The following is a 288,358-nucleotide window of genomic DNA, read 5'->3' as shown; positions in this document are numbered from 1 at the left end:
ATAGGATAAACACAATAAATACGATAAAAATAAATTACAATAATGAAAATTACAATAATTACATTGGAATAGGCGATTTATGTCGAAAATACCTTTAAAAACGGATAATTTGATAAAAAGGAATAGAAGAATAAAAGGATAAAATTAATGAACAGAAATTAGCGATAATACGGACATTAGTTAGTTAATTACGTAAGCTAATTAAACTAAGTCAAGGCAGAAACGGAGTTCAGGGACAGAACTTAGCCAGGAACAGGCGCAGCAGAGCTGCGTCCCTTTGAAGAGGCGCAGCAGACGCTGCGTCTGTTCCGTGGCTCAGTTCTGGCTGTGAAGCCGTATTTGCAAGTCGTTAATACAATTGGTGATTTAACGATGGATTAATAATATTTACTCGGATGAAAGTGATTAACATGTTGTTTAACATATGAATGGGTCATGAAAGCAATAAAATATGAGTGAGACGGATGCAAACGAATTAATTACATGAATGAACGATTAGTGACATGGGTGAATGAAATAAAATAAACAAGATGAATTAAGTTAAATACAATGGATTAATGACGAACAGATGATAGTGACGATAAATAACAGATGCAAATATATCAATGACGAATTCCAGAGACTCAATATTGATGAATTGAATCTCTACAACCCGGATTTGAATTTAATGACGAAAACCCGCAAATATGAGATTACTTGGGATTTAAGTCGGATTATGATGAATTAAACATGTTAATGAATGATAAATAATATACATGTGAATTAATATGCTATTATGACGAAGGAATTAAAGAAGACAAACGAAAACAAACAAGAATGACGGATAACAGAGGACGAAGGTAGAAGAAAGGAAGCAGGAACTGCGGCAGCCTCACGAAGAGGCGCAGCAGGAACTGCGCTCCTTCGAAGAGGCGCAGCAGTTGCTGCGTCCTTTCTCGACGTCTGTCTACTGGAAATCCGTAAAAAAAGGTTTCTTTAAAGACGGTTTTAGAAATCGGTTTTAATAGATGTTTTCGACATAAACCTTACAATTGTGATACAATAATAAAAATACAATAAATAAAAGAGAGATTTACACCCTCAGACTTACATGTTGACGAAACGAGAAGGACTAAGATATCGATTAGTGATGCTCGACGCGAATGCAAAGAGAGTGCCCTCGTAAGAGGAAAACGATTAAGTAATTGATTAAATTGATTGATTATTGGTGTAGTTGGTCAAATTGGTCGGTCATGCAACGGAGAGGCTGGTACCCGGAAGGATCCGAGCTTACGTGGTCGAAAGTTCAAGCACGTAGGCGCCAATAAGTAAGAACAAAGTCTAGAATGCAAAGGGAGAAGAGAAGGGCGGACACTCGCGTGAGAAATATGAGGAGCAAAGGCTCCTATTTATACTAATCACGTGAAGGATTTAGGGTTTCGGAGACTCTTTGGAAGTGAATCTCGGAAAGATATGAAAAAGATACGAGAAACATGCAGAAAAGGGCCTGGGAAGAGGCGCAGCCCATCCTGCGTCTCTTGGAAGAGGCGCAAAGACTCTTTGCGTCTATTCCCAGGAGGTTTCCTCTATTTGAAGAAAGATTTCCGCGTTTGAGTTATGGTAGGACGGAAATAATTCGACTTCCTTAATATCTTATATGAATATTACGGGATATTATTTGCCAAAAGATAAAATTTTTGAAATATGGAATAGAAATATCCAGGAACCTTCCGAACATTCCGACTCGGGATTTTTGATTATCGAGAAAATGGAGACGGTTTTGACCCGGACTCCGAATGTACTCTAATTACTGCCAAAACGACCGTATCGGGACGTAGATGACAACTAAGAGGTCGACATTAATATTTGAGCAATCACTTGACGATAATCTTACGAATCTGTCACAAATCGCCCGCGTATCAAACATGCGGCCCAATCATCACCGGGTGGTTTGCGGGAGGTGCGAAATGAGGTATCTCTGAGCCCCCACTTTGACCGAGGCTTGGACAAGGCGAAAGTCAAAGTATAGCCATCAGGTCAATCGAAGATTACAACCTGACGACTATGGCGACGCGAGGCGGCTCAAGGGGTCTGAGCCAAGGACCTATCGTCGGGAGCATTTTAGAGTCTGCCGACTATCGGGGAGGGTCGTTTAAAGTCCATTAGACTACGTAAGGAAGCTCGCCAGCCATAAGAAGAGACCATACCTGAGATACCCCTGGGTGAAACGAGACTGAAGACGCTTCGGCAAAACTCTTTGGTCTGAAGATAACTTGGTGTCTGAAGGCATTAGGGGTCACAGGGATTCTGAAGAAACTTCTTAATACTTTTGAAGGCTAAACTCTGAAGGCTATCTCTCACTAAAGGGAAGGCTGAAGGACAACTCTCTCTAAAGGACTGAAAGAGGGCTATCTGAAAAGGGTTATCTGAAAGATTAAGATAAGTTTCTGAAAGATATGAAGGCTTTGGGTTTGGGAACTTCTGGAGAACGGCACTGGTCGAACTCCGGGGAAACAAGAAATATTGAAAGCAACAGACGTCGGTAGAAAGCTGCTGGGAATCCGCTTGCGTCGGTCTCAAGCGAACTCGGGCAAAACTTGAGGTTGAATCTGCTTGCGTCGGTCTCAAGCGAACTCTTTTTGGGGAATATATTGACGATTAGGAACATCTTGATCGTCATGGGAGAAATCTTGAGTGAGCGATCGCAAAATACTACTGCTATTTGGATAAAAGGATTTGAGCAATCTTTGCAAAATATCTTTACTTATTTGGATAAAAGGATTTGAGCAATATCGCAAAATATCTTCTTATTTGAATATAAGGATTTGAGCAATCGCAAAATATGCTTATTTGGATAAAATGAATAATAATATGCAATGATCCCATTTCTTTGGTGATGAAATGTGGGCACGAACGAAAGAAAATCATCGAAATGGACCAAAAGAATATAACAAATCGAGGAAGAGGCGCACCAAAGATGGGCCCACAAATAACTAACTCATAACGAATTTTTGAAAATCCGTATGGAGGGAACACAAGGAAGAGGCGCAGCAAGAGCTGCGTCTCTTGGAAGAGGCGCAGCGCCTGCTGCGTCTTTTCCCCAAGTTGGCTTTTCTGCGTAAAAACGCGAAAATCAGACGGGTTATGTTCATTTGCATTCGAAACACAAATCGTTCATTTCTCTCTCAAATCTTCACCATTTCCGTCGAGGTTTGATCCAAAAGCTTGCATTAAACATGACTAGTCGAGGTATGTGTCTCAATCTTGCATTAATCATCTACAATTGTTGAATTTTGAGCCGCGAGATTTAGGGTTTTCGACCCTTTTGATCGAAAATTTGGGGCTTTTCCCCCAAATGGATTTGCCATGTCAAATTGATGTTAGAAATGGATAGTAGGCAATGTTAGGAACATAACCATGTATTTGTTTTGAATTTTTGTCGAGTTTTGAGCCTTTGAGTGAAATTTGAGACGGTTTTACAGCTAAACCGTAAATTGCTTCGAAAATAGCCTTAGGAATGCCCATTTGCGATGAAATTTGATATTTGGGATCCTTGGATGATGGGTAAACTTTATACCATCTCGGAATTTTGGTTTGTAACAACTTTTTCGGGACACCTTTCTAGGGCATAATCGCCGTTATAGCGAAATGCTGCCGAATTTTCGACTTGAACCCGGAACTAGGCTTTGACTTGGACTTGACTTGACCCAATTTATCACATGAGTGATTGGGTTGGTGGGAATATGGCCAAAGATGGCAAGGAAAGGGTGTTTTCAGGGCTTTGAAGGCTCGAAAACTCCTTAACAAAGGCTTGTCGTCACGTGACGCGGCCTGAATTCGCTTTAATGTTGCAGGTGATGAGGCTTCTACTTCCGGGAGGACTCCCATGGATATAGACACCACTACTGTTGAGGAGGCTTTAGAGCAGGCCTTCACCGCCGCGGTGATGGCTGCTGAATTTCACGAGGAGGAGGCCGTCGAGGAGGAGGAGATCCCGAGACGAGCCAACGTCGGACGAGGAGGTCGTCAGTTGAGGGGAGCTCCTGCGTGGGCCGAGACCTGGGAGAGTAGGCACTTCGTGTGGGCTGCAGAGGGTCACCTGTCCTACAGGACGGTGAAGAGCTTGGTAAATAGGAATTCACTACTCACTACCTGTCCTCTTTCATTCTTTTTTTTGTCCAAATTTCTTTCAAATTTCAGTCAAAACTAAAGATAGTTTTGTTTCAAATCATAATAGGAGGCCGGGAACATCAGGTCATTCTCGGGTTACACGACAGCGATGGAGCACTACGAGCAGCTGTCGGCGGAGGAGAGGGCCATGATCGAGCGTGGGGCGTTCGGTCCTCTGGTTCAGGTCTGGAGGGATATCGTGAAGAGGAAGTTGCGGGCTAACCTTAGCCTGGTCCGTGCTTTCTTGGACCGATTCTGGGATACGACTTCCACATTTCACCTGCCTTTCGGTGAGGTGGGAGTCACTCTGGAGGATTACGGCATGATTTCCGGTCTGCCGTGCGGGACCGAGGAGATGGTGTGGCCGAAGACTGTCATGAGGGCGGACTCGGCCGAGGCGAGGAGATTGATCGGCTGGAACTTGTCGCCGAAGGCTGTTGCAGTGCCGGGTTTGGTACCCAGTACTTACGTTCGAGACTATTTTGCGGGGAAGACCCCGGCGCTGGTGACGATCGATGTGAGGGAGACGGCTCCTCCTCCCTGCACAGCTGAGCAGAGGGCTCGTCTGTGGCTTTGGTGGTTTCTGTCTTCGATTTACCTCGGAGACAAGGGTGAGAGGCTGTCGACGAAGCTTCTTCCCTTTCTTTCTGACCTGAGTTCCCTAGGGCGCGGGACCTGGTCATCTGGTTTTGCGGTCCTCATCCGCTTCATGAGGGCCATGGTTCGTCCGGAGCTGATGGAGAAGGGGACTTCTCCAGGTGCTGTCGGACCTGGACTACTGTTGGAGGTATGAACCTTCCTTTTTTTTAGACTAAAGCAAATTCCTTTCTTTATCGAATTACGAAAGATTGTCATTGATTGTTCTGCTTTACAGGCGTGGGTGTACTCCTACTTCCCGAGTCTCGCGCCCAAGAGGACGGAGCCGCTGGAGAAGGCCTATCCCGTGGTGAGGGATTGGGTGATGTGCCGGATGAAGAGCAAGCGTTCTTCTCACAACGTCTACCGGCGGGACGTGAACGCTCTTCAGCTGAGCAGCGTGAGTATCTCATTCGTATTCATTTATACTTCTTATCCTTTGCCTTTACTTGATCATAGGAATGATCTTTGCCTTATCTTGTCGCAGTGGGTGCCCAGACCTTGGGCGGAGTACGCTGGAGCGCCTTCTTTTGTCGCTGAGGTCCTTCGACCTAGGAGCCCGAGCCGGCTGCTGTTGAGGACGTCGATGGGTCCTGTGTGGTATCTGGGCGAGCGTTTGGCTCGTCAGTGCTCTCGGGACGCGTTGACGGTTCCCGTTGATCCTCCCAGACGATGTTTGGGAGCCTTCGATCTTGAGAGGAGGCGGACGGGCCGGTGCCGATGGCGATGACCTTCTTCTCCCTGGCGAGGATTACTCGGCGTTCCTTTATGGGAGGTTGGCGTACTGGCCGGTAGTGGTAAGTATCTTTTACTTTTCCTTGATTTTATTTTGAGAATTACGACGAAAGATCATCGATTACTGAGAGCTATTTGTCTTTGCAGGAGGTCGAGGCGGCGGGCATCGAGCCCCCAGTGTACCCCGAGACCCTTGAGTACACCGACGCGACTGGGAGGACGACGATCTCCGAGCTGCGTGACTTTGACGTAGCCGTGGCGGATCGCCTGGGCCTAGACGATCGGCAAAGATTCGATTCGGAGGGGTGAGCCTCGCCTTATATAACTTTCGTGTAAGAACACATTTGATTGAACTTGTTCAATTTGCTGAGAATTTCTTTTGAAAATGCAGGTCGCGCCGTCCCGGTTCGTGGCACTATGGAGGGTGGCCAACCGGCTGCGAGCTACTGCCATCGAGGCACTCGTCGGTGGTCGAGGTCGTCAGGTATGAGCCTCATTTGATTTCTTTTGATTTTTGACTTCCAATTTTGCTTGAACTGATTGACATGAGCCAATTTATTGCTGTTTACAGGGTGGCCGCGAGCTGGAGCGAGAGTTGACCCAGTCTCGGGAGGAGACAGCTCGCCTGTTGAGGGAGCTCGAGGTTCGGGACGCCGAGATCGCCGTTCTGGTGGCGAGAGTTGCCGAATTGGAGGGCGCCCAGCAGTAGTTTTGCGTAGTTTTGTAGACTTGTACATTTGGACGTCTGATTTTGAACATTTTTGGACTTTGTTTGGGGCGCAAGCCCCCAGTTTGCTTGTACATTTGCTCTGTTTGGTGTATATACGACGGCCTGAGTGCCTTTCTTTTTGCCGGGTTGTGTTGCTTGTATCTGCAGGTTAGTTCTTGAACAGGTTTGGTAGATAACGGTTTACGCCGTCATGCTGCCGAAATTTACATAGAAATCACGCAAAACATACATTTTTATACATATGGCCTTAATTAGCGCAAAAAAGAGACTCAAAAGAACATAAAAATGCAAAAATGCAAAAATTTTGCCGGAAATGACCGGACGGTAGGGAGGGTTACCCCCTAAAAAAAAGAAAAAGAGAAATCTATAAGTGTAGAAATGAAATGTTGAAATTCGTTAAAAATGAAAACAAAAGAAAATTATTTCCCAGAAAAAGAACATGAAATTTATTTCCTAAAAAAATGAATGAAAAACGAAATTTATTTCCTAAAAAGGAAAGGAATTAAGTGTGATGAAATGGCGAAGGTGACGACGTCGCCTCGAAATGCGTGCCCGCGAATTTAGGAAACTTGAAGTATGGTAATCTCCTCGTATTTACCAAAATAAAACCTCGCAGGAATAGGAAATCATGCGTTCTAGAATTAGGAAAGATCCAACGCGGAAATCACAGAAGTGAGATGGGAAGAGCGCGCAAAGATGAGTCGCGTCCTTTTGAAAGAGGCGCAGTCTGCGCTGTTCCCAAGTTGGTCCGTTCTGGCGGATTTTTGGAAACAGCAATTAGTATAAATAGAAGCGTCGATGGAGTTCTAATTCACATAAATCTTCCGTCTTTTCTTCGTCTATTCACATAAAACTCTCAAGACAAATCTTCAAAAGAAAATTATCATCATGGATACTTTGAAGATCCGCTTGAAGGAATGGACCAATGAATTTTCGAATATGGAGAAGCATGACATGGGTGCTTATAACCTTGGATCTTTATTGAGTTTGAAACTCATTAAGATTGTAAAACCATTATTGGATGCGTGCCTTGACTATTGGGACACGAATTATCATGTTTTCGCGTTCCCAGGAGGTGACATTTGCCCATTTCCTGAAGAAATAGCTGCTATTGGTGGGTGGGACCCCGAACATTTACCTGCCATTCCTTCCACTTCACAAGGGTATAAGAGCAAATTCAGAGACTTGTTTGGACTGACCAGACTTGAGGTGGATCGTCTAGTTACCCCGAAAGGTGTGAGAATGTTGGACTTTATAGATCGATTCATCAACAGGGCCGACCCTACTGTCTCTCATGTTGCTAGGAGGAGAGCATTTGGCTTTTGTTTGTTGCACGTGTATGTCTTCCAAGGGCATGTTGATGAAGACTTGAGAGGTGATCCTCGTCTTTTGGGCCTTATTGAGCAAATGGAGCTGCGCAGGAGCCCAGCTTGCTTGTGCTTAGGGGAGATTATGTTGGGCTTGGATAATAGGAAATCCAACCGCGATCTGCCGTTTTTGGGGAGTCCCGTCATTTTGCAGGTAAAAGACATCTTTTCTTTTTTTCTGTCTTTTTCTTTCTTCTTTTCTTTTTCGTTGTCTTTTTTTTTATTATTATTTTTTTTTTTTTTTTTTTTTTCTTTCGTTTTGGTTTCTAATACCTGCTTTTGGTAGGTTTGGCTTATGGAACGGCTTCGATTGATCGAGCCCCCAGTTCATGCACTTTCCTATCATTCCCGTATGATTGCGATGAGGACGCGGTTGTACATGGTGGACTTTACCCGGGTCTGCGATTATTGGAAGAACAAGCTGAAAAGTGATGATGGTCCATTGATTAGGTGGGTTGTACCGTGGTGGCACCTCAAGTCTGTCACTGGAGTGTCTTCTTTGGATCCCACTAGGTCCGTGCGCATTCCCGGATTGGAGTTTATGGTATGCATCTTTCCGGAAAGACTGATGAGGCAAGTTGGGCTGAAGCAGACGATCCCGAGGCTTGACACCGTCCCGCAGACTGCTATGGCGCTTACTACCGAGAGCCGAAGAGAGTGGGCTATTAAATGGGCCCAAAGAAACATGTGGTTCTTGAACCTCTCCGTCAATGCTTTATGGGTGTCGGATTCCTATCTGAGGTGGAGAAAGGCCGCAACTCCGGAAGAGCGCGAGAGACTGAGGAAACGCGAACCTGTTGACTACAAGGTGCGCGAAGGAGAGAAAGAGAAGGAGAAGCATATGACAGAGGGAGAAGAAGAAGCCGGGTTTCAGGTCATTCATCCTTCAAAGAGATCAAAGACTACTCCTGTCGCAGAGATTGTGGTTGGCAAGAATGGAAGAGTCAGGCCTCGAGAAAGACCGTTGGTGATTAGGTCTGAAGTGGTGCAAGAGCGCCCAGCTCGAGGTCGTGACAAGAAGTATGACAAGAATGACAAGGGCAAAGGGAAGATGGAGGAATAGCCCGAGTCGTTATTTATTATTTGATTATTATTATTATTGTTGTAATAAAAAGGAGGGATTTTTAGAATCCTAGCCTATTCTATTTTTATTATGTAGCGTACTATTATTATTTTGGAAATGAATAAAAGCTTAAATGGTTATGAAACCGTTAAGATTTTCTACTTTTTATTCTTGTCGAATTTCAAATGCAATGCAAATGTCCTTCTATTTACATTTTAGATATAATGGGTTGAATCCTGTGAAGGATTGCCTACGTATTCACTTTAAAAAAAGCGAAATCAAACCCTTGCGCGTAGTTCGAGTAAATGTAAAAGAATAATTGTTCGAAGCAAGAGCTTGTAATGAACATAGAAAATAAGCATGAGCTTTTGCTTGTTCTCAAGGTGCGAATTTAGTTTATTTGACGATATGAGGATGACAATCTTGTCAAAATGCAAGAGCACAGTGACACTTAGCTTATTTCAGCTTGGCCAGGGGCCGTTTATCTAGTGCCACAAGAGCGACACATGGGTTTACGCGAGGCGCGTGTTTGGTCCTATTCTAGGCATAGTATCGTTTCAATTGGTCAAGGTTTGTGGGGTTTGAAAACTCATTCCCATCTAGGTCTGTGATCCTAACTGCACCCCCTGGGAGTATGGATTTGACTAGAAATGGTCCGGCCCAATTAGGTTTGAATTTTCCCCTTGGGTCGACAGGTAAAAGAGCTCTAACCGATTTGAGTACTAAGTCTCCTTCTTTAATGTTTCTTGGCCTAACCCTTTTGTTGAAAGCCCGTTTGATACGTGCTTGATATGTTTGGACATTATGTAAGGCGCGCAGCCTACGTTCATCCAGGAGGATGAGTTCTTCATATCTGTCCCTCTTCCAATCGGCCTCCGGGATTTGACTTTCTAGTAGAATACGCAGGGACGGTATTTCTAGCTCGACTGGTTGCACGGCTTCCATGCCATATGTCAAATAGAAAGGAGTGGCCCCAGTGGGCGTCCTAACAGAGGTACGATACCCCCATAGAGCAAAGGGTATCTTGCTTGGCCAATCTCTGTAGTTGTCGATCATTTTCTTGAGAATTGTGACAACATTCTTGTTTGCCGCCTCTACCGCGCCGTTAGTCTGTGGTCTATAGGGCGAAGAGTGGTGATGCTTAATCTTATATTTGGCTAGCAATTGCTCGGTTTCAGCTTGGAAGTGTGACCCGTTATCGCTAATGATCTCATGTGGGCAACCATATCGACAGATGATGTTGTTTTGTATGAACTTTGCCACATTCTTAGCCGTAAGACCAGTGTAGGAAGCTGCTTCTACCCATTTGGTGAAGTAGTCAATTGCCACTAGGATGAAACAGTGACCTTCTGCTCCGGCTGGGGTTATCTTTCCGATTATGTCAATTCCCCATGCAGAAAATGGCCAAGGAGATGTCATTGTGTAGAGTAACGAAGGAGGGACATGTTGTACATTCCCGAAGATTTGACAATTGTGGCAATGTCTCACGTATTTGATGCAATCAGATTCCATTGTGGTCCAATAATATCCCAAACGCGTGATTTTCTTTGGCATCATAGGCCCACTCAAGTGGGGACCGCATTCTCCATCGTGGACTTCTTCCATCACCTTTCGTGCCTGTGAATGATCAAGGCAACGTAGGACCACACCAAGAGGTGTTCTTTTGTATAATTCTCCTTGCATCAGAATGTATTGGGAAGCTAGTAGGCGTATAACACGTTGTCTCCTCTTGTCCATATCCGGTGGATAGGTACCATTAAGCTTAAAATTCAGGATTGCTTGGAACCAGGGTTCCTGCGCGATTTCCTCTTCATCGGTGATTTGGTGGACATAAGCCGGCTCTGACCGTCGTTCGATGCACAAAGGCATTTCCATCATGTGATCTGGCATATTTATCAAAGATGCAAGTTTCGCAAGAGCGTCTGCAAATTGATTTTCCTCCCGAGGTAGGTGTAGGTATGTTACGTGATCAAAGAATTGAGCCACTTGGTCTATCCTAGCCTGATAGGGTGCAAGGCTTTCACTTCGGATTTTCCAAGATCCTGTAACTTGGTTGATGATCAGTGATGAATCCCCATGTACTCGGAGGTTTTTGATGCCTAAGCTTACTGCCGCTTGTAGTCCAATGAGACAAGCTTCATACTCTGCAGCGTTGTTTGTCACCTCGAAGTCGAGTTTGACAGCAATCGGTGTATGCTCACCTTCAGGAGAAATGAGCAACACTCCTATTCCGAATCCTCGTAAGTTGGATGCTCCATCAAAGTATAGATCCCAGGAGTCTACATCTGTTTGAAGTATATCCTCGTCGGGAAATGACCAAGTATCTATGGTTTGTGCGTCGTTGATAGGATTTTCTGCGAAGAATTCGGCGACGGCGCGACCTTTTATGACTTTCAGTGGCACATATTTAAGGTCGAATTCTGAGAGCATCAGGGTCCATCTTGCCAGACGTCCGTTGAGGACGGGTTTCTCGAAGAGGTATTTGACTGGATCCATTTTGGAGTATATCTTGACGGAGTAGCTAAGCATGTAGTGACGTAGCTTCTTCGTTGCCCACACAAGAGCGAGGCATGTCTTTTCGAGTTGTGAGTATTTGCACTCATATTCCAAGAACTTCTTACTTAGATAGTAAATAGCTCTTTCTTCACTTCCTGATTTGAGCCAAAGATAGCACCCATGGCGATTTCGATTCATTGTGAGATATAAACCAAGAGGTTGATCTCGTTGTGGCGGCATGAGCACTGGTGGTTTAGCCAATATCTCCTTGATTCAGTCAAACGCCTTTTGACAATCATCATCCCACATGGTGTGGTCTGTTTTCTTGAGTTTCTTGAAGACAGGCTCGCAAATCATCGTAAGTTTCGATATGAATCGACTTATATATTGTACCTTTCCCAGGAATCCTCTGACCTCTTTTTCTGTTTGGGGTTGTGGCATTTCGATCAAAGCTTTGATTTTGGAAGGATCTATTTCTATACCCCTTTGACTAACGACGTATCCCAGGAGTTTTCCAGATGTTACCCCGAATGTGCATTTCTGAGGATTGAGCCTCATGTTGTACTTTCGTAGCCTTGCGAAGAACTTGCGAAGGTTCGCAATATGTCCCTCTCTTTCTTTGGATTTGACGATCATGTCATCTACGTATACCTCAACTTCTTTGTGCATCATGTCATGTAGGAGTGTAGTTGCGGTGCGTTGGTATGTAGCTCCGGCGTTGATCAATCCAAACGGCATTACCGTATAGCAATAGGTTCCCCATTGGGTGACGAATGCGGTCTTATGCATATCTTCCATGGCCATCTTGATTTGGTTATAACCCGCATATCCATCCATGAAGGATAGTAATGCGTGGTCTGCAGTATTGTCCACCAATATGTCGATGTGAGGTAGAGGAAAGTCATCTTTTGGACTTGCTTTGTTCAAGTCCCTAAAGTCAACACAAACACGGATTCTCCCATCCTTTTTGGGTACGGGTACTATGTTAGCTACCCAGTCAGAATACTCGGAAACTTTGATGAACCCGGCTTTGAATTGCTTATCAACTTCTTCCTTAATCTTTAGAGCCCATTCTGTTCTCATTCGTCGAAGCTTCTGTTTCACAGGTTTGAAACCTGGCTTAATCGGGATCCTATGTTCGGCGATATCCCTGTCGATCCCTGGCATGTCTTTGTAGGACCAAGCGAAAACATCTTTGAATTCATTTAGGAGGTCTATGAAGTTGGCCCTTTCGGTAGAGCTCAAGGTAGTCCCTATCCTAAGTTCTTGGGGTTCTAGTTCGGTTCCTACGTTGATAGGTTCGGTGTCCTCTATTACTGGTCCCCCTCCCCCTTCCTGTAATATTTCTTTGGCTACGTAGGGAGGTATTTCAGTCAAGTATGGGTCTTGGTCATCCTCAGTATCATCATAAACAGAATTGCACTCGAAAGAACACAGAGAGTAAGCAGAACCTGATTTATTCATATTAAAATTTGAGTAGAGTTGAAACAAAGAAGCCAACTGATCCATGGTCAGTGGCGGCAAAGGGACAGTGGTTGGGGCATTTCCCAAACTACTGTGACTACTCGAGGCTAAGCTAGGAGAAACGAAGGGAGTGGGGATGACAACAGGAGTAGACTCTCTAATGACTTCTCTAGACTCCGACCGACTCCGACTCGACTCGAACTCATCGTCTTCTGGTTCTCCTTTGAACATCTCTCCTTCTCCAGTGGTGAGCTTGAAGAGTCTCCCTTGGTTGTTGGTCCATTTGATTGATTTTCTCCATCCTTTCTGCTGCTTTGTGTCGGTTTCTGTGATCAATGCCGTGGGGTTGAAGCGATCGTCTTGAAGTATCATGGTAATGATCTCATCCTGCGCGGCCCTAATGAATCGATCTTCTCCAAACAATAGGCTAACAGCTTGTTCGTCTAAGCAAGGTGCTTGACGGGTTTTGACGGTAGGAACCGTTTCCGGAGGAATGAAGTAGCAATCTTGAAAGATCTCGATTCCGGCTAACTTCCTCTCAAGATAATGCCAAGGTTCGGGAAATCCATGAAACAGCTCCGAACTTCCTTCTTGAACAAAGTATCCATTTAAGGTAGGGAGATAGGGCCTCATTTGGACTCCCACGTGCTTGCGGTTTTGGACTTGGGCCAGCATTTCGAGGACTTCCTCTTTTGTAGGTTTGTACCCTAGTCCAAGTGGTATCCTTGTTGAGTTGCCTTCCTTGTGTGGTGCGAAGGTATTCTTCCGAATTGGGTTCAAAGGCATTCCAGGGAAGTATCCCGGGGACTTGAGTATGTGGTTGACCACCAAGTTGGAGTAGAGATTATAGTATAAGGGTGCCAACTCACTTTCTATGACATTTACACTTTGGAAGCCCCCGAGTTCGTATATGGGATCCGCAAGGACTTGATTGTTTGATTGCTTCTCGATTATTGCCTTGATGGGTGACGAAGTGATCGTCACTACTTTGCCATTTAGTGGGATCTTGATCTTTTGATGAAGGGTGGATGTTACTGCTTTGGAAGCATGAATCCAAGGCCTTCCCAGAAGTATATTGAATGAAGCTTCGATGTCCACTATTTGGAAGTTAACTTTTCGTTCGATTGGTCCCGTGGCTATGGTTAGGCCAGCAAGTCCAACCACTTTTCGCCGTGTACCGTCATATGCACGTACACCTTGATTGGTGGGAGTCCAATCCGACTCTTTCATGCCTAGCTTGTATGCCGTTTTGAGGGGTATGACGTTGACTGCGGAGCCATCATCTACCAAGGTCATTGGCACATTCTTCTTTAGACAAATGACAGTGATGTATAGAGCAAGGTTGTGATTAGCGCCAAAAGGTGGCAAATCTTCGTCTGAGAAAGTAATAGGATTACTTAACCTAGGTGATTCTTGGAAGACCAAGTTGACTACATCTTCAGGAGTGGAGTTATGTGCTACATTTAGCTTGGCCAAAGCTTGCAGTAAAGCTTGGCGATGTGGGAATGAGCTTGCTATTAATTGCCAGACTGAAAGATCAGCCTTGGTCTTCTGTAGTTGCTTGAGCAAGTGATCAGTGGGGTCATCTTCGTTGTCATTTGGTGTGATGACGTTGGTTGGACCGTTTTGAGTAGCGTTTTGATATGGGCGACCCGAACGAGTTAGGTGATCCACATCTTGGTCTTCACCATTTTGGACTATTTCCTTGACTACGGAGTTTTCAATGAGATACTCGTCCTCATCATCATCGGCCCAAACCCCATTGATTGCAGCTAGTTCCCTCATTCTCATGATATCACTTTCTAGTCGTATGATTTGATCGACTAGTTTATCAATCACGGTGACTACTTCTTGCATAGTGGCATTTTGAGAGAAGATCAGTGGCATATGTCCTTCGGGTATTGCGTTGGGATTGCGTAAAGTTGTTACCATGCTTTCTAAGTCCCAAACTTGTCTATCTACACTCCTTGCCCATGTAATGAAGTCGGAGATGGTAGGGGAGATAGTAGAGTAGAGCCCTTCGTTCTCAATTGCATGAATTTCATTTTCGGTGGGAGAAATGAGGTGTGAGCAATCTAAGGTAGATTCATCACTTGTAATCACTAGAACTCCAAGAGGATTTTGAGTGTTGTTGGGTTTACCTCCTGGTGGTATTGGGAGTCGACCATCTTCAATCATATCTTGAAGCACGTGTTTCAACTTGTAGCATTTTTCTGTGTCGTGCCCTTTGCCCCTATGGTATTCACAGTAGGAATTTTCATCCCAGAACTTGGACTTCCTTTCGGGTTCGGGAGTAGGTCCAATGGGTTGGAGTTTACCTTGCTTCATTAACCTTTTTAGAGCGTTGGAGTAAGTATCCCCGAGGTTTGTGAACTTCCTTGGTGGGGTAGTTTTCTTGGATGGCTCGAGAAGGTTAACCTCATCGGTCTTGCTAGTAGAGCCGTATGAACGACTCGTGGACCCTTGATATCCTCTACCTACCGTTTTGGACAAGAGTCCTTTACGGATGTCATCTTCAATTCGTGTCCCTAATACGGTTAAGTCCTTGAAAGTCTTGATGTTTTGATATCTCAAATGATTGGCATAGATGAGTTTGAGATTATCCACAAACTTTTCCACAAGAGTAGCCTCATCCGGGCGTTCAACTAGTTGGGTGCTAGTCTTCCTCCACCTACTTAGGAAGTCGGTGAATCCTTCCTTGTCATTTTGGGTAAGAACCTCTAGAGTACGCATGTTGACTTGGATCTCGGCATTATCCGCATATTGTTTAGAGAACTCGATTGCGGCATCTTCCCAAGTAGCGACCTTCTTATGATCTAAAGAGTAGAACCATTGTTTCGGGATAGTGTCAAGAGATGAAGGAAAGATCCTTAAGAACATCTCGGGTTTTATGCCTTTGATAGACATGTAATCTTTGAAAGCACGGATGTGGTTCAAAGGGTTCTCATGCCCCTTGAACTTAGGGATATCTGTCATGCTAAAGTTAGTTGGCAATTTGGAATTGACGGCTTCATACTTGCGATTGTTCTCCCTATAAATGTCATCCCCCTTAAGGTACATTAATTGCTCCTCTAAGTATTGGAGTCTTTTCTCAGCTACAGTCATCCCCATGAGAGGATTTTCGTCTCTAGATTCATCATCGGAATTGCCTAGTACTTCCTCTTCGTGAGGGGGAAGTCTCCCTTCTAAGGAATAGATCTGTCCTTCGATAGTTTCAAGGCGATCATATGTTTGGTCTTGGGCGACTTGGATTTGGGCTAGCGCGGTTAGGATTCGATCATTACCATCTTGAATTTGGCGGAGATTTGTTTCATCACTTGATCCGGGCATCTTGGAAACTGGATAAGAGATCGGCGATGAATCAAAACACGATCGACCATTCTATCACACTTGCTAAAAGAAGTGGGTGTGTGCCACTTGTGTTGAGTGAGTTTTGAAGAAAGACAAGGTCTTTGAAAATGTGTGTCCTAGTCAACTGTAGTGTAGTTGTAGGAGTGGACTCGAAGTGAGGTTTTGAAATGGGCTTGTAGCCCGGATTTTGACACGACAAACGGACAGAGTTTCGACCGGATTTTGCGCTAATTAAAAGCCCTATTTCGAAATTCTTGTTTGAAAAAGGGTTTTGATTTTTTGAGAATTCGTCATGGTTTTGTTTAGAAATGGTGATCACGTAAGGTTTACACATTTATACAAGCATTATAACGGGATGCTGAGTGCATTTAGAAGGGTTTTGGTTTAAAGGGTAGGTTGCCATACCGAACCATCAAACCCGAAGTCTGTGGAGAGGCTCGTGCCAAACAAGAGTAAGGCCGATTCCTAGTCCATTTCCTCAAGTAGTGAAGGCCCTTGATACAAACAAGAGTAAGCATCATGGTACGGATGACGTCAATCGCTATCCATCCTTAGGCCCAAATAAGAATTAGGACCGTTTAGACGGGACGATTGGTCGAATGGGTTGGGTTGGGCCTAGGAAGGCCGAATAAACGATCTAGGAAGACCGAGTTATGAAAACCGACAATTGTCTTGTACAAACTATTCCCTAACCTTGTTCGAGTTTCACCCTTGCTACACGTAAGTGTATTATCCCCAGCGGAGTCGCCAAACTGTGGACAGCGGGCCGCCCACGGGGGCGCTTGGGATGGAAAAGAGAAACAAGCGTTTGCATTTTGTATGGAGTCGCCACCAATTTTTATGGGAAATTGGAACCGTTCGAATACCTCATGTCATGTCAAGACATAAAGTAGTGACATGAACACTAAGCAATCGTTACCCTTAGCATTCTATGTCTAGAATGACTCTCGTGGATGCCAATGAACACGGGTGTTCACGGAGATCTGGAGTAAGGGGTGAGGGTACGTATTAGGAAGCTCTTTTGATCGAACACCTAATCCCGCCCGCCTCGATAGCGGCCTCTACTAATGATTAGGGAAGTTATTCATACTTGATATATCGTCGGTTATATGCATGCAATGCAACATCCAAGTTTTAATCCTAACATGTGAGAATTTGGCTAAGTCGGTGAGACAAGTAGTTAGGCATACAATTTGGTCGAAGTTGGAGTTAATATTGATTTACATGTGAAAACATACAAGAAATAGGATAAACACAATAAATACGATAAAAATAAATTACAATAATGAAAATTACAATAATTACATTGGAATAGGCGATTTATGTCGAAAATACCTTTAAAAACGGATAATTTGATAAAAAGGAATAGAAGAATAAAAGGATAAAATTAATGAACCGAAATTAGCGATAATACGGACATTAGTTAGTTAATTACGTAAGCTAATTAAACTAAGTCAAGGCAGAAACGGAGTTCAGGGACGAGTAACTCGGCCGAGAACAAAGCAGCAGAGCTGCGTCCCTTTGAAAGAGCGTGAGCAGACGCCGCGTCCTGCTCCGATTGCCTCGCTCCGTCGTGAAGCCGTATTTGCAAGCCGTTAATACAATTGGTGATTTAACGATGGATTAATAATATTTACTCGGATGAAAGTGATTAACATGTTGTTTAACATATGAATGGGTCATGAAAGCAATAAAATATGAGTGAGACGGATGCAAACGAATTAATTACATGAATGAACGATTAGTGACGTGGGTGAATGAAATAAACTAAACAAGATGAATTAAGTTAAATACAATGGATTAATGACGAACAGATGATAGTGACGATAAATAACAGATGCAAATATATCAATGACGAATTCGGAGAGACTCAATATTGATGAATTGAATCTCTACAACCCGGATTTGAATTTAATGACGAAAACCCGCAAATATGAGATTACTTGGGATTTAAGTCGGATTATGATGAATTAAACATGTTAATGAATGATAAATAATATACATGTGAATTAATATGCTATTATGACGAAGGAATTAAAGAAGACAAACGAAAACAAACAAGAATGACGGATAACAGAGGACGAAGGTAGAAGAAAGGAAGCAGGAACTGCGGCAGCCTCACGAAGAGGCGCAGCAGGAACTGCGCTCCTTCAAGAGAGCGCAGCGATTCTGCGTCCTTTCTCGACGTCATCTCACCGGAAACCGTAAAAAAGGTTTCTTTAAAGACGGTTTTAGAAATCGGTTTTAATAGATGTTTTCGACATAAACCTTACAATTGTGATACAATAATAAAAATACAATAAATAAAAGAGAGATTTACACCCTCAGACTTACATGTTGACGAAACGAGAAGGACTAAGATATCGATTAGTGATGCTCGACGCGAATGCAAAGAGAGTGCCCTCGTAAGAGGAAAACGATTAAGTAATTGATTAAATTGATTGATTATTGGTGTAGTTGGTCAAATTGGTCGGTCATGCAACGGAGAGGCTGGTACCCGGAAGGATCCGAGCTTACGTGGTCGAAAGTTCAAGCACGTAGGCGCCAATAAGTAAGAACAAAGTCTAGAATGCAAAGGGAGAAGAGAAGGGCGGACACTCGCGTGAGAAATATGAGGAGCAAAGGCTCCTATTTATACTAATCACGTGAAGGATTTAGGGTTTCGGAGACTCTTTGGAAGTGAATCCCGGAAAGATATGAAAAAGATACGAGAAACATGCAGAAAAGGGTCTGGGAAGAGGCGCGCAGCCCATCTGCGTCTCTTGGAAGAGGCGCAAAGACTGCTGCGTCTATTCCCAGGAGGTTTCCTCTTTCAAGAAAGATTTCCGCGTTTGAGTTATGGTAGGACGGAAATAATTCGACTTCCTTAATATCTTATATGAATATTACGGGATATTATTTGCCAAAAGATAAAATTTTTGAAATATGGAATAGAAATATCCGGAACATTCCAGAACATTCCGACTCGGGATTTAACAGTTATCAGAAAATGGAGACGGTTTTTGACCCGGACTCCGAATGTACTCTAATTACTGCCAAAACGACCGTATCGGGACGTAGATGACAACTAAGAGGTCGACATTAATATTTGAGCAATCACTTGACGATAATCTTACGAACTGTCACAAATCGTTCCGCGTATCAAACATGCGGCCCAATCATCACCGGGTGGTTTGCGGGAGGTGCAGAAATGAGGTATCTACAGGAGCGAGAAGTAGAAAGTGAGGACTCAGAAAAGACTAACTTGTGGCTTTTATTAATGTCACAGGCATTACAATTGGAATAAGAAAGTGCAGGAATATTTAAAGAAAATTGACTACGTAAATAAGCTAGAATAGACTTTGACGGATGCCCTAATTTGTGATGCCATGTGACGGAGGTAGAAAGAGTGTTGACGTGTGCTTGAGGGGAAGGCGGATACCACAGATACACGCCGTCTTCAAGCTGTCCGTGGAGGATTATTTGACCCGTTGGAATGACCTTAATTAAGAAGGAAGAAGACAAGAATTCAATTTGAGCATTGTTATCATGACAAAATTGTGAAACCGATAAAATTTTACGAGAAATACGGGGCACATGTAGAACATTAGAAAATTTTAAAGTGGCAGTGGGAGTGTGTATATGAAAAGAACCGATATTTGAGATAGGAAGAGAGGTACCGTCACCGATGATCACATCGCCAGAGCCATCATATGGTGAATGCAATGAAAGGGTCGTGAGATCGTTAGTGATATGGTGACTTGCACCACTGTCAACAATCCACGGCCGAGAGGACGATGGTTGGGAGGAAGCCGCGGTGTGCACTTGAGGTTGAGAGTTGGGACGAGGAGAGGACTTTGGAGGTGGCAGGTCGGGAATTTGGACATTCGGGAAATCACGCTTGAATTTGCGACAAATGGTAAGGTAGTGACCAAGATGTTTACAGTATTGACATCGGCCTTTGAAAGGGGTTTGGGTGTCGTTGAAGGGAGGGTCAGTGGGAGTAGGATGGAGTGGCGGTTGTTGTTGTTGTTGTGGGGAACGGTAATAGTTGCGGTTGTGGGAAGGACGGGTTTGGGCTGCGAAGGCAGTGGCGGGTAAGGGTGTATTTGGAGCAGGGTTAGGGTTGTTTTGTTTGATGGTAAGTTCATGATTGATGAGTTTTTCATGAAGAGAATCAAAAGAGATAGTAGTGTCACGTGCTCTTACGGCATCGATAACTGGTTGATACGAGCTATCGAGTCCGCGAAGAATCTTAGCAATGATGTCCTCGGCATCCATGGGTTTGCCAAGGGCTGCGAGTTTGTCCGTGTATGATTTTAGTTGGGTCATGTAGTCAGAGATGGGGAGGTTGCCTTTGGAGAAGGAGTCGAGGGTATCCTTAACTTGGAGAATGTGACCGCGAGAGGGGTTAGCATAGGTGTTTGCAAGGGTTAACCATGCTTCTCGAGAGGTAGTTGCATTGGTGAGGAGGGAGGCAATGTTTGTGGGTAAGGTGCCAATGAGGGAGCCTAGAATAAGTCTGTCTTGGCGTTGCCAAGAGTTGAGGGCCGGGTTTGCTTTTGTGGTTTTTGTTGTTTCATCGGTGATGGTGGCAGGAGGGGCTGGGTGAGTACCATCTACGAACTTGAGTAAGTCGTAGCCAAAGAGAATGTTAGATAATTGTGTTTTCCAGTTGAAATATGTGAGGGGAGTGAGTTCCTTACATTGAGATAGGTTAACATCTATGAAAGGGGCCTTTGGATCGTTGGGATTAGGGATGAGGTTGCCATGAGGAGCCATGGAGGTTGCCGGGTTGAGGAGAAGGGGATGACCGAAAAAAAAATTGATTGTATTTGAGTAAGACGAATCTTACAAGCTCGATACCATGTAAGATATGCAAATGATTGTTTATGAATTGTGTACTTTGCATTGATATGTAATTACAATATTTATAGTGTGTACAATTACAAGACTTGGAAAGAATTAACCTAATTACCTAAAGTATACAAGGAAATAAGGAAAGCATAGATACAAGGAAGATATGTAAAGTAGCGAGCAAGGCAAAGAGATACGGTGAATATACACGAGATTATCTAATGACTAACAGTTTCATACCCCGACACTAGCATCTATTCTCGAAATATACCTTCGCCCCTATAGTCACCCTATATTTATAACAAACGTAATCAGTGATTTGCTCACTATGGCGGAGATAATAGTATTACACCGAAAAGCTCAAACAATCTATTTTCTCGCATTATTTTCTCTCATTAATGCGAAATGCGCTCAATATTTTCTCTCATTAACCATAATGGTGAAGAACTGAAAATAATAGTATTACCTCCTTGAACACCGAAAAGCTCAAATAATTTTCCATTTTGCATTATTGTCATGCTCAAAAATATATAAAACTTGAAAGTTTATACTATGATATAATAAATTCAACAGGGCCCCGGTAACAAAACCTGCTTGATTGGCCACTGTACATTGCAGAATCTGAATTCTTCAGTTCAGAATGTACCTTGATGTGTCAGGTGCTACCCATGAGCGGCTGAACCTCGATTGTGGAAGGAGGAGGATCATCATCTACAGTAAACATGCTTCTATTTACAGGACCGCTGTCAAAGTGGGTCGCTTCTGTGACAGCGTGATTGCACTCTTTAGATTTAACTTCTTTTGAAATAGGCATTTGTGAGGATCCAATCGCATCCAGTTGCACCGCAATTTCCTTCATTGTCGGCCGCTGTTTGCCATTCATATTCAAACATTTCCTGGCAAGTTCTGCAACTGCCATAAACTCGTCTTCTTTACCCTCATCTGAAATTCTGCAATCCAGGATGTCGAAAAGACGGGAATCTTCCATCTTTGACAGGAACTCAACTGCCAAGCTTATCCATCCACCATTTCCAACAGGGCATATCGGTTTCTTGCCTGTTAGGAGCTCAACAAGGACTACACCAAAGCTATAAACATCACTTTTTTCGGTGAATTGATTGGACTGAAAGTACTCGGGATCCAAATAACCGTACGTTCCTTGAACAGCAGTGGTCACATGGGTCTGTTCAATGTTAATGGCCCTAGAAGTCCCAAAATCAGAAACTTTTGCTCTGTATTTTTCATCCAGAAGTATATTGGTCGACTTGATGTCTCTATGGTAAATAGGAGCTGCTGAAGATGAATGCAGATACGCGACAGCACCAGCTGATTCTGCTGCAATTTGTAAGCGCATTTTCCAGTTAATGTGAAAATCATCGCCCGCACCTTGGATATGTTCATAAAGTGTTCCATTAGGAATGTACTCATAGACAAGGGTCGGGACTTCCGTCTCTAAACAACATCCTAGTAAGCCAACCACATTCCGATGGTTGATCTGAGAAAGAATAACCACCTCATTGATAAAGGGTTCTACCTGAGACTCGTCAACTTTTTTCGACTTCTTAATGGCAACAATCCGTCCATCCATTAACATTCCCTTGTATACCGTACCTTGGCCTCCTTGGCCAAGTATTATGTTCTCATTGAAATTGTCAGTAGCTTTCTCTAGCTCAGTGAAAGTGAAGACTTTGGTTCTCTCTACAGCGCCCTCATTAGCTGACATTTGCTGTTGCAGTAGTAAACCACCATTTCTCTTGAAGTTGTTGGCTTTTTGCTTAAGCTTTTTTCTTCTCTTCAAATATTTATAAAGCCAGTAGCCACCAAGAACTAATAGCACTAAACCCATCGCGGAACTGAATCCTGTAAACATCATCATTATCTATAATTTATCAAAATAGCATCCAATATATGTACTCCATTACAGGTTTCAAACTAAACAGAGATGCAAAAATCGCAAAAAATCCATTCAAGTATTCGAATAGAACAGTCAGTATGTAAGACACGACAACAACCGTAGGTTGAAAATCATCATTCACCACACACCGTAGTTTGAGGTTAGTTTGTAAGAAGTGTATTCAGGCAATTGTTGTGCAGGATATTTTAGGCCGTGAAGCACTACAGTGTTGGCCCAACAGTCCGGCCAATAGGGATTAATCAGAGATTGACAAGCAGCTCTGTGGAAATACAGTGACAATTACTAGCTATTCAATATTTCAGAGAAAAATTTATGAATTAGTATAATTTATCGTTCCATATGAATTGTTAAAATTGCAATTTACGGAAATTTTTTCTTTTTTGCTCTTCTTAACACCACAACTCCTTACTACGTATTCAATTAAATAAAACGAGGTAAATGTGCATGGAAAAAGGAAGACACGTGAGTTCATAATATAAGCTGTAAAAACATATAAACTGAAATGTTTCCACTAGAAAAACTTATACTCCCTCCATTTTCCTATTTTCTTCCCATTTTCTGCTGAGTAAACAGGTATACATGTAATAGAGAAAAGCACAAATATATATATATATATATATATATATATATATATATATATATATATATATATATATAATATAATAAACTATACTTACCGATAACAGGGGCTCGTCTAAAAAATGGATTCATCTTACAGGCAATAGATCTGTTGTAGCCTACACCCTGCCATAGTAATACTGTAGGCAATGTTGGCAAACTTGACAATTTCCCGGCAAACTTACTCACTGACTTACTCTCAATCAAGGTTGCGGATATATTGCACGAGTTAGATGTAGGAAGTTGTTCAAAATCAAGCGATACTTCGTAAAAATCAAGATCTTCATCGTCCCACGGGTCAATGTAGTAACTTGTGGGAGATGGTAAGAGTGAGGCTTGGCAGCATCCAGCCCCAAAACAAACACTTGTGTTCTTCTGACCAGTATGACCGTCACAAAATGAAGAACACCCAGCCAAGATGTCACCACTCCTGTTCTTCAAAACAGCGCTTCCCCCACAGCCCTCCACCATGAACACATTGTGCAACCTTGAAAATAGGAATGGAGTATCACGAAAATCAAAACTCTTTACTTCCTTTGTTCCATTTCTTGGACAAAGGTTTGGAGATTGCAGGCCTACTGTCAGTGTCAGGTCATCATCGTCTTCTCCATTATAACGTGGGTCAAGTATTGAGTACCTTCCGGGCCAGTTTATATCCAGCACCTCCACATTGAACTTACGCAAAAATGGCTTTGGAGGGGTGAAAGAATTATCGCAGGTGATCTCATATGCCTTTTCATAATAGCAATTGTCGCCGACACCAAATGGGTATGGAATATTGACCTTACCGCAAAGTTCTGGACAATTTGGAAGCGAAATATTTGCGCTAACTGCTAGCCTCAGTGCTAATAATAGCTGAAGCATAAGTAAGAACAATGACATATTTGCAACCTCTACAAATTCTATGTAAATAAAACATAATTATATGAACTTTAATACTGTTATAGCCTTTCCAAATATCTAGTTTCAAACCAACGTTTCAAACTAGCCATCATTGACTGTTCCAAGTCTCGGAAAAAAAACAATAGCTGAAAATTACTACAAAGAAGTTTCTAAGCAAGCAGCTAATATTGACATCTTACTAATCACTTTCGTTAAGAGTAATCACAGTTCACAAACAAACATTAGACTGAAAGACGTGTCGTACGATCAATCACAAATAGTCCGCCAATGGTCCTACTCCTTTGGAAGATTAATCACGTATTCCTATAGCAACGGTTTAGCATGTTTCGACCTTCAAATCACACTCAAGTACATGACAAAGAAACTTAACTTGTAAAGAAGCAGGAATAAACTGTTATTACAGCACATGAAATTAGTTACTCCAAGACTTTTTTTACAAAGTATGCTAGATTTTGACTAGTTACTAATGGTGTGTTTGGATAGGAAATAAAGGAGGGAAAGGGAGGGGAGGGGAAAGGGAAAAGAAAGGAAGGGGAGGGGGAATGGAGGGATCCATTTTCCCTCCCCTTCATACCTTCTGCCTTCATTTTGCTAACTAAACAATTGGATTTCTCATCCTTCCAATTTTCTCCCCTCCAAATCTCTCAATCCAAACACACCCTAAATGTTTTACAAATATAAATTAGTTCATCGACAACATTACCCAGTGCATCAATGAATCCGCAAATTACACTTAGTACGACTTGAATTGACACAATCCACGAATTAACTATCTCATACAACCAGGCTGTTAACTGTCGTGCTGCCATTAGCTTCGGGATTACCAAATTTTGATCCAATTATCGGATAAAACACAGAAATCAGATTACAACAACAATTTACGCCCCCACCAGGCATTAACCTAAGATTGTTCCCAGGTGAAACATTCACATGATATCTCTCATAAATATTAAAAAATAAATAATAAAAAATCCGACCTACCGGATTCGAACCAGTGACCTAAGGATTAACTGCTTGAACAACTACAGTCCTCCGCTCTACCAACTGAGCTAAGCTCGGATTCTGCTATATTTGACTCTAGTTTTCATTTAATCATTATTTTATACTCCCTTCTAATGATCAATATTCAATAGTAATATATCGCTTTTGGTATAAAGATTAACGAAAATAAAATACGGAGTAGGTGATTTTGAACCACTCAAAACACATAAACCTTTAGACAACTATCCATAGATTAACGAAAATTAATTAATGCACTCTAAAATAAAAATAGATAACTTTTCACCGGAGGGATACTAAATAAAATGATGATCTAGAAATAATCTTATAATCCTATGTAAACCACAAAATTAGTGGTCCATACAATTAAGATTGAATTAGAAAATAGACAAAATTAGTAAGTAATCAATACTCCCTACTTGACTTGACTTGACATCAATAATTTTCAAGAAAAGTCATTAATAAGAAGGTTTAGGGGGAAATGACTTACCTTATCCTCTTGATTGATCCATACTTGGAGTTGTACTCCTTAATAACTTTGAATAATCTCCAATATTTTGGCCTCTTCATTTTGGAACGTTGAATTTAATGTAAAGACATTTCCTTGGCTTTTTGGAATAAAATGGAATCGGAAAAGAGTGGGATTATACTTGAGATTTACCCCTTACCTCGTATACTCAACTCAAGATGGATGGTAAAAAAAAAAATTAAAAATAACTTTCTTTTTATTTGTAGTCAAAAACATTACTCGAGAAAGTCTTATATAAAACTGTTTTCACAAAAACTTTAGAAAGTCGGTGTCTCATTAAATTATTGAGATACCATTTATGTATGTTTTCGTACCCTTCTATTATCACCAATTCTTATTTCAGACCAAGGTATCCGTCTTATTAATAAGACGGATACCATATTCTCTCACAAAATACCCATTTAGGGTGAGTGGAGAAGCACATGGGAGGTCCCACCTTTGTCCCCTCTACCCATTTCCTCTCACACAACAACCCGTCTTAAAATCCGACCCGTTTTAAGCAAGACTTACTCTTCTATTATAGTTTGTGGCTCAAAATGTGTATTTCATTTCGTACACGTTTTAATAATAATCGTACCTATTTTCTCATTTTAGGTCTGTAGATTTTGGGTCGGGTCGGGTCATTTCTAGTTCGGGTCGGCTATTATCCAGTTATTCGTGGATAATAATCAGCTTGCAAGAATAAACATCGGGGTCAAGTAAATTCGACTTTGGGTCGACCTGGCAAAGCTGACCCCGACCCGATAAGGCTGACTCGAACCCAAAGTGACCCGAACTTGTTTAACCCAAATATGACCCAAAACCCGAATTGATCACCCGGCCCAAACATTGATTAACCCTTTATTGACCCGACCCGAGATGACCTGACCTATAATTGACCCGTTCCAAAATGACTTAAAATGACCCAAATTTACCCGAAACAACAAATACCAAGTCATATTGGTATTATACACATCAAAATAGAGTTTCGTTGGTTACAATCATCTCAAATAATTAGTTAAATTTGCAAAAGAGTACAAACTAAAGTGTGTAACCATTAACCGGAAAGTGACCCGACCCAAAATGACTCATACCCGTAAGTGACCTGACCTGAAATGACCTTGACAACGGGTCACCTGAAATTGACCCAAAACCGGAAATGAACCGACCTGACCTGACCCAAAATGTATGACAGCCCCGAAAGTGAGCCGACCCAATATGCATATTGCGTTGTTGGCAAATGTTTGGTTTGGTTCAATTCAACCGTAGAATTGAGGATATTTTCACTTCCAATTATTTAGAAGTTAACCCCCTTTCTTTTGCAAAACAAGCACTTCCAATTAAACAATCAAACATTATCTTTAAATCCCACAAAGCACAATTGATAATGTACATACATTGCCAAAAAAAATGGCAAGCTTATAAGACCTAGACAAACTTCGATTAGGCGATGGAGTCGAAAAGAGAAAAAAAGGATATACACATTTTCACCCATTACTGGTGTATCGGATACTCTAACCAGATGGAACTCCTGTATTTCCAAACTTTCACTACATTTCAATATCTTCAAGATCAGGGAGAGGGAAGCGAAGAACTGCTGCAATCCCTGTCAGTTGTGCCAATTCTGCATTACCAAACTAATCAGTAATGCAAACTGCGATTTTCAATTCTTACAACGCCAAACTGAGAAACGTACAAACAAAAAATGTTTTAACGGTCTTGGATCCCATGTCACAAACTCACAACCGGATTAGCCATTGGCTATTGCAGATGGTTACAGGTCCGGTCCAAGTGTCAAACGAGCTAATTCCCGGAAAAGTGTTTGTCTTGAAATCGAGTGTCAAGTGTTTGTACTCATGTCCCGAGAGTCGAGTATTCGAGGATAAAAGACTGAAAAATAGTGTGGAATAGAAAGGATAAAAACTAGGGGAAGAGCAAATATACTTACGTTCCCCTGAGACATGCATTGATGAGAAAATATAAGCATTTCCTCCAGAATCCTTGATCGAGGCAACCAAATTGACATACTTTTGTCGGGTTGCAACATCAGCGCTCCTGATTGCCACAAAAGACGATATAAGCCATCGGTATTATAAAGGTCGGAAGGAAATTACGAACTGGCAGTAAAAACTGGCAATTGCCCACTTTATCAAGATTTATTCTTTCTAAATATCAATAAAATATTACTCCCTCCATTTGAGTAGAGTTGGTATTTTAAACTTCATATTTTACCATTTGAGTAGAGGCATATATAAGATTTAGTGATGAATTATCATTGTTATTCCTTAAAACTTAAAGAATCTACATGCAGCGAAATGGAGATGGGGACAGTGTAAATGAGAAAGACGGAAAATAAATTAACCTAAACAGCTCATCTGTGATAAGGAGTGTTTGGATAGCCATTCGCTCATGGGCAACCTCTACGTGCTTAGGACCATAGCATGCTCGATCTGGATCCTACAGAAGACAGGAAACAAAATCACATTCGAAGACAGAGAAAAAGAAAGCAATACAGAAAATCAAGTTAATTGTGAGTATTAAAATATTTACAGCAACTAAAGACCAACCTAATACATAATGTCACGAAAATTATATCGCACTAACTGAGAGTATTTACATATTTTCAGCAACTAAAGACCAACCTAATACAGAATGTCACGAAAAGGATATTGGTGTAACTGTTGCAGCATAGACCAGCCACACAAGTCCTCTGTCGGGTCGGGTCAGTATGTGTCGCTTGCATCTCAGTCGGGTCACTTGGATAATCGGGGCATGTTTCGAGCGTATAATTAACAGGTTATTCAGGGGTAAGGCCCGGTTCGAGAGCATCAAGATTCAGGTTGGAGCTGGTCAATTTAGGCTTTGGGTCATATTTGCGTTCGTCTACTTGGTATGGATCGAGTCAATTGAGTCAGATCAGTTTTTTCCATGTCTGATGACATGACTCAATCTATCTTATCGTACCAAGTAGTTATAAGCTTTCGTCGCGATATACAACTGTCAAACATTTATGAAAAATTCAACAACAATCTCCAACTCTTTCCGATTCAAAAAAGCAAAATATAATCATTTTGGATATCATTACACCTAAAGAACTTCTAAGATGGGGCACAACCTAAATTGAAAGAGACAATCACGTTCTGCAACATGCATCCCGGTAAAATCGTGCATTGTAAAGAAAGCCAAACATACATGTAAAGATTAGAACCTGACATTTGATAACATGCTGAAGAACTCTTCCAGAGCACGGACCTGAATCAAACAAACATGACCAGCATAGTCAAGTTAGGCTCAAGTCTTTGTTTAAATTGAATGATTTAGAAGAAAAGGGAGGAAAGGAAACGAAAGGACTTTCCCTCCAAAAAGCCTAGTTAAAATTCGTCCAAAGTGGGAATAAATAAAGGAAAATGGATTGGCCCATTAACCCTTCCCTTCCCACTTAAATGTGTATTCAAACCCTGGGTAAAGCTGTAAGACCTATAAATAATATCCCAAACATTAATAAAGAAGGATACAAGTTCAGAAAAAATCAGTAACCTCTTGTGCGGCCTTTGTATCTTTTATCATGCTCATCACATTTGGTGCATCCATAACCTCTCTCAAGCTATGCCTGACAAAATTAAGACAGCAACAAAGAAAAGGGTAAAATATAAGATAGAAGGCTGTAGCATAGACCAGAAAGACCAAACAAGATGCCCTTTATAAGCGAACAAACAGATAAAAGGGTTTTCGGTAGACTGACAACAATATATAAGACAACTGATATAGTCTCACAAATCTAATGAATCCATATAATGTAAAATTGTGAATATCTCTATTTTCAATATAGCCAGTGGCTACTTTTCCGAGCCCCTAAAGACTGGACCAAGCGGGTAAGGGGGATCGAACATACACACCCTGCTTTTTATAATATTGTAAAAATAATAGCAAAGGATTTTCCATTTCAGTCAAAAACAGCCTTTCAAGATTTAGACTTTCAGCTATTAGTAACTTTCTAAGTACACCCCAAGGGCAAACCAATTATACCAACATTAACTTAAGTTTAAAATGTTAAATTGAGGTAATAATGCCAAGAAAAGGACCCAAAGAAGTAAAATGCTCAAGGGTAGAAAGTACGAGAATCTAGAAGATTGGTGTATATAATAGTCATACTTGTATCCTGAAGTAGTATGGACAAGAAGTATACGTGACTTGTTCTCTATTATAGATCTCAGCTGTTTTCTTTCACCTTCCATCAACAAATGACGATGAAACTGGTCCTACAGCATCATACATGCGTAGTTCAGATAGAAAAAAGGTCTGCACAATATTATTTTACAATTAATATTTATATATTCTAAGAACACTAAACAAATCACTTGAGGTGTCTTGATGAAAGCACTTCATCTAATACCACATCAAGAAACATCAATAGATAGGGAGGGACAACAAAAGATGGGGGACTTCCAGTGTAGAATGTATCAGAAGTTCAGTAAAATATTAATAAACAGTAATCGCAAGTTTTAAGCTCACTTAAAATATCCCACATAACTATGTCCCATAAATCTAATTACTGTTTCTTCATTGCTTAAATGTTACTCCCTCTCATTTTTATTTTCCTTCCCAATTCCTTCTAGTATTCTACAGTCTAAACCACGTTTAAGAAAAGTGTTCAAGAGACCAAACTACCCTTCTTAGTCTCTTACCCCCTCCAAGTCTCCCCACACATTCTGACCAAGTCATCAGACTGTTACCACACAATCACTCCCCTCCCCTCCCCACCAGGCCACCACTCATATCACACACGAACAACCACCGTCCTACCACCTGACCCCACACCAACTGCCACCAATTACCACCATTTTTTTCTGGCCGCCTCCACACCAAACACCGCCATCGACTCTCCCACCTACTCACAGCAAATGACACCAACAGTATCAGCCAAGGCGACCATCCACCACGACCTCGGTGCTCCACCAGATCTGCAATATCGGTGAGAGTGAGGCAAGCATGGTGGGAGGAGAGGCAAGGGTGGTGTTAGGAGCACAGATGTGGAGGTGGAGTGAGGCAATGGTGGTGTTGAGGAGCGTGGTGGTAGGAGTGCAGCAAGGGTGATGGTAAGAGACGCATGCGATGAGGGGCGGGGTGGTGGAAGTGACGTGCGGCAAGGATGGTGGTAAGGAAAGCGGTAGGTGTCGGTAAAGGACGGAGATTCGGAGATGGTGATTGTACATGAAGATGATTGTGGTCTGGTGGACGGTGAGTGGTGGAGTGGTTGGTGATGTCATGATCGATGAAGGAGTGGTGGGTAAACAGAACTGTGATGCTTTAAATGTGTTAATTGGATGGTAGTTTTGGTAATTCCAATATGTTTAACGAGGACATTTTGGTAAAGTGACACAAAATTGCCAAAAGAGGAGATTTAGGGAAGTGGGAAGAAATTAAAAAAAAATCCAAATAGGGAAAGTGGGAAGAAAATACGAAATGGAAAGGAATATTACTTCCGCTCCAACTGAAACCGCAAGTAATGTATGGTCAAATATCAATGGTCATTTCTCTTGAATCTTGTTTAACAAACTACAGTCATGCTTAGAATACTGAACAATTTTGGGAATATAACTTAAGCATAGATAGACAATTAACCTTAGTGAATCCGGGGCTTGCAATGACAGCACACCGAACAACCTTAAAATCAACATGTTTCAAAAAAGCCTGATACCATAGAAATGTTATTCAGAGCACTAGTTAATAAAAAATAATTGAACAAACCTGTCATCATGCACATGCTTGTGGATAAAGATAAACAACCAGTCCAACACACCTGTAAAACATTCTCGAAAAACTTTCCCAAGGCCTGGAAGTTAAAGAACAGGGAATAATTAGAATCTCACTTGAAAAACTCTCAACGGATCATACTTGTAACCACGTAAAATATCTCGAGTAGAATGCAATTATACATACAGATTCATATCCAGCAATACCAGGCCCATGTTTCCGAGGAATGGATACCTCTATCCGTGAGCGAGTGAGGGTCAAACTGTCAATCCCACAAAATGATATAAAAAAAAGTCAGCTCGCTAAAAGTTACTGGTTTTTAGAAAGCATGAGCATATCTTGAGGGGAACATTCTATATTTCAAACCCAAGATAATTGAAACGTCGAATGCATTTATACCTTTTACCAATCAGTAATATATGTGCCAGTCCTTCTTGCATAAGTACAACTGCCAGGTCAGCACTTGCTGCAGGGTCTATAATAAAATGCATAAACACAATTGATAAGTTAGTTAAGCTTCCATGAATCACAGTGATTAAAAGTAAAATACTTCGGCACAAGGCAAAGATAGCAATGAATCTGGCAAAATGATTATGGAAAATATATTCTTCTTTTAGCCTCATTACTCTATTAAGTCTATTTACCTTGTATAACTCAAACATCTGGTGATTTATAATCAACTAGAGTAATAAACTACGGAGTAATAATTAATACACGGCAGCTAGGTACAATTTTATATATGGCAGTGTGTGTTTGGTCATGAGATACATGTGGCAGCGCTCCTCTGTCACGGTGAATATGTGGCCATACAAATGGATGAGTTGAGGAGTGAGGTAATTAAGTAGGAAATAGGAGATATTTTTTTTAAGATCAGATGAGGAAGATCTAACGTGCTCGGTCATATTAGACACGTACCACCTGATGCATTAGTAGACTCAACAGTCAAGGAAGTGGAAAGATTGTGAGGGATGGGGAACCTAAGAAACATGAACTACGGTGACTGAAAGCAATATGAGTCTAACTAGGGACTGTATTATATATGACATTAGAGAAGGCAAGATAGAGGGGAAAAATAAACTCATTTGCAGGATGGGTTCAACTTTGGTATTGTCTTATAATTCGCACTCTTTTGTCTGTTTTCAAATTTCTCTCTTCATTATTAATTTCTCAATTTTTTATCTCACTATTTCCTCTTTATTATCTTTATTTACAGTAAAGATCTGTCAAAAAGTACACCCGCAAAGTTGTATAACGTCAGCAATGCAACCTCATAAGAAACTACAGTATCAAATCCACAGCTACGAGATTGTGAGCCCAGCTGGCTAATGGATGATAAAATATATTTATGGGATAAATAGCCATGTAACTGACGACAGCTATAGTAATTAGTAACATATGTACTTTGAAAAATACTGAAGCCTGTTAACTTTATAGATGGCAAGATATATGGGTAACAAAAAAACCACACCTGCAGCCTGATGGAGCATATCTAAAGCCAGTGAATCCCAGATATCCTATGTAATCAACAAACTCATTATCAGAGATTGGATCAGTAAAAAGAGCAGCCAAAAAACCCTAGAAATTAATGTTGTTTCCATATAAAAGTAAATAATGAGGGCACATAACATCTGATGCACTATCATGAAACTCGAGTTTATATAAAGAAACAACAGTATTCGAACTTATTTTGAAATAACAGCAACAACAAAATGGATGTTGCTTCAAGTGACTGGTTTCTGGAAGAAAGCTATAGCACCTATACTTAATCAACTCAAGAGTGCAGGCCACGTATCTTTCTTCTTTGATGTATTCTAATTTCTAACGTACAGTGTCACTTCGTAATTTGAGCAAGGACAGAAAGCTATTCCTAATTGCTCAAGGCAATTGGGAATTTGAAAGCAGTATACTCAGAAGGACAGAGCATAATTCACCTCAATTTTTTGAAACAGATGTTTGGTTAAATATGGCCATTACGTATGGTAATTAGAGTTCAGAAAACCAGGGAAATGAACTATCTTCAAGTGGGCCCACTCAGTGTGAAACACAAGTCTCTGAACTTACCCTCGGAAATTCAAGGCCGTAGCCAATCAGTAGGTGTGTGACATACCCTTGGCCTGTCAGCTAACCGAAATCCCAAAAATACATATTTGAAAGTGTGTTCTCCATTATTTTTGCTACACATCAGTGGTTGTCAGGGGAAGGACTTAAAAACTATTTTTGCTACAGATATTAATGGCTTCAAGAGACGTGCTAAGTGTATCCAGATTCTGTTTTAAAACTAAAAAAAACTTTAAGAGCAAAAAAGGCACAAGTGAATCGAGAAATGCAATGTGAAATATACCTTTGTTAGCACGAAAGGCCGATGAAGCTCAATTTCAAGAGTGTGAAATGCTCCTATCTTCAATCAGAGGACATAATTTAGTAACCAGAAGAAAAATGCAACACAGGACTCAATGGACCAAACTTAAAACGCCAAGCTGTAACAAGTACCTTCACATGCTCATTTTCTAAAATGTTTTTGCCACGTATACGTAACACTGCTCCTTCTTTATCATATTCAACACCCTGTAACAACAGCAATAACACTGAGAAAACTCAAGAATATGATGCTTAAATTTCTCACAAGAAGTATTCGGGCGATATGATCATAGCCAGAGCAAAACTCCAGCAAATAAGGAATTAAGTGAAACAAAAAGTGATAACTAGACCTCCACTTTGATTTCCAGCTTAAGCTTCACACGTTCTGCATCCCTCCCTCCAGAAGCCCCCTCCCTTAAAACTTTCCTGCATTTACGAAGACCATCTTTAACACAGTCTAGGGCTCATTGTTGCAAGGAAAAGGTTGTACAGCCAAACTCAAAATTGCATGAAGTACCGCCTTACACAATAAGACAGTCATTGCATGTGCTAATCATACGAATGTGAAATAAGATACTCCCTCCTAGTCTTGAGAATTGCCTCAGCCTCAGATTTAAGAATATACGAGAATTTTGAAAAATGGGGAAATTTCGAGAATAGGAGGAAGCAACAAAAAAAAATCAACCTCTTACATTGCATATACATACATGCATGTTAAGAGACACAATCCAAACAAAATCTTCCGATCCGATGATTAAAAATCACAAACATAGTATAATATGCTGCCTGTCAATAGCAACAAATGATAACTACTGATTGTCAGAACCACAAAGATCCCCTCGCCCTCGTGGCTCATCCTAATGTTTCTAAAGTGACTTAATGAGTCGAAAGGATTACTCATGTTAGCGGACTCCAAATCATTTGAGATTAAGGCTCTGACGACATGGTTGTTGTACTTGATGAAGTTGATCATAGCTGAATTACTAGGGCTGAGCTAAAGAAAAGCCAGTTCTCTATCATATGTAATAACAATCATATTAATCTGTGCTTGGACTGGTCATAATGGAGCTGAACCGAAACGAATTGGGTATAAACAAACTTAAACTTAAGAACATTACCCAAGTGCCTTAATGGCTCCTGCAAATTGTGGGTTAAGGGGGTCGAATGTACGCAGACCTACCCATGCATCAGCAACACAAAGAGGCAGTTTCCGAAACATAACTATACTAATATGCACTAAAAATTCGCCATTAATAAGATTAATGATGAAGATACCTAACAGTAGCAGCAAGTACAGAATCACCTTCAGCAATCAAATTATAAGCAATCCACAAATCATCAGCTTCTTCAGGAACCATCTGAATATAAACCCAATTAATTAAACAATTTCCCAAATACAAAACATAGTACATATTACAATAACATAAGATCAAAAACCCACAAAATTAAGCAAATGCCCACCAAATAATTTAAGTTATTTCATGAAATTAAGGGAAAAGATTTGACCTTTACGCTGCCAGGGCCATTAGGAACGAGGTCTCTACGGATGATCTTCATTATTGATTATCTATTACGGAGTATACTATTCTTCCTTAAGCTTGTTGATTTTTACAGTTGAGAAATGATCAAGTGAGGTTTCAGGGGAACAAGAAAATAGAGATGGATTATCGCCCCAGGTAGCGATCCGGTCAGTTGGGTTGGGTTTGGGTTTGGGTTTGGGTTTGGATTTGGATCGGATTATATCGAGTTGGGTCATTCCTTTGGAATGATTGGGGTTCGGGTGGGCCGTTATGGATTCAGGTCAATTTGTGTACCAGGTCTGCTCGGGTTTGGGCATTGATCATTGGGTTATAACGGGTGTCGTGTCGCAAACGGGACAAGAAGAGACATTTTTGGGTGGTTAATTTTTCGAGTTGGGTTTCAAGTAGGCTGAGTTAGTGAGTTGGGTCCCTTTTAACTATCTCATCCATAATTCTTCATAACCCGCTTCCTCTCAAATCCTGAGCGCATTCAGTGAGTTGGCCATGTCTTTGGGTCAACTGGACTCGGCTTGTATTCGGCTCGTCACTACCTCTACCTGACTCATATGTCATAACTCATAACAGCGACAAAAAAAAGGAATATAATAAGTTTTGTTTAATTTGTCTCAATCTGTTAGTCTACTTTTTTTTTTGAGATAAGGTAAAAAAACTAGATTGATTCTCTGAGGTATGACCAATTTACCTCATCCTTTCGAATGAGAGAGGTAAGTTGAATCCACCGGCTTTCAAACCACCTCGAAAAATTTGGACATGAATGTCCAATAGAAGGCATGAAGTCAGCAACCTTGTTGGCTTCACGAAAGCAATGTTTAATTATCACTTCATCGGAAGAATGAAGGTCTAATTTCACATCTTTGATAATACTAGAAATTTTCCAAGGAATTTGCCAAGTACTACGAATTGAGTTAATAACACATAAATTATCACCCTCCACAATTAACTTTGAGATTCCTAAGTATTTAGCTGCTAAAATGTCTTCTTTTATAGCGAGATTTTCCGCAACAAGAATATTATTTGATCCACACTTTTTTGCTCCTAACAAAACCACATTACCATTATGATCTCTTATCAAATATCCTAAAGCAGCTTTATTGCCTTCTATTCTCGATCCGTAAAAATTTAGCTTTAGGAAACCGTTGATAGGTTTCTCCCACCAGATTTATTCCTTACTAGAAGTGTTACTAGTTGACTCGTCTTTCTCGGGATTGTTGAGATCCTTATGTCTAGTCTCATTCCAGGTCTTAGTGCTATTATTACATAAGGTAATAAGTTTGCTGATATTACTATAAACATTATCAAAAATAATGTCATTTCTATAAAACCATGCATTCCACCAAATAAAAATAATTTTAATAAAATCATCTTGTGAAATTAAGTCTTTGATATAATTAAGTTTCATTATAAAACTTTGACTTGCAATATTATCATAATTTGACAAAAAAATGTTGAAACTAAAAATGTTCATATATTGGATAACAGACCCAATCAAGGAACATTCGTAAAAGAAATTATCTTTATTTTCAATAGGATAGTTGCACAACACACAATGAGGTGGGACATTAATATGACTTTTTAGAAGCCTACCTTTCGTTGGGAGGCCGTCAACGCAGGCTTTCCAAAGAAAAAATTTCAACTTTGGAGGAATATTCAATTTCCAAATCCACTGAAATTCACATTTGTCAAGAGATTGATCGAACAAACCTTGCGCTAACCAAGTTGTTGTTTTGGTTGAGAAATTTTCATCCATGGACAGCCCCCAAATAAGGGTATCAGGAATATTATTATGTGGCAGTGGAATGTTAGTAATCTGAATCACAATATGGTTATTCACTAAATTGGATAATTTACAAACATCCCATTGTTTGTCAGAGGTTATAAAATCTTTAACCAAAAGATTAAGATCACGATTACTATCATCATCAACCATACCACTTGTAAGTGGGTGTGAAAAAACTAAATTATCAGACCAAAACTTAATGCGGCTACTATTACCTACCTGCCATCTCAGCCCTTTTCTAAATAGAGTCCGAAGATTCATAAGTTTACGCCATTGCCAATACGAGACTAAATTAGGCTTATGATCAAAGAGTAAACAATTTCTCAAGTATTTTTTAGTTATCACTTTGACCCATATACTTTCCTTATCCATAAGAATTTTCCATAGAAGTTCCATTAGTCTACTTGTCCATTGCCAAAAAAACTATGTATTGGTATGATCCATATTTTGTTTCAATCACGCATTTACTCATTATAAAAGCAATAAAGTTTGAATTACTCATATTCCGGATAACCTTCCCTATTCAACATTGACACAAAATTTAAGGGTTTGATTAAAATAAGCATGAAGTATTGTTGTGGAGTGAGGTGATTGGAGAGAGGAAATGTATTGTGGTATTGTTGTGGGGTGAGATGATTAAAATAAGTATAAAACTTTACCAAACAAGGAAATAAAGAACCGTGAATAGACGAAAAAGGAAATGAGAAAGGTTATTTAGATAGAACTAGTTTTGTGACCCGTGAAACTCACGGGAGTTTTGCGTTTCTTTTGTGTGCTTTCCCATGTTTTTAGGGTTAATAAAGTCAATTAGTCTATTGTAAAACGGTTTTATATAAAACCATAAATTAAAGTAATATATAGTGTATAATGTATAATATATAGTATATAGTATATAATATATTATTTCTAACTTATTTTATGAGAGTACAAGGTAAAATGATAAGTGGTATAGCAAAAACACCAAGTCAAAGCGAATAGCGGTAGATTAAAAAATTAAAATAACTCAATGCAAGCCAAAAATCAATTACTATAATGTCGGTATTCACATAATCACATCATACAATATCATAGTATTGTCAAACAAACATCTCTAAAGTTGGAGCAAGCTCACTCCCAAAAGTTAGGGTATTCTAATCAGTAAGAGGATTATACATCTGATGTACTACCTCCAATTCTATAGTTTTTGAGCATTATAATAAAGTTTTTGAGTTTTGTTTTAAAGTTTTTGAGTTTCACTATGAAGTTTCTGAGTTTATTCACTTAAACATTAAACTCTAAAAAATTACAATAAAACTCAAAAACATTACATATAAGTTTAGTTAAATTTGAGTTTTGACGGAAAAAATATTAAAATCTAACTTATAAACTTTATTATGCTCAAAAAAATACACATGTGCTCAAAAACAAATTAAGTATGAGATAATAAGCTCAAAAAAAATTACATATATGCTCAAAAAATAAAAAAGTTGGAGGTAGTACATCCGATGTATGTTCCTTTTTCTCTATTCTAATTAACAAATAAACTCTTCAATTCTTTGCATTTAGTGAAATTTATAAGTATTATATTTTTGTATCTAAGAGGGAATAAACAAATGTGTAGATCAACGGTTTCTTGTTTTAAAGAGGATAATTTGGAAATGTTTATGAATGCTTTTATATAAAATCATGGTGGGCTGTCTCGAAGTAAGCTGTCTCGAAGTAAGCTGTCTCAGGTTGCTCCTGCTACTCAGCCTAGAGCCTTGAAGCTCGAGAAATAGTCTACGCTGCAGGTGGGCACCACTACTCAACCTAGCCTTTTAATATTATTGTATAGATGTACTTATTCTTTCATTTCCTAGTTACTTTAACTCTTTTATTTGCAATCAGTACATGATCATTGTCATCGATAAATTTCAGAATCTTTAGTATAAAAATCTTGAATCTTTGGTATATGTATATGTATGCACATACGAGTATAAATAATAATTACAAAACTTACAAACGCGGTGAATTCGTGACATTTTCCTCCGTACAAATGACATAACCAAACACCATCTTTGAAGTCGTATGTGTTCAACATTAGTGCTCGGACTCCATTCTGGCAATGTCAAAATATAATAAAACTTAATCATACTCTATCATTACCTCTTTTATTATTTTGTAAAGCCGTTACTATTTGCAATTTTAACAAATGATATAAGAAATAAAGACGTTTTAACAAGTGTTAAAAAAACTAAGATACTGAATTCGAGTTGTAGAAATTAATTAATTAATTAGAAAATGATACACGACCTGCAATTGTTGGGTGATGTTATCTTCTTGGCCGGCCGTGGTAGTGATTCGGGTAAGCAGCTCCCGGCAGTCGATGGCGTAAGAGTTATGCGTCGCCAAATACGCATATTTGTTGAACGACAAATAATTATTCTACATACATTGAGAAAATAAAATAAAAATTAATGATAATAACTAAGCAATATTAGTTTGTTTTCTTACCTAATCAAAAAAAAAAAAAAAAAAAAAAACTAAGCAATATTAGTTGAAATATTTTCCAACACTTAATTAGGTTAAGTTATAATAATGTCAATATAAAATTAATCAAAATAAAATGAACGTACCATAATTTGGTAAGGGCTTGTTGCGGTATTTCGAACACAACGAGCTCCATCTTATCTTTATTAATACAAGAACATTTAAAGCATTCTCATGAAACCACCTCATTATATGCATTTTTTTTCCAAACAAAAAAACAATGGTGGCCCTCACCACTTTTATTTAATTTGCCCCAATTACTTTCCTTTGCACGTCTATGTGTATTTCCTTTTTCCGTTTTTTAAATTAACAAACTAGGTTTGTGACCCGTGAGATTCACGGGTTTATCTGTTTTAGTTTTGTTATTTTTATCGTATTGTTTACATTTGTCTGAGCAATTAGTTGATCCATTTAAAAAATATAGTCTTGAAATACATAAAAGCTAGTTGGTTAATGCCTTATTTCTTTGACAATTTTGGTTTATTTTCAAAACTATATATTGTATTTTAGTTGTTATTTTTATTAATATACTAAAAGCATGTGGTTTTTTTAAAAAAAAATTATCTTTCAATGAGTCCAGTAATTCATGACACCATGTAAAAAAAATTAAATGCTTAATGTTGCTTTTTAATTAGATTGTATAGATTTTGTACTAAATTTTCTATGTAAAAGTTTGAACATCGCTTTGTCTTCCGGCAAATAAAGTTAGTAAGTAAAGACGAAAGGGCAAATTAATGCATAATGTTGAATATTTCTCTTTTTTTTTTCCTTTTTTTTTTGAGAATAATAAATCTCACAATGTAAGAAGCTTAAAACATATAGAATTATAAGGTTTTTTATCTTCTCAATATTTTAATTGTCATAAATCATATAGTAGCATAGTTATGAACTTTAATAAATGCTAGTCTTACTATATCATCTATACCAATTTGTCAAAAATTCTAAATTTTATATTTCTGAATAAATGATAAAATGAGTTAAATAATAGCCTACTACAAATCTCATTGCAATCTCTTATGTGTTATACATGTACGCATAAATATTAGATAATAATTTATATTTAACCATTATCTATGGCAATAGAATTTTTTGTCCAACTTGTTAATAAGATTGAGATTCTCGCAACTCTAATTTCATTCTATGAGAGCTATTTTTCAAAGGAAAAATGATGAATAAAAAAGAAACACATACCCAAATAAAACATACATTTGAAAGTTTCCGAAATACTAAATTTTATTTATGAACCTAAAAACAATTTAGTCATTCTTATTCATGTAGTCAGTTTTGTAGTTAGTTTATAACATAGTATTGAGTGGAATGAAGAGAATATTTGTTTAAGTAATTCTAGTATTTCTTTTCTTCAATGAAAAATCCCTAAAAAAAATCCACTGAGTGATTAATAAAAAACAAAATGGTGGAATTTGATTTATGTAATATTAACCTTATCGTTATTAATTTAAGTTTTCTCTTAAATAATGTAAGAAATAGGGTATTGAATCATAAAGATGTAAATATATTTACTTATGAATAGCACAACTCCACAAATCTTGATAGCCTCTAAATGAGAACAAAACAACATATATGTGAAGGTTAAAAATGTGAAGATTACTTCATAACCAATGGAACTTAAAAATAAATAAATAAATTATTAATTTAAAACCTTAGTACACTTACCTTGATGTTGATACAATGATAAAAAAGATTATATATTGACACATATATGTAATTCTTTTGGAGATGGGGGTAAAAAACATTCGTTTGAATTTCGGCTCACAAATGTTGCCTTCCATCAAACATTTATAGGCAAATGAGGATGTGTTTTATGACTTTTGTTTTTTTATTATTACCAAATTTAATATATACATAAATATGTATAAATGTTTTATGACTTTTGGGCATTCATTTTCATTATTAGCAAATTTAATATAGACATAAATATAGAGTAATGAGAAATGAAATATAAAAGGTTTACCTTTTTTTTTTTTTTTACAAAATCCACATTGCATGAGAATTGTTTAGGGAGTTATCTTATGAACTAAAAAATGATAGATATTTTGTCTTCCCTTTTATTTATAAATCATATTTATAGATTTACATATGTATTCAATTTTATTGCAATAATATTTAAGAAGGAGTTGCACATATAAATAATTTAAAATTAGAGTGATGTAAATTTTTATTTTTCGTTTAACAAATTGTAGTTTTAAAAATGTCAATGTCAATGTTTAATGTTAAATATATTATTATTTGCCCTTAATATTTACAAATTCTTTATTATTTCATAAACGGCGTAAAATTAGAATTATGTGATATTTATTTGTTACTTAAAATATCCTAAGAATAAACGTAGAAATTTAAAATTTAGTATGAATTTTGATTTTTAATTTATCTAGAAATTAAAAAGGCAAAAATTTAATGTTTGTTATGCTAATTTATTTTTTATGTAAATATTTTTTAATTTGTGTATCGTTTTAAATGGATCATTATACGAACATGAATTACCCTCTTAATTAAACACGTCATACTACATGGAGGATGGGTGACGTGGAATTTCGGTAATGCAAGGTGGCATTGTCTACGTGGCTTTTAAGGTTTACCCTTTTAATAATATTTATAGATAGCAAGGAGTATATAACTCTTCGAGAGGAATTTGTTTTCGTAGACGCGATTCCGAGGATGCCCCACAAATCGTGGGGTTGGATGGAGCGGAACGAGTGAATCGTTACGAAGTTATCCAAATAATTGTATATATAGACCGTTTTCTCTGATAGACTTAGGTGGTGTTTGGTTGGAGCTTTTGGAATGGATTGGAATGGATTCAGGACATTCCAATGTTTGGTTGGAGCATTTTGGAATGGAGTTAGATACCTGATGGATTCTAACTCCATTCCAACCCCTTGGAATCCCATACCCATCTCTCTCCCCAAGTTTCCAACTCCATTCCACCAAACACATTATTATTCCCATACCCGGATTGAACCAAATAACTTTAAACATGTATGGGGTTCTAACTCCATACCTCATTGGAGTTAGAATCCATTACATTCCATATCTAATGTGTGACACCCTTAAATAACCCGATAATTAAACGCGTAAATACTACAGAAAAACTGACAGGATATGTTTGTAATTGGTTCAACTAGACAAAACCTGTAATTTTTAAAACTTTCCTAAACCAACCACAAACATTTCCAACATTCCCAAGAGGAGGGTGCCAGAACCTGCAATGCTAACGAACTAATTTACATGCCATAGCTAATCTATAAGAAAATATAATGGTACAACCCAAAATAGAAAAGGGAGACATATGTCCCTTCAAATTATATACAAAACCAAAAGTTAAAAGGTTTACTATAAGAATAGCCAAACTAGGTCCAAGGTTCTTTATGCTCACTGGCTCGTCTGTGACCCCATCTAAATCTTCAACTTGTCAATCGCATTTTATACAAACACGAAAGCAACAATTCAGTGGGGAGTAACTTCAAGTCCTCCCAGCCACGAAACGTCATATTTAATGTAACATGTAGTATAACATGTAAACAATATGATAAACAATGTAATTATCATGTAATCTAACCTATGACCCCTAAACTGACCAAACTAAACTATCATGTGAATCATATAACAAATAGTAAACCAAACTTTATCAATTGTAACCGGCTTACATCTCACCTATTACAACTCATAAAATCACCATACAAGAAAGGGCAATATATCAAAGACAGGCATAAGTTCTTAGCACCGTCAATAGTCACTCTGTAACTCGAGTCTATACCACGAGGTAGGGAAGGTAATCGAACCGGTATCTTGGCTCAGCGGTTAATATTAATAAAACATGGCCAAGACACAACACAACCCTAGCCTAAAATCTGCGCAGACCTAGACATGCGGATACACACCACCGCACCCAAGACCCACAATTTTTCTAAAACAAAGTGAGTACCCTAAAGAGTCCACCAAATGGTTGGCTAGTACTTAAGCTGACCACTTACTATCAAAATAAGTAACGAGGTCATGCCCCAACTTGGATATAAATCCACTAGTCAGGAACACAAAGGCTATTAAGCAGTGAACATATACTCGTCAGAGACTATGAAGACCTATCTATGACAAACACAACAACCTGCAAGAAGTATTAAATCCCAATTTCCATTTTTAGCAAAATTAACAATATTAAAGGCTTCAGGGAATCTAGGGCCGTTTTTACAAAATAAGAAACTACTTAAACCAACTAACTACACATGTGAAATAAAGATATAATAAATGGCCTAAAACAAGAAAAAGGTCGATTATCCAATTCATATAAAATTTCATCCAACCGAATTTTTACCCGCAACCCCTGACCATGACAGTGCGGGTTAAATTGCGGTGACGACCAATCACTCAATTGACTGACATCGAATCAGTCAAAGGGATTAAGGCTCAGTTTTCGGCACAATCATCAAAACATTACAATTATAGCTATATAATTCATTTTGAGCCTATTCATTACAATTTCATTTTAATCTATCCTAACATGTGTCTACTACCATAATAAGCATACTTCATCATCAAAATTATTTAACTACTAATTTTATTTGTTTCCTAAGACTACCCACATGTTACTTTTACTAACCATATGATTAATAACCCGAAACTACAAGTGATGCATGATAATCCGCGAAACAAGCAACGGACTGACCCGGGTCAGCCGTGGGCTAGCCGTGGGCCAGCCGTGGGCCAGCCGTGCCTGCTGCCGCCACCCCTACTCCTCTTTTTTTTCCATTTTTGTTCATTATAACATCGTCTGAACACTAATTAATCGTTCCCAATACAACTATGTTAACTTAAATTAACAAAAGACATAAATTAAGCATGCATGCATCAAATTTTAACATGTGAAAATTTCTACTCAAACAAAAATCACAAAACATACAAAAACAACAAAGAATGTGACGATTATTCGTCGAGTAACTCGAAATATGTTACCTTAAGCTAGAAAATGAGCAATTAGCACCTTAAAACCCAAACCCTAACAAGCAACTATCCGCTATCCTCGACAATATACGAGTCCCCAAACTCGTCTTCCAATTCTTCACCTAAATAAACAATAAAAACAAAATAAATAAGTATAAATACCGAATTTTGCCAAAATTCGTCTTAAAACAACTTCAAGAAAACTGAAATTAAATTATACCAGGTTGTAGATCTCGACGAGGGGATTCCGGAAATATAAATTTTATGAAATTCCGATAAGAAATGCAAAAGTTATGGTGATTTTTAGCTTGAAATGTAGAAAAATGGTGTTTTGGGAAAGATGTTGATGAAGATGAACATAAGAACAAAAAAAAATCAGAAAAAGAAAGGGAAAGGGGGAGGGTGCCGCGGGTAGGGAGAAAGGAAAGGAGGGAGACGGGTTTAAGTCGGGATTTTACGAGTCGGTTTCGGCTCGTTTCGATAATAATTAAAACCGTTGGTCAAATGCAAATTCCGACAAGACCAAAGTTCTTAAACACGAGATTACAAGAAAATTGAATACTCATACGACCCATTTCTAAATTCGTTTACCCAATGTTCAAAAGAATTGTCATTTTCCTCCCGATATGCCCTTATTTCGAATTAAAAGATTTTTACACGGTTTAAACTATTTTTAAACATTTCGAAACTATCAAAATAAATACTTTTCTTCAAAATATAATAAAATTATATTTCTTTGAATTATTTTTACTTTAAATACATTAATATCAAATTTTATTTGATTATTAAATTACTTTCGCAAAATAATAACGGTCCGAAATTACGGGGTGTTACAATCACCCCTCCTTTTAAAAAGTTTCGCCCTCGAAACTTAGAAGGAGAAATTATAGTTATAAGAAAATATAGGTACCTTTTCAATGAAACGGTGATACTCTCGTTGATCAGACAAGAACATCCACATTCATATCAAGACATAAAAATATTTCTACACCAATAAATGAGAAAACCCATTATTGGGACGTCTCCAACAACGAGATTTAACATTCACTAATGTTAAAACCATTGAAAATCATAAAAGCATTTTCAAAATTTTAGTTTAAAGTTCTATAATAAGAATAATATCTTTACTAATTATGATTAAATACGGCTTAGTAACTCGGAAAAAGAGTAAGAAAAAGGAATACCTTACAGAAATAAATCAAAATTTCATTTTCAAACTTTTAAAATGGGTAAGGTTTTGCAAAAGTATCATAAACTTTTAACAATGAATCGAAATTGGTAGCTTGAAACGTTTAGAAATTTCACGAAGTGAAAAGTAACTTAGACATCATAGGTACAAGTATGCTAAAAGGATTCAAGCTTAACTAATCAAAAGAGCTATGATGAATTTCATGGGGTAAGAGTTGAAGTCGAACCTAACATGGTGTCAAAGATGGAGTTTCATAGGTTACCAACATCAAACTTATGAGAGGAGTATGATGAAGTAAGGAAAAGAGGTATGAGCAGTAACGCTCATGATCAAGGAAGAAGGAAAATCAGACAACAATAAAATGCCAGATACTCAAATCTCAAACAACAACATCACTCAAAACGGTTCCGAAAACCTCCTAACAACAAAACTCATAACCACATCACTCCCAAGGGTTTCCTCAATCACTTATGTTATCTCTTCCTAACATATTCCCTGGAACAAGATATTTCACTATAAGTGTGATCTCATCGCTCCAAATCCTCAAACATCCCGAAACAACTTTCACAAGTCTAAGGTCAAGGCTTCCAACAAAGTTATATTCGTATCCAACTAGTGTCAACTATGGGTTCCTCAAATATTCTACAAGGTTCTCATTTCAAAACAAGGTAGTAACATACCAACCCCAAACTCTGAAAAATCAATAGGATCTCAAGTTTTCTATCCTTTTGCTTATTAAGGATTGCCAAAAGCGGATCTACACTCAGCTACAACATCATCCCATCATCTCAAGTACTCAATGCGACCTCAAGGTCTATAAATCTATAGGGTTAACAAATTCTTCTCAACACTAAGTCTCTCTCAACTCAAGAACTCTCAAGAGTCAACTAAAATACCAAATCACATCACCAAACCATTATGGTCATCAACATCTCAAGGAATATTCTTTCAAATTTGACATCCTAAAACTTACTTACCATCAAATTCCCAAGGAACAAGGTCTTAATTGTAACAACATTTTATCACCTCAAAGTTCCTAAAACCATAAGTGAAACTATGTTCTTTAACCTAACAATTGGTGTCAACCATACCATTACCCTTTCTAGTTACCAAAACAAGTGCTAAGACTTCCCACAACGTAGCCTACTCTCACTCTCATACCATACTTCAAGTAATAATCAATATCACTCACTAAAACCCAACTAATAAACCCACACTTAACATTTCTCACACGGTAACATATACATTATCAAACCCTCATACCAAAGTGATTATGGAAGCCAATCACAAACTCGGCTACTTAGTCAATCCTATAACCTCAAACCACATCTCACTAACTCTGTAAACATGGTCAACAGGGTACCAACTATACTAAGGAGATAAGGAGTGATAACAGAATAGAGAAACGGTAAAATATTTTCAAAGGGTGCATGAACCTGACAAGTTAGGAAACTAAGGAGTCAGACCGTAAAGATAACGGTTGACAAAAATAAGAGGTATTCGAATTAAGAAGATATCTAGGGCAAGAAGAAGATACATAAACTTTGGCATAAGAACAGGGTTCAACAAACGTTAAAGAGAAGGGAAGGAGAACAGAAGCGGCATAATGAAAGGGTTACCGCTTACCAAACACTCATCAAAGCCTATGATCGATATGATAAGGTTACATCACTAAGGTGCTCAACAAAGCCTCAAAAGTCTACCAAATCATAGGAGATTACAATAAAATTCCGACAAGACCAAAGTTCTTAAACACGAGATTACAATAAAATTGAATACTCATACGACCCATTTCCAAATTCGTTTACCCAATGTTCAAAAGAATTGTCATTTTCCTCCCGATATGCCCTTATTTCGAATTAAAAGATTTTTACACGGTTTAAACTATTTTTAAACATTTCGAAACTATCAAAATAAATACTTTTCTTCAAAATATAATAAAATTATATTTCTTTGAATTATTTTTACTTTAAATACATTAATATCAAATTTTATTTGATTATTAAATTACTTTCGCAAAATAATAACGGTCCGAAATTACGGGGTGTTACATAATGTTTGAACCAAATGCCCCCTTAGTTATTTACAATTGTTATATTTTGTATCAGGCTACGGCTATTTGTAATTTAAATTTAATTTTTAAATTGGCGTTTTTTTTAGAGAGTCTTGTATATTTCTTCTTCAATTGTTTTCATTTGGATTTTATTGGTTACAAACTTATAATTGTGTTCACTTAAACATAGGGTAAGATTATTGGTAGTCTTGAGACAAAACTTTGGTAAGTCTTAAGACAAAACTCACTCAAAACTATCAATAATCTACCTAAATCTTAACAAAGTCTCAAGTTGAGTCTTGGAAATCTAAGATCCAAGACTCAACTTAATACTTTGGGTGAGTTTTGACCTCACTTTCAAAGGAAATTATCCAATGAATGGATGACACAATGAATGGATCTCAAGTGTCATTTTTTTGTTATTTTTTATTTTAAGTTTGTAAAAAGAAGAGGGGAAATAGAAAAGTAGAGTTTGAGGTGAGTCTGACTGATAATGTATAGAGTTTGAGGAGAGTCTGAGATGAGTCTGAGCAATATAAAAACAATATAAGTTACAGGAAAGCGGACGTGGCAGAACCTTAAGACTTTGGTGAGTCTGACTGATAATCTCACCCTAAGTCAAACATTTTACTCCTAGTCTTAAGGCTACTGATGAGAGTACCTTGCTCACCTTTAATAATTTAAAGAAAGTCTTTCCTCCATCCGTTCCAATCACTTATTACCTGATCTATTTTAGAATATCTCGGTTAACATAAAACGAGAAAAGTAATATTTTTTCCTATAAAATCGTCTTATTTATATCTCTATCTATCTATCTATCTATCTATCTATATCTATATTCTATATATAAGTGATGGGGCATATTCTGCACCGCTGACCAAGTCAACACATTGAGCAAGGTCGAGGATATCCACAGCAAAGTCAACGACTTAGACAGTCTAGCCGATGCAACCCATCGGCCTGTCACCTTGGTCTCGGCCGCAACGGCAACCGACCGGTAGGGGCACATACCCGCGTACTCATATCCAAGACCCTCGGCCGGCCTGCCATGGGTTCATCGGCCGAGGGTAGAACGGTCTTTCCACCTGCTAGCCACTTGGCCACTTGGCCACTACGTGACAAAAGGTGGAAGTCTATAAATACTCCTCAACCTTCATTGAGGAAAGGATCCAGAAATTAACCTAAGAATCACTATTCATCTGGTAATATCTCCCTTATCTCTCTACAATACATCCTTAGCCAAGTAACAACAACTTATCCCTATAAGTTTACTGACTTGAGCGTCGGAGTGAGTACGCTTGGCACAAAGCCAAGCCCTCAGTTCGTTCATTGTTGCAGGAGAGGCCGAGGGGAACGTTAAAGGGACGAGGAATCCAACTCAAGACATCATTCTACAAGCACGGGTGGTACCATATAACTGCTCTGGAATTACGCCCGAAACAATTGGCGCCGTCATTGTTGCAGGAGAGGCCGAGGGGAACGTTAAAGGGACGAGTGATCCAACTCAAGACATCATTCTACAAGCACGGGTGGTACCATATAACTGCTCTGGAATTACGCCCGGAACAATTGGCGCCGTCTGTGGGAAGACACTAAAAGCTAGTCACATTCATTCACAAAAAAAAAAAAACATAAACAAAAAAAAAAAACCACCCCAAAAGCCAAGAAGATGTCGAAACAACAAGAGGCATTCGTGACCGACGAAACCGAATTCTGCCAAGATGATACCGTCCACAAATCTGGAGTTGTGCAACCCTCCGCCGGTCAAGTGATTCAACCGGAGTACAAGATGCCAATAATACCAGACACTCCACTGCCTGTCGACCAGGTCACCATCATGGGACATGTGGTTGACGCAGCAAAACTGAAGATGCATGCTCCTGGACCTAATTGGGAGTACGCCGGCTCACACTGTCACATCGACAAGAGCGGCGGAAACCGTCCAGGAGACCAGGGCCCAAAATGTGACCCCAAGAAACTTGAACGGAGCATTAGGAGAAGCTGACCCTGTCAAGACACCGGGGAAGCCCAAAGTGGTCGTGGTAGACCTAAGTCCTTCTCGCACTTGTGAGAAGACAGCGTCGCCGCGGCACGAACGAGGCACACCCCGGAGGAGCGAAAGAAGCCCAACTCGTCAGAGTTGGAGAAGAAGCCCGACTCACCAGAGTCGGAGGAGAAGTCCTTCTCGCTACGAGGAGAGAAGCTGGACTAGGAATGCGAGGAGCCGATCGCCGCGAGTCGTCCGACACGTGGTCAGACAGCCCCTCAGCGCCTACGTCCTAGATGCCCCGGTGCCGACTAAGCTGAAGTTAACACCTATAGCATACAAAGGGGAAGGTGACCCGACCGACCACGTCGAGACTTACGAGTCTCACATGTCAGTATGGGAGCAACCTGATGAGGTTTGGTGCCGAATCTTCCCAACGACACTGCATGGGATGGCACAAAGTTGGTACAAGGGGCTACCCGACGGGTCGGTATACTGTTACGCCGACCTAAAAGACGCATTCCTAGCCCAGTATTCCTGCAACAAGAGGAGGGCCGTGGAGACATCGACCTCCTGACTATCAAACAGGAGGGAGGCGAGTCCCTCCGAAGTTATGTGAAGAGGTTCGACGCCAAGGTTCAACAAATTCGCGAGCTGAACAGCGAACTGGCAGCCTTCGCGCTGATGAAAGGCCTCCCAAGGGGAGACCTAAAAAACGAGCTCATCAAGAGCGGCCCGACCTTGGACGCCGCCAGAAATTGGTCGATCAAGCCATTAAAATGGAGGACTATCACAAAACCCGGGTAGGCCCTAGCGAGGCCAAACCCTCGGAAAAGAAGAGCGCCGGGAGGACAACCGGGAAGGACGCCGTGACAATAATCGGTCACGGTCGGTGAAAGACGCCGTGACAATAATAGGTCACGTCTCGATAAATCTGCCGGGGAAACAGGACTCGACGGGCGCGGGTGTAACACCCCATACTCCAAGTGCCTTACCGTAACCACTCGGGTATAAGGATACTACCATCTCGGTTGCCCGAGGCAATGAATATCATAAGACAATAAAGAAACGTATTTTAAAAGTAATTATAGTTTAAGTGATTACATGTTCAAAACCAAAAGCGATAAAAGGAAATACAAGTTCTCAAAACTATCTACTATCAAAATACTATCAAGCGTCAGACACGGCGGAAGACTTCTAAACCGCAACGTGGTGACTCATCCCGCCTATCCCGTATGCATCGTCTCTACATACCGCTCAATAACCGCTCACCACCCCGAATGGATCACCACAGTTTTTAAAACATTTAAACGGGTCAGTACTAATCACACAATTTATATGATCCAACAACACAACAAACAACATAGCTCAAACAAATCATACACACAATCACACCCACTTCAATCAATCTCCGTCACCGATCGTCCCCGGACCAGACCCGCCGTTGGGGACGCAGCCGTTCCCACCTAAGCCCCTCATCATACCGAGCGATAACCCTGTCCCATTCATGTGCACATCCCCTTCCGTGGCGGGTTCCACGAAGGGCGAAACTAGGGCGTGAAGTCACTCCCGCAAGTGACCCCACTCGGCCGAGAACGCATCTCGAGAACCATCAACAAGAATCACAACCACAAACACAACACAATCATCATATCAAACAACTAACTACAGCACATCACCAATATCCCATTATGGGACTAATACTGAGTAGGAAATCCTACCTGGAAAGCATAATTATCAGACGGTCTCTACTTTTGTATCAAAAGGCTCTTCTACAAAACCTCCTCCTATCATACAAACATACAAACACTACCGAATCACAATCTACACAAAAACCCCCAAATCCCTAAATTAGGGTTTAACCAAATTAAAGGAAAGACAATAAAAGGGTACATAGATCTTACCCTCGACGCAAGGAACTCAACGGTATAAACAACGACAAGAACTGACCGTCTGAACTCCGGTAATTGCTAAGAATGCGATTAAGAAGATGAACTTGTTTGCTTTCTCTCTTAAACAGAAATTTAGGTTTTGTAAAAGTGATTTAGAGTAATGACGACGAAGCTTAAATACCTTAATCGCATAATTAACAAAACCCGAGAAAACTCCCCGTAAAACCGGACACTCGATCGAGTACCCAAGGTACTCGATCGAGTACCCCCCTACTCGATCGAGTGCCCCAGCTACTCGATCGAGTACCCAACAGGTCAGAAACTATTTTATTTCGCAACTTACCCTTACTCGACAGAGTAAGGCCTACTCGATAGAGTACCCCAAAACTTATAAATACGGAGTATTACAGTCTTCCCTCCTTAAAAGGAACTTCGTCCCCGAAGTTCAACCCATACTCTAAAAACAAACATATGAACTCGATCAAGACACAACAACGTGACTAAGAACTCAAAACGAAACTCCAACCCAAACATGAACTCGTAATGCCAACTCCACTAACTATTCCTACCTCCACAACATGGCTCACGATATCGTATCTACCACATATATATATCTCATACGACACTAACTCCATACATAACCAACTACATAAACATCAAACGGAATGTTACATTCTACCACCCTTAAAAGGAACTTCGTCCTCGAAGTTTACTCACACTCATAACCTCATCATCCAACTGTCAACACTATCGAAGTATTCTCGCATTCCTAACCTCAAACTACTATAAGCACGTCCATGACCTTTTAACACTATCAACCACAACATATACAAAACTATACCTTATGCTACACCAACACTCTACTTCCCAATATACTACCATATGTACAACCATCAAAATCTCTTTTATCGCATCCTACTCCTCTTAAGATAAATGTTACGTCCTCGTAACTCACTAATACTAAATTCTAGATATATCTTTCCCTTTTCTCATCACCACCGCATGTCAAAGATAATCACCTATAACCTAAACACTCGCCATGCACATATCCAAGGCTTTCTTACTTAAACATTTTTCATACCTCAACTCATACGGCACACCACCTAATCTATACCATAAAACGCGTGGCAAAAATACCATACTAACTCTCCATTCTTTCTGCAAAACAACATACCTCTCTATGTAAGGCACCTATCTCCCAAAAGCATAACTCACGATCTACACTCGTTACGTACACTCACACTAGATCCTCAAGTTCTTTCCTTCATTACCGCAAAACTCATACACAACTTAACAAGACACTATTTCCTCCAACACCCTACACTCACTGCCTCAACAAAGGATTATGAACCACTTGCATCTATCAGGTCATTACCACACATGTTTTACGAATCACTTGCCATTACCATGTCCACTAAAGCCTTATCTAGAACAAGATCAAAATTATCAGAACAACCTCTCACAACGCGTCTCATCAACAGGATATCACTATACCATGACAACAACGAAAACATATACAACTCTATTTCATACCATACTCTACCCTGATTCTCAAACTTAAACTGGTAAAGAAAACATCAATAACAAAACAACTGTCTATCTGTACAAACTGAAACTCACAGAGAGCAACATCAAACAAAACAACAATCTATGTATCACTGGTATGCACTTTCGAAAACTCGTATCATAATCATCCCGCCTACTCCACCACAACCGGTGACGGCATCACAACACCGCCACCAACAGCCACACCGCAGTGCGAAAATACCCGCATCACAACACTAAATATCGTGCCCGGATCACCACCCGAGGCACAACAACCACATCGATAGACATCACAACTATATACAACTCCCATAAACACTGACTCAGAATAACTTTTCAGACAAGAAAAACTTACTCAAATCCACTTTACTAAATCATAACACAACATATTTTATGAATTAAACAGATAATAACCTCGTGAATATCATCCCCTTACCATATCACAGATTGACATGTATCATGAATACAGACAAGCATAACTAGTCATGCCAAATCAGTCAAATTATTACCCTTTTTAAACATCGTTCCATTACGTTCTCGTATCCAACATGTATTACAGAAAATTCAGATAACAACATTATAACTATCACACCATACCGTTTCTCGTGAGGTCACAACCTCACACAAACATTTATACACATCATAGACCCGTAATCACATCCAACTGGTGGCCCCGATCACGTAAGTTACCACTCAACATAGGTTACCTGCCGCCCGAGCTTAACTCATATGCCCCTCACAACATTTTCCCATATTCGCACAACCATCACTTCTTGTTAAGTATAACCATACCATTACTATTCAACTATTAGCATCCGCCTCATCTAACCACATCTTATACCTTCTCACAACTATACACAACAATTAGGTCCCTACCAAATCAACCTCTTTTGAATTGCTACCTTTCTAATATACCATCACTTTTAACCCTTAGTCACAAACCATAACACCACCATGTCCAGGACATCAAACCTCTTTCACTCATCTCTAAACATCACGATTTCTTTCCTATCTTCGGTTAACATTCCAAATAACTATCATCAAATTCACCAACAAAATTTACATCAACATCATTCCCAATACTGTCTTATTTGTATTGTCATCCAACTCTCCACCAAATATCGCGTATCCTGTCAATACTCCACCAACTTATTACTCCCTTAATTCCTCGAAACTCATTATCAATCATATTGTCCTGAAACTTCTATATAATCATTAGCTAATATCCTCATGATAATATCATAAATCTCGACGATTCCTTACTTCTATATCACATAACTCTGGTCAACATTTTTCTCTCACTTACTTTTATCCTTCTTTTCTCTTTACACTCAACAATAACAATTAATAGCTCAACTCCTTATTCCTTCTAGCTAACTCTTTAGTAATCCAGTTACCCTTTCGTTGCTCCAAAACTCAAATTCCATTATTTTCTACCGACATCATCTCACTCTTTCTTACCATGGATCTTCTCTTATTATGCTATCACTCACTCACACTTATCACTAATTTGCCCATAAAAATCAACGTTTAAAGTTCAAACAATTACATCTCCCTTTTTACATCTCTAGAAATCAAAATTCTTTTTATACCGTTAATTGCCCAAGGAAATCCCACAGTGGTTTTACCTCTTAATAAACCAAATCTCCCCAAACTCCCTCACTGTCTACAAATCCACCTCGCGACATGTCTCCACAAAGTTCACTATATACCCCTCTTCTCAACCCCTTTAAAACGAACTTTCACTATGTATATTCTTAACCCATATGACTCCTAACCATCCCCCTCCATGATTCTTTACACATCTCAAGCTGCCACCATTTGCGTCCCTCATTTCAATCTTTTCATTCTCACGTTCCATAAACTCACACCATCCCTTGCCCACATTCATTTACTTTTACATTACCCAACATACAAACATATCGCTCCTCTCATCTCACAAAACATGCTCTATGTCTCAATAAACCATACCAATCTTCCTTTTCTTTTTCCACTATTTGTCACAACACATATAACTTATGTCCTCCCACCGAACTCCTACTCACCACAGGTGCCACTCACTTCACCATAAGATTGGGTAACTTACGTATCAAGACCAACATACATGTAAAACAATGCATAAAGAAGCAAAATAACATCTTTGAATTAAACATAATATGCAACGAAGTCAAAAAGGTAAGCATATGACCCAAAACAGGGGTCACTAGATCGAGTACAGGCCACTCGATCGAGTAAGGGACTTACTCGATCGAGTAGGTGAAGATCAGAAGCACGTAAAAAAATTCACCAGGGCCACTCGATCGAGTAACTAACGTACTCGATCGAGTGCCCCCTTACTCGATCGAGTACCAAGGATACTCGATCGAGTACCCCAATTCTCAACACTGTCCAGTTTTTCGAAAAAACAGTCATAACTCACTCATTTCTTGTTCGTTTTGGGCGTGTGACCTATCGTTAGAATCGTAAAAGGACAAGCTATCACCTACAATTGGAATCACATCAAAATCATTTATGCATCTCAAGTTATAACAGTTTAAAGACAACTTTGCTGTAATTAGACGACATAACTATTTGATTTTTACTTCCAAACAGCTTAAACAACAACCAAGCAAACAAAACCAGTCCAAAACTCATAAAACCAGTATTCATAATCATATGTTACTATTTTCAAAAGCCAAGCAACAACATTCATCATGCACATAGCTTATCTAACTTGCCAATTATGACTTACCCACATGTTTTTATTCTATCACTTTTCGTAAACAAAATCACAAATACATGACATCAAGTCCCCTATTCACATGTTACTACCACGATGATTCATCTTTTTCCACTAATCCATCCATCATACCACATATTTATCCACCATATTCGTTCAACATATTCACTCAGCACATGTTCAATTCACACTCCCAACCTTCTGTACTTTTACTCAACACGACAACAACAACATGTATACTTACACATCGCTTTATATATATATATATAGACAAAACACTTTTCCCTTACATAATTATAACGTGCCAAATTACATGTATCAATCCTTATACTTTCATGCTTTACAATCAACCAACATACAATTCACGTCATCATCATCTTTCAATTGGATCCCCATCCTCCACATGCATGCATCCATCAATTCATACAACATACTACTACATAGATACACACAACACACATTAAGCACATAACGATTCCGACACATATCCCATGGTGACCGGTTCAAAATTGTAGGGCGAGTTCGCGACTTTAGGACGTCTCCCAAGTCTTTGCATTAGCTCCTACAACCTTTACCCCGGGTTCATTTTAATTGACTCCCTAGACTCATTAGATTCATTGGTTACAGGTTTCAGGATCGTCGCTCTGATACCATTTGTAACACCCCCATACTCCAAGTGCCTTACCAGGACCACTCAGGTATAAGGATACTACCATCTCGGTTGCCCGAGGCAATGAATATCATAAGACAATAAAGAAACGTATTTTAAAAGTAATTATAGTTTAAGTGATTACATGTTCAAAACCAAAACTGATAAAAAGAAATACAAGTTCTCAAAACTATCTACTATCAAAATACTATCAAGCGTCAGACACAGCGGAAGACTTCTAAACTGCAACGTGGTGACTCATCCCAGCTATCCCGTATGCATCGTCTCATACCTGCTCAATAATCGCTCACCACCCCGAATGGATCACCACATTTTTAAAACATTTAAACGGGGTCGTACTAATCACACAATTTATATGATCCAACAACACAACAAACAACACACTCAAAAAATCATACACACAATCACACCCACTTCAATCAATCTCCGTCACCGATCGTCCCTTTGGACCAGCCACGCAGTGGGGGACCGCAGCCGTTCCCACCTAAGCCCCGCTCATCATACCGAGCGATAACCCCCTGTCCCATTCATGTGTACATCCCCTTCCGTGGCGGGTTCCACGAAGGGCGAAACTAGGGCGTGAAGTCACTCCCGCAAGTGACCCCACTCAGCCGAGAACGCATCTCGAGAACCATCAACAGCAATCACAACCACAAACACAACACAATCATCATATCAAACAACTAACTACAAAGACATCACCAATATCCCATTATGGGACTAATACCGAGTAGGAAATCCTACCGGAAAGCATAATTATCGACGGTCTCTACTGTTTGTATCAAAAAGGCTCTTCTACAAAACCTCCTCCTATCATACAAACATACAAACACTACCGAATCACAATCTACACAAAAACCCCCAAATCCCTAAATTAGGGTTTAACCAAATTAAAGGAAAGACAATAAAAAGGGTACATAGATCTTACCCTCGACGCAAGGAACTCAACGGTATAAACAACGACAAGAACTCGCCGTCTGAACTCCGGTAATTGCTAAGAATGCGATTAAGAAGATGAACTTGTTTGCTTTCTCTCTTAAACAGAAATTTAGGTTTTGTAAAAGTGATTTAGAGTAATGACGACGAAGCTTAAATACCTTAATCGCATAATTAACAAAACCCGAGAAAACTCCCCGTAAAAATAGGACACTCGATCGAGTACCCAAGGTACTCGATCGAGTACCCCCCTACTCGATCGAGTGCCCCAGCTACTCGATCGAGTACCCAACAGGTCAGAAACTATTTTATTTCGCAACTTACCCTTACTCGACAGAGTAAGGCCTACTCGATAGAGTACCCCAAAACTTATAAATACGGAGTATTACACCGGGTGGAGTTCGGGATCGTACCACCAGAGGCGATATAATGATAAAACCCCCCTCGTCGTATCGGCCGCCGAGGTCTTCGCCCTGAGCAAAAACGAGGGCCAGAAGTGGGAAAGGCCCCCCAAGCCGAAGGGGGACGGTGACACGAGCCGATCTTGTGAGTACCACGGTCACACCGGTCACCTCATCGACAAATCGCCGCATCGAAGAATGCCATTGAAGAGCCGATCCGGAAGGGGAGCCTCAGCAAGTACGTTGCCAAAGGCCAAAAGACCGACGCCGCGATTCGGATAAGAAATCCGTCTTCAAACGGATAGGAGTAATCCATGTTGTCATCGGGGGCAACGAGAACGGAGGGTCCGCTCATGGGCACAAACGGCACCTAAACGAGCTATATCAGGCCATCAACTTTGTGCCCAACACAGCGACCCCCGCTTCCAACATCCCCAATATGACTATTGGAAGGAAGGACTACGAGGGAGTCATCGCTCCTCACAGCGACCCACTTGTAGTCAATTTGGACATATCTAACCACCTGGTCAAGAGGTGCCTGATTGACACGGGCGCCTACACGAACATCATGTACAAGGAGTGCTTCCTTAGCCTCGGTCTGAAAGCCAAGGACTTAAGCCCCTGCACCAATCCACTGTACAGCTTCTCCAGGGCCGGCCTGGTACCACTGGGGTCAATCAGACTACCGATGATGTTCGGCGAAGGGAATGCGGCTAAGAATGTCCTAGCTGAGTTCGTGGTCATTGACGGCTCGTCCGCCTACAACGTTCTCATAGGCCGAGTCACTCTAAGCGAGGCCGACGCAGTAATGTCCATCCGGGCCCTAACACTGATGTATGTCTCGGACCGGGGGGAAGCGCATAAGCTCGTCTCCAAGGACGAGAAGGACGAGGTGGTCAACGTCCAGATAGCTGCCAGAGGATGCAACATGCAATCCCTCAAAGCGGCAAAGAAGTCAGAGAAAGGAAAAAGTCCGTCCTTACAACAGGAGGGCGACCTCATGGACGCAACTAGCGGCTGACGGGGAAGGTGTACCTTTGATGAGCCATTAGGACGCTGGTAATCTCGGGAAAACTTTGTATAGCGGCGGAGGTGTCCAAGATAGTTGTGGGCACCCCAACGCATGTTTATACCTAATGAAAAATCATCCAAGTCTTCCATCAAAGTGTCCATTTTCCCCATCAGTCATTGACAGGAAGCAGACGCCAGCTCACACTGTCACATCGACAAGAGCGGCAGTCCCCATAAAGAAGCAGGCACCGTCGCAGTCACCCCAAGTAGTAGACGCCACGGCAATCACCCCAAGAGGTAGACGCCGTCGCAGTCACTCCAAGTGGTAGACGCCACGCCGTCATCAAGAAATAGACGCCACTCACACCGTCACATCGACAAGAGCGGGGTCCCCATAAAGAAGCAGCACCGTCGCAGTCACTCCTAGTAGTAGACGCCACTAGCCACCCCAAGAGGTAGACGCCGTCGCAGTCACTCCAAGTGGTAGACGCCACGGCCGTCATCAAGAAATAGACGCCAGCTCACACTGTCACATCGACAAGAGCGGCAGTCCCCATAAAGAAGCAGGCACCGTCGCAGTCACCCCAAGTAGTAGACGCCACGGCAGTCACCCCAAGAGGTAGACGCCGTCGCAGTCACTCCAAGTGGTAGACGCCACGGCCGTCATCAAGAAATAGACGCCAGCTCACACTGTCACATCGACAAGAGCGGCAGTCCCCATAAAGAAGCAGACGCCGTCGCAGTCACTCCAAGTGGTAGACGCCACGGCCGTCATCAAGAAATAGGACGCCAGCTCACACTGTCACATCGACAAGAGCGGCCGTCATTACCAATAAGCGACGCTGGCTCACACCTTTGTCACACCGACAAGAGCGCAATCACCCTCGGAAGCGACGCGCGCATAGCGATTCGACCCGGCAAAGACAGTTGATACTCGCAGAAACGATCAAAACGCCTTAAAAGCGTTTAAACACAGTTGAGATGCGCACTCTAGACTGCCTTGGCCAGGCCGAGGCGGAAACAAAAGGGCAACTCAGACGAAGACGAAAAAAGACCTCGGTCAAGCCAGAGGCAAAGTAAAGACGCTAAGTACAGTTGATACGCTCAACTATTAGCGCAAGGAAACTCAAAGTGAGGTAAAGACCTCGGCCAAGCCGAAGACAAAAGAAACGAACTCTTATTAAAAATGATAAGTTACAAGTGAGGAAAATACAAACGACGGCCGTCCCCATAAGGATAAGCCAAAACGCTACCTACCAAAGTTATACAAAATACAAGGAAAAGAAAAACAAAAGATTACAGGTATCATTTGAAGCGCCAAAAATGGCAGGGAGGGAAGGCTTAATAATTGGCTCCCGAACAGCTGAAGCTATCCGAGACGCCGGCGAGCTCGGTGACGACCGCGATCTCCCTATGCCTCGTTGTTGCTTGCCATCGGCGGTAGCAAAGCATCTTCTTCGATGGGCAACCCAGCAGCGTTCTTAGCAGCCTCAGCTTCAGCAGCATCAACTTTAGCCTCGGCAGCCTCAGCCGCCCTTGCCCACTCGGCTTCCTCCTTGGCCGCCTTAGTCTTCTCAGCAAGGGCTGCACTCTCCGCGGCCGCCTCTTTCTCTATCTTCACCCTCACCGCCTCCTTGGCCTTCTCCTCCACGGCTTTCTCCTTAGCTTCGAGCTTATCGTCAAACAGCTCGTCAAATTTGCCCCACGGAAAGGAACCAGCAAGAGGGAAGAGCTCCTCAATCACTTCCCTGGCAGCTTCTTCGGCCAGATCCCGGAATTCGGTGCACATGTTAGGGAGCATGACGGTTTGGAGCATCTCAATGTCCTCCTCCTTTTGTCTAATAATGGCCTCCTTGCTCCGAATCACCTTCCCCTGGATCTGAAATCTGCCCCTAAATTCATTCCTCTGCTGGAGATAAAGGTCGGCGTGCCTCTGAACAAGGTCACACTTCTCCAGCAGCTTTGCAACTTCGGCCGCAGCAGCCTCGGTCTTGGCTCTCTCAGCAAGGACCTCCTTTTCAGCGTCCTCCCTGAGTTTTCTCTCCGCCAAGAGCGCTTTCTCAGCATCTCCCCTAAGCCCCTGCTCATTGAGGAGATCCAGTTTCGCCTTCGCGGCCACCTTCTTAGTGGCATCAAGCTCAAGAGCGGACTGAGCCACGGCCTTCTCCTGCTCTGTAATACGAGCACCGGTCAGCTCGTTCCATCTCGCCAGCTCCTCGATCAACCTCGCGCTTTCCGCTACAAGCTGGGAGGGGGAAGCCTTCTGGGATGAAGGGTCAATGGTGACGTTATGATCACCAGCCTGCAGCCGGGAGGGGGAAGCCTTCTGGGATGAAGAGTCAATGGTGACGTTATAAACACCAGCCTGCGCGGGTTTCTCCTCCACTTGCTGCTCATTAAGAGCGACGGCCGACAGCGGCTGATCTGCAAAATTTAACGAAAGCATCAGTATCAACATGCATAGACATGCCAGAGAGCCGGTTCATCAGGAATAGATCAGTACCATGCTTGGCCTTCTTGGCCGAAGGACGCGTTTCCTCGCCAGCGGTAGAGGCTGTCTCCTTTCTCTTACGGACAAGGGGAGACCCCTCCTCATCAGAGTCCTCCCCAATGGTGATATCAACGATCTCCACCGTTGCCTTCTGAATAGGGGGAATGGGAGGTGGAACTGATGTCGACGCCATCGCCGCCGAAGACTTTGTTTTTCGCGTGTGGCGCGGCATGTTACTAACAACCTTCGCCTGGGCCTCCACCACATTCAAGCTCTTCAGCTGCTGATCCATGAGATCATTCGGCGACGTCCTGCGGTCATGAGTTAGAGCCTTGGGATGCAAGTTAGCAACGGTTTTATCTTTGTGCAGCCCCATCCTCCGAAGGATATCCTCAGACAGGTCCGGTCCAAAGTGGTCTGCGAAGGAAACAAAGCAAGAGTTAAGTAGAAGAAATGAATCGAAGTTCGAGAAACAGGAACATTGAGAGCGGTGATGGGCCACACACCGACCCCACTCACCCTGTGCTAGGGCCGGTATGAGGCCGACATGGCAGAGCGGCTCATCCTGGAGGATGATCTGCGTTGGGGGAATCCATATTTTCGGCACTCCACTCTTGTCCGCCTCAAAGAGCCTCATCGCCAGCCTCTCATCCTCCTTAAGAGGGACCTTGCTGGCATCCATCTTGAGCTTTTTCCGGGTGACCCATCTGTCGTGCTCCGCCTTAGTCTCACACCGCAGATTAACTTGGTGCTGAAAGAAGCGGGGCAGCGGATAGTCATCCGGCACCTTAACGTACACCCACCGATCTTTCCAGTCCTTGCAAGAAGTAAGTTTGTCAACAGAGACATAACCCTGCTCCATTTGCACACTGTACCATCCGACGCGACCAGAGGTTGACGGCCGGAGATGATGAAGCCGGCGGAATAAATTCACCGTTGGGGCCTCTCCCTTGAAGAGACAAAGCCAGACAAAGCCGACTATGGTCCTCACAGCCAACGGATGCAGTTGGGCAACAGCAACGTTCATGGCCCTAATGATGGCCATAACGTACTCATTCAGCGGAAACCGTAGCCCGTACTCCAAGTGCCGCATGTATACGCCGATGTGACCCGGGGGAGGGCAACAGACCGCCTGACCCTCCTCAGGGATAAGAATTGTGTATCCCCTGCCAAAGAAAAAATGGCCCTCGAAAAATGTCTCGCCGGAACAACTGGCGAACTTATGGGTCCAAGCACGGTCAAGGCGGACCTTACAGGGCCGCCGTGATCCATAACGCATCGCTCCCCTCATTAGGACGAGCCCTTTCAGCATCACCACCGAAATCGTCTGCGTCATGATCGACATCATCGTCATCCTCCCATTCCTCCAAAACTTGAGGATCAACTTCGGGAGAAGGAGACCTACACTACAAGAATAACGCGGGAAACTGACGGAAAAATAAAGCCCATACTGACGGCTTTTCCGTCGGTATTTCACTTTACTGACGGAAATTCCGTCAGTAATAAGGGGTCAGCTTATTTTGTCAGTAAAACACGTGTACTGACGGAATTTCCGTCAGTCTCCCAAATAACTGACGGAACTGTGACGGACAATCCGTCCTTTTTTACAGGTCAATACTGACGGAATTTCCGTCAGTGTTTAGCATTACTGACGGAATTTCCGTCGTTTATGATGTACACGTGGCATTCCACGAGGTTTCGAAATCACATTAACAGAGGGCACCGACGGAATTTCCGTCGATTTTTTAGGTTTACCGACGGAAATTCCGTCGTTTTTTTTTGTGACACGTGGCGTTTCTAGTTAAACTGGAAAATGGGGAGGAAAACGCAGTGACGGAAATTCCGTCGGTATTTTAATATTACTGACGGAATTTCCGTCAGATGTATTAAATAACAGACCAGGAAACAGCAGCCTGCTGCCCAGCCACGATGCGTTTTTTGCATCGTTTCAAATACAGCCACGATGCCTATTTGCATCGTTTCCAATATAAACAAAACCTGCAAAACACATCCAATCGTCGACCGCCAAGCGGGAATCCATTTTCACGTCGACCGCTAATGCGGGAATCAATACACAACAAAAGAGAAGGGGACGCAAATTGTTTTACATAAAAACATAGTCAAATTTGTACATTGTCTTACAAATTAAACAGAGAATTGTTTTACCATGTCTTTCATACTTACTAGACGACAATACTAACTAAACTAAAGTTCTAACCTAAAGGCTCTAACCTAAAGGCTCTAACTTAAAGGCTCTAAGTGTTTATAGGGTCAATAAAACTACCACCAATACCTCCAAACCCGTCATCACCACCCCCAAAGTCATCCCGTCTATGTGGAGTAAATTGTGAACACGTGTTTGGGGGTTGAGATGCTTGCAAATCAGCCCAAGCCTTTCTCATTGCCGCCATTTCTTCAGCCTGTTCACGAACCTGTCTTTCAAGAGCAACTCGAGCGGATCGTTCATCATTCATTTGGGTGGAAAGCTGTGAAATTATGCTAGGAGCATAAGATAAAGACCGTCGGCCAGCTTTGTTAGGAGGAAGATCATACCATATTTGGGCCCCTGTAGGTCCTGTCCCAAACATCCGGTTCTTCTCGTCAAATCCTCCTACAGCCTTGTAGTAGGCCTGAATCTCGTCGGGAGACCGTCCGGTGGCAATGGTCGCCTCATCTCCTCTTGGAAATCACGCTGAAAAAATAGAAAATCGTCAGAAATGATATATATATACCTATCTTTATAAGAAAGAGATTATCGTTCTTTGTAATAAAAATAAATATTAAATTAAATTAAAGAATTTACCTCAACATCAGCCGCTCGAGGGTTAACCCACTCGCCCTTCTTATTTTTCTTCGTCTTCATGAACATCTTGTGGGGGGTGGCCTCTTGACCCTGAAATTATTATGGAAACAAGTAAAATCAAGTATATTTTTGTCAATCATATATATTAACCACTTTTTAAAAGCAATATAAACAATACTTACCAATTCCTTGAAAGCATCGGAGCAACTCTTCCGACCAAGAGTGTGGGTGCCCAATGCTTTCCCATCTTTCCCACCCGACTTCCTGTTTGCCGTGTTGATTTTTGAATGTTTGGCAAAAGTAGCATCATTTGGCCTATTCCTAAGGTTCTCCAACCAAGAAACAGGCACCCACTTTGGCGGTTTCTTGTTATATTTTATTCCATTGATAAGAGTGGTAATCCGCCTCGTTACCCTCGCCTGCCACTCAGGAATAGGATCATACCCAGGATCGATGGATCTTACATGAGTCTGTTTCAAAAAACAAGTGTGAAATTAGTTATATAAAACTTTGGAAAATTCTTATAAACTTAAGAAAATTATTATAAACTTAAGAAAATTATTATTGAAAAACATAATTACCGCAAAGTAATTCCACATCTTCCGACGCTGTGCGTTACTCGCTTCACCCCACCTAGTGAAGTACTCATCTCCAGTGTTACAGGTGAATGACCAAGTAACATATTTCTTGATTGTTTCGTCATCCCACCTGAAAAACACATAAATATTTGAAATTAAAACTGTAAATGTTAAAGTTTTTTTAAACTTAAGAAAAATTAACATAAACTTACCAATAATGATCTGGCCGAGCACGGGCCTCCGAGAGAATCACCTGCATGTTCTCCTGTCTATTTGATGGAAATTCAGGATTTTCCTCATCCTCAACCTCTTCGTCCTCCCGATTCCGTTGAGATGCATTTGCCTTACTATTGCTCCCAATCATACGGCGAAAAATGTTAAGATAATCACCGCATGTTAACAATTCAAATCGTTAGTATATATAAACAATTGAAAAAAACACTATGGAAAATCGTGAACTAATTACCACTTGCCTCTTCTTTAATGCATTTTATTGGGTGAATTGAGAGGTTCTTATAACCAAATCTTGAAAATTGAAACACACTATTGATGTTAAGCTAAAACGACATGTATAAAACAAAAAACCAAATAGCTTAGAACGACAAGTAATAAAAAACGGAGGGCATATTTTATTGAATGTTTAATAATTGTACAATTACAACTAGTCCTCCTCACTATCACTATCACTACAAATCAAAACAGGTTCATCATCCGAAAAAAAGCACTCCCACTTCTTCCTCTCGATTCCTCATTTTCGTATCTAATAAGTTCTTCAACTTCATCTTCATCCCCTTCTTCTTCGACGTCTATGTCATATTCCCCTTGACCTCTTTCCACTGTCACTTCGTATACATCTTCATCATCTGTATCTTCCAACAAAATCGGTGAAATTGAGTGATCGTTCACAACCACATCTTCTTGAAAGACACTTTCTTCAATAGGAGCATCAACTTGTGATCTTGCCTTGGTTTTAAAAACCGCGGACCACTGAATACCTTGATTACCTTTCTTAATGGTTGGATAAGGAGCATAACAAACTTGATCGACTTGAAAAGCTGCCACAAATGGGTTATGTCCACGAAGTTTTTTTTTCTCGTTTACATCTACAAGTCCATAAACCTTATGGATACTAAGTCCTTGTGGGGAATTATCAAGCCAATCACATTTAAACAATATAACCCTATAAACCCTTTGCCCGGCATAATAAGAAAGCTCAATTACTTCATTTAGGGTTCCATAGTAGTCCAACCCTTCAGTTGAATTCACAGAAACCCCATTGCTTAACGTACACTTCGAAACATCAACTCCCTCCTTATAAGCTCGAAACTTATAGCCGTTGATGGAATACCGTCTCCAAGACTTCACCATGTTACTAGGACCCAATGCTAAAGCTATTATTAGATGATCCTTCAATCTATGAACCTATGAATAAAAAAATGTTAATTAAGTTGTTATATTTTTTTCAATATCTAATAAGAAATCTAAATGTATAATTCAATTTCAAAGAAAATGTATTATCACTTACTTGATTTCGGAACCATTTCGGAAAACTTTTCTCATGTGATGCCCAAACATCATCAGAGGATGTGACATCAGGAAAATTGATTTTGATATGTGCCTCAAATTCCCTATAAGTAGGGAAAGCATGTTTTAGTTATGTATTAATTACCTATAAATTCGATCTAATTTGATAATTAAAAAACAATTGAGTAATGATGAAGTATTAACTTACTTTTCATAAGTATCTAAAAAATCTCCACGCTTTCTTAGCACATAAAAATGAGCTTCTTCATACTCTTTCTCAGTTAAGTACCTCTCTATACATTTTCCGGTTGTAGTTCCCATGTCATCATTGAATAACTCGGGTAACTTAGATTTCAATTGGTCATCGGAATTTACACCAACATCTAAATCTTTTGCTTTTGTGTCAATGTGATCTTCGAAATAAAAAGAACAGAAATTTGAAATTTCCTCTAACAAAAAAGCGTTGCATATTGAACCCTCCACCCGAGCTTTGTTGCCAATCTTTTTTTTTATATGATTAAGAAATCTCTCAAATGGATACATCCATCGATATTGAACAGGACCTCCAACTTTTGCTTCATAAGGTAGGTGAAGAGGCAAATGCTCCATGGAATTGAAAAAAGACGGGGGAAATATCTTCTCTAACTTGCATATTATCTCCGCAATGTTTGACTCTAGACGTTCCATAGAATCAACTCTAATCGTAGAAGTACACATGGTCTCTAAAAATTGGCTTATCTCGGTTATTGCATTCCAAGGACTCGTCGGGAGCAACTCTTTCAAGGCAACGGGGAGTAGTCGTTCCATAAAGACATGACAATCATGACTTTTCATGGAATGTAACACCATCTTTTTATGGTCAACACACCGACTCAAATCTGAAGCATAACCATCCGGGAATTTTAAGTTAGCAACCCAGTCACATAGAGCCTTTTTCTCCGCGTTTGATAAAACAAACCTAGATGATGTGGTCCGTTTATAGCAAAGTTCATTAAAGTCTTCTTTACCCTTAGTGTCAAATTTAGTTTTACCTGGTACATCCATGATGGTGTTGATAAGTTGTTCAAAAAATTTTTCTCAATGTGCATAACATCCAAGTTGTGTCGAATCAAAGAACGTTTTCCAATAGGGAAGTTCCCGAGAATATGCTTTGTTTCCACCAACCTTCATTCGATCTTTCAATCTTTTCAATTCTTTATCGAAGCATCAACTATTTTAGGCAAGTCTTTTACGGATTCCCACACTTCATCACCCGTTAGTTTCGATGCGGCTATGCGATTCTCGCTTTTTTGTTTTTAAGAAAATGCTTACAATTGTCGCGGAAAGGATGATCGGTGTTAAGAACTCACGGTGACAATCAAACCAACAAACCTTTTTGATATTTTTAAGCCAAAAAGATCTATGATCATTTTCGAACAATAAGGACAGCACGATATCCACTTGTGGACCAACCAGAAAAGCATGCCATATGCCGGAAATCGTTGATCGTCCACATTAATGCAGCCTTTAATTGAAAATTTTGTTTCTTAGAGACATCATAGGTGTCCACGCCGGTTTCCCAAAGTTGTTTCAACTCTTTGATCAACGGTTGGAGGAAAACATCTAAATTTGTTTTCGGATTTTTAGGACCGGGAACTAGCACAGACAATAACAGAAATTGTCTCTTCATGCATAGCCAAGGAGGTAAGTTGTACGGAGTCACAATCACGGGCCAACAAGAGTATTTCGTCCCAAACTGCCCAAAAGGTTGAAATCCATCCGTACACAAACCTAGCCTAACATTCCGGGTTCACTTGCAAAATCTGGATGCTCTCTATCGAAATGCTTCCACGCTTCTCCATCACTTGGATGTGCCATTGTCCCCCTTTCTCTTAATCGAGAGTTTTTGTAGTGCCAACTCATCTCACCTGCTATGTGCTTGGTTGCATATAGTCGTTGTAACCTTGGCGCAAGCGGGAAATAAGTTATTGGTTTACATGGAATTCGCCTCCCACTTGAATTCTTTTTACCTTTATACCGAGATGCACGACACTTTGTACATTCTTCAAGATTAGAATTTTCCTCCCAGAAAAGCATGCATCCATTGATACATGCATCAATCTTTTCATGGGGAAGTTGGAGTCCCTTCAGAACTTTTTTAATCTCATAAAAATTGCGCGCCATTTGATTTTCCTTTGGAATTATGTCACCAACGAACGACACAAAACTATTAGCGCATCTAAGAGATATGTTGTTCTCACATTTGATTGATAACAACCTAGCAAATTACTTGCAACAAACTCATATCACTTCCCTCAAACACGGTTGTTCAAACTTGCTCTAACATTTTAAAGAACGAAGAAACTTGGGGGTTCGGGGTTTCATAACGCACTTCTTCATCGTCAAGGTCATCAGGATTAAGTCGATCCTCCAAAATTTGGTCAAAAGTATCACGCAATGCATTTTCCACGAACTCACGGTAAGGATTCTCACTAGCATTTGTACTAGGTAGTTTCTCACCGTGATACGTCCATACATAATAATTATCGGCGAAACCATACGACCAAAGATGAATTTGAACATCTGCTTTCCTTTTAAAACCTAGGTTTTTGCATTTCTTACACGGACACCTCATTTCACCTAAATTCTTGTACTCACTACTTCCCTCCGCGAATTTAATAAACTCTTTCACCCCATCTGCATATGCTTTCTTGGGTTTCTTTTTTTCGTCTAATCTTTCATACATCCATTTTCGTTCTAATCTTTTCATGTTATTATATATCTACACATTTATATATATCATTAAAAAAGATAATAACCTAACAATAATCAAAATCAAGCATAATAAACAATAATTTAACATTTTAACCAATAATTTAACATTTTAACCAATTGGGTCCTTATCACTCCAACCTAAACCCATCAATGTACGTTTTAAGTCACTAGCAAACATGTACTTGTGATTTATTAATGAGAAAAAATTCGGCAAAGCAATTCCCATCCGTTCTCCAAATACACAATATAGAATAAATAATTACTCTACATATGCATTTAGAGAACATTAAAGGAATTGTCACCAAACTCTTTTCTCATTAACAAATCACAAGCACATGTTTACTACCTAAGTGACTTAAAACGTACAAAGACAGTCCCAAAACGGGGACTATTCAAAAATTACTCCTAGTGAGTAATTTTTGAACGGGTACTAGGTCAATATGAACAATAATTTTAACAATATTAAAAACAAAACATACAACAATGACTACTTTTTCAATTAACAAAAACTAACATAATTTACTTTTCATTTTACATATCTAGTCTAATTCATATTTATTCTAATTAACATTTAACAATAATCTAATTTTTAATAATAAAATTAAATATCTATCTTAACTCAACATGCATACATTAAAAAAAAAAAATTATAACTAATAATCTAAATTAACAACATACATTACCAACATACATCCGTCACAACATTGGCTTCTATCCTAAGTCAACATGCATCAACACCAACCCTTTTTCAACAACAATTAAAACAATAACTAATAATCTAAATTAATTAAACTAATTAAAAAATTTAAAAAGAGTAATATCCGTCAGTTTTTCACAACTGACGGAATATCCGTCGGTAGAAACCTCTCGACGGATTAAAACAATAACTAATAATCTAAATTAATTAAACTAATTAAAAGGAGTAATACCTAATTAACTTGACCAAAAAAAATGAAAAAGGAAGTGCAGTGGTGGCGGCTGGCGGCGGCGGCTGGCGGCGGCGGCTGGGGGCGGCGGCGGCTGACGGCGGCGGCCTACTATTAACAAAAAAAAAAGATAAATAAGAAAAGGAGAAGGAAAAGGATGAAGGAGAAGGAAAAAGATAAAGAAAATAGAAAAAAAAGATAAAGTTAATTACCTTATAGTGATGGCGACGGCGTGGTGGTGTTGGTGGTGGTGGTGGTGGCGCCGGAAGTGGAGGAGGGTGGTGGTGGTGTCGGGTTTTAAGGAGGTTAGGAGGGTTGACGATTTTTAATTGATTTGGGGAAATTTGGTAAAGTGAGGGGAAAGTGTTCGCGTGTTTCTGTTAATAGGGACATCTGACGGAAATTCCGTCAGTTAAATAGAAATACTGACGGAAATTCCGTCAGTATTCTTATTAAACTGACGGAAAATCCGTCACTTCTCACTTTATCAGAAAAATAATGCAAGGACTGTACACGTCAGTTAAAGTAACACTACTGACGGAATATCCGTCAGTTTTGTCAAAAAACTGACGGAATATCCGTCACTAGGTCAATTATTGTGACACCCTGTCACACACTACCACCAACTAATAATTGACTATGTGACGGATATTCCGTCAGTTTTATGAAAAAACTGACGGATATTCCGTCAGAATTGTATAGTGTTTTCCAGCTGTCATCCAATTTAACGCGCCTTTGACCATTGACGGATTTTCCGTCAGTATTAAAATATTACTGACGGAATTTCCGTCACAGTTCTTTTGGCGCCTTTGACTTGGTCAACGCGCCAATAAATACTGACGGGATATCCGTCAGGAAACTTTACTGACGGAATTTCCGTCACATATCCGTCAGTAACCCGTGTTTTCTGACGGCCTCTTTTTTCCGTCAGTAAGGCCGTCAGTAAGCCGCGTTTTTCTTGTAGTGCTAGGGCCCCCGAACCTTATCGGGATGGCATCTAGTATCCCCTCCCCGTCGAGACGCGACGGGGAACCCCCCGGCGCAGAAATGCTAGTCCCAGCATCAGCAGAAGACATGATAGCAATAGTTACTTAACAAAATAAGGAGTTAGGAAATTTGTTTGTTTACCTTGAGGAAAAGCACTCGCCGGAGCAACAACTCTAAAAATTAGAAGACAAAGAAGCCCTTGAAAGTTTAGAGGAAAATTTTGGAGAGAATGAAATTGATGGCCAATTTCACGGAATAACTGCCCTATTTATAGGAAAAAGCCCATGAAGAAGGACCAATCGGAGAATGACCCATGAAGCGCCACCCTAATCAAGAACAGACACGTGTCGGACATGCAACCATGGAAAGTCAATCGTCGCAACAGTCAAACGTCAATCAATGCAACAGTGACCAAGCGTCTTCAACACGCCCCTTCATATCTCTCTGCCTATTCATCTTCCTCAACAAATTCTTCGTATCCGTTCTCCGCCGGCCACATGATCAACCAAGCTAAGTAGCACGGCACGGGGCAATCAAAAACAACCGCAAGACTCTCAACCCCGGTCTCGGCCGGCGTCACTTTCTCTTCCACATCGGATGCCCTTTATACATCCATGCGGAGGGGGGATATATATGGTACGGCCTAATAAGAACCGGTAGCCGAGATAGAAGAAGCCGTCTGTAAAAGTTTCAGAAATTACTTGCGCAGAATATACGCTCAGCATACATCGGAGCCCATACCACGGCATAGACTATGCTCGGGGCAAATTGATGGGGCATATTCTGCACCGCTGACCAAGTCAACACATTGAGCAAGGTCGAGGATATCCACAAAGAAATTCAACGACTTAGAGTCTAGCCGATGCAACCCATCTACTGTCACCTTGGTCTCTACTGCAACCACCAATGGGCACATACCCGCGTACTCATATCCAAGACCCTCGGCCTGCCTGCCATGGGTTCATCGGCCGAGGGTAGAACGGTCTTTCCACCTGCTAGCCACTTGGCCACTTGGCCACTACGTGACAAAAGGTGGAAGTCTATAAATACTCCTCAACCTTCATTGAGGAAAGGATCCAGAAATTAACCTAAGAATCACTATTCATCTGGTAATATCTCCCTTATCTCTCTACAATACATCCTTAGCCAAGTAACAACAACTTATCCCTATAAGTTTACTGACTTGAGCGTCGGAGTGAGTACGCTTGGCATAAAGCCAAGCCCTCAGTTCGTTCATTGTTGCAGGAGAGGCCGAGGGGAACGTTAAAGGGACGAGGGATCCAACTCAATACATCATTCTACAAGCACGGGTGGTACCATATAACTGCTCTGGAATTACGCCCGGAACAATAATAAGTACTCCCTCCAATTCAGTGTTTTCTTCCCTTTGTTTTGGGGCACAAGAATTAAGGAGGGAGTTAAAAAATGAATAAAGAAATATGGTGGGGTTTGTAGATTGGAGAGAGGAATGAATAATTGGGAATTAAATAAGGAATTGTGAGTTATGTGGGGTATGGTGAGAGGAGAGAGGGATGAATAAAATAAGAGTAAAAGTTAGGTGGGGTTTGATAATGGAGAAATGAATGAATAAAATAAGAGTAAAAAGTTTCCAAAATAAGAAAGGGGAAGAAAACCTGAATAATCCGTTTAAGGAAATAGGGAAGAAAACAGTGAATTGGAGGGAGTATAATAGAAGAACCACTAAAGATCATACTGTACACGTGTCAACTCCTGGTGAATTCTATTCCCGCCCAACTACGCTATTGACTATACCCTCTACCCCTACTCGCCTAAATAAAATTAAAAAACCTAAAAAAGAAAAGTCTAAACGCCACGGACTATAGCCGTCACGGCTTAACATCTTTTTTACCATTCTCTATCCCATGGAGGCTATCTTACTTTCTCCCATAGTCTTTCTCCATATATTAGCCTAGCATTTTTTATGGTAACTCTCTTTCTTTATCGATGCATAAAATATGTTCAAATTCAAATACAATTTTATTTTTTGAAAATTCATTCAATTAATCAAGAGTATAGAGTACTAATTACTGATTTGCTTAAACAAACCACCTTTGATGTAATTGGGTATCGTAATTTTAACATTTCTGAATTATGCATTATGGGATTTTGAATAATCGTGAGCAAAAGATTTCATATTGATTTTAGTTAATAGTTTGATGCATATGTTATCAATATTATGAAGGTTGGGATTATGAGTCATATTTTCCCTTTCCTAGCTGCTTCTTTTGTCGGATCGAAAAAATTACTTTAGATAAATTTTGGTGATAATCTAGCGGTTTATAGTTTTCTGGGTTATTGAGGTTTTCTAGCTTTTTGGTGGATTGAGGGGATGACCGGACTTTGCCAATAGTCTTGAGTATGAAATTTGGCTTTCATACAACTTCGAACTTTTATCCTGTAATTGTAGTATATGTGTTGTTCAAACTCCAACATAAATAAAGAAAGAAATGACTAGATTAGTCTTAGTCCCCTTTTATTCTTCTATGACTTTTTTAAGTTCTCTTCTATGTCATGCATATGCTTATCAATCCAATTGATATTGCAGGTTTTATGAGCTATACAAACAAAAAATTTATCAACAAAAAGCGGTGCCATAGTATTGTGGAAGCGGTATGCTCAAGGAAATAGGAATATGAGCATGGTTTGTGTTTTTTTCATGGCAATTCTTACTCATCTAAAAGACACTTTAATTTCAGTTCGCCGATCCTCATTCTATTCTAGAGATCTTTAATACACATCTATTATTACTCCCTCTCTCTGAGTGAATAGTTTACGTTTGTCTTATTTTGTGAGGAGAAAATAAAGTAAACGTAAACTATTGACTGGATAGAGTTAGGTGTAGTTTTCTCGCTATTGATTTCAAGTTGCGTGTTATACTTATCATGATTAATGATTTCATTGTTGGTTTAACTATGCCAAGTTTTCCTATGTTTTTAGGCTCTAACTTTAATCATAACTGCATACTTGATGCCTATGAATTCTTCTGTTGATAAGCTTCTAAATTTTGACTTAAAAAAAAAACTTTTCTATGTTTCTTCATACTTGAATGAAATAGTTTCTTACATTAGAAAATCTAATCTATCATCACCTCTACTTACAGTGAGTTTATGCACTGTTCACCCCATCATCTGCGAATTTCACGATGTAGTTGATCTTTTGTTTTGGTCATACACCTTAAAGGCAAGATGTCCTTTTCATTTGTTGCATCTCATTGTCAAGTTAGATAAGAGGAAGGGTTTTCTAGGTATGAATCAACGGGATATTATGTAAGGTTAGCCCCTCGTGATTTTAATAATCATCTAATTTTTGATACAGAATTTGCACCTTTTGCTTGCATCTTTTCTATATTTCCCAAGTTCGAGTTCAAATTTAGTCGCACCAAACCCTCATATCCGTGGTTTATTCTTTTTACTTGAAAAATCTATTACCAACTTTAACAGGTCTATAATACTTAAATCTTCATTTAAAAACAAAAACCTGAGAATTTTCAAAGATCGCCGCCAAACACACATGTGAGATACCATTGAGTAGAGCTGGCAAGTCTGACCCGACCCGAACCCGAGCAAACCCGACCCGACCCGAACCCGAAAATATTGTAACCCGACCCGACCCGACCCGACCCGATGACGACCCGTAACCCGACACGATCCGATTATCAGTGACCCAAACCCGACCCAGACCCGACCTGATATTGACCCGACCCGATACTGACCCGATTAAATTGATGACCCGACAATTATTAAGCTTAATTTTGATCAAAATGAAAGTGATTTTTTGTTTAGATTGATATGTTTGACTTAGTAATGAATTAACTAAACGAAATAATAGTTTAAAAACTAAATTTAATGGTAAAAAATTATAGTAATGCGATTAAGTTACCGGACCCGATAATGACCCGACCCAAACCCGACCCGACCCGACCCGATACATCATTTGACCCGAATTGACCCGACCCGATAACGACCCAAAACCGACCCGAATCGACCCGAAAGGGTATGCTGACCCGATATGACCCGACCCGACGTGACCCGACCCAAACCCGACCCGACTGACCCGATTGCCACCTCTACCATTGAGTAATCTATCATTTTTCTTGGTTTTACCCTTTTTTTTTGTTAATTTCTTTGGATGGTGCAGTAATGATCATTTACAACATGCTTGATTTACCAAAAAGTTGTTTCTTAGTCCAATTTCGTAAATTTTGATTCATTTAGTTGACACTTACATTATCTGTATAATGTACCACTTCAACTACCATTACAGTTTTGACATTCTTAGATAAGTATCTTAACAATAGGTCTTGCTTAACCTGGTCTTAAGTTAAGACCTCTCACAATCTCCTTTTCATTCTAACATTATTTTAATCGATTGTGAGTACGTCTTAGCTTAATACCGTCTAAAACAAGAATTTGTGGTACCTTAATCTTAAATGATTCTTGTCATTGAGTAGGTGCACAAGGAGCAAACCATAGCCATTATTCATTGACTTGATTCAAATCCAAGACAATTAGTTTGAAGGCATGTCAACATTTGTGGTAGACGGGTAGTTTTTTTCGGGGACACTCCAATTTATTTATGATTCATCAGATAATCTGAGTTGTATTGTTTTTCTGTGTACAGCTTTGATTTTAAACCGAGGTGGGCATGAACTTTAACGATTTGTTTAGTTGTTGACGACCAGTTTCCTATGATATTGGAGCCTCATCATGGTAATTCTCCTGATTTCCCTTCGAACTATTACAGTTGTATTATTGTTATTTCCAATTTACCTGTAAAGTGTACAAGTGAGGATTCTAAAATGCATCTTGATTGTTGTGGCACTGTTTACAATATAGGTATGTGATGATTGACGATTGAAGAATAAAAAAATGACTTTTCTTGGAGCATTGGAACTTTATAGCTTATTTTAGAGCATGATTGTACGAGTGATGATGTACAAGTCAGAAATTGAAAAGTGTGTATTTCATTCTTTGGTAATTGCATGTCATGAACTTGCATAACACGAATTGTATAATTGGTGGCAGGTTTCTACTTTCTAGGCGTCCCATTCATTTGGAAGTACAAGTTATAGCACGGCTACTCTCCTTGATTTAGATATAAAACGCGAGTTTCCGGACAAGAAGATGCTAAAAACGACTTCCGCTATCTGTTTTTGGTTAACACTATATTTATAGTTAACACTATATTTATGAAAGAGATGTTATAAATGCTGTTATAAATGCTTTTGTAAGTAATTTATAGTGATATTTGTCGTGTTAGTTGGAATAGTGATGGACAAACACTAAGATAGGAAAAATTATTAAATCCAAATGACAGAATGCTACTGATTATTGTAATTGCGTACATAGTACATATTTTGATTTTTGCATGTAGTATAGAAAATTTTACTCAAAGCATTTAAACCTTATTTATATATACTATCTACGCATGCCCGTGCAATTTTGCACGGGTTCTAAACTAGTATAGTTTATATCAGTGTTACCCTGACACGTCACATCTCCGGCGTATTCCGTATCGACACAATATGATATGGAATACGATACGGGATACGTGTCTGACACGCCGGAATCAGACACGACTCGGGTACGACAAAAATGAATGAAAAAACTTACCTATGTTGCGCGTGTGAAACACTTTAAGTTGTAATAAGATCTTGACCTTCACCCAGATCTGGTTACATCGGTGGATGTCATCAGTGCTAGGAGAAGGAGAAGACCTTGTGAAGAGGAGATACGAAGAGAGAGAAAGTATGAAGTACAGAGTGAGTATTGCGGCTAGTGTGTAACAACAATTAGGGTTTTATTTGTGTGTAACAACAATTAGGGTTATTTTTTTAGAAAAAGAGGGGTGTGTGAGAAGTTGGTGACAGCTCTAAAGTGAATATTAATTATTATTATTATTATTATTATTATTATTATAAGCAATATTTTAACACTTCTTTTCTCACTCTTTGATATTGTCTTGTACTATAGCCGTGTCACTTAGTAAAAAAAAACAGAAAATATACCATTCAAAGTAGTATATTTTTCAGTTTTGTCAATTTCTTACTCCCTCCCATCCAAATCAAAGGTTACATTTGACTTTATTACGCTTGCCGAGGCGTGTTTTGTAACGTGAATATCTTTAGTTACACATTATTAAAAATTATAAAAACTTGATATTCTTATAACATTCATGACGATGAATCAAACAAGATCTTGCATGACTATGTTTTCTCTTAAACATTACTGATAATATCAAATATTCTCTACAATCATGAATAGTGCCAAAAAGTCAAATGTAACCTTTGGTTTGGATGGGAGGAAGTATATCTTATCTTATACTTCCTCCATTCAACTCCACTCTACCTATTTGTGTTTTGCACAAATATTAAGAAGGGTGGGGTTGGGTGTGGGGTATGATGTAAATAAGTAGGGTATGAGTGGAAAATGGTGGAGTTTGATGTAGAAGTAGTGGGGTATGAGTGACAAATATTGTAAATAAGTAATTGGGTATGAGGGTAAAATGGTCATATGTTATTCTCTTTTAGGAAATAGGTAGAGTGGAGTTGAATGGATGAAAAAGGAAATATGGTAGAGTGGAGTTGAATGGAGGAAGTATCTTATAGGGGATTGCCGTCTGACACAACTTTTAACCTGCTTCTATCCTTCTATGACATCATTATTTACAAAAAAAGCCACTCCCTAATGCTTCCTCCTATATTTTTGTAATATCTTTCTCATCCGACGCCTTTACTGATTATTAAACTTTCTCATAGCTCCACTCCTGCTTCTCTCTGCTGCCCTATTACCCAATATTTTGGGGTTTGAATTGTAGCTGAAAGTTGAAGGCGTCAAATCAAATGGCATGAAATGGGTTTGAATTATCGTTCCCCAACAATCCATGGAACATTCTGTACCTCAAGTCTATCTTCAGTAATGCTTTAGTGTCTTCCCTACATGTATATCCTTATTAAGTCCGTCTTCTGGTTTCCTAACCTAATCCCATTTTCTTTCTACTGTTTTTTGTTATGTTAAAGTATAATTTAGGCTTACCTAACTCGGAATACTACTGTCAAAAGAATTAAATGATTTAACTTATTCAACTCTACGCCTTCGCCGTACTCAAGTTGCCTACTAAGGTCACTTTCTTAGTTTCTTGCGTTGCTATTTTTGTTTCATCATTTGCTGGTATGCCATAGATTGCATCACAAGTTATAATGGTTTTTGGACATTTGATACAGACATTTTCTTAGCACGACTCTATTTTCCACGTTTGCTCATCAGGTGTTCGATGAATTGTCCCAATTAAAACTGAAATGCTCTTTCTTTCAGGCTCCCTGTCATTTTTCCCCCCTCATTCCTCTTCTATCTAATGGTAGTTCAAGTAACTATTTTAGGTTGGTTTAGTGTATGTTTGCAATCTTTTTATATTAAGTCATATTTTCATGTCCATGGCTTAGAAATTATCACATAGCTTTGAATTGATTATAAAGTTGACCTAGCTTTGTCGAAAAAATTGGTTTCTGTACTAAATTAGATACAAATGTAGAGTTATGAGCTTTTACTCTAATAATTACTTTGCGATTTTTTTTCAGTCGGCCTTTCTATGAGTATGTGTTAGCTTTGTAAAGCTGTTGAATTGCGATTCTATGACTATGATTTGGTCTTTTGAATTGTTGTTGAATATACATTCAACTCGAAATTCTCTTAGGGAATGTGTGCAAAACATGTGAATTAGGATTTGGAAGTGAGTCAATTTGGAAGCTCATTCAAAATCCTTTTCTCATGTATTACTGCGAAAAATAGAAAATTGTATTCCATATATCAAAAGTTAGTTTATGTCTTTTATGTGAAGTATTTCGAAATAAATACGACGCTGTCTTCTTGGAAACGCTACTTTCTCTACTGAATTGGTAATAGACCAACATGAAAATGGCTTGTATCAGGCCATGATAATTCTCATTTCCTACTTTTTAAATGGAGTACATGAATATCAGGTACTATGTAAATCTGCTTAAGAAGTGGATTTAATTAGCTTAACCTTTTTTTGGTGAGACATCGTGTTCCCCTAACTTATGTCGTCGTTTACGGATTTTTAATCGTAGCTTTCTTCTGTCTACCATGCACCCCTTATGCTTTATCATATTTTTAGTGCTCTTTCTCTTTCTTGTGCTATTACCAACCATCATAATCGAACAAATTTGCAGGAGTCACTGCCATGGTCGATGACCCGATTTCATACCTCTGCCTATTAGTGTTCTCTTTTGATTATCAATGGATTCCAACGACAATCTCGTACTGATTTCCAATGGTAGTTCTCCATTACTCTATTTTTTGGTTCTCCAATTTTCCACAACGATCTTTTATCTTCTACATGTTTTCATTCTTATCTTTTGAATGTCAGTAGACATCGTCACCGATCTCGCTGAGATTTCCAATGGTATTTCATTTTGAACCACAGAATTTAGAGTTTTGGGTCAGTTTCTTTCATTTTGTGTTTATGTTTGGTCTCCTCTCCTTTTCCGCGCTTTCTTTAATTGTTAATTTTTCCTTTAATTTTTACGTAAACGGATGTATTATAGGGTATGTATTGGTTTGGTGTTTCATCGGACAATTTTTTTTTGCATTTGCATACTTTATTGCATATTACTGTACTTCAGTTCGCTATATTAACGAGATAAATCGACTACTTGGTTTACTCACTTCCACCATACAGTAATTATCCTTGGAAAATTGGCAATGCAATTCAGCTTTTGCCGCTTCGATTGGGGTAGTCTACTTGCTTGCCTGATAGCTGGGAAGATGTGTAAAATATGTAATGTCTGATTTTGAGTAATTTCCTGCTTAATATAGGAAACGTAACGCTGCATTATGAAAGTTTCATAGAGACAATTGTTGGCAATGGATTATTTACGCTCACAATTTTTTCTGAGAAAGATTTGTTTAGATTTTGCTGGTTTTATTGAGTTCTCTCCCAACTAAAACTTTGTTGATTTTCTTGAGGACGAACACCAAATAGTCAAAACTAATAATTGTGATCTTTTTATTTTTGTATCATTATGATGAAACAAAAGGAATCATGGAAGCAAGCTAAGTTGTCGGCTTATCAAACCTTTGGGAGTAGTATATGGTAATTTAAGTACAACTCCATTTGTGTTATATGTATATGTGTGCATTTGTTGAAGACATTGAGCATTCAGAGACAAATGAAGAGATATTTTGGGTTTTATTTTTTAGACACTTATATTGATACCTTTGCTTAAATATGTGTTTATAGTACTTGGAGCTGATGATAATAGTGGAGGAGGAACAGTTTCTCTATATTCCTTGCTGTGTCGACACGCTCGCATCAGGCCGCTCCATCAGTAGCTTTGATGTTGCGGAGTTGTATAATAATAAGAATGACGTGGTTATTCCCCAACAAACAACTCTTGGTCCAAGCTTAAATCAACTCAGTATCATTTTTAGTATGAATAATAGATTGCTTATTTTTTTTTTTTTGTCGGTTTACAGTGTCTTTGACGAACCATCTCGTATGGACCTATCTTACAACTCTTTCACAAATGGATATCAATTTGGTGCTATCACAAATTAAGTTTTGGAAGGACACATGAGAGTCATTGTTGTGGATGGTTTTATATGTGGATGTTTTTTGCGTTTTCAGATGCTATGATCCTGAATTTTTGATTGCGGTTAAACATGTTTAGGTAGAAATAAAGATATGTGCTCCACACTCAGCATTCAACTTTTCTCACTTGCTGTGTTAATTGTTGCTAATTTTAAAATTCAAATTATTATTTTACTGTGTGTAAATAAAATGGGTAATGTTTAAGCATTAAATATCTTATAATTTGGATATTAATTTAGAAATTAAGAACTAAATTACACATTAACCAATACAATTAATGCATATTTTAAGAATTTATTTTCTCTTTTGGTTTCTTAAATACAACCCAATGGATTGTATTTATCATTACCCAAAATGGATACGCTCCTCAATTTTTCGTATCAAATGCTAACAATTTCCTTATAGGTTATATCGTTTAATTACTTAAAACAATTTTAGTATAAGCAACCGCAAATAGTACCGTTGCAAGTAAGAAAATGTAAATACCGCGTGCGGCGCACGCGCATTTCCATCTAGTATGAAAAAATATATATAATAACACGTGTCGTATCCGTGTCTATAAAATAGTCAAAATACTTCTTTGACCGTATCCCTGTATCAATCAAATTTCAAAATCACGTATCCGATACGTATCGGATATGATACTTCCCCCGTGTCCGAGTAACATAGGTTTATATCACCCATTTCACAAAAAAAAAACTGGTGTACAACGGACTTTATTTGAAGTTTGCGTAGCATGTAACAAGGGATGGAATTTGGATTTTAGAAGCACATATGAAATTGATCATTTTGATCTGCATCAATAAGCCACGTTGAGTTGATGAGACACAAATCATAAATAAAACGACCCATGCATGTTGTTGCATGCACTTGAATTCGACTCAAATTGTTGTCACCCCTTTTTATCCAACGCGTGTCTTTTCCAATTTCCACCGCATTTTCGCATCTCCTAAACAAAATGGGCCATGATTTTGCTCTTCAATCTCATCATCATCATCTGCTAAAAACCCTAAACCCTGCAAAATTGAAGCACAAATTATCATGAAACCAAGTTTGGATCAAGTCATTGACAGGTGTGTTATTTCACAAATTCTTGTTTAATCCGGACATATCCGTCTTAAACAATAAAACATGTCCAATAACAAACTCTTGTTTCATCCGCCTATAAGGGTAGTATTTGACCCGTTTCACCCTTAAGACCGACGAGACCAACAACTGTTTATTTACTTGGGTATCAACGATTTTTTGTGTACAATTACTCCTTGATTGTATTTCAGTATTTGTATTAGTGTGTTATGAAATCATATGAAACTGTTAATTTTAGTTGGCTTTGTGATTGTATGATTGTATCTATGATTGTATCTATCTGTCTTGTGAATTTGACTGTTACTCTTTCATCATATCATGTTATGTTTAATGATGTGACATTGCAAGCAGTGACGGAATCAAGTTTTATAGTTAGGGTTCAACTAGTAGTAATGTAAGAATGTAAACTAGAGAAAAATTCAAACATTTTGAGTTTTGACACAAAGTTTCGAACTTTTAATAGCCTATGAGGATTGAGGAATGACCGCCCTGTTACCCCCCTCGATCCCCTCGTTCCACCACTGATTGCAAAGAACATGTGTTTGTTAGGTTGATTTCAATTGCAAATTTCTAGGTGGTGGAGGGGCTGTGAGAGGTCTCTTTGAAGAGACCATCACAAGCAAGAGACTCTTTGTACTCCCTCTGTCCAGGTCATTTGTTGTCCATTTTCATTTTGGGTGTCTCAGTCATTTGTTGTCCTTTTTATTTTAAGAATGAACTAAATAAGCAATTGGCCCCCTCCTCTTTCGTTTTTGTGCCAAAACCAAAGGATGACAATTGACCAGGATGGAGGGAGTATTTGACAAGCTGTTCTGTATTTGGAGATTTTACTTTTTTTTTGGTTTTCGATACCTGAAATTTTTATTTGTATTTTGCTGTCTCAAATAATAAAAGGGTACAATTGAAATTGTAAATTGATTGTGCAAGGAAATTTTGGGGGCTTGATTTCCCGGAAGGAAAATCACGTATTGACCGAATCTGTGAGGATGTTTTTTGACATTTAAAAAAAAAACATTTAGACCAGAACTATGACAGCATTGTTGTAATCCTGTTTTCCTTTTTTATTTCTCATGTTACGACGGTTTCAGACGGTTTCTGATGATGAATCAGGTTGGCAGACCTCATATCATTTTGGGATTGAGACAGTGTCATTGTATTAGTAGGTTTCCGGCATCCCGGTTATAATTATTGATTAGTAAAAGTTTAAATGTGTAGTGCTAGTAGCTAGATTCATTTTGATTTCGTGATAAAGTGTTGTTTTACAAGTGGACAGTAGTATGTTGCAATGCACTAATTTTAGGAAGTTTCTGTTATATAAAACGGAGTATTGATAATTGATGTATTATTAGGAGTAATTGTTTTACCAGGATGGAAGAGCTTGTTGATGAAGAGCACTGGAGGGCTGAAGATTTTGAGGATTACTCGAAATACTATGAGAATGAAAGTAAGATGAGGTCGATATGGAGAAAAGGGGTAAGTTTGGGTAAAAAGATGGTGTTCACAAGCTTAGTAGTCTCGTCCACCCCATTTCTTCTTCCTCCTTTGGTGGCCTTATCTGCTATCGGCTTTGCTCTCTCGTTGCCAGCAGGGTTTGTGATTGCCACCTATGCGTGCACCGATAAGCTCATGAATACTTTGTTGCCTATGCCTTCCAAACCTCTTTATCTAGAGTCTGGGACGATGTCGAGTGATGAGGAAGAGTACAAGCGTTATGATGATGAGGTTGACAAAGGGTATGAAGAAGATGATGATGAAGATGTTGGTGTTGGAGTAAATGAACTCGAGGAAGATAAAAGAAAGGAACTTGAAAAGCGGATTGAATTGACGAAGGAAGATGATAGAGATATAAGGGATGATCGTCGTCTAATGCCCTTTCCTAGAGATGAACAAGATACGCGGATGGGAGTGACCGAGATTGTTGAAGAGGGTGGGTATGAAGAAGATGTTGCCGAGTACATGGATTCCGAAGAACAAATTTTAGATTCAACTGCAATTCCTGCTATAGTGGAAGGGATTAGAGAAGCAGAAGATGATATATCTTTAATGGAGAGGGAAGGGATTGAGATGCCAAAAGATTCTTTGCGCGCATTTTTAGTAGAGGTAGGTGGGAGAAATGAGGACAATGTTGAACAGGTAACGGAAGAATTGGTGTTTGTACCTCCAAGGGATGCGAGGGATGACGATTTGAAGAACAAAGATCTTGCTAATATAGATCAAGATGAACTAAGAAATGAGACCACGGGGCTACTCGAGCGTATAAGAGATGAGGGTTGCAATGAACTTAAACAACAAACTAGTTCGGAAAAGGGAAAATCTAATGAAATTGAGCAAAATGGCGGAATTGAAATAAAGGATATGCGTAAAGAGAGGGGAGACAAAAAACTCTCCGTCATTCCCGAGGAGGTAAAGCCTGTTGCAGGCGTTGTAGGAGGTGAGGGTCAAACAGTTTACGAGAAAAATGAGAAGGGGAATGAGGCTGGAATTTCGCAAGCACAACTTGTAATTGAGAGAACAGTAGTGGTAAATGTGAAACCATCCGGAGACCATACTACCACTGACGTTCACCAAGGAACTGGCTTAGATGAGAAGATAGGTACTCTAATCTTGTCCGAGGTAGATGTGATGGAAGTGGCTGATGAGAGCGGGTTTAATGAGGTTCCAGATCAATTAGTGGACTCTTTCAACAGAGGTAAATTGCTGAATCACAATTTATACAAGGAATCTGACTTATGGAGTTTTCTGTGCTCTCGCGCTTTGGCATCCATACCAAAATTTGAGCTAAAATAAATTGTTCTTTTTTTACTCTCTACGTCTCGCTATACTGTAAGTAATCTGTTGAATGTGCAGGGGAAGATTTAGCACCAGAAGGTCCCATAGATGTCAGCATTGATTACCATGAGATTCGGATCGAGTCGATGCCCAAGTCTCAGCATGATGAAACCGGGGTGGATCGAGAAAGCACTGCAGACATAGACAAGGTAAAGGATGCTGGAGAATGTTCTTGTGCTTAGTGTAATCGATTATACATTAGTCCTGCATTCCTGATACTGTTGAAAGTCTGTATCGTGCCATATATCGACTGTCTACTTGACTGTCCATATGGAGCTTACCGAGCTTTATCTTGTTTTCAATGTTTTAGCCAAAGAGTTTCTACTTTTTTGCTTAGGTAGATGATGCATTAGGTACTGGTTTTAAATTGTCGGTGTTTCTTATACTGTCAAGTAGTAGTCAGTCAATATAACATGTGCCCAAATTATCATTTAGTAAATAACATTGTCTTTGCAACAAGATCGACCACATGTGGTGCATGATCGCGTGGTATAACTAGCGTGCGCTATAACAAGTCTATGCTAATGCTATTTCAGGATTCTGTGAACGAGGAAAAAATATGGGAGCAAATCCACGCTATAAGAACAATAATTGGGTACAAGACTACTCCACATGCATCATGTGTGGACGAGCTCGAGGCTCTATATGTGTTCACTGGAATAGAGTTACCTGACTCATCTAAGGATGCTGTCGATCTCGGAGATGTCAATGAAAAGCTTCACTTCTTGATGTCTGTTGTTGGTGTCAAGTAGAGACATTTGTCCATTGGTTATGGTTAATCTGTCTTGTATGGACATTCGATTGTGCTTTTAGGAACCAAGTAGTTCAGAATTTGTTGTTTGATTTGTGTGTATTTTCGCTGAAGGTGAAGAATCAAGGCTATTTAGGGAACATTTGCGGTCACTGTAATTAAGCTGGTGCTGGTCATTTCACTATTTGCTCAAAATGGCTAGCCTTTTCATTGCTTGTATTTTCGGTATTTGCCTTTTCTTTCTTGTGTAAGCTGTGTGCTATGATCCTGCTCCATTGATCCTGTGGCCAAAAGCTCGGAAGCATTGCTGTCGTGAAGTTATTTGAGTTATAGTGCGCGAAATTAGCTAGCGCTTTTTAATAATCACTGGGCCTTCAGCAACTACACAATACAAGTGTCTTTGGCGATGAGTGCTTGTAAAACGTGAAAGATTGTCGATTGTGCAGAAACCGCTCAAAAATTGTAGTTTCGCAAATGGTTTTTTTGTATGGTTTAGCTTTCCTCCTGTAGGACAGTACTACGCCAACTTTGGAGGGGTCATGCTTTCTGGTCTCTCTTTGACCAGTGTATCGTGTTAAAAAAAAAAAACCGGCCTTTTGTGATAGCTGAAGTTTTGATGAAGATGAAGCGTTAGAAGTTAGAACACTTGGGCAGTGTCGGCTGCTTCTCTTCGTCGTATTTCTTTTCTGGCAACATTTTGAAATTTTATCACCCCGTCGTACCAATTCTCTAGGCCAAATGTGGTTTTTCCACGGGTCGGCTCATCGTTCAACTCCGCTAGTTACGGAGAGATGTTGAACAAAATTGTTCGTTCATTGACATTTAGTTCACAAATCGGATTTCTCTTATATCAGGGTCCGATTTAAATTTGTAGTCACAGTATCATCTTCCAAGTTAGTGATGGTATAGTCCGTACAGAAAGTGAGAGCGGAATGACAAAAAGTCGAAAAATAATACTACCTCCAATCCAATGCAAACTACCCACTTACTTTTGGGTGGTCTTTGAGGCGACACTTTGACCGCGTTTTTCTTCCTTTGTATATAATTCCTTTGTATATAATGTACCACGTGAAAAATGGCAAAGTTCGAGGGCACCACGTGAATTTTCCGTAATTTTTTTTTTGCAAAAAATATAATTTATGAAAGATATTTTCATAATAAAACTAAAATGTAAATTTTATCGTTCAAAGTTTTATATTTTTATGTGGATTAAACGTCAAACTTTTCAAAATTTGACCTCCAAAAAGCAAGTGGTTAGTTTGTATTGGATTGGATGGAGTATGAATAGAATACTTTTAATAAAAAATAAAAAGATAACTTTAATAATAAAGCTTACTTCATACACCCTTCTTCCCACAAATGTTTGAGACCGAGACCGAGCCTTTGTATCAGACATCAGTCATTTGTTTATCTGTGACGAATTAATAATTGAGACTGAGAGATTATTTATTAGCGCGACCGTAACCGAAAAAGAAAGCAAAGGTAACAAAAACGAGACGAATTGAAGAGGGAAAGGGCAGAGTTCACGGAGAAAGAGAGGTGTGCGTTAAGTAAAGAGCGTTACCAATCACATTCCCACCCCTCTATTTCGGATCTACGCCTTAATTGTGTGTCACGCTAAATTAGGGTTTGTAAAAGTGACTCAAAATTCCGTATAAATGTATGATTTATTCAATTGAATGTCAATTAATCCCCCTTCTTTGCTTTCCCTAACCCTTGATTCCGCTATTCTTCATCTGTCATCTTTTTCTGATCTCTCTCGTCTTCCTGATCATATTCTTGTTGATCTCTTTCGGGTATTATATTCTTCCCTAATTCCTCGTCTCTCGTTTTGTTCTGATTATCTTTGCTTGATTTGATTGATAATTGTTTGAATTATTTTGGGTTTTGTTTGTTTTGGCGGTTGTTTGATTGCTTGATTGGCGATTCTCGGCGCAATTATCATTTTTAGTCATCCGGAAATAACTCGTGTGTGTTGTTAATTTAGGGGTTAGGCTGCGTACATCCGACCTTACTGCGCAATTTGCAGGAGCCCTTGTTGCTTGTGTTTATCTAAATGCCAAACAGAAAATATGATTGAATCTAATTGTTGATTGTTTTCATTATTTGCTGTGATTTAATCAAATGCACAAATGAGGGGTTGTTGCTGTTTTTCTGATTGGATTCATTGCGGTGGTTTAATCAAAATCACCCTTATCCGACGGGTTTTACACGTTTATCCAGTGGTGGAGCGAGGGAGCAAGCAGAGGTTGCCATCCCCCAAAAGAACGAAAAGAAATGAACATTTTAGTTGTTTTTTTAATAAGATTTTTATATATTGAAACAACTCTATTGCATTATTGATTCGTTCTCTTAACATTTGTACACTGTTTTAATCCCTGAACTTCAAATATTGGATCCAATTTCATAACCAAAGACTATGCCCTGCCCTTTTTGGTGCTTTGTGAGGTGAATAGTTTTAAGAATCGGGGAAACTTGTTCGTAGTTGCTTTTGGGCAATCACGAATTTTATTATTTTATTGTAGAAATGTTTGGAGAAATGGTTTAATAGCTATATGCGTGTTATGGCTCATCTGGCCAAGCGGTTTTGAGGTTGAAGTTACTAGGAAAAGGGGAGGTTCTCTGGCAAATTGTACCTAATTGCTGATTATGCAGGGAAATTAGTTAGTTCATTTACTTAGCGGTGCCCTTTTGTAAACTTTAACCTTGAGATTTAATCATAGGCTTTTTCGTATTTGATATTTTATATTTGCCCCATAAATTGTTGTATTATTTCTCCTACATCCCTCTTATGGTCTACTGTGCATACCATGGTTACCGGATTCGCTATGAATACGTCCTTACCGATTCGCTATTCGCTCTTATAAAGTGTGTGTTATATGTATTTTCAGTAAGCAACATGATAGAATTCGCTTTTAACGATTCGCGATTCGTTGGATACCAAGCGAATCCGGTAACCATGGTGCATACTGTGCACCCCATTTAGAAACTTCTGTTATGGATTGTGACTCTGCAGAAACACAACTTAGGCCTTGCATGGATACCAAAAATGGAGGGAAAGGGAGGGGAGGAAGAAAGAGAAAAGGGAAAGGGAGGTAAGAGAAGGGGAGTGGGAATGGTGGGTGAGAGTTTCCCTCTAAATCTTTCCTTTGTTGAAGGGGAAACACTTTGCCTTGTAGGAGGGAAACGGAGGGATCCATTTTCCTCCCCTCCAAATTTCTCCACCCCCATTTAGCTATCCAAACAATGGAAATTGCCTCCTTTCGAAACCCTTTCCTTCCAAATCCCCCCATCCAAACAAAGCCATATGTAAGGCTTTTGGAGGTGGCTATGTCAGTGAGCGTGTGATATGGAATTTCATATTTGGATGATGATCTGTGTGAAATTATATTCATGTCGGTGATAACATGTATGCATGGGTGGCTCTTTGCAAATTTAATTGTTGTGTTTGAAAAAAAGTGTAGAAGTGAGATTAAACATGTTAGGCCTTATGTTCCAGATAGCTAGCTCAGAAATATGCTTCCTTAGTCGCAGTTCTGTAATTTTCTATCTGATACCTTTCCCCTATTAAGCTCCTTTTTTCTGCTTGAAAAACACGTCTCTATTACGGCCTTTGTGGCTGCGTTGACTGGATTTCATATCAATCTCCCTTTTGCATGTTACATTTTTGTATTTCTGCTGCTTTTGAGACTTCTCTATCATCTCACTTAGAAAGATCACATACTTGAAATTCTCTGTATTTGGGAGTACATTATCCTCAGCTTTGGATATTTGTTTTGGACAGAGAACGTTGAAAGCTGGAAAACTGAACGAGAGGATCCTAAAATTGTTTATAGCTACTGGCCAAGAAGAACTTCTGTCCTTCATCCAGGAGCTTAACATTCAACCAATAATTACTCCAATTATTCCTACCCGTAAGTCCTCTGTTGACCTCAAGGTTCTCTCATTTGTGTTGGAAAATTGTATAAACTTCTATCTTGATAGATCTTTGATAATGCTTTCAGGGTGCTCTGGACGAATGTTCTGATCCTGTCTATGCACGATCTTTTATAAACTGAATACGAGTTAACTATTGAAAGATTACAGTTCTGCTTGTAAATACTTTGGTCAAGCTATAAAAATGGCCCAATTTCACATCAAAGATGATGAGGTGGACATTGTTATTGGTGCATTGCAGTCTGATCTCACATCCTTTATGAATGCATGGAAATCTATATTCTCTCGGTATCACTTAATCATAGTCAAAGACCCTGACCTAAAGGGTGATATAAAGATTCCAGAGGGTTTTACTAATGTAGAAGTTATCACCAAGGCTGATATAGACAAGGCTGTCGGTTCTTCATTGACGTCCAAGCTCTTCTCTGGCTATTCATGCCGCTACTATGGTTATCTAGTCTCTAAAAAGAAATATGTCATCTCCATTGATGATGATTGCATCCCAGCCAAAGACAATAATGGTGACCAAGTCGACGCTGTGGCCCAGCATCTCATCAACCTTGGCAGTCCCTCCACTCCTCACTTTTTCAACACTCTTTATGACCCATATCGTAAAGGGGCAGACTTTGTCCGTGGATACCCATTTAGTATGCGTGAAGGGGTGCCTTGTGCTCTCTCATGTGGACTTTGGCTCAATTTAGCAGACTTGGATGCACCAACTCAAGCTCTGAAGCCCGAGCAAAGAAACACAAGATACGTGGACGCTGTCCTTACTGTTCCGGCCAAGGCCATGATGCCTCTTAGTGGAGTCAACATTGGGTTCAACCGTGAGTTAATGGGTCCCGCCTTATTCCCCGGATTGAAACTAGCCAAAGAAGGAAAGTTCCGGTGGGAAACCATGGAAGATGTGTTCTCTGGAATGTGTGCCAAGGTCGTGTGCGACCACTTGAAGATCGGTGTGAAAACTGGGTTGCCTTATGTTTGGAGGGAAGAAAGAGGGGATGCAATTCAAAGCTTGAAGAAAGAGTGGGAAGGCCTCAAGCTGATGGAAGATGCAGTTCCCTTTTTCGAATCCATTAAATTGCCAGCTGAAGCCGTCAGAGCCGAGGAATGTGTGTTGGAGATGGCGAAATTGATCAAGGAAAAGTTTGGAGCTGATAAAAATTCTCTGTATGCTCAAGCTGCTGATGCCATGATAGAGTGGGTTAAGCTATGGAAGAAATGAACATCACTATTCGACTAGATTCGGAATAGATGTACTGTTGCATTAGTGGTACCGAAAAATATTAGAATCCTTGTTTTTGTGTCATTTACTTTGAGAAATGTTGTTGGATATTTTGTACTGTATGTTGATTGCCAATCTTGGCTTCCTGTCAATTCTGTGTGTATCATTAGGAGTATGTTTTAGATGTCTCGGGTAATTATTTACGGTATATGTTTTTGCTTTTGGCAAGTATTTGTGATATAAATGAATCGAGCCTTTTTTTTTTTACAACGGTCCAATGTTTGCAACTTGATTTTTGAACTTTTTAGGATTCACAATTTCATTTTCAATTTTCAAGTACTCCGGCTCGAATCTTGGTACTCTGTATTTGTAATAAAAAATGTGTTAAATTGTTGATGAGATTTTTTGATCTTGGTGTGACTCTGAGGGGGTCACAAAGTGATGACGATATTTGAATTCTGCTTATGAGTAACATTTTCATGACTTTAGCAAGTAAGATAGCTCACTTTGGCAAAATATTGATGGATTTTTTGTTGTTAGTGTGAGGGGAGTCGCATCCATTCTAACACAGTGTGAACTTGTATCATGAGTATCACTATAACACCCCTCATGACTTTACCGTAAGATAGCTAGTGTCACGTGGTCTTGTGAAATAACAATATCCAATTACGTTACTTTCCTCTTTATACCTTAAAGTCACCCGTGGACTAGCAATATCACCGTGGCAATAGGGAGTACCAAAGATATACGGAGTACGTAACAATCATTTTCTGTGGAAAGAAATGACTTGGGAGGAGATGACGTGTATTTTCTGTGGTGAAGAGTTCGAGACCGTCAGGCACCTATTTGTGCCTATTTTTGCATTGTAGTTATTATACTTGGAAGCTATGGACGACTATTTGTGATGTTTGGGATATGACGTGAATTTGTCCCATTGAGATTGATGACGCTTTTCTAGTTTGGTGTGATTCTTACTTTGTTGGGTTTGAGAAACGACTTTGGGAAGTATTCTCCATCGCTATAGTTACTATTACTTGGGAATTACAAAATGAAGCGATTTTTGAGAACAAAACTCCTAACTGGCCATGTATAGTGGACACGTTGTTTTTAAGAGTTGGGTTGTGGATTTATGGTGCAAATTATGGAAGGAAAATTTACCTTATACCTTGGAGGAATGGTTAAACAACTGGAAAACATTTAGAGCATGGAAGCAGAAAAGGATAGGGTAAAGGACGACTCATCGACTTGATTTTTTATGCTGGCACTTATTAAGGGTTTATTTGTTTTAGTTTTTGCAAACTTGTTTGGGACCCTCCTCGTTTTAGGTCTCGAGTTTTACCCCGTCTTTTTAATTAAAAAAACATAACAATCATTACTTTGGTGAATTAGTTATGATATTGAGTTCCTTTTTCAATATTGTATTCTGGGAGTAAAAACAATTTGTGTATTATGTATCTGTTAGCGTGTAAACTCATATCCCACATCGGTAGAATAAAGATGAAAGATCATCTTTATAAGTCTTTACAAAATATAATAGTACGAGGCCTTTTGGGAAGGAGCCCAAGAGTAAATTCGTGAGGGCTTGGCCCAAAGCGGACAATATCGTACTATTATGGACAGTGCACACAGGTGCAGCAGAGGCCCGACACAAGGTATTCACGCTTCCGCACAATCAAGAGCCCAAGGTTCGATTGGGACTAAACACGAGGATGTAACTATAAGGCATGGAACTCCTAGCTCGGGGTGAGTCCTTGAGCAGACCTGGTCCAAGGTTAAATGCAGTATACACAGGTGCAACAGAGGCCCAACACGTGGCTTGTGAATTTGTGATCAATGTACTCACTCACTATTTTGAGTGTCTGCAGACTCTGCACCCTCCATTATATATGAATAATAGAAATTAAGGAGTAAGAAGTAATGCTACCCATCTATCGTACTTCATTAAATTCGTTGTTTCAATGTTACTAATTACTCGAATTACTGTAACATCTAAGTTAGTAAGTCAGGGAACCCTCTGTAGTATGATATACAAAGTTACTATAGAGTACTATTTTAGCCAATGGCATTGTTGTTATTGGCTTTGCTTAAAAATTGGAATATTAACTTATACGGAGTACAAAACATAAATTCGTGTCTATATTTTTACTTTTGCACCTAAAATAAGATATAAGAAAAATAAAATAAGACTAAGAAAAGAAAAGAATTGTCATGGCCATAAATTAAACTACCCCTAAAAAAAAGGATCACAAAACATCCATCTAAAGTTCGTTGCCCTTCTCCTATAAATTATCAAAGAGTTCATAAAGGATTCCTTAATCTATTTCAAGTTATTTATCAATCACAATACAAAACAAATATAAAATGGCAACCCAAACATTTTCCTCTATCGTCTCAAAAGTCGCTATTAGACGCACCACCGTCAATCCCGTCTCGGCTGTTACCCGTCGATATGCCCAATCGGTATGTTCGTCCTTGAACATTTGTTATTTTACACAATTTTATATAGACTCATTTATTGTAAATAGTTTCGCCCTGAACTCAATGATGCTGATTAGTTTGTTTTAGAGCATTATAAAAAAAAATTCTACGACATAATGACATTTTGATCAATTGGTTTAGAATATTTCTACGTACGACACTACGATATAGCGACATTTTGATCGATTGGTTTAGAAATGTAAACTTTCGGAGTTTTGGTATGTTAACGAGCAAATTAAGCAAAATATATATTTGCATTTTTACTAATAAATGTGATATTTTAATTAATTTAAGGGATCGGGATCTCACACACATCAAGATGCAGCAAACACGGCCAAGAGAGGAATCGATGAGGCAATGAGAACTGGAGAGAATCTAAAAAATAAAGCCGCTTCCACCACTGAGGATGTATGAACTATAACACTACTATAAACTCCATTTTTACATTTTATTTCTATATATATGGACACATTTAATTTGTTCGATATTTATTAAATTTCGAATAACCCAATCATGTTTTTAAATGGATGTACCTATTGAAATCGGATTGAGTTTTCAAAACTTCTCATTTGCTCGAGATTTTTTCTTCACGATCTTATATTAACTTAATCATTGCTATCATTGAATGAAACGTATAGACTATTAAGGATTGTTTTGTTTAGTGGACACTTGACTAATTTTGTTTCATTTTTATTTGAATTTAGATAGCATCAAATACAAAGGAAACAGCACAAAGCATAGCCGAGAAAGCAAAACAAGCAGCACAAGGAGCATGGGAGTCGGCCAAGGAAACCGCCCAAAAGACCAAGGAGACTGTTCTCGGCAAGGCCGATGAGGCTAAGGAAACCGTCAAGGAAACCGCTAACCGTAACATTAACACCCAAAACAAACCTAAGTAATTGTTTAAAGTGATCAGTCTATGACATATTGACATATACTATATTTTTACTAAAATATAAATAGGCCAACAACAAATCAACAATAATACCAATTAATAAAGTACTATATCGCGAATAATACTATGAAAATAGATACAATGTTTAGAGCAATTTAGTTGTAAATCTTGTGACTTAATTAGTTTATAAAGTCCATGATTTATTTATAGATATATTACTTGTATAAAAACAAGTCATAGTATATAATAGTGCATCACTTTAAATAGTGAGCATTTTCTCGTCACTTTACATGGTTATAAAATGTTAGCCAAGATGAGTAACTTTATATAAAATATATTAAAATTTGTATCGAAAATTTGTCGTTGTAATCATATGGCTCTACAGTTAATTATCGTATATTCTCTCCATCACAATTTTGTGGTCTCTTTCTCCCTTTTCTCAGTTTAATTTGTCTTCTTTCTAATTTAGGTAAAAGTTAGTAAAAGTATCGCAATAAAAAGGATAAACAAAATGTATTTCGATCATAGACTTTAAAGAATACACATTCTTAAGTAGTAGCTACATAATAATGATGTAGGAGTTTTTTCGATATGCAGATGTGTCTTGAATTTCGCAAAACTCGCCGTGTTTTTTTTTTTTTTTTTTTTTTTTTTTGAAAAAGCACCTCAAGGATGCACTAAATTAATAAACGATCAGCTACAACGGCAGTGTTCGCGCTCGGAGGTAACTCATCCGACCACACACGCTTGCCAACAATTCTAGGAAACAAATGAGCCAAAGCATGAGCGACACAATTGTTCACTCGACGCGTATACACCCAATCAATAGACGTAAAATAACTAGCTAACAGCAAAATGTCATTAACAACTAAATAGAAAACATTTCTTCCTTGCTTCTTCCGCTTTAAAGCTTCGATAACTTGTATGCAATCGCTTTCGATGACCACCTTGTCATGCCCCTTCCTCTTTGCCTCTTCGAGCCCTTCAAGCACAGCTACTGCTTCAGCTAAGCCCGGATCCCATTCCTCCTTCCAACCCCGAGTCATCCCCCATAACACCCTGCCCTCGCCATCTCTGCAAACTGCACCCACCCCTACTCCTTCCCCGGCCTTGACTCCCGCATCAACATTCACTTTTACCCATCCTTCCGGAGCAGCAACCCACCTGTCCTCCTTTGTACCGGCCTCTGCCGTGCCCCCCTGCCCATCCTCCACTCTCTTGCCCAAGCACCCTCCTTCAATCTCCGCAACCACATCCTGAACCCGTCTGATAATACTATCCGGGTTCGTCTCCACACCCTCAAAGACTACCTTGTTTCGATGCTCCCAGATGGCCCAGCAACACACCATGAATCTACCATGCTCCACCACCCCCAGCTCCCTCCATCTCCCTTCGACCCAATCCCGTACCCTTCCTCCCTCAATCTCACCCTCACTTTCCCAACCCATCCATGCCCAGACTCGTTGAGCCACCCAACAATCCCGTATTAAGTGAAGACTCGACTCAAAATGAGAATGACAAAAGGTACAAAAAGGATACTCACCTCCAATTCGAGTTGCGATGTTCGCTTTCGTTGCCAATGCCTCACAACACAGTTGCCAGAAGAAGAGCTTGATTCGAGGCCAAACCGGTACCCTCCAAAGACGATTCCATAACCACTTCTCCCGCTCCCAATCCGACGTTTCACCCATGTCAAAGTTTTCCCCTGCAAGGCGACAATAAGCTGACTTCACCGAGTATATTCCATCTCGCTCACCACACCAATACCAAGCATCCGGTGGTCGATTCGAACTAAGCCTTATGCTGGCCACCCTCTCGCATTCGAACGGTAAGAGAACACTCCCAATCTTCTCCGTATTCCACCCCTCTACCCCATCATCCAAAAAGTCCGCCACAACCCAATTCTCGCAACCTTGCGGGCACGGGGATATGAGCTTACCTGTGTGAGTGTCCGGGAGCCAAGCATCCCCCCAGACCCGTGTGGATAAACCGTTCCCAATTCGCCTGCGCAGCCCACCTTGGATAGCATTTCTCGCTTCCATAATGCCCCTCCACGTGTAACTTGGATTCCCTCCAATTCCAGCCGTCATCACCTCTCCATGGGGATAATATTTAGCCTTCATAATACGAGACCAAAGACACTCCGGCTTAGTGATCAAGCGCCACACTTGCTTACCAATAAGGGAGAGATTAAAAAGCCTAAAATCCCGAAACCCCATACCTCCCTTGCACTTAGGTTGACATAATTTGTTCCACGCTACCCAAGATATACCACGCTTATCATCTCCATGACCCCACCAAAATCGGGACACCATTGATTTAATGTCGTTGCAGAAATTAGCGGGAATTTTGAACATACTCATAACATAGGTAGGAAGCGAATTGGCCACAACCTTTAAAAGAACTTCCTTACCTGCCCTAGACAATGTTTTCCCTCTCCATCCCTGCAACCTCTTAGTCAATTTATCCCGTATTATGTCCGTCAAAGCCTTCTTCGAATGCCCTACAACCGTCGGTAAACCAAGGTACCTCGCCTGCTCCGCCACCTCTATCATGCCCAGGCTGCCAGTTACACCATCCCTCCTCTCCCTAGATACCCCCTTACTGAACGAGACAGTGGTCTTCTCCAAATTCACGAGCTGCCCGGAGGCCACCTCGTATCTCCGTATAATATTAGTTATCACCTCAGCTTCCCTCACATTTGCTCGTAGGAAGAATATGCTGTCATCTGCGAAGAATAAGTGCGAGACCACCGGTGCTGATTGTGATATCCGTATGCCATGGAGTGACCCATTAATCACAGCTCGGCGTATGAGATTAGATAGGGCCTCCGCGCAAAGAATAAATAAATACGGGGAGAGTGGGTCACCTTGTCGCAAACCTCTCGAAGGCTGAAACTCCCTCGTCGGCTTCCCATTAATGAGGACAGAGAAGGATACAGTCGAAACACACTCCATGACCCGCGCAATCCAGCTCCTATTAAAACCCATCACCTCAAGAACACGTCGTAGAAAGCACCACTCAACCCGGTCGTAAGCCTTTGCCATGTCCAATTTTATAGCCATGTATCCCTCATACGATCTAGAGTTTTTCATGTAATGAAACACCTCAAATGCCGTTAGGACGTTATCCGAGATAGCCCTCCCTGGTGTAAAAGCACTTTGATTCTCCGAGACGATATTATCTAAGAAGCTTTTTACCCGATTTGCGAGAACCTTTGAAACAATTTTATACGCCACGTTGCATAAGCTGATGGGTCGGTAGTCTTGTATCTTATCCGGAGCCTTCTTCTTTGGTATGAGAACTATATTTGTCTTGTTTAGCTCTCTTGGTGAGCGTGTTCCTCTTAAAATTTGAAGCACAGTGCGAATGACCTCAGGGCCAATCATACTCCAATAAGACTGGAAGAATAATCCGTTCATTCCATCCGGGCCTGGTGCCTTGAGAGGATTCATTTGATGGAGCGCATCAAGGATTTCATCTTCACTATAATCTCGTTCCAGGGCCAAATTCATTTCCCCCGTCACACGCCCCTCTAGCCCCTGCAAAGCATCGTCGAAATCAGTTGGGTTGGCCGAGGTAAAAAGACCTTCGAAGTAATCAGTCGCCACCCTAGCCACCTCCTCATTACCCTGCCTCACCACCCCATTGTCATCAATTAATTTCCCAATCCAATTCTTCCTTTTACGCTCACTCGCACAAGTATGGAAAAACCTGGTGTTTCGATCCCCATCCTTCAGCCATAAAGCCCTCGATCGTTGTCTCCAGTAAATTTCCTCTTGTCGCATCAAATCAGCCACTTCCGCCACAAGTTTCTTCCGCCTATTCACCTCATTAGCTCTCCGGTTGCCCCTATTAATGCCCGCAATTTGACGTCTCTTCTTCTCAATCAGCTTCTTAATTTTATATATGTTCGTTTTCTTCCATTCCTGAAGCTCACTAGCACATTCTCGCAACATACTGACAAGCTCCCCATGGCCTTTCTCCACTCCCCTTATAACGGCTTCCTCACACCCTTCCGTCCCAACCCAAATTTGCTCAAATTTGAAAGCCCTTCCATTCCCTGTCGACATCTCTCTGTGATTAAGGCACAATTTGATTGGTGCATGATCCGACCACTCGCGCTCCAGATAGAACAGTTTAGCATAAGGAAACACTTCCAGCCACTCATTTGAGCACATTGCCCTATCGAGCATGCATTGCCTATTATCATCTCCTGCTTGCCCATTATCGAAAGAAAAATTATACCCCTCCCAAGCTATGTCACGCAATCCACAATCATCCACCGCTGCCTGGAAATTATTCATCTGCCATTGGGGCCGGCTCCCACCTTTCATTTCTGTTGAAAATAATATCTCATTGAAGTCTCCAATGCACACCCATGGTAAATCAGACTGCCGAGCAAGAATACGTAATAACTCCCATGACAAATGTCGATCCGTCACCGCAGGCCAACCATAAAACCCAGTCACTCTCCATGCCCCTTCACTAGTCTTCACATGGAAATCCATGTAATGAATAGACGCCGACACAAACGAGCACTCTATCTCCTGCTTCCACATAAAAGCCAAACCACCCGATCGCCCAACACTATCAACCTCAATCCCATCATACCCCTCAATTTTCTCCCTCACTCCTCTCATTTCACGGCCACTAAGCTTAGTTTCGCATAAGAACACTAAGGCCGGGGCTTCCCTCCGTATCAAGGAACGGAGAGCTCTAACACTGTCGAGGTTGCCCAGGCCTCGACAGTTAAGGCTTAAGATATTCATTGGGCCTGGCGGGGTTGAGCACCCTCAACCACCGCCTCAGGTATTATGACGCCCCCGTCAGACACAACAGTAACCCTAGCTCTCTTTTCGCCCTCCCCACTCCCGTCTTCTACACGCCTCCTTTTGCCCCCCACATCCACCTGCCCCTGCTCCATTCGCTCGCTTTTACCATCACCCCCTCTAGGAAGCCTCGCCCAACCCTTCCCTGACTTGGCAAAGCCCCCACCTCCCTTCTGCCCTCCTACTTCTCCTCCATTAAACGAGCTGCTTGCACCCCCACCAGTTCCCTGCATTGACTCCATAACGTCTCCCCCTTCCACCGCTTGGCTGATTATACCTCCTTCCTCACTGGTCAGTCTATTCACGATTTTTGGTCCCTGGTTCCCTTCTTCCTCTTCTCTCTCTCCCCCACACACTGGATGAGCACCCCTCTGTTCACCCTCCCCTCCTTCCCTACATCTATCCATCTCCCTCCTTTCACCCCCATCCTCCCTTTGTCCCTCCTTTTTCCGCCGTAGATTAATTGCAATATTTTGCAACTTCTCAATCATCTTGGATATATCAGCATCATCGTCCTCCTTCCTCGCCCTATCAAAACTCTTACTGAGGTCTCTCGCAGCCATTCTCCCCTCCTCTCTGGTTGTTTTGACAATCTTCCACGGGGACGCTCGCAGCCAATCCCCAAATTTGAGGTCCTCTTCTTCGTATGGCCCTTCCTCGCAATCTCTCTCCCCGTGTCCAATAACACCACACCCATAGCAATAAAGAGGCAGTCTCTCATATTTCACCCTAAACTCAATCATCTTCCCAGTCTTCATCTTGATAGGTATGGCATTTTTTAAGGGCACCCGGACATCATGTAAGTATCGAATTCTGATGGCCCTGTCCAGTTCCGTATTTGGCCCTACCTCAAAACTGATAAACGACCCCAGGCTGTCACCCATTCTTTTAACATTCGAAGCGTTGGTACGACCCGCTATCGGTAGGTCATAAACCCTTGCCCATAACGGAAAATGCGTAAGAGGAACATCAGTGAGTTTACCTTCATTATTCGGTTCATTGAAACACCAAACGAACTTATCGAAATGCCACGGTTGCCCTTCGAGAACCCTTGCTTTGTCACGCTCCGTGCCAAATCGAAACACAAACGTTTTCTCCTTCGCATCGACAATATTTCCCAAAATTGGCTTTGCCGGGTTCCAAAGCTTGACCATAGTTTCAATCGCGGCTTTAACATTCGTTGCCCTAGACGCCCAAAGTTTCCCAACCAGCATTATTTTACCGTCACCCTCATCATCCTCCCCACCTTCATCCCATTCGAATGATAATGGATCATCCTCATGAGTTTCCCCCATCGGTCCTTTCCCATACCGGTGTTGGCCTCTCCTCTCACTATTCTCCTGTACCTGCATTAGAAAACAACAAAGCAAACGAAAAACGAAAAGGAAACCTAACTCACGATCGAAATCGAAAGCTAGAGCCTTGAAGAGAAGGATGAGACAAAGAAAATTTTGACAAAAAACCCTAGGAACCCTAGACCAGTATTGGACATCACTAAAAAAAAAAACTCGCCGTGTTTTAATTAACTTGCCAAGTTTAATTTATTATCATGTACGAGTATTTATTTTGACGGGTTACATATTTTGTTATACTACTTAATTCGAAGATAATTTAAATGAAATAAATTTAAATAAATCGTAGGGAGTATAAAAACTAAAGACTTAAGCTTCAAAAATACTCTTGAGGACTTGATGTATGCCAAATGTAATTTTTTTTTAGAGAAATGTATGACAAATGTATTGTGGATTATTATAGTTTGTAAATAAGTACTCTCTGTTTTTTTTATACTCCGTATGTGTAATTCTCATTTTTCGAGATGCTTCTTTCTCTCTTTAATATCTTACAAAATATAAGAAAAAATATCATAAAATGTATACTCAAATGAAAAATCTTTTCACAAGGAATTTAATAATGTGTTTCTTTTATAATTTTTGGATTACTTTATTTTTATAAAAATTAAAGTCAAAAAGTCACCTCGAAAAATAAAAACAACAGTAAGAGGATTATACATCTGATGTACTAACTCCAATTCTATAGTTTCTGACCATTATAATAAAGTTTTTGAGTTTTATTTTAAAGTTTCTGGGTTTCACTATAAAGTTTTTGAGTTTATTTACTTAAACATTAAGCTCTAAAAAATTACAATAAAACTAAAAACATTACATATAAGTTTAGTTAACTTTTAGTTTTGACGGAAAAAATATTAAAATCTAACTTATAAACTTTAATATGCTAAAAAAATACACATATGCTCAAAAACAAATAAAGTTTGAGGTAATAAGCTAAAAAAAATACATATATGTTCAAAAAACAAAAAGTTGGAGGTAGTACATCCGATGTATCTTCCTTTTTCTCTAAAAACAATCATACACACAAAAACTGAGGGAGTAAAACCGTTGGAATTAATAAATACTTAAGAAAAAGTAGTCTTGAAATAATTGATCCCAATGTCAAAAATATCAGTTTCGCTTCTATTTTTCAAAATCTATTTTCTTCCTAACTTGTTCTATTGTATAATCTGTTCATTTATTCTTTTATAAGACGGTTTTTTTCGTGTTTTTTTTCTTTCCAAAAAGCAATCACTTTTGGATAAATAGTAACTACTTTAAAAAAAATGCCATTTTTTAGTCCTAAAAAGTGGTCACTATTTATCAAAAAGTAACCATTTTCTCCTAATCGCACATACGACCGTTACAAAAGAGAATTTGCATAATTTGTTTACTTTTTTGACATTATCAAAATCATATCTGCAAGATTTCTTGCTAGAATAAAACGCAATTTTGTTATAAATTGTGAAATTCAGTACTAGAATTTGTTGTAGACGAATCTTATTTGGATTTCTATACGTTTTTGCAAAGAAATCATGTTAGAAGCAATACACTTGTGCATCCTATCCAACATCACACTATATATAAATCATTTAACCAAACCATTTTTTTAACATCGTATTAAATACTATTACTATTATTATTACTAGCGATTACAATTATCGCTAAATTCTCCGAATTATTGTACAATTTTCTTAATCATGCCTAAAGGGACGAAGTTAAAACTCATTAACGACGAGCTTCGAAGGCAAGTAACTTATGCTAAGCGAAGAAATGGACTTATAAAGAAAGCGTTGGAATTATACTTAGTATGTGACGTTGATTCGCTGTTTATATCGTTTTCTCCGTGTGGTCGTCTTAGCTACTTTTATGGTGCCGAAAGGTATTTTCCAGTCAAATCTCTTATACTCGAATCTTTAACTAGATACGAGTATATTTAATTTTTCTCGTAGTACTATTAATTAATTTTACATATTTTTATACTCTCCGTATACATATTTATTTCATAATTTGATCCAGGGTTGAAGAAGTTCTTGCTCGCTTTATTGAACTACCTGAACATATTCGTCGAGTGTAAGATCCGTCTAAATCGATTAATATTGTGTTTATTTTGACCCATTCGAAAATGTATGTCTACATTCTGTTTAATTTGTTATTGATGAATTTACATGTATAATCATATATAATATAAGGGCTCTGTTTGGTAATATATTAGTAGAAGCAGATTGGTCAAGCAGATTATAAATGACAGATTGGATTAACAGGTTTGACTAGTATATTTCAATTAGCAGATTTAGTAGAAGTGTTTGTAATTAGCAGATTTTGGTTAATAGCTTGTTGTATCTATGTGTAGATTGTTGACGGATTCATATTTCACAATCTACTAATGTGAATATCTTTGGTAGAAGAAGATATTGGAAAACTTGATGAGATTGAGCTCCAATCTACTCTTTCAATATGCCATTTACCAAACACTCAAAATAGTAGATTGGTGAGTCAAACATGCTAAAAGCCTTGAATATGCTGAAAATTTCCCAATCCGCTGTTTACCAAACACCCCCAAGGTTACATTACGAGTAGTTACTGTGAATAAAACATCTCAACCAAAAGTTTGAGCTGATAGGTTGAAATCCCATGATCGGTTTATATTCTAACAATTACTCCGTACCACTTAATAACGCTCTCTTATTTGTACAAGAAATAGACTTGGTTGAATTAATTAAAGTGTTCTTCTTGTAAATTGTTGCAGGCATTTTACTGAAGAAGAGGTAATTAAGATTTTAAACTTTAATGATTTCTTAAAAAAAAAATGAGATTTTTTTTTTTTATATTTTTCTCCTCAATTTCTGTTGATCAAGTATTGTGGCCAATTATAGTTTCAGGAAATACATGGTATACTAAAGGAACTCAGGGAAGAAACACACTATGAGCTCCTTCACGACCGGTAAATAACCTTCGTGTAATTATGTACGGAGTAACGTCTAATAGGGGAAATCTATGGAGAGATGATCTTGCAATAAGTTGAGGAAAAACAACACATTAATGTAGTACCGTTTATACGGTTATTGACGTATCTTATAAACTAGCGGGTATTGGATAAAAATACACGAGTTCTTAATTTCTTATACAGGGATTGGTATGACGTGAACGCCACATCAATTTATTAGGTATCTACGACACGTATCTGATAATATAAATTGCTATTTTTCGACATTAATATGTCATAGATTTAAATTTGTCGTCATTGTTAATATGTTGTTTTGAGTGTAATATATTTGATTTTTTTATGTATACTAATTCTCTTGATTACTCGGATGGCGCCATCTCATTTTTCCAGCACTGTTCAAGTAAGTCGAAATTCAAAAGTTCCCTTTGAAAATACTTTTCTTGTAGAAACAGTGTACTAATGATGCATGCTACTAATAATGTAGGAACTTCAGCATGAAATTGACAGGGTGAAGGCAAAGCTTGACAAAATGACATCTGAAATAAGGTTGCCCTTAGTTATAGGGTGATAGGGTCTACTTAGTCGATTTTTCGACATTAGAAGATTCGGTTTTTAAACAAGTTCGGGTTTGTTTTTTGTGCATGTAATAGGAAATATGAACCCTCACCGGAATCAATCACGACGGTTGAGGAAGCAGATATTGCTGAAGCCCAACTCGAGGAAGTTCTTACCCAAGTCCAAGAGAGAATGGTACTAATACTTGGTTATCACAAATTCTTGTATAATCCGTCGAACAAAACCTGGTGGTAGTACATCGGATGTATAATCTACTTACTGCGTGAATTAAGTATTGGACTTGACCTGACAATAACTCATATCGTAATTAAACTGTAATTCAAGAGACTTACTGTTCATTCGACAATTTTGAAAATCCTCGCACTATTTAATTCTATGATTCCGAATCTATAATGATGATTAATATTACTAATCATAATTAATTGTGTCTAAACAGAAAGAATTATCGGTAAATGAAGGCAATCCTGAATCTCTACCCAATGATTTCATGGTATGTATGTTGTCTTGAATTTGTTTCCTAGATAGTTATTCACAAACTACTTGTAAACTAAATTGGGTGTCATGTTAACAAGACTGGATCCGAGGACTCACTCGCGGATTCTCCAAACCAAGCTGAACTGGATGACGACTCTGACGAGGACCAAGCCGAGATGGCTAACCAGGTTGCTGTAGCTGCTGCAAGGTACCATTAAAATACCAATGTTTTTTTTTTAACTCGGTTCAGTCAATCCTGCATATGATCTGATAAGGTAACTTGATAACATTGCAGCAGCGCGGTAACAGCTCCTGAAAGACACGGGTCTCCAAACCCGTTTCTAGAATTGGCTATAACAGATTCATTTACCAGCCTGCTATTGCAGGCTGATCAGGTTGATCAGGCTGATGTACCTCAACCCCCGTCTCCAATAAGGGTAAGATATCGAAACTCATTTAACATCAAAGATTCATAAACTTCTAGAATGACAAACATTGGCAAAATCGACAGGAAACTGTTTCTCAGGCATCTGTACAGAACCTCTTCGGCTCAGTCTATGACAACCATCTCAAACGTCTTCAAGACTGTCTACTGAACACATCAAACACTCTGTAAGACAACAATAATAATGCTGCAGCATTAAATCTAATCACCTTATGTTACGGAGTACTAATTTTCAGGGCTTGTCTGATTTTATCTCTGTTTATATATGTTACAGTAATGCTGATCAGACAACAGAAGTCATTCAATCATCAGACAATATTGAGACTCCGGACGATTTCATCTTTCCTTCTGCAAATTTACCTTCTCTTGACTATCAACTACCAGTAAATAACATTTGCCTTAATCTCTTTATAATTCTGTTACATTTTTTTGCAATTTTTCGATGCAATCTTACCTTATAATTTGCGGGAGTCATTGAGACAGTGAGGTATAAGTCACTATGATATGCTAATTCATGTTCATCCATGGCCTAGCCTCAAACGGAATTAGGAGAAAGCAACAACAATGCCGCTATCAATAACCCACAGAGGCAAGCAAATATAACTTCTACCTGGTACAATCTGGTTTATTTACTTAATACTTCGTAATATTTTCAATGTATTGTTTCCGAGATTTGTTTCTGATCCTGTACTTTTTTTCTCAGGGAAATAAATGCTTTTCGAGATTTGCTTACTAGCATTTCAGCTACAAAAAATCCCCAGTTTTCTCCGGGCTTTTGGTATATGTAAGGCCATCTCTCTCTTACTCACCGAAACCAATTACTACAAGATTTCCGGGGGAATTAACTGGTTTCTTAATTTGGATCGTTTTACACTATCTTACTGCAAGGCGATCTCTCTCGCTAATTAATCAAGAACTTACTAAAATTTCCCTTATGATTATGTTTTCAGGCCTCCACCAAATGAGCTCTACAGCTCTGCATTTGAAATGATGGGTTTAGCTGTTGACCCCCATTTTCGGTATTACGAGGATATCACCGGAAAGGGTAAAAAACCAGTAACTCAATTTGTAGCATCTTTGCTCTGTGGTTTTTCACTTTCTGTAAATCAGTAGACTAAGAATTTGGTCTTTTATTTGTGACAGGTGCACGCCTCAACAACCAGCAGTGAAAACCATCAGTTGATCCACAATCTCAGACCTAATAATTTGCTATATCGAAGCAATCGCAGTTCAAATAAAGGATTAATATTGGATTTTACTTTTGTACTTCGTTTTTTAAGCTGGTTGCTTAAAACATTTGGATTTTATTTTTGTACTTGTGAAACGATTTAGTCGTTTATCTTATGAATAAGATCAAAACTATATGAAGAAGGAGCTAAATAGCTTAGCTCCTTCCTCAGTGGACTGGAAAACTATATGAAAAACCGATACTTGCATAGAAATTACTGAAAGAAGCCTCACGTATTTACATGTGTTTAATCAGTCGTGTTATTCATATACATCACAAGACGACCACGCAAGAATCACTAACAAACAATTACTGCGCGCCCAAAAAACACCCCCTTATGGATAGATGTGACCTGTGTTGCTTATGAGGCTCCGGAGGGTCTGACTCGACTTTCTTCCGAGGAAACTGTTTGTAAAAAGCCGCCACTGCTCCTGTGACCCCGTCTTCAGTCCCTAGTTCCTCTGCCAGTATGACAGCACGTTGCTTCACCTACATCATGTCATCAAGGATTCAAGGTACTGAAGATCAAGATTTCAGGACAATCGTAGTTGGTGAAACACACTTACCACAGGATCCTGCATGAAGCGTATGGCAGCAACCAGTTTCTCAAGAGAGAATTCCTCTATAGGAATCGGTAGGGGCCCTACGCCTTTTTCATGCACCCGTTCTCCCCAGAAGGGTTGGTCACCGAAAAACGGGACAATCGTAGTTGGACACTGGTGAAAACGTTCCATTAAATTAATTAACTAACAGTAGACTAACATACTACAGATGCATGAAACATCAAGTCCAAGCAATAAACAGATCAACATTAATACAAGAGCCAATTACCGCAGCTTTAAGACCAGCAGAAGTTGTACCTGCACCACCGTGGTGCACCTGAAATCACAATAGAAATTAGCTCTTTAGTTTAGGCAAGACGGAAAATTGGTAGGGATTGACGAGTATAATTCTGGAACAAATTTTGATGCTCATCCCTTGCAGTTCCCCTCTAGGGCCCTTTAGGGAAGTCGGCATTATATAAACATTATCAAGAGAATTCAGAAGACTAAGAAACCACTATCCAGGAAATCTTACCACGGCTGCACACTGCAAGAACAGCCAGTCATGAGGGACATTGTCCAACAAGTACACGAAATCCTTAGGCTCGGCCACTGTGAATTATGAATTAGTGAGAAAAGAGACTTATTAGCAATAACTTAATTCCATTTTTTTACAGCTCAATCAGAGTTGAGAGAATCACTACATAATTAAACCGCCGAATAAAGAGCACCATGAAAAGCATTCATTCTTCAAAGTTCAAAAGAGGAATAGAATGCTGGAAATGGTTCACACACAAGCGATATATGCAGTTTTCTGGACATGAAAATTGAAGAAAATAATAGATATTTTTTATTATCAGAAGACAGATTTACTATGTCAAAGAAACTAGTTTGGTCTTTGAGAGTGCAAGAGAATGGGAGGACAGAGGAAAGGATTTTCCAGTTCTAAAAGAAACGAATGAGTATCGAGAAAAAGAACATCTTACAATTGCCAAGACCACCCCAGCCTTTATTTATAATTCCTCTTTGTTCCGTTAATTCTAGAGCTTGTACAATTGTCTTCGTCATTTTCTCTGGTTCTTGGACAGGCTGAAATGATTTCAGAAAGGTACAAATTAATATACTGCATCCAGGAACAGATCCATTGACTAAATATTCTTATATCTTCAAATGTATGTGGTAACAAGAAGTTGAGAAGCCACCACCAACAGCTATTAAAATCAGGAACATGCATTGATTTTTAAATTATTGAATCAGAAACTGAAGAACAGACAAAATTAGACTTCAATAAACATCCTGAGAAAATCCATTCCTTTAGGAGACAGATTCAGTAATTTTAAGTGACAAAATTTGACACTTACCAGACTTCCGAAACCAATATAAATTGGTCTTTGGCCTTTTCCAAGCCATGCCACCAGATCTTCTGGAGGTTTGTAATTAGAAGCCAGGTCGAGGAAACAGAAACCAACTACATCAATTTTGGGTCCCCAATCTGCAGATCAATAAGCATAACATATCAACAAGGTCCATTCTGAAGCAGATTAAAGCATGTATCCAAGCATTCAGCGCTCTAGTTGATGGATGACAAATATATCACAACATTATTTCGATGCAGTACCAAATCATGAATCCCCAGCAGGAATCGCTGGAGGGGAAGACCTTATCAAGCTAACAGGTACTATGAGACTGTGAATACTCTCAACGTGGACGGACCAGAAGACTAAGACTAATGACCAGTGACGAGTGACTAGTCTATACTCTATAACCATTTTTTTTAAGGCAAAAAGGAATGGAAAAGAATTACGCAACCACTAATTCTTCAGATGAGCAAAGGGCTACAATATTTTTTTGTCGGCTGAGGGCTAACTTCGTTGAAAAGACTCAGACACAAAATGGTAAGAGACGATCAGAATACTTGAGTTCTAAGCCCATTCCCTGCAGGTTTAGCAAGGAATTGCCTCGCCACAGAGAGAGAAATGTATGTGACAACATATGATTAAATTGTCTGAGAAGCAAGGATTTAGTATAGAGTAACATGTTCTAGACGACAAAATAATGTACAATTTGCAATTAAGAGGGACGGTGAATCATATATATCAGCACAAGACTACATGAACACTTCAGTTTATCAAGTCTTGCAATAACCACCAGCTCTTGGGAATAAAGATGCGACATAGTCACATAGCAGAAATACAGGTCACTAACCTTTGGGTTTAGGGACAAGATGAGGACTCCAAATATATCCATACGGAATGTCAGAAGGAGAACTATTAGGACTTAAGTAGGTAACTGGTCTCAGCTTCAGTTTTTTCTTCCTGAATTCGTTTATCAAGTCCCGTATTCCAAGCCAAATCATTACATCAACAACTTGGTATGAAAGCTGAAAGTATATGACGAGTTAAAATAAAATCCTAACAAATGTCACCAATAGGTGCAGATTGTGTTGGAATTGGCAAAATCATTACTTACTCGGTAAGCAACGTGTTGCTTCACACGGGACAGAGGATGTGGGAATTCACTTGTGGGCCTGAAAGGAAGAAACAGCTTCATGTATTCTTGATATGTAATTCAAAGAAGCAGCAGTCAAGAATAAGCATCACCCACAGCAACAACAACACTACCCTTGTGGCTCAGAAGCCACCGTCTAAAGTGATATAAGAGGGCCGAAAGGACACAATCTTACCATATGTTGACAACAAAAAAAGGTGTTTCCAGATTTGTGACTTACTGCTACTTCACAGTAACAAGCGCGGAGTCAATTTGCTTTATTTCATCATACTCAGAAACCAAATAAAAAAGGATCATAGCCAATAATACAGATGAGTCTCTAAGATTAATAACTCGTCATGGTAGAGATGTAATTAACCTGACACTCTTACAGGAATGATTTAAACAGATTAGATCTTAGTTTCGATACAGCATCCAGGCACAAAGAAATGTTCAAGCTATCTACTGTTTTTTTATTCAGCTACATTCCAAACGCAACTAAACCAAAGATAGGGAAACCCTCTTATTCCCAAGTTCCCGACAAGCAACACCAAAAACATGAAGACAATATGAAAACCTAGATGTTCTACACTGCATTGTGTAATAATCTACACCACAATATTAGATACGATAGATACTTACGTCCAAGGCATTGTAAAGAATATATGAATTGGTATTTTGAGTGCCTCGGCAACATGAGTATGTCCTGAAAGAGAATTTTAAAATGTGAATCTAGCACATTTTGAACAATAGATTACAACAACAACAACAACAACATCAGAGCCTTAATCCCAAAATGATTTGGGGTCGGCTGACATGAATCATCCTTTCGAACCGTCCATGGGTGCACGCACGCCTCAAAATGCGAATAAAAAAGGGAAGATAAAAAACAAAAGGGAAAACGAAAATGTAATGGAAAGTCAAGGTGAACTTAGGGGTTTTAAAATCGAATTCCGTCTTTCTTTTATAAAAACTTAAAATTTAAATCGAGAGAAAAGATTAAAACGATTTTTAAAAACCGAAATAGAGTTAAGGATCCGGAATGAACCAGGTAAAATCTATAAGAAAGTGGTTGTTGAAAAAGTGTGTAATAAAGGGGAGAAAAATAAATAAATTAATTTCTTTAAATTAAATAAATAAATAAAAGCACTAAATCTGTCAAAAAAACATCAAATACTAAAAATCCACATGTATCCTTTCCCTCCATTGTGCCATCTCCGTCACCATACTCTCCTCAAGCCCCAGAACTCTCATATCATGCTCTATCACTCTCAACCATGTCTGTCTCGGTCTTCCTCTGCCTCTAGGGACCTTTTCTGTTCTCCAAGTCTCCAGCCTCCTAACTGGTGCGTCCATAGGTCTCCTTCTCACATGGCCAAACCATCTTAGTCGGTTTTCCATCATCTTGTCCTCTATTGGCGCCACTTTAACCTTTTCCCTAAGCACCTCATTCCTTAACCGATCTTTCCTTGTATGTCCGCACATCCACCTCAACATGCGCATCTCCGCCACACTCATCTTTTGAATGTGACAATGTTTCACGGCACAATGTTGAACAATAGATTACAATTCAATAAATTTTAATGCACAAGGAAACTATTCAAACCATCAATTCAAAGGTAAGGAAAATGTAGTGTGAATCCTAGTAGCATGCCGTATGCCCATATGAATCCTAATAACTTGACCAGCCTCTAAGTTCTAAGCATCGACAGATAAGAACCCGTTTAAGGTACACTCAAGGGGAGTATTGTGCATTATGCTCACACAAATTCAAAATGATCTATCTTTTAAGCAACAGAGACCACTTGTAATCTTCAAAGGAGAAGCCATTTGGTTTGTGATGAGGTCATGAGGCACCCGAGTATGAACTTTTATAACATGTCTGCTCGCATATGTCAGTAGCTTTGGCTGCATCATTTCCCTTGGCATATGTAAGTAGCTATAATCTCCAATTCCAAAAATGGCTGCGAAATTCCTTTTTGGAGCAAGGACTGAAAATTCTTTTAAACCTAATAGGGCTTCAAAATTATAGATGGAATGCTGAGCACACATGAGTGGAGTTGGGAATCATGCCAAAAGTCGCAGCTATGATGATGGGGGGAAAAGGAACAAAAGCATATTGGAATACTATCAAGTCTTAACCGACCGCTCAGGAACCATGAAATTGCCAAAGAAGAAGGCTTCAGTTGGTTTCAATCTTTCAAAATGTGTATATAAATGCACCTATGCATGTATCATGTATGTATAAAAGAAACCTCATAATAGAGAAGAAAACTTAGTCTAACCATACGCTGGTGGATTTGCAATTATTGCTTCAGCATCAAAAGGAATCTGAGTTTCAGGATCAGGATGCTTGCAAGCCCTTAGTAAGGAAAATATAATTTCTCTCATCTGATTCCGCTGAATGGGTATCTCGGATGGTTCTGAAGGCAAAAAGCCCTTGTTTTTCACCATATCTAAACAAATATAAATGAAGAAACTGTGAATAAAATGCAGCTAGATGTTATAAAGAGCATATGACAGCTGAACATTGAAGATAAAGAGTAAAAGATATTGTATAAGGTTAAGACGCCACCAATCCAATACCACCACACCCACCAACAAAGGATGACCTGAAAGTTTGATAGACCTGGATAAACAAAACCACAGCAGCAACATCCCAGCAAAGACCACCCGAATAGGAGGGTCCATGCCTGGGTAGATAGATTATATACCATTCATTTAAACATCGATTGACGATGTTTCATTATTAAAACACAGAAAGGAGAGTTTGTCGCCTTTGTTGTCTTACCTTACTCGGATCTTAGTTAATATGGATCATGCTATCCATAAACACAGCCCTACTGAACATGAAATAAAATTTGACTACGCCCTAGTACTTTTCAACAAAAATCTCAGACCCATGCTCCCACGCCCTAGTAGCATGCTAGTTTCTACTGTTCAAGGACAGTGTAGTAGTGTACTCTAACTTCGTACAACAAGACACAATGAGACATCAGTCTTAAAAGAGCCAAATATGACTTACAGCCAGCAAGAATTTTCGGGTCCCCTCCTAAAGGAAAGAACTCCAGCCCAGAACTCAAAACAAACTCTTTGAAATTTTGGTGAGTTGCTAACCGAACCCTATGTCCATATTCCTGCAAGGAAACACACCATGAAACATTGTCAAGGGTAATCTCTAAAATGGGAATATTCCAATGAGAAGTTAAAGTAGATAAGCAACTGATGAAACACAAATTCACAAACAGGAGTAGACTAGTTCCACCAAGTGGATGATAATGGAAACAGACACCAACAAGGCATAATTCAGGCAATATGTAACCAGATCTTTGTGGTGGTATCTGTCTTGTCCCTCATGACAGTACATTGTTCTCCATAAACATCAAGTCGATATTCCACGAATGAAAAATTCTAATAAGCTCAGTCACTATCCTTAAATTCAAGAACTTCAAAGAAGCACCACCAAATATCAACAATAGTTGAATGCAAGCACAGATACATAAAATAAGACGAATACCTGCAAACGTTTCCCAATAGCTACGAAAGGTTGTACATCACCTCTTGTTCCAACAATTAGCATCACAATTTGCATTGGAGGTAGATCTTGGAAGTCGGTTGAGTCATCGTGTTCCCCATCTGTGGTATGACCAGAACCAGAAACAGATACAGAACCAGAATCCGAAACAGATACAGATACAGATCCCGAACCAGAAACAGAAGCAGAGGCAGATTCAGTTCCAATGTCAAAGTTTGGCATGTTGATATCTCCAGGCACATCAACTTGTACGGTTCCATCCTTTTTAACAGTCGCAACACGGTTCAGCCATTTCAACTGGACGTACATGCAGAGTCAATGTCAAGCCAAAGAAGATAGAGTCTTTCTATTTTATTGTTAATAGTCTTCACTCTTCACAGAGTACTGGAAAGGGGGATATTGCATCTTGCACCGAGAAGAAAAATAAAAATGAAAATAACATTAATCTATCTTCAAACAGTTTGCTAGATGTTTTGGCTTGTCAAAAGGTTGCATACTAACAGAAATAGAAGAAAGAAAGAAATGAGATAGAAACAAAGTTGAGGCAGGGAAAGTGGCAGACAGTACTAGAGTAGCAGGATGACAATCAGCTAGAACAACAGCAATAAGAATAACCAGTTAAAGTGCACACATGACAGTGAAAATCCTAGCTGGCCTTTGTATTTTGCGGGTATTATTGAAAAAAACCAGGCGAGTGCAAATGTAACACACATCAGTGTAAACTGAGACTTGAAAATGATTCATAGCATCAGAAAGTACATGTCATAATCTATAATGGTGTCTGATATAATTGTTCTTGAATTTTTAAGTGTTCTCTCGAAGAAGCTCATGGAGAAACCTGTCAGCGGGAGGATAGCAAGAGAACTTGAAGACTTGAAGTTATAGCGCCACATATTAATTTTTAATGGAAATGCTTTAGATTTAAATAAAGAAAAACAATATGAGTACTTGCGTCAGACACAAGAGAGAATCAAAGGTTGGCAGTGTTAAGGAAAAACAGAAAATGAACAAGTGTAACCTTTTTCGTCAAAGGAAGTTTATCATCAAAAAGTTTTGCTGCTAGAAAACTAAATGGACAAAATTTGGATCCGCCAGATTTCGCAAGACGATTAGAAGTAGATAGTTCCTCAGTAACATCGTGCTCATTCGACCATACCCTGTCAATAGAATCTAAGGACAGCTTCATAAGTAACTGAATTGCTAGAGAATCGGAAACATAGACCAGTTATTAAAAAACTAAACATCAAAATGTAGACACCCTTATGAAGAAAGTAAGATATATGTAATCACAACAATTAGAGAACCTTCAAAGGGTAATGTATGTATGTATGTATGTATGTATTTTATTAGAAACCTCATAATATATCCCTCTGTTGATCGTGATGTGCGCATTCTACCATCCTAATTGTCAGCACTAAACATAGGTAGGATCTCACATCATGCAGTAATCTAGTATCCCGTGACAGACAAAACCTGCTTTCAATTCACCCGTTATGACATTTTACACATTTTGTTAATTTCATTGCGACTTTAACTCCTCGCCTCCATTTGAAGTGAATGAGTCAATCTGAGTCCCCTGCGACAACTAGCCACCCACACTACGACAACAAATAACCAACCCCGCATACTGTTCTTGGACAGCAGTACAGCACCTTCCTAGCTTCATTAATCACTATTTGAATTCCTAAAAAGTAAAAACCCAAAAATACGCGCTTTGCCTTGAATCCTTGATTAATGTCACTAGGCCATCAGTACATTGTCCAAGAAAAAGGTAAGTTGAATCAAGAAGCCGCCATATTCGATCCATTTCAGCAATTCTACCACCCAGATAGACTCCTGTTGCGCTAACTGTCGGACATCACATTTCATCACAATAGCTCTTTCTAAAAAGAGTGAGTCTTGTATAAAATCGTCTCACATAACTCAAACATATGTACTCCCGTCTTCTTGTAGGATTAGACCGTCTCATATCAGTTTTTGTGTTCCGCCAATAGTCTCTACGTATAAACATTTCTAGGCACAGTTATCAATGGCTAATTATTCGACAACAACAACAATATTACCCCGTGCCTAAAAGCTCGTCTCACCCATGTGTTAGCAACACAATGACGTATTTTTACATAACAAAAGATAACATTGTCAAGAAAGTACATCGACTACTATCATAATCCAGAACCGAAAAATACCGAATCACACACAAACATAACTATAAATTTACCGCAACACTAGGGCGACAAAATCAACGATATTTATAATAATAAAATATTACCTGAAGAGTTATTTATGGGACCAGCAGAAGGCGGAAACTGGAGAGTCAACTCATTCTTAGGATCACTTTCATAATGACCGTTGCGGTTATAGTTACCGTTATCGTTTAAATTATTTGTATCGACGTCGATGTGATTGGGAATATCGCCGGAGCTGCCGGAATAAGCGCTTCGGAAAGAGTCATCGCTGCTGATCGTCATTGTAAATAATGTTGGGAGAATTATATTGAGGAATTCCAAGATTTTAAAGAAACTAGGATTGGTGTCCGGGCTACCTCTACTTACCATTAATTTATTTTTATTTTTTTTTTCATTAAATAAAATTACTTAAAGTTGCATAATTCTTAAATTTATTATTAATATATTTTTAAATGACCTATCTTAAAATTACGATGAAATAAATTTTGAGACAAATTCACTACTCGCGCTATTAATATGTTTTTTTAATGAAACAATAGTAATAACATTTTACTACTTGCCCATTTCTATCTTGAATAATGATAAATACTGTGAGAAAATACCCTATTTCTACCGGTGATATTAGTACTAGGTAGGAGGGAGGCCTTAGCTTTTTTTTTTAAGATAGTTTCTTGACATTGCTGAATGACTTGAGAACGAATTAACATAATATTGATCCGAATTAATCTAAAATAACAATTATTTTAAATAATTTCATTTAAAAGTAAAATAGGTACACTGCAAGGTCGTTTTTACAATACCATTTAAATAAATAAAAATATATTACACATTGTTAACCATATACAGTCCTAAATGGAGCCCAAACTGAGTTATCACTAGATAAGGACCCGACAACCCAATATAAATTATAACCGATTTGAACCAGTTACTAAGTCGGCACAACTAAAAACCCCATACGAACCACCTATAATCGATTCCAGTAAGCCGATTGTGACATAATGACATATACTCGTAACTTAAAGAAATTTTTTTGTATACTCTGAAAAGACACTATTTCTCACACTTCAACCTTTATAATATTTTATTTGATTGGATTACCTCTATCTAGAGAGGATGGTATTGCAAAGGACACCTGAATTTTTCCGTAACTCATAGGTAAGACTCGGCGCCGTTTATAATAATGTCATATATATCCGCGGAATCTGGTGCATGTCACACGCATCACTTAAAATCTACCGTTTGCAAACACGTCATATTTGTTTTTAAGTCGGTTATCTTTTTCGAATCTAATCCTAGTTTGCTTCTCATCTTCTTCTTATATAAACCCTATTAAACCATCAACACCACCACCTTAAGCATTAATTAATTACTCATATTGAAAACAAAAGTGAAGAAATAATGGAGCAGCGATCATTAGACCTTACAATCCTGTCAGCAGACGATCTCACGAAAGTTGGATTTCTCTCGAAGATGCAACCCTACGTCGTCGTTTCGCTCCTCGATTCCACCTCGTCGTTTCACCAACAGCGGCAAACAACTCCTGTCGACAAAACCGGCAATAAAAACCCTAGATGGAATTTCCCGCTCAAATTCACCCTAAACAACGCCGCTTTACAAACCAACCGCATCACTCTTCACTTCCAGTTATTCTCCCGTCGCACAATACTGCCCGACACCCTCATCGGCCAAGTCCACGTGCCCGCCTTCGATCTGCTCTCCTCCGTCGAAAAATCCTCCAGCGTAACTCACGTCAGCTATCAAATTAGAAGAAAAACATCCGGCAAACCCAAAGGAGTCGTTAATTTTTCGTACAAATTCGGCGATAAATTCACACCCGCCGCGCCTCCTGCCGCAGGAGTGGGACCCAGCGTGGGGTATCCGTACCCGTATCCTCCTTCAGCTGCGCCGCCAACTGGGACGGGGTATGCATACCCGTATCCTCCTCCTGCTGCGCCGGCCACTGGGACGGGGTATGCGTATCCGGGTCCGATGAGTGGATACGGGTACGGGTATGGGGCGCCGCAGCAAGTGGTGAGACCGGCGTATGGAGGGAGGAGTAATTACGAGATGGGGTTAGGAACAGGGTTGTTGGGTGGGGCGTTGGCGGGTCTTGTGGTTGGTGATCTGGTGTCGGATATGGGTCATGACGGTGGTGATTATTATGACGACGATGGCGGGTATGACGACGGTGGTGGGTATGACGACGACGGTGGGTTTGATTTTGGTGGATTTTGATTTTGCTACTGCTACTTTGATGGTAGTTGGATTAGTTTTATTTATATATATACTCCAACTCACAGTTTTTTTACAACTTACAAGTTCTCTTCTAGGGTGAATGGTTGTCCTTTTTATTTTAAAAACTAGTATTGGTGTCCGGCTTCGTCCGGGCTACCTCTATTTACCATTAACTAGATTTTGTGCCCGTGCGTTGCACGAGTTTTAAATTTGACTCTCTTTTAATTGTTGTGGACCTTTTTAATCATTTTAAACCGTGTTCACAATAATGAATTATCCTTAATACTATAAAATTTAAGGCAAATAAAATAGTCAAAGGGAATAAAAAAAACATTAAAATCAATTCACATGGTACAATCAAGTCTCCCATATGAGAAACTACATTATTACTTGCCCCGTTTTTTCGCCGACTAAATAAAAAACTATTATATTCTTCACAAATACCGTAGATTTTAAAAACCTAAAAAGAAAAATAATACGAAATAGAATTTGGCATGGCCATTAGTTATTTACTCAAGTGGGGGCAATGGTTAATATACTTCCTTTCTGACAACATAAAATTAATTTGGCATGGAATATGAAATAGAATTTGGCATGGCCATAAATCAAAATTGTAAAAAATAACTCTAAATAAACTTAATTCGACATAGAGACTCCAACTTTTTTTTATCCTCCTAATTAAATTTTAAAATATTATTATATAAAGTTATCCCCAAAAGTTATATATTTATTTATCTAATTAAAACAAATTCTATCTAATTAATAATTTCACTATCCTCACGTTTCTAGTAACGTGATCAACGAAATGGAGTTGAACAAATATATGAAACGTAGGTAGACAAATAATTGGTGTATAACAACAGATCTTTATACATGTTCTTATAATGGAAATATATACATGTTGGTTGGTTAAAGTACGATTTTTTTTTTAATCTCCTAGAGTTCTATAATATTATTGAAGACCCGAAAAATGATAATACCACCACTTTATTAATTTTATTTATTTTGAAAAATCCAAAAGATAAGAGTAAGTCTTGTATAAGGTGGTTTTACACTAACACAATTATAAAATAAATCCGTACATAATTAGGTAGAAGTGGTTAATAAGGATTTCATTTTACGTTAATTTGTTTAAAACCTCCCTACACAAATATTTATAAATAGCTGAATTGTTTTGGGATTTGCTAGTCTGCCATGCATCACATATTCACAATTCCTGTCGTACTCCTAGCTAAATTGCTTGACTTTTTTCTGAAACGTGATCTTTCTACCTTTTGTGGCCTCTTCTTATATCTAATTTTGTTCAACTTTCAATGCAGCACAGATGAACCACAAATAACATTATACCTCCAGTGGTATAACAGCATCATACAACTAAGTTATATCTTATCGAGTTTATGTGTGATTTTTTTGAGCTTTCTTAAAGTTAATTTTTTTTATGTTTAAGTGTGTATTTAAATTTTAGGTATATAACCACTTTTTAACAAAACTCTAAAACTTTATTATATAGCTCGGGTTCTAGAGCATACAACTGGGTACAACTGGTTGTAGGATCTATTAACTGCAGATGAACCAGTTTGGAACTCGGTAAGCTACTCTTAAAATTCACTTCCTATTTGCTTTCATCATGATAGTTATCATCTAAATATAATATAAACACACAACTGTAACATATCTTTTTCCCGGTTTGGAGAGGGAAGATATTCCGATATTTCAGTGATAATTATCATCTAAATTAAATATAATCTCATTTGGGCCTGGTATACCCTTATGATTACACAAATTCTTATTTCAGACGGAAGTTATGATTAAGGGTATCTTACACACATGTTATTGTTCCTCTGTAGACCAGATAAAGGGTCGTATTATATACAAAACGTACTTTTGTCGAGTTGCTTGCTATTGCTATCGCTGTTGTTGCTGCGATTGTTAAATAATGCTAATATTGTCAAATTTATATTGAAGATGTTTTTAACTATTAATCAAGACGAAAGTGCTATGACATCTTAATCAAAACTGCTCTGCTAAGTATTACTTCCTTTCTTCAAATCCAAACACTCAAATCCTTTTTTTTTTGTTAGACTGATTTTGAAATTATATGGCATGTGGATTTTGATCACGATTAAAGTCGCATGATATTGCATATATGCAAAATTGTATAAAAATAAAAGTAGAAACAACTTAAAAGGTGAACACAATTGATATTTAAGAATAATAATCTAATAATCTTATGCCTGGTAAATGTTGCCGACACACTTGAAAATTCTCCCTGTTTATGCATACGGTGCATAATAACAATGTTTCGTAATACTACTTTTTCACCAAAGAAAGACAAATAGATGAATATAATAATATCGGTAAAAAAAACCTCGCTTACATTTTATAAATTGTGCATGCTGCGAATTGAAGGATATATTGTATCTGCAAAAATAAAAACATATATTAGATAGAAAGTAAAACCAGCAAAACCATAATAAGGAGAAGCAAACTAAAGCTGGAAGAAGGATTGTAATAAAGGTAGAACACAATACGATGGTTTATATACATATACCCACAATTAATTAGTTGTATCTAATAAGGATTCTAATTAACACCAAATAATAATTTATTGCTTGCTAATAATGTAGAAATTTATCATAGGTAAAAATCTACACCGTAATGTTTTTTTTTTTAAATTTCTCTTTTATTTATTTATGTTTATATTTATTTATATTAAAGTGTTTCATAAAACTTGGAGTCTCTAGAATTGCCTGAAAAAAGCCTCTTTTATATATATACTAGATTTAATGCCCGTGCGATGCACGGGCCACTTGTAATATTATATTTTATAAGCAGTTGTTGAACATTACGTTTATTATCTCGATGCTTGCATGAGTAAAAGTGTATGTAGTTAACAACTAAAAGGCCATCTCAATAATAGTTAATCATAACCTTATTTTTATAAAATGTTGCCAGAGTTATATCAATTACTTATTACTTATATAATATTGAAGTTAATTTATTTTATAAAATGTTGTCAGAGTTATATCAATTAGTTATATAATATCGAAGTTAATTTATTTTAGGGAAATGATAAATACAACCCACTGGGTTGTATTTAAGCATTTAATACCCTTCCTAATTTGGTATTAATTTAGAAATTAGAGTATAAATTACACATAAATTAATACAATTAATGCATATATTAAGTATTTATTTCCCTTTTTAGTTTCTTAAATACAACCCACTGGGTTAGTGGGTTGTATTTATCATTACCCTTTATTTTATTATTAGTTTTAATCTTTTGGATACCTGTTTTCTTTTAGCTACCTAACTTGCAAAATAGTAATTGTAATTACATAAAGGTCTCAATTCCCGTGCTAATCAAGCCATATTTGCTAATAAATTCTCTACCTTCATTTTAGGAGTGTACTAAGTCAGGCATCGCGCCGTGCTCATTTCTAGATTGTTAAATCGGTTTTTGCTCCTAAACTTATAAGATCATTATATAGTACCTTTTCTCCATAAACAAACCGAGTACACTTGACATCTTATTATAAGCTATAATCGAGATAGTATTATCTGGTTAAGCTAAAACTCCATGAAAGTCGTATTTGGTATTCTTTTAATAAATGAACATAAAAAGATGATCCATATATTATTAAACAATTTTATCTTGTTGTTATGTTTTTTTAACATTCTCGCTTCCGCTTCAATAATCACCAACTCGCTATTATCATCAAAACCTGCTAAAATTTTTGCCTTGCTCACAAAGCCAATTCAATACCATAGACTAATAACTCATAAAAGTGACTATATCATCGATGATATATATATTCTTATTATATACTCAAGTACTCAACTCGATCGTATTGAAGCATTATATTCGTATAAACTTACTCTAAGTCTGACTCGTTTTGGCTTCTAATGCACGTTAAGGTCAACTTTTTCATTGGACTCAAAATTCACAATCTATGCTTAAAAATTTGATTTTCCATCCGCTTAATCTATGTTTTTTTCGAGCGCAAGTTTTATTAATTTGAAATTCTCATCTTCGTATTAGAAAACGTACTTATCACTCAATACATATTGCTCATTCTCGAGCATAAGTGATTTTAACAACTAATATACAACTTGGCGTTATTAATCAAATCAAATTTAAAACAACGCAAACTCTGTAAACTGAAACAAAAAAAAGACAATATATAGCATAGGTAAAAATATATGTGTGAGAGAAATATTTTTTGCAAGTCTTTTATCACATAGTGTAGAATTGATGTGGGGATAAGATAAAGAAATATATATATTTATATTATTTGTTAAAATTTAAACTTATAAGTTTAGGTAGTTTATAATAACTAAACTTTTTAATATTGCTTGTAATCTCAACTTTCAATGAGAAAGCTCAAAGTAGCTCGTGACCGTTGGACTCTATATAATTGTTCGAAATAATCATCGTTTATGTATATAATAATAACAATTTTCTTGAATATTACCTCGCATGTATTAATCTATGACCATTGATGAATATTCATTACCCTTCACAAATATTAAAGGATAGGAGTATATAGTATTCTGTATAAATAATCTTCATTGAAGTGGAGTGTGATAATAGTCCTGATGGTAGCTAATAATTCCGATGTAAGTTAGCTTATCTCCGTCTCAATTATTTGCTGGCGTTTGATTAAAACATCTTTACAAAAAATAAAAAGACAAATAAATAATTAGGACAAAAGAAATAATAAGGTAGTAACGTCAACTGGGGTAATAATTCTTATCTTAATTACTACACTATACTAAAACTTTGTCTTATTGATAAAGAAGTCTTATTTATTTTAAGTGTACTGTTGTAAAACTTAGATTTTTCCTTTCTAATTCTAATATCGTTCAAAACCCCAACTTTTAATGTAAAAAAATCTCAAGTTGGTTTATGCCGGACTGTAAAAGTCTCGCTTCTCCACACAGATTTAATAGTCAGAAACTAAGTAGGATCGTCACGAGTCTTCTAAACTTGTAATCTGTTAAAAAAAGGTTTTCAATGCAGATTCTTCCCACATGTACCGTAAAATAATAAAAATTTTAAAAATGAAACATTCTACAAAATTAAGCATGATAAAACAAATATTAGGTCGAATTTAAAAAATCATCGGTTAATTAAGATATTATTAACGTTTGTTTATAAATACCACTAAATATAGATGAAATAATATAACAGAATCATTATGTTATTAGATGTTCAAGTGACAAAAATTGTCACGTAGTTCTCTCATATAAACTATAAAAAACGCGCTTCTGAGATCTTTCTCGCATATAATTACCTGAATCCATTAGTTTGCAAGTCTATTGTTGTATCTTGTATGCGGGCTTTAAAAGTAGAATCATGAATTCACCAAGTATTAGTACCTTGTACCTACAAAACAAAAACAGATGGTACTTAATTAGAGAACAAAAACATAAGAAGAAAAAGAATCAAAAACATACAGACTAATTATATGTTTTGATAGACGGTGAGGCATGAAGATTTATATAAGCACATGGAGGTTGTGTTTGCTTAGGGTTGTTAATCTAATGATAGAATTTTAGTTGGTAAACAACTCAAATACGTACGTATATGTAATCAAATTGTATCTTAATTTAAATTTAAATAATTTTAGGTAGTTCGTAAGAGTTGGACTCTCTGTAATCACTCGAAAAAAGCTTCCTTTATTAATATAGATAGATATTGATTTTTTTTCATTAAATAAAATTACTTAAAGTTGCATAACCCATAAATTTATCATTAATATATTTTTTTATGACATATCCTAAAACTACGATGAAATAAATTTTGAGACAAATTCACTAATCCCGCTATTAATATTTTACTCTTATTATTAATGAAACAATAGTAATAACATTTTACTACTTGCCCGTAATTATTGTTACTTCTACTACTCCCGCCGTAATTATTGTTACTGTCACTACTGCCGCATTTATATTGATAATTTCACTACTCCCGCCGTAATTATTGTTACTTTTACTATTTTAATATTGATTATTTCACTACTCCCGTTGTTGTTTCTACCACTTTCACTAATCTCGCTGATAATATTGTTACTTTTACTATTCAAATGAGTGATTACTATCATATAACTATATCCAATGTTACTACAATTCTTTTCTTTACTGACGAAATTACTTTTACTATTTAAGCATGCAATTTTAAGAGGACTCTATATTTATATAAATATATTACATATATACATTAAATCAAATCGAAATAATTATGCAATATTATAAATTATGGAATCTAACTTGAATTATTTATAACCTACTTATATTATATTTTTTGTATGTTAAATAATTAACATCTCTATACATCTAATAAACTATAAAGTTTAATAAAATTGTATAGATTTTAAATTTAATATATAATTTTATGATGATAATAATTAATACCATAAGTGTACATGTTTATACTAATTAATTATTTTATTTTAAGGAAATTGACCATCTTCTAGTTTTATATAAATATTTAGGAAAATTATCAAGCATAAGTGATAACAAAACTATCACTCTTACTACTTAGAAAGAGTCAAGAAGCTATGTGTCTGAACTTATATAAATGCAATTTTCCTATGTCAATAAACTACTTTTACTACTTAGAAATGCAATTTTAAGAATCATGCAATATTAATATATTATATGTTATGAAATCTAACTTGAATTAGTTATAACCTACTTATAATATATTTTTGTATTTGTATGTTAAATAATTACCATGCATCTACATCTAATAAACTATAAATTTTAATAAAATTACATAAATTTTAAATTTAATATAATAATTAATACCATAAGTGTGCATGTTTATACTAATTACTTATTTTATTTTAAGGAAATTGACCATCTTCTAGTCTTCTATAAATATTTAGGAAAATTGATATAATTATTTATTTTATTTTAAGAAAATTGACCGTCTTAATTAATTATTTTATTTTAAGGAAATTAACCATGTTTTAGTCTACAAATGTTTAGGAAAATTATCAAGCATCTATACAATTTAATTTTAACCCAAACTATATAATATTTGCATTGAGATCCCTTAATCGGGTCCATCACGCGGTGCTAGTAATTTAAAACTATATAGTATAATTAATTTGTATAACTTTCTGTAATTACATCAAAGTCCCTTGGTTTCTTGATTTAATATATAGTACTAGCAGTATTGGTGCCCGGCTTCGCCCGGGCTACCTTTACTTACCATTAATTTTTTTCATTAAATAAAATTACTTAAAGTTGCATAACCCATAAATTTATCATTAATGTATTTTTCTATAACATATCCTAAAATTACGATGAAATAAATTTTGAGACAAATTCACTACTTCTGCTATTAATATTTTACTCTTATTAATGAAACAATAGTAATAACATTCACTACTTGCATGTAATCATTGTTACTTTCACTACTCCCGCCGTAATTATTGTTACTGTCACTACCGTCGCATTAATATTGATAATTTCACTATATCGCCGTAATTATTGTTACTTTTACTATTGCCGCATTAATATTGATTATTTCACTACTCCCGTTGTTGTTTCTACCACTTTCACTAATCTCGTTGATATATTTATATAAATATATTACATATATGCATTAAATCAAATCGAATGAATTATGCAATATTATATATTATGAAATCACTCTTATTAATGAAACAATAGTAATAACATTCACTCCTTGCCCGTAATCATTGTTACTTTCACTACTCTCGCCGTAATTATTGTTACTGTCACTACCGTCGCATTAATATTGATAATTTCACTACTCCCGCCGTAATTATTGTTACTTTCATTATTGCCGCATTAATATTGATTATTTCACTACTCCCGTTGTTGTTTCTACCACTTTCACTAATCTCGTTGATATAGTTATATAAATATATTACATATATGCATTAAATTAAATTAAAGAATTATGCAATATTATATATTATGAAATCTAACTTGAATTATTTATAACTTACTTATATTATATTTTTGTATGTTAAATTATTAACATCTCTATACATCTAATAAATTATAAAGTTTATTAAAATTGCATAGATTTTAAATTTAATATATAATTTTATGATGATAATAATTAATATCATAAGTGTGCATGTTTATACTAATTAATTATTTTATTTTAAGGAAATTTACCGTCTTTTGGTCTTCTATAAATATTTAGGAAAATTATCAAACATCTTTTTTCTTTTAGTCTCCTTGAAATTGACCATATTAATTAATTATTTATTTTCAGGAAACTGGCCATCTTAATTAATTATTTTATTTTAAGGAAATTAACCATGTTTTAGTCTCATACAAATGTTTAGGAAAATAATCTAGCTTCTATATAATTTAATTTTAACCCAAACTATATAATATTTTCATTGAGATCCCTTAATCGGGTCCATCACATGGTGCTAGTGATTTAAAACTATCCAGTATAATTAATTTGTATAACTTTCTTTAATTATATTAAAGTCCCTTGGTTTTAATATATAGTATTGATATACTCTGTATGTAATTATTGTTTAAAGATGTGCGAATGCATATGTGACTACAATATCAGATACTCAACGAAATGGTACAAATTCTTGTACGAGACGGTTTTATGCAAACGACGTAAAAGGGGGCAAATTTGAGTTATTTAGCCGGGAAAGAGAGGGGGGGCTTTAGAGAGAATGAGAGAATGGGTCTTTATAAGATGACATGGTCGGGGAGTAAAATTAACGAATTGTGTTGCCACGAGTCAAGTAGGCAAGTATATATATTCACTGTCTTCCGATCAATTATTGTTCTTTGGTTTTGGTATAAAAACCAAAAATATAGGAAGAGGTCAATTACTAAATGATAAGTGGAACAAATTAAGTGTACTGATTAAATTGCTCATTAAATTTATTCTTAAAATAGAAAGGACAACAATTAACTGAGATATCTAAATATGAAAAACGATAACAGATGACGAGGACGAGGCATTTGTGCAAGGAAATGCTTCGTACAATTGACTTTATTCAAGGATGATGTGTTGGGCGTAGTCTTGTGGCTGGGTTTGATGGTTTATTTGGATTGGCTTTAGATCGGATCAAATTATTTACAAAACTTTATTATAGACGGTATATATTCGTCTATAACTAAAGACGGGTCAAATATAATACCACATTCCTAATAGGACAAGCAATAAGTGGGGTGGTGGGGGCTAAAAATGTCATCACTTTCAAGTTATTTGACGCGTCTTTAGCCATGATTAGTTGCAAATTATTTTAGTTTTTTATTATTCTGAGCGTGCGTTCACCCATGGACGGTTCGAAAGGATGATTCATGTCAGCCGACCCCAAACCATTTTGGGATTAAGGCGCTGTTGTTGTTGTTGTTGTTGTTGTATTATTCTAGTATATTTTATAAGTATAGGTAATTTTTTGATTATGTTATTATGAGACTGTTTGGGTTCAAATTAAGAAATATATTAAGTCACATCGAGTCATTTCAAATCAGGTTATTATGGGTTTGGGTTATTTTGAAATGGATGTCTTTCGATTAGCTTAAATTTGGTTCACTTGGTCGAATTAATTCGAATCATGACAGTTGGATACGGGTTAAGTTACGGCAAATCATTTAGGAGATTATGATTAAGGCTCTGTTCTTTTGATCAAATTGTCAAATCGAATCGAATCGAATGAATCGAACTTAATGGAGAGTGAATCGAATGAACTAAACTTAATAGAGTGAATGAATGAATCGAATCGAATCGATCTTCAAATCGAATGAATCGAAATAAAAATAAAAGATTATAATAATAATAAAATTAATACCAATAGTAATAATAAATATTATTATTTATTATTATTATTATCATTATTATTAATATATTAATATAACATAATAATAATCTAATAATATATATAAAAAAATAGTAATATAATAATAAATATAGTAGTAATAATAATAATATATTAGTAATATAAATGATAACATTATTAATAATAATATAATATTAAATGATACAATATATTAATTATTGATGGGGCATATTCTGCACCCGCTGACCAAGTCAACATATTGAGCAAGGTCAGAGATACCCACAGCAAGTCAACGGCTTAGACGACCCTGCTCGGCGCGACTGTCGGCTGTCATTACTTGGGTCCCGGCCGGGGCAACCAGCCAGCCGGTGCACACATCCGCGAACTCATATCCAAGACCCCTCGGCGGCGAGTCAACTGGGCCCGCCGGCCTGCCATGGCCCCTCGGCCGAGGGTAGCTCAGTCTTTCCACCTGCTAGCCACTTGGCCAATTGGCCACTACGTGACAAAAGGTGAAAGTCTATAAATACTCCTCAACCCTCATTGAGGAGAGGATCCACAATTTAACCTAAGAATCGCTATTCATCTGGTAATATCTTCCTTATCTCTCTACAATACATACTTCGCCAAGTAACCACAACTTATCTCTCTAAGTTACTGACTTGAGTGTCGGAGTGAGTTCGCTCGGTCCCAAGCCGAGCCCTCAGTTTGTTCACTGTTTCAGGAGACCGAAAGGAGAAGCCAACCAAAGACGTCATTCTACAAGCACGGGTGGTAACAAATAACTGCTCTGAAATTACACCCGGAACAATTGGCGCCGTCTGTGGGGAAAGATACTAGAAGCTAGTCACATTCATTCCCAAACAAAAAACAAAAACCCACCAAAAAAGTTAAGAAGATGTCAAAACAACAAGAGGTATTCGTGACTGACGAAACCGAATTCCACCATGAGGATACCGTCCACAATTCTGGTGTTGCGCAGCCCTCCACCAGCCTAGTAATTCAGCCGGAGTACGGGATGCCAATAATACCAGATACGCCGCTACCCGCCGACCAGGTCACCATCATGGGACATGTGGTCGAAGCAGCAAAACTGAAGCTGCTCCTGGAACTAATTAGTAGTACGCCGGCTCACACTGTCACACCGACAAGAGCGGCGGAACCCGTCCAGGAGACCAGGGCCCATAATGTGACTCCAAGAGACTTGAACGGAGCACTGGAAGAAGCTGGCCCTGTCAAGACGTCGGGGGAGCCCAGAGCGCTAGTGGCAGACCTAAGTCCTTCCCACACTCACGGGAGGACGGCGTCGCCGCAGCACCGACGAGGCATTCCCCAGAGAAGTGAAAGAAGCCCGACTTACCTGAGTCGGAGAAGAAGCCCGACTCACCAGAGTCGGGGAAGAAGCCCGACTCACCAGAGTCGGAGAAAAAGCCCTTCCCGCCACGGGGAGAGGAGCCGGACTAGGGGTGCGAGGAGTCGATCGCCGCGTGTCGTCCGACACGTGGTCAGACAGCCCCTCAGCACCTACGTCTTAGAGACCCCGGTGCCGACTAAGCTAAAGTTGCCACCCATAGCATACAAAGGAGAAGGCGACCCAACCGACCACGTTGAGGCTTACGAGTCTCACATGTCGGTATGGGAGCAACCCGACGAGGTTTGGTGCCGAGTCTTCCCAACGACACTGCATGGGATGGCACAAAGTTGGTACAAGGGGCTACCCGACGGGTCGGTATACTGTTACGCCGACCTAAAGGACACATTCCTAGCCCAGTATTCTTGCAACAAGAGGAGGGCCGTGGAGACTTCGGACCTCCTGACTATCAGACAGGAGGGAGGCGAGTCTCTCCGAAGTTATGTGAAGAGGTTCGACGCCAAGGTCCAGCAGATTCGTGAGCTGAATAGCGAACTGGCAGCCTTCGCGCTGATGAAAGGCCTCCCGAGAGGAGACCTAAAACATGAGCTCATCAAGTGCGGCGGCCTGAACTTAGACTCCGCCAGGAAAATGGCCGATCAGGCCATAAAGGTGGAGGACTACCACAAAACCTGGGTAGGCTCCAGCGAGGCTGGGCACTCAGAGAAAAAGAGCCGCCGGGAGGATAACCCGGACGAAGGACGCCGTGACAACAATAGGTCACGGTCTGACAAGTCCACCAGAAAGCAAAACTCGGCGGGCGCCGGTGGGAATTCAGGACCGTACTACCAGAAGCGGTTCAATGGCCACACCCCCTTGGTCGTATCCGCCGCCGAGGTCTTCGCCCTGAGCAAGCACGAGGGCCAGAAGTGGGAAATGCCCCCCAAGCCGAAGGGGGACGGTGACACAAGCCAGTACTGTGAGTACCACGGCCACACCGGTCACCTTACTGACAATTGCCGGCATCTGAAGAATGCCATCGAAGAGCTGATCCGGAAGGGGAGCCTCGACAAATATGTCGCCAAAGGCCAAAAGACTGATGCCAGCGGCTCCAACAAAAAATCCGTCTTCGAACGGATAGGAGTAATCATAGGCCGAGTCACTCTGAGCGAGGCCGATGCAGTGATGTCCATCCGGGCCCTGACACTGATGTATGTCTCGGACCGGGGGGAAGCGCATAAGCTCGTCTCCAAGAACGAGAAGGACGAGGTGGTAAACACCCAGATATCCACCAGAGGGTGCAACATGCAATCCCTCAAAGTGGCAAAGCAGTCAGAGAAGGGGAAGAGCCCATCCTTGCAGCAGGAGGAAGACCCGATGAATACCAACGTCGGCATGGTTGGAGAAACCCCGACCGACCAAGAAGAACCGCATCCCGGCATATGGGAAATAACTACTGACGGGCCCCCTACGGCGAACAGCTCAGGAGCCGGCATCCTTATCACCAGCCCAAACGGGGACGTGTTTAAGCACGCCTTGAAATTTACCTTCTTGGCCTCAGACAACGGATCCGAACACGAGGCGGTGATAAAGGGAGTCGAGTTAGCTAGGGCTGCCGGGGCGGAGCACGTCGTGGTAAAAACATGCTCACTATTGGTGGCCAACCGAATCAGGGGAGAGTATGAGGCTCGAGACGATGGGATGGGAAGATACCTGGAAAGGATAAAAGCCGACACCGCCAAATTAAAGTCCTTCCAGATACAATACATTCCCAGGTCCGACGCTCTCTCAAGACACACCGGCTGACAGACATGGAGGGTGCGCCTTTGATAAGCCATTGGGACGGACAATCTCGGAAAAATTTTGTATAGCGGCGGAGGTGCCCGAGACAACTGTGGGCACCCCGACGCATGTTTATTTCTAATGAAGAATGGTCCCAAGTTTTCCATCAAAGTGTTCATTTCCTCCCATAGTCACTATCAAGAAGCAGGTGCCGTCGCAGTCACCCCAAGAAGTAGACGCCACGGCAGTCACCCCAAGAGGTAGACGCCACGGCAGTCACTCCAAGTGGTAGACGCCACGGCAGTCACTATCAAGAAGCAGGTGCCGTCGCAGTCACCCCAAGAAGTAGACGCCACGGCGATCACCCCAAGAGGTAGACGTCACGGCGGTCACTCCAGTGGTAGACGCCACGGCAGATCACTATCAAGAAGGTGCGCCGTCGCAGATCACCCCAAGAAGTAGACGCTACGGCAAATCACCCTAAGAGGTAGACGCCGCAGCAGTCACTCCAAGAGGTAGACGCCACGGCGGTCACTATCAAGAAGCAAAGGCAATCGTTAGCGGTCACCCCAAGAAGTAGACGCTACGGCAGTCACCCCAAGAGGTAGACGCCGCAGCAGTCACTCCAAGAGGTAGACGCCACAGCAGCCACTACCAGCGTCTACTGATACTCGCAAAAGCGATCAACATGCCTCAGGAACGTTAAACACAGTTGAGATACGCATTCTAACTGCCTCGGCCAGACCGAGGTAGAAACAAAAGAAGCGCTCAATTAATAACATAAGAAGACAACTCAGACGAAGACAAGAAAAGACCTCGGCCAAGCCAGAGGCAAAATAAGCAAACTCTTATTAAAAATGATAACGGGTTACAAGTGAGGAAAATACAGACGACGGCCGTCCCCATAGGGATAAGCCAAAACACAACCTACCAAAGTTGTACAAAATACAAGGAAAAGAAAAGCAAAAGGTTACAGACGTATCATTTAAGCGCCCAAAAATGGCAGGGAGGAAAGGCCTAATAATTGGCTCCCGAACAGCTACAGCTATCCGAGACGCCGGGTGAGCCTGGTGACGACCGCCCGTCTCCCTATGCCTGTTGCTGCTTGCCATCAGCAGCGGTAGCAGCACCATCTTTGATGGGCGACCCAGAAGCTGTCTTGGCAGTCTCATCTCTCTCAGCAGCCTCAGCCTCAGCTTTCTTGGCAGCCTCAGCCTCAGCTGCCTTCATCCTCTCGGCTTCCTCCTTGGCCGCCTTAGTCTTCTCAGCAAGGGCTGCCTTCTCCGCGGCCACCTCTTCCTCCTTCTTCACCCTTACCTCCTCCTTGGCCCTCTCCTTCGCGGCTTCCTCCTTAGCTTCGAGCTTGTCATCAAACAGCTCGTCAAATTTGTCCCACGGAAAGGAGCCATCAAGAGGGAAGAGCTCCTCAATCACTTCCCTCGCAGCCTCTTCGGCCAGGTCCCGGTATTGGGCGCACATATTAGGGAGGAGAACGGTTTGGAGTGTCTCAATGTCCTCCTCCCTTTGGGCGATGATAGCATCCTTGTTCCGGACCACCTTCCCCTGGGCCTGGAACAAGCCCCTAAATTCGTCCCTCTGCGTAAGGTAAAGGTCGGCGTGCTTCTGAACGAGGTCACGCATCTCCGCGAGTTAGCGGCTTCAGCCGCCGCGGCCTCGGCCTTGGCTCTCTCAAAGAAGGACCTCCTTTTCAGCGTCCTCCCTGAGTTTTCTCTCGGCACGGACTGCCTCCTCTGCCTCAGCCTTGGCCCTCTTAGCCTCCTTGTTGGCCGCGTCGAGTTCAAGCCTTAGCCTCTCAAGCTGTGGTGCAGCTTCAGCCATGGTCTTCTCTTGCTTCATAATAAGAGCACCGGCCGTATCAGCCCACTTGACCAATAACCTGGTCAAACTTAGGCCCTCCGACTTAATCTGGAGGGGGGTAGGCTTCGAGAAGGAGGTGACAACGGCGGTATCTTGACCACTCGCCCGCAAAGTCTTCTTCTCGGTATACCGTTCAACATTGTGTCCGGTGGATGGCAGCAGCCGATCTTCAAAAAAGCCAATCAAATCATCCATGTCAACATTCATGGATAAACCAGAGAGCATGTCATCAGGAACGCCCAATGAACCGGCTAAGTCTGAGCCATAGGATAGATCAGTACCAGGCTTGGACTTCTTGGTCGGAGGGCCCATTTCCTTGCCGCCCTCGGTAGCAGCAGCGGCAACAGCAGCAGCAGCAGGGGTAGACCTTTTCCTTTTAAGGACAAGGGGAGACCCCTCCGCATCAGAGTCCTCCCCATTGGTGATGTCAACGATCTCCACCGTCTCCTTCTGGACTGAAGGGATGGGAGGTGGAGCGGACGTCGACGCCGTCGCCGCCGAAGATTTTGTTTTCCGCGTTCGGCGCGGCATGTTACTAGCAACCTTCGCCTGGGCCGCCTCCATATTCAGGCCTTTCAGCTGTTGATCCAGGAGATCATTCGGCGATACTCTGCGATCACGGGCTAGAGCCCTAGGACGCAAATTTGCAACGGTCTTATCCTTGGCAAGCCCCATTTTCCGGAGAATATCCTCTGACAGGTCCGGTCCAAAGTGATCTGCAAAGGAAACAAAGCAAAAGTTAAGTAGAAGAAATAAATCGAAGTTCAAAAAACAGAAACATTGAGAACAGAGATGGGCCTCACACCGACCCCACTCACCCTGTGCTAGGGCCGGTATGAGGCCGACATGGCAGAGCAGCTCATCCTGGAGAATGATCTGCGTCGGGGGAATCCATTTCTTCGGCACCCCATTCTTATCCGCCTCAAAAAGCCTCATCGCCAGCTTCTCATCCGCAGTAAGAGGGACCTTCTTTGGCGTCCATCTTAAGTTTATTCCGGTGACCCATCTCTCATGCTCCGCCTTAGTCTCGCAGCGCAAATTAACTTGGTGCTGGAAGGACCGGGGCAGCGGATAGTCATCCGGCACCTCAACATACACCCACCGATCTTTCCAGCCCTTGCAAGAAGAGAGCTTATCAACAGAGACATAACCCGACTCTATTTGCACACTGTACCATCCGACGCGACCAGGAAACGACGGCCGAAGATGGTGAAGCCGACGGAATAGGTTAATCGTTGGGACCTCCCCCTTGAAAAGACAGAGCCAGACAAAGCCGACTATGGTCCTAATAGCCAAGGGGTGCAGTTGGGCCACAGCAACATTCATGGCTCTAATAATAGCCATAACATATTCGTTCAATGGAAACCGGAGCCCGTACTCCAAAAATGCGGATGTATACCCGGTGCGGCCGGCGGAGGGCAACAGATGGTTCTGACCTTCCCCAGGGATAACAATTTTGTATCCCCTGCCGAAGTAGAAATGGCCCTCGAAAAGTGTTTCGCCGGAACCACTGGCGAACTTATGGGTCCAAGCACGGTGAGGGCCGACCTTACAAGCGTCGCCATGATCCATGACGTACTGCCTCCCCTCATTAGGACGAGTCCTCCCAACATCATCACCGTCATCGTCACCGTCATCATCATCATCATCATCATCCTCCCAGTCCTCCAAAACTTTTTGGTCGACCTCGGGAGAAGGAGACCTAGGACCCCCGGACCTTAGCGGGACGGCGGCCAGTGCCTCCTCTTCATCTAGACGCGACAGGGAACCCCCCGGCGCACGGTTACCAGGTCCGGCCTCAGTAGAAGACATGGTAGCAACAATTATTTAACAAAATAAGAGATCGAGAAAAGTTTGTTTGTTTACCTTGAAGAAAAACACTAGCCGAAGTAACGACACTGAAGATTAGAAAAGAGAGAAGCCCTTGGAAATTTGGAGAGAAGAAAATTTTAGAGAAAATGAAATTGGTGCCCATTTTCAAGGACTAACTGCCCTATTTATAGGAGAAAGCCCGTGAAGAAGGACCAATCAGGGCACAGCCCATGAAACGTCACCAATCAATCAAACAACGGACACGTGTCGGACATGCAACCACGGAATGTCAATCGTTGCAAACGATTGAATGTCAATCAATGCAACAGTGACCAAGCGTCTTCAACACGCCCCTTCAAATCTCTCTGCCCATTCACCTTCCTCAACAAACTCCTAAGTATCTGTTCTCCGTCGGCCACATGATCAACCAAGCTTGTCAACACCGGCTGGGGGCAATCAAAAGCACACGGCACTCACAACCTCGGTCTCGACCAGCACCACTTTCTTTTCCACATCTGATGTCCATTACGCATCCATGTGGAGGGGGGATATGGTACGGCCTAAGCAGAGCCACGCCGAGGTAGAAGAAGCCGGGGCAGAATTATTTTGTCTTACGCAGAATATACGCTCAACGTACATCGGAGCCCATACCACGGCATAGACTACGCTGGGGGCAAATTGATGGGGCATATTCTGCACCCGCTGACCAAGTCAACATATTGAGCAAGGTCAGAGATACCCACAACAAGTCAACGGCTTAGACAGCCTAACCGGCGCAGCCTGTCGGCCTGTCACTTGGGTCCCGGCCGGGGCAACCAGCCAGCCGGTGCACACATCCGCGAACTCATATCCAAGACCCCTCGGCGGCGAGTCAACTGGGCCCGCCGGCCTGCCATGGCCCCTCGGCCGAGGGTAGCTCAGTCTTTCCACCTGCTAGCCACTTGGCCACTTGGCCACTACGTGACAAAAGGTGAAAGTCTATAAATACTCCTCAACCCTCATTGAGGAGAGGATCCACAATTTAACCTAAGAATCGTTATTCATCTGGTAATATCTTCCTTATCTCTCTACAATACATACTTCGCCAAGTAACCACAACTTATCTCTCTAAGTTACTGACTTGAGCGTCGGAGTGAGTTCGCTCGGTCCCAAGCCGAGCCCTCAGTTTGTTCACTGTTTCAGGAGACCGAAAGGAGAAGCCAACCAAAGACGTCATTCTACAAGCACGGGTGGTAACAAATAACTGCTCTGGAATTACACCCGGAACAATTATAATAAATAAAAAATAAATACGATAAATATAATATAGTATAATATAAATATTATAAATAATTTTAGCAACTAATATAAATAATAATAATAATAAAAATATGTAATAATAAAAATAATAATAAATATTAATACTTTATACTACTAATATTGCTATTAATCATAATAATATAATAATAAATAAATATATTAAATATAAAAAAAATAAAAAAATAAATAATAAAAACAATAATAATATAATAAATATATATTAATATAATAATAAAAATATTAAATAGATTAATATAATAATAATAATGATAACACTAAGAATATAAAATAAGAATAATATTATTAATGTCGAAATAACCTGAACTGAACTGAACTGAACTGAACTGAACTTAATAGAGCTGAACTAAACTGAACTGAACTTCTAAGAACTGAAATTAAGTCCAAAATAACAGGGCCTAATTCGATGATGAATATGCTTAAATTTGCAATAATTTGGATCATGTCTAATAGAGACATATGAACTACAAAAATACTCAAGATCATGTAACGTAACTTTGCATTATTTAGTAAAGGATGTTGTCATCTAGACTTACATTGTATCTCGACGATCCGAGATGTTCGGCTATCTACCAAAGTTAACTTTGACCTTCTCGGTAAAAAATTTATTGTAACAATATCTAGATTATCCGGTCAAATTGGTCGAATTCAAACTTTTGAATACTGACTGTTTGAGTTTAATGAATGCAAACTGTTTGTAAATAAATATTACTATATTGAATCTCAATTAAATTAAGAGGTGAGAAGGAACAAAAATGATTGAAGAAGATTTTAGATAACAGAATTTGAAAATGTAAGAACGTTAGATATTGTTGTCGTCTAACAACACTTAACAGAAAATGCACCAATTCAAGACAATCCTATATTAAAATCATGGCTACTCGTCAAACGTTAATTAAGTTAAAAATTAAGTAAATCCATGGCTATTATTAGTCAAATATTCAACCTTTTGTTGCTTGTCAACTACATTATATTAGACTATCAATGAACGAGTTACTTTGATGGTTGATTATAAATCGTGTTTTTTTATATACCTTCTGAGTTATGTGAGGTCGTTTTTGGATCTGACACGGTTTTAAAAGGTACGAATTTTATCTAGTCTAATCGCATGTACTTGAAATTTAAACAACAATTACAGATGGCAGCACTTTATGAATAACTAAGCGTCAATCTTCCACATACTCCTACGAATTGTATGAAGTCCACCTGTTGTTGGAAAAGTAACTGATGGGGCATATTCTGCACCGCTGACCAAGTCAACATATTGAGCAAGGTCAAAGATATCCACAGCAAGTCAACGACTTAGACGACCTAGCCGATGCGGCCCATCGCTCGCTGCCAACCGGGTCCCGTGATGACAACCCGCCACCGGAACACATACCCGCGTACTCATATCCAAGACCCCTCGGCGGTGAGTCACCGGGGCCCGCCGGCCAGCCATAGGTCCCTCGGCCGAGGGGTAGATCGATCTTTCCACCGCTAGCCACTTGGCCACTTGGCCACTACGTGACAAAAGGTGAAGTCTATAAATACTCCTCAACCTTCATTGAGGAAAGGATCCAATCCAGAAATACACAACTTAACCTAAATACACTATTCATCTGGTATAATCTTCCTTATCTCTCTACAATATATTCCTAGCCAATTAGCATACAACTTATACATCTAAGTTTACTGACTTGGGCGTCGGAGTGGGTACGCTTGGCTCAAAGCCAAGCCCTCGGCCTCGTTCATTGTTCGCAGGAGAGGCCGAGAGGAACGATTAAGACCAAGGAGAATCTAACTCAAGACATCATTCAACAAGCCACGGGTGGTAACTATACTTGCTCTGGAATTACACCCGGAACAATTGGCGCCGTCTCTGGGGAAAGATACTAGAAGCTAGTCACATTCATTCCCAAACAAAAAAAAAAACACACAAAAACCCACCCAAAAAGCTAAGAAGATGTCGAAACAACAAGACGCGGTCGTGACCGACGAAACCGCGTTCTACCAAGATGATACCTTCAACAGTGGAGTCGTGCGGCCCTCCACCGGCGGGGTAATCCAACCGGAGTTCGGGATGCCGATAATTCCAGACACGCCGCTGCCGCAACCAACCAGGTCACCATCATGGGGCATGTGGTTGACATAGCAAAGCGAAAATGGTCTGGACCTAATTAGTAATACGTCTGCTCGCTCACACCTGTCACGCCGACAAGAGCGGCGGAAAGCGGCCCGAGGAGACCGGGGCCCAAAATGTGACTCCGAGAAATTTGAACGGAGCACTAGGAGAAGCTGACCCAGCAAAGTCGCCGGGGGAGCCCAAAGTGGGCGTGGTAGACCTAAGTCCTTCCCGTACTCGTGGGAGGACAGCGTCCCCGCAACACGAACGAGGCATACCCCAAAGGAGCCAGAGGAGTCCGACTCAGCAGAGTTGGAGAAGAAGTCCAAGTCGAAGAAGGAGCCCCTCCCGCTACGAGGAGAGGAGCCGGGTTAGGAATGCGAGGAGCCGATCGCCACGTGTCATACGGCATGTGATCGACAGCCCCTCGCGCCACGTCCTAGAAGTCCAGGTGCCAACTAAGCTCAAGTTGCCGCCCATATCATACAAAGGGGAAGGTGATCCAGCCGACCACGCTGAGGCTTTCGAGTCTCACATGTCGGTATGGGAGCAGCCCGATGAAGTGTGGTGCCGAGTTTTCCCAACAACGTTGCATGGGATGGCTCAAAGTTGGTACAAGGGGCTTCCCGACGGCTCGGTGTACTACTACGCCGACCTAAGGGACGCCTTTTAGCCCAGTACTCTTGCAACAAGAGAAGGGCCGTGGAGACATCGGACCTCCTAACTATCAAACAGGAGGGGGGCGAGTCTCTACGAAGCTACATGAAGAGGTTCGACGGAAAGGTCCAACAGATTCGAGAGATTAATCCCGAACTGGCGGCCTTCACGCTGATGAAGGGCCTCCCAAGGGGAGATTTGAAAAATGAGCTCATCAAGTGCGGAGGCCACGGGGCTTGGATGCCGCCAGAAAATGGCCGACCAGGCCATCAAAGTAGAAGACTATCACAAGACGTGGTTAGGCCCCAACGAGGCCGAGCACTCAGAAAAGAAGAGCCGTCGGGAGGATAGCCCCGATGAAAGACGTCGTGACAACAACGGGTCACGGTCCGACGAAAGACGCCGTGACAACAATAGGCCACGGTCGACAAATCGCCAGGAGACGGGACTCGACGGGCGCCGGGGAGTTCGGGAGCGTACTACAAAAACGGTACAACGATCACACCCCCCGGTCGTGTCGGCCGCCGAGGTATTCGCTCGAGCAAGAGCGAAGGCCGAAGTGGGAAAGGCCCCTAGGCCGAGGAGTGACGGTGACACGAGCGATCGTGAGTACCACGGCCACACCGGACACTTAACCAACGACCGCCGACATCTGAAGGACGCCATTGAAGAGCTGATCCGGAAGGGGAGCCTCGGCAAATATGTTGCCAAAGGCCAGAAACCGAATGCCGGCGGGTCAAACAGCAAATCCGTCTTCGAACGGATAGGAGTAATCCATGCTATCATCGAGGGCAACGGGAATGGTGGGTCCGCTCATGGGCACAAACGGCACCTGAATGAACCGTGCCAGACCATCAACTTTGTGCCCAACACAGCCACCCCCGCTTCCAACATCCCCGATATGACCATTGGGAAGAAGGACTACGAGGGAGTCGTCGCTCTTCACAGCGACCCACTTACGGTCCACCTAGACATAGCCAACCACTTGGTGAAGAGGTGCCTGATTGACACAGCGCCTACACAAACATTATGTACGAGAGAATGCTTTCTCGGCCTCGCCCGAGAGTCGAAGATTTGAGCCCCCGCACCAACCCATTGTACTGACTTTTTCGGGGGTCGTACCCTGGGGTCCCGGGGTCGGCCGATCGCCGGTGAGGTTCGGCGAGGGAACTGCAGCCAGGAATGTTATGTCTGAATTTATAGTCATCGACGGCGCATCTGCCCACAACGTGCTCATAGGTCGGGTCACTTTGAGTGAGACCGACGCCGTAATTTCCATCCGGGCCTTGACATTGATATACGTCTCGGACCGGGGGGAAGCGCATAAGCTCGCCTCAAAGAACGAGAAGGAACCCGGCGTATGGGAGATACACACCAACGGCCCTTCCACGACGGGTAGCTCGAAAGCCAGCATCGTTATTTTTAGCCCAAACGGAGACGTGTTTGAGCACGCCTTAAAACTTACCTCCGTAACCTCAAACAACGAATCCAAGTTCGAGGCAGTAATAACCGGAGTCAAGCTAGCCAGAACCGCCGGGGCGGAGCACGTCGTAGTGAAAACAGATTCGCTCCTAGTGACCAACCAGATCAAAGGAGAGTACAAGGCTCGGGACTATAGGACGACAAGGTATCTAGAGAGGGTGAGAGCCGGCGCTTCAAAATTAAAATCCTTCCAGATACAGCATACTCCCAGGCCCGAGAACGACCGAACCATCAGCATGGTCGAAGGAGCAGAGACCGAGGAGGTGGAGATTGATCCAGGCCGCACCATAACCATCGGTGTCAACCTGGAACCAAAGTTCAGAGCCGAACTCCTGGACCTGCTAAGGAAAAATAAAGACGTCTTCGCCTACTCGGCGGCCGAGATGCAGTGTGAGCCGGGAGGTAATTATTCACAAGCCGAACGTACTCCCCACCGCTCGCCCTGTCAAGCAAAGGATGAGGAACTCCTCGGTCGAGAAAGATGAGGCCATCAAAGCCGAGGTAGATAAACTGCTTACGGCGGGCTTTATTATGCCTTGCACTTACCCTGAGTGGTTAGCCAATGTTGTGATGGTAAAGAAATCATCGGGGGCATGGAGAATGTGTGTAGACTTTACCCAACTTAATAAAGCATGCCCCAAAGATTGTTACCCCTTGCCTCGGATAGATAGCTTAATCGACGCCACGGCAGGCTACACCATCTTGAGCCTGCCGGACGCCTTCTCGGGATATCACCAGGTTTTCATGGCTGAGGAAGACATGCCTAAATGCGCATTCATCACCGCTAACGGCACATACATGTACAAAATGATGCCGTTCGGTTTGAAAAACGCCGGCGCAACGTATACAAGGCTGGTGGACAAAGTGTTCCAAAATCAAAAAGGGCGAAACATTGAGGCCTACGTCGACGATGCTATTGTGAAAAGCAAGTCCGACAGCGAGCACCTGGCCGATTTACACGAAACATTTTGTTCACTAAGGAAATACAAGATGAAGCTCAACCCAATGAAATGCAACCGGGGTCCGGCAGGAAAATTCCTCGGAGTACTTGTCGGTGCGAGGCATCGATGCAAATCCGGACAAAATCCAAGCAATCCTAGACCTGCCGGAGCCAAGGAATCGAAAAGAGGTTATGATGCCGACCAGGAAGAATGGCGGCTCTCGCCCGTTTCATCTCTCTCGGTCACCGACAAGAGCACCCCATTCTTCAAAGTGTTGAAAGGGAATAAAGACTTCAGCTGGGGGAGGAACAGAGCACGGCTTTCAAACAAGCGAAAGCTCATCTTCGACTCTCCCAACTCTGTCCGGCCGATCTGCCGGGGAGACGCTATACCAATACATAGCGATTACCTCGGCCACGGTCAGTGCAGTGATCATCAGGGAAGAAGACAAACAGCAACACCCAATCTACTTTGTCAGCCATACGCTGTTGCCCGCCGAGAGAAATTACCCACTAATCGAAAAAGCAGCCTTCGCCGTCGTCGTTGCCACGAGGAAGTTAAAACCCTACTTCGACGCGCACCCCGTGACGGTCCTAACCGATCAGCCGTTAGAGAAAGCTTTGGAAAAATTCGAACAATCCGGCAGGCTCATCAAGTGGGCGGTGGAACTCTCCCCGGCATTCAAGTACAAACCAAGACCTTCGATAAAGGGGCAAGCACTTGCAGATTTCCTGGCCGAATGCACGTATCAAGAAGAGCCAAACCCAGGCGTATGAGAGGTTTACACCGACGGCTCCTCCACGACGAACAGCTCAGGAGCCGGCATCCTCATCATCAGCCCAAACGGGGACGAGTTCGAGTACGCCTTGAAATTCACCTTCTCGGCCTCGAACAACGAATCCGAATACGAGGCGGTGATAACCGGGGTCGAGCTAGCTAGGGCTGCTGGAGCAGAGCACATTGTGTTGAAGACGGACTCACCGTTGGTTACTAACCAAATCGAGGGGAGTTTGAGGCTCGGGACGACGGAATGGTAAGGTACCTAGAAAGGGTAAAGGCCGACATAGCGAAATTGAAGTCTTTCCAAATCCAATGTGTTCCCAGATCCGAGAACAACCGGGCCGACGCTCTCTCCAAACTTGCCAGCTCAACCATCAAGAACGTCAGCCGAACCGTGCTGGTAGATATCAGGAATGCGAAGAGCATCACTGAGACCGACGGCATGGTGGGCAACGTAGAGGCCGAGACAACGTGGATGACTCCGATAATGAAATACAAACTTACGGGTGAATTACGGAGGGCCGCAATCCCTCGGCCAAAATAAAACGGATCGCCGCCAGGTACTTAGTGTTCGAAGGAGAACGTACGAGAAGGTCCGTAATAAGACCACTCTTGAAGTGTGTCGGTCCGGCCGACGCAGAGCGACATCTTGAGAGATTCACGAAGGCATCTGTGGACACCACATGGGGGCAAGAACGCTAGCCCACAAAGCTCTACGAGCCGGCTACTACGGCCCACCATGCTTCAAGATTCGGAACAAAGACCAAGAAGTGCACGAATCGGATGCATGCCCGTGTAATACACGCTCCCTCCAGGACCTACAACCGGTGCTTAGCCCTCTTCCCTTCGCACAGTGGGGGATGGACATGCTAGGGCCATTCCCAACAGCCCTCCGGAGGAAGGAAGTTCTTGATCGTCATTTGTTGATTACTTCACCAAATGGGTTGAAGCGTAGCAAGCGATCCGGCGAAGACCACGGCCGTCGTAAAGGTAATCTGGGAAAATGTTATAACTCGTTTCGGATTACCCCAAGTTATAGTATTTGACCACGGCCGAGAGTTTGGAGTGACCGATAATGAATTGGTTAGAAGAGCTTGGTATCAAGTTTGCATACTCCTCCGTCTGCCACCCACAGAGCAACGGACAGGCGGAGGCGGCCAACAAAACGATCCTCAACGGTTTGAAGAAGACAGTCGAAGACCTTAAGGGAAGGTGGGCCGATGAACTACCCGGCGTCCTATGGTCCCTTCGAACCACGGAGAAAGAAGCAACGGGGTACACCCCTTTCCACCTAGTCTACGGTTCCGGCGATCCCGCAATTGAAGCGCGGTGCCAACATTCGAACGGCTACCTTTAACTTGATTGAAAACGAGGAAGGCCTGAGAGCTTCCTTAGACCTAGTCGAAGAAAGCCGAGATACAGCACGCCTCAACTTGGCAGTATATCAAAACCGGATGAAAAGAACCTACAACCGAAGAGTCCACAAAAGGGACCTAAGAGTGGGAGACCTAGTCCTAAGAAAGTCGGCTGCCACTAACAAGGGAAACATTCACGGTAAGTCGACGGCCAACGGGAAGGTCCCTACAAAGTGGTTGAAGAGATGAGGCTGGGTACATACCGGCTGACGGACATGGAGGGCGTGCCTTTGATGAGCCATTGGAACACCGACAACTTAAGAAAGTACTTTGTATAGCGGCGGAGGTGTCCAAGCCCATTGTGGACACCCCAATGCGTAATCATAACAAATGAAGAATCACCCAAATTTCCCATCAAAGTGCTTGTCCCCTCCATAAGTTGCCACCGGTCAGTCACCCAAAGAAGAAACGTATACTCAGTGCAGTTGAGACGCAAGTCTGGCGGTCAATATGCCTACAGTTACGAATGCTATCGAGCCATAACCCCGATTACCTCGGCCCTAGCCGAGAGCGACGGGGACACAATGATCGACGTCGCGCTTATCGAGCCGTAACCCCGATTACCTCGGCCAAAGCCGAGAGCGACGGGGACACAACGACCGATATGCTAGAAGAAACGTATACTCAGTGCAGTTGAGACGCAAGTCTGGCGGTCAATATGCCTACAGTTACGAATGCTATCGAGCCATAACCCCGATTACCTCGGCCCTAGCCGAGAGCGACGGGGACACAATGACCGATACGCGCTATCGAGCCATAACCCCGATTACCTCGGCCTTAGCCGAGAGCGACGGGGACACAATGACCGGTATGGTAGAAGAAATGCTAAAGACGTTAACACAGTTGAGATGTGCATTCTAACTGCCTCGGCCATGCCGACGGTAAAACAAAGGCACTCAATTAAATAACGCAAAGAGACAAGTGAAGAATGATGATCAAAGTCCCGGCCAAAGCCAAGGACCAAAAGATAAAACTTTATTAAAAATGATTACAAGGAGAGTACAGACGACGGCCGTCCCCATGAGGATAGCCTAAACTCTACCTACCAAAGCTTTACAAAAAGCAAGGAAACAAAGAAAAACAAAAGGTTACAGACTTAGGATTTGAAGCGCCAAAAGATGGCAGGGAGAGAAGGCTCAATAGTTGGCCCCCGAACAGCTAAAGCTATCCGAGACGCCGGGTGAGTCTGGTGACGACCGCCCGTCTCCCTATGCCTGTTGCTGTCCTCCATCAGCAGCAGCAGCCTCTTCGGTGGCCGGCTCGGAAGAGGGCTCTACACTTTCAAGTGCCTTTAGCACGTCACCCTCCTTCACCTCTGCATCACAGACGGCCTCCGTCTTCTCCGCCGCCGCTGCGTCCGCAGCCCTCGGCCATCTCGTCCAAAAGTCGCTCAAATTTATCCCACGGGAAAGAGCCCTCGGGGACGAGCTTCCTTATTGCCTCCCTGGTCGCCTCCTCGGCCTGGTCCCGGAATTGGGCGCACATTTTAGGGAGAAGATCATCTTGAAGCATGGCAATATCCTTCTCCTTTTGAGCAAGGACGACTGCGCGTCCCTAAGCGCCTCCGCCTGGTGGTGGAACTGATTCTTCCACTTTTCACCCTCGGCGACCACGGCGTTATGAGCGTCCTTGTACCTATCCCGCTCCTCCATCATCTTGGCAGTAGCGGCATCAGCTTGCTCAACTTTGGCCCTCTCGGCCCCCAGCAGCTTCTCAACCTCCTCCACGCGCTTCTTGGCAGAAAAGAGATCCAGTTTAAACTTCGCGGCTTCCCCCTTCGCGGCGGAGAGGTCAAGTTTAAGCTTCGCCATCAGCGGCGCAGCTTGGGCCATGGTTTTCTCCTGCTCCGCGATATAGGAGCCGGCTTGTTGGGTCCACTTCGCCAGCCTCTTATACATTTTCACACCCTCCGCCACAAGCTCGGAGGCAGAGATCTTCTGAGCAGAGGAGTCAACAATGACATTTCCGTCACCCGCCTTCTCGACAGCCCTCTCTCTTCGATCGATTGCCGTCAGAAGAACGACGGTCGCCGAGGGAGGATCTACAAAAAATTTACACAAAGCATCCATGTCACCTTGAATTGACACATCGAAAGCGGTCATCCGGGATATCCGGCGAACCGGCTAAATCCGAACCATAAGTTAGATCCGTACCAGTTTGGAACCTCTTCGCTCGTGGGCCGATTTTCTCCCGCCAACGGCGAGGTAGATGGCGGATCTTTCCTCTTCTCCCGACAACGGCGGAAGCAAGCGGTGGCTCCTTAGCAACGGTCACCGACCCCCGGTAATATCAACGACCTCCACGGGTTCCTTCCGAACCACCGAGGTCGAAGAGGGAGTCGGGCACGCACGCCGCCCGACCCGGACGCAGACTTTCTTCGTTCTCTTTGGCACGCTCCGAGAACCCTTGCCGGGCCGCCACCGGATCTACCCCTTTCAATCGCTTATCCATGAGCTCGTTGGGGGACGGTCTACGATCGCGCGATTTAGCCGTAGGATCTTTGCTCAACGACCTTCCCGTCCCGATCAAGGCCTAACCTCTTCAAGGTACTCTCGGACGGACCACTCGGCCAAACCGGTCTGCAAAAACCAAACAAGAATTACACGACAGGAATAGAACATAGCTCTAAAAAACAGGAGCATAACAGGCAAAAATGGGCCTCACACCGACCCCACTCACCCTGGCTGAGGGCCGGTATGAGGCCGACGTGACAGAGCAGCTCATCTTGAAGAATAATCTGAGTCGGGGGCAGCCATCCCTTCTCAGCATCGAACAGCTGCATCGCCCGCTCCTCATCCTCAGTAAGAGGAACCTTCGAAGCGTCCATTTTCACCTTACCCCGGGAGGTACACTCCTCATACTCTTCCCGGTTCTCACACCGCAAGTAAACAGGGCTCTGGAAAGACCGGGGCAATGGGTAATCCTCCGGCACTTGGACATACACCCACCGCCGTTGCCAGTCTTTGCAAGAAGTAAGCTTGTTCACGGAGACATAGCCTGGCTCCGTCTGTACGCTGTACCACCCCACTTTACCGGCAATTGACGGTCGAAGGCGTGGAGTCGGCGGAATAAGTTGATCGTCGGGATCTCCCCCCTGAAGAGACAAAGCCACACAAAGCCAACTATCGTCCTCATGGCCAGCGGATGTAGTTGGGCCACCGCGACGTTCATAGCTCTGATAATGGCCACGACGTATTTATTCGGAGGAAACAAGCAGCCCATACTCCAGATGCCTGATGTACACGCCGGTGTGACCCGGTGGAGGGCAACAGACCGCCTGACCCTTTTTAGGAATAACGATCTTATACCCCTCACCGAACGAGAAATGGCCTCCGAAAAATGTCTCGCCGGAACAACTGGCGAACTTATGGGACCAACCACGTTCAAGACCGTCGTGCGGGGCTCGCCATGATCCGGGACAGCATGACCTCCCACCATCGAAGGGGTCCCCTCATCCTCATCAAGCATCCTCACCCTCATCCTCCCGTCCCTCCGGTGGTGGATCGACTACGGGAGAAGGAGACCTAGGGCCCCCAAACCTTATCGGAATGGCGTCTAGTATCTCCTCCCCATCAAGACGCAATGGGTAATCCTCCGGCGCAGAAGTGCTAGTCCCGGCGCCGATAGAGACATAATAGCAACAATTATTTAACAAAATAAAAAGTGAAGAAGTTTGTTTGTTTACCTTGAAGAAAAACACTCGCCGGAATAACAACTCTGAATGTTAGAAGACAGAAGCCCTTGAAAGTTTAGAGAGAAGAAAAATTTTGGAGAATGAAATTGGTGACCAATTTCACGGAGCAACTGCCCTATTTATAGGGAAAAGCCCATGAAGAAGGACCAATCGCAAACAAATGACCCATGAAGCGTCAACCAATCGGCGTGCGGACACGTGTCGGACATGCAACCACGGGATGTCAATCGTTGCAACAGTTAGACGTCAATCAATGCAACAGTGACCAAGCGTCTTCAACACGCCTATTCATATCTCCTTGCCTATTCACCTTCCTCAACAAATTCCCAAGCATCTGTTCTCCGCCGGCCACATGATCAACCAGGCCGACGGCGCCGGCCGGGGCAATCAAAAACTACCAAGACTCTCAAACCCGGTCTCGACGGCGTCCCTTTCTTATCCACATCGGATGCCCAATACACATCCATGTGGAGGGGGGATATGGTACGGCCTAAGAAAGACCAGGCAGAGGCAAAAGAAGCCGCCGCAGAAGAAGCCGATGCAGAAAATTTTCTACAAACTACTTGCGCAGAATATACGCTCAGACGTACATCGAAGCCCATACCACGGCATAGACTACGCTGGGGGCAAATTGATGGGGCATATTCTGCACCGCTGACCAAGTCAACATATTGAGCAAGGTCAAAGATATCCACAGCAAGTCAACGACTTAGACGACCTAGCCGATGCGGCCCATCGGCTGCCAACTCCGGGTCCCGCATGACAACCCGCCACCGGAACACATACCCGCGTACTCATATCCAAGACCCCTCGGCGGTGAGTCACCGGGGCCCGCCGGCCAGCCATAGGTCCCTCGGCCGAGGGGTAGATCGATCTTTCCACCGCTAGCCACTTGGCCACTTGGCCACTACGTGACAAAAGGTGAAGTCTATAAATACTCCTCAACCTTCATTGAGGAAAGGATCCAATCCAGAAATACACAACTTAACCTAAATACACTATTCATCTGGTATAATCTTCCTTATCTCTCTACAATATATTCCTAGCCAATTAGCATACAACTTATACATCTAAGTTTACTGACTTGGGCGTCGGAGTGGGTACGCTTGGCTCAAAGCCAAGCCCTCAGTTCGTTCATTGTTGCAGGAGAGGCCGAGAGGAACGATTAAGACCAAGGGAGAATCCAACTCAAGACATCATTCAACAAGCCACGGGTGGTAACTATACTTGCTCTGGAATTACAATTTAACAGTAACTAACATATCTCTGCGCATAAATGGAAAGTAAACTGACATATCTCTGCCAATAAATGAAAGAAAATCTCACACCATCAAAGTAGAAATAACGAGTTTATATTGTTATTCTAAACTCTAAAGCTCCAATCATCAAAATATAATTAGTTTAACTCTAAAAGTAACGAAATAAATGTGGATTTCCCTTGCAAAGAATACATTCATGGTCAATGTAGCTCTTAACAATATTTGAAATTAATAAATGAAACAAGGAGAATGTGCCTTTAAATTAGAGGTGGCTAACTTGCCTGATCCGAAACCTCAAGTGATAGCCCTTTGACCCCGACTCAGACCCGTCTTTAATCAAACCGAACCTCAAACCGTTGAATTTTCTATTTCTTTTACATGTATACATTCTCTCCTTTAAAAAGTTTTAAAAATACTACTTGTAATATTTCTTAAATCTAAGCCGATCGACCAACCTTCAACCCATCCACAGGCTAGTCTGAGTCGGGCCTTAGCTAACCGAACCTAACACTCTCCTAAGGGACGTGTCATGGTTGGTCCATCCAACTATAACTCATGAGTCGAGACTCGAGACCGAGTCGAGGCTATCTCGGGCTATGGTCACCTCACCTCTACTTTAAATTAAAGGACATTTGATATAGTAAAAACTAGTATAGATCCCGCGCTAATGCGCAGTTTTTAGATAAGAATATTAAAGAAAATAACATTTATACAACTGATATTTAACTCAATTTGAAATTTAATTGTAAAATTTCCTATTGTTAATGTTTTGTATTAATCGGTGGAAAAGGAAAAATTCAGTGTATTCCAGTTAGAGATATAATATAATGAAAGTACAATTACAGATATGATATAATAAAAACTCAATTACATATATGATATAATAAAAATCCAATTATAGCAAAATATATTTAGGCGGGAAAATTTTGAAAATATCTTATTCTTTTAGTATAAGAGGGATTTGTGTACACGAAGTATATATTATAGGGAACAAAATCTTAGGGTTAAAATAACAAAGTAAAGTGTCCATGTCAATTGTCATCTAGACACTCAACGTCTCAACCTCACCATTTCCCGTCTCTCTCCATTTTTCCCCAAATCTACTACTGTTACTCAATCTTCTCTCTCTAGATTTCTGGGGAGAGGTAGATACACCAATTCAATTAAATCAAATCCAGGGTTTACACTTTACACGCTCCCAATCACAAACCCTAATTAAAAAATGGCACAACAAAATTTGATCTACAGTTTTGTAGCAAGAGGTACAGTGGTATTAGCAGAGTACACTGAATTTTCTGGGAATTTCACAAGTATCGCATCTCAATGTTTGCAGAAACTTCCTGCTACTAACAACAAATTCACTTACAATTGTGATGGACATACTTTCAACTTTCTTGTTTCTGATGGATTCAGTAATTTCTCTCTCGATTAATCTCTTCTTTTCGGTTGTTTTTATTGATTTGTATGTCTGTTTGTTTGTTATGTTTTGTGAGTTTTGATCTAATTAAAGTGATTTGTGTTAGTATGTTTGATTTTTGTTGATTTTGTGATCGTCTTGCTAATACCGGGTTAGGGGTAAGGCTGCCGACATTCGACCTCCTTAGCTCGCAATTTGCTGGAGCCATTGAGGCACTCGGGTAATGTTTGTGATTGACGTTCTCGTTTTTCCGGGTTATTACGTTGTCATTTTAACCCGGATTTTCGATTTGGGTTTGATTGATGTTTTAGTTCCTAGTGTGAAATTATTGTTTATGCAATTGATCCTTGTTCTTTTAATTTAAAAAAATAAATAAATTAATTAAGAGGTAGATTGTGTTTGGTGGGGGGTTTTGTATAGAATGATGTCACATTTGCTAGTGTAGGACGGTGTCACAAGGCACAACCGGGGATGTTCTTGTCTAGTGTTTGAGACTGACAAGGGAGGTTTTGTGGACTACTTTAGTCTACAGGTTAGAGGCGATGTTACTCTTATTCGGAGCAAGGGTTGAACTACACAGTGTTTGAGGGTCGGGGATACGATTATTTTCCGCCAAGTTTTCAATTTTTTGATTAAAGTGAAGTGTCGTGTTGTGTTTGACACTTTTTTAGTGTCAGACTCAGACACGCTCCCAAAGTGAAATGTCAGAGGTTAGAGGTCCAAACCTCCATCCCTATTTATTGCTTTGTGGCTCCTACCGGGTTTATGGGTTAGTCTTATATGTAAGACGGCCTATGTTACTCCGACACTTCGCTTTGGTGGCGTGTCGTGCGTCCGATACTTGAAGTGTCCGACACGACACTTCAACACTTCCTTTTAGACCAAAAAATTGAACATTTTGCTGAAAACAAACGTCTCCGACACTCGGACACCGTGTCGTGTCCGACACTTGAAGCCGTGTCAGAGTAACTCTAAGACCGTGTCACGTAATTTTTTGCTGTGTGTGAGGTTTGATGTTTAGTAAACCTTTGCTTGTTTCAGTGACATTCTTTTTTGAACATACATTCGGTTTTCTAAATTGTGGAATCAGGTGTTTTATTTGCGCCTGGTTGCTTGAATGGGGTTGTAATGCTGACCAACCTGGTAGTTATAGGGGTTTCTTACAAACAGTGCTCTTCTGGAATGAGATAAGAATTTAGTCTCTATCCAACACTATTCCTTGGAACCTCATAGAACTTTCACCTTTCACCTTGTTCACTTTTGTAGAATATCATTCGGCCTTTTTTACATTGGTTTAATTTTGTTACATGGTGTAGAAGGTGTCTTCTTTGAGAATTGTCCATTACCATTGTCAATGTTTTTTTCTTTTTTTTTTTTTTAACTTGATGGTGCACCTTGTTCGGGTGCGTACATGATGTTACCAACTACTCGGCACGTGAACTAGAAAAGATTCTCATAATGTATAGATTTTCATATGCTCACCCTTATCCCCTTTTCCGTTTGTATGTGAATTTGTAGAGGGTTTAGAAATATAAACTTCATTTATTATGTGTTCCCTCCTACTCAATCTCACTAACCAACTGAAAGATGGCACGTTTAATTATCATGTGAAGCACAGTATGATCCAATGGCCTGTTGCCAAAATATGACCAACATTTATAGGCCACACTTCACAGGTCTGCATATTGGGAATCAATTAAAATCATTAGATGTTTGTAAAATTGGTGACCTGATTCACCAAACCCCTATCAGATCGCAAATCGGTTAGAGCGTACTCTATCATGAGCCATGCTTAAGATACATATATCACACGCTCGCGAATCAGATGTGACTTATTCATAACAAATTCGGTAACCAACTCTGTAAATTACCTACATCCCATTATCTTCCTTTAAATTACTGTTTAAGGTCTCAAACAAATAAGGGTTTTGATGCACTTGTAGCAAGATTTTAGGAAGTCTTTACTCCCTCAATTAATTCAATTTGAGGCTAAATTTGTACAATCGCCTCATTGATGACTAACTGACTATATCTTGATCCTATTACCTCCTCCCAGTCTTGTAATTTTATAAGTACTTGGATGAAATTCGTTGGAAAGTCCTGAAATGTCAGTGGGCTTTTCAGAGGACCTCATAGACTCATACACAGTATCCTGGTATGGAATAAATTATCCTTCTGAGCATTCTTATTTCATAACATGGATACTGTTCACGATTATCAACAGAATAACTGTCCCACTTCCAACAGTCCGAACTTCACCTCTTTTTTTCTTTCCCTCACTTTTTGTTATCTCTCGTTTGGTAATCTGTTGTATGTGGCATTTAGGAGCTCGAGATATGGTGGATTTTAACCTTTCCCCTTCAGTGTTAAAGGGACCATATACTAGGCCTCTGAGATGTGTCTTTTAGTTTTGGAGATTTTTTAAGTTTGACGTAATTCCGGTGAGTGCTTGTGGAGTTGTGGTCTGTGTACGTCCACTTTAGGTACCTTAGATTTGAAGGATGGATTGTTTATGTGCATAAGGTTAACTACTGTTTCTTGCATATTTTACACAGTTATTTTTCGTCAAGTTGAAAATTTTGTAGGAGAAGACTAATGTTTCCCTCCCTCCCTTTCTCTTTGGCTCAATCTTACTAACCAAACAAAAGAATTTGTTCCACTCTTTTGCACTTCCCTCTATTTCCCTCCATCCAAACAAAGGGTTCAAGAGTCTTGGTTCCAAGTAACATGTCAGACCTCTGCTTTTTTTTTTTTTTTTTTTTTTTAAAACTTAGTCCAGCTTTTAATTTCTTCTTCTGAACTTACTTCCCCAAGTTTAAGTTCTCCCACCAGTGAGAGGCATCTCTTCAATTTTGAGGCAACCTTTGTTTGTTTCCCTACCTGTGGTTGTTTCCTTAAAAGATCAAAAAAGTTCTGTGGAATGTAGTTATGTAACCTGTCTGTGGATTCTTCAAGCTATATTTTGCTTTCAAATTCAAGAATATATGTAGGTATTTCATCATATGTTGCTTTCTGCAGCCTATTGTGTCGTTGCAGTTGAGTCTGTTGGTAGGCAAATTCCAATGGCTTTCTTGGAAAGAGTTAAGGATGACTTTAACAAGAGATATGGAGGTGGAAAAGCTGCTACTGCTGTTGCAAAGAGCTTGAACAAAGAATTTGGGTAGGTTACATTCATCTGAATTTGATATCCATTAAATTGCTGTGTGGGTGTATGGATTCTGAACCTTCTTATATGTCTTTTAAGGCCTAAACTCAAGGAACATATGCAGTACTGTGTTGATCACCCGGACGAAATGAACAAGCTTGCCAAAGTTCAGGCCCAGATTTCTGAAGTCAAAGGAGTTATGATGGAGAATATTGAGAAGGTATGAAATTTCAGGGTTCTTTGTGTTTGTATGAACTTGTTGATAACATGGAAGTCTGGAAGCGCTTTGTCGTGGTGTATCCTCTTTTCTACTCATTATTGAGAAGTTATGAAATTTTATGTGCTCTCATTACATGTGCTCGCTCTCTACTCAGGTTCTGGATCGCGGTGAGAAGATTGAGCTCCTTGTTGACAAGACAGAAAATCTCCGCTCACAGGTTTCTGATACTACATTTTTCATGTTTATCCATTATTCTGGGAATACAAATATCTTCTGCATTACTCTAAATTATACCCCCTTTATCTCATTGTCCCAAGTTGACTAGAGATATTTAAGATTTAGGGTCCGTTTGGATTGAAGGAATTGGAGAGAAGGGGAGGGGAGGGAAAGGGAGGGATTTAATTTCCTTTGTTTGGATAAAAAATATGGGAGAAAAGAAATGGAAAGAAAGAGAAATGAGAGGACTTATTTTCCCTCCTATAGAACAAACTATAATCTTTCCAATGGTGGCAAGATTTAGAAAGAAAACTTTATTTGGACTCTAATTATACCACCAACATCCTTCAATCCTCCATCCATTCTTCATCTCCCTCCTTCCTCCCCTTCCATTTCCCTTCATAATTTTTGTTATCCAAATACCCACATCCCATTTGCCCTCCCCTTCTCTCCCCTCCCTTTACCTCCCCTCACTCCCCCTCCCCTCCCCTTCCCTCCTAAAATTGTATCCAAACGGACCCTTAGGGATGAAAAATCATTATTGCCATTTGACTCAGAGTTATATGGAAAGATACCATAATGCCCTCATCTTTATATTACTTAGCTAAGGAAGTCTATGTTACTCCGACTAGACTGTAAGTGTCAGAGACACGATACACAACACGCAACGAAAGTGAATTGTCGGAATGACATAGAATAATGGTTTAGAGAGTTCACTTGTCTATTTTACTCGATATTATGTGGCCAATTATTTTGGCATGGACCTAAATAAATAATGAGACTATATGTATGGGATGACAATTGGTTTTCCTTAAGACGGTCATCTGTCTTAAATTTAAAACGGGTCAAGTATTACCATATATAGATAGATGGGACAACTTTATTGTCATTCCCAAGACATTTTACTTGTTTTTTTTCGTCCCATCTATCTATTTGACCCGTTTCATGTTTAAGACGGATATGTCCGTCTTAAACAAGAATTTGTGATGGGATGGAGGGAGGCATGAAATGTAAATAACACTGACTGTGAGTAATGTTGATGTGCAAACGAATGATTAGTTTCTTTACTGTATTTATAGGCACAAGACTTTAGGCAACAGGGAACAAAGATCAGGAGAAAGATGTGGCTTCAAAACATGAAGATCAAGCTCATTGTGCTGGGTGTCATCATCGCACTGATCCTCATCATAGTCTTGTCAGTATGCCATGGGTTTAATTGTTCGCACAAGTAGTATCCTGGTGGAGTTTGGTTTGGAAACATGCGTTAAATATATATCACTATACAAGCCTGTCATACGCCCATCACGTATTTGGTTTGTCTCGTTTTAATAGCTCCCTGACTCTTGATGATTCATGGTAGAGTTTCATATATCTTGAGTAGTGCTTTGGGAAGAGAATGCTTGTTTCGAATTCTGATGTGTATAGGCGACTGTATAAAATCTGGAATTTTCTGTCATGGAAAATGTACCTTTTTGTACTTTGATAATACTCAGTTTGAGACACTCGTAACTGATGATTACGGCTTCTTTGGAAATTGAAATGGCCACGAGGATGGTGGACGTATTCATGTTATTTGACGTTGTTTGCATATTGCAGTCATCCTTCTTGTATGACAGATTGACAAATTAAGTCCTGTTTAGTTGCGTTTTCCCCCCGGACGATAATGAAATCTAGTCTGGTAACTAGTCGGGTAATTACATGGTGAATTTGCGACATATCCAGATTCAATTTGCAATGGACCCTTAATTATCTCATCTTCAAACAGCACTCTTTTGAGATAAAGTTATATTTTAAAGTGGACACGGAAATCAACACCGAGAAAGTCACGTGTAGTAAACAGGTATGTAGTGTAACGCATTTGGCCAAAACAGTGTAAGGTCCAAGTCAATGAGGACAAATACACTCACAAACATGCTAAAGAAGAAAAAGATTTTTTTTTTTTTTTTTTTGGCAGCCGTAAAGGAAGAGTTTTACATTGTGGCGGTATGGCTCACTAAACCATAACAATAAACTACAACATAAAACACTAAAGTATTATTAGAAGCATAAACTACAACAAGGTAAATGCATCGGCTCGCAGCATCGTGTTGATGGCAAAAGAAAAAGATGAACTCTTCAAGCCCGTGCATAGCAGAAACTTCGGTTACCCGCCATTTTGATCAACATGGGCATCAATACATAACTATTCTTCATCTGGAAATCATCTGGAGTCATTTGGTCATCTGGAGTTTATAGCCTGGGAGCCTAACACCCTTGTAGCCAAACCGAAAAGTTCCATATTCATGTCCAAATTTGTTGCAGACGCAATAATTGAATTTCAGGTGATGCAGAAGGAAGTCCCGCTTGAAAGAGTAAATAACATCATGTTCACCTGCTCCCTGTACATTCAATTGCACAAGTAAAAAAGTATACGAAAACTTCAGCAAATGTATAATATGTTATTGATTCTCAAATATTTTTCTGCTTCAATTAATTTGGCTACAATTGGATTTAGACGTTTACAGAAATCTGGAAAACAAAGTTTCAAGTTACTTTCAGACTAACCAAGTCAAAGGGCAGGATGAAAGTCAAAGGGCTCAACATTTTATCACGGCCATGTCATCATCAAAACACTGCATAGCTCATCAGCTGCAAGTGGCAAGACTGGCAACAGCGTCGAGAATCCAATAATATTTGAGCACACAATTATTGCAGCTAATGTTATCAGAACTGGGAAGCCAAAGAGCTGCCGTAGTGGAACCTTTTATTTGCATCAATGTTCATGATAGGTCGCCAAATGTGGAAGCCAAGTCCAATGAAACAGCTTCCAAATAAACTACAATCACGACAGCTAAAGAAGCCAACCATCGCGGAAATGGAGATACACAACCATTACATCTCCACCATGTCAATACATCACACTCTAGTTTATGCGCACTGATGAAATCACTAGTGAGTCCAGTGACTAACAATCATCAAAGCATTCTCTCAACTCATTCATAACACTAATAACCACCACCACCATCAAAAAACATTTCTCAACACAGGAAAATGGCAAACAGTTTTTGTTAACAGGGAAGCACTTTAGTAACTTACACTCATTTGTTTGTCAATCACATTTTTTTTCTCAATTTCCAATCACAATTTGCTTCATCCAAGCCCTTCTCCTCTAGTGACAAGCAAACAAGCTATGATCACTATAAAGTCACCAATAACTCAGAGCTAATAGTAAAAACTTCAACATGGAAGAGAAATTTAACCCAACAAAATATACAGTTTATAAAAGGGCATAGCTTTTGCATTTTAATCAAAGCATCAGTCACCTAATTGATTTGTTAAACAAAGAAGAAACAAATTATATTTGATGAAATTCCTCAGTTTGAAACTTTGAATATGTACAAATAATTTAGAATTCAGATACACATATTAGAACGGCAAAAAACCACAACTTTAAACTTATAATTAAAAGTATCAGCCAATTTAGAAATTCGTTAAGCAACGTAGACTTAAATATATGTCAGTCCATTCTCAAAACATTGATATCAAAATAGCAAAGAGTTGACATACCGTTTTACTCCAGAAAATACTTTTGAACCAAAGCTTTGTCTGTATCACTAACATTAGGAGCAGTGAGTAAGCCAAGAAATAAAGACGCAGTGCCGGCATGAGCAGCAAATCCATGGCTCCTCATGTTGTGAAAATGATCCAAGGCTCTAGCAATATCATTAGCATAGAGAAATCCTTGAATAATGGTATTGTAGGTGCCTTCGTTTGGAGAACATCCACTGTCTGCCATCTACTTTAAAAGCTTGGTAGCATCATCTAACAACCCTTGCCTACATAAGACTTTAATTTGAATATTATACGTAGTTGCATTTGGCTGCAAGCCCTTGGCTACAAGATTAGAGAACACCTTTCCTGCTTCAACTAATCGCCCAGCTTCACAAAGGCCATTAATTATCGTATTGTATGTGATAATATTAGGGGCCACTCCATTATTCTCCATCTCTTTACGTACTGAGATTGTTGTATCAATTTGTGCATTTTTTAAAAGGCCGTCAAGCAACGTATTGTAAGTGAACACATCCGGTGCCACACCTCGATCTTGCATATCTTTAAAAAGTTGGACTGCAAGCCGGTGTCTCTTATTCTTGCACAAGGCATCTAGAATAGTGTTATAGGTGACAACATTTGGAGTGATATGTGTTCCCTTAAGATGCATATCGTGGAACATCTCCAAAGCTTTGTCCACCTTTTTAGACTTGCAATATCCATTAATTAGGCTGTTTAAAGTCACAACATCAGGTTTGACATCATTTTTCACCATAATATCCAGGAGCTTTTCTGCCTCCCTCATCTCTCCACGCAAACAGTAGCCATCCAACAAAGCATTGCAAGTAATAATGTTAAGGTGCACACCCCTCTTAGTCATAAATTCAAAAATAGCCCTTGCTTCATCAACATTTCCCTCTTTACAGTACATGTTAACTAAGGTGTTGTAGGTTTCAGTATTGGGAGCAATGTTGTTGTTCAACATCTCAATCAACAATTGTTTAGCATCATCCCAACACCCTAAACTACAGAGTCCTCGAATTAAGGAAGTATAAGTTATTACATCGGGCAAAATGCTCTTGGCTTTCATCTCCTTGAAAAGGCCAAGTGCTTGAGGTAGCAAATGGTCTTTACAAAGACTGTCAATGATGGTGCTATAAATGACAATGTTGGGTTTAAAAGGAGCCGTAGACTCCATATTTCGCAGCAAGCGGAGAGCGCCAGCATTGTCGCCAGAGCGGCAAAGACCTCTAAACATAGAGCCATAAGTAACAAGGGAAGGGTGTATATGAAGCTTGACGATTTTATCCAATAATTGAACAGCTTGGTGTAATTTATGAGAATCAATTAAACCATTGAGTAAGGTAGTAATGATGATAATATCAGGTGAATAGCCAAGCTTAAGGCGCTTACCAAGGAGAGAGAAGGCAAAATCAACACGGCCAATGGAAGAATAACACTTGGCGAGAATACCAACGGAATGCATATTGGGGCGGAGACCGGACAATTCAAGCTGATTAAAGAAAGTAATGACGGTAGAAAAAGGGGGATTGGGTTTAATCTTAGACATAGCAGTAAAAAGCTGATTGAAGACGATAATAGAAGGAAGAGGACGAAGAGAGTACAATTGATGAAATATCGAAACGGGGATATCAATACCAGAAAACCCTAATCGGCATTGTTCTCTAACGGAATCCAGAAACAACCGGGGATCATCAACAACATGATAAAAACGAGAGCGAACAAAAAGGGAATGAAATCGAGAAAGAGAATAAAAATGAAAAGGAGAGACATGAACAAGGTTACCGGGTATGAATCTGAGCATGTTAATCGTCGTCCAAAATAATTAGGGTTAACAAATTGGGGATTTTCCAGTAGAAGGTTGCCTGCCACACTTGAAGAGTATTGAGTGCGGGGATGTAGTAAATTACCCATAACTTATCAACCATGCAAATCATTTCTTTAAATTTTACTTGTAACAATTTAGCTCCATAACTTAAAAAAAAATGCAAGTATAAATCAAGTTTTTTACCATTTTTTAACCAAAATCTATTGTTTCTATTATAAAAACTTTTATAAATATAACTCTTAAATAATTAAATATTTTCTCCAATTTCATTTATTGTTCCTCTTTTTATTTCCATCCATTTTTCTTATTGTTCTCTCTTTCCTTTTTTGGACAACTTTGTGTGGTCCAAAATCAATTTGATGTGAGGTCATATGTATTGTGTGGTCCAAATTGATTCCCTTATTTCTTACCAATCAATCAATCAATACTATATATTAATTCCAGAAACCAAGGGACTTCAATGTAATTAAAGAAAGTTATACAAATTAATTATACTATATAGTTTTAAATCACTAGCACCGTGTGATGGACTCGATTAAGGGTTCTCAATGCAAATATTATATAGTTTGGGTTAAATTAAATTATATAGAAACTTGGTAATTTTCCTAAATATGGTCAAATTCCTTAAAATAAAATAGTTAATTAAGATGATCAATTTCAAGGAAACTAAAAGAAAAAAGATGCTTAGTAATTTTCCTAAATATTTATAGAAGACTAGAAGATGGTCAATTTTTTTAAAATAAAATAATTAATTATTATAAACATGCACACTTATGGTATTAATTATTATCATCATAAAATTATATAATAAATTTAAATTTATGCAATTTTATTAAACTTTATAGTTTATTAGATTAGATGTATAGAAATATTAATTACTTAACATACAAAAATATAATAATTAGGTTATAAATAATTCAAGTTAGATTCCATAATATATAATATTGCATAATTCTTTCGATATGGTTTAATGCATATATGTAATATATTTATATCAATATATAATATATAATATTGCATAATTCTTTCGATATGGTTTAATGCATATATGTAATATATTTATATCAATATATAATCCTCTTAAAATTGCATGCCTAAGTAGGAAAAGTAATTTCACAAGAATAAAAGAATTGTAGTAACATTGGATATAGTTATATGATAGTAATCACTCATTTGAATAGTAAAAGTAACAATATTATCAACGAGATTAGTGAGAGTGGTAGAAACAACAACGAGAGTAATGAAATAATCAATATTAATACTAAAGAAAGAAAGTGAAAGTAACAATAATTATGGCTGGAGTACTGAAAGTATCAATATTAATGCGACAATAGTGACAGTAACAATAATTATGGCGAGAGTAGTGAAAGTAACAATGATTACGGGCAAGTAGTGAAATGTTATTGCTATTGTTTCATTAATAAGAGTAAAATATTAATAGCGGGAGTAGTGAATTTGTCTCAAAATTTATTTCATCGTAATTTTAGGATATGTTATAAAAAATATATTAATGATAAATTTGTGGGGTATACGACTTTAAATAATTTTATTTAATGAAAACAAATATTAATGGTGAGTACAGGTAGCCCGGGCGAAGCCGGGCACCAATACTAGTGTCAAAAAGAAAGGGGAACAATAAATGAAATTGGAGGGAGTATAATATTTACATATTCAAACAAAAAATGCGACCCCATTTTAGTATAAACAAAAATTTGGTCATCTAACTTTTCATTATAACATCATTGACAATTCTCATATTAGGAACATTTTTGGCCAAAAAAAAATTTGAACATGTTTTTAATAATCAAGAATTTTAGGTTTAAAATTTTATCAATAATTTTGATTTTCAATAATAGTAAAATATTTAATTAGCAAATTTTATTCTTAAAAATAAGATATGTAGTTAATTGTACATTAAAAGAAACTTATGAGGTTGATTTGCTACATTTATAAGTTAAGGGGCTTAATTGCACAGAGTATCAAACTTATGGGGGTGATTTGCTATATTTCCCGTATCGAGCTAAGCGTGAGCCTACAACACGAATTTGAAAAGCATGGAGCTCAGGCTCGAGTCAAGCTAGCATGATCGGGTTTTCTCGTTTTGTTAACACTCGTAATCGGAAAAGGAATGGTAAACTTTTACAAGTAGACGGGCTCAGACAAGTTTTTTGCCATTGAATTAAATGAAAAGGATTCTCAAGGTTCTGTCATTGAATTATACAATTAGTGGATTACTAGTTTAGATCCCGCGCAATGAATGTGCAGTATTTATAGTGTTTTTTTTAGAAAAAAAATTGAGCTATAAAACTAATAAAAAAATTGAGTAATGTCAAGAAATATATTTATATTTTAAACAAAATTAATGAAATTGTTTATAATTTTTTTTATTAGTATATCTTTTAGTTACGATTTAGCATACAAAGAACAAATTTTTTATCACAAAAATCTTAGAAAAAATAAATAAATAAGGAATTATATCAAAATAGGAAAGTAAATAAAGATTTTATCAAAATAGGAAATGTGTTTTAGGCGGAAAACTTGAAGCTTTTCCTATTCATTTAGTATATAGGGGATTCTTATATTAGACGGGCTCAGACAAGTTTTTCGCCAAAATGAACTTATCTGAAGTCGGACTAAAAGAGTTTTATTAAAACATACGAAAGAAAGACAGATTAATAACTGTCCAAGACACCCAGCAAAATCTCCGGGTTAATTACCCGCCATTTTGATCAACATGGGCATCAATAACGCAACCATTCTTCATATTGAAATCGTCAGGAGTTTTGTTGCCTGGGAGCCTAACACCCTTGTAGACAAACCTTACAGTTCCGTAAGCATGTCCAAATTTGTTGCAGTAGTCGAGTTTGAGGTGATGCAGAGGGAAGTCGCGCTTCAAGTAGTACATAACATCGCTGTCATCTGCTCCCTGTACCTTCAATATCACATGAGTTTCATGCTTGATTTTGATGGTTCCGTCACTATTGATGCGTTCAATTGGTGGCGGTGTTAATAGTACCATTTTGTGGTTCTAATGTTTTACGTCAATTATAAATTTTTACGTAATTTTAAGAAGTGATAGAGTTTACTGAAATTTACACTTCAATTGCTGATGAAGTTGATCCAATATATATACTCCCTTATATAAGAAGAGGAATGCGAAAGTTTACAAGTATCAGTAAGTTTTCCTTGTGACGGACATATTCGTTATAAGTTTGTGACGGGTCAAGTACTATTCATGCGGATAGATAAGACAAAACAGACTGTTACTCTCTAGACGCTCTGCTTTTATCTTATCTACCACATGGTAGTATTTGACTCGTTGTAAACTTGCGACGAATATATCCGTGATAAATGAGAATTTGTGTAAAAGTATATGAAGTTGAAGCCCCTTGGGAATTGGGATACTTGAGCATCGTGCATATTTATTGACAATTAAGTAACTCCAATGTATGGGGAATACGATTAGTGACTAGGGAAATAAATTCGAGGACAAAACAAATACGGAGTATAGAAATCATAAAATAATACTTCCTCCACTTTTTTATATATATATATATGACGTTTTGCATTTACGAGGTAAACCTTTGACTTTAATATTTACAAAAATATATTTGTTCAAAAAATATAAAAATGATACCATTAAATTCCTTACGAAAAACTCTTTCATATGAGTGTACATATCATAATATTTAGTTTTATATTTTAAGAGATATTGAAGAGAGAAGGGAGTGTCTCAAAATGTGAGAAAGTCATATATAAAAGAGGGAATACTGTTTTGTGAGATCACCATTTCCTTAGTTTAAACATTTATTTATTATATTTATTGCCGTTTATATTACTTTTTTGGTATCAATTATATGTACATTTGATTAAAATTTTGCTTATAATAAAAAGATAGACAAATAATTGAGACGAGAAAAGGTATCACATCTATCTATCTACTTCCTCCATTCAACTCCACTCTACCTATTTCTATTTTTTACACTATTCACAAATGCACATTCAATCTAGATTTTCTCTCAATACATAAGTGAAAATATATTCATGTGGGATCTTGTTTGATTCGTCTTTACGAGTACATTAAAAATATTTAACTTTTATAATTTTTGCAAATACGTAGCTAACGATATTTACCGCGTAAAACACGCGTTGGCGAACGTGAAAAAGCAAAGTGGTAGAGTGGAGTTGAATGGAGGAAGTATCTATCTATCTATATCTATATCTATCATCAATCATATCATATAAAAGTATAATAGAAGAACCACTATACAATTTTCTAGACACGTGTCGCTCTATCATACATTATTTTCCCGCCTAACGCAAAACCCTAAAATAATGCTTGCTCTGAATCAATTTTTTGCCGTCATCTTATTTACTTGCCTTAAAAAAAAAGTTGCCATATTGTGAGAATATAATATTGTAGGCATAAAATATCTAGCATAATATATTGTATGATATTTAGTAAATATCTTATTTAACTGATGTATATAATTATATGATAAAATATCTAGCATAATATATTGTATGATAAAAAATCTTATTTAATTGATGTATTTTTGGATTTCCCAAAAGCTTACTCTAAAAATGAAAACATATACAGAGTTTTTTGAAACAGGAGTAAACGTACAGAGATTAGCTGCAGGGATTGAAAATGAAAACATATACAGAGATGTATATAATTTTTGGATTTCCCAATTGAATGTAAACTTTTAGTTTTTTATGGTGTAGTTTTATTTTTTATTCCCTCCACGTTTTAGAAACTGCAAACTATATTTATTTATTTTTTTTTCTTTTTTTTTTTTTGCCAAAACTCTAAGATTAGCTGATTTGCTACAATTAGATAATTGGGCTAATATTACTAATTGGACCCGCCGTATGCTATAGAACGGTCTCAAGAGTAGCTGATTTTCTATTTATTTATTTATTTTTAAAAGGGAAATAGCTGAATTCAATACGGTAATTCTTTTGATTTCAAGTAGGAAACAAAGTAAAGAAATCTTATAAAAAGAGAAACAAGGGAACAGCGAACAAGGAACAAGAGTCTGAGTTTTTCTATCTGTTGTCTCTTCTCTCTGCTGTAGACACCATCGTTCATCTCCATAGTACTCCGTATGTTTTTATGTTCTCTTTTTATCTTTTCCTTTTCGCCTTCTTCAATAATTATTTTGATTTCATGTTGGAAATAATTGATTCAATAAATTAATGTTAGATTTGATTATACTCTCTACCTATCTTACTTGTTTGTAAGTTAATTGTTGTATCTTACTTGTTTGTAAGTTAATTGTTGTTTGATAATCACTGCATATGTTTATTTACAAATCCATATTAGATTGATTGTTATAAATTAGTAATCATCTCACGAGTGGTAATAGATTGATTGTTATCTTATAATTAATTAATTTGGCAAGATGTCTGAGTGAAGGTTTAGATTGATTGTTATCTATTCTGGCTTGTGACACCCTCTCTTGTTAATATTTTTACGGTATTGATATATACAGCCCATAGGGCTGCATCTAAGCATTAAATTCTATCAAAATTTCTATTTCTGTTTTCAATGTAAAGTAGAATCTCAATTATCAATTAAAACAATAAGTGTATTCATTTACTCCATTAGATAATTCCTTCTTAAACCATCTTAAACCATTGTACTGATAGAAATTCCTTCATATTGTCGCCAACTACAAACAATATATAACCTCCATTATTGAATTTTCATTTTACAGTAGAAATTTCAGAACTTAATTTTCAAGAGAGACATATTACAAATAAGTTTTTTTCAATTATTTATTTATTTATACTATCTAAAAAATTGTTATTATGCTTGATTATTTTTGCAATTGAACAATAAAATTGCTGATGTATGTATGATGCATTTTGCTGATTAGCTTGTATAGGTGTTGAATTAATTTTTAAAATTATTAGAGCAAATTTAGTAATTAGGGCAGATTAGCTTATTCTTTTTCTGTAGAGGGACTTTTTTTTCCAGATTAATTAGCTTGATTTTGATTGAGGTAATTATATGTAATCTGAAAATTTTCGTTTTTTTTTTCTGTAATTAGGGCAATTATTCTTTTTCTGATAGAAACATTATACTTATTTTGTATATTATGTGTTTTTTCCCTCCAAAATTAACCATGCTTGATTTTGCTTGAAAGAACAAAGAAGAAGCATATATTTTCTATAATATTGAAGATTTAGATGCTAATATTGATCTCAATTATCATTGTGATATATAATTTGGACTTTGTGGAGTAAGTTTAGATTTTGTAATTTTGGATTCATTCCCAGTAACTTTGGTGCACTGAATGATATTGTACGATTTTATGGCATTTACTAGATGAATATTTAGTTATTAATAAACTTTAATTTAGATTCCCTTGAAAGATTAAATTAGCATTAATTATAAGAATTTACAAGTTCTTATGTACAGCCCTATGGGCTGTATCTATCAAAACCGATATTTTTATTATTATTTGCCTATTGCAAGACATCTGATTATCTCTAGTCTCTATTGTAGGCCAGCGGACATGAATGTTTTAGCGGTAACAAATGATAATAATCTTGTACGATATAGCAGCTTATCTCCTTCTTTTGGAGGTGATATCATCGCAAAAAACGTAGAATCTACCCTCTACACTTCTTGTTCGGTTTCCCAGGTCGTGAAAAATCGTTACGTATTTATGGTGGGTGGGGCAACTCACGGTCTTCCAAGCCGAGATGTTTTTTTTTATGATCTCCATCAAGTTGGGCATGGTGGTTGTAAGCGCACACCCGGTCCTCTACTCCATGGCCCTAAATCTCATCCCACCCTCATCGTAATGGGCTCTAAACTCTTTGCCTTTTCCTATATCCTCGGTGACTCAAACCCTGATCATATTTGGCAATCCCGACCTCCTTATGAGGTATTGGACACTGTTTCTGACTGTTGGCAATGGTGTACACCACAACCTTTCCCCGAGTTTCCCCCTCCATTCGATGATAATGCCTATAATGTTGTTTCGTATGTCGCGGATGAATCTATTGATACTCTTTACCTAAGTTTAGGCAATTTCACTAGACGTAATACCCAAGGGACTCTTTGCATCACTTACAATACTTACCTTGACAAGTGGGATACTCGTACCCATCTACCACTCCCCTTTTACGGTGAGGGTAAGGTTTTCGATAATCTTTTTTATGGCTTCCCTTGTGGCATGAGTGCTGGCGATTTCTTTTGTCTAGGCGTATATAAGTTATATACTGATTCCACCAACCACAACTCCTTTTCTTCGTGTTGGGTTGAGCTACGTAGATACTCGCTTGATTTCGGTGTCTCTGGACCATTCCCTTCATATTTGGAGTCTCTCTATGTCCTAAGAAAGGATGTTGTCGCTATTATTCGAGCTAGAGCCACGGGTTTATTGGAAAAGTTCAAACCACATTTGCTCGAATTTGATGTGGTTAAACTTGTGGACACAGAAAGTGACGTTCAAGCCTCGTTTGGGTCTATCATCATTGATCACCACTCCTCTTACAGGCATAATCAAGGCTTTGATGGTAATTTTCGACAGCGTTTATTTCTTTTGCTGCTTTGAGACTTCTTTTAGGTTTGCAGTTTACACAATGTTGATGTTATGTGGCACTTGTTCTTCGTGGACAAAATTTTGCTTGCTATATAAATTTATTTCCAAACCCATGTTTCCAGTTTCTTCTTTTAAAACTCGAATTTATTAAAAAAATCTACTTTTTTTGTACTTAGTTTCACATTGTCTTTGATAGGCCTTTGTGTTGTATACTATTGTTCTTGTATGTTTCATGTGATTAACATGGATAAACAATTGCAACTAAAAACTCGTGTTTCAATTGTTTTTCAGCTATTGTTGGTGTTTGTTGGGGAGCAAGTGAGCAACAAAGGTTATAAAAAAGAGTGGTGGGATTCGAACATGGTAGTTGTTGCCCAACCTGTGGCACTGCTCACCAAAAGAAACAGTACTTCGATATGCTGCAATCTCTATTAATCCATTGTTCCCTCGCCGTACACTGCTTCTATTCTGATAACAGCCAGCCATGTTACATAATTGCCATGTTGATTATAGAAGTTGCAGTACCATCTGGTTAAGAGTTAAGACTGATGCATTCACAATACCTATCCGATCATTTAAAAGCAATGAACTTACAAGAACTCAGCCACTTCCTTTAAATGACACAAAACAGATTAAGCAATCACTGCAACAAAGACAAAGGGGCAGATCCTGAAGGTGATAAATCAATTAGACATCATCCATTAATCCGTTATGTGATGAACGTAATAAGATGCAAGCACCGGCCGTGAGCTACGATAGAGTGAACCAGACCAATGAACCTAAAGGCGTGTGGGGAGAAAACAGTAAACTACTATAGCTGGTTCATAAAAGTATAAAACACAAGATTTTGTCAACCTAAAATGAAACTATTCAATGAAATTAGCTATTATATAATTATTAGTTAACAATAATATGAAATTAGCTGCCAAAAAAAAAACCATAATATGAAATTAGTAATATAACATAAAATGAAACTATTCTATGCACGCAACAATCTCACACAAGACTCCATTGCGCGACAATAATTACTGACTTGCGCAGTTCAATCATTCGAAACTTTTCCTTTTCCTTCTCACATGCATTTCACATTATTACTGTTCTTACACTGGCAAAGAGCTTGAGGTTTAGGAGGGCATAAAAATACAGGGGGGAAAAACTTTAAAATACAAGCTTTCATATCATTAGGCTGCAAGAATTTCATCATATTCTTTTTTGCGCTGGTAACAGCCACCCTCCACCCCTAGTTACCATAAGACAACAACTAAAAAGAATGGTGACAAAATTTAGCAAAGATATAGTACCTTAAAGCTAAAGAACATGATCAAGTCTCAATGTGAGATCGTCTCCCCCTTTATCCCTTCTCCCTACACCATGAGCCCTAAATCTCCTGACCCCACCCCATCTCAATAAAAGACTCCCGGCATGCAGCTCGTGTATTGGGCTAAATAAATTATCCCAGCTAACGTATTACTAGATAAATTATCTCAGTTACCTATGCATGACGTCCGAAGGATGTATTAATTTTCTCCAACCTTTTCATCACTAAACGCCAAATCATATATTTCAGAATAGCCATCTACAAAGTGCACGTCTAGGCCTTCCTTCACATTTGATGCGAGTTCATCAAAGTCCCTTCGGTTGGCAGCGGGGAAGATAATGGTCTTCACACCACTCCTCTTAGCTGCTATAGTCTTTTCCTTCACCTGATTTCACAGAAAAGAATGAGATTCAACATTTTGAACAACAATTTATCACAAAAGAAGAAGAGACAATCAAGAGTAAAAATTATCGGGATGCTGAATTGCCAATTCAAGCTACTAATATTGCTACCTAATAAATCGTAAATGCTGAATTGACATAACATAGATAGAAATAATTGGTGTCCTTAAATGGCAAGAATTTACCGACACAAAGTAACAAGGATGAAAGCTTTCGCTCAGAAATTAGAGTCAGGTATTAGATGTTCTATTTTCTGACAGTGCGAACACCACACAAGTTTCATGTAATGTGAACTGGACAAAATAACAATAATTAAATATAATTACCTCCATCAACATTGACCGTTAATTTGGTGGTCAACAGATACCAACATTGACAGTTAATTGCTCCAAATTCATGTATATATATATGATGTAAAGTGTCGTGTTTGATTTATGAAAACTAACTATTTTGATATTGTTATTTTTGAAAAGTTGCAAATGTTGTGGACTGTGAAGAAATATTGGTGTGGAAGTCTACATTATTTCGCCACCAAAGTCAATGGATACAATACAAGCTGGAAACATAGCAACAAGCATTGAAAAGTATTCAGCATCTTACCCCGCCAATTGGAAGTATCTTCCCAGTAAGAGTTACTTCGCCAGTCATTGCCAAATCCTTCTTGACAGGCTTCTTCATAGCGAGAGATAACATGGAGGTAATCATTGTGCAGCCAGCACTAGGGCCATCCTTAGGAGTGGCTCCAGCTGGAACGTGGAGATGAAGCTTGGTATTAGCAAAGAAATTGTCCGTGGGTTCCTTAGTAAGCAGTATTGCCCGAGAAACTGTGAGGGCAATTTGTGCACTTTCCTTCATCACGTCCCCAAGCTGTCCAGTTAGATTAAGTCCCCCTTTTCCTTCTCCTTCTTCAATCTGGGATGTCTCTATGTAGAGAGTTGTTCCTCCCATCGCAGTCCAGGCTAGACCCATCACTACTCCAACTGGGGTATGATCATATATACGATCTGCCTGGAAAACAGGCTTCCCCACATAATCAGAAAGGTTTGCTTGGTCGACCAGAACTTTCTCTATGACCTTGGCTTCCTCTTGAGTGCTATTGACTTCGATTTTATCCTACCAAGAGAAAAAAAATAAAAACACACCGTAAGTTAGAGCAGAAATAACGTAGTAACACCCAAAACTCTCCGTTTACTTATACAAACTAGCTAGTTGAAGTAAACCTAGAGCAAGACTCATTTACTCGTGTGCAGGGATACAATTGGAATTAACAAATTTGGATTGTAATCAAAATGCCGAATTAGCAGTACGGCTACGGAATTTTGTAGTTGTTCCAGAACACATGGCTACATGCTCACATATAAAAAACTTCCTTTTGACTACAATTCCAATTTCCAACGATCCGTATAAATTGAAACTTGTGGGTCTGTGGCATACCATTGTCACATCTGGACTAGAATCATTTGTTTGGGGTTGCCCTTGCCCAACATCAGTCTGCAAAATTACATCATCTGAGCTGATCTTATCAGACTGCTCTTCATCAGTAGAGACTTCTTTTTCAGGTTTATCTTGGTTATCCACCCCCATCATAGTTCCAGTTGAGTCAACAAGGCTATCAGGTTTGTTCTCTCTCGAGTCCAATGTTGGTGATACAGACTCGTTTACAGCACCTTGCCGCACAAGATGCAGAGCAATCTGGAAGAAATAGTTCATTGAATAAGTACAGTATGGGAAACTGTCCATTTCAGATGAAGTCATCAAAACATGCTCATCACGGAAACAAACCGAACTAAGAAATAACCTTGCGGTAAATCTTTTCAATTTGTTTCTGAAGATTGCGCACCCCAGCTTCCCTGCAGTAACTCTCAATTAAAGCAAGCAAAGCTGCATCTGTCAAATCAACCTGAAATAAAGGTATCATCATATGTTTATACTTTAACAACTGACAATAGAAGGAAAGCAACCAAACAAATTCAACTCTAAGTCTCTGACACAGATCACATAAAGTGCTGGAAGCATTCGGTATTCATTCTTCACCTGCTCAGCCTTGATACCACATGTTTCACGAGTAGTCTTTTCCAGATAGTCGCGTGCAATGTGCATTTTCTCATCGGTAATATAGCCTGCAATAGAAATCACTTCCATACGGTCCAAGAGAGGGCCCGGGATCGTTTCAACGACATTAGCAGTGCAAACAAACAAAACCTGCAGAAGTTTCAAAAGGAAGAAGTAATGTGTATGAAAACAAAAACACAACGCTGTGAAATTAATAGTAAGAAGATTATACTGGAAAGTGGAAACCACGCTATGGCTGTATCAAAGAAGACAATTCAAAAGGATCACAAGGAAACTTCAGATTTCAGAATAGAGTGGAACAGAGCTCATTTTGTAGACCACTAAAATGTCCACCGCAAACAAACGCCAGGGTCCTCAGAAACAAGTAGAGCATCCCCATCCCAATGCCATTAAAAATACAAGAAAGAAATCCCTTTCGAAATTCATCCACTGTGAACGTGAGAGATCATCTCACACTTGTTACGCAAATTGAAATGGGAGACAATGTTACCATTTTCCCAAATATAACACAAGACTCTTTCGAGCAAGACATAAACACTTGAGGTTAGCACTCGCGAACTAGTGAAAATACAAAAACTGAAAAAAAAGGCAGTTGAAGATTGACGAAAAAAGAACATATGACTAACCTTTGACAGATCAATCGGGACATCAAGATAGTGATCTAGAAAATTTGCATTCTGTTCAGGGTCAAGAAGCTCTAACATAGCACTTGCTGGATCACCAGCATGCCCTCTTCCAAGCTGCAACAAGAATGAACGTAATAGGGAAGCTTTAAACTTTCATCTATAGAAATTAGTACAGGTACATCAAACTTTTACATGTGGAAGGGTAGATCTCTATGTTATAACTAGGAGACCAATTTGAAAGACTCCATCGCACATTATTATTTAATACATCCTCCAACAACAGTTACCTTATTACACGCTTATCATCCCTCACAATTTTATCAATAGAGATATAAGCTTGCACACAAGGACACTCTCCGCTCAAGGTGAAGTCCTAACTTATATACAGGAGTTATACGACAAGCTAAATCAAGAAATACAGAGTTACAGACATATACTAGAGACAAAAAAAATTAAATGCGCATATCTGTATGTTTTTACATATGTATCATCGAATATTCATTTATTTATAAGACTTCATAATTGAGGGCAATAAAAAGCTAAAACATTCTTATTCTAGACAACGACCAATACAAGGTTGACCATGACATTCTCAACAGTTACTGATTAATACACTAGTTTCCACAAATAACACCAGTAATTTTTTTGTACAATAGCTGAAGCCAAAACAAAAGAGCGGGGATGTCACAAATCCATCCTAAGGATAGGTTCAGAAAAAAGCACAAATGCATGCAAGGATGCAACTGAGACTAACAAAGTAAAATGCCATTTTAGCATGGTTCATAAGTCTAGCCTGAACACACCCAAAAAGGAAGAGCGGACAAAATATAAACATGGCAAGAACAGCAAAGCACAACAAAAAAACAAGTGTATACCTTGTCGATTTCATCAATTAAAACAAGAGGGTTAGCTGTGCCTATGCTTTTCAAACATTGAACCAGCTTTCCAGGCATAGCTCCAATATAAGTACGTCGGTGACCCTGCGTTCATTCAAGCAAATAAAAAAAGATAACACGTTTATTTACAAGGATCGTATAAAAAAACTCAGAGCAAGCAAGGTGCTCGTTATACCTTGATCTCGGCAACATCAGACAATCCTCCGACTGAAAATCGGTAGAATTTGCGATTCAAAGCACGCGCTATGGAACGACCAATACTAGTTTTCCCTACTCCGGGAGGACCAGACAGGCAAATAATTTTTCCTAGGAAGAAACAAAGCACAAACACCAATTCAGGATACTAAGGCCTCTAAACAATGTGTAAAACTAAAACCCCATGAACATTGCTATTTAGGTCAGTTGAAGCCGGATATCTACTTTACTTTCTTAAACATGATCTTGCGAAATATAAAATGACTAGCTCATTAAAAAAAAATTCAGCATTCACTTCCATATCCAAACATCAGGTAATAACACTCTTCTTCCTACATCAAAACTATACCTACCAACAGCCAAGGCTAGAAGTTGGCTGATAAAATCACACCTAGGCAGATGGTTCAAATGTAAGATGAACTGATGAAGAAAATGAATTGCGCTCATACTAAATTTTGCATACAGTTAACACAGCATGAGACAGCTTGGCAATTAAGAGTGTGTGCTCACAACGAGCAGTTACTGAAATAAAAAATCTACAAAAATTAAGAGAATAACATTCGATTAACTGGTATAGAAATGAGGAACAAATGGATAGCTAAAGAATGTTTAGATCAACCTTGTGCTGTTCCTCGGAGCTTTCCAACTGCAATGAATTCCAATATCCGTTCTTTGACATCAGTCAAGCCATAATGATCTTCGTCAAGTATCTCTTGTGCACGCACAACATCAAAATTTTCATCACTGCATCAATACAAATAACAGTAAGTACAAAGAACAAACTTGGTCAAACAAACATAAGATACAGTTAACAAATTTACCATTAGAAGAAGAATCCTTTACACGAGCCTAAATCATACTGAACCAAAGATAAAGAGTAGTGCAAATAAAATTAATTTCTCTTGGGAACTAAAGACCAAATGCATACTATCAAAAGATTTGCTCAAAATTTTCACAATAAACAATCCAACAAAAGCAATAAAGACATCATTTCAAGTTAAATGTGCCAACATAAGTAGCAGCGGATTTTCAAAATTCCACCTCAAATAATGGAATGTCATTATATGTAAAAGTGAAGTGAGAAAAATATTAAGTAGAATATACAGGTATTTTCAGTTGAGAGATACTTAAGAGCGGAGACAAAATAAAAGCCCTAACCAGCGAGCGAGCACTCCAACACTAACCTGTAATTTCCCCAAGGCAATGCTGTTAGCCAGTCAAGATAGTTGCGAGTAACATTAAATTCACTCGAGCTGGCCTCCAACAGCTGAAGTTTTGTAAGTTCTTCTTCTATAACTTGTAATACATGCGCTGGGATTTTTTCTTTGTTTGGTCCAATCCTTTCCTTAAACTTCCCTGAAAGAAAGGAACATTGCTAAGGAAACAATATCTCAAACACTACGATTCGGCGAACCAAAACATGGGTTTCCAATTATAAAGACGTATTAATCTTTTTGTTTAGGAAAAGTAGCAGACGACAAATCGACAACATTACACACAATCTTTTTTGCAAAGAACCAATTAACCAGCATTCCAACAAATTTGTGATGGACACTGATGATGAACTTTGATCAATCATGGATTAATTTAAGCCAATTTTCAGTATATTACACAACAAAATTGGTTTTCAAAAGAAGATTTCTGTAACTATCTACAATATACATATTTAAAAGGTGGGCTATTGCAATTTTTCTTTTTCTAATGATGATAAGGGTACATAGACAAGTGAGGAAACTAAATAAAATAAATAGCCAACTTAAAACAAGATGCATGCTCTACTGCAAGGATATTGGAATACGCCAATACGTAATACTAACCAGTAAGTGCAGTTTTGTCATCTGTTTCAAGTCCCAGCTCCTACAAAGAAGAAAATGAATAGGCATTACGGGCCAACCATAGCACGCTGACACGACAACACTAGCATTACCTTGACGCCTCAGAGGCTCCCATTTATGGCGGAGCTAGGGGTCGGATGTACATAATAAATTAATCCTTCTTAAAAACAAAACAAAAAAAAAAAAAAAATTACTGATTCACTCAAGAGGGAAGTTGCATTGAGAAATGCATCAATGGACTGTTGATTCACAATATAAGAAGTGCGAAGGATTTAGTGAGTAAGTTGGCTTTATTTGATCATCTTCGAAACACAGATCCATACAGAGCCCAAAGGATACTGAGACTTTTAGAAATGGAAAAGTAAGCTGCCACAGATATAGACAGTGATAAAAGGGAAATTCATTGGGTGTCCCTAAGATTTTGCACTGTCCAAATGTTCGAGTGTAATATTCATGAGTGTACCCTTAAGGAAAAAAAAATTGTATATAATCCGCCCTAACCTAATTATGAACTTTGAGACACTTGAAAGCTACTAGTTAATATATTTTTTTAAAAAACTGGTCAATTTTATCCCTTAAACCCCCACCCATCACTTCCCACCATCTCCAACCACTCTATCTCTCTCCTATTTTTCTCTGTCTCTACCAACTCCCTATTTCACTTAGCCACCCAATTAACATGCTCTCCCGCCTCCACTATCAGCGCAGAACTCTACGCTGCATAACCTCATACCTATGGCCACAACTCTTTATCATGTTCTCCACCATGAAATGGTCAGGTGATTAATGACGATCATGCCAGGCTAAATTTTTATCAAGAGTTTGATTATTCAGCTTGCCTTGACTTTAACGCTATGTTACTCCAACACTTCACTTAGCTGCCATGTCGCGTAACCGACACATATCGTGTCCGACACAATATCGATACTTCGACACTTCCCATCAGACCAAAAAAATAAAAATTTCGCACAAAATAGCCGTATCCGACACGACACCCGTGACGAGTCGGGGTACACGGCTTTAACGTTGACAGTGAGTGACTGTAGTGACATGCAGTGGAATGATGTTAAAACATAACATTTTGGATTTACTTATGATGAATCAGTAATATGTGGGTGGATGCGGGAGATTTGGATGAGGGATTTTGTGGAGTAATATATTGTAGGTGTAACATCGATGCATGTGCAATGATTCTGAAGAAAACCCTTAGGAACACCAAATGGAATTTTCTTATAAAAGAAGAAAAACAACTGTAAATAAATTAACATTGAAATTTAATACCTTCTTAATGGCCTTTAGTTGCTCATTTAGAAGATAACGGCGTTGTTCACCGCTGATTTTCTCTTCAATTGCTTTCGCTATGGTTTCCTAAATGTAAACGAATGTATCAGAAAGTCTCAAACAAGTGTAATAAGTTTAAGAATGTAGCAGTACAGAACCATCTGAGGCAATACCTGAATTTTACTAATTTCCATTTCTTTCTTAACTAGTTCAAGGGAAAGTTGTAAACGCCTTAGCACCTGAAATATACGGTTCATGATATGAGTTACCAGGCGAGTTTGTCAGCAGATTCATACATACATGATTTGGGATGATTTTTTAGCTTATATGCTACTTACATCAAGCTCTTCAAGCACTTGTTGACCTTGTACCCTATTTGCCCCAGAAATAGCAGCTCCAAAATCTGCTAATCTAGGATAATTGAATTCACCAATATGCTGAAAGGTAACAAAGAGTAGGCAGGGTAAGCATGATTACATCATAAAGGGGGGTTTTGTCACTGCACCGATCTTTCTGTTGGAAAAGTGGAAAAAAACACACCAAAACATCTATAGTATGGTGGAGAACTTCCACTGCTAAGTGCCAATGTAATAGCTAGGGAAGAACGGAATTCTCAATAGTTAAATGCCCAGGTGATGAATGAGCATGAACGAGTCACAAGGACTATTTTAATTTGGGCTAATATTCCACCACAATGACGTTTTCAATGCAATATTGTAAGATATTAAACTTTTCATTGATAGGTCCATGAAATCACCAAATAAAAAAGTTACGTAAAACTTGATGTACAAGGGAAATGTGTAAGGCCCACATGAAATATATGGAAAGTCATTCTCACAGCCAAACCAATTGTGAGGTTATCATCTACTACAAAGCTTTGCACACAACGCTTACGCTGATATCCAATAGACAATTCCTACAGTACAATAAGAATTAAAGTAAACCACGTTAATAGCACAGTACATGACTTTACCTTAGTATATGTTTGTACGTGATCCCTCCAAAGAGAACTTTTCTGCAAGACATCTCTCACAGTTGATATAACCTCAAACGATGTAGCTTTTATGACATCATCGTCCTTGTCATATGGTAAATCCTACATTAGAAAGAATAGTTTAGTTGACTGCAAATCACTTCAAGTAATTGACCATCTACTACGTGGAATTTCTAAATATCTTGCCTTCAAATGATCAACATTGACAGTAAGAGGATCTTCCTCCACCTGTATCAACATAATCATGTAAACAATAAGGTTTTCCCTTAAGAGACAAAGAGTAAGAAAAAAAAAAGACAGGAGGCGAAGTAGTTGAAAAGTACATAATGTAGAGCAAAGTTTATGAAATAAGTCTAAGCTTTGAAATAAAAATGCCGCCTAAGCCTGTCAATTTCTTAACAAGCTTTGAGGTCTATAAGCTTACCATCTCTGTTATTCGGAGTCTGCGATGACCAACAAGAATGACCTGTTCACCTTGGATGGCAGTAATCTAAAAGGAGAAAAATGACGAATGAATAACTTTCTAGAAAACTAATAATTTTGCTCAACTAGAAAGTGATGATCATCCCCAAAAAATAAAGAAAATGAATATAGTTCAATGAAAAGAATACCCGTGCCAGTGTCCCAACTTTATGCAAGCGATTCAACAATTCTTGCCCTTTATAGTCATAGATGTTCTTCTCAGGATCAGAATCAGGCTCATCTTTTACAAGAAACGCACCCGCAAATGGGGCTTGTCTCCTTTGACTCTCTTCCAGTGCTGCTAGCACTTTGGGATCCTATAGAAACATATATTACACGCCAAACAAACCTCCGAATGAAACTATACTTGCAGAGTTGCAGTAAACCTTAAAGCCTATTATGTACACACGAAATAGGAAATTTCCCCTTTTCCTAGGCCAACTCTCTTGTCAATAGGCCTCACAAAAAATAGGATGACAGAATAATAACCAGAAATAATCAAATCTGTTTACTAATAGGTTCATCTCCAATTTCTATCGCAATGCCACCTGTGGACGTTTAAGCAGTGTTGCCATCTCGCCAACATAGCAGTCATCAATACTATGAATTTCCTTTGTCTCAACCCTCAACGTACAAATTATTCTCGCAACATCATTATCATCTTATATAAAGTTGTTTTGAATCTGGCATAAATAACATAGAAGTAGACATTGAACGGTCAAAAGCCTAGATAAAAACGGTGTGTAGTGGAGGAGCACGGGGCTAGTAAGCCCTGTCGCCCCTTAAGCAGTCAAAAATATTATTTTGCTAGATTAATTTTTTCCAAGTAATCTATTGCTTTCTATATTTCCCCCTAAAATCCTACATAAAATGGTGTGTAGTGGGGGGACGGGGGCTAGCTGGCACTGTCGCCGTCTTAGGCAGTGAAAAAAATGAAAACTTTATTGTTTCCCTAAGTTACTCTATTGCATTCCTGATTTGTCCCCCTGATATTTTCGATCTATGCTCATCCCCATAACTTCGAATCCAATCTCCGCCCCAATGCAGTTAATCAAGTTCTCAATAAATGTGAAGACTTTCATAAGAAAAATTGTTCCTGGTGCAGAAAATCACAATATCCTATTCACATGTTTGCAAAATGATCACTTCTGACTAATATCATAAAGCAATACGGAGTTCTCGCAAATCAAATACTTCTTTTGTTCCAATTGACTGTACACATTTTCGAAACTCTCCCACACATATTTGAAACACGTAAACAATCAAATCCAAAAGAGGAGGTACAATTCCTTCTTCATACCTTGACGTAGATTGGCATGTAAAATCCAGGAAACAACGGTCGATGCGTAAGCGGCAACGCCAAAACCTACATCAACAAACACAAAATTCACCTCAATTCCAAACAATCCAATCACAACAACATACATAAGTCCCGTAAAAACGACGAAACGAACCGTAAAACAATCTTCAGGGCGAAAAACCGTAGGAAGAATCGCATTAACCGAATCATCTTCGTCGGCGGAGTCCACCTCGGATGCGGCAGCGGCGACCTTTCCGGCATCTTCGCTAGCGTCGGAGGAGGAACAGAAGAACACACGGCGGTGTAAATTAGGGTTCCGGCGAAGCGAGTAGAATACTCGGCCGAACGCGGCGGAGGAATCGGGAATTGGACGAGCTAGCTTGGGGGAAAGCGGAGACTGTGAGGCGAGTCGACATAGGAGCTTCAACATTTGGGGGAAATCGATTTGGGAATTGATAAAAATTAGGGTTTATTGAAATTGAAATTTGGTTGGTGATTAGAACATTGTAGATGAGGAAAAATGGGATTTTGTGAAGTCTTAAAAATGTCTAAAGCCCTTCATAAACCCTTTGGTTGGTTTGTACTAGAAGTAACTTCTTTTATGTTGTTGTGTGTCTATTTCCATTATCACAAAATTTCACTCCAGACCTATCCGTCTAAAGTTATAGACCGATAGTGTCACTCTCATAAAATGAGGGTGGATAGTGCAAGTAGGTAGAAAATGTATCGTCACTTACCCTCTCACTTGTATTTTGTGAGAAAATCATTATCCGTCTATCTACAGCTTTAGATGGATAGTGTTCGTCTACCATGAGACGGATTGTTCCATTATTATCCTTGTGTCCATTCTCAAAAATATGTTCAGTTTAGGGATGTCGCTTAGACAGGTTAAGGATATATCGAATCGTAATCACTTTTGCTCGGGGTCTTGTGAAGAAAAAGTAAAATTAAAATTGTTGAGTGTTTGAAGAGTCAAGGGCGAGAACACCTAAGAGGGGGAGGGGGTGAATTAAGTGTCTATTTAAAAATTTAAGCTTAATGAAAGCTTTTTTTAAAACTCTTAAACACTTTAGACCACACTTAGATGAAAAGAGAAGTTGATACTTAGAACTATAGAGTTATAAATATTCAACAACGATTCAGCAAGCAGAAGTCACTGTGTACTCGACTGTTGATTCTGACTGTAAACCTCGAGTTTAGAGTGGCAGCGGAAATAAAACGAAATAGACACGACTAACGATGTTTTTAAAAACTGGTTCGGTCACTACTCTGCGACCTACATCCAACGCTAATTTATTAAACGTCTTAGAAGTAAACTCATACAAACTAAGACCACCCCGAATAATAAAACAACTCCCCAACCTACTCCGGTTGCTAATGCTTAAAAGCTACTTCGCTTCCAAGACTTTTGCTTTGGGCTACTCCGCCGAAAGACTTCATGCTCAAAAGCTACTCCGCTTCGAAGACTTCGTGCTTAAGATAACTCTATCCTAAGACTTTGGTTTGGTTCTACCTGGTTGTTACAAGACTTCACTTATCTCAATGTTATTCACACAATTGAACGGAGGAGATAAAGTTTAAGTACAAAACACGGGATTCTCGAACTCGACTAAACGACTAAGTGCAACACAACAAACTCAATAAAAGACTCAAAGAGAAAAAACAAACTTGCAAAATGTGACTCAATAATTTGTAAGTGATAAACGATTTTGCAAAGTTAATTTACTCGATAAAGCATAAGTCTTTTTCAGTTTAAAACTCGTTTGTTGCACACTTGTAAAAATGAATTAAGCAAGGTATTTATAATGTCCAAGTAGTATACTTTACACATTAAAATATCTCACACTCATTAGCACAAGTGATTAAAATAATGTAAATAGTTTGCTTGGGCAACATGCACAAGACAACCAAATTCTTCCTCAAGCAACCGAGTATTCTTCCTCAAGAAACCGGTCCCTAGGAATGCAAGAAATCAGATTGTACACACACAAATATGGGTAGGGGTGGGCATAATCCGGTCCGGACCGGAAAAATGGACCGGTCCGGACCGGAATCTAGTGGACCGGAACCGGAATTAAAAATTCCGGTCCGGTCTCTGGTCCACCATTTTCCAAGATTCCGGTTTCCGGTCCGGTCCGGGACCGGTATTTTCCGGTCCGGTCCGGGACCGGAATGCCCGGAATTATTGTTATTTGCATTTTTTTTCTTAAAATTGTATTTTTATTCCGGCCCGATCCGGTGCAATGGACCGGAATTTTTGGACCGGAATTTGAAAAAGTGGGTAATTCCGGTCCAACCAGTCCGGTCCGGTCTTGGACCGGAATTTTTCCGGTCCGGTCCCGGTCCATGAATTTTGTCGATTCCGGTTCCGGTCCGGTTTTGGACCGTTGCCCACCCCTAAATATGGGTTGGGTTTTTCATCAAGAAACAAACATAAATGGTTGTGTTTATGAGAACCATAAACATTTCCATAAATGTAAAAAACAAACAACGCATTTATAGAAAGCGCTTATTGTGGAAGCAATAAACTTTTTAGCAAGACATTGAAAGCTCTATTTTCTTCAAAGAGATCAAAACATTTTCAAAAAATTATTTGTGAACATTGAAAGCATTTTAACAATAGTTCAAATATTTTCGAAATAATTCTTTGAAGGACGAGTCATAAGTAACAGTTGACTTAACTGGTGTTTTTGCACCTAGACATAAATTCGAGTTAAATATCTCCTTACAACACATGACTTTAACAAAATTGACAATCTTCATCTTTGATCTTCATGATGTCTTTCTTGATAACCTTGAACTGATAATTGAAACTTCATGCTACATGGTTAAAACTTAATAGGCACACAATTAAATAACAATGAGATTAATTTGTCTTAAGGCATCATCAACATTAACTCAATCAAATTGGGTTTCTTCAATGTTGCTTAGTAAATTATACGAGTATACGAATTAGGTAAAAAAAAACAACACTAAAAAAAAGCAATTTGATTACTGGCTAGTATAAATATAGGAAGGACAATTATCTTACGATAATGATCATCTTTTCTCACGCCGCGCAACTGCACAACTTAGATGGTCACCGATGGGTCATAGGGATGTCAAATTGATAATTGAGAGTATGAGACTAAATTCAAATAGTTCCAAAGGTTAAAATATAATCAAATTCACTAGTAGAAAACCAGAAAGAACATGGCCAAATTCACTATTAGAAAACCCGAACCAAATCCAAACCTGATCCACTCATACCCGAACCCGACCCAATAATTTTTCCCCGAAAGTTAAGACTTTACTAATCTTGAAGTTCAATTCTCGGCAATAGTCAAATTAAGTTTTGGGTCGAATCTTTAAATTATATTGCGGATCGTGTTTGGATGCGAATGGGTGATTCAATAAGTAAATGGATTAGATTTAAACCTCGCAAAACCTGATCTAGTTTGATCCAGTACCATCCCTACAAACACGAAGCAAAAATGAGAAGTTAAGCAGTAACTAAACACACCATCGTGTTGGCATTTCTAACTGACAATCAATTTACTATTCCAGTACCTTATTAGCTACTCTCAGTATCAACGATAATGGTATGAATCGTTAGAAGTAACCTTGTTCGCCTTTATTCTTCTCACTCTCTTTTTCACTTTCATTTTCGAATCGGGTCAAATTATTTCGAGTTTCAGATTAGTTCAGGTTATTTTAGGTTAACGTCCTTTTCGGGTCAACTATTATCGAGTTATTCGTGGACAATAATCAGTTTGCAACAATAAGCATTCGGGTCGGATTATAGTGAATCAGGTCAATTCGGGTTTGAGTCAAACTCGAGCTTGTGTGCAAGTGTCAGATCGGTTTTTTCGAGTTGGGTCGATTTATTCTGATCTAATCTCACTCACTTGAGTTGATTTACTTACTAAAAGATAAATGTAAGCTTGAAATACTCAACAAAGATAAATGTAAGCTATTGACTAAAGAGAGGGATGAAATTTATGAATCTCTGGACTCTAAGCTCACAAAAATAGAAGTACATGGCTATTCTCCTTCAGTGTAAGAGCATGTGCACTCATGGGGTGCCCCAAATCTTCTCTCTCATTTCCACATCATTTTCCACTAATTATTTAATCTACCCTCCACATTTCACAATTACATCCTACATCAATGGGGTTCCCCAAAGTCATTTTTCTACCTTTTCATGGCCCACCATAAATTTTTCGACTACAATATTCGATAATTAAAATACATTTTTCTACCTTTTCATTTGTTCATATGCATGACTTTTGCATTTGGGAACCTACCCTATATAGTGGGCAACCCCAATAGTTGGGACACTAGAAGCATTCATGGGGCTCCCCATATTAGGAGAGAGGTAGCATTTGGGGAACTAGAATCCCACCGATGCACATGCTCTAACCCTTGTTCGTTCCCAATTTGTTCACCAAATTCAAAAAATTAAGAAAATTGTTTCCCCTAATTACTCCTTACGATCATGGTGAGATTTCTATCTGGTAACATTCTTCATCTCTCTCCTTTCAATTGTTGTTCTCCATTTCGATTTTATTCTCATTTTGTTCGCCCTTTTTCTGATCCCCAATTGTTTCTCGATTCCGTTAGGGAACAATGTCGATTAGGGTTTTCTGGAATTGATGTCCCCGTTTCGATATTTCATCAATTGTACTCTCTTCGCCCCCGTCCTTCTATTATCGTCTTTAATCAGCTGTTTACTGCTATGTCTAAGATTAAACCCCACCCTCCTTTCTCTACTGTCATTACCCTCTTCAATCAGCTTGAATTATTCGGTCGCCGCCCCAATATGCATTCCATTGGTATTCTCGCCAAGTGTTATTGTTCCTTGGGTCGTGTTGATTTTGCCTTCTCTCTACTGGGTAGGCGCCTTAAGCTTGGCTATTCACCTGATATTATCATCATTAATACTATACTCAACGGCCTTATAGAGTCTGATAAATTACACCATGCTGTTAAATTATTGGATCGAACTGTCAAGCTTGGGATACAACCCGACCTTTTTACTTACGGTTCTATGTTCAAAGGTCTATGCCAATCTGGCGACAATCATGGTGCTCTTCGCTTGCTGAGAAATATGGAGAATAAAGCCCCTTTTAAGCCTAATCGTGTCATTTATAACACCATCATTGATAGTCTTTGTAAAGACCAATTGTTGCCTCAAGCCCTTTGCCTTTTCAAGGAGATGAAAGCCAAGACCATTTTGCCCAATGTTGTCACCTATAATACCTTAGTCCGAGGACTTTGTAGTATAGGGCGTTGGGATGATGCGAAGGAATTGTTAACTGAGATGTTGGACAACAACATTGCTCCGGGCGTTGACACCTACACCACCTTTATTGTGATTCTGTAAAGAAGGAAATGTTGAAGAAGCAAGGGCTATTTTTGAATTCATGACTAAGAATGGTGTGCACCCTAACATTATTACTTATAATGCCTTGTTGGATGGGTACTGTTTGCGTGGACAAATGGAGGTGGCGGAGAAGCTCCTAGGTATTATGGTAAAAGATGGTGTCGTGCCTAATGTTGTGACTTTCAGTACCTTAATGAATGGATATTGCAAGTCTAAAAAGGTTGACAAAGCTTTGGAGATGTTTCAGGACATGCATCTTAAAGGAACACATATAGCCCCTGATGTTTTAACCTATTCAAATCTTATAGATGCCTTGTGCAAGGATAAGAGACTCCACCTAGCAATCCGTCTTTTTAAAGATATGGAAGATCAAGGTGTAGCACCTAATGTGGTCACTTACAATGCATTGCTTGACGGCCTTTTAAGAAATTCACAGATTGATGCGGCAATCTCCCTACGTAAAGAGATGGAGAATAATGGAGTGGCACCTAATATTGGTACATATAATACCATAATTAATGGCCTGTGTGAAGCCAGACGACTAGTTGAAGCGGGGGAGGTGTTCTCTACTCTAGTAGCCAAGGGGTTCTGACCAAATGTAGCTACCTATAATATTCAAATTAAAGTTTTATGTAGGCAAGGATTGGTTGGTGATGCAACCAAACTTTTAAAGGAGATGGTGGATAATGGATGTTCTCCAGATGAATGCACCTACAATACAATCATTAATGGATTTCTATGTGCTAATGATATTGCTATGGCTCTGGAACATCTTCACTATATGAGGAGCCAAGGATTTGCCGCTGTTGCCAGCACTGCATCTTTGTTTCTCGACTTACTCACTTGTCCTAATGTCAGGGATGCAGACAAAGCTTTGGTTCAAAAATATTTTCTGGATAAAAATGGTGTGTAGCTCTTGCTATTTTGATATTTGATATTTTGAGAAACGACTAATGAAGGCTTTGACATATTTTTAGCTCTATTTTGCTTAACAAATTAGTTAAGCGGCTGATACTTTCCTTATAATCCTAAAGCTGTTTTTTTTTTGTGTTCTAATCTTGTGTTCAATTTAAAGTTTTTTTTGTGATTATAAAAGGTTAGGGATTTCATTTTATCTCTATCTCGCACGATGTTTTGTTAAGTGGCTGATTAGTATAAAGTATATAAACCTTATATTCTATTGGGTAATTTTTTTAAGCCCCAAGCAGTCATTAGCGAAGTTATACTGAATATTTCTTGTTTCTTGTTTAATTGTCACTAGGGGAGCAGGAGTAGATAATGGATGTAGCAAATTGCAAATGCTAATTGAGAAGCTGGTGATGCTCTGACAAGATAAGTTGAACAAGGTAGGTAGGTGACTGAAATTGCAATGTAGAGACGCAAACAAAGCTGTCCTGCTGTTGTTTTTTGGCAACCTGAATTGTGTTTGCTTCTGAGTTCTAACTTGTTTGTTTTATATTTTTAATGACCCTTTTGATAAATTTAAAGCAAACAGCTTTTCTTCCATCATATCCGCAAAATGTTTATGTTGTTATCCATTAACCGTAGAGATATGAATGGTGAAAAGAATCTTTCTGTGTACGGTGGCAAATGTGTTACCAACATGGATTCTCTTTTTATTTGGGATGATGAAGCTGATCGTTTGCGAATTCCGAGTTGAGTCTGTTTGAGTTATAATTGCTGTCATAATCCTCTTTTACTAATTTTCCCATTTTTTGTCAAATTTTAACAGCTTTGGCGGTAAGCTTTTGGAAACCCCTCTCTTCTCTTCTTACTTTGTTGGTCTTGGTTTTTCTCCTAGATTTTGGATGTTTTTGCTTTCTTTGCAGAATGCCAATCATTACTGGCAGATAAGACAAGGGTACTGTCAATTTGGTAGGACTATGACAGGGCTGGCTCACAGTCAATTGTGCAAACGGGCCCGTCATTTCGAATATGGAAAAATCCGGGTTCAGTCGGGTCATTACGGGTATGTTATCAAGTTATTTAGAGACAATGGTCCGTATGCGGCAATAAACACTATTGTCCGCACAGATGAATTAGGATCAAATCGGGTTGCGGGTCAAATTAAACTACGGTCCGTTTGGGTCGAGTGAGTTTTGTCAATTCTAATCTATAGTATATGTTGTTGATGTGTAGTTACGGTCGTCAGGTGGATCGTGGATGTATTGGCAAATTCTTTTTACATTTATGCCTGTTCATTCTTACATTTATGCTTGTTCATTTACGTTTTTACAGGAGTAAACAGTTTTTTTCTGGAATAAAGTTTTCTCGAAGCTGTTTATGTGCAACAAATAAGACATCACCAGGGCATTGGCATTATGGAAGGGAAAACGGCTGCATTGGGACTGAATACTGATTATGGCAAGGCAAATGGGGCAGCAATTGATGATCCTAGAATCGGATTTGGTGAAGCTCATGAGTCATGACGTTGTTGAATGCTTGGAATTTCCCGACAAGCTATTTGGGGAATGTTGTTATGGAGATCCTTAAGTGAACGTTTTGACTCAATTCTTTTGCTTTGTATAACAAACTGGTAATCGGGCGACTCATGACAAGGCACATTACATACCTGATACCGCTTAGATTTCTCAGCGATGGGTTGATGATATGTACCCGGAGCCTATAACTGATATTGTTTCTAGCGATATTATATCGGAATTCACGTGATCAATAAAATTCATCGACTCATCGTCAAAATACTTATCACTACTTCCAAAATTGAATCGAATGGAGTGTTGTCAAACTTGACAAGTCGATATCTACACATATTGTACCCGATTAATTGTTTAGTTGGATGTCGTCATTTATATTAATTTTCATTATGTCTCACCTATATTTATTAATTACGTAAATTAGAATCACCTTTTAAGTATTTGTAATTTTATCTCTATTTAATCCCACACATTTAACAACATTAAAAATTTGGACGCCATCATCAACAACTCGAATACTTGGCTTGTCTCTATATTCCGATATTGAGACTTGAGAATCACAGGTTTCCTTCATCGGTGTTCCCATTATTATTATTGTTGTTATTTTGCATATGCCAGACCTCGCTGTCTCAATGATGATCTTCTTATTGACGATCCCCAATTATTTCTCGATTCTGTTAGAGAACAGTGCCAATTAGGAATTTTTGACCTCGTTGTCTCAATGACCGGTCGAAAATTACTGGTTCGATTCGGTCCAAGTCCGAATTGTTTAGGTCCTTTCTTCAATCCACAAAATTTTATTTTATTCGGTCATTTATCCGGTCTGGTCAGGTTTTGGACCGATGCTCACCAGGTCACCCCTCCTCCTGAAGTCCTTAGAGCAATGACATCAAAGAGGTGAAATATTTCCCTCCTATTTTTCTCTTTCTTCTTATATTTTTTACACCTCATCTTCTCTTTCCTCTAACTCATTTTCCACAATCCCTTAAAGTTTTTACTCATTTTTCTCTACAATAGACAGGTTTTCCTTTCCCTTTTATTTGACCCCACTATATACTATTTATTTTTACTTAACACAAATTTTCATTTAAGACGGTCACTATCCGTCTTAAGCAAAACTTATTAAATAAATTATTTCAAATCAATTTATTACACAATTATCATTTAAGACGGATATATTAATTTAAGTGTTGTAACCTTACGGGTCAAAATAGACGGACATATTATTCACCATTTACTTTTACCTAACACTTTTATAACAAATTTAAGATATATTGAAAAGAGAATGAGTGTCTCAAAAGGTGAGAATGACATATATATGTTCAACGATAATTTTGTCTTATTGGATTGGTTAACATTTGTAACAACATTTGACATTGAGGATTATTGAGAAAGTTTTGATCAAGTGGAAGATTATTTAGGTTGAACTGATTATTTTGATTGTTTTGAGAATATGGGTTATTTCCATAATTTCGATTATTGTTATCCATTATAATAGATAATATTATTATTGTGAATATTTTTGTTTATTAATTAGAGTAATACAAAATATTAATAATTAATAAGATAGAGAAATTAACAATGAAGACCAAGTACTAAAAATATGTTGAAATTATACTCTATTTATAGAGTAAAAAAAATGAAGATTTTTTATAAAATTATTTTTTTAATAAAAAATCTACACAATGGATAAAAATAGGTTAAGATATTATGGTACACATTTCAAAAAAAAAAAATGCAACAACCAAGATGTACACATTTCATCCGTAAATTGCATGCAAATTTGGTCAAAAAGCTAACTTTTAAGGCACATAAGCCTAGGTAAATACACCTCTTTGCAGAGAGGTTCACTTGAGGAAAGGGGAAAACTAGTAGTTGAACACAATGAAGAGTCTCCCTTTTACATAAAAGATATTCTAAAAGGTGGATAAAAACTCTTTGATGCCATTGCTCTTAGTCCTTTGCACAAATACAAGGCAATAATGACTAACTAAACTGTACTGTATTATCTTCTCCCCTTATTCATTCCCAAATTTATCAGCCCTAATTATTTTGAACGACGATTAACATGCTCAGATTCATACCCGGTAACCTTGTTCATCTCTTTCCTTTTCATTTTTATTCTCTTTCTCGATTTCATTCCCTTTTTGTTCGCTCTCATTTTAATCAGGTTCGTGTTGACGATCCCCAATTGTTTCTGGATTCCGTTAGAAAACAATGCCGACTAGGGTTTACTAGAATTGATGTTCCGGTTTCGATATTTCATCGATTGAACTCTCTTCGTCCTCGCCCTTCTATTATTGTCTTCACTCAGTTGCTTAATGCCATGTCTAAGATTAAACCCAATCCCCCTTTTTCTACTGTTATTACTCTCTTTAATCAACTTGAATTGTCCGGTCTCCGTCCCGGTATGCATTCAATTGGTGTTCTTGCCAAATGTTATTGTTCCTTGGGCCGTGTTGATTTTGCCTTCTCTCTGATGGGTAAGCGCCTTAAGCTTGGCTATTCACCTGATATTATCGTTATCACTACCTTACTCAATGGACTAATTGATTCTGATAAATTAATCCAAGCTGTTCAGTTATTGGATAAAATCGTCAAGCTTAAGATACAACCCGACCTTCTTACTTACGGTTCTATGTTTAGAGGTCTTTGCAAATCTGGTGACAATGATGGTGCTCTCCGCTTGCTCCGAAATATGGAATCTAATGCCCCTTTTAAGCCCGATGTTGTCATTTTTAACACCTTAATTGATAGTCTTTGTAAAGACCGTCTCTTACCTCAAGCCCTTAGCCTTTTCAACGAGATGAAAGCCAAGAGCATTTTGCCCAATGTTATCACCTATAATACCTTAGTCCGAGGCCTTTGTACTTTAGGGCATTGGGATGATGCTGAACAATTGTGGATTGAAATGTTGCACAACAACATTGCTCCCAATACTGAAACCTACAACACTTTAGTTGACATGTACTGTAAAGAGGGAAATGTCACCAAAGCAAGGGCGACTTTTGAACTTATGACTAAGAGAGGTGTGCAACCTAACATAATTACTTACTCTGCTTTGTTGGACGGTTACTGTTTGCGTGGAGAGATGGAGGAGGCGGAAAAGCTCCTGGATATTATGGTGAAATATGGTGTCATGCCTAATGTTGTGACTTTCAACAGCCTAATTAATGGATATTGCAAATCTAAAAAGATTGACAAAGCTTGGGAGATGTTCCATGATATGCATCTTAAAGGAACACATATAACCCCAAATGTTATCACCTATAACACTATAATAGATGCCTTGTGCAAGGATAAGAGACTCCAGCTTGCACTCCAGCTTTTTAAGGATATGCAAGATCGAGGCGTGGCTCCGGATGTGTTCACTTACAATGCCTTGCTTGACGGCCTTTTAAGAAAGGCACAAATTGATGCGGCAATCTCCTTACGTAAAGAGATGGAGAATAATGGAGTGGCTCCTGATATTGTTATATATAATACCATAATTAATGGCCTTTGTGAAGCCGGCCGACTAGTTGAAGCAACAAAGGTGTTCTCTACCCTTGTAGCCAAGCGGTTGCGGCCAAATCTATCTACCTATAATGTTCAAATTAAAGTTTTATGTAGGCAAGGGTTGGTAGGTGATGCAACCAAAATTTTAAAAGAGATGGCGAATAATGGATTTTCTCCCGATGAACGCACCTACAATACAATTATTAAAGGATTTCTTGGTGCTAATGATATCGCCGTGGCTTTAGATCATCTTCACACTATGAGGAGTGAAGGATTTGCTGCTGATGCGGATACTGCTTCTTTATTTCTCAGCTTACTCACCTCCCCTAATGTTCGTGATGCAGACAAAGCTTTGGTTCAAAAGTATTTTCTGGAAAATAATGGTATGGGGCACTTTCCTATTTTCATTTCAGTGTATTGAGAATGAAATAGTGGAGGCTATGACAAATTTTAACATTACTTTGCATTAATAATATTAAATGCTGCTATTTTTCGTTATTACCTTAAGCTTCTGCCTTTTCGTCTGGTTTTTATCTATTCTGTCATATTATTTGTGCATTGAAGTTTTGATGATAAGTTATGACTTGTGAGCAACAATTGATGAAGTTAGGTTATTTTCAGGGGAAGAAAAAGAGAATGAATGAGGCAAGGTGTGACTGGAAACTGAGAAGCGGTGTGATTCCCAAATAAACACGGATAAATGTTACTCAGATCGATGGCCTATTGCTGCATAGAGAAATAGAGTACAGTGCAGTGGTCCCTGATATCTCACTTACATTATCATAGCTGATCCATGTACTCATTTTGGCTACATTTGGATGGATTCCTTTCAGGTCCGGGTTGGAATCAAGTGTCAACTCAGGTATGGTCATTTGTGTCTAATCAGTTTTACTAGATCTACGTCACACTACGTATTGCAATTTGGACCGTTGGAATTGGATTTCACTTGGATAATCCGAATGATGTTTTGTGCAATAAAACATTATCATTAGGCATCCAACTATCCTTTTTATCCATAATTGTGATAATGTTTACTGCTCTGGTAGATCTAAGGACAGTTAATCATTCGAATGTGACGTGCTTTGGGTAACAGGAATGTTTTCACACACCTTCCTTGTCAATCAAGGATCAAGACGGAAGGGATTGGAGATCTGAATTCGTCCATGGCCGGCTTTCGTCCCCACCATTTCCGATGACAAGCTATGATAAGTTGCTTGTTGGGTTCAGGTTTGTGCTATTGAGGAAGAATGGACAAAAACACCGGTTTGTGCTCTGGTAGATCGAAGGACAGTTTCTTTTTACACAAGAGTTCCTTAAAATACGCCTTCCTACGTCTATCCTCCAGTCCCAACATCTATTTTTATGCAAGATGGACCAACAAATGCGGCAGAAGCAACGCTTAACTGGCAATCGGAAAATGCAAAATTTCATAATCATCTCTTGAAGCGCATCAATAAGAAGGTGACGTAAATTGATTTTTTTTGTTGTATGGGCTGATTTGGATTTTTTTTTACCAACCTGAATTGTGCTTGCTTGTTGCTTCTGACTCTTTTGTTTTAACTTCCTAATGTCCCTTCTGCTTGATTTAGCAAACAATAGATCCATTCTTTTTTTTGAAGACAGTATCTTGGTTATGAATGTTATCATCGTTAGCTATGAACATCAGTTAATTTCTTATCTTATTGATAATGCATTGGAAAGGCTCTAATGTTTACAAGTGTCAAAGAAACAGACGACAGGTATATTGTCTGTATCTGGTTTTGAATGTTGTCGAGTTTAAGATTTCTTCTGTTTACGATGGCAAATGTGTCGCTGACATGGATTCTCTTTTTATTTGAGCTGATCAAGCAGATTGTTTTTTAGTTGAGTCGTGTTTAGTTAATTGTTGTCCCGTTCTCTTTCTAAATTTCGAATTATTCGTCAATTTTTAACAGCTTTGGCAGTAAGCCTCTGAGAACCCCTCTTTTCAAAACTCTTTTTCTGCCATGTATATTCTCTGCCTCCATGACTCTGTGCCCACTAAATCAATTAATTATACACGTATTTTTCAGTTAGTCATTTACAAAAGAGTTACTGCATTCTAGCAGCCTTTTGTGCCCGGTGATGCTATATTAGATTTGAAACATATTTCAGATGAAGTTGTATCGAAGTACTTCGTAACAAACAGTTTATGAATGCAGATAATGCATATTGCAACATATGAAATGAAATGAAACTCAAAGGAAGCTATGATAATACGACTAGGAAGAAATAACAAGTTGGATTGAAGATTGGAACGATACATAGAAGATTATCAAAGGGGTTTCGACTACACTTCCATCAACCCCTATTAATCCTCACAGGTCATACTGAATTTTTAGCTAAATAGCAGGTGGCCAAGCCTGAAGGAAGCATAAGCATCAATACAAGCATACTGAATTTGTTCCATACTCAGCACCTCAGCTTGCCAATCAGTCAAAGTCACGCGCTTACTCTTGTCCATACGAAGTCCCAGTAAATCAAATGCCAAATCTTTCAATCCAGGACGCCTAAACCTGTACGGCCACTTAAGCATAGCAGCAGCCCTAACATCATCAGTCATGTTACACTCCAGCCCGTACTCCCTCTTCAACTTTTCAGCATCGTCTGCCACCTCCACACCAACAAACGTGAAGGCCAAGCTTGAAAGGAATTTCTTCAAGGACTGAGGGATGAAATCGACGTAAAAGAGCTGAACAATCAGGCACTTGTTGTCAACACAAAGCTGCAGCGTCGCAGTTGTGTTGCTCATTGATCGGACTGGATGGGGCCTCCACTCTAGGTCCAAACCAACAACCTTGTTGGTTGCCGCCAATGAAGTGTCTAAGGTGATCTCATTAACCCATTCAGTGATAGTTGAAGCGCTTTTTGTGACAGTCGTTTCGATGGTTTTCCCGGCAAATGTAACTTGAAACTTATCAGTCGTGGGGTTGTATGTGATTGAGCCAGACATTGCCGAGTTTTTTTTTTTTTTTTTTTTTTTTTTCGAAAGTTTAAGAGGTTGTGGATTTGTTGTTTGTCCATGGGGCTATAAATAGGTGAACAAAAATTACCCAACTGTAACTAACAACAGTACATTTTAATGGAATTAATTAACTTTACTTTATTGTTTGGGGAAAAGCAAATTGAATAAATTAGCTTGTATTTACGAGTAAACATTAAACTATAACATGTACCATTGAATACTTGAAAATTGCATAGTCAGTTTAGGTGTATACAGTACTGTCTAGCATTCGAAATAAAGCTTCCGGCTTCGAGGCCTAACAAAACATTCGTTTACTACTGTTACTGTCTAGGTAGATCGGAATGTGTTTACGTGTTTCACGTAAAATTTCACCCAATAAACTCCTAGTATATTGTTTCTTCTTCAAGGACTCAACATTAAACTGTAACATTTGTCTCATATTGCTTGCTCCATCCCTATGCTATCGTGTTTCGCACTTCTTCTTTCCCAACAATTCCAACTGTTAACCCATTTCAATTGTGTCTTAATTATCCAACTCATTTACTTGGACTACATTGCCTCAAGAACTTCTAACGTTCGCATTCTAAATTTGTGCTCAAAACTTGGAACTGTACGTAAATGTTGAGCACAAATTAGCAATGAAAAAATTGAACCTTTCTCATTCAATCTCGAAACCATAAACCATTATGGCGTTAATGTGTTTCATCCAATTTATAGAGTTATCGTTGAAAAAGAAACAATATACTAGGAGGCTATCGAAGGGATTTATATGTTTGAATGTTTTTTTTTTTTTTTTTTTTGAAAAAACCCCGAAAAGGGATTACTCACTATTAAGCCGATCAATAAAACCAAAGTTCTCGATACAGCGTGGAATCGTCGTGGCGTCAAAAACCATCTCGCTACCAATAGGACAAAGCTGCGATAACTCATGTGTTACACAATTACAACTTATACCGGTAAAAGACCAAACAACCTTCCGTCACATAGCTTAAGAATCTCCTCTATCACTGCGAAGAACTCATTTCGACTCGTCTTCCATCCTAAATTGCAATGCCTCGACCGCCTCCTTGCAATCCGTCTCCATGATAATGTGTTGATGTCCCTTCCTTCTTGAATGTTTTTTTGATTGCTTGTAAGTTGTAACTAGACTTGTCAAACGGGCGGGTCAGAATACAAGGCATGCCAAAATATGGTAAAAAATAGTCTTTTTTTTACAATTTTTTTATACGATTTTTTTTTAAAAAGTAAAATTGTTCCGGGTGTAATTCCAGAGCAGTTATTAGTCACCACTCGTAGCTTGTAGAATGATGTCCTTGCTTGAATCCTCCTTTCGGTCTCCTGAAACGATGAACAAACTGAGGGCTCGGCTTTGTACCGAGCGAACTCACTCCGACGCTCAAGTCAGTAAACTTAAGAGATAAGTTGTTGTTACTTGGCTAAACGTGTATTGTAGAGAGATAAGGAAGATATTACCAGATGAATAGTGATTCTTAGGTTAAAATGTGGATCCTTTCCTCAATGAGGGTTGAGGAGTATTTATAGACTTTCACCTTTTGTCACGTAGTGGCCAAGTGGCCAAGTGGCTAGCAGGTGGAAAGACCGTTCTACCCTCGGCCGATGGACCCGTGGCAGGCCGGCCGAGGGGTCTTGGATATGAGTACGCGGATGTGTGCCCCGGCTGGCTGGTTGCCATGCCGAGACCCAGGTGACAGGCCGATGGGCTGCATCGGCTAGGCTGTTTAAGTCGTTGACTTGCTGTGGATATCTTTGACCTTTGCTCAATATGTTGACTTGGTCAGCGGTGCAGAATATGCCCCATCAATTTGCCCCCAGCGTAGTCTATGCCGTGGTATGGGCTCCGATGTATGTTGAGCGTATATTCTGCGCAAGTAATTTGCAAAAATTTTTCTGCATCGGCTTCTTTTTCTGCATCGGCTTCTTCTACCTCGGCCTGGTTCTGCTTAGGCCGTACCATATCCCCCCTCCACATGGATGTGTAAAGGGCATCCGATGTGGAAAAGAAAGTGACGCTGGCCGAGACCAGGGTTGAGAGTGCCGGTTGTTTTTGATTGCCCCCGGCCGGTGCTACCTAGCTTGGTTGATCATGTGGCCGGCGAGGAAATGCGTCCTCCGGCCAAGAAGGCCAAGCATGGTACGGATCTATCCTGTGGCTCAGATTTAGCCGGTTCATTAGGCGTTCCTGATGACAGGCTCTCCGGTATGTCCATGCATGTTGACACTGATGCTTTACTGATTTTTGTAGATCAACCGCTGCCGTCAACTGGTCACACTATTGAACGGCGTGCCGAGAAGGAAACTGCGCAGGCAGGTGGTCAAGATGCCACCGTTGTCATCTCCTTCCCGAAGCCTACCCCCCTCCAGATTAAGTCGGAGGGCGTAAGTTTGATCAGGTCACTGGCGAAGTGGGCTGGTACGGCCGGTGCTCTTATTGTGGAGCAAGAGAAGGCCATTGCTGATGCTGCCCCACAGCTCGAGCGGCTAAGGCTTGAACTCGACGCCGCGAACAAGGAGGCTAAGAGGGCCAAGGCGAGGTCAAGAGGCGGTCCGCTGAGAGAAAACTCAGGGAGGACGCTGAAAAGGAGGTCCTTGCTGAGAGAGCCAAAGCCGAGGCTGCGGCGGCTGAAGCTGCCAAGCTGCTGGAGAAGTGTGACCTTGTTCAGAGGCACGCCGACCTTTATTTTCAGCAGAGGAATGAATTCAGGGGCCTGTTTCAGGCCCAGGGTAAGGTGGTCCGGAGCAAGGATGCTATCATCGCCCAAAGGGAGGAGGACATTGAGACGCTCCAAACCGTTATCCTCCCTAACATGTGCGCCCAATACCGGGACCTGGCCGAGGAAGCTGCCAGGGAAGTGATTGGGGAGCTCTTCCCCCTTGATGGCTCCTTTCCGTGGGATAAGTTTGACGAGCTGTTTGACGACAAGCTCGAAGCTAAAGAGAAAGCCGCGGAGGAGAAGGCCAAGGAGGAGGTAAGGGTGAAGATAGAGGAGGAGGCGGCCGCGGAGAAGGCAGCCCTTGCTGAGAAGACTAAGGCGGCCAAGGAGGAAGCCGAGAGGATGAGGGCAGCTGAGGCTGCTGAGAAAGCTGAGGCTGAGGCTGTTGAAGCTGAGGCTGCTAAGAAAGCTTCCGGGTCGCCCATCAAAGACGATGTTGCTACCGCTGCTGACGGCAAGCAGCAACAGGCATAGGGAGACGGGCGGTCGTCACCAGGCTCACCCGGTGTCTCGGATAGCTTCAGCTGTTCGGGAGCCAATTATTAAGCCTCTCCTCCCTGCCATCTTTTGGCGCTTCAAATGATATGTCTAACCTTTTGCTTTTCTTTGTATTTTGTACAACTTTGGTAGGTTGTGTTTCGGCTTATCCCTATGGGGACGGCCGTCGTCTGTATTCTCCTCACTTGTAACCTGTTATTATTTTTAATAAGAGTTCGTTTCTTTTGCCTCCGGCTTGGCCGAGGTCTTTACCTCATTTCTTTTTCTGAGTTGTCTTCTTGCGCTAATAGTTGAGCATCTCAACTGTATTTAACGTTTTCACTTTGCCTCTGGCTTGGCCGAGGTCTTTTCTCGTCTTCGTCTGAGTCGTCTTCTTACGTTATTAATTGAGCGTCTCTTTTGTTTCCGCCTCGGCCTGGCCGAGGCAGTCTGGAGTGCGTATCTCAACTGTGTTTAACACTTCTAAGGCCTGTTGATTGCTTTCGCGAGTATCAACTGCGCTGGTATTGACTGTTGTGGCGTCTATCACCTGGAGTGACTGCGATGGCGCCTGCTTCTTGATGGAGACTGCCGTGGCGTCTACCACTTGGAGTGACTGCTGCGGCGTCTACCTCTTGGGGTGACTGCCGTAGCGTCTACTACTTGGGGTGACTGCGACGGCGCCTGCTTCTTGATGGAGACTGCCGTGGCGTCTACCACTTGGAGTGACTGCTGCGGCGTCTACCTCTTGGGGTGACTGCCGTAGCGTCTACTACTTAGGGTGACTGCGACGGCGCTCTGCTTCTTGATGGAGACTGCCGTGGCGTCTACCACTTGGAGTGACTGCTGCGGCGTCTACCTCTTGGGGTGACTGCCGTAGCGTCTACTACTTGGGGTGACTGCGACGGCGCCTGCTTCTTGATGGAGACTGCCGCTCTTGTCGGTGTGACAGTGTGAGCCGGCGTCTGTTTCTTGCTAGTGACTATGGGGGGAAATGAACACTTTGATGGAAGACTTGGACGATTTTTCATTAGATATAAACATGCGTCGGGGTGCCCACAGCTGTCTTGGACACCTCCGCCGCTATACAAAGTTTTTCCTGAGATTACCAGTGTCCTAATGGCTCATCAAAGGCACACCTTCCCAGTTAGCCGTCAGTTGCGTCCATGAGGTCGCCCTCCTGTTGTAAGGATGGGCTTTTCCCCTTCTCTGACTTCTTTGCCACTCTGAGGGATTGCATGTTGCATCCCTCGCGGATATCCGGACGTTGACCACCTCGTTCTTCTCGTCCTTGGAGACGAGCTTATGCACTTCCCCCCGGTCCGAGACATACATCAGTGTCAGGGCCCGGATGGACATCACTGCGTCGGCCTCGCTCAGAGTGACTCGGCCTACGAGAACGTTGTAGGCGGACGAGCCGTCGATGACCACGAACTCAGCTAGGACATTCTTAGCCGCATTCCCCTCGCCGAACATCACCGGCGAGTCCCGATTGACCCTGTGGGTACTAGGCCGGCCCGGAGAAGCTGTATAGTGGACTGGTGCAAGGGCTCAAGTCCTTGACTTTCAGACCGAGGTTGATGAAGCACTCCCTGAACATGATGTTCGTGTAGGCTCCTGTGTCAATCAGGCACCTCTTGACCAGGTGGTTGGATATGTCCAAGTGGACTATGAGCGGGTCGCTGTGAGGGGCGATGACTCCCTCGTAGTCCTTCTTCCCAATAGTCATATCGGGGATGTTGGAAGCGGGGATCGCTGTGTTGGGCACAAAGTTGATGGCCTGATACAGCTCGTTCAGGTGCCGTTTGTGCCCATGAGCGGACCCACCGTTCTCGTTGCCCCCGATGACAACATGGATCACTCCTATCCGTTCAAAGACGGATTTCTTATCTGAACCGCCGGCATCAGTCTTTTGGCTTTTGGCAACATACTTGCCGAGGCTCCCCTTCCGGATTAGCTCTTCAATGGCATTCTTCGATGCCTAGCGGTTGTCGATAAGGTGACCGGTGTGGCCGTGGTACTCACAAGATCTTGGCTCGTGTCACCGTCTCCCTTCGGCTTGGGGGGCCTTTCCCACTTCTGGCCCTCGTTTTTGCTCAGGGCGAAGACCTCGGCGGCCGATACGACCAGAGGGGTTTTATCATTGTACCGCCTTTGGTAGTACGTTCCCGAACTCCCCCCGGCGCCCGTCGAGTCCTGTTTCCTGGCAGATTTGTCAGACCGTGACCTATTATTGTCACGGCGCCTTTCATCGGACCGTGACCCATTATTGTCACGGCGTCCTTCATCCGGGTTGTCCTCCCGGCGGCTCTTCTTTTCTGAGTGCTCGGCCTCGCTGGGGCCTACCCAGGTCTTGTGATAGTCCTCTACCTTGATGGCTTGGTCGGCCATCTTCCTAGCGGCATCTAAGCCCAGGCCTCCGTACTTGATGAGCTCGTTTTTTAAATCTCCCCTCGGGAGGCCTTTCATCGGTGCGAAGGCCGCCAGCTCGGGATTAATCTCCCGAATCTGCTGAACCTTGCCGTCAAATCTCTTTACATAGCTTCGTAGAGACTCGCCCCCCTCCTGTTTGATAGTTAGGAGATCCGACGTCTCCACGGCCCTCCTCTTATTGCAAGAGTACTGGGCTAAAAAGGCATCCCTTAGGTCGGCGTAACAGTATACCGAGCCGTCGGGAAGCCCCTTGTACCAATTTTGAGCCATCCCATGCAAGGTCGTTGGGAAGACTCGGCACCAGACTTCATCGGGTTGTTCCCACACCGACATGTACGACTCAAAGGCCTCGGCATGGTCGGTGGGGTCGCTATCCCTTTTGTATGTGAACGCCGGCAATTTTAGCTTGGTTGGCACGGCGGTGTCAAGGACATAGGCACTGAGGGGCTGTCTGACCACGTGTCGAACGACCCGCGGCGATCGGCTCCTCGCATTCCTTGTCCGGCTCCTCTCCTCGTAGCGGGAAGGACTCCTACTCCGACTCGGGCTTCTTCTCCGGCTCTGCTGAGTCGGACTCCTCTGGCTTCTCTGAGGCAGGCCTCGTCGGTGCTGCGGCGACGCTGTCCCCCCGTGAGTTCGGGAAGTACTCAGGTCTACCACTAGCACTCTGGGCTCCTCCGGCGTCTTGGCAGGGTCAGCTTCTCCTAGTGCTCCGTTCAAGTTTCTCGGAGTCACATTTTGGGCCCTGGTCTCCTAGACGGTTTCTGCCGCTCTTGTCGGCGTGACAGTGTGAGCAGGCGTACTACCAATTAGGTCCAGGAGCATCTTCAGTTTTGCTGCATCAACCACATGTCCCATGATGGTGACCTGGTCGGCAGGCAGCGGTGTGTCTGGTATTATTGGCATCCCGTACTCCGGTTGAATTACTTGGACGGCGGATGGTTGCACAACTCCAGATTTGTGGACGGCATCATCTCGGTAGAGTTCGGTTTCGTCAGTCACGAATGCCTCTTGTTGTTTCGACATCTTCTTAGCTTTTTGGGTGGGTTTTTGTGTGTTTCTTTTTTTTTTTGCTTGGGAATGAATGTGACTAGCTTCTAGTATCTCTTCCCCACAGACGGCGCCAATTGTTCCGGGTGTAATTCCAGAGCAGTTATTAGTCACCACTCGTAGCTTGTAGAATGATGTCCTTGCTTGAATCCTCCTTTCGGTCTCCTGAAACGATGAACAAACTGAGGGCTCGGCTTTGGACCGAGCGAACTCACTCCGACGCTCAAGTCAGTAAACTTAAGAGATAAGTTGTTGTTACTTGGCTAAACGTGTATTGTAGAGAGATAAGGAAGATATTACCAGATGAATAGTGATTCTTAGGTTAAAATGTGGATCCTTTCCTCAATGAGGGTTGAGGAGTATTTATAGACTTTCACCTTTTGTCACGTAGTGGCCAAGTGGCCAAGTGGCTAGCAGGTGGAAAGACCGTTCTACCCTCGGCCGATGGACCCGTGGCAGGCCGGCCGAGGGGTCTTGGATATGAGTACGCGGATGTGTGTCCCGGCTGGCTGGTTGCCATGCCGAGACCCAGGTGACAGGCCGATGGGCTGCATCGGCTAGGCTGTCTAAGTCGTTGACTTGCTGTGGATATCTTTGACATTTGCTCAATATGTTGACTTGGTCAGCGGTGCAGAATATGCCCCATCAAAAATATATTTAAATTAATATTTTAATAATATTCAATGTTTACATTAGTTATATTGACATATTTATAAAAATAATTTTTTTATTATTAAATGTTATAAAAGTTATAGAAAACTGATTTTTTAACTATATTTGTAAGTAATAAAAATAATAATTTTTTAACTATTATTTTAAATATAAATATTAATAATTTTTTTGGGGGAAATGTAAGCTTTCATTGATGCACAAAACAAGCTATTCCAAGCTAGAAAACATTTTTGAAACATAAGATAAAATACAAGCGAATAGAGAATTAACTAGATAGACTATTGCTCGAATCCAATCCTGATCAACTTGGGTCATACAAACAAGAGGCAAAGCTTTGATCTTTATCAGCACTTGTCTCTTAATGTCCTGCACGACATTCTCATGTCTCAGAATCAGATTATAGACTGGACCTATTCCTTTGCATCCATATGCTATAATGAGCAGCCATGAATGCACACAACGCAACATCTTTTTTTGTACCAGTCCACGACCTCTCCTGAATCCATTCTAGAATGTTGACAAAAGGGATCTGCATCTGAAGGAAAGCAACAGTTCCTGCAACAATCTAGTTGCTGTAATGACATTCCTGAAAAATGTGATTGTGAGTCTCAGAATGTAGTCCACACAGCATACCCAAATCATCTGAACTAATTTAGCATGTTTTGGTACACTACTAAGAAGGTCAAGTAGAGGGATGTTTACCTCCACCTTCCGAAAAATTTCATAGAGGCTTGAGGTCTTCTTATCAATGACCCTTGTGTCATTCAAAGCAATTGGAAAGGGTGCTTGTGGCTCGTATTCCGGAAGTGGTTCATTAACCCGCACTTGCTTGGGTATAGATGCTTTCCCATGTTCCACCACTACTTCATTTCATCTTCAATCACATCCTCTACTTCATGAACAACCGGCAAAGGTTTAGATTTCTTAGGAGCCTTGGGTGCCTCTACCAACTCCCTACCATTCCTCAAAGAAACCGCTTGAACTTGTTCCTTGGTGGGTGGAGGAATTGTGTGAGAAGGGAGGCTCCCTCCTTGAGTGGGTTGTGTAGTGAGTGTGTTGAGAATTTGACCAACTTGGGTCTCAAGGTTACCAATCATAGAGTCGGTGAGTCGATTTTGTTGAAGCACGGCGGTTTGGAACTCCTTGGTATTGTTTAGCAAGGCTTGGCTTTCTTTTTGCATTGCCACTTGATTCATAGCAAGTGTCTTCATCATCTCTTCCAAGGAATTTTGTGATTGGTTTTGATTTTGATTTAGCTTTTGAAATGAGGAGTTTGAGGGTCCCTTTTGGTTTTGATTTTGATTTCCACCCCAACCCATATTTGGGTGAGATTTCCACCCTTCATTGTAAGTGTTGGAATATGGGTCAAACTTCCTAAACTCAAGGGCCTTCACCGCTTCAATTGCCTCCTCCGTTTGCAAAGATGGATACCCATCGGTGGGATGATTTGGATCATTACAAAGACCACAAAATTTCACATGAGATATACTCCTATTCCTTTTTGCAAGTTCCTTAACCAAATTGGTAAGAAAATCAACATTTTCTTCCATATGGTTGGAGCTTTGCCTTGAAGAAGATGCCACACTTGCCTTCCTAATTCTCCTTCCGAAATTCCTAGAACTTCCTACCAATCTTTCAATCAACTCATTTGCCTCTTGGACCGACATGTATTCAATCCCTTCTTGTGTAGCGGCTTTAATCATCCTAGCGTCATCCTCAAGGAGACCACCATAAAAGTTCAAGAGTAGGTCGTGGTCGGTATACCCATGGTATGGACAACTAGCAAGAAGTTGTTTGAACCTCTCTCAATACTCATACAAGTTCTCTCCGTCCATTTGTTCAACATTACTTATTTCTTTCTTCAATTGAGAGGAGAAACTAGCGGGAAAATACTTCTCTAGGAAGGCCCTCTTCATTTGGGTCCAAGTAGTGATGCTCCCGGTAGGGAGATAGTAAAGCCAATCGTTTGTCGCGTCCTTGAGTGAGAAAGGGAAGGCTCTTAGTTGAAGTTGCTCATCGGTAACCCCATTAGGCTTCATGCTTGAGCAAACCACATGAAATTTGTTTAAATGCTTATTGGGATCCTCCGTGCTAAGTCCATGGAATTGGGGCAATTGGTGGATGAGCCCGGACTTGAGTTCAAAGGTGGCATTTTCCGCTAAGGCCGTAAAGGAGATACACAAGGGGACTTGTGTAAGGTCCGGTGTGGTGAGTTCTTTGATGGTACTAGGCCTTGGTGGATCCTCATGTGGGTCATGTCTTGGTTGTTCTTCGGCATCCCCCATGATGATTCTTATGGGTTTTGGCTCGGTTTCTAGAACAAAAGCAACGGTGTTATCTTCCTCTTGGTCTTGTTGAGCAACGAGATTAATTTCTTCAATAGCGGGGAGTCTCTTCTAATACCTCCTCCTATCCAAGCAAGTGATCTTTGAATCTCCGGGTTGAATGGAAAAAGTGGCTCACTTGAGTTCCTAGTATTGACCATAAAAAAATTCTACACAAGAACACACAATCAAAAAGGTTCACACAAGTAATGAACAAGAAAATAACAATTGTGAAATGAAAGTTAACTAATACAACTATTCTAAAAACACCAACAAAAACACTTTGCAAAACCGTTACCTTCCCCGGCAACGGCGCCAAAATTTGGCCGTCTTAAATAGCAACGTTTTAGGTGTGTCAGCTGTCATTCTATCAGTTGGGACATTTGTGGTATGTTATAATTCAATACTCGAGCATGAATTCATTGATTAGTATAAAATTGATCAACTGTGTAACAGTGTGGCAAGTATCAAAATTTATTGAGCCTTGGATATTTGGATTTATAATTATTTTTTTGACAATAATAAACCGATTATATTAAAGGAAGAAACTAGTACACATAGTTAGCCTGTTGCCAGGCTTACAGACCAGTAAGGATAAATTACAAACAAAGCACGGATTTCTCGGATGGAATTCCGCACACTAATTGGGACTGGCAAAGAGGTTGCCAGAACTGCAGATAGTTTACAACAAGTTACCTGAAAGCAAACAGAACACATGCTCACTGAATGGGCGTAGCGCATAGCTCTTAAAAGAGCTCTAGTAGATGCATCCAAATATGAACTTGCCCGTACAACACTTGAGTCGGAGAAGTCCAAATCGGAATTGTGGATGCAGCAGGTGAAACAATTTGTTCTTGGGACATGGCGTGGTGAAACAGAGATCGAAATCGCTTTCCGTGGAAGTAAAGATTGACCCAGATCATCAGAGGGTACAACTAATCCATAAGGGGATCGCAAATGTGTAGAACTTACCTCGGAAAATCGACTATGTGAGTGCAGTAGATCTTCAATAATTCGACAGGTAACCGCAGGGTCAACAATAGTGTTTCGAAAAAGCACGAAGTTGCGAGTAGTCCAGATGGCTTGAAGAACACAACAGAAGTAAAGCAGCAGCCATTTTTGATCAGACGCCAAAGTTTGACGATGAAGATATGACACGAAGTCTGCAATCCAAGAGATGAAGGGAATAGATGGGTTAGCTATGGTGTTGATCTCAGCAAGGGCGGATGCTTTCCAGATATGCTGGCCAATTACACAGGACCGAAATAAATGCTCTGCTGTTTCAGGGGAAGCCCGACATAGTGGACATACGGAGTCAACTGGCACATGTTTTGATATCAAATTATCGGTTGTTGGCATAATGTTTTGAGCTAACCGCCATAACATAATTGAGATTTTTAGCAGAATTCCTTTCCGTCATACATGCTTCCAAGGAAAGGTATGGACAAATGAGCGGATACAACTGGCAGCTAGAGACTCTGACCATAGGAGGGAATAACCAGATCTAGCCGAATAAGTGCCATCTTCCGTATATTTCCAGTAAAGAAAGTCATCAAAGTTCGGTGCAGGTGGTTCCAAAGCAATAATTTCCTTTGCACAGTTGGAGGAAAAATATCGGAAAACCATGTTAGGATTCCAGTCACCCGATTCCAGTAAGAAATCAGAAAGAGATGGTGCAGGATCTGGAACTGGAGATGTAACAGATGGCAGTTTACCATTAATCCAACGACTGGACCAAATGTCTACTAAATTTCGATTACCAAGCTTCCAACAAATACCGTTTTTAGCCGCACAAACAGCTTTGCAAATACCAGACCATATAAACGACGGTTGAGAAACCCGAGATTTAGCTAAAGGGATAGGCAAATCTCGGCCATACTTTGGAACCATATATCTTGCCACTAGCGCTGTTGGTTGTGAATGGATACGCCAGAAATTCTTAAGAAGCAAAGCTTGACTAAGTAGGTGGGAGTTTTTGAAACCAAGACCTCCATATTCTTTCGGTGCTTGCAGTACACTTTGGGAAGCCCAGTGTATAGACTGCTTATTCCAATCATTACGCCACCAGAAAGCCACCAGCAAGGCATCTATTTTACGGCACACACATGGAGGAATAGGTACCACGGAGAAGACATGATTCAGAGAAGCAAGCAAAATTGCCGAAATAATTATCAATTTACTTGGTTGGCTGAGATGGAGAGCAGACCAGGATGCAATGCGAGTAGTCATTTTATCAATATAAGGGAGAAACAGTTCAGACCTTTTGCGAGGGATATCAATCAGAACTCCCAAATAAGTACCAAAAGTGGGCACATGAGTCATCTTCAAAATAGAAATCAGATGCTCTCGGTAGTCCGCAGGTGTATTCAGGCTAAATTTAATAAAGGACTTATTAAAATTAACCATTTGACCCGAAGCCGCTTCAAAATCCTTGAACAGATCCCTTAAAGTCTCAAAGGCCAACGGTGTTGCTTTGCAAAAAAGAAGTGCGTCACCGCATAGAACAAGTGCGAAAGAGTAGGTGCATATCTCGAGATCTTAATGCCGGTTACGGAGCCAATTTTTTCAGCTTTGATTAGCTGTCGAGACAAAACTTCCATACACATAATAAAAAGATAGGGAGACAGTGGATCCCCCTGTCCAAGACCACAATATGATCGGAAAGATTCAGAGGGTTCTCCATTAATAAGCACTATGTAAGAGATCGTAGCCACACATTCCCAAATAATGTTTTGCCAGAAAGTTGGGAATCCCATACGTTTCATTATCAGCATGAGGAAAGTCCATGAAACACGATCAAAGGCCTTGTTCATGTCAAGTTTAAGCACAGCGTAACAGTTTGTACCTTTTGTTGTCTTGTTAATATAGTGCAGCACCTCGTGGGCAATAAGACAACTATCAGTCATCAGGCGTCCAGGTACGAAAGCTTGCTGAGAGTCGGATACAATTGATGGTATCACAAGCTTAAGCCTATTTGCAAGACATTTTGACGCAATTCGGTAAATGACATTGCAAAGACTAATAGGCCGATACTGAGTGACCATTTCTGGGTGCTCCATCTTCGGAATGAATATAATATGTGTATGATTCCATTCCTTCAACATTACCCCAGAATTGAGAAACTGTAAGATGGCCGCAGACACAAGGTGGCCAATCTGAGGCCAAAACACCTGATAAAAACGGGGTGTAATCCCATTCGGGCCAGGTGATTTTGAGCCATCCATACTACAAATCACTCTTAGAACATCATTCTCATTAAATGGAGTAGATAGAAGAGAGCAGTCAGCGGATGAAAGCGAAGAAATATCCAGGTCCGCTAGAAAATCCTCAGTAGACTGAAATTTATGAGGTTGAGCCGAATGATGATCGCCCACAATAGAACGGAAATGAGAGAGAATTTCTGCTTCAATTTCATTTGGGTCATTAATCCAGGTTCCGTCAGATGTGCGAAGTGAAATCAATCGTTGCTTGGAAGATCGTTGCTTAACACGGTTGAATAAAAAGCGACTCGGAAGGCCGTCCATAATTTCTTTCCTTGTCTTAATGCGCTGAATCCAGTAACTATGTTGCTTTGATATGAGTTGAAGATAAGACGATCGCAGGTTGTGATATGTAATGGCAGCAGCAGAGTCCGAAAGAGAAGTAGATGCTAAATGAAGTTCATTTTCAATCGACGACCAATTTATACCATAGCAAATGCGGTGTTGAATAACCCAATTCATAATAGCAAATCGAGCAGCTGCTAACTTGCGGGATAGAACATAGGAAGTGGATCCATAAGCTGGAGTATTCCATGCATTAGAAACAAGAGCTATTACTTCCGGTAGTTGAAGGCACCAGTTATCAAGACGGTATGGTCGTTTGCGCGATTTTGGTTGCGGTAGAAAACGTAACATAATTGGCGAATGGTCGGAAATAAGAATAGGTAGATGTAGAACCGAAGTAGATGGAAAAAGGTCCAACCAATCTTGAGTTGCATACGAACGATCAAGACGTTCCATAATACAATGTTCATCAAGTTGGCCATTCATCCAAGTAAAACGAGGGCCAAAGAACGGAATATCCACGAGATTGTTTTAGAATTTCCACGCAGTAAACTCAGCTTGGCCCCTAATTGTTAACGAACCGCCAAGTTTGTCTAAATGTAGTTCCACTTGATTGAAATCGCCAATAACCAGAAACGGAGAACAACCAGAGATCTCATCAGAAATATTATCCCATAACATAGACCTATATTGGAAAACAGGTTCCCCATACAGGAACATTACATACATACTATTAGAAACACCTTGATTTACATTTAGGCCCAATTTACAAAAAATAAAACGAGGGCAACTACTTATAACTTGTATATCTACAGAGTTATCCCAGTACAAAAGGAGACCACCACTACGACCAGTAGAATGTAATCCGAAATGGTAGCTGCAAGGTATCACAATTCTTTTCCTGCTATGTAATACTACATCATCAAGGAATGATGTAATCTGACAGAAAAAATACAGTGATGCTGATGATTCAATATTATTACTCCTTTTCGTTTCCTGTGTAATTTGAATTTTTATGTTACGTTTCTTTTACTCGTAATAGTTTCCGAAAAACTATGTCATTAGTACGTCATGAGGATTGTTGATACTCCAGCAAAATCGGACTGGTCGGACCTAACAGATTTGAGTGTTTGGTTCATAAAATTGTGGAAAAACTCACAAGCACCCGTTACCGTATACGCTTTCAAGGAGAAAAAGGTTACTTGTTTTTGAGCATTTTTATATTTTTTCTGAGCTTATTACCTCAAATTTTAAGTGTTTTTTAGCATATGTGTATTTTTCCCGAGCTTGTTAAAATTTATAAGTTAGATTTTAATTTTTTTTTCCACGAAAACTCAAATTTAAGTAAGTTTGTAGGTAACTAGTGTAGATCCCACGCAAATGCGCAGTAAATATAGGCATTTTAATTTTTAGTGCATTAGTTATAGATTTTAGATTTATATCTCACGAATTTTAATAAAAAATAATTAATATTGAAATAAATCAAAAGAATTGAATAATTCCATAAATTGTGTTTTTTATGAAAATATTTTAACTACATCAAATTATTTTAAAAAAATTCTTTTTTCGTCACGAAATTAATAATAGGATGTAGATACCTCATTTCTGCACCTCCCGCAAACCACCCGGTGATGATTGGGCCGCATGTTTGGTACGCGGAACGATTTGTGACAGTTCGTAAGTTTATCGTCAAGTGATCGCTCAAACATTTACGTCTACCTCTTAAATGTCATCTACGTGCTGATACGGTCGTTTTGGCAGTAATTAGAGTACATTTGGAGTCCGAGCCTAAAACCGTCTTCATTTTCTGACAACCATTAAAATGCTGAGTCAGAATATTCTGGAATGTTCCGGATATTTCTATTCCATATTTTATAAATCTTTTAATCTTTGGTAAACAATTTCCCGTAATATTCACACAAAATATTAAGGAAAACCAAATTATTCCGTTATTCCATAAACTAAACACGGAAATCTTTCTTCCGCAGGAGGAAACCACTTGGGAATAGACGCAGCAAGTCTTTGCGCCTCTTCCAAGAGACGCTTGATGCTCTGCTGCGCCTCTTCCCAAGTCCTTTTCTGCGTATTTTTCGTATCTTTTCATATCTTTTCGAGATTCACTTCCAAAGTTTCTCCGAAAACCCTACTTCCTCCACGTGATTAGAATAAATAGAGACCTTCGGTCTCACATATTTCTCACGCGAGTGTCCACCCTTCTCTTCTCCCTTTGCATTCTAGACCACGTTCTTAATTTTTGGCGTCTACGTGCTTGAACTTTCGACCACGTAAGCTCGGATCCTTCTGAGTACCAGCCTCGTTTTGCATGACCGACCAATTTGACCAACTCCACCATAATCAACTTTAATCAATCTGTTTTAATTCCTCTTACGAGGGCACTTTCGTCTACATTCGAGTCGAGCATTACTAATCGTTAACTTAGTTCATCTCGTTTCGTCAAACATGTAAGTTTGAGGGTGTAAATCTCTCTTTTATTCATTGTTATTCATTTATTGCAATCATATTGTAAGATTTATGTCGAAAATACAATTAAAACCGATTTCTAAAACCCTTTGTTTAAAACCCTTTTTACGAATTATCAGACGACAACCGTCGAGAAAGGACGCAGCAACTGTTGCGCCTCTTCGAAGGGACGCATTACCTGCTGCGCCTCTTCGTGAAGCTGCCGCAGTTCCTGCTTCCTTTCTTCTTCCTTCGTCTTTCGTTGATTCGTTTGTTTTTCTTTTGTTTTCATTTGTTCCTTGTTTTAATATAACAATCTGAACATAATAATTTGACATATAAGTTGTTCATCATCATTAACATATAATTCATCTCATTAATTCCCGACTTAAATCCGAAGTAATTAATATTTGCGGGTTTTCGTCACTAAAGTCAAACCGGGTTGTAGAAATTCGATTCATTCATATTGGGTTTCTGGAATTCGATCTCTGATATATTCTCACCTGTTTATTATCATATTTATCATTAGTCCGTCATTAATTCATCGTATTTAACCTAATTAATTAGTTAGTTCATTAATTTGTTAATTAATACGTTGAAATCTTGTAATTAATTCGTTCTAATCGATTTCATCCATGTTTATTGCTTTCATGACCGTTAATCGCATGTAAATAATCTGATAATCACTTTCTGTGACACCCCGCGATAAAGCGGAAAATATAACTAATAAAATGCGGAATTTTAAGGAATTTTTAAAACTTTTAAAATTTAAAGCGCGGGTTCACCAAAATCTAAAACATAAATAAAGAATGCGGAAAGAAAGTTTAAATTATACAAACGTGATAGTCGAGGTGAGGGAAAATATATCCCTCGAAAGACAATACAATAAAAGGTAGGTCTAAACAATCCTAATAACCAACTACTAGGCCGAAGTGCTCGCTAGCTCACACATGTCTTCACCCCATGAATGCATCACTAATACCTGTCATTCATGTAAACATGAACGCCACAGTCAGTGGGGAGTAACTCAAGGTTCTCCCAGCCACAAAATGTCAAAACGAACATAACAAGGAACTAAAACAGGTAAGTCATATAAGATACATACCAAAGATAAGAATATCAAGTTTATATGTAAACATGGCAAATAATTGAGATGGAACAAGATAGGTCAACCTTAGCTTAATAAAGATTCAACTGATCATGTGAAACAATTAAATAATATGAAAGACAGGAATATGGTCATTTATACAAAAGCACGCATTTCAAAGAAATACAATATAGATATGAGATTAGAATCCGAATCATGTGAAGCAGTTAAGTACGGGATCAACCAGTGCAAATTACAAGAATAGAAACCGTAGCCATTATTTGAAAAACCACTTAGCAAACATTGCACGGGACGTGGCTACTAATGTCACATTCATACTTATGGCTTGCATCTCACCATAAGAACGGATGGGAACATCAATCCCGACGATCATGTCGCAACTAGAGGGCTTGTAGCTCACCCCTAGTATCCGATAGGACCAAGACAAACAACACAAGGCACAATTCTTACCTTGAAAGACAAATACCAATATCTATAACCAAGCAAGACCTTTACTACTCATATATCAAAATATAATTCCCCTGGTAGGACGACAATGGTACTCCCAAGACTCAGTCCTAGTCTAAATCGCGCAGACTCTCGGGCGAGAACGGTCCCCGATTCGACATGCGGCGAACAGTCCGCATCCAAGACTCGATCGACGTAACGGAAGTCGAGAACCCACAATCGGCAGAACAGTCCGAAAGAGGCGGAAAAATATGAGCTAAACCCACAATCGGCAGAACAGTCCGAAAGAGGCGTAAAGATAAGTCAAGCAATACGGTATAGTATAAAGGCACTATCATAAGAATAAGACTCAACCAAGCGATACGAATCAACTTGGAAAGAGACTACTACGTGTAATGAACCGATGATAATCCAAGTGAGACATTTCATGCCAAATCATAATCATAAATATGAATAAGTAACCCATTTCTTCAATATTTGTCACTTGAATAAAAATGTAAACAAACGGAGATGAACCATTTACAATAAGCAAAACAAGCATCCAATTATAAATGACTCAATTTAATCGAACAAGTAGAATAATTCACTCATATTGGAGATACGATAAATAAATGAGAATGAACGGATTAAAAATTCATATTATAGGTAAGTGAGACATTTCATCGAATTTTGACTTGAATAAATAATAAATTCCACTTTCATGATTAATGTGAGAAAAATAAATGAATGAACGATATTTAACGAATTAAGTTATATAAAACACGAGGCGGCATTTAAACATTTCAAATGACTCGGAATTGACACCAAAACACCCATAACAAGTGTGGCCCAAAAAAACATAAAATGTAGACAACCCAATCAAATAAGCATTACAAACCCAACTAATAAAACCTAACAAGCCCTATTAATGAAACATGACAAGTCCAAAAGATTGAGCATGACAAGCCCAATTATCAAAACCAAATAAATCACTAAGTGGTGAAAGAAGGGGGAAACAAGATGGCTACTCACTACTCAACCCGTGATCACCCTAGCACGGCCAGGCCGTGACCCTGCTGCACTCACGGCCAGCCACCTCGGTCAGCCCCACCGTGACCCATCCTCCAAAAGCAGTCCAACACACGACACAATCCCTCATCCAAAGCACCCATTCAAGTAAGCGATATAAGAAGCCTTTTAAGTATAATCGAGACGGAAATTTACGACGACAATACGACTTAAAACAGCCGCACTCAGCCCCAAAACAGAATGTAACCCTTCCAAAGTTCGTCCCGACAACCTCTACCACAACCGTCCCAAATCAGTCCCAAAAGACCACAAAAAAAATCGCTCCAAAACAGAGTTCAAACAGCCCTAACACACGCTCTACTCCCGTCCCAAAACAGTCCCCATAACATCATAATTTCGTGTCCCAAACAGAGCCCAACTCAGCTCTGTCACAGCTCCAAAGTCGGGTCCAAAACAGTCCACACGGGTCAAAATAAGACGGGTGTGTAAGCAAGGTTGAGACGGACATACTTGACGGGTGGAAACGTACTACCCCTGTTTCCTTTCCTTACCACCACCCAACTCCTCCCACCTAAGCAACCAACTGTCGGACAGAGCAGAAAACAAAATAAAACAGCAGGTTCTTCAACAAGTACAAACCAAGCATCATACAAGATACATGAGTGTATACGGTAATCTTCTCAGTGACAACTTCAATTGCTCCTGCTTCCATGGATACGGAAACAAGGCACGACTCAATATGAATGTCAACCATTTAAATTATCATATCAATACTCGAAAAATAACATGTAAAACGGGTCATTTCTAAGACGAAAATTTACCATACACAAGAGGCAAGTAAAGAACCAAACTTAATCAGAAACAAGGCATATGAAACGACACAACAAGACGGAGTTTCGACATTTGTCGAGTAACCTATCACCGTTACCTGTTTATGACCTCTTTAACGTCCAAGGAACCATCCAAGGGTGATTCTAAACCCAAAAATGGAAGATATTAGCCCAGAAACCGCGTCCTTGAAAGATGGCAAAAATGGAACAGACGAAAGCTTGGCTCTTTTTTATATAGGAAGAAAGAGAATGAGGAGGGGAGGCTAAAGGTGCGAAAATAATGGAGTTTGGTTGAGAAATAAGGGAGAGATCTTGGTTTTGGACGAGGCGATTTAATGGTGTACGGCTCTGCATTGTTTTCGTGTTGCTGCTGCTGTTTTCGAAAAGAAGATGAAGGAGGAGTAGTATGTGGGTGTGGGGACGAGGCATTAGGACAACAAGGAGTATAATATTATTAATAATAATAATAATAATAATAATAATAATAATAATAATAATATATATAGATGTGGGGTGTGAGAGAGTGAGTCAAAGAATAAGATATTTGTTGAGTGTGTGTACGTGTTGTCGGGATCGGATTGGTTCAGATTAATTCTAGTCTTATCAAGAGAAATGTGACGGTCCTAAGTTAGACGGGAATTATTATTACTGTCACTATTGTTATTGTCCGACTAAAAGTATGTATACATATGAATTAAGTTTTAGAGTATTCTTTTTACAAAATTCGTGCTTAAAATGAATTAATTAAATTAAATAATTTAAAAAAATGTAAAATAAATTAATTAAACGGTTAAATAAATTTTAATTGTCAAAATGAGAAATTCGCGGGTGTTACACTTTCATCCGAGTCAAATAATATAATATCGATCATTAAAATCACCAACGAATATTAACGACTTGCAATTCCGGCTTCACAGCCAGAACTGAGCCAAGGAACAGACGCAGTGACTGCTGCGCCTCTTTCAGAGGGCGCAGCTCTGCTGCGCCTGTTCCTGGTTGACTTCTGTCTCTGAACTCCCGTTTTGCCTTGACCTAATTTATTAGTTTACGTATTTAATTAACTATTATTCGTATTATCACATGATAATCTGTTCGTTCATTCATTTATTCTTTCTTTTCTAAGTTATCCATTTTAGATGTATTTTCGACATAAATCATTAAACCCGATGTAATTATTGTAATTTTCATTATTGTAATTTCCTTTATTGTATTTATCATTGTACTTTTTATTGCTTGTATGCTTTCACATGTAATTGAACTTAAATCTCGATTCGACCTAATTGTATGCTAAATTAATTGTTTACCGACTTAGTATTAATTCTCACATGTTAAGATTAAAACGTTGGATGTTGCATTGCATGCATATAATCGACAATATATCGAGTATAGACGATTTTCCTTAATCATTAGTAGAGGCCGCTATCGAGGCGGGCGGGATTAGGTGTTCGATCAAAAGAGCTTCCTAATACGTACCCTCACCCCTTACTCCAGATCTCTGTGAACATCCGTGTTCATTGGCATCCACGAGAGTCATTCTAGACATAGAATGCTAAGGGTAACGAGTTCTTGGTGTTCATGTCACTACTTTGTGTCTTGACATGGCACGAGGTATTCGAACGGTTTCCAATTTTCCACAATAAATTGGTGGCGACTCCATAAATGCAAACACGTGTTTCCCAAGCGCCTCCGTGGCCCATGTCCACAGTTTGGCGACTCCGCTGGGGATAATACACTTACGTGTAGCCAAAAGGGTGAAACTTGAACAAGGTTAGGGAATAGTTTGTACAACACAATTGTCGGTTTTCATAACTCGGTCTTCCTAGATCGTTTCATTCGGCCTTCCTAGGCCCAACCCAACCCATTCGACCAATCGTCCCGTCTAAACGGTCCTAATTCTTATTTGGCCTAAGGATGGATAACGATTGACGCCATCCATACCATAGTACTTACTCTTGTTTGTATCAAAGACTTTCACTACTTGAGGAAATGGAGTAGGAATCGGCCTTACTCTTGTTTGGTACGAGCCTCTCCACAGACCTCAGGTTTGATTGTTCGGTATGGCAACCCACCCTTTAAACCAAAACCCTTTTAAATGCACTCAGCATCCCTTTATAATGCCTGTATATATGTTTGTATCATATGTGATCACCATTTTGTAAACAAAACCATTTTGTAAAATGAAATCCTTTTCAAAATATAAATATTTTCAAAATAGCGCAAAATAAGCCTAAACTCTGTCCATATATCGAGTCAAACTTCGGGCCTAAAACCCATTTCAAAACCAAATACAAAAACAAAAACAAACAAAAAAAATCCAAAAAACAAAAAAAAAGTCCAAAAAAAAAGAAAAAAACAAAATATTTTCCAACATGTAAATGTAAATGTGTAAATTCAATTGGGCTAAGTTAGAGTCAAAATTCAAACCGGCTATGTCCTAGGCGGAACTCTGTCGAGTCATAAACTCGTCTTCCTTTACATTTTGGGTCTTTTCAAATTCAAGTCAAGTCCTAAGGCGTCACGCCGTCATTTTGGACCCCCTACCCCATTTCAGTTATGATCTAAACATTTCCACACCTCGACTCACGCACTCGAGGCTAACACATCAAGTCATTCCAAAATCGGTCTCTTGAATTCTCCTAATGACACGTTCGGGACACACATACCCGAACCTCGAGTCAAGTCTGTCTTAAACAACACAAATTAGAATTAACACGTGTCATCATTTCCGTCAATAAAGTCAATCATATGAAGGTCACTCCGTCAAAGTCAACACTCGAGTCTAAAATTATAGTCAAGCACCGTGAATTCAAACACGAGAAGTCGCTCACGACATTTCACGAATTCATAAATCAAGTCTAGATTTGTCAGCTTGTCCCTTCCTTTTGATGGGGCTTATTTTGCACCCGCTGACCGAGTCAACATATTGAGCAAGGTCAAAGCCAAAAGACAACAAGTCAAAGGAAAAGCGACCTAACCGACGAAGCCCGTCGATTCATTCACTGGTCTCGGCTCAAGCAACTAGCCGACCGAGAAGATATCCGCGTACTCACATCCAGTCCCCTCGGCATGGAGTCAACCAGGCCTGCCGGCCTGCCATGGGTCCCTCGGCCGAGGGTAAGACAGTCTTTCCACCTGCTATGCCACTTGGCCACTTGACCACTTGGCCACTACGTGACAAAAGGTGAAAGTCTATAAATACTCCACATCTCTCATTAAGAAACAAACTGGATAATCTGGTATAAACTCCCTTATCTCTCTACAATATACTTTGCCAAGTTAACATACAACTTATCTCTCTAAGTTTACTGACTTGAGCGTCGGAGTGAGTACGTTCGGCCCCAAGCCGAGCCCTCAGTTTGTTCATCTTGACAGGAAAGAGTGAAAGGAAGAGACGAGCAACGACATCATTCTACAAGCTTAAGTGGTCACAATCTCGCTCCGAATTACAGGAACAATTGGCGCCGTCTCGTGGGAATAGATACTAAAAGCTAGTTACCTACATTACAAAAAAAAAAAAAAAAAACCATCCAAATGAGCTAAGAAGATGTCAAAGCAACAAGAAAGCGTGATTGAAGGAACCGCATTCTTCCAGGATGACACGTTCCGCACTCGAGATCGGCGATCCCCCCACCCGAGTCACCGAGCGGTGATGTTCGGGATGCCGAAAGAGCTGTAAACACCGCCGCCACCGACCAAGTCACCGTCATGGGACATGTGGTCGATGCGGCCAAATTGAAGCTATTCCTGGACCTGATGGGTAGTACGCCGATCACCCCTGTCACGACGACGGTGACGGCAGCGCATCCACAGGTGACCAGGGCCCATAAAGTGACTCCGAACAACTTGACCGGAGCGATACAAGGAGTGGGCATGCTAAGACGCCCAGAGCCCGTGGTGCGTGGCGGGACCGAGTCCTTCCCCCACTCGCGGGAGGACAGCGTCGCCGCGGCAACAACGAGGCCAGCCCCGAAGGAATGAGAGAAGTCCGACTCACCAAATTCGGACAAGAAGCCCTTCCTGCCAGAGGGAGAGAAGCCGGGCTAAGGTTGCGAGGAGCCGATCGCCGCGTGTCATTCGACACGTGGTCAGACAGCCCCTCAGTACCTATGTCCTCGAGATCCCTGTGCCGACTAAACTGAAGCTGCCGCCCTTATCATACAAAGGGGATAGCGACCCGACCGACCATGGCGAGGCTTTCGAGTCGTACATGTCGGTATGGGAGCAGCCTGATGAGGTGTGGTACCGAGTCTTCCCAACGACCCTGCATGGGATGGCTCAGAGTTGGTACAAGGGGCTACCTAATGGCTCGGTATACTTTGTTATGCCGACCGAGAGACAATTTCATAGCCCAAAGTATGCTTGCAACAAGAGAAGGGCCGTGGAAACATCAGATCTCCTAACTATCGACGGGGAGGACGAGTCCCTCCGGCTACGTCAAAAGATTCAACGCTAAGGTTCAGCAGATACGTGAGCCGAACACCGAACCGGGCGACCTTCGCGCGATGAAAGGCCTCCAAAGGCGAGTTCAAAAACGAGCCGATCAAGTGCGAAGACCTCAACTTAGACTCCGCCAGAAAGATGGCCGACCGAGCCGTAAAGGTGGAAGACTATCACAAAACCTGGGTAGGCCACAGTGAAGCTGGGCACCCAGAGAGGAAGAGCCGCCGGGACAACGTAGATGAAGGATGCCGTGACGGGAATAGGTCACGGCCTGAGAGATTTAATAGGAAACAGCACTCGGCGGGCGCCGCGGGGAGTTTGGGACCGTACAACCAGAAGCGGTACAGTAGTCTCACCCCCCTGGTCGCATCTCCAGCCGAGGTCTTTACTCTAAGCAAGAATGATGGCCAGAAGTGGGCAAGGTCCCCCAAGGCGAGGGGGGACGGTGACACAAGCCAGTTTTGCGAATACCACGGCCACACCGGCCATAAAACTGACAACTGTCGACATCTAAGGAACGCCATCGAAGAGCTAATCCGAAAGGGGGCCCTCAGCAAGTATGTAGCTGGAGGCCCAGGAGCAACCGCCGACGGGGCGAATAGAAAACCTGTCTTCCAACGGATGTGAGTAATCCAGGTTGTCATCGGGGGAAACGAGAACGGTGGGTCAGCTAATGGGCACAAACGGCACCTGAATGAGTTATACCAAGCCATCAACTTTGTGCCCAAAACAGCGATCCCCGCTTCCACCATCCCCGATATAACCATTGGAAAGAAGGACTACGAGGGAGTCGTCGCCCTCGCACAAATGACCCGCTTGTCGTCCACCGGATATAGCCAACCACTTGGTCAAAAGGTGCCTAATTGACACAGGCGCCTACACGAACATCATGTTCAGGGAGTGCTTTCTTAATCTCGGTCTGAAGATTGGAGACCTGAGCCCCTGCACTAACCCGCTATAAAGCTTCTCTGGGGCCGGCCTGGTACCCCTGGGGTCAATAAGACTGCCGGTGATGTTCGGCTAAGCGGATGCGGCTAAAAATGTTTTATCTGAGTTCGTGGTTATCGACGGTTCGTCTGCCTACAACGTTCTCATAGGTCGGGTCACTTTGAGCGAGGCCGATGCAGTAATGTCCATCCGGGCTCTGACATTGATGTACGTCTCGGACCGGGGGGAAGCACAAAAGCTCGTCTCAAAGGACGAGAGAGATGAAATAGTCAACATCCAAGTGTCTGCCAGGGGGTGCAACATGCAATCCCTCAAAGTGGCGAAGAAATCGGAGAAAGGGAAGAGCCCATCCTTGCAGCAGGAGGGCGAACCGATGAATACTGATGTCGGCATGGTCGAAGGAGCCGAGACCGAGGAAGTGGAAATTGACCCAGAGCGCACCGTAACTGTCGGTGTCGACCTGGAGCCAAAATTCAGAGCTGATCTCCTAGACCTACTGAGGAAGAACAAAGATGTCTTCGCATACTCAGCTGCCGAGATGCCAGGCGTGAGCCGGGAGGTGATAATTCACAAGCTGAACGTACTCTTCACCGCTCGGCCTGTCAAGCAGAAGATGAGAAACTCCTCGACCGAGAAGGATGAGGCCATCAAAGCTGAAATAGACAAATTGTTAGCGGCGGGCTTTATCATGCCTTGTACTTACCCTGAGTGACTAGCAAATGTTGTAATGGTGAGGAAATCGTCAGGGGCGTGGAGGATGTGTGTTGATTTTACCAATCTTAATAAAGCGTGCCCTAAATATTGCTATCCCTTGCCTCGAATAGATAGTTTAATTGACGCCACGGCAGGCTACACTCTACTAAGCTTGCTAGACGCCTTCTCAGGGTATCATCAGGTATTCATGGCCGAGGAAGACATGCCTAAGTGCGCATTCATCACCATTCACGGCACATTCATGTATAAAATGATGTCGTTCGGTTTGAAGAACGCTGGCGCAATTTACACCAGGTTGGTGGACAAAGTGTTCCAAAATCAAAAAGGGCGAAACATCGAGGCTTACGTCGACGATGCTATTGTAAAAACCAAGTCTGACAGCGAGCACTTAGCCGATTTGAGCGAGACATTCTGTTCACTAAGAAAATATAAAATGAAGCTTAACCCAAAGAAATGCAACTTCGGTGTCCGGGCCTGCAAGTTCCTCGGCGTGCTTGTCAGCGCCAGGGGAATTGATGCCAATACGGAGAAAGTCCAAGCGATACTAGACCTACCGGAGCCGAGAAATCGAAAAGAGGTTATGACGCTGACCGGAAGGATGGCGGCTCTCACCCGCTTCATCTCTCGGTCGGCCGACAAGAGCACTCCGTTCTTTAAAGTGCTAAAGGGGAATAAAGACTTTAGCTGGGGGGAGGAATAGAGCACGGCTTTCAGGCAACTAAAAGCCCACCTTCTGACACTGCCGACTCTGTCTAGGCCGACGCTGGGGGAGACGCTATATCTATACTTAGCAGTTACCTCGGCCACGGTCAGTGCCGTAATCGTCAGGGAAGAAAATAAGCAGCAATACCCAATTTACTTTATCAGCCATACACTGTTGGCCGCCGAAAGAAATTACCCACTAACTAAAAAGGCAGCCCTCGCCGTCGTCGTTGCCGCAAGGAAGCTGAAACCCTACTTCGACGCACATCCCGTGACGGTCTTAACCGACCAGCCATTGGAGAAAACATTAGAAAAATTCGAAAAATCCGGCAGACTTATCAAATGGGCAGTGGAGCTCTCCGGCTTTGGCATTCAGTACAAGCCGAGGCCTTCGATAAAGGGGCAAGCGCTTGCAGACTTCCTGGCCGAGTGCACATATCAAAAAGAATCACATCCCGGCGTATGGGAAGTGTATACCGACGGGTCCGCCACGGCGAACAGCTCAGGAGCCGGCATCCTTATCATCAGCCCTAACGGAGACGAGTTTGAGTACGCCTTGAAGTTTACCTTCTCGGCCTCAAATAACAAATCCGAATATGAGGCGGTGATAACTGGAGTCGAGTTAGCTAGAGCTGCCGGGGCGGAGCATATTGTGGTGAAAACAGACTCGCTCTTAGTGACTAATCAAATCCAAGGAGAGTATGAGACTCGAGACGATGGGATGGTAAGGTACCTGGAGAGGGTAAAAGTTGACACCTCAAAATTGAAATCTTTCCAAATACAGTGCATCCCCAGGTCTGAGAACAACCGAGCCGACGCTCTCTCAAAACTTGCCAGTTCAAGCATCAAAAATGTCAGTCGAACCGTGCTGGTGGATATCAGAAATGCTAAAAGCATCACTGAGACCGTCGGCATGGTGGGCGACATCGAAGCCGAGACGACGTGGATGACTCCGATAATGAAATACAAGCTGACAAAAGAGTTGCCGGAGGACCGCAGTCTGTCTCAGAAGATAAGAAGGATCGCTGCAAGGTACTTAGTGTTCGAAGGAGAATTGTACAGAAGGTCCGTAATAAGACCACTCCTGAAATGTGTCGGCCCAGCCGACGCAGCTTGAGCTTTATACCGACAGAGATTCACGAAGGCATCTGCGGACATCACATGGGGGCGAGAACGCTAGCCCACAAAGCTCTCCGAGCCGGCTACTTCTGGCCTACCATGCTGAAAGATTCCAGGGCAAAAACCAAGAAGTGCAAGAATTGTCAGATGCATGCTCCAGTAATACATGCACCTTCCCGAGACCTGCAACCAGTACTTAGTCCCCTAACATTTTCACAGTGGGGGATGGATTTATTAGGACCATTTACGACGGCCTCCGGAGGAAGGAAGTACCTGATTGTCGCCGTTGACTACTTCACCAAATGGGTCGAGGCTGTCGCGGTACCTGCCAAGACCACGGCGGCCGTAAGAAAGGTGATTTGGGAGAACATCATAACTCGTTTTGGGTTACCCCAAATCATTGTATTTGACCACGACCGAGAGTTTTGGAGCGACATGGTGATGAATTGGTTGGAAGAGCTCGGTATCAAATTTGCATACTCCTCCGTCTGCCACCCTCAGAGCAACGGGCAGGCGGAGGCAACTAATAAAACAATACTGAACGGGTTGAAGAAGAAGGTTGAAGATCTAAAGGGAAGATGGGCTGATGAACTACCCGGCGTCCTGTGGTCCCTTCGAACCACGGAGAAAGAAGCAACAGGGTACATTCCATTCCACCTAGTCTATAGGTCCGAGGCCGTCCGCAATTGAAGCGGTGGTGCAGGCATTGAACGCAAACCTTTAACCTTGATCGAAAATGAAGAAGGCCTGAGAGTCTCCCTAGACCTGGTCGAAGAAAGTCGAGATACGGCACGGCTCAACTTGGCAGTATATCAAAACCGAATGAGAAGAGCCTACAACCGTAGGGTCCACAAAAGGGACTTGAGAGTAGGAGATCTAGTCCTAAGAAAGTCGGCCGCAACCAACAAAGGGAACATCCATGGTAAGATGACGGCCAACTGGGAGGGACCATACAGGGTGGTTGAAGAAATGCGGCCGAGGACATACCGGCTGGCAGACATGGAGGGTGTGCCTCTAATGAGCCATTGGAACACAGACAACCTTAGGAAATATTTCGTATAGCGGCGGAGGTGTCCGAGACCGTTGTGGGCACCCCAACGTGTGATTATATCTTATGAAGAGTGATCCAAGTTTTCCATCGAAATGCTTGCCCCCTCCGTAGTCATACCAAAGTAGACGCCACGGCCAAAGCCGGGCAGTCACTACAAATGCAGTTGATACTCGCGAAAGCGAACAACATGCTTAGTAGACGCCACGGCAAAAGCCGGGCAGTCACTACAAATGCAGTTGATACTCGCAAAAGCGACCAACATGCTTAAGAACGTATAAGTAAAGTTGAGAAACGCAAATCTGACTGCCTCAGCCAATCCGGGAGTGGCAGAGGAAGCGATCAATATGTCTATAGATATGAATGCAGTCGAGCCGTAACCTCGATTGCCTCGGCCAAAGCCGGGAGTGACGGGGAAAAACGACCGATATGCTAACATGTTTACAACAGCAGTTGGGAAGCGCAAATCTGACCGCCTCGGCCAGTCCGAGAGTGGAGGAGGAAGCGACCGACATGCCAACATGTTGCTAAGCAAATTGGCACGACCAATATGCTAAAAACGTTTAAGTACAGTTGAGATACGCAATCTAATTGCCTCGGCCAAGCCGAAGGTAAAACAAAAAAAAGCGCTCAATATGTTTAAAAACGTAAGAAGACAACTGAATGGAGGATGAGATCAAAGCCTCGGCCAAGCCGAAGGCAAATAAACAAACTTTATTAAAAATGTTTACAAGTGAGGCAAAACAAAGTCGACGGCCGTCCCCATAGGGATAGCCTAAGCACAACCTACCAAAGTTTAACAAAAAAAGAAGGAACAAAAAAAGATTACAACATTAAGACATGAAGTGCCAAAAGGATGGCAGGGAGGAAAGGCTCAATAGTTGGCCCCCGAACTGCTGAAGCTGTCCGAAGGGCCGGGTGAATCTGGTGACGACCGCCCGTCTCCCTATGCTTGTTGCTGCTCGCCACCGGCAGCAGAGCAAAGCATCACCAACGGCGGGCGGCCCAGAGGACGACTTGGCAGCTTCACTTGCCTTTGCCCTCTCAGCCTCTTCTCTAGCCTCCTTCACCTTATCATCATGGGCCGCCTTGGCCGCAGCTTCCTGAGCAGCCTTCGCCGCTTTCGCCTCGGCCGCGGCCTTGGCCTCCGCAGCAGCCGCCTTCTCATCCAGAAGTCTGTCAAAATCTTGCCACGGAAAGGTGCCTTCAGGAAGGAGCTCCTTAATCGCATCCCTTGTAGCATCTTCAGCTTGGTCCCGGTACCGGGCACACATTTCAGGGATGATGACGGTTTTCAGCATCTCAATATCCTTCTCCCTCTGAGCAAGGATAGCCTTTGTGCCCTTATGCTCCTTCGCCTCGGCCAAATGCAGGGACTTCCATCTTTCCCTCTGCTCAACCATGGCCTTATAACCACCCTCAAGCTTGTTTCTCTCCTCCCGCAGCCTTAGCGGCATCAGCCAACGCAGACTCAACCTTAGCTCTCTCGGCCAGGACCACCTTCTCAGCGTCCTCCTTAAGCTTTCGCTCAGCGAGGAAGTTCTTCATGGTGGCCAGGAAGTCCTTCTTCGTCCTCTCGGCCTCCTTCCTAGCAGCGGCAAGCTCAAGCCTAAGCCGTTCGAGCGTAGGGGCAGTTTGAGCTACGAGCTTTTCTTGCTCGATAAGATGAGTGTCGGCTAGTTCAGCCCACTTCACCAGCCTTTTGGCCAACCTTATGCCGTCCGCCCTGAGCTGAACGGAGGAAACCTTCTCGGATGAGGAGTCGGCGGCGACATTTTTATCGCCCGTCTGCACAGGCTGCTTCTCCAATTGCCGTTCGGTGAGAACAACAGCTGGCGACGGCTGATCTATAAAAAACCCAGACAAAGCATCCATGTCAACATTCATCGACATATCAGAAAGCCTGTCATCAGGAATGCATAAGGAACCTGCTAAATCCGAGCCATGGGTTAGATCCGTACCAGTCCTGGCCTTCTTGGATTGAGGGCCGGCTGACCCCTCCTCTTTCCTTGCCTCCGTAACAGCAGCAGCAGCAGGCGTTGCTTCCTTCCTCTTATTTAAAGGAGGAGGACCCTCCAGAACGGTGACGTCCTCGTCAACATTGACGACCACCTTCTCCTTTTGGACTACGGGGATTGGAGATCGAGTTGGAGTTGACGTCGTAGCCGCCGAAGACATTGCATTTGGTTTTCGGCGCGGCACGTTACCGCCAATCTCTGCCTGAGTCGCCCCCACATCCATTGCTTTCAACGCCTGCTCCATGAGTTCGTGCGGGGCCTGCTTGCGATCACGCGGCGCGGCCTTAGGGTGCAGCTCAACAACTCTCCCGTCCTGGTCAAGTCCCAACTTGTTTAGGATGGAGACAGACAGATCCCGGCCAAATCGATCTGCAAGAAACGAAGCAGGAGTTAAGCAAAAGAAGTAAACCGAGGCTCAAATACAGAAGCATAAAAAGCAAAGGTGGGCCTCATACCGACCCCACTCACCCTGGCCGAGGGCCGGTATGAGGCGGACGTGACAAAGCGGCTCGTCTTGAAGCACGATCTGCGTCGGAGGCATCCATCCCTTAGGCGTGCCATCCCTCTCAGCCTCGAACATGCTCATTGCCCGCACTTCGTCGTCCTTAAGATAGACCTTCTTGGCGTCCATCTTAATCTTATTACGGGAGACATATCTTTCATGCTCCCCCTGACTCTCGCAGCGCAAATTGACGCGGCGCTGGAAGGACCGGGGCAGTGGGTAGTCCTTCGGAACCTCGACATATACCCACCGCCCCTTCCAGTCTTTGCAGGATGTCAGCTTAGAGACGGTCACGTAACCCGGCTCGGTCTGCACGCTGTACCACCCCGTGCCACCTAGGGTAGTCTGCCGAAGATGGTGGAGCCGGCGGAAAAGGTTCACCGTTGGGGCCTCCCCCTTAAAGAGACAAAACCATACGAAGCTAATAATCGTCCTAATGGCCAACGGATGCAGTTGTGCCACGGCGACATTCATGGCTTTGATTATGGCCGCGACGTGTTCATTAAGAGGAAATCGGAGCCCATACTCCATATGTCTAATATACACGCCGATACAACCTTCGGGAGGGCAACAGACTGCCTGATCACCCAAAGGGACGATAATTCTATACCCCCTGCCGAAGTTGTAGTGATCTTCAAAAAGTTCAGGCCCGGAGACAGAAGCGAACTTGTTCGTCCAAACGCGATCAGGTTTGATCGAGCAGGCTTCGCCGTGCCACAAGTAATGCGGCCTCTCTGAATCAGATTGGGTCCTTTCATCATCATCATCATCATCAAAATCCTCGATATATTTCTCGTCTATTTCAGGAGAAGGCGACTTGCGACCCCCGAACCCTATCGGGGTGACAACCAGTGGCTCCTGTTCATCGGGACGCGACGGTTCGCCCCCCGGAGTTGAGGTACTAGGCAGAGCATCAGCAGCAGACATGGTTGCGACAATTAATTAACAAATAAAAGTTGGGGAAGAATTTGTTTGTTTACCTTGAAAGAAAGTGTTACGCCGAGAAAACGCTTCGAAAACTAGAGAGAGGAAATTTTTTTAAGAAAAAGAAGTTTGCAGGTCAAAATGAGGGGCATACTGCTCTATTTATAGAGCAAAGCCCATTCAGTGGACCAATCAGAGCAAAGCCCATGAAGCGTCCACCAATCAGCACCAGGCCACGTGTCAAGCATGCAGCCACGGAATGTCAATCGACATACAGTGACCAATCTTCTTCGACACGCTCCTTGGTATCTACTTGCCAAACGGCCAGCTGATCAACCAAGCTTGGCAGCACCGGCCGGGGGCAATCAAAAGCACACGGCACTCCCAACCTTGGTCTCGGCCAGCGCCATTTTCTTTTCCACATTCGATGTCCATTACACAACCATGTGGAGGGGGGATATGGTACGGCCTGAACAGAACCAAGCCGAGGAAGAAATTCGACATGCGCAGAATACGCTCAACACGCATCGAAAGTCCATACCACGGCATAGACTACGCTGGGGGCAAATTGATGGGGCTTATTCTGCACCCGCTGACCGAGTCAACATATTGAGCAAGGTCAAAGCCAAAAGACAACAAGTCAAAGGAAAAGCGACCTAACCGACGAAGCCTGTCGGCCTGTCACTTGGGTCTAGGCTCGGCAACTAGCCGACCGAGAAGCATATCCGCGTACTCACATCCAGTCCCCTCGGCATGGAGTCAACCAGGCCTGCCGGCCTGCCATGGGTCCCTCGGCCGAGGGTAAGACAGTCTTTCCACCTGCTATGCCACTTGGCCACTTGGCCACTACGTGATAAATTGTGAAAGTCTATAAATACTCCACATCTCTCATTAAGAAACAAACTGGATAATCTGGTATAAACTCCCTTATCTCTCTACAATATACTTTGCCAAGTTAACATACAACTTATCTCTCTAAGTTTACTGACTTGAGCGTCGGAGTGAGTACGTTCGGCCCCAAGCCGATCCCTCAGTTTGTTCATCTTGACAGGAAAGAGTGAAAGAAAGAGACGAGCAACGACATCATTCTACAAGCTTAAGTGGTCACAATCCTGCTCCGGAATTACACCCGGAACACCTTTGTTTGTTGCCTTAGTATGCGTGATCCCATGTCGAATCGAGTTGTAATGCGCGTCATTTCTGTCGAGTAGGAATCCAGCAAGTTCCGTTAGTCAGCAAACTCACGAAGCAGTTCAAGCCACAATCACCGTGTCTCTCCAAGACGTTTATGTCATGGTCCTACGAGTTCAAGCTACAGTGGAAAATTTGAGCATTCGCGTCCTCACCCTCGAGAATGGAATGGTGGAAAAGAACACGCCACCTAGAGAAACTTCTAGTCTAGGTCGTCCAAAGCTTACCTCTTGCAATAACCATCGTCCTAGAAAGCCGAAAACAGCTGAAAGGAAACCTGGGAGGCATCAAAGGGTGCTTACCGATTTAGGCATGTCTTATGCCGATGCTTTGAAGAGACTCTTTGCCCAAGGCAAGCTACATCAAATAAGGCCAACTCCGGATCCACCATTAGAGAAACAGGTGAACCTCTGGAAGGGCAACAAATACTGCTTATATCACCAAGGTAGAGGCCATGATATTGAAGAGTGTTTTCTCTTGAAACACACCATCCAAGATATTATCGAAGAAGGCAAGCTTCCTAAGCCATCTTCTGTCGCGCAATCTAAGAAAATCGACCCTCTTGGGTCTAATATCATTAAACATGACGAAGAATCATCTCTAGACTGTTCTCATCTCCTCAATCCTCGTGACGACGGAGAGATCAATGTCCTCGAAGACGAAGATATCCAAAGTGAAATGCTCATGCTTTCCATTGCCTTCAATAATAAATTTTCCAAAATAGAGGGGGTTATTGATAATCTAAACACTCGACTTTCCAAGATGGAGAATCAATTTGCTGAAATGGATAAGAAGCTTGATGCCCAACTTCTCAAAATGAAAACTGTCCAGACAAACCCTCAACTTGACAGTCCTAAGGAGAAAGCAACAAGTGGGCAATCCATTCCTAGTTCTTCTCAGCCAAGAATCAAAATCAGCAAAGGCAACCTCATGGAGCCTTCATCAAAGAAACCTAACAACTCTCCAAGGTCATTTACAAAGGCTTCCGAAAATAAGGGCACACCTCCTAGGAAATTTACCAACATTGGTATTAGATACGCCGATGACTTTCAGAGACTCATGGAACAACGAATGTTGAAGCCTATAGGACCTACGCCTGACCCAGAAAAGAAATCCAAGTTCTGGGATGAGAATTCGTACTGCAAGTACCATAGAGGCAAAGGGAATGATACGGAGAAATGTTACAAATTAAAACATGTCATTCAGGATATGATCGAAAACGGGAAGTTGTCCCTCTCAAGTTTTAACCCACAAGGTAGCTTAGGCAATCCTCATGGATATACCAATTATCAAGAAACTCTTCTTGACTGTTATCCTTCCAATGTTCCCAATGATGAGGATGAGGTGCTCAAATGGGTGAATGCTCAAAGCCAAATGCCGAAGCCTGTTGTTAGAAAAGAAAATGTTCAAGCGTGGGCCGATGATTACGAGTCTGGATCTAAGATCGCGTCAAAGTTCGAGTCCGAGTCCGAGTCTTAGGCTTTCTATCCCATAATTTTTCTAGTGTCTTTCTTTGTGTTCATTTCCATTTCTAGTGGCAATCTGGGGGCTGTCCAACGAGTCACGTGTTTTCTCGAGTCTATGTTAAAAACATTCATTATTCATTTCAATAAAAATACAATTTTCACTCCACATATTCTATGCTATCTCTTATATTTTATCCTTTTCCTGTGACAACAAGAATTGATTTGAGACATTTTAAAACCAACAACAACATATGACAGTCGATGTGAGTACACTTAAATAATGTTCCATTCCAAGTTGTAGAGGACCTGAAACTCCGTGTTCATTTTTCTTTACCTATTCCATGTCTGGCAATAGAAACCTCACTATACCCCAGTTTAGGACGAGTATATCCCAAGAGATTCTAGGACGAATCCAGACCATCTCCCTTGTTAACAATCCATGACGGAAGGCAAGCCCATTCCCCACAATAAACAACGCGTGTTACTAAAGACCAACCCGTTTCACACCAAAGGTGCTAGTCTGACCCAAATCCATGATAACAAGAAAATCCAAGACAATACAAGCCATGATCAGAGACAAAGGCTCAATCAAGAAAAACTGGTCAATATCCAAGGCCGCAGTTATGCCCGTAATCCAAGACAAAAGAGTCAAAAGAAGAAGGCTCGATCAAATAAGGCAATGTCTATATCCAAAGTCAAAGTTATCTTCAAAACCCGAATAAAAAATCTGAGCAAGAAGCCGAGATATATTCTAGACCAAGAATCTGAATCTGAATCAAGAACAAGTCTGAAATCAAATACTGAACGGAATACTGCCGAAGTCTATATATAATCAAGACATTGATGAAGGTGGTTAGCTAGCACCCCCACTTAGCCTTTCACACATCACACACCCTAAGTCCTTCTCGAGACCGTAATGGGGAGATAGTTAGGAATTTTGAGAATCTTCTCAAGCTTGTCAAATATACCCATCCTTTAGGGCCAATACATGGAAACTTGATCCCACGTCATTTTAATCTACCTTTACGTGCTCAGGCTACATTAAGCCAAGAGACTCCATTTCCAAGCCACATTACAAGCCATAGTCCCATCAAGCCTTAACTCCACAAAAACAAAGCTCCGGAGATTTGTTCATCAAAGCCTCTTATGTCCGAGCTCCACATTCCAAATATCCAATCCAGTTTCACCTTGACCCAGACACGGAGTCTTCAAATACTTTACTACCTAGAACGGGACATACCCAACATCCTTAGGGTCCACTAAGTGTGCTCACATAACAAGGAAATTTTACAAAATAAGTTATACCTCTTTGGTCTATGATCAGAGGGAGTTATCTCAAATCGATTCTTCGAGTCATCAGAGGAATATACTCTCCTGACCCATGCACTTTAAGGTCCTAACAACATAGCTTAGGTACACACTTGAACTACGAGCATGGTTTGATTTCACCTTTTCAGGTGGATACGTAGGCAGTCTTTTCTTACACAAGAAGGATACAACCACAACACCCAAATAAAATTAACCAAACCTCAGAATTACGATCTGGTTTGATTTCACTTCACGTGAATACGTAGGCAGTCTTCAGGGACACAACCATCCCCACTTCCAACTTTCAATCTCAATTATCAACAACCACAACCATCCCAACTTTCAACCTCTATTTCAACCTTCCAACCTCAATTAACATCCCTTCTACAACCAACACCTCTATACTGGGAGCTCCTTATTGTCGCCCAGCCTCTTTTTTACTAAAGTCCAGAGTCATCGTCTCATCCTGGGGGCTTCTCTTCCAAGATGCCACCTTTTCTTTATTCCTCTAAGTCTAGCTAGTACTCGGTCCGGACAATGACAAAGATCTTAGATCAATTCTCCAAGTCATCGTGCCTCAAGAGGGGTCTCTTTTACAGCAATCGGTGGTGAAAGAAGTCCAAGTAGACAGCTGATCCATGGCTTATGCCTTGCCTTTATATGCCTTCATCATTCTTTTAATTCTTCTACCTTTGGAACCGATACGCATTGTCACCCACACTTGGCTAGGGGTTGCGCATACTTAAACAAAGTTTGTCAAAGTCATCCCTGTGTCGCGTCAAATCTAAGTTAGTGTCGCGTCAGTCAAACCTAAGTCTACATTTCGCGTCGCGTCCTAGTAGGTCTGTGTCATATCAAGTCCTATGTCTAAAGCCCATTAAATATGCATAACGCATTACAAACGACAAATTTCTTTGAACAAGTTTTAAACGACTTTTAAAAAGAAACAACTTTTGCAAAACCTATGTGTTTCCTCATTCGAGGTCCATGTGATAATCGCTTACGTGCATATATTAGATTGCATTCTTGTGTGGCTACTAACCATGTAGGTAAGTATCAGAAGCAGTACTTTATCAAGACCTCGCTTGCCACAACGAGCGAATATTCTTTAACAGGTGTTTCGACACACCTCTATTCTGTTCCCCCAGTGAAAGTACACGGACAGACATTCCCTCTCGAGACATGGAGATCAGTTCCCGATTATGTTCCCCCAGCGAGAGTACACGGACAGACAATCATCCCTCTCAATATGTGGAGATCAACATCAACCCCAAGACTTATCGAAGTTTGTTTGAAGACGACCCAAGCAGATTTCTCCCAGCAGTTTCTACCGACGTCCTGCTACCCTCAACATTTTTGTTTTCTCACAGAGTTCGGCAAAGGTGTCGTTCTCTAGAAGTTCCCAAACCAAAGCCTCCTTCCTTAGGTTCGTAAACCCAAAGTCAGGATTCTTATCCCTAGATTCTTAGATCCCAAAATGGCTTCTCTTAGGTTCGTAAACCTTTAAGCTCCCACACCAACGACCTTAGGTTCATAAACCCATAAATCCTTTTGGAGTTCTCATACTTTAGAAAGCTTAAACGCACGCGTTTAAAACAAGCATTAGTAACCTAGTAGTTCCTAAACTTAACCCTAAGATCCCAATTCCTCTTAGGTTCATAAGCCTTTAGGTTCCCAAACCAGCCGTCCTTTTAGGTTCATATACCCAGGTTCACACACCTAGCTTCTTTTAAGTTCCCAAACTCCCTAGATTTCATATACTTATACACTTTAGGATCATATTCCTTTAGGATCACCTTTTCCTTTTAGGATCATATTCCTTTAGGATCACATTTTCCTTTTAGGATCATATTCCTTTAGGATCATAACTTCCTTAGAGTTCCTACACTCAAACCTTGATTACCCCTTTAAGTTGAACTTATATTTGGCCTCTTTCCTGTCGATGTTTTCCTTTAGGGTCCCACACCCTAGCACAATCCTTATATAGCTTTTAGGTCTTACCCTTAGCTCCTACGCTTACCCTTAGCTCCTATGCACCTCCGGAAACATCTCGAGAAAGAAGTCTCAGGTATGGTCTCTTCTTATGGCTGGCGAGCTTCCTTACGTAGTCTAATGGACTTTAAACGACCCTCCCCGGAAGTCGACAGACTCTAAAATGTTCCCGACGACAGGTCCTTGGTTCAGACCCCTTGAGCCGCCTCGCGTCGCCATAGTCGTCAGGTTGTAATCTTCGATTGACCTGATGGCTATACTTTGACTTTCGCCTTGTCCAAGCTTCAGTCAAAGTGGGGGCTCTGTAGATACCTCATTTCTGCACCTCCCGCAAACCACCCGGTGATGATTGAGCCGCATGTTTGGTACGCGGAACGATTTGTGACACTTCGTAAGTTTATCGTCAAGTGATCGCTCAAACATTTATGTCTACCTCTTAAATGTCATCTACGTGCCGATACGGTCGTTTTGACAGTAATTAGAGTACATTTGGAGTCCGGGCCTAAAACCGTCTTCATTTTCTGACAACCATTAAAATGCCGAGTCGGAATATTCTGGAATGTTCCGGATATTTCTATTCCATATTTTATAAATCTTTTAATATTTGGTAAACAATTTCCCGTAATATTCACACAAAATATTAAGGAAAACCAAATTATTCCGTTATTCCATAAACTAAACACGGAAATCTTTCTTCCGCAGGAGGAAACCACTTGGGAATAGACGCAGCAAGTGCTGCGCCTCTTCCAAGAGACGCAGATCACTCGCCGCGCCTCTTCCCAAGTCCTTTTCTGCGTATTTTTCGTATCTTTTCATATCTTTTCGAGATTCACTTCCAAAGTTTCTCCGAAAAACCTTACTTCCTCCACGTGATTAGTATAAATAGAGACCTTCGGTCTCACATATTTCTCACGCGAGTGTCCGCCCTTCTCTTCTCCCTTTGCATTCTAGACCACGTTCTTACTTTTTGGCGTCTACGTGCTTGAACTTTCGACCACGTAAGCTCGGATTCTTCTGAGTACCAGCCTCGTTTTGCATGACCGACCAATTTGACCAACTCCACCATAATCAACTTTAATCAATCTGTTTTAATTCCTCTTACGAGGGCACTTTCGTCTACATTCGAGTCGAGCATTACTAATCGTTAACTTAGTTCATCTCGTTTCGTCAAACATGTAAGTTTGAGGTTGTAAATCTCTCTTTTATTCATTGTTATTAATTTATTGCAATCATATTGTAAGATTTATGTCGAAAATACAATTAAAACCGATTTCTAAAACCCTTTGTTTAAAACCCTTTTTACGGATTATCAGAGGACAACCGTCGAGAAAGGACGCAGCAACTGTTGCGCCTCTTCAAAGGGACGCATTACCTGCTGCGCCTCTTCGTGAAGCCGCTTGTGATTCTCGCTTCCTTTCTTCTTCCTTCGTCTTTCGTTGATTCGTTTGTTTTTCTTTTATTTTCATTTGTTCCTTGTTTTAATATAACAATCTGAACATAATAATTTGACATATAAGTTGTTCATCATCATTAACATATAATTCATCTCATTAATTCCCGACTTAAATCTCAAGTAATTAATATTTGCGGGTTTTCGTCACTAAAGTCAAACCGGGTTGTAGAAATTCGATTCATTCATATTCATATTGGGTTTCTGAAATTCGATCTCTGATATATTCTCACCTGTTTATTATCATATTTATCATTAGTCCGTCATTAATTCACCGTATTTAACCTAATTAATTAGTTAGTTCATTAATTTGTTAATTAATCCGTTTAAATCTTGTAATTAATTCGCTCTAATCGATTTCATCCATGTTTATTGCTTTCATGACCGTTAATCGCATGTAAATAATCTGATAATCACTTTCATCCGAGTCAAATAATATAATATCGATCATTAAAATCACCAACGAATATTAACGACTTGCAATTACGGCTTCACGGAATCGTTAAGGAAGGAAGCAGAATTTGATCTGCTGCGTCTCTTTCGAGAGGCGCACTGCTGCTTGCTTTGTTCTGGTTGACTCATCTCTCGAACTCCCGTTTTGCCTTGTCCTAATTTATTAGTTTACGTATTTAATTAACTATTATTCGTATTATCACTTGATAATCTGTTCGTTCATTCATTTATTCTTTCTTTTCTAAGTTATCCGTTTTAGATGTATTTTCGACATAAATCATTAAACCCGATGTAATTATTGTAATTTTCATTATTGTAATTTCCTTTATTGTATTTATCATTGTACTTTTTATTGCTTGTATGCTTTCACATGTAATTGAACTTAAATCCCGATTCGACCTAATTGTATGCTAAATTAATTGTTTACCGACTTAGTATTAATTCTCACATATTAGGATTAAAACGTTGGATGTTGCATTGCATGCATATAATCGACAATATATCGAGTATAGACGATTTTCCCTAATCATTAGTAGAGGCCGCTATCGAGGCGGGCGGGATTAGGTGTTCGATCAAAAGAGCTTCCTAATACGTACCCTCACCCCTTACTCCAGATCTCTGTGAACATCCGTGTTCATTGGCATCCACGAGAGTCATTCTAGACATAGAATGCTAAGGGTAACGAGTTCTTGGTGTTCATGTCACTACTTTGTGGCTTGACATGGCACGAGGTATTCTAACGGTTTCCAATTTTCCACAATAAATTGGTGGCGACTCCACAAATGCAAACGCTTGTTTCCCAAGCGCCCCCGTGGCCCATGTCCACATAGGAATACAGTTGTTATGTATAGATTATTTAAAATGAAAAATTAGCTTAATAAATGAAAATCTAATTTATTTCCATATATAAGTATGAGCACTTTAGAGGGAAATTTTAGTAGATAAGAGGATTTATATTTTTTAAATTTGCACCTTATTAACATTTATCCGTTCACTCCATTGTATTTTGATATGAAACAAAAAATTGAAATGGAAAACTAATAAAAAAATTTATTTAAGTTGTGAATTTATTTTAGTAAATGTATTTTGTCATGAAACTAATAGTAAGAATGTGTCAAGTTATTCTCTACAGTAATAATTATTACATTACTGAAAAATTTAGCAACTTATACTTTATAGTTTAATGTCAATTTTATTTTATTTTAATGAAAAAATCATAATTATGAATTTATTTAAAAAATGAGAGTATTTATAAGAATATATTCATTGAAAAGATAATAATGTAATGAAAGAAAATTTTATTTATTAGCTTATTTAGCTAGATGCTTTTTGGAGGGAAAACTAAGAGAATTTTTATTCTCTTAGTAGTAGGGGGATGTTTTTGAGTTTATTATAGTAGTTTTTTTGAGTTTAATGTTTTAGTGAATGAACTTAGAAACTTTATAGTAAGACTCATAATTTTCAAAATAAAGCTCAAAAAATTTATTATAGCTGCTCAGAAAGTATACTAGTGGTAGTACATCGGATGTATAATCTACTTACTGGCTTTCAAGAGATCACAACGCAATTAGCCACCAATTATCGTCAAGTAGCATTGCAAATCCCATGTTACTTTTATGCCATTAAATTGTTTCATTTTTAACTTCAGTCAAATGATATTATATTTTTATAATATCGTTACCTTTTTTTTGGTACATACCGTTAACTAATTATATTTGTATGTTACACATAATAATAAATCGGTCTCTAGCAAGACGTTACGATCACCTAATTTTAACTGACAATTTCTTACATTAAATTTTATAATTGTTAGGACATTTTCAACAACAAATCCTAAAACACAAAATCTCACTTTATACGAACACTATCCGTTTAAAGTTGTAGACGAACCAAATATGTGACCACTTACATAATAAGACAAACAACAAGTGAGATGGTGGAGTTACTTTTCATGCAAAATGAGATTATTTGATCCGTCTATATCTTTAGACGGATATATCCATCATTGATCCTAAAAATATGAGCTAAAGGTGGAGAAAGAGTTAATGGTAAGATAAGGACCCAAACTTTCATTCCTTTTCCAGATAAGGGACTACACTTTCAAAAAGTCCAGTTAAGGACCTCGTTGAACCTTCCGTTAACTTCCCCGTTAACACGACAAACAATCTCAATAAATTCATGCCATCTAAAATAACAACAAATTAACGGACTAATTCTTACGGTCTTGCCAATTCGTTCTTCTATCTTTGTATGATGATCATGATGATTAACAATATTTGTCATCAATATTTGGAATGACCGACTTGGATTTTGAAGCGACAATTAGCTTTCGAGCGTTCGACGAGGAAAGATACTCCGATGTACGTAAATTGCTGGTTCTGAGAAAGATAAGAAGGATTGGATTGATTCCCGATTATCGTTTTTGGTTGTGTTTTGGGGGAAAGGAAAGGTTTTTGGTTGTGTTTTGGTTTGGTAATTTTGTTTGTGTTGTTGTTACTTTGTTGTATACTCTGTATCAAATTAGGCTTGGGTTGATGAATTTAAAGGAGTACTTTCTTAAATTTGCTTTGAATCAATATGCTTCATTATGTTTCTCATGAACACCGACTTCAATTATTTGTCAATATACTCACTTAACAACAAAGTTGACGGAAGGTGAATTGAGTTCCTTAACTGGATTTTTTAATAGTATAATCCCTATACTGTAAAAAAGAGGAATGTTTAGATCCTTGTCTTATATATAACTCGGTGGCGAAATAGAGAAACATAAAAAAAACACACAAATTCCTAAGTAAATTATTTAAATAATGTTTTGACCCTAAAACTCAACGAATTTAATTAAAATTAATTGTTTAAATGAATGAAATGTATCAACTTCCACATTTTCTATCTTTTTATTTTCACATTATAAACTACTTAATATGCTAATAATATGTTTTACTATTCAACATATAATGTAAATATTATTTTTAGTTTTTCTCGATTTATATCTTTGGATTGAACTGTCTTTCGACATCTTCCGATAATGATGATGATGTTCAGAAACTCAGGTAACCTTCTTCACCTTTCCCTTTTTCAATACCGATTTCATTCCCAATTAATTTCCCCAAATTACTCTCCTTCTTTTAATCATGCTGTAACGACAAATTTTGTATCGCAAAATAAATGTAATACAAAATAGGAAACAAATGAATTTTTATTATTAAGGTCAGAAGTTTATGTGTACAATCTCTAATGTATCCTCTGATTCTAAATGCCGTAGTAGATCACGTAAACGTTGTCTGTAGTAGAGGCGCGAACGTTGTGTTTGAATGACACCTGTAGAGGTTGTATGCACTCTGTAGGAGGTGTCGATTTGTATTCTTGAGAGGGTCACTGCGACTTGTTCTCTCTTGAATGTTGCAGCTTGAATGACACCTGTAGAGGTTGTATGCACTCTATAGGAGGTGTCGATTTGTATTCTTGAGAGGGTCACTGCGACTTGTTCTCTCTTGAATGCTGTAGCTTGAATGACACCTGTAGAGGTTGTATGCACTCTATAAGAGGTGTCGATTTGTATTCTTGAGAGGGTCACTGCGACTTGTTCTCTCTTGAATGTTGTAGCTTGAATGACACCTGTAGAGGTTGTATGCACTCTATAGGAGGTGTCGATTTGTATTCTTGAGAGGGTCACTGCGACTTGTTCTCTCTTGAATGTTGCAGCTTGAATGACACCTGTAGAGGTGTCTTGTAGAGAGAATTTATAGAGCTTTTGTGTCTTCTTCTCTCTAAAACTTATGATTATGATTTTTTCTATCTCTATATCTCCTCTTCTCAAAATGAATGTGAATAGCTCTATTTATAGAGTTTTAATTCATTTTGGTGGACTTTGACATTCAAGGCCCATTTATGGGTTTGTTAGTGAACTTGGCCCAAATTTGATTCTTTCGGGTTTAGTAATCTGGATAACCCATTTTGTAATCCGAGTCAACCCGTATTTCATTTAATCGGGGCAAATTAATTAAATCGAGCTAAAATTTAGTATTAACTCAAAATAATTGATTTATTTGATTTATTCGGCACATTAATAAATTTTCTGTGCCTACAAATTGCCCCCTCGGGACCTTATCACGTGCACCGTTTGGGTGCTTTGACGTGGTGAGGTCTCGACTCATTTTTTCGTTTGACTTGGAAGTCCACGAGCACTTAACTTATCGTAGGAGCACCCTCGGGACCTTATCACGTGCACCGTTTGGGTGCTTTGACGTGGTGAGGTCTCGACTCATTTTTTCGTTTGACTTGGAAGTCCACGAGCACTTAACTTATCGTAGGAGCACCCATGTGACATTTTGTTTGACTTGGAAGTCAACGAGCACTTAACTTATCGTAAGAGTACCCGTGTGAATTTTGTTTGACTTGAACGTTTTACGAGTACTTAACTTATCGTAAGAGTACCCGTGTGAATTTTGTTTTGCCCCCTTTCATCTTGACTTGAAAGTACATAAGCATTTCAACTTGTTAAAAGAGTGGCCATGTAAAATTTGATAAGTCGCCGCGTCAATTTTTTTTTTTGTACCGTTTTTTGGGTATGCAGTTTGACCTCTTGCTTAGGAGCTTTGGTGTGCAGTTTAAGCTCTTGCTTAGGAGCCTTGGTGTGCAGTTTAAGCTCTTGCTTAGGAGCCGTCATTGTTGAGCCTCAAGAATAGTAGCGCTTCAAGAATTTTCCGTTGATTGGACCGATACGCACACCGTCTTCATCAACAATCTTATAAGCACCATTTGTGTAGACCTCCTGTACCACGTATGGACCATCCCACTTAGAGGTGAATTTACCAACTGGCTTGTGAGAGGTGATGATTGGCCTTCGTACTGCAAGGACGAGGTCTCCTACTTGGAAAGAACGAGGGCGCACCTTTTTGTTGAATGCGCGTGACAACCTCGCTTGATAGCATTGGAGCTTTTGTTGGGCCTCTAATCTTTTTTCATCGAGAGACTCTAACTCTGTTAACCGCAACTTGTCATTCTCGTCATCTGTGAGTCCCTCCTGAATAGCAATGCGTAAGGAAGGTATCTGCAACTCCAAAGGCAACACGGCCTCCACTCCATACACCAATGCATACGGGGTTGCTTGAGTAGGTGTTTTGTATGTGGTACGATATGCCCACAATGCTTCACCAATCCTTTCATGCCAATCTCGCTTTGACTTTGCTACTACTTTCTTCAGCAAGTTGCAAAGGGTCTTGTTGAAGGCTTCAGCCAAACCATTTGCAGGAGCATTGTACATGGATGACTTGTATTGTTTGAACTTGAACTTTTCTCCCAGACTTGTCATCAGTTGATTGAAAAATTGTTTCCCATTGTCAGTTGTGATACGTTGAGGTACACCGTATCTGTAGATGATTTGAGTTCTAATGAAGTCCACAACATTTTCTTTCTTCACTTCTCGTAGTGTGATGGCTTCTGCCCATTTTGAGAAGTAGTCAGTGGCAGCGAGGATATACTCGTGTCCATTTGAGGCCTTTGGAGTAAGAGGTCCCACAACATCAAGTCCCCAAGCTTCAAAGGGCCATGAAGAAACGATGAGGATGCAACGGCTCCGGCGGTTGGTGTATGAAGTTTGCGTAGAACTGACAGGGTTCACATTTTTTCGCAAAGTCCATACAATCTTGTACCATGGTTGGCCAATAATACCCCATTCTCTTTACACGATCATGAAGTTTAGGCCCAGATTGATGAGCACCACAAATGCCAGAATGAGCTTCATGCATTGCTTCAGTAGCTTCTTCCTTACTTAGACACCTCAACCATTGGCCTGAGAAAGAACGTCTGTAGAGCGTCCCTTTATAGTGAATAAACTTTGGAGCACGTCGACGTATCTCAACCTTGTGTCTGGGATCATCAGGTAATTTTTGGTGGTCCAAGAAATCAATGATAGGTTGACGCCAATCATCTTCATCAGTTGTGTTGACGCATATCATGTTGGTTGTGTCTACATTTTCTTCTCCTTCAAGCAAAGATACCGCCCAACGGTTGCAGACTGGGACTTGCATAAATGTAATACAAAATAGGAAACAAATGAATTTTTATTATTAAGGTCAGAAGTTTATGTGTACAATCTCTAATGTATCCTCTGATTCTAAATGCCGTAGTAGATCACGTAAACGTTGTCTGTAGTAGAGGCGCGAACGTTGTGTTTGAATGACACCTGTAGAGGTTGTATGCACTCTGTAGGAGGTGTCGATTTGTATTCTTGAGAGGGTCACTGCGACTTGTTCTCTCTTGAATGTTGCAGCTTGAATGACACCTGTAGAGGTTGTATGCACTCTATAGGAGGTGTCGATTTGTATTCTTGAGAGGGTCACTGCGACTTGTTCTCTCTTGAATGCTGTAGCTTGAATGACACCTGTAGAGGTTGTATGCACTCTATAAGAGGTGTCGATTTGTATTCTTGAGAGGGTCACTGCGACTTGTTCTCTCTTGAATGTTGTAGCTTGAATGACACCTGTAGAGGTTGTATGCACTCTATAGGAGGTGTCGATTTGTATTCTTGAGAGGGTCACTGCGACTTGTTCTCTCTTGAATGTTGCAGCTTGAATGACACCTGTAGAGGTGTCTTGTAGAGAGAATTTATAGAGCTTTTGTGTCTTCTTCTCTCTAAAACTTATGATTATGATTTTTTCTATCTCTATATCTCCTCTTCTCAAAATGAATGTGAATAGCTCTATTTATAGAGTTTTAATTCATTTTGGTGGACTTTGACATTCAAGGCCCATTTATGGGTTTGTTAGTGAACTTGGCCCAAATTTGATTCTTTCGGGTTTAGTAATCTGGATAACCCATTTTGTAATCCGAGTCAACCCGTATTTCATTTAATCGGGGCAAATTAATTAAATCGAGCTAAAATTTAGTATTAACTCAAAATAATTGATTTATTTGATTTATTCGGCACATTAATAAATTTTCTGTGCCTACAAATTGCCCCCTCGGGACCTTATCACGTGCACCGTTTGGGTGCTTTGACGTGGTGAGGTCTCGACTCATTTTTTCGTTTGACTTGGAAGTCCACGAGCACTTAACTTATCGTAGGAGCACCCTCGGGACCTTATCACGTGCACCGTTTGGGTGCTTTGACGTGGTGAGGTCTCGACTCATTTTTTCGTTTGACTTGGAAGTCCACGAGCACTTAACTTATCGTAGGAGCACCCATGTGACATTTTGTTTGACTTGGAAGTCAACGAGCACTTAACTTATCGTAAGAGTACCCGTGTGAATTTTGTTTGACTTGAACGTTTTACGAGTACTTAACTTATCGTAAGAGTACCCGTGTGAATTTTGTTTTGCCCCCTTTCATCTTGACTTGAAAGTACATAAGCATTTCAACTTGTTAAAAGAGTGGCCATGTAAAATTTGATAAGTCGCCGCGTCAATTTTTTTTTTTTTTTTTTTTTTTTTTTTTTGACTTGGCGGACGATGTTTTTTTTTTTCTTTTTTCTTTTTTTACACTGACTTGATTTTATTCACCTTGGTAATTTTTGTAATCTTGGTAATAAACATTTGAGGAATAATAAGTCTCCCTTATGATGGATATATCCGTCATAAGTGAGAATTTGTGTTTGAAAAATGCCTCAAAATTTTGACGGACTATAATTTTTACAATTAGTCTTGCTGAAGACGGGTCGGAGTAAGTGACGGGTAATGCCACTCACAAAACGGATAGGGGGACAAGGTGGGGGCACCCCCATGTGCTTCTCTCTCTCCTCTATTTGGGTCATTTGTGAGAGGAAATGGTATCCGTCACTCCGGAGTGACGGATATGTGCCGTCTTCAATGAGATTTTGTGTAATTTTTATCATCCATATCATATAATATTGAAACCACGGTGGACAATGCATATGAACCAACTTGAAATTGCTTTGCAAATTGCACATATTAAAGCATTAAGCTGACACTTTACCAGTTATCCCTCACCCAAAAATAATTCGGTCTCCCTACTTTTGACTTTGTCAAAAGTAACGGCACCCATATTAAATTCCTCTTGAATTAATGATCAAATCAACATTAATTCCAGTCATCAAAGAGCGTCGAAAATTTATGAGCTCACTGATCTTGTAACTGCCCATTTTCAAAGTAAATCCCTTGCAAATTCTGCTATTTATATGAAGAACAAGTGATCAAATAGCCTTCGTTCAACAACTTAGTGGACTTGTATGCACACTCCATGGGAAGTGATAAGAAGCCAAGAAGGTATGTTTGTTCTTCCGTCGTCCATTTATTTCAATGCTTAGCGACTTAGCATCTTTGTTCTGAGATAAATCATTTGACATTAATTTTTGATTGGCATCTCTGTTTTTCACTTTTGGGCTAAGCATTTAGGGTGAGATTTGATGCTAATCACATGGTCTTTATATTGACAGAAGATAGACATGAGTTTGATCATAATTTGCCCTGAAATTTTTCAAAATTTGCATGTTGAGGCCATTGTTTTCGACCAATATCGAATCCATTCTGACCAGAATTCTAACTTTGATTATTACCCGCAAAATTTTTAAACACTGTCTTTCCCAGTTTCCTTCTCAATATAAGACTGATTGGATTTCATTGTTCTTAACTAAGCAGTGACCCAGACAACGAATGACGAATGGGCTACGAGGACGAGCACTTAGCGAGAACCGATATTCGGCGGCGAACCAACAGTACATCGATTCATTTTGGCTTTGACTTGGAAGTCGATGCGTACCCAAACTTGTCGTAAAGGTAGCTAATTTGTTATTTTTTGACGTCACCCTATAATTATTTGATTTGACGGATTTTTTTTATTTTTTTTATTTTTTTATTTTTTTTTTTTTTTTTTTAACTTTAATGCCATTAGGTAATCAAACTCATCATCACACTACCCTTTCATTTTTTTTAATGTTACTCTCTCATCATGACTTGGCCGAAATGTGTTTCAGCACACTTTTTTTTTTTTTTTTTTTTTTTTTTTTTTTTTTTTTTTTTCGAAAGGTGTTTCAGCGCACACTTTTTTTTTTTTTTTTTTTTTTTTTTTTTTTTTTTTTTTTAATCGTTACTTGAATTCCTTGTTTGTATCCCTGCCTGCTAGTAGTAGTAGTCTATGCAGGTTCGCGATTATTGCAAGTCAGGCTTCCGACCAATGTGGATTTACTCCGGTCGGATCATTTCGATTCTCCTTTGGAGTTATCATGAAATGTACCCGATTCGTCGACCGCTTGAAGATGTGGAAATTACTCTGGTCGGATCATTTCGATTCTCCTTTGGAGTTATCATGCAATGTACCCGATTCGTCGACCGCATGATGATTTGAAGATGTGGGAATTACTCCGGTCGGATCATTTCGATTCTCCTTTGGAGTTATCATGCAATGTACCCGATTCGTCGACCGCATGATGATTTGAAGATGTGGAAATTACTCCGGTCGGATCATTTCGATTCTCCTTTGGAGTTATCATGCAATGTACCCGATTCGTCGACCGCATGATGATTTGAAGATGTGGGAATTACTCCGGTCGGATCATTTCGATTCTCCTTTGGAGTTATCATGCAATGTACCCGATTCGTCGACCGCATGATGATTTGAAGATGTGGAAATTACTCCGGTCGGATCATTTCGATTCTCCTTTGGAGTTATCATGCAATGTACCCGATTCGTCGACCGCATGATGATTTGAAGATGTGGAAATTACTCCGGTCGGATCATTTCGATTCTCCTTTGGAGTTATCATGCAATGTACCCGATTCGTCGACCGCATGATGATTTGAAGATGTGGAAATTACTCCGGTCGGATCATTTCGATTCTCCTTTGGAGTTATCATGCAATGTACCCGATTCGTCGACCGCATGATGATTTGAAGATGTGGAAATTACTCCGGTCGGATCATTTCGATTCTCCTTTGGAGTTATCATGCAATGTACCCGATTCGTCGACCGCATGATGATTTGAAGTTATTTCAGTTGGATAATTTCGACTCTCCTTGGAGCTATCACTGCACGCAACGTACTCAATTCGTTGACCACAAGAAGATGTGGAGGTGTCATTACGTTTTTTTTTTTTTTTTTTTTTTTTTTTTTTTTTTTTTTTATGCAGGCGCAAGAGATAAGAGGTTGCGAGCTACTCCGAGTCATGCGATGTGCCGAACAGTCGACAGGAAGAGCGAGACAGCGAGCTACTCTCTTAGGAAATGTCATTTGTTGACTGCAAGAGGCTGCAAGAGATAAGATTTTTATTTGGAGGTGTGGCTGTGCTCAAGCTACATGTTCACTCAAGCTGCCTACGTACCTACAAAGCACGAAGTGTACTTTATAAGATCAAGCCAACGTAGTTCATAAAAGGTAAGGACATTTATTTTTTTTTTTTTTTTTTTTTTATTTTTGTTTTTGATTTTTTTTTTTTTTTTTTTTTTTTTTTTTTTTTTTTTTTTTTTTTTTTTTTTTTTTTTTTTTTTTTTTTTTTTTTTTTTTTTTTTTGGGTATGCAGTTTGACCTCTTGCTTAGGAGCTTTGGTGTGCAGTTTAAACTCTTGCTTAGGAGCCGTGGTGTGCAGTTTAAGCTCTTGCTTAGGAGCCGTCATTGTTGAGCCTCAAGAATAGTAGCGCTTCAAGAATTTTCCGTTGATTGGACCGATACGCACACCGTCTTCATCAACAATCTTATAAGCACCATTTGTGTAGACCTCCTGTACCACGTATGGACCATCCCACTTAGAGGTGAATTTACCAACTGGCTTGTGAGAGGTGATGATTGGCCTTCAAATCTGCAAGGACGAGGTCTCCTACTTGGAAAGAACGAGGGCGCACCTTTTTGTTGAATGCGCGTGACAACCTCGCTTGATAGCATTGGAGCTTTTGTTGGGCCTCTAATCTTTTTTCATCGAGAGACTCTAACTCTGTTAACCGCAACTTGTCATTCTCGTCATCCGTGAGTCCCTCCGAATAGCAATGCGTAAGGAAGGTATCTGCAACTCCAAAGGCAACACGGCCTCCACTCCATACACCAATGCATACGGGGTTGCTTGAGTAGGTGTTTTGTATGTGGTACGATATGCCCACAATGCTTCACCAATCCTTTCATGCCAATCTCGCTTTGACTTTGCTACTTTACTTTCTTGACAAGTTGCAAAGGGTCTTGTTGAAGGCTTGACCAAACCATTTGCAGGAGCATTGTACATGGATGACTTGTATTGTTTGAACTTGAACTTTTCTCCCGGACTTGTCATCGATTGATTGAAAAATTGTTTCCCATTTGTCGGTTGTGATACGTTGAGGTACACCGTATCGTAGATGATTTGAGTTCTAATGAAGTCCACAACATTTTCTTTCTTCACTTCTCGTAGTGTGATGGCTTACGCCCATTTTGAGAAGTAGTCGTGGCGCGAGGATATACTCGTGTCCATTTGAGGCCTTTGGAGTAAGAGGTCCCACAACATCAAGTCCCCAAGCTTCAAAGGGCCATGAAGAAACTTGATAGGATGCAACGGCTCGGCGGTTGGTGTATGAAGTTTGCGTAGAACCGCGACGGGGTTCACATTTTTCGCAAAGTCCATACAATCTTGTACCATGGTTGGCCAATAATACCCCATTCTCTTTACACGATCATGAAGTTTAGGCCCAGATTGATGAGCACCACAAATGCTAGAATGAGCTTCATGCATTGCTTGATAGCTTCTTCCTTACTTAGACACCTCAACCATTGGCACGAGAAAGAACGTCGTAGAGCGTCCCTTTATAGTGAATAAACTTTGGAGCACGTCGACGTATCTCAACCTTGTATGCAGGATCATCGAGGTAATTTTGGTGGTCAAGAAATCAATGATAGGTTGACGCCAATCATCTCTTCATCGATTGTGTTGACGCATATCATGTTGGTTGTGTCTACATTTTCTTCTCCTTCAAGCAAAGATACCGCCAACGATTTTGCAGATTGGGACTTGCATAGATTCTTTCGCCCCTTTGAGTGCCAAAGTGGCTGCAAGATTAGCAAGCGCGTCGCCCAACTTATTGGCACTCCTTGGTACATGACCAACATAGATGTCGTCAAGTTGATTCAAAGAATTGTAATGCCCGTTGATGGTAGGGAATCAAGTCTTCCTTTTTCACTTCATATTTACCAAGGACTTGGTTGACCACTAACTCTGAGTCTCCGTAGATGTCCATATCCCTGACGCCTATTTCAATCGCCATTTGAAGGCCGAGTAAAAGAGCTTGGTATTCTGCCATATTATTCGTGCACTGGCGAGTAAGTGTAAATGCATATGGCATGAGATGATTTTGTGGAGTTACAAACACAACTCAGCTCCAAAGACCATCTTGCCTTGCAAAGCACCATCAAAGTACATCCGCCATGAAGGTAGAACGTCCACGTAGAAAATTTCTTCTCCGGGAGGTCATCGAAATTTCCCACTCTGCGGGTAATTGGATGATCGCAAAGAAGTCGGCGATAGCTTGACCTTTCATGACCTTTTGAGGCACGAACACCAAGTCATACTTGCTTAAGCAACATTGCCCATTTCGCAAGTCTTCCGGACAAGACCGGTCTTGAGAGTATGTATTTGATTGGATCGCTTTTGAGACCACATGTATGGTATGTGCCTGCGCATGTAGTGCCTCAACTTCCGGATGGCGAACACCAAAGCAAGACATATCTTCTCTATGGGCGCGTAATTCAACTCGGCTCCAACCAAGGTACGACTCAGGTAGTAGAGTGCTCTCTCCTTGCGGTCTTCGATTTCTTGAGCACACATTGCCCCGGTGAGCGTTCTTGTCTTTGCAACGTAGAGAACAAGTGGCCTTCCCGGAATTGGTGCCCCAAAGACCTTTGCGTGTGGCCAAGTATTTCTTGATGCTATCAAAAGCATTTTTGCATTTTTCATCCCATTGAAATAGAGCATCCTTTTTCATGAGATGGTGAGCGGTGGCAACGCCGGCTAAGTTAGAGATGAACCTTCGGATGTATGCCAAACGTCCTTGCAATCCGCGCAACTCTTTCAATGTCTTTGGTTCCGGCATTTCGTTGATAGCTTTGATTTTTGTTTGGTCAATTTCAATGCCTCTATGCCTGACCACAAAACCTAAGAACTTCCCAGATGTGACTCCAAATGCGCACTTGAGTGGATTCATCTTGAGTTGACATTTTCTAAGTCTTTCAAAGACGGTTCGAAGGTCTTTGATATGGTCTTCTCTTTTCTTTGATTTGACAACCACGTCATCAACATAACACTCTATTGTTTTATGCAGTATGTCATCAAAGATCTTTTGCATTGCGCGTTGGTACGTAGCGCCAGCATTCTTCAATCCAAACGGCATGATCGTGTAGCGAGAAGATCCCTTTTGGGGTTCGAAAACTGTTGCTTCTTGATCTTCGGGTGCCATATGTATTTGATTGTAACCAGCAATACAATCCATGAATGAGAGGGCTTCATGCCCGGTGGTTGCGTCAATCATCAATTCTCAGAACCGGCAAAGGGAAGTCATCCTTCGGGCATGCATCATTAAGGTCTCTGAAGTCGACACATATGCGCGTATTGTCCATTCTTCTTTCGATTGGCACAATGTTTGCTATCCAGGTAGAGTATTTGACTTCTCGAATGAAACCTGCTTCAATGAGTTTATTGACTTCCTTTTCAATTTCGGTACAAGCTCTAGGCTGAAACGACGTTGAGGTTGCTTTTTGGGACTGGTGCCTTTCTTGATTGCTAGACGATGAACTCGCAATTTTGGGCTTAGTCCAGGCATCTCTTTATAGCTCCAAGCGAAGACATCCTCGTACTCGACCAACAACTTGTAGTACTCCTCTTCTTCTTTTTTAGTCGTGAGAGCACTAATATAAATGGGGCGAGGATCTTTCGTAGTTCCCAAGTTGAGCTCCTTGAGTTCATCCACAATCGATTGCCCCCGTCTTCAAGTGTTTCGGGGCCTCATCGGCCTCAACTTCTTCATTCTCGTCGGTATCTCTTCTCGTGACGTGATATGACGACGTTGTAATTTCTAAGTCACTTGACTTCCTTGCATCACAGGGACGTGAAGATGAAGGCAAAAGCTCTTCGGTATTCTTTTGATGACCAGTAAGAACTAGTACGCGCCTCCTTGCTTTGAGTGGCTCATGCTGGATGATATCTACTACTTGCATACGCTTCATGCGAGATGGTATTGCGCTTCTCAAGTCATTGCTTACTCTTACTTCTTCTTCAGTTTGTGTTGCAGAAGTTGAGAGAGGACGACCCTCACTACTATTCCTCTTTAGAGCCCCTAGTCGACTGAAGACTGTTTTTGATGGACCGCCCAAGCGTTCATGTATTGCGCCCTTCTTGTTTATGCGCAACGAAGGTGTTGACACTTTGACCTTACTTTCTCCTTTATTGCCAAGCCTAGAAAACACAGAAATGTGTTTGGTTGAAGCATTTGGTCTCCCTAAATTTGTAAATATAGAAGGACAACACTTCTCTGCATGTGGACTTATTCGATCAAAGACTGAAGATGGATGCATCTTTTCCTCTCCTTCTTCATTTTCTTCGACCTCTTCTACTGTGATGTGTTGAGAAGATGCAGTAGCCCCTTTTCTACGGGCACCAATCTTCACAGGCGCAGGAGACTCATATCCGAGCCCGGCCCTGGTCACCATGAAGCTCCCATCTTGCTTGAATACTTCATGTTGCGTTTTGTTAAGACCGTACGGCTCAGCTTTTATAACTTTGCCAAGGGGAGTCGGATTTGTAAAGTCATATCCAGCCTTTGCCAGTAGTTTGTAAGCATTGGAATCAAATATCCCCTTATTTTCTTCATTTGATGATTGACTGGATGAACAGACGAAACCATTGGGAGGAGGTCTCGCAATCTTCGTTTGAGATGAACTTGGTAGAGGTGTAACGACTTTGGCTACCCATTCCTGCTTGAATACTTCACTTGACTTTTTATCCTTAGGCTCTATCTTTGGTGTTAGACACTCTGCAAAAGGACTATCCCCATCTTTGCGGCGAGACTTCGGGATGTAGCGTAGTACTGGTGGTGTAGTTTTCTGCGTCGTCTCTTGCTTCTTAGGTGACGTAACAGGAGTAGTTGTTTTGCTGGCCTTATCTACCACTTTCTTTACATCATTTTCTTTAGCAGGACTTGCAGCTTCAACTTCTTTGATGATGTTCTTTTCCCGCTTACCTCCTTTTCCTGTTGAAGAAATGGTGGTTGGCATGAACTCACTGGAAGTACCATTTTCTTCAAAGAATTTTGCATCAGCGAAGAAAGAGTCGACCTTAGAGAAAGGTTTGGCGTCTCCATCTATTTTCTTTTCGCCACCACGATAATATTTCAAGCATTGATGGAGGGTTGAGGCGACAACTCCGTTTTCGTGCTTCCAAGGTCGTCCCAGCAATAGTTTGAACGATGTCTTACCATCCATAACATGGAACAATGTGTCGGAAGAAAGATCACCCATGGTAAGGTTCACGCGGATCATGCCAACTGCGCGTTCTCCATTCAAGTTGAAACCATGAATCATTGTTCGACTACTGGAGAGTTCGTCCATCGTGATCCCTAATTCGTTCATGGTTGCTTTTGGCATGAGATTGACTCCTGAGCCTCCATCTATTAAGATGCGCTTGACCTTTTGCCCCCGGATGTATCCGGACACATAAAGTGGCCTGTTGTGAGGTTTGGATCCAAGAAGTAAATCCTCATCTGAAAAACTCAAGGCTGCGTTGCAGGAGACACATCCAGTTGATTGCTCAAGAGGCTCAATTTTTTCTTTCATCTTGCCCGCATACAACTCGGGCTTCTCAAGTCCTTGAACTATCAGCTGACGCTTCTCTTTAGGTAGATGAAATATTTGCTTCCATCCCATGTTTGTAGGAAGGGCGTCAAGAGCAGCCACTATTTCGTTCTCCTTTTCAGAATGCAACTGTTGTGGCAATACCGCATCATCCGGGCCTCCTTCCTCTATCTTCTTTTTATCATCACCACCTTCCGTAGCTGAGACGGTGAACACGGTAACCTTGTTTAAGAAGTCTTGTGGGAAGAATTCTTTTAAGGTGACGGGACTCGGTGGTTCTTGCTCAAGTACATCGATAGGCAAGACATGTGGTTTGACCACTGTTTTGGGCTTTTTCTTTCCCTTCGTCTTGCGAGGCTTAGTCTTCTTTGATTGTTTTCTTCGACGGTGAACAGGTTGCGCTATCTGTCTTGTTTGTTTCTTTGACTTCTTGCGCGTTACCAAAGTCCAACCTTCATCGTCATATTCATGCTTCTTTTCCTCATTCTGAGGAGGTAGTTTTTCTTCCAATGACATTGGAGGTAGCGACGACAATGACCCTTGGATCTGTAATGCCACATGCTCAAAACTTCCGAACTGCAACATATACACACACTGTCCTTGTCGTATAATTTGCTCGTCAGGTTGCTCCAAGACTACAGTAGTTTGATTTGTGGTTACTGTGTCATCCAAGTCAAGAATGATCTTCCCTTCCTTGGAGAGCTGCATGATCTTCTCCTTGAGTGTTATACACTTTTCAATAGGGTGACTCACCAGCCTGTGATAACGACAATAGTTGGGATCGTTTGTCTTGTTTGCTTGCTCAGGGCGCTTTGACTACGCGCAATTGTATAACCTTCTTCTCTAAGAGGTCATCGAGCATTCCGGACAAGTCGGAATGCGGGAATGGGTATTTCTTAGCCCGCAACTCTTTCAAAGTAGGCTTGTCCGTTGGTAGTTGTAAGAGAATGACTCTTTCTTCTCTTCATACTTAGGTTTTGACGATATTTTCACGGGTGCTTCTTTTGGTTTCGACGACCATTGTTTCCTTTGTCGACGATTTGGAGTTCTTATCAGTTTTCTTGAACTCCCTCTTTTCACTTGGCACCTTAGAAGAACTTGGTCGAGCACTACCATGTTCTTTGATTGTGATCTCCATGTCATGGGCGCGGGTAGCCAGGTCTTTGAAGCTTTTCGGCATGATCCCTTTCAGGATGTAAAGAATGTCCCATTTCATCCCGTTGACGCACATTTCAACTGCTGACACTTCACTTAAACGATCCTTGCATTCCAGACTCAGCGCACGCCACTGTTGATGTAATCGACGACAGGCTCATCTTGCCATTGAGTTGTCTTTGTCAATTCGCTCATGCTGACGACACGCCTGGTCTTTGTAGAACCTGTTGAGGAATTCATCCTCCATGTGACCCGGTGTCAATTGACTCGAATCCGGATCGTGTACCCGGTCGAACGCGATCCCTTTGAGTGAACGAACGAATCGCTTCACCAAACGATCACCTTGTTCCAAAGCATTGTTGCATGTCTCGACGAAGTGGGCGATGTGTTGCTTTGGGTTCCCCTTCCCGTCGAACTGTTGAAATTTTGGAGGCTGATAGCCAGATGGCATGCGCAGACTATCAATCTTCTTAGTGTAAGGCTTGATGTAGCGCCCACTACTTGTCGAGCTATCATCCAACTGACACTTGATCGTCTTGGCTATTAACTCTGCACTTCTCTTCGGTGAAGTTCTTGATCTCATTGTTTGGCTTTTCCCTATCCTCGCCAACTTCTTTATCGCTATCAGCATCCCTATCGGTGTCACCATGCTCGCTCTCGGCCTTTCCTCTCGGAGTGCCACCACCTCTTTTTGAAGCTCATCAATTTTCTTGTTCTTTTCTTCATTCTCCTTCACCATCTTTTCAAGGAGATCATTCATTTTCTGCATTCGATCCTCAAGAGTATCGCCACTTATCACCATGACGGAAGCAACGTCAGGAGTTGAAGTTTCTTTCTTCTTTGGTGACGCTTTGGGTTTGCAAGGAGAAGCCTTCTTGTCAACCTTAACACTTCTAGTCTCCTCGCGTGAAGGAGAAGAGGCGGCCGGGAGCGTTGTGCGAGCAGCGGCTATGGAGGCGACGAGAGAACTTGCGCGGCCTAGTTGGGACGTGTGCGGAGCGTAGGTAGCAAGCGGCATTGACGACGACCTTCTTCGCCATTCTTCTTGTGGAGATGCCAAGCGATGCGTAGCGAGGAGGTAGCGACAATGGGGGTACCTGCAGGATATCTGCGTAGGTCTTCTTGGATGGACTGGAGAAGATGCTTTGCTTAGTAGACATCTTCTTGTTTTGGTAGACTTGAATACAACAGCAGTAGAGATGAGAGGTAGAGATTTTCACGTCGGGTTCACCAAAATTTGTAACGACAAATTTTGTATCGCAAAATAAATGTAATACAAAATAGGAAACAAATGAATTTTTATTATTAAGGTCAGAAGTTTATGTGTACAATCTCTAATGTATCCTCTGATTCTAAATGCCGTAGTAGATCACGTAAACGTTGTCTGTAGTAGAGGCGCGAACGTTGTGTTTGAATGACACCTGTAGAGGTTGTATGCACTCTGTAGGAGGTGTCGATTTGTATTCTTGAGAGGGTCACTGCGACTTGTTCTCTCTTGAATGTTGCAGCTTGAATGACACCTGTAGAGGTTGTATGCACTCTATAGGAGGTGTCGATTTGTATTCTTGAGAGGGTCACTGCGACTTGTTCTCTCTTGAATGCTGTAGCTTGAATGACACCTGTAGAGGTTGTATGCACTCTATAAGAGGTGTCGATTTGTATTCTTGAGAGGGTCACTGCGACTTGTTCTCTCTTGAATGTTGTAGCTTGAATGACACCTGTAGAGGTTGTATGCACTCTATAGGAGGTGTCGATTTGTATTCTTGAGAGGGTCGGCTTTGCGACTTGTTCTCTCTTGAATGTTGCGACTTGAATGACACTGTAGAGGTGTCTTGTAGAGAGAATTTATAGAGCTTTTGTGTCTTCTTCTCTCTAAAACTTATGATTATGATTTTTTCTATCTCTATATCTCCTCTTCTCAAAATGAATGTGAATAGCTCTATTTATAGAGTTTTAATTCATTTTGGTGGACTTTGACATTCAAGGCCCATTTATGGGTTTGTTAGTGAACTTGGCCCAAATTTGATTCTTTCGGGTTTAGTAATCTGGATAACCCATTTTGTAATCCGAGTCAACCCGTATTTCATTTAATCGGGGCAAATTAATTAAATCGAGCTAAAATTTAGTATTAACTCAAAATAATTGATTTATTTGATTTATTCGGCACATTAATAAATTTTCTGTGCCTACACATGCTCGTGTTGACGATCCCCAATTGTTTCTCGATTTCGTTAGACAACAATGCCGATTTGGGTTTTCTGGAATTGATATCCCCGTTTCCATATTTCATCAATTGTACTCTCTTCGTCCTCTTCCTTCTATTATCGTCTTCAATCAGCTGTTTTCTGCTATGTCTAAGATTCAACCCAATCCCCCTTTTTCTACTGTTATTACCCTCTTTAATCAGCTTGAATTGTCCGGTCTCCGTCCTGATAAGCATTCTATTGGTATTCTCGCCAAGTGTTACTGCGGTTTGGGCCGTGTTGATTTTGCCTTCTCTCTTCTGGGTAAGCGCCTTAAGCTTGGATATCCACCTAATATTGTCATCATTAATACCTTAATCAATGGTTTAATTGATTCCGATAAATTACGCCAAGCTGTTCAATTATTGGATAAAATCGTCAAGCTTCAGATACACCCCTCCCTTGTTACTTATGGCTCTATGTTTAGAGGTCTTTGCAATTCTGGCGACAATGATGGTGCTCTCCGCTTGCTCCGAAATATGGAATCTAATGCCCCTTTTAAGCCTGGTGTTGTCATTTATAACACCTTAATTGATAGCCTTTGTAAAGACCGTCTGTTACCTCAAGCCCTTAGCCTTTTCAACGAGATGAAAGCCAAGAGCATTTTACCCAATGTCATAACCTATACTTCCTTAATTCGAGGGGTCTGTAGTTTAGGGTGTTGGGATCATGCCAAAGAACTCTTGACGGAGATGCTGGACAACAACATTTCTCCCAATATTGAAACCTACGAGTACCTTAGTTTGATTCCATCGTAAAGAGGGAAATGTGGATGAAGCAAGGGCTATTTTTGAATTCATGTCTAAGAGAGGTGTGCACCCTAATGTTATTACCTACAGTGCTTTGTTGGATGGGTACTCTTTGCGTGGAGAGATGGAGGAGGCAGAAAAGCTCCTAGATATTATGGTGAAAGATGGTGTCATGCCTAATGTTGTGACTTTCAACACCCTAATTAATGGATATTGCAAGTCTAAAAAGATGGACAAAGCTTTGGAGATGTTCCATGATATGTATCTTAAAGGAACACATATAATGCCAGATGTTTTCAGCTATAACACCATAATACATGCCTTGTGCAAGGATGACAGACTCCAACATGCAGTCCAGCTTTTTAAAGATATGCAAGATCGAGGTGTGGCACCCGACGTGTTCACCTACACTGCATTGCTTGACGGCCTTTTAAGAAATGCACAAATTGATGCGGCGATCTCCTTACGTGAAGATATGGAGAATAATGGAGTGGCACCTAATATTTTTACATACAATACCATAATTAATGGCCTTTGTGAAGCCGGGCGATTAGTTGAAGCAACAAAGGTGTTCTCTACTCTTGTGGCCAAGCGATTGCCGCCAAATGGAACTACCTATAATATTCAAATCAAAGTTTTATGTAGGCAAGGGTTGTTAGGTGATGCAGCCAAATTGTTAAAGGAGATGGCAGATAATGGATGTTCTCCAAATGAACGCTCCTACAATACAATAATTAAAGGATTTCTCAATGCCAATGATATTGCGATGGCTTTGGATCATCTTCAGACTATGACGATCCAAGGATTTGCTGCTGATGCGGACACATCTTCTTTATTTCTCAGCTTTCTCACTTCCCCTAATGTTACTGTATCAGACAAAGCCTTGCTTCGAAAGTATTTTCTACAGAATAATGGTATGTGGCTCGTTGCTATTTTGATGCCTATGACGTTAATGAAAAGTCAACGATGTTTAAATAAATGGCTTCATGTCAAATAAAGAACTGACCAAATTTATAAAGCAAAAGCAGCGGTAGTCACTACTCTATTAGTATCGATGGTGAATTAAAGTTGTGTGACTGTTTCAATAGTGATTGACACTTTTTCCTTCTGTATTATCTCCAATTTATTTATATTATTGCCTGTACAAAGTAAATAACAAATTGATGTATATTTAATTATGGCTAATGTTTTTCCTATTGGTTGTTTTGATTTACTTGGGGTTATTTCATCAGTTGCTTAATTGCTATTCTAGCTTAGTTTTGTTAGGTTCTGTAGGACGCACCAAATAACTGAATTGTACGTACATACTCCATTTTGATAAGGCAAACATTATAACCAGTTGTCAGCTGCAAGGTGTTGAAATTGATCAGTTTTAAAATCTATCTTTTAGTAGCAGATGTTATCCTTTATCCTACTGCTGATTTTTGCACTTTTCTAGGCATATGCTTATCGTCTTTCGATGGCATACTCTTAGGTTTTGCTACGATTTATAACACAGTGAGACATATGCTTGTTAAGTTTGCGCATTGCTTGCTGTATTTCTATAGTCCTCTTTTTTTTTTTTTTTTTTTTTTTTTTTTTTTTTTATTATTATTATTTCACAGTTCCGAATTTGTTCATCATATGATCATACAACTTATTGATTAGGTGGAAATCTATATGTCGCATTTGTCATTGAGTGTTTGTCAAGTCTCGATTGTCAGCGGTGAAGTTGATGGTTTGGTCAGGTTTAATTTAACACCATTAATTGGTTACTATTGTCTTGTCCTTAAGTTTGGTCTGTGTGTCTCTTTATTATTACATCATCATCATCCAGTCATTGATGAAATTACTTGATTTAAGATCTTTTTTGTGGCTAAGCTACTTTGCAGGGCTTTACTCCTTAGGGGTCGTGCCTTTGTAAAGTTTGTCTTAGTGAGAATGGAATAATGGAGGCTATGACATATTTTGAGATGTACTTTGCAATGGCTGCTTGTTTTCTCTGTAACCCTAAGCCTCTGCCTTTTCTTCTGTTTATTATTATTATTATTATTTTTTTTATATATATTTTTTCTTGTTAAATTATTTGTGCATTGGTGTTTTGATGATAAGTTATGAGCAACAATTGATGAAACTATGTTGATCATTGCTCATTTACTAATTATCAGGGTAAGAAAAAGAGAAGGGAAGACCCAGGGCGTGCTTGAAGCCGTGTGAATGCCAAATAAACAAGGATTAACAAGTACGATGGGTGCTACTTTGTTTACACCCATCGATGGCCTTCCGCTGCATAAAGAAATAGAGTATAGCGAGTGGTCCCTGAGTACATTGTCATAGCGGATGGATGTGGTGAGTTAGCGGGGCTGGTTGGGGAAACGTTTGAGCTGTTATCTTTACTTATATAGCAAAGGGGTTGCAGTCTTGCAGCCGATCAAAGAAAACAGAAGACGTTACATGTGCTCCAAATGCTTCACTTCTTATGAACATCAGTTAATTTCTTACCTTATTGTTAATATATTGACAAGGCTCTAATGTTTACAAGTGTCATGGACGACAAATGCTTTGCAGATCGTACTGTTAAGAAACGTGTAAATAAGGCTGACCTGCAGTTGTTTTAGAGGAATGCCATGGGATTGTATGGGCTGATTTGGATTTTTTGTTGGCAACCTGAATGATGCCTCTGCCTTTTCGTCTGGTTTTTATCTATTCTGTCATATTATTTGTGCATTGAAGTTTGATGATATGTTATGAGCAACAGTTGATGAAGTTAAGTTATTTTCAGGGGAAGAAAAAGAGAATGAATGAGGCAAGGTGTGATTGGATACTGAGAAGCGGTGTGATTCCCAAATAAACACGGATAAATGTTACTCAGATCGATGGCCTATTGCTGCATAGAGAAATAGAGTACAGTGCAGTGGTCCCTGATATCTCACTTAATAGCTGATCAATGTACTCATTTTGGCTGCATTTGGATGGATTCCTTTCTGGTTCGGGTTGGAATCAAGTGTCATCTCAGGTATGGTCATTTGTGTCTAATCAGTTTTACTAGATCTACGTCACACTACATATTGCAATTTGGACCGTTGGGATTGGATTTCACTTGGATAATCCAAATGATGTTTTGTGCAATAAAACATTTTCATTAGGCATCCAACTATCCTTTTTATCCATAATTGTGATAATGTTTACTGCTCTGGTAGATCTAAGGACAGTTAATCATCCTAATGTGACGTGCCTTGGGTAACAGGAATGTTTTCACACACCTTCCTTGTCAATCAAGGATCAAGACGGAAGGGATTGGAGATCTGAATTCGTCCATGGCCGGCTTTTGTCCCCACCATTTCCGATGACAAGCTATGATAAGTTGCTTGTTGGTTTCAGGTTTGTGCTATTGAGGAGGAATGGACAAAAACACCGGTTTGTGCTCTGGTAGATCTAAGGACAGTTTCTTTTTACACAAGAGTTCCTTAAAATACGCCTTCCTTCGTCTATCCTCCAGTCCCAACATCTATTTTTATGCAAGATGGACCAACAAATGCGGCAGAAGCAACGCTTAACTGGCAATCGGAAAATGCAAAATTTCATAATCATCTCTTGAAGCGCATCAATAAGAAGGTGACGTAAATGGATTTTTTTTCTTGTATGGGCTGATTTGGATTTTTTTTTTTACCAACCTGAATTGTGCTTGCTTGTTGCTTCTGACTCTCTTGTTTTAACTTCCTAATGTCCCTTCTGCTTCATTTAGCAAACAATAGATCCATTCCTTTTTTTGGAAGACAGTATCTTGGTTATGAATGTTATCGAATTTACGATGCTTAGCTTATGAATATCAGTTAATTTCTTATCTTATTGTTAATGCATTGGAAAGGCTCTAATGTTTACAAGTGTCAAAGAAACTCACTTCTGAACTATCAAAGAAACAGACGACAGGTTTTGAATGTTATCGAGTTTAAGATTTCTTCTGTTTACGATGGCAAATGTGTCGCTGACATGAATTCTCTTTTTATTTGAGATGATCAAGCAGATTGTTTTTTAGTTGAGTCGTGTTTAGTTAATTGTTGTCCCGTTCTCTTTCTAAATTTCGAATTATTAGTCAATTTTTAACAGCATTGGCAGTAAGCCAGTAAGCCTCTGAGAACCCCTCTTTTCAAAACTCTTTCTCTGCCATGTATTCTCTTTAAATAATCATGATTTTGTAGTTGTACATGTATTTTTCAGCTAGTCATTCACAAAAGAGTTACTGCATTCTAGCAGCCTTTTGTGCCCGGTGAGGCTATATATTAGATTTGAATCTTATTTCAGATGAAGTTGTATCGATTTACTTCGTAACAAACAGTTTATGAATGCAGATAATGCATATTGCAACATATGAAATGAAATGAAACTCAAAGGAAGCTATGATAATACGACTAGGAAGAAATAACAAGTTGGATTGAAGATTGGAACGATACATAGAATATTATGAAAGGGGTTTCGACTACACTTCCATCAACCCCTATAAATCCTCACAGGTCATACTGAATTTTTAGTTAAATAGCAGGTGGCCAAGCCTGAAGGAAGCATAAGCATCAATACAAGCATACTGAATTTGGTCCATAGTAAGCACCTCAGCTTGCCAATCAGTCAAAGTCACGCGCTTAGTCTTGTCCATACGAAGTCCCAGTAAATCAAATGCCAAATCTTTCAATCCAGGACGCCTAAACCTGTACGGCCACTTATGCATAGCAGCAGCCCTAACATCATCAGTCATGTTACACTCCAGCCCGTACTCCCTCTTCAACTTTTCAGCATCGTCTGCCACCTCCACACCAACAAACGTGAAGGCCAAGCTTGAAAGGAAGCTCTTCAAGGACTGAGGGATGAAATCGACGTAAAAGAGCTGAACAATCAGGCACTTATTGTCAACACAAAGCTGCAGCGTTGCAGTTGTGTTGCTCATTGATCGGACTGGATGGGGCCTCCACTCTAGGTCCAAACCAACAACCTTGTTGGTTGCCGCCAATGAAGTGTCTAAGGTGATCTCATTAACCCATTCAGTGATAGTCGAAGCGCTTTTTGTTACAGTCGTTTCGATGGTTTTCCCGGCAAATGTAACTTGATACTTATCAGTCGTGGGGTTGTATGTGATTGAGCCAGACATTGCGGAGTTTTTTTTTCTTTTTTTTTTTGGAAAGTTTAAGAGGTTGTGGATTTGTTGTTTGTCCATGGGGCTATAAATAGGTGAACAAAAATTACCCAACTGTAACTAACAACAGTACATTTTAATGGAATTAATTAACTTTACTTTATTGTTTGGGGAAAAGCAAATTGAATAAATTAGCTTGTATTTACGAGTAAACATTAAACAAGAACATGTACCATTGAATACTTGAAAATTGCGTAGTCAGTCTAGGTGTATACAGTACTGTCTAGCATTCGAAATAAAGCTTCCGGCTTCGAAGCCTAACAAAACATCCGTTTACTACTGTTACTGTCTAGGTAGATCGGAATGTGTTTACGTGTTTCACGTAAAATTTCACCCAATAAAACTCTTAGTATATTGTTTCTTAATTATCCAACTCATTTACTTGGACTACATTGCCTCAAGAACTTCTAACGTTATCCTTACGTAATTCTCTCTCTAAAGTTCTAGAGAGAGCTTTTTCTCTCTTTTGTGAGAGCACGTGTTTTTTCTTTCCCCAAAAAACTAATCATCATCTCCTTTTCAATCTAATTGGGTATGCTGTAAACCCTAATCTATCTCCCTGCAAAAAGTAGATTGATTTCTTCTAAATCTTTCTTTAATATTGCCATCATTACCTTTCGTATTAAAGTATTGGGTGCCTAATCTTTTGTGCTTTCCAAACATTTCCTCCCCAATCCGTTACAATCCCTTCATCTTCCATTGGGGATTTTCTGGGTAGGGCAACGGTTTTCTGGGTGCTCAATGGGCTATTTAAGTGATTCAAGGGTTAGGGTTTCTAATCCATCAAATCGTTTTCTTCCTTCATCTTATTTTTCCAGAATAAATAAAAAAATCAGTAAACATTTTCATCGGAGTTTATTTAAGTTTAGCTGTTCCCCCCTTTTAACATCCATGGAGTTCGAAACTCAGTTTGGGAGATTCGCTTATGGGGACGAGGGTTATGGGCATCAAGGTGATCATGATGTTCATCAGAACATCTACAACCATCAACCGTTTGAGCAGAATGTGAACACTCCTGAGTTTGATCACCGAAACCCTCTGCATGCAAATGTTTGGAGGTACCCAAGGAGTGGGGGAGTTGTTAATATTGATCCAGGTTTACTGGGTCAATCTAGGGAATATTGGGGTAATTGTCTCCTGGGCTTCCTAGTAGATTATCGTCTGTTCACTCCAGAGTTCATTGGTGATGTGATACGGGAAAAATGGAAGGTCAGGGGTCTGATTACTGTTCACAAAATGGGGGATATCTATGTCCTTCATTGTGCAGATAGTGATGACATGGAGGGCCTGTTGAGAAGGACGACATCTACTATTGATGGGGCTTTGATGGTTTTTGCTCGATGGTATCCGGATACCATCCCTAGAACTGTGCGGTTTCCATATGTTGAGGTCAAAGTCCGTGTTTGTGGGTTGCCGTTTGAGTATCTCTCCATGCATGTGGCTCAAGTAGCGGGTAAGCTTCTCAGTCACTTCTTTCAAGTTGAGCCTTTTGAGGTTCTCCCAAAAAATGATTACTTAAGGCTCAAAGTATGTGTGAAGTTGAATGAACCCTTGATGCCCGGGTTCTTTTTGGCTATGGATGGGGGTTATCTTCTCTGGATTCAGTTCAAGTATGAGGAGATTTTTAAGTATTGTATTAAGTGTGGTAAAGTGGGTCACAGGGGGTCTCAGTGCAGGGAGTCGATTATGACTATTGTTTCAAGTATAAATGGGATGTTGGATAGGACTATGAATAAGGGATTTGTGGTTTTTCATTCGCACAATAATCATACAATGTTCAATATGGATCTTCGTGCTACTCCATCTACCACCAAGTTTACCTCTTCTGATGTTCGTCTTGTTAATGAGAGGGTGGACAGAGGTCGTGAGAGGCAAAGGGAGTCACCTGAGAGGCTAGTTGACTTTGAACTGGGTCTCACTCCTGGTGGTAGGGTGTACCACAGGATGAGGTTTCTTTATTCTTGATAGACCATTTTTTTTGATTTTCTATCCTATGGGTTTTGGTGGGGGAGCTATGGGGGGAAGTGAAGCTGCTGCTGGTAATCAGGGTGTTCGTATGGATGTTGGAAATCAGAGGGGTCAAGGGGATGCTGTAATGGGGGATGCACAGGGTTCTCAGGCTATTAGGGAGAGTGTGATTCCAGAAGTGCAGATGGCTGAGGGGGCTCAGGTTGCAGGGTATCCACCTGTTGTTGATAATGTAGGGTTTGGAGGTTCTTTTCAGGCTCAGGGGTTAAGGGGTGCTGGTTCTGGAGCTGCTGCTGGTGGTCGACCTGGACTGGGAGGGTGGCTACATGGAGAATCTTCCCAACATGGTGGTGGGAATGGGATGGGTTCTGATCAGGTGACTGCTGCTGTTCCTGCTGTTGCCCCTGCTAATAATGCTAGTAATTCTGATGATTACCATAGTGCTGCTGAGGATTTTGATCAACAAGGAATCCCTTTACATGGGATTCCAAGTTTCCTTCATCAAGTGCAAGCTGCTGATCCTTATGTTCTCTATACTGGGGCTAGTTCTTCAAGGGGTGGTCTGGACCGTGATTTAAGAATTCAGGAGGCAATCCTGAATAGGGTTGAGAGTGATGTTGATTGGGCAAGAATGGAAGATGACCACCGTGGACTGAATCAGACCTTTGATCCTCCACCTCAGGGGCTGCCTATTGTGTACCATTACCCAGAAGGTTTTGGGCATCAACTTGGGGAGGGTGAGGAGGGTTCAGCTGATATGGATTTGGGTTCACTATCTGAGGATATGGGGACTCCATTAGAGGATACCTCTGTGGAAATCATTGATATAAGCTCTGATTCTGAATCTGATTTGGGACCACCTGCCTGTTCTTGGGTCATGAACCCCGACATGTTGGGACGCTCCTCTGATGAGTCCTCTGAATTTCATCATAGCAGTGCTATTAATTTGATTTCTTCTTTTGAGGAGGCTGCTGAGGTCACATCTGGTTTACGTGTTCATGTTGTGACTGATGAGAGGGGTGTTGGGCAGGTTGGGGTTGAAGCTGGTATGGGGGAAAGTGATGTGGGTAGAGGGGAGGTTAGGAGTCATTCTCCTCTCTCTTCTACTGGGATTGCTATAATAGAAGCTAGGTTGAATGCAGCTGAAGAAGCCCTGAACAAGAAGATTTCTAATCTTCATGCAGCTGAGGTTAAGGGTACTGATAGCTCGTTGAAAATGAAAGGTTTGCTGATTGAAGGGACTATGTCCTCTCCACATGAGGGCTTTCCTATGAGTTCTACATGCCGTCCCTCTGCTAAACTCATTGCTACTATGGATGAGGGCCGTGTGGTGAGAGCTGGGTTGTCTGATGGTTTCATGGGTGCTGCTGATTTGTATCATCGCTCTGATCATATGGAGGCTAGGAGGGATGTTATTTGGGGCTCTAGGAAGAGGAAGTGCTGTACTGAAGTGGCTGATGTGGTTGTTCCAAATGCTGTTATTACTTCTATTGAGAATGCAAAGTCCTATCTTGTTCATCTTGCCAAGAAATTATGCAGTGGAAAGAGTATTCAAGGGGACAAGGGTGTGGTGGGCAGAGGCTTTCGTGTTACTGTTCCTGATTTGGTGATGGAGGATTCTTCTGAGTCCTCTGTTAATGATGCTGATGCTGATGGTTTTGCGGAGGTTGGGCCGTCACAACCTCCTCGTTCACCATGATGGGTTTGGCTTGGAATTGTAGGGGCCTTAGTAATGCGCTCTCCCCTACAATTCCTAAGTTAAGAGCGCTTCTTAGTAGGAAGTACTATGATTTTCTTTTTCTTATGGAGACTAAATGTAATGCTAGTTCTATTAGCCCTTTATTTCGTTCTTTTGGTTTCGATATGTCGGTCGGAATGGACGCATTAGGCGCTTCTGGAGGATTATGGGTGGGATGGCGTAAGGGTGAAAAAATAAGCCATGTTTACTCTTGTATGAATTTTGTTATCCTTCGTATTGCGAAATATAATGGGCTTTTGTGGTACTTGGTTCTTTTTTATGGGGCTCCAAAAACAGCGATGCGAGCTTCGGTGCTACATGATTTGGAGAGTTGCATTGCTTCTTTCGAATACCCTTTTTTGATAATCGGAGATTTTAATCAAGTAGAATATCCATGTGATAAATGGGGTACTAACGCTTCTTCACTCAATGGTGCCGCGGTGTTTAACGAATGGAGGGTGAGAAATGAGCTTGTTGACATACCTTTTAAAGGACCGCGTTTCACGTGGTGCAATAATAGAAAGGGTCTTAATCGGGTGTATGAACGACTTGACAAGGCCTTAGCTTCTAAGGACTGGTTTGCGGTGTTTCCTAATACTGGTTTGAAGCATTTTCCGATCCAGATTTCGGACCACGCGCCAATTGAGTTGGATCTCAACCTTGTAAATAATGTTAATAGGAAACCGTATAAACTAGATGCATGGGCCCTTGAAAATGAGGATTGTCTCATGGAAATTAGGAAGGCTTGGGCGGTTAATGTAGTGGGGTCCCCGGCTTTCAGAACAGTCCGAAAACTGGCCCTGGTAAGGCAGAGGGTCAAATCTTGGGCTCTTGATAAAAGGAGTGAGTGGAATCATAAATGGGAAGAGTTCGATATTCGATTGGAAAAAGGCATGGATCTAGCTATAAGGGAGGGGAAGGATGAGGAATATACCAAAGTCGATGAAGAGGTACGGGCTTTTGCTAGCGCGGCTGCTAGCTTCTGGAAGCAGAGAGCAAAATTACGGTGGGCTGTGGATGGTGATGCGTGCACCAAATATTTCTTCAACTGGGTTAAAGGGATAGCGGGTAGAAACTTTATATATGGGATTCGGAATGACGAGGGTGATTGGGTGTATGATCCGGGGGAGGTGGGTCAGGCTTTCCTGGGATACTTTAAAGATCTTTACAAAGCTCACTCACAGTATAGAGCAGATGATAGCTTGAATTTCCTAGATGCCGAGGACGAGATTTTTTCGGATATCACAAAACATGTTTCAGATGATGATGCGGATTGGTTACGAAAACCTTTCTCCGCCAAGGAGGTCAGGAAGGCTGTTTTCCAAATGGGGGCACTTAAGTCTCCTGGACCTGATGGTATCCCGGCGGTTTTCTTCCAGAAATGTTGGGGGATGATTAAATCAGATTTCACCAAGGCAGTGCTCTCGGTGCTTAATTCCGGGAAGGTCTTGAGAGAAGCTAATCGGACTTTTATTACCCTGATTCCTAAAGGGGACAATCCGGAACAGGTTCAGGACTATCGTCCTATTAGTCTCTGTAACGTGTTTATGAGGATTGTAACTAAGTGCATTGCTAACCGAATGGCTAGGGTGATGAAGTCTCTGGTTGGGGAATTCCAAAATGCTTTCCTCCCGGGTAGGCTAATCAGTGATAATATCCTTCTTGCTCACGAAGCCATTCATGTCATTAATAGACATAAACATGGAAAGTCTGACAGATTTGCGTTTAAAGCTGATATGAGTAAGGCCTATGATAGAGTGCGATGGCAATTTTTGGAGTTATCCCTTAGGAGGTTTGGCTTCCAGGAAAATCTGGTTCACCTTATCATGAATTGTGTTTCAACGGTGTCCTATGAGGTCCTTCTCAATGGTTCCCCGATGGATGTGTTTAAGCCAACATGTGGCCTGCGGCAGGGTGACCCTTTATCTCCCTATCTATTCATTCTGTGCATGGAGGTGTTGTCTGGGAAAATAATTCAGGCACAGAATGCGGGGGCACTTCGCGGCATAAGGCTATGCCCTAATGTTCCTCCTTTGACACATCTGTTCTTTGCGGATGATGCTGTGTTTTTCCTGCAAGATTCCAACAGGTCAATCTACAGCTTGAAGGGCATCTTAGATGCATATTGCCGAGCGTCAGGGCAGCGCATTAATGATAATAAGTCTGGAGTCTTATTTAGCCCAAGTACAAAGTTGAATCAGGCCAGGGAATGTTTGCAGGTACTAAATATTCGACATAACACCGGAATTGGGAAATATCTGGGCCTTCCCACTGAGTTTCAGGGTTCGAATCGTGAGATCTTTGCAGGGCTTATTGAGATGGTTTCTAAGAGAGTGTCCTCTTGGAATGGGATTTTTCTTTCACCTGCGGGTAGGCTAACCTTGATTTCGTCCGTCCTATCAAATATTTCTAATTATTTTCTATCGGTTTTCAAATTACCGGTAAGTGTGACTAGCAAGATCAATTCAATGCTGGCACATTTTTGGTGGGCTGGATGCAAATCTGGAAGGAGTACTCATTGGTGTAGTAGAAGATTTCTTAGTTTACCTAAGTGTGCGGGGGGCCTTGGGATGCGGAATATTGAGTGCTTGAATCAAGCTCTCCTGGCCAAGCAAGCATGGCGAATTATCTCGGGTCAAGAGTCCTTGTTTTGTAAAGTTTTTAGGGCCAAACTGTTTGGACGCGAGGGGTGGTCCGCGAGCGCAACTCCTACAAGACAAAATAATGTCTCATGGGGTGTACGTGGTATTCGTTATGGGATAGAGCTTATTTTGCATAATATTGCTTGGAAGCCTGGGATTAATTCTAGCCTTTCGATTTGGAACTCCTGTTGGGTGCATGGTGAAAGGCCTGAACCAAGTGACAATGCCATGTTACCTGAGAATGCCTGGTTAAAAGATCTACGGGTGAAGGATCTGAGGTTGTTTGATGGGTCTTGGGATTCGAGTTTCCTTCGCTATTTGTTTGCGCCGGAGTCAGTTGATAAGATCTTGGCTATTCCTTGTTGTTTGTCCCAGGTTCGCGATAAGGTTTTTTGGAAACACACTAGTGATGGTCTTTATTCTGTTAAGAGTGGGTATGGTATGGCTTTTGAGGAGTATATGAAGATTCATGGTACCACTAAGGATAGAGACCGGATTAATGAGGCGGGGCGTCTTCGCAAAAGTATTCTCTGGAATTTACCGGGACCGAGTTCTTGGAAGGTCTTCTTGTGGAGACTTTTGACTAACTCACTGCCGATGGGGGCTGAGTTTATGAGGAGGAATATTCAGGTGGACTCATCCTGTAAGTTGTGTGTGGACTGTGAGGAATTTGTTGAGACAAGTGCCCATCTGTTTCGTGACTGCCGTATCGCTTGTCGGGTCTGGGCTTGTTCTGATCTCGGAATTAGGACACTCGGCAGCGCTCACATCAATATTGGGGATTGGGTCATGAACTGGATAAGTTATTTAAGAAAAACGGAGGACGCGGAGATTAAGGTCATTAAGTTCCTGGCCACCCTATGGTGCTTATGGCTGGTGCGGAACCGAGTTATGTTCCAGGGGGAACACTTTCACCCTCAAATGTTCTTTGGTTTGTGGTCATGTTCGGTGGAGACGGCATTGCGGGCGCTTGAGTCTGGAAAGAAAGATAAGGGGGGTGGGGAAGTGGATTCATGTGTTAATGATCTACGTCATCTAAGAGAAGGGCGGCCCTTCTTTGTGGTAGGAGGTGGGAGAGGGTGTCAGGTTGTTCGGGTTATGGTAGATGCGGGATGGAAGTCAGTGGGACATGCGGGTATTGGGTGGGTGGCTTATGGGGAGGATGGAAAGTCAATGTTGTCCAGAAGTGTTAGGATTTCTGCGGAATCTGGCTTACAAGCTGAGGCCCTAGGTTTACGGGATGTGCTGAGGTGGGCTTTTTCACAAGGGATCCTTCATTTGGAGGTCAACTCGGATTGTTTACAACTGCTGGCTCAAATTGCCGGGATGGAAAGGGAACACCATCTCATTGATGGTGTCATTCAAGACTTGTGTCTTCTTTTTCCTTTTTTTCACTGTTTATCTTTTAGGTTTGTGCCGCGTAGGTTTAATAGGATTGCTCATAACCTTGCAAAAGGTGCTATGGGTAATTAGGTTCTTGTTTGTGCCTTTCTTTACAGCTGCCAAAAAAAAAAAAAAAAAAAAAATAACTTCTAACGTTCGCATTCTAATAAAGTTGTGCTCAAAACTTGGAACTGTACGTAAATGTTGAGCACAAATTAGAAATGAAAAAATTGAACCTTTCTCATTCAATCTCGAAACCATAAACCATTATGGTGTTAATGTGTTTCATCCAATTTATAGAGATCGTTTTATCGGTAGAGTACTTAACTTGAACATTCACTAAGAAACATTGAGTATCCCCTCACGAGGCTATCGAAGGGATTTATATGTTTGAATGTTTTTTTTTTGAAAAAAAACCGAAAAGGGATTACTCACTATTAAGCCGATCAATAAAAACAAAGTTCTCGATACAGCGTGGAATCGTCGTGGGCTCGTGGCGTCAAAAACCATCTCGCTACCAATAGGACAAAGCTGCGATAACTCATGTGTCACACAATTACAACTTATACCGGTAAAAGACCAAACAACCTTCCGTCACATAGCTTAAGAATCTCCTCTATCACTGCGAAGAACTCATTTCGACTCGTCTTCCATCCTAAATTGCAATGCCTCGACCACCTCCTTGCAATCCGTCTCCATGATAATGTGTTGATGCCCCTTCCTTCTTAAATGTTTTTTGATTGCTTGTAAGTTGTAACTAGACTTGTCAAACGGGCGGGTCAGAATACAGGGCATGTCAAAATACGGGTAAAAAATAGTCTTTTTTTTTACAATTTTTTTATACGATTTTTTTTAAAAAGTGAAATATATTTAAATTAATATTTTAATCATATTCAATGTTTACATTAGTTATATTGACATATTTATAAAAATAATTTTTTTATTATTAAATGTTATAAAAGTTATAGAAAACTGATTTTTTAATTGTATTTGTAAGTAAGAAAAATAATAATTTTTTAACTATTATTTTAAATATAATATATAAATATTAATATTTTTTTGGGGGGAAATGTAAGCTTTCATTGATGCACAAAACAAGCTATTCCAAGCTAGAAAACATTTTTGAAACATAAGATAAAATACAAGCAAATAGAGAATTAACTAGATAGACTATTGCTCGAATCCAATCCTGATCAACTTGGGTCATACAAACAAGAGGCAAAGCTTTGATCTTTATCAGCACTTGTCTCTTAATGTCCTGCACGACATTCTCATGTCTCAGAATCAGATTATAGAGTCTGGACCTATTCCTTTGCATCCATATGCTATAATGAGCAGCCATGAATGCACACAATGCAACATCTTTTTTTGTACCAGTCCACGACCTCTCCTGAATCCATTCTAGAATGTTGACAAAAGGGATCTGCATCTGAAGGAAAGCAACAGTTCCTGCAACAATCTGGTTGCTGTAATGACATTCCTGAAAAATGTGATTGTGAGTCTCAGAATGTAGTCTACACAGCATACCCAGATCATCTGAACTAATTTAGCATATTTTGGTACACTACTAAGAAGGTCAAGTAGAGGGATGTTTACCTCCACCTTCCGAAAAATTTCATAGAGGCTTGAGGTCTTCTTATCAATGACCCTTGTGTCATTCAAAGCACTTGGAAAGGGAGCTTGTGGCTCGTATTCCGGAAGTGGTTCATTAACCCGCACTTGCTTGGGTATAGATGCTTTCCCATGTTCCACCACTACTTCAATTTCATCTTCAATCACATCCTCTACTTCATGAACAACCGGCAAAGGTTTAGATTTCTTAGGAGCCTTGGGTGCCTCTACCAACTCCCTACCATTCCTCAAAGAAACCGCTTGAACTTGTTCCTTGGTGGGTGGAGGAATTGTGTGAGAAGGGAGGCTCCCTCCTTGAGTGGGTTGTGTAGTGAGTGTGTTGAGAATTTGACCAACTTGGGTCTCAAGGTTACCAATCATAGAGTCGGTGAGTCGATTTTGTTGAAGCACGGCGGTTTGGAACTCCTTGGTATTGTTTAGCAAGGCTTGGCTTTCTTTTTGCATTGCCACTTGATTCATAGCAAGTGTCTTCATCATCTCTTCCAAGGAATTTTGTGATTGGTTTTGATTTTGATTTGGCTTTTGAAATGAGGAGTTTGAGGGTCCCTTTTGGTTTTGATTTTGATTTCTACTCCAACCCATATTTGGGTGAGATTTCCACCCTTCATTGTAAGTGTTGGACTATGGGTCAAACTTCCTAAACTCAAGGGCTTTCACCGCTTCAATTGCCTCCTCCGTTTGCAAAGATGGACACCCATCGGTGGGATGAGTTGGATCATTACAAAGACCACAAAATTTCACATAAGATGTACTCCCATTCCCTTTTGCAAGTTCCTTAACCAAATTGGTAAGAAAATCAACCTTTTCTTCCATATGGTTGGAGCTTTGCCTTGAAGAAGATGCCACACTTGCCTTCCTAATTCTCCTTCCGAAATTCCTAGAACTTCCTACCAATCTTTCAATCAACTCATTTGCCTCTTGGACCGACATGTATTCAATCCCTCCTTGTGTAGCGGATTTAATCATCCTAGCGTCATCCTCAAGGAGACCACCACAAAAGTTCAAGAGTAGGTCGTGGTCGGTATACCCATGGTATGGACAACTAGCAAGAAGTTGTTTGAACCTCTCTCAATACTCATACAAGTTCTCTCCATCCATTTGTTCAACATTACTTATTTCTTTTCTTCAATTGAGAGGAGAGACTAGCGGGAAAATACTTCTCTAGGAAAGCCCTCTTCATTTGGGTCCAAGTAGTGATGCTCCCGGTAGGGAGATAGTAAAGCCAATCGTTTATCGCGTCCTTGAGTGAGAAAGGGAAGGCTCTTAGTTGAAGTTGCTCATCGGTAACCCCATTAGGCTTCATGCTTGAGCAAACCACATGAAATTTGTTTAAATGCTATTAGAAGATAGAGAGGATATTATTCATGAGAGAATTAGGTTATTGTATTGCCAAAAGTTATTGTATCTACATCAAAGAATCATACACATATTTATATACCAACTAGAATATACATGATCTTCTAAGTAAGGAAAATATGTAACGTTGACTACTATATGCAAGGAGCCGTTGGAGGAGCTTAGTGGGCTGGATGACTGCGTGATATGCGCGGGTCGTATTACCCCCCCTCAAGTTGGAGCGTGGAGATTAACGACGCCCAACTTGGATAGCAGGTCATCGAACAACGGTCGCCCAAGCGCTTTTGTAAATATGTCCGCCAATTGTACCTTTGTAGGGACATAGTTTGGTTTAATAAGTCCTTTCAAAATCTCGTCCCGTATGAAATGGCAATCCACCTCGATGTGTTTGGTGCGTTCGTGAAAGACCGGATTGCGGGCAATGTGTAGAGCCGACTGATTATCACAAGATAGAGCAATAGGCGGGCTGTGGGATATACCGAGAGATGTAATAAGGCCTTTGAGCCATTTTAGTTCGCAGACGGTATATGCCATAGCGCGATATTCGGCCTCGGCGGAGGATTTCGACACTGTATTTTGCTTCTTGGTTTTCCACGAGATTGGAGAATTCCCGAGGAAGACAATGTATGCCGAGAGGGAACGGCGGGTGGAAGGGCAGGAGGCATAGTCGGAGTCGCAATAGGCATGAAGAAGAAGGTGTGTGTTGTAGCGGAAAAGGAGACATTGGCCTGGGTTCGATTTGATGTAGCGCACGACTTGGAGGGCCGCTTGCCAGTGGGCTTGTCTTGGGGTTTGCATAAATTGGGCTAAAATGTGGACCGAGTAGGTAAGTTCGGGCCGGGTGATTGTGAGGTAAACGAGGCGAACCACAAGACGACGATATGGTTGAGCATCTTGAAGAATTGGTGAGTCGGTTTCTGTGAGATTATGATTGGGGTCCATGGGGATGGACGCGGGTTTTGAGCCCAAAAGTCCTGTTTCTGTAAGAATGTCGAGAGTGTATTTTCGTTGTGAGAGGTAAATGCCGTGTGGGTTTCTAGCGATTTCCAACCCAAGGAAGTATTTGAGGGGACCTAAGTCTTTCATGTGGAAACAATTGGATAAGTAATTTTTGAATTGTTGGATTAAGGTTGAATTGTTTCCGCAGATGACTAGGTCATCAACATAGACTAGGACATGGATGGCAGTGTCGGATTTAATAATGGAGAAAAGGGAGTGGTCGTAGGGACATTGTATAAAGCCATATTTTTTGAGAGCGGAAGCGAGCTTAGCATACCAGCATCGGGGAGCTTGACGGAGGCCATAAAGGGACTTTCGAAGACGACAAACTTTGCCATTTAGATTAGAAAGAAAACCCGGTGGTGGTTTCATGTAAACTTCCTCTTCAAGGTCACCATGGAGGAAAGCATTATGAACATCCATTTGATGGATATCTCAATTCTTTGCGGCAGCGATGGCTAGGAGAGTACGGACTGTTACCATTTTGACAGTCGGTGCAAATGTCTCTTGAAAATCAATTCCTTCTATTTGACGATTACCCATGATAACAAGGCGAGCTTTGTATCGCTCAATTGAACCATCCGCATGATACTTGATTTTGTAGACCCATTTCGAACCAATCGCCTTTTTGTGAGGTGGGAGGGGTTCGATTGTCCATGTATTGTTGCGTTCTAGAGCATCGATCTCATTTTGCATTGCCTCGCGCCATTGCGGTACCTGCATAGCTTGTTTAAAAGAACTTGGCTCGTGATTGTCAGTCACGGCCGCTAGAAAAAGCTTATGGTTAGTTGAAAATTTATCATATGTGACAAAATGAGAAAGAGGATACCGAGTACCTGTCGAGGGTGATGATGCGGAGGCGAGGTGAGTAGAGGGACCCATGGGAGGACGAACATAACCTGAGAGCCGTGTATTGGGGATTTTGGGACGGTGGCCTTTGCCCATAGCGGTGGGCTGTGGTTGAGGGGTTTGGGGTTCTGTCGAAGGTGGGTTGGCTGGACTGGCGGTGGTAGAGGCTGGTGTGGGATCGGCAGTAGCCGTGGGTGTGGAGTCGGGTGTGGAATTATTGGTGTCGATGGATGGAATAGTTGGTGTAGTGGATGTGGATATGATAATGTTTTCAATTGGTGTAAGAGTGTCAGCGAGAAAAGTACTAGTGGTAGGCTGACTATCATGAATATTTAGAGATTGATACGGGAACTCGTGTTCGACAAATATGACATCTCGTGATGAAAAATAAGTACCTGTATCTAGGTCATAGACGAGCCACCCCTTTTTACCGAATGGGTAACCCAAAAACACGCATTTCCGACCACGAGGGGCGAATTTGTCATGGGAACGATTTATATTTCTTGCGTAACATAGACACCCAAATGTTCGAATATGCGTCATGGGTGGGGGTTCTTTAAATAACATTTCATAAGGAGTCTTACCATTGTGAATGGAGGATGGGGTACGATTAAGAAGATGAACAGCTCCGAGGATACATTCCCCCCAAAAACGAATGGGTAGACTAGCTTGAAAAAGAAGGGCACGAGCAACATTTAAAATGTGACGATGCTTGCGTTCGACTCAGCCATTTTGTTGAGGGGTATCAACATTAGAAGTTTGGAAAATAATGCCATTTTGCCGGAAAAAATTTGTAAGACATCCAAATTCCGTACCGTTGTCACTTCTAATAATTTTAATTTGAGTATTAAATTGTCGTTGAATTAAAGCAAAAAAATTGAGAAGGGTTTGTTTTGTGTCACTTTTACGACGTAACAAATAGACCCAGGTGGAGCGAGAAAAATCGTCAACTAGAGTAAGAAAATAGGTTGACCCACATGATGCATTTTCGGAATAGGGACCCCATAAATCGCAATGTAAAATGTCAAAAATATTCGATGCATTGTTGGAACTTAAGGGAAAGGGGGCACGAGTTTGCTTTGCCCGAATACAAATGTCACAATGTTTGCTAAAAAAATTAGAAGATGAAGTTTGTGCTTTATTAATAAAAGGTAGAAAACGAGAGATATTGGAGGACGGGTGCCCCAGACGACGGTGCCAAAGTTCAATAGTGTCTAGATTGCCAATGGTATGCGCATGTACCTTGTCATTCTGGACACCTTTAAGGAAATAGAGTCCCTCACGTTGCTCACCCGCACCAATCACCATCTTCGAGGCACGGTCCTGTATTAAACAAAGTTGTTGGGAAAATTGTATAGTAAGAGACATGTCTAAAAGTAAGCTTGAGACCGAAATTAAATTACATTGTAAATTGTCGGCATATAAAACATTGCGTAAAATAAGACGGGGAGAAAGATGTATGTCACCACTTTGGCTTGCTATAGCCGTGTCTCCATTTGGGAGACCCACAGACAATGGTGTAATAGAATGTAAATTAGTGAAGTGAGAAATACATCCCGACATATGGTGCGAAGCACCTGTGTCGATAATCCAAGATAGAGTAGAGAAGTTACCACTGAGACGATCATTATTCGCGGTTGAACGATTTTTCCACATTTGGCTTATCTCCTCGAGTTCCCGAGCATCAAGACTATTGAAATCAATCCTGTCAAAGTTGTTAAGAGAAGGATGGGAGGTAGAGGTGCCATTACCAGAATTCGAACCGGAAGCGGCAGCCATATGAGCCCGAGGACCCGTCGAATTAGAGCCTGTGTGCTGCTGTTTGTTGCGTCGAGGATCAGGCACAAACACGGCCTGACTTAGGTCGGTTGCATTGGGGTCAATATAGACTCGATCTCGGGGACGATCACCCCAATAATCGGGCCAATTTCCCGTAACTCGAAAACATGTGCGTAGGTAATGGCCATGCTTTTTACAGACGATACAGTAAGGTCTATTGGGATTGTTATTAATAGCGGTATTAGCATTATTAGTATTATTGGAATTATGGGAATGAACAGAATAATCCCGACCCCCACCGTGACCTGATTTCGAGCCATGGTGTACCTTGGCAGCAAAAGCCATCGGTTCGGGTCGAGTTTCAGAGACCGATTTGGAAAGGGAACGAACACCCTCTTCTTGCAGTAAGCGATTATAGACAATATTAAGATTGGGAAGAGGGGTCACACCAAGGATTTGAGAACGTGCGTTATCGAATCTATCATCTAAACCCATTAAAAAATCACGAACTCGATCTTTTTCACGACGAGAATCGAAAAGACTTACCCAATCACACGGACAAACCTTGCACGAGCATGAAGAAATGGCGTCATGCTCCATCAACTCGTCCCATAGACTGGTAAGTCGACCATAATACGCCATGATAGACTCGGTTGGAGCCTGTCGACATGAGGAGATGGCAGATTTGAGACGATAAATACGAGCCTCATTGTCTTGATTGAATCGTTGACGTATATTGTCCCACACCTGCTTGGCTTCGGGACGATAGGAGATCGATTTCGCTAAATCGACTTCGATGGTAGCGTATATCCATGCCGTGACTAGGGCGTTGGTAGAGCGCCATATTTTGAAGTCATCGGCAGTTTCAGATGGTTTGACGATGGACCCGTCAATATAACCCATCTTGTCTTTTGCAAGTAGGGCGAGACGGAACGCACGAGCCCATTCGTCATAATTGTTACCATTAAACACGATATGAGAAATCTTGGTACCCGGGTTCTCGACTTGAACAATCGAGACAACCGAGGAATTGTTTGATGCAGATTGTGTCGTATTTGTCATGGTGAGATCAAACGAAGGGAAGAAAAGAATTGAGAGATGATTTAGAGATTGTGTCTGACAGCTGATACCATATTAGAAGATAGAGAGGATATTATTCATGAGAGAATTAGGTTATTGTATTGTCAAAAATTATTGTATCTACATCAAAGAATCATACACATATTTATATACCAACTAGAATATACATGATCTTCTAAGTAAGGAAAATATGTAACGTTGACTACTATATGCAAGGAGCCGTTGGAGGAGCTTAGTGGGCTGGATGACTGCGTGATATGCGCGGGTCGTATTAAATGCTTATTGGGATCCTCCGTGCTAAGTTCATGGAATTGGGGCAATTGGTGGATGAGCCCGGACTTGAGTTCAAAGGTGGCATTTTCCGCTAAGGCCGGAAAGGAGATACACAAGGGGACTTGTGTAAGGTCCGGTGTGGTGAGTTCTTTGATGGTCCTAGGCCTTGGTGGATCCTCATGTGGGTCATGTCTTGGTTGTTCTTCGGCATCCCCCATGATGATTCTTATGGGTTTTGGCTCGGTTTCTAGAACAAAAGCAACGGTGTTATCTTCCTCTTGGTCTTGTTGAGCAACGGGATTAATTTCTTCAATAACCGGGGGGTCTCTTCTAATACCTCCTCCTATCCAAGCAAGTGATCTTTGAATCTCCGGGTTGAATGGAAAAAGTGGCTCACTTGAGTTCCTAGTATTGACCATAAAAAAATTCTACACAAGAAAACACAATAAAAAAGGTTCACACAAGTAATGAACAAGAAAATAACAATTGTGAAATGAAAGTTAACTAACACAACTATTCTAAAAACACCAACAAAAACACTTAGCAAAACCATTACGTTCCCCGGCAACGGCGCCAAAATTTGGCCGTCTTAAATAGCGACGTTTTAGGCGTGTCAGCTGTCATTCTATCAGTTGGGACATTTGTGGTATGTTATAATTCAATACTCGAGCATGAATTCATTGATTAGTATAAAATTGATCAACTGTGTAACAGTGTGGCAAGTATCAAAATTTATTGAGCCTTGGATATTTGGATTTATAATTGCTGCAAAGATTTCAGTGCAGTCGGAGAATGTAATCCGAAATGGTAGCTGCAAGGTATCACAATTCTTTTCCTGCTATGTAATACTACATCGTCAAGGAATGATGTAATCTGACAGAAAAAATACAGTGATGCTGATGATTCAATATTATTACTCCTTTTCGTTTCCTGTGTAATTTGAATTTTTATGTTACGTTTCTTTTACTCGTAATAGTTTCCGAAAAAATATGTCATTAGTACGTCATGAGGATTGCCGATACTCCAGCAAAATCGGACTGGTCGGGCCTAACAGATTTGAGTGTTTGGTTCATAAAATTGTGGAAAAACTCACAAGCACCCGTTACCGTATACGCTTTCAAGGAGAAAAAGGTTACTTGTTTTTGAGCATTTTTGTATTTTTTCTGAGCTTATTACCTCAAATTTTAATTGTTTTTTAGCATATGTGTATTTTTCCTGAGCTTATTAAAGTTTATAAGTTAGATTTTAATTTTTTTTTCCACGAAAACTCAAATTTAAGTAAGTTTGTAGGTAACTAGTGTAGATCCCGCGCAAATGCGCAGTAAATATAGCCATTTTAATTTTTAGTGCATTAGTTATAGATTTTAGATTTATATCTCACGAATTTTAATAAAAAATAATTAATATTAAAATAAATCAAAAGAATTGAATAATTCCATAAATTGTGTTTTTTATGAAAATATTTTAACTTCATCAAATTATTTTAAAAAAATTCTTTTTTCGTCACGAAATTAATAATAGGAATACAGTTGTTATGTATAGATTATTTAAAATGGAAAATTAGCTTAATAAATGAAAATCTAATTTATTTCCATATATAAGTTTGAGCACTTTAGAGAGAAAACTTTACAGAAGTTGTATTCTCTGTATATAAGAGGATTTATATTTTTTAAATTTGCACCTTATTAACATTTATCCGTTCACTCCATTGTATTTTGATATGAAACAAAAAATTGAAACGGAAAACTAATAAAAAAAATTATTTAAGTTGTGAATTTATTTTAGTAAATGTATTTTGTCACAAAACTAATAGTAAGAATGTGTCAAGTTATTCTCTACAGTAATAATTATTACATGACTGAAAAATTTAGCAACTTATACTTTATAGTTTAATATCAATTTTATTTTATTTTAATGAAAAAATCATAATTATGAATTTATTTAAAAAATGAGAGTATTTATAAGAATATATTCATTGAAAAGATAATAATGTAATGAAAGAAAATTTTATTTATTACCTTATTTAGCTAGATGCTTTTTGGAGGGAAAACTAAGAGAATTTTTATTCTCTTAGTAGTAGGGGATGTTTTTGAGTTTATTATAGTTTTTTTGAGTTTAATGTTTTAGTGAATGAATTTAGAAACTTTATAGTAAGACTCATAATTTTCAAAATAAAGCTCAAAAACTTTATTATAACTGCTCAGAAAGTATACTAGTGGTAGTACATCGGATGTATAATCTACTTACTGGCTTTCAAGAGATCACAACGCAATTAGCCACCAATTATCGTCAAGTAGCATTGCAAATTCCATGTTACTTTTATGCCATTAAATTGTTTCATTTTTAACTTCAGTCAAATGATATTATATTTTTATAATATCGTTACCTTTTTTTTTTTGGTACATATACCGTTAACTAATTATATTTGTATGTTACACATAACAATAAATCGGTCTCTAGCAAGACGTTACGATCACCTAATTTTAACTGACAATTTCTTACATTAAATTTTATAATTGTTAGGACATTTTCAACAACAAATCCTAAAACACAAAATCTCACTTTATACGGACACTATCCATTTAAAGTTGTAGACGAACCAAATATGTGACCACTTACATAATAAGACAAACAACAAGTGGGATGGTGGTGTTACTTTTCATGCAAAATGAGATTATTTGATCCGTCTATATCTTTAGACGGATATATCCGTCTACAATGAGACTAATTGATCCTAAAAATATGAGCTAAAGGTGGAGAAAGAGTTAATGGTAAGATAAGGACCCGAACTTTCATTCCTTTTCTAGATAAGGGACTACACTTTCAAAAAGTTCAGTTAAGGACCTCGTTGAACCTTCCGTTAACTTCCCCGTTAACACGACAAACAATCTCAATAAATTCATGCCATCTAAAATAACAACAAATTAACGGACTAATTCTTGCGGTCTTGCCAATTCGTTCTTCTATCTTTGTATGATGATCATGATGATTAACAATATTTGTCATCAATATTTGGAATGACCGACTTGGATTTTGAAGCGAGAATTAGCTTTTGAGCGTTCGACGAGTAATAGCACTCCATATCTTCATAGAGCCGTTGGCTCCTCAATCATGGGCTATCCCATGATACACCTTCCCCTTATACAATGTATTATAGCTGTTAGAATATATTTACCGTAAATAGTCCATTGCATATTTGTATAAATAGCTAGCGATGTAATAATGTAAATCACGAATCAATTCTATCTAATACATTCAGTTATCATACATTCCGAAAGCTAACATGGTATCAGAGCTAGGGTTAATCACTCTGCCTCCCTCGTTCTTTATTCAAATCGAAAAAAAAAAAAATTAAGATACAAACCACGATCTTCCAATCCTCATGACGAACCCAGACGGTCCTGAAGTTATCAATTCCGCACAAAATCCTCAATATTCAATCATTCATGTCGAAAATACCGGCACAAACATAACACAAATCGCCTTTAATGGGTCCAACTATGATGAATGGCCCTGCCGTCAAGGGCCGACAGAATCGTTAATGGCATATTACGGTAGGATTCTCAAAATATGGGATGACACCGTCATGTTCGATCCATTACCAACCTGTGATTGCAACCCGTGCAACTGTAATTGGGTCACGAAGATGGATGCACGGCGTGAGAAGAAACGAGCCAGGGATTTTCTCATGGGTTTGGATGCCAGATTCGACAACGCTCGCTCGCAAATTCTCGGTATCACCCCTCTTCCCTCTTTAGTGAAGGAAATGTAGATTCATATACATACTAACATACTCATATATGTCGAAATAATTGTCATAAAATTAATTACGGATTTTATGCATGCAAACAATATAATAAAAGGAGAAGAAATCACATCCTTACATTGAAATTTCGGTTCAAATGGGCACAAAAGAAATCTCCTTTTCTTTTGTTCTTGAGCTTTCCTTTAATGGAAGAACAAGATCCAAGTGTAGGATCTCTCCTTAGGAATAATACCCAAAGCTTAACTCTTAATCTAATTAATATTATTTGAGCTAGTATAATATTAATCTAGTGAAAAATGAACCAAAAATTGTTTGGTTTTGGGCTCCTAAAACCGGGTAGGAGAAGGTATTTTGGAGTATATTATCTCTCTAATTTATCACTCAAATGTAGAGAGAAAATTATCTTTCTAACACTAGAAAATATGAATGTGAATGAATGAATAATTTAGAGGAGAAAACCCCTCTAAATCCTCTAGGAAAAACCGGTGGGAGGAGCTTTTAGGGGAGCCAATGCATGCCCATATTTGTCTTCACAAGGTGAGTAGGCTTGCATGACTACTTTAGCTTTTCATCATTATGTTTTCTATTTAAAATATAAACACAATTTTCCCTAATACTCCTCTAATATTTCGGCCCTTTTAATTAATATGGATTCCATATTATTTTTGTCAATTGTCAATATGTCACATGTCACATGTCACATGTCACATGTCACATAAATTTGTTATGTATTTTTAACATATTAAAAATCAACGTATTAATAAAAATACGTCACATACAAAAATCGACTTAGTAATTTCATAATTACTTGTGCCAAAATATTTTACCAATTTATAAATCACAACAGATTGTATTTATAATAATTCATTCAATTCCGATTGTTTCTTTAAACAATAATTTCATCCGAGTAATGATACAATTCGATTACTCAGACCGTATCTCATTTAATCACATTTCAATTTGATACGTAAATTTTACTTCCAAAATCGTCCGTCAATTTTCAAGTAATTTAATTAACTCGTAACACTATACGATTAATTAAATGATCAATTAAGAGTATTGCCCTATAGGTATGACCTAGGGGGTCAACTGATCACCACCGTCACACGACAGTAATGTCAAACTCTAGTCAGCCAATCATTACCGATATATGTTGACCAGTTGACAATATAAATACTTCCCAATTGTATTCTTTAAAATGAGATTTAATAATGATATTTGAATCATGTAATCGCACTATTGTTGAGGAAACATTTCCCAACAATCTCCCACTTGTCCTCGACAAGTGTGCGTCACCAATTCTCTTGTCCTATTACTATCTCCCACTCAATGCAAGGTGTCTTTCAGGTCGTACTTGCAAGTGATCATATCGAGAGTGGTTTCCTCGATCTGGAGAATAACTGTTTTGACCGGATTTATCCACTCTGGATACCTTCCGAGCGTGGCCACGCATTTCCAGTTCATTACTCCTCGAGTGGCCCTGAGATATTGTTATAACCCTGACTAGGGGTGGACAATTCCTATCGCACTCATTCCCTTCGACTAGCCACAGCCATCATAACCCAAAATATGCCCATTTGACCCCATTTACGAAGGTCGTAGTAACACAAATCAAAGTTAATCTGGAACTGTGCCATCTTAGGTGAATAGTCTTTAGTCAAAAGAATCGACTCATTTGAATACTATAGTAGCTCTCGCCACGACCAGGCTATTTAAATTTGCCAGAACTCTATAAGCGGTCATTAGGCCCGACAAAATGTTCCTAACAATCTGCCTATGTGATCGACTAGTCATCTCACATGACTCTATGGCACTTGAACTTGCCATCAATCGCCTCACACTCTAGTCACTTCGAGACGTCACCTCATACAAGTGACTATGGGCTAATACTATGTTAATCCGAGTTCACTTTAACGGGGTTCAATTTGTCACTACAACCCGTTTGGATATAACAATGTATATATTAAAGATTAAAGACAAATGTGATTATGAACATGAACAAAAAACAACACTTTTATTTCATTTCAAAATCTAACAAAAATTTGGTACACGTTTAAGTCCCATGGACGTAACATGTCCATCATGCTTAGCCTGCGATAAAGGCTTGGTGAGCGGATCGGCTATGTTGTCATCCGTCCCAACCTTACAAATCGCAATTTCCTTCCTTTCAATAAAATCTCTTATTACATGATAATTTCTAAGTACATGTCTAGATCTATTACTAGACTTTGGCTCTTTAGCTTGGAATATCGTCCCACTATTATCACAATAGAGAGTGATGGGATCATTGGCGGTAGGTACTACTTTTAGACCTTCCGTGAATTGCACGATCCACACTGACTTCCTTGGCGCTTACGATCTTTGCTATGTACTCACCTCCGTTGTAGAATCCATGATTCTGACTTCCTTGAAGCTTCTCCAGCTAACGGCACCACCATTGAGCATGAAAACAAAACCAGCTTGTGATTTCATGTCATCTCTATCTGTTTGGAAACTTGAGTCCGTGTATCCATTAACACGCAACTCAGTATCTCCTCCAAACACTAGGATAGAGTCCTTAGTTCTTCTCAAGTACTTAAGGATGTTCTTGACAGCAATCCAGTGACTCTCACCTGGATTTCCTTGATATCTACTCGTCATGCTCAAGGCATACGAGACATCAGGGCGTGTGCATATCATGGCATACATGATTGATCCGACAGCGGAAGCGTAAGGGATCTCATTCATGCGTTCAACATCATGGGGTTCGGAGGGAGATTGAGTCTTGCTCAATATCGTCCCGGTTACCATAGGTACCAAACCCTTTTTGGATTTGTCCATGCTGAACCGTCGAAGAATCTTATCAACATAAGACTCTTGACTTTGTGCCAATATCCTCTTGGATCTATCTCTATAGATCCGGATACCTAATATGCGTTGTGCCTCTCCTAAATCCTTCATTTGGAAGTGGTTACCTAACCACTTCTTAACAGAAGACAACATTGGAATATCATTTCCAATGAGTAGTATGTCATCGACATACAAGATTAGGAACACAACATTGCTCCCACTGAATTTCATGTATAAACATGGTTCCTCAACACTTCGAGTGAAACCATTTTCCTTTATAACATGATTGAATCGATGATTCCAACTTCTAGATGCTTGCTTAAGACCATAAATGGATCTCTTAAGCTTGCACACTTTGTTAGGATTTTTAGAATCAACAAAACCTTCGGGTTGTATCATGTACACCTCCTCTTCTAAATGCCCATTTAGAAAAGCGGTTTTGACATCCATTTGCCATATTTCATAGTCATGAAATGCGGCAATCGCTAACAAAATCCGTATGGATCTTAGCATGGCTACGGGGGCGAAAGTCTCATCATAATGGAGACCTTGGACTTGGGTAAATCCTTTTGCCACTAGCCTAGCTTTGTAGACATCGTCATGTCCTTCTATGCCATTTTGTATTTTGAATATCCATTTGCATTGAAGGGGTCTTGCCCCTTTAGGCAAATCTACCAAGTCCCAAACTTGGTTTTCAAGCATAGAATCCATTGACTTCATGGCTTCAAGCCATAAGGAGGAATTTGGACTAGAGATTGCGGTCTTGTAGGTGGCGGGCTCGTCACTTTCTATAAGCAACACATCGAGTGTTCCATCTTCCTCGATAAGTCCCACATATCGATCGGGATGGCGAATAACTCGGCCCGTCCTTCTTAGTGGAGGAGGTACAACTGCGTTAGACGACGAAGGAACATCTTCTTGCGTCTCTAGCTCGGTTTGTGGCTCTTGAACTTCATCAAGTTCAAAATTTCTCCCACTCTGTCTTTTAGAAATAAAGTCTCTTTCTAAGAAGACAGCCTCGCAAGACACAAACACTTTATTATCTTGAGGTTTATAGAAGTAGTATCCTCGAGAATTCAAGGGGTAACCTACAAAGGTGCATTTTTCGGATCTTGGGGCAAGCTTGTTGTCATTCTTGGTCTTGACATAAGCCTCACAGCCCCAAATTTTCATGTAGGATAGATTAGGAACTCTTCCTTTCCACATCTCAAATGGAGTTTTTCCGGTGGCCTTAGTGGGACTATTATTCAAAGATATAATTGCGGTTTGAATCGCAAATCCCCAAAACGAGTTTGGTAAATCGGTTTGACTCATCATTGATCGAACCATATCAAGTAGGGTTCGATTTCTCCCTTCGGCAACACCATTGAGTTGTGGTGTTCCGGGTGGAGAAAGTTGTGATATAATACCACAACCTTTCAAGTGTGAATCGAATTCAAGGCTAAGATATTCTCCACCACGATCGGAACGTAGTGCTTTTATCTTTTTGTCCATTTGGTTCTCTACTTGGTTTTGAAATTCCTTGAATTTCTCAAACGCTTCACTCTTATGTCTCATTAAATAGACATACCCATGTCTACTCAAGTCGTCGGTGAAGGTTATAAAGTAGTCATAATTTCCACGAGCGGTGATAGTCATTGGTCCACATACATCGGTGTGTATGAATCCCAATAGCTCACTAGCTCGTGTCCTTTTACCACTAAAAGGATTACGAGTCATCTTGCCAAGTAGGCAATATTCGCATGTACCATATGATTGATAATCAAATGGTGTAATCACATTAGTCGAAATTAATCTTTTGATGCGATTCTCGTTTATGTGACCTAATCGACAATGCCAAATGAACGCTTCACTTGGATCACTTGTTTTGAGTTTCTTTGATTGAATGTTATAAATATCATTTGTCGGATTTGAGGTCTCTAAAATGTATATGCCATTGATTGAGGAAGCTTGGCCTATAATCAAGTCGTTCCTAGAAATAGAGCAACGATTGTTCTTAATGACAAAACAAAAACCGTCCATGTCTAGCATGGCGATTGAAATAATGTTTTTAGAGAGTGTAGGTACATAAAAACAATTATGTAAATACAACTCAAATCCGTTTGACAAAGCTAGAACATAAGTTCCTTTGGATTCGGCCGCTACCCGAGCTCCATTTCCAAGGCGTAGATCCACATCTCCCTTGCTAAGCCTCTCCACATCTCTTAAACCCTGTAAATGATTACAAAGGTGAGAACCACAACCGGTATCTAGTACCCATGTCGTAGTGGAAGTATAATTTATATCAATAACATAAATTTCTTTAGGAATTTTACCTTTCGGAGTGATGATTCCTTCCCTTATATTTCGCAAATATATGGGACAATTCCTAAGCCAATGTCCCATGCCATAGCAATAATGGCACTCATCATTAACTTGCTTTAAGTTTTTGATTTTCTTTCCCTTCTTCTTGAACCTCTTGCCCTTTGAAGCAAGAACTTGATTGCTAGAGCTCCCACTAGCTTTGGCATCTTTATCTTCCAGAGACAAAGACCCTATAGCTTGCATGAGGTAGTCTTGCTGAGACGGACTCACACGAGGTCTAGTAGTAGTGGGTGGTTTAGAAGAAGTGATGAAATTAAGGTTTCCATCCGAACCTATCCCGAAATGAAGTTCTCTAGTTGTATCGAAATCGTTGTTGGAGCAAATGTCGTCAAGAACATTGTGGTAAAAATCAATAGTAATTGGTGCGGTAGCATTTGTTGGATTCATTGTAAAGAACTACAAATATGGAGGAAAAGGAAATATTAACATTTGTCTTTTTTTAAATCATACTTGCAATTTAACAAGATATGAACATTTAAATAGTGACCTCTACCCAACTATTATAAATGATTCCAAGACCCAAATTCATATCAACTTAGGCACGGGATAGCCGATGAAACCCTTATTAATATAACTCGGTGGATTAACGTTTAATCGATTCTACTATTAGAACTCTTGGTCGATAATATTACTGTTCCGGGTGTAATTCCAGAGCAGATATCTGTTACCACTCGTAGCTCGTAGAATGATGTCTTTGCTTGAATCCTCCTAGCGGTCTCCTGAAACGATGAACAAACTGAGGGCTCGGCTTTGGCCGAGCGTACTCACTCCGACGCTCAAGTCAGTTAACTTAGAGAGGTAAGTTGTTGTTACTTGGCTAAGAGTATAATGTAGAGAGATAAGGAGGATATTACCAGGTGAATAGTGGTTATTAGGTTAAATTGTGGATCCTTTCCTCAATGAAGGTTGAGGAGTATTTATAGACTTTCACCTTTTGTCACGTAGTGGCCAAGTGGCCAAGTAGCTAACAGGTGAAAAGACCAGTCTACCCTCGGCCGATGGACCTACGGCAGGCCGACCGAGGGGTCTTGGATATGAGTACGCGGATATGTGCCCCGGCTGGCTAGTTACCAGGCCGAGACCCAGGTGACAGGCCGATGGGATGCATCGGCTAGGCTGTCTAAGTCGTTGACTTTGCTGTGGATGTCTTTGACCTTGCTCAATATGTTGACTTGGTCAGTGGTGCAGAATATGCCCCATCAATTTGCCCCCAGCGTAGTCTATGCCGTGGTATGGGCTCCGATGTATGTTGAGCGTATATTCTGCATAAGTAATTTCTGAAATTTTTTCTGCATCGGCTACTGTATCAGCTTCTTCTACTTCGGCCTGGTTCTTATTAGGCCGTACCATATCCCCCCTCCACATGGGTGCGTAAAGGGCATCCGATGTGGAAAAGGAAGTGACGTTGGCCGAGACCAGGGTTGAGAGTGCCGGTTGTTTTTGATTGCCCCCGGCCGGTGCTTCCTAGCTTGGTTGGTCATGTGGCCGGCGGAGAGCAGATACCTACAAATTTGTTGAGGAAGATGAACAGGCGAAGAGATGTGAATGGGCGTGTTGAAGACGCTTGGTCACTGTTGCATTGATTGACGTTCAACTGTTGCAACGATTGACATTCCGTGGTTGCATGTCTGACACGTGTCTGTTCGCTGATTGGCTGACGCTTCATGGGCTGTGTCCTGATTGGCCCTTCTTCATGGGCTTTTCCCTATAAATAGGGCAGTTATTCCGTGATTTTGGCCACCAATTTTATTTTCTCAAATTTTCTCCAAAATCTTCATCTTTCTAAACTTTCAAGAGCTTTCTTTTCTTCTAATCTTCAGAGTCTTTGATCCGGCGAGTGTTTTTCTTTAAAGTAAACAAACAAATCTTCTTTTATTTTGTTAGTAATTGTTGCGAACATGTCTTCTGCTGACGCCGGGACTAGTACTTCTGCGCCGGGGGGTTCCCCGTCGCGTCTTGACGAGGAGGGGATACTAGATGCCATCCCGCTAAGGTTTGGGGGACCTAGGTCTCCTTCTCCCGTAGTTGGTCTGCCCATTTTGGAGGAGTGGGAGGATGAGGGTGATGCCGATGATGCTGATGAGAGGGCTCCTGTTGATGGTGAGAGGACAACTGTCCCGGATCATGGTGAGGCCTGCACGACTGGCCTCGACCGTGTCTGGACAAATAAATTCGCAAGCTGTTCTGGAGGGACTCTTTTCGAAGGTCATTTCTTCTTCGGTGAGGGGTATAAAATTGTTATCCCTGAGGAGGGTCAGGCGGTCTGTTGCCCTCCCCCGGGTCATATCGGCGTGCACATCAGGCATTTGGAGTATGGGCTCCGGTTTCCTTTGAATGAACACATCATGGCCATCATCAAAGCTATGAACCTCGCCGTGGCCCAACTGCATCCGTTGGCCATGAGGACGATAGTCGGCTTTGTGTGTCTCTGTCTCTTTAAGGGGGAGACCCCTACGGTTAACTTATTCCGCCGACTTCATAGTCTTCGGCCGTCAATCGTCGGTAAGGTGGGGTGGTACAGCGTGCAGACGGAGCCAGGATATGTCTCCGTGAACAAGCTTACTTCTTGCAAAGACTGGCAACAGCGATGGGTATACGTCCAAGTGCCGGAGGACTACCCATTGCCTCGGTCTTTCCAGAGCCCCGTTTACTTTCGGTGTGAGACCCGGGAAGAGTATGAGAAATGTATCTCCCGGGGTAAGGTCAAGATGGACGCTTCGTTGGTCCCTCTTACCGCGGATGAGAAATGGGCGTCTGTTTGTTTGATCTTCGAGAAGGGATGGCCGCCCCAGACTCGGATTATTCTTCAAGATGAGCTGCTTTGCCGCGTCGGCCTCATACCGGCCCTCAACCAGGGTGAGTGGGGTCGGTGTGAGGCCCACCTTTGCTTGTTATGTTCCTGTTTTAGAGCTTTGTTTTACTTCTTTTATGTAACTCTTGTTTGATTTCTTGCAGACCGGTTTGGTCAGGATCTGTCTGAGAGAGACTTGGAGAGGTTAGGGCTTGATAAGGACGGGAAGGTTGTCCAGCGGCATCCTACGGCTGACGGGCGTGATCGCAGACTGGCCCCCAACGAACTGATGGAGAAACAGATGAAGGGCTTGGATCCGGAAGCGGCCCATGCAAAAGTTCTCGGAGGCGTGCCGAAGAGAGCAAAGAAGGCAGCGTCCAAGTTGGCGGCGGTATCAATGCCAAGTCCCTCTTCGACCCCAGTGGTCCAAAAGGATCATGTGGAGGTCATCGATATTACTGCGGGGGAGGTGACCGTTGCTAAGGACCCTTCTCCGAAGAAAAGGAAAGAGCCACCGTCTGCTTCCACCGTTGCCGGGGAGGAGCCTGCCTCAGCCGGCCCTCCTACTAAGAGGGTCCAGACTGGTACGGATCTAACTTGTGGTTCGGATTTAGCTGGTTCGTTGGACATTCCTGATGACAGACTTTCTGATGTGTCAATGCATGGTGACATGGATGCTCTATGTAAATTTTTTGTAGATCCACCGTCGGCAACCGCCGCTCTCACTGAACGGCAATTAGGGAAGCAGTCTGAGAAGGCCATTGAGAAGGCGGGTGAGAGAAATGTCACCGTTGACTCCTCAGCTCAGAAGATTCCTCCCTCCGAGCTTGTGGCAGAGTGTGTGAAAATATATAAGAGGCTGGCGAAGTGGACCCGACTAACCGGCTCTCACATCATGGAGCAGGAGAAGGCCATGGCCCAAACTGGGCCACTGGTCGCAAAGCTTAAGCTTGATCTCTCTGCTGCCAGGGGGGAAGCCGGGAAGGCTAAGCGGGATCTCCTTGCTGCCAAGAAGCGTGTGGAGGAAGCTGGGAAGCTGCTTCTGGCCGAGAGGGCCAAAGTTGAGGATGCTGATGCCGCCACTGCCAAGATGATGGAGGAGCGGGACAGGTATAAGGGCGCTCACGACGCCGTGGTTGCCAAGAGGGAAGAGTGGAAGGATTTGTTCCATAACCAGGCGGAGGCGCTCAGGGACACACAGGCTATCCTTGCTCAAAAGGAGAAGGATATTGAAATGCTTCAAAATGATCTCCTCCCCAAACTGTGCGCCCAATTCCGGGACCAGGCCGAGGAGGCGACCAGGGAGGCTATCAAGAAGCTTATCCCCGATGGCTCCTTCCCGTGGGACCAATTTGAGCAGCTCCTGGATGAGATGGCTGATGCTGCGGAAGCAGCGGCTGCGGAGAAGGCGGAGGCGGCGAAGGCGGCTCAGATGGCTGAGGCCAAGGCGGCCTATGATGCAAAGGTGAAGGAGGCTGAGAGGCTAAAGTCACTCGAAAATATCGAGCCCTCTTCTGAGCCGGCCACCGAAGATGCTGCTGCCACTGATGGAGGGCAGCAACAGGCATAGGGAGACGGGCGGTCGTCACCAGACTCACCCGGCATCTCGGATAGCTTTAGCTGTTCGGGGGCCAACTACTGAGCCTTTCCTCCCTGCCATCTTTTGGCGCTTCAAATGTTATGCTTGTAATCTTTTGCTTTTCTTTTCCTTGTTTTGTAAAAAATTCTTGGTAGGTTGTGTTTAGGCTTATCCCTACGGGGACGGCCGTCGTCTGTACTCTCCTTTCAATTATTTTTAACAAAGTTTGTCTTATTGGCCTTTGGCTTGGCCGGGGCTTTTGATCACAATCCTTTACTTGTCTTCTTGCGTCATTAATTGAGTGCCTTCGTTTTTACCTTTGGTATGACCGAGGCAGTTTGAATGCATATCCCAACTGTGTAACGTCTTTGACGTATCGACCGATGTGTCCCCGTCGCTCTCGGCAATTAGCCGAGGTAATCGGGGTTACGGCTCGATAGCATTTCTTCTGGCGTATCGGTCGTTGTGTCCCCGTCGCTCTCGGCAATTAGCCGAGGTAATCGAGGTTACGGCTCGATAGCATTTCTTCTGGCGTATCGGTCGTTGTGTCCCCGTCGCTCTCGGCAATTAGCCGAGGTAATCGGGGTTACGGCTCGATAGCATTTCTTCTGGCGTATCGGTCGTTGTGTCCCCGTCGCTCTCGGCAATTAGCCGAGGTAATCGGGGTTACGGCTCGATAGCATTTCTTCTCGCGTATCGGTCGTTGTGTCCCCGTCGCTCTCGGCAATTAGCCGAGGTAATCGGGGTTACGGCTCGATAGCATTTCTTCTGGCGTATCGGTCGTTGTGTCCCCGTCGCTCTCGGCAATTAGCCGAGGTAATCGGGGTTACGGCTCGATAACATTTCTTCTCTTTGGGTGGCAATTATGGAGGTGACAAGCACTTGGATGGAAAACTTGGGTGATTCTTCATTTATGATCACGCGTTGGGGTGTCCACATTGGGTTTGGACACCTCCGCCGCTATACAAAGTACTTTCTTAAGTTGTCGGTGTTCCAATGGCTCATCAAAGGCACACCCTCCATGTCTGTCAGCCGGTATGTACCCGGCCTCATTTCTTCAACCACTTTGTAGGGACCCTCCCAGTTGGCCGTCAGTTTACCATGAATATTTCCTTTGTTGGTGGCGGCCGACTTTCTTAGGACTAGATCTCCTACTGTTAAGTCCCTTTTGTGGACTCTTCGGTTGTAGGCTCTTCTCATCCGGTTTTGGTATCTTTGCCAAGTTGAGGCGTCTTTGTATCTCGGCTTTCTTCGACCAGGTCCGGGGAGGCTTTGTGCCTTCCTCATTTTCGATCAAGGTTAAAGGTAGCCGTTCTGAATGTTGGCACCGTCGCTTCAATTGGTAGGACTGCTTCGGATCCATAGACTAAGTGGAAGGGAGTGTACCCCGTTGCTTCTTTCTCCGTGGTCCGTAGGGACCACAGGACGCCGGGTAATTCATCAGCCCATCTTCCCTTGAGGTCTTCCACCGTCTTCTTCAAACCGTTGAGGATCGTTTTATTGGCTGCCTCCGCCTGTCCGTTGCTCTGTGGGTGGCAGACGGAGGAGTATGCAAACTTGATGCCAAGCTCTTCTAACCAGTTCATTATCAGTCACTCCAAAACTCTCGGCCGTGGTCAAATACCATGACTTGGGGCAATCCAAAACGAGTTATAACATTTTCCTGCATTACCTTTCGACGGCTTTGTGGTCTTCGCGCATCGTGCTACAGCTTCAACCCATTTGGTGAAGTAATCAACGGCGACGATCAGGAACTTCCTTCCCCCGGAGGCCGTCGGAAACGGCCCTAGCATGTCCATCCCCCACTGTGCGAAAGGAAGGGGACTAAGTACCGGTTGTAGGTCTCGGGAGGGAGCGTGTATCACGGGGGCATGCATCTGACAGTTCGTGCACTTCTTGGTCTTTGTTCTGGAATCTTGAAGCATGGTGGGCCAGAAGTAGCCGGCTCGGAGAGCTTTGTGGGCTAGTGTTCTTGCCCCCATATGGTGTCCACATATGCCTTCGTGAATTTCGTCAAGATCGGCTCTCTGCGTACGCTGGACCGACACATTTCAAGAGTGGTCTTATTACGGACCTTCTGTACAGTTCCCCTTCGAATACCAAGTACCTGGCGGCGATCCTCTTTATCTTGGCCGAGAGATTGCGGTTATCCGGCAACTCACTTGTAAGTTTGTATTTCATCATCGGAGTCATCCACGTCGTCTCGGCTTCCACGTCGCCCACCATGCCGATGGTCTCAGTGATGCTCTTCGCATTCCTGATGTCTACCAGCACGGTTCGGCTGACGTCCTTGATGGTTGAACTGGCAAGTTTTGAGAGAGCGTCGGCCCGGTTGTTCTCAGACCTGGGAACACATTGGATTTGGAAAGATTTTAATTTTGCTATGTCAGCTTTTACCCTTTCCAGGTATCTTACCATCCCGTCGTCCCGAGCCTCAAACTCTCCTCTGATTTGGTTAGTAACCAACAGTGATTCTGTCTTCAACATAATGTGTTCTGCTCCGGCAGCCCTAGCTAGCTCGACTCCGGTTATCACCGCCTCGTATTCGGACTCGTTGTTCGAGGCCGAGAAGGTAAATTTCAAGGCGTACTCAAACTCGTCCCCGTTTGGGCTGATGATAAGGATGCCGGCTCCCGAGCTGTTCGTCGTGGAGGAGCCGTCGGTGTAAACCTCCCATACACTTGGGTTTGGCTCTTCTTGATATGTGCATTCAGCCAGGAAATCCGCAAGTGCCTGCCCCTTTATCGAAGGCCTTGGTTTGTACTGAATGCCGAAGCCAGAGAGTTCCACTGCCCATTTGATAAGTCTACCGGATTGTTCGAATTTCTCCAAAGCTTTCTCCAATGGCTGGTCGGTTAGGACCGTTACGGGATGTGCGTCGAAGTAGGGTTTTAACTTCCTTGCGGCAACGACGACGGCGAAAGCCGCTTTTTCAATTAGTGGGTAATTTCTCTCGGCGGGCAACAGCGTATGGCTGACAAAGTAGATAGGGTGTTGCTGTTTGTCTTCTTCCCTGATGATCACGGCACTGACCGTGGCCGAGGTAACTGCTATGTACAGGTATAGCGTCTCCCCCAGTATCGGCCTGGACAGAGTTGGGAGAGTCTGAAGATGAGCTTTTAGTTGCTTGAAAGCTGTGCTTTGCTCCTCCCCCCAGCTGAAGTCTTTATTCCCCTTCAACACTTTGAAGAATGGGGTGCTCTTGTCGGCTGACCGAGAGATGAAACGGGCGAGAGCCGCCATTCTCCCGGTCAGAATCATAACCTCTTTTCGATTCCTTGGTTCCGGCAGGTCCAGGATTGCTCGGACTTTGTCTGGATTGGCATCGACGCCTCTGGCACTGATAAGTACGCCGAGGAATTTACCTGCCCGGACACCGAAGTTGCATTTCATTGGGTTGAGCTTCATCCTGTACTTCCTTAGTGAACAAAATGTCTCCCGTAAGTCGGCCAGGTGCTCGCTGTCAGACTTGCTTTTTACAATAGCATCGTCGACGTAAGCCTCAATGTTTCGCCCTTTTTGACTTTGGAACACTTTGTCCACCAGTCTTGTATACGTTGCACCGGCATTCTTCAAACCAAACGGCATCATTTTGTACATGTATGTGCCGTTCGCGGTGATGAATGCGCATTTAGGCATGTCTTCCTCAGCCATGAATACCTGGTGATACCCCGAGAAGGCGTCCAGCAGGCTCAGCATGGTGTAGCCTGCCGTGACGTCGATTAAGCTATCTATCCGAGGCAAAGGGTAACAATCTTTGGGGCATGCTTTATTAAGGTTGGTAAAATCTACGCACATTCTCCATGCCCCCGATGATTTCTTCACCATCACAACATTGGCTAACCACTCAGGATAAGTACAAGGCATAATAAAGCCCGCCGCAAGTAATTTATCTACCTCGGCTTTGATGGCCTCATCTTTCTCGGCTGAGGAGTTCCTCATCCTTTGCTTGACAGGGCGAGCGGTGGGGAGTACGTTTAGCTTGTGAATAATTACCTCCCGGCTCACGCCTGGCATCTCGGCCGCTGAGTAGGCGAAAACGTCTTTGTTCTTTCTCAGCAGGTCCAGGAGAGCGGCCCTGAATCCTGGTTCTAGGTTGACACCGATAGTTACGGTGCGACCTGGGTCAATCTCCACCTCTTCAGTCTCGGCTCCCTCGACCATGCCGACGAAGCTATCCATGCGCTCCCCCCCTGTTGCAAGGATGGGTTCTTCCCTTTCTCTGACTCTTTCGCCACTTTGAAGGATTGCATGT

The 288,358-nt window shown here is 40.6% G+C and overlaps 15 protein-coding genes, 1 long non-coding RNA gene, 1 other non-coding gene and 2 pseudogenes across 27 annotated transcripts; 12 read left to right on the top strand and 7 right to left on the bottom strand.

The window, feature by feature from the left end:
• Positions 1-21,278: 21,278 nt before the first annotated feature.
• LOC141655660 (putative wall-associated receptor kinase-like 11) lies at positions 21,279-25,964 on the bottom strand. The gene is made up of 3 exons (XM_074462729.1): positions 25,753-25,964; positions 23,396-24,566; positions 21,279-22,687 (listed from the first exon to the last, which is right to left on the bottom strand). The coding sequence occupies exons 2-3, from the start codon at positions 24,240-24,242 to the stop codon at positions 21,483-21,485; spliced, it is 2,052 nt and encodes a 683-aa protein (XP_074318830.1). The 5' UTR covers positions 24,243-24,566; positions 25,753-25,964; the 3' UTR covers positions 21,279-21,482.
• TRNAY-GUA (transfer RNA tyrosine (anticodon GUA)) lies at positions 25,235-25,322 on the bottom strand. The gene is given in 2 exon segments: positions 25,235-25,270; positions 25,286-25,322. It is a non-coding gene; the product is annotated as a tRNA-Tyr (tRNA).
• Positions 25,965-27,083: 1,119 nt separating the features above from the next.
• Positions 27,084-35,587, bottom strand: LOC141657701 (protein PELOTA 1-like). Its single transcript, XM_074465015.1, has 16 exons — positions 35,389-35,587; positions 35,158-35,240; positions 34,233-34,308; positions 34,015-34,089; positions 33,866-33,922; positions 32,993-33,038; positions 31,924-31,999; positions 31,711-31,786; positions 31,571-31,603; positions 31,393-31,461; positions 29,923-30,029; positions 29,308-29,380; positions 28,984-29,022; positions 28,133-28,227; positions 27,719-27,825; positions 27,084-27,394 (listed from the first exon to the last, which is right to left on the bottom strand). Exons 1-16 carry the CDS (start codon positions 35,437-35,439, stop codon positions 27,321-27,323), a joined length of 1,137 nt encoding a protein of 378 aa, XP_074321116.1. The 5' UTR covers positions 35,440-35,587; the 3' UTR covers positions 27,084-27,320.
• A 37,424-nt stretch (positions 35,588-73,011) lies between these two features.
• LOC141656204 (uncharacterized) lies at positions 73,012-75,714 on the top strand. Its single transcript, XR_012548422.1, has 3 exons — positions 73,012-73,075; positions 73,697-73,792; positions 75,602-75,714. It is a non-coding gene; the product is annotated as an uncharacterized LOC141656204 (long non-coding RNA).
• A 6,006-nt stretch (positions 75,715-81,720) lies between these two features.
• LOC141657698 (uncharacterized) lies at positions 81,721-86,834 on the top strand. Its single transcript, XM_074465012.1, has 4 exons — positions 81,721-81,833; positions 83,214-84,535; positions 84,694-84,824; positions 85,212-86,834. The coding sequence occupies exons 1-4, from the start codon at positions 81,802-81,804 to the stop codon at positions 85,425-85,427; spliced, it is 1,701 nt and encodes a 566-aa protein (XP_074321113.1). The 5' UTR covers positions 81,721-81,801; the 3' UTR covers positions 85,428-86,834.
• An 83-nt stretch (positions 86,835-86,917) lies between these two features.
• LOC141657700 (uncharacterized) lies at positions 86,918-90,739 on the top strand. The gene is made up of 3 exons (XM_074465014.1): positions 86,918-87,222; positions 89,211-89,340; positions 89,431-90,739. Exons 1-3 carry the CDS (start codon positions 87,106-87,108, stop codon positions 89,451-89,453), a joined length of 270 nt encoding a protein of 89 aa, XP_074321115.1. The 5' UTR covers positions 86,918-87,105; the 3' UTR covers positions 89,454-90,739.
• On the top strand, positions 89,547-90,739 carry LOC141657699 (putative UDP-arabinopyranose mutase 5). The gene has a single exon (XM_074465013.1). The coding sequence runs from the start codon at positions 89,547-89,549 to the stop codon at positions 90,585-90,587; it is 1,041 nt and encodes a 346-aa protein (XP_074321114.1). The 3' UTR covers positions 90,588-90,739.
• A 2,158-nt stretch (positions 90,740-92,897) lies between these two features.
• LOC141657697 (uncharacterized) lies at positions 92,898-94,368 on the top strand. Its single transcript, XM_074465010.1, has 3 exons — positions 92,898-93,047; positions 93,360-93,473; positions 93,770-94,368. The coding sequence occupies exons 1-3, from the start codon at positions 92,949-92,951 to the stop codon at positions 93,962-93,964; spliced, it is 408 nt and encodes a 135-aa protein (XP_074321111.1). The 5' UTR covers positions 92,898-92,948; the 3' UTR covers positions 93,965-94,368.
• A 7,392-nt stretch (positions 94,369-101,760) lies between these two features.
• Positions 101,761-103,068, top strand: LOC141655659 (agamous-like MADS-box protein AGL104). The gene is made up of 4 exons (XM_074462728.1): positions 101,761-102,002; positions 102,140-102,193; positions 102,870-102,888; positions 102,997-103,068. Exons 1-4 carry the CDS (start codon positions 101,821-101,823, stop codon positions 103,066-103,068), a joined length of 327 nt encoding a protein of 108 aa, XP_074318829.1. The 5' UTR covers positions 101,761-101,820.
• A 456-nt stretch (positions 103,069-103,524) lies between these two features.
• LOC141657696 (uncharacterized) lies at positions 103,525-105,865 on the top strand. Its single transcript, XM_074465009.1, has 11 exons — positions 103,525-103,613; positions 103,718-103,817; positions 104,080-104,133; positions 104,216-104,325; positions 104,413-104,554; positions 104,629-104,729; positions 104,837-104,945; positions 105,096-105,175; positions 105,266-105,346; positions 105,513-105,607; positions 105,706-105,865. The coding sequence occupies exons 1-11, from the start codon at positions 103,597-103,599 to the stop codon at positions 105,729-105,731; spliced, it is 915 nt and encodes a 304-aa protein (XP_074321110.1). The 5' UTR covers positions 103,525-103,596; the 3' UTR covers positions 105,732-105,865.
• LOC141657694 (sterol 3-beta-glucosyltransferase UGT80A2-like) lies at positions 103,962-116,939 on the bottom strand. 6 transcript variants are annotated; one of them, XM_074465005.1, is made up of 17 exons: positions 115,960-116,782; positions 114,624-114,811; positions 113,373-113,524; positions 112,337-112,651; positions 111,845-111,956; positions 111,105-111,275; positions 109,462-109,525; positions 108,802-108,859; positions 108,538-108,712; positions 107,694-107,824; positions 107,319-107,421; positions 106,868-106,944; positions 106,622-106,669; positions 106,357-106,506; positions 106,143-106,279; positions 105,484-105,538; positions 103,962-104,727 (listed from the first exon to the last, which is right to left on the bottom strand). In XM_074465005.1, exons 4-17 carry the CDS (start codon positions 112,574-112,576, stop codon positions 104,719-104,721), a joined length of 1,530 nt encoding a protein of 509 aa, XP_074321106.1. In that variant the 5' UTR covers positions 112,577-112,651; positions 113,373-113,524; positions 114,624-114,811; positions 115,960-116,782; the 3' UTR covers positions 103,962-104,718. The 6 variants fall into 6 exon arrangements, with proteins under 6 accessions (XP_074321106.1, XP_074321105.1, XP_074321107.1 ...); XM_074465004.1 differs by having other exon boundaries at positions 104,346-104,727; positions 114,624-114,808; positions 115,965-116,939; XM_074465006.1 differs by lacking the exon at positions 113,373-113,524 and having other exon boundaries at positions 104,346-104,727; positions 114,624-114,808; positions 115,960-116,939.
• Positions 116,940-148,056: 31,117 nt separating this feature from the next.
• Positions 148,057-153,620, top strand: LOC141657693 (vesicle-associated membrane protein 721-like). Its single transcript, XM_074465002.1, has 5 exons — positions 148,057-148,462; positions 151,486-151,627; positions 151,712-151,832; positions 151,987-152,049; positions 153,128-153,620. The coding sequence occupies exons 1-5, from the start codon at positions 148,273-148,275 to the stop codon at positions 153,278-153,280; spliced, it is 669 nt and encodes a 222-aa protein (XP_074321103.1). The 5' UTR covers positions 148,057-148,272; the 3' UTR covers positions 153,281-153,620.
• A 349-nt stretch (positions 153,621-153,969) lies between these two features.
• On the bottom strand, positions 153,970-157,506 carry LOC141657692 (uncharacterized). Of its 3 annotated transcripts, XM_074465000.1 has the most exons (4): positions 155,595-157,506; positions 155,124-155,196; positions 154,593-154,878; positions 153,970-154,426 (listed from the first exon to the last, which is right to left on the bottom strand). In XM_074465000.1, exon 1 carries the CDS (start codon positions 157,402-157,404, stop codon positions 155,824-155,826), a length of 1,581 nt encoding a protein of 526 aa, XP_074321101.1. In that variant the 5' UTR covers positions 157,405-157,506; the 3' UTR covers positions 153,970-154,426; positions 154,593-154,878; positions 155,124-155,196; positions 155,595-155,823. The 3 variants fall into 3 exon arrangements, with proteins under 3 accessions (XP_074321101.1, XP_074321100.1, XP_074321102.1); XM_074464999.1 differs by having other exon boundaries at positions 154,593-155,196; XM_074465001.1 differs by lacking the exon at positions 154,593-154,878.
• Positions 157,507-162,407: 4,901 nt separating this feature from the next.
• On the top strand, positions 162,408-165,533 carry LOC141657691 (uncharacterized). The gene is made up of 3 exons (XM_074464998.1): positions 162,408-162,537; positions 163,946-164,964; positions 165,282-165,533. The coding sequence occupies exons 2-3, from the start codon at positions 163,956-163,958 to the stop codon at positions 165,326-165,328; spliced, it is 1,056 nt and encodes a 351-aa protein (XP_074321099.1). The 5' UTR covers positions 162,408-162,537; positions 163,946-163,955; the 3' UTR covers positions 165,329-165,533.
• A 503-nt stretch (positions 165,534-166,036) lies between these two features.
• On the bottom strand, positions 166,037-177,051 carry LOC141657689 (lon protease homolog 1, mitochondrial-like). Its single transcript, XM_074464997.1, has 20 exons — positions 176,526-177,051; positions 176,372-176,437; positions 175,221-175,388; positions 175,034-175,099; positions 174,796-174,837; positions 174,589-174,711; positions 173,954-174,052; positions 173,789-173,854; positions 173,616-173,702; positions 172,317-172,356; positions 171,684-171,855; positions 171,119-171,243; positions 170,480-170,610; positions 170,284-170,388; positions 169,409-169,522; positions 168,744-168,911; positions 168,508-168,609; positions 168,144-168,401; positions 167,310-167,822; positions 166,037-166,693 (listed from the first exon to the last, which is right to left on the bottom strand). Exons 1-20 carry the CDS (start codon positions 176,799-176,801, stop codon positions 166,508-166,510), a joined length of 2,907 nt encoding a protein of 968 aa, XP_074321098.1. The 5' UTR covers positions 176,802-177,051; the 3' UTR covers positions 166,037-166,507.
• A 3,706-nt stretch (positions 177,052-180,757) lies between these two features.
• Positions 180,758-184,549, top strand: LOC141657690 (uncharacterized; annotated as a pseudogene).
• Positions 184,550-186,067: 1,518 nt separating this feature from the next.
• Positions 186,068-255,202, top strand: LOC141657687 (uncharacterized). 4 transcript variants are annotated; one of them, XR_012548838.1, is made up of 5 exons: positions 237,935-238,236; positions 238,609-238,746; positions 252,673-252,906; positions 253,138-253,505; positions 254,240-255,200. XR_012548838.1 is itself a non-coding variant. In XM_074464996.1 (4 exons), the coding sequence occupies exons 1-2, from the start codon at positions 186,240-186,242 to the stop codon at positions 252,693-252,695; spliced, it is 1,836 nt and encodes a 611-aa protein (XP_074321097.1). In that variant the 5' UTR covers positions 186,068-186,239; the 3' UTR covers positions 252,696-252,906; positions 253,272-253,505; positions 254,240-255,202. The 4 variants fall into 4 exon arrangements, 3 of the variants coding, with proteins under 3 accessions (XP_074321097.1, XP_074321095.1, XP_074321096.1); XM_074464996.1 differs by lacking the exons at positions 237,935-238,236; positions 238,609-238,746 and adding an exon at positions 186,068-188,052 and having other exon boundaries at positions 253,272-253,505; positions 254,240-255,202; XM_074464994.1 differs by lacking the exons at positions 237,935-238,236; positions 238,609-238,746 and adding an exon at positions 186,068-188,052 and having other exon boundaries at positions 254,240-255,202.
• Positions 249,078-252,557, top strand: LOC141657918 (uncharacterized; annotated as a pseudogene).
• A 12,026-nt stretch (positions 255,203-267,228) lies between the features above and the next one.
• LOC141655658 (uncharacterized) lies at positions 267,229-270,483 on the bottom strand. The gene is made up of 3 exons (XM_074462726.1): positions 269,071-270,483; positions 268,885-268,965; positions 267,229-267,510 (listed from the first exon to the last, which is right to left on the bottom strand). The coding sequence occupies exons 1-3, from the start codon at positions 270,481-270,483 to the stop codon at positions 267,229-267,231; spliced, it is 1,776 nt and encodes a 591-aa protein (XP_074318827.1).
• Between the last annotated feature and the right edge of the window lie 17,875 nt (positions 270,484-288,358).

This window comes from Silene latifolia, chromosome 5, assembly GCF_048544455.1.
Source record: "Silene latifolia isolate original U9 population chromosome 5, ASM4854445v1, whole genome shotgun sequence".
In the NCBI taxonomy this organism is placed as follows: domain Eukaryota; kingdom Viridiplantae; phylum Streptophyta; class Magnoliopsida; order Caryophyllales; family Caryophyllaceae; genus Silene; species Silene latifolia.
The sequence above is the reverse complement of the archived record's forward strand: the minus strand, read 5'-3'. Positions and strand labels throughout refer to the sequence as shown.

Excerpts from the sequence above, each read along its gene's own strand:
- LOC141655660 (XM_074462729.1), bottom strand. The coding sequence starts at position 24,242 with ATGTCATTGTTCTTACTTATGCTTCAGCTATTATTAGCACTGAGGCTA. Across the intron at positions 22,688-23,395 it reads GTATAGTTTATTATATTATA|GATTCAGTTCCGCGATGGGT; the intron begins TATATATATATA and ends TGATGTTTACAG.
- LOC141657701 (XM_074465015.1), bottom strand. The coding sequence starts at position 35,439 with ATGAAGATCATCCGTAGAGACCTCGTTCCTAATGGCCCTGGCAGCGTA. Across the intron at positions 31,787-31,923 it reads ATATTACTGATTGGTAAAAG|TTTGACCCTCACTCGCTCAC; the intron begins GTATAAATGCAT and ends TGGGATTGACAG. Across the intron at positions 27,395-27,718 it reads AATGCATGTCTCAGGGGAAC|AATTGGCACAACTGACAGGG; the intron begins GTAAGTATATTT and ends TTGGTAATGCAG.
- LOC141657698 (XM_074465012.1), top strand. The coding sequence starts at position 81,802 with ATGAAACCAAGTTTGGATCAAGTCATTGACAG. Across the intron at positions 84,536-84,693 it reads AGTGGACTCTTTCAACAGAG|GGGAAGATTTAGCACCAGAA; the intron begins GTAAATTGCTGA and ends TTGAATGTGCAG. Across the intron at positions 84,825-85,211 it reads GCACTGCAGACATAGACAAG|GATTCTGTGAACGAGGAAAA; the intron begins GTAAAGGATGCT and ends ATGCTATTTCAG.
- LOC141657700 (XM_074465014.1), top strand. The coding sequence starts at position 87,106 with ATGTCAATTAATCCCCCTTCTTTGCTTTCCCTAACCCTTGATTCCGCT. Across the intron at positions 87,223-89,210 it reads TTCTTGTTGATCTCTTTCGG|AGAACGTTGAAAGCTGGAAA; the intron begins GTATTATATTCT and ends TGTTTTGGACAG. Across the intron at positions 89,341-89,430 it reads TACTCCAATTATTCCTACCC|GGTGCTCTGGACGAATGTTC; the intron begins GTAAGTCCTCTG and ends TAATGCTTTCAG.
- LOC141657699 (XM_074465013.1), top strand. The coding sequence starts at position 89,547 with ATGGCCCAATTTCACATCAAAGATGATGAGGTGGACATTGTTATTGGT.
- LOC141657697 (XM_074465010.1), top strand. The coding sequence starts at position 92,949 with ATGGCAACCCAAACATTTTCCTCTATCGTCTCAAAAGTCGCTATTAGA. Across the intron at positions 93,048-93,359 it reads CCCGTCGATATGCCCAATCG|GGATCGGGATCTCACACACA; the intron begins GTATGTTCGTCC and ends AATTAATTTAAG. Across the intron at positions 93,474-93,769 it reads CCGCTTCCACCACTGAGGAT|ATAGCATCAAATACAAAGGA; the intron begins GTATGAACTATA and ends ATTTGAATTTAG.
- LOC141655659 (XM_074462728.1), top strand. The coding sequence starts at position 101,821 with ATGCCTAAAGGGACGAAGTTAAAACTCATTAACGACGAGCTTCGAAGG. Across the intron at positions 102,003-102,139 it reads TACTTTTATGGTGCCGAAAG|GGTTGAAGAAGTTCTTGCTC; the intron begins GTATTTTCCAGT and ends AATTTGATCCAG.
- LOC141657696 (XM_074465009.1), top strand. Across the intron at positions 105,176-105,265 it reads GCAAATATAACTTCTACCTG|GGAAATAAATGCTTTTCGAG; the intron begins GTACAATCTGGT and ends TTTTTTTCTCAG. Across the intron at positions 105,347-105,512 it reads TCTCCGGGCTTTTGGTATAT|GCCTCCACCAAATGAGCTCT; the intron begins GTAAGGCCATCT and ends TTATGTTTTCAG.
- LOC141657694 (XM_074465003.1), bottom strand. The coding sequence starts at position 114,909 with ATGGTAAGTAGAGGTAGCCCGGACACCAATCCTAGTTTCTTTAAAATC. Across the intron at positions 107,422-107,693 it reads ATATTGGTTTCGGAAGTCTG|CCTGTCCAAGAACCAGAGAA; the intron begins GTAAGTGTCAAA and ends AAATCATTTCAG. Across the intron at positions 106,670-106,867 it reads TCTTGCAGTGTGCAGCCGTG|GTGCACCACGGTGGTGCAGG; the intron begins GTAAGATTTCCT and ends TTGTGATTTCAG.
- LOC141657693 (XM_074465002.1), top strand. The coding sequence starts at position 148,273 with ATGGCACAACAAAATTTGATCTACAGTTTTGTAGCAAGAGGTACAGTG. Across the intron at positions 151,628-151,711 it reads AGCTTGAACAAAGAATTTGG|GCCTAAACTCAAGGAACATA; the intron begins GTAGGTTACATT and ends ATGTCTTTTAAG. Across the intron at positions 151,833-151,986 it reads TGATGGAGAATATTGAGAAG|GTTCTGGATCGCGGTGAGAA; the intron begins GTATGAAATTTC and ends CTCTCTACTCAG.
- LOC141657692 (XM_074464999.1), bottom strand. The coding sequence starts at position 157,404 with ATGCTCAGATTCATACCCGGTAACCTTGTTCATGTCTCTCCTTTTCAT.
- LOC141657691 (XM_074464998.1), top strand. The coding sequence starts at position 163,956 with ATGAATGTTTTAGCGGTAACAAATGATAATAATCTTGTACGATATAGC. Across the intron at positions 164,965-165,281 it reads GCATAATCAAGGCTTTGATG|CTATTGTTGGTGTTTGTTGG; the intron begins GTAATTTTCGAC and ends ATTGTTTTTCAG.
- LOC141657689 (XM_074464997.1), bottom strand. The coding sequence starts at position 176,801 with ATGTTGAAGCTCCTATGTCGACTCGCCTCACAGTCTCCGCTTTCCCCC. Across the intron at positions 176,438-176,525 it reads GCCCTGAAGATTGTTTTACG|GTTTTGGCGTTGCCGCTTAC; the intron begins GTTCGTTTCGTC and ends TTGTTGATGTAG. Across the intron at positions 166,694-167,309 it reads AGATACTTCCAATTGGCGGG|GTGAAGGAAAAGACTATAGC; the intron begins GTAAGATGCTGA and ends CTGTGAAATCAG.
- LOC141657687 (XM_074464996.1), top strand. The coding sequence starts at position 186,240 with ATGCTCAGATTCATACCCGGTAACCTTGTTCATCTCTTTCCTTTTCAT. Across the intron at positions 188,053-252,672 it reads GTATTTTCTGGAAAATAATG|GGGAAGAAAAAGAGAATGAA; the intron begins GTATGGGGCACT and ends AGTTATTTTCAG.
- LOC141655658 (XM_074462726.1), bottom strand. The coding sequence starts at position 270,483 with ATGACAAATACGACACAATCTGCATCAAACAATTCCTCGGTTGTCTCG. Across the intron at positions 268,966-269,070 it reads CCCGTCTTATTTTACGCAAT|GACCGTGCCTCGAAGATGGT; the intron begins GTTTTATATGCC and ends TGTTTAATACAG. Across the intron at positions 267,511-268,884 it reads AAGGTGTCCAGAATGACAAG|GTACCGCAATGGCGCGAGGC; the intron begins GTACATGCGCAT and ends CAAGCTATGCAG.